We start from the raw sequence: 288,358 nt of genomic DNA, 5'->3' as shown, positions 1-288,358 counted from the left end.
CTTTTGACCTTACACTGTTAGGCTTATCAGCCTGATATGCTGCTGTTCATTCACACACATAGCGTGGTGCAGAGGTGCTAGCTGAATAGGAGTTACAGCTGCTTATGTTGTGTGTGTGTGTCTGTGATAATTACCATGGCTGTCAGTGGGGTGGAACAGGAGGGGGATGATTAATGTTTTCACACACTCAGCTGTGATGTACAAGATCGTGTGTGAAGGCTTACTTCTCGCATAGCTCCGACCTGCCTTAACTAAATTATTTTCTTTATGCATCAGCTAACTTAACCCATTGTGTAGTCGATGCATTTGTACTACTGAAAAATGTCCTGCACCAGGAGTGTGTGCACAGAACCACCTTTCCCTCCCAAAAAACTGAGTAGCCATACTATAAAACTTGGGCATAAGGGTCACAGCTGATGTGACTGAGGGGTTGGCACTGTTTGCTCAGCTTTGGCAGCAACTCCACCTCTTCCCCAGTTTCTAGACCAGCCTGTAGTTAGTTGGAGTCTGAAACCCGACAATGTCGACCGCCATCTGTGGGCTTCATTATGCCTCCTCAGAAACCAATGGGGGATGTCACTGAGACAGTTTAAAGGGCACAGGTACTTCCTGCTGCCCCTGTTTAGGACACAGTAAAAGAAATTGTTGCACCATAGACTGTATATAAAATGGACTTTTCCCGCTGTACAGTTTTAAAGCCAAAAAATCTGTTCGAATACGCAGCCATTTTGCAGCCAGAGTCTGCGCAGTACAGAATTTCTGTGTTGCCACAGTAATTTCTGTGTTGCCGCTGTAACGAGCTCCGCCCTACAGCGTACTGTCCCGAGATCCTATGGAGTTTCTCTGTACGACAGCTGTCAATCAAAGTGAATCAGGAAGTAAAACCCAGTTTTTTAACCTCTAACGAAAATAAACTTTTCAGAAAATGAGACCTTGGACACAAAACAGCCAAATAATAACTACATATCACCACCACAGCATATGGGTGTGAGAAACATTTGTACGATTTGTATCTATTTTTTAAAGTTTGACCGCAGCTCCATTCAAATGAATGGGGGAGACAGAGTTTTTCACCTATACTGCAACCAGCCACCAGGGGGAGCAGTTTTTGTGGAAGCCTCCCTTCCAGCCGATTGATCGAACATCCATTTTTCTTTTACAGTCTATGGTTAGCACATATTTAAGCTCCACTAGCTTAGCGCTGACCCTCTGCTTAAGGAGGGCGTGTGAAAAGAGAAACAGTTGACTAATAAAACTTAGATTTTCTAAAAATGTACCCCCCAAGAAAATTAAAGTGAGCAGAATTTTGGACCAGAGTTGTCATCATTTTACTGTACTACTTACATCTGATTTGTGCTTCAAAACAGGGTTAGGATCTAGATATCCACAGCACAAGCCTTTATGGCTTATTTGTGGTCGCAACAATGTGATCTAGTTTCATCACTTGTGTTTTCTAAGTAGCTGTCTCAAAAATGAAGAGTCAATTATCAATCTGCTGCAGCCTGAAATCCCCTCGGGATAGCAGCAGTGTTATTGAGTCATTAGGTCATCTCAGGGAGATGTATTGAAGCCATGACTTGTTTTCATCAGGGTAAAAAGAAAATCAGATTTTCAGTCATTTAATGGTGAAGGTGTGGCTTTATGCTGTGTAAACGCTTTTCTTGATAGGACCTTTTGGTACTGTCGGCCACTCTGAGTCAAGTCAGGTAGGAATATGTAGTTGAAGCTTTACTCTGAGTCTGTTTTGAAACCCCCTTTACCTCAGGCAGAGACCGACTGTGTCTGTGTCCCGCCCGCTCTCCCTCAGCGCGAGGCCGGAAACGTTTCCTCTCTCTCTCTCCCTCACTCGCAGCTTTTTTCAAACCTCCTCAGCCAGTCAGAGGAATGCTTCAAATTCCTCAGTCACCTAGTTCCAGTCTAGTGTCCTCAAACAAAAAATAAGAGCGAGGGGGAACAATTGAGGGGAAGGAGAAAACACAATCCCGGAAAGAAAATGAAATGGAGCTGAAGGGAAATAAGAGTTTTTTCCCCCCTTTGTATTTCTATTTTGCGTTTCAGCGCACTGTGTATGTAAACCCTCACCATGGTGTCTGTATGTTATTATTAAGGATGTGTTTTGTTTGTCTTCTGTGGTAGAGGTCTGTTTTGTCTTCTCAGCGCTGGCAACATATCCTGTCTCAGTCAGCAACTAAAAGGAGTGGCCAGAAGGCAAAACTGCAGGGGGAGAAGACAGTGAGAGAGAGAGTAGGAACAGCACAGAGACAGTCTGCTAAACTGAGATAGGTTACAGATATACAACACAGTCAGTGTGATAGAACACAAATAAATTATGAGCTGCTACTTGGAGCCACAAAATTTACTTGGCAGTGAATTATGACAGCACTGCTCTCTGCTTCCACAGAGGCTGTTGTCTTGTCTTGTATTGTCTGTTATTACTTCTCTTTTAAATCAATTAAAGCCTCATGTGGGTGTTTTGTGCACCCATGAAGACACACTCCAGATGTGCGTGTGCAGATGTGAGGCTAATGACTACACATATAAGGATGTCTGTGCGTTAAGTGTCACAGAGGGATGGGGCAGGGCAGCTGGGGGACCGAGCTGGGAGTTATGAGTGAAGGAATTGTGGGCAGGACTCGGCTCATGCGGGGCTCGTAACAGAAAGATAACTGGTAAATAGATATTTGTGGGAAAAGTCAGAGGTTGTTGAAGCTTGACACTTTTACCGCAGAGAGTCTTCTTAACATTTCACGGGCTCGGATGGGTGAAGTACCGACTCTTCCAGTGAGGCAGGAGTGCTGTGGAGTTATCTTTGCCATTGGCATTTTGTTTCCCTGACAGTCGAGCACCCAGTTTACAGGTGGTGAAGTGGCTCGGGTGCCCTTTTTCTATTGTTTAATGCAGATTAATCCAGATTGAGGAGCCTGATAGAAACAATCTGTGAGAAAAACATGTCTGTAGATGAATCAATAATAAAGATAATGGCTAATTACAGCTGAGGATGCACTGATGTGTCAGTTGAACATGGATATTCATATTTGCGAGTCATCAGCCCATCTGCAAATAGTGTGCCATGCTTCATTGGGTCCTATCCCACCTTATCCTTGTAGCATCAGTTAAATGATGCTAAGTTAGTATACTTGCCTGTTAACTTAGAGAAGAGGGGTTTTTTTTGCAGGAGAACGCACCTCTGGTTTCATGGTCAGACATGAAAGAAGAAGTGGGCAGTGTGGGAGTTCTACAACACTTCTATGAAAGATCAAGAACATGCAGGTTGTAAGACATGTTCCAGGGACATTTTAAGAGGAACAAAGCAGCAACCTCACTTGTTGAAAAATGAAACCAGTGCAGAAGTGCCAATAAGTGCAGTTCTTTGAGTGTCCACTTGAGGCTGCCTACAGAAGCCCCATCGACAGTAAGCAGCAACCTCCAGTCTCAAAATATGAAGCCCATGCAGAAGTGTTAGCTGCAATTCATTGAGAATCCGCTTGAGGCTGACTGCAGAAACACTGGAAACCACATAGACACCAATTCAAAAAAGACGACCTTTGGAGCATTAATAAACATGTTTACAGCCTGGTTCAAAAAATGGCTTGGCTCTACGTAGCTAATTTCTCTATCGGCACACACTGAACGGGGGGTCAATTTTTTTTCTAACGCAGAAGATATTAAGATTACGAGTTTTTGCCCAAATAAGGACATGGCTGACTTGACTCCCGGACGGGAACACAGCTGTTGGCTAGTAGGCTCAAACTCCGCCCCTTGAGGTGATACTTTGACTGGTTGAGTTCTGCATTTCCAATATGGCTGCCACTGTCGATTGGCTTCAAAACAGTGCTCAGGAACAGATAGGTGACGTCATGGATACTACGTCCATTATTTATGCAGTCTATGATTGACACCCACGTTCAAATGCCCATTTTAAAAGCGTATTATTTATTCTTTCACACTCTAATGATTTTAATTTACTGATAACTCATCCGTTTTAAAGATATTAAAAGGAAAAGTTGATCGAGATTTACCTAATTAGAAGGGTGCTGAGTTTACTGACAGGTGGATGGATGTAGCTGTTTGCCAGGAGGCTTATGGTCCACCTCAGCTCCACTTCTTTGCCTGTTTCTGGTTGGACTAAAAGTTCTGTTTAGTCAACATGTCCAAAATAGTGACAGCCATTGTTTGGCATAGAGCCCCTCTTCAGAAACATCAGTCAGACTTCTTCCCTGTTAGACACAGTCTATGAGAGGTACTTGAAAGAAAGGTTGTGGAGGGAAACTAGAAACACCTCAGATACACCAAATTTCAATTAAGCTCTTTTAAGAAACAGAAATGAACAATTATGAAGAAGTAATGCAAAAAAGCCTTAATCCGCAAAAACTGTACTGGGCCCTGATTTTCACAATCAGCTCTTCTCTATCCAATCCAATCCAATACATTTTATTTATATAGCACATTTTAAAAACAACAAGGTTACCAAAGTGCTGCACAACAAATACAAACAGTAGAAAGAAATAATAGTACAATTTAAAATACAGTAAATTAAAAGACAAACAGAGAGCAACATAAACTCTCATGCTGTATTAAAAGCCAAGGAGTAAAAATCAGCAGACCTCTCTACTTACAGCTCTAGTGGCAGTTGAAGGCTACATTGCGTAAGCTGACCAAAACAGTCCACAAGAAAGACGACTGAAGATTGTTGCCATTAAACATGTATTTCTGCAACTCACTTCTCCATCTTTTTTATTTCTCCAGACAAACTGTGATTTGTCAATAACAAACACTTATCTGTCAGTACTATTAGCATGCAGACACATTGGTCCTGCTCCTCCTGAATAGAAGCTCAATAAAAGATGACAGCCTGACACTACTGAGCCTAGTGAACACAGCGAAGATAAACAACAGAATAAAGTCACTAAATGTTTAAACACCAGCAAGTGCCGTACATCTCCAGGTGAGATTTGTTAATCCATTCACTCTTAATTAGTGTTTCCTTGAGCACCACTGAGAGATACCGTGCATATGTGTGGTATCTAAATGTTTGGTGGAGTGCAGTGAGGCCAGTGTGTGGAGCAGAGGGCACGCAGAGCTCCTTCTCTTTAATGAGCGCTCCTCTGCTCTTTTTTTTTTTATGTGTCTGTCTGTCAGCGGCCTGCGCTGCTCCCACAGTCTGTGTGAGCAGCCAACCATGCAGCCCTGCCTCACCACCCTGCCTGCCAGGGCACAGCCTCAGGGGGCTGACAGACTTACTCGAGATCCAGGCCTCAGGGGCCTTCAAAACATTCCCACTGAACACCATTAAAGCACCATGCTACTACTGCTGATGTAGGCAGGAAAGCAGAGTGTGTTGCAGGGAATGTGTTCGAGGGAAATAACATGAATTAAAAAAGGAATCAAGCAATGAATGAGAGTTTAACTATCAGAAAGGTGCAGAGAGAAATAGACACGCAGGACAGAGAAAGGAGTGCAAGAATGAAGGGAGCGGTGTGATGAAGGATTTGATGTTTATCTCGCTTTGCACAGAACAGGGCCTAAGACAGGAATGTGTGATAACTTATCAGTTTAAGGTTTGTAGCAATGTGCTGGATGGGTGTGTGTGCATGTGCTGAAGAAGATGCTAACATGGAAAAGCATAGTCATATTCAAATAAGGTCACAATCTTTTCCAAATAAATCAAGTCATTTATTTCAAGAACAATGCCTCGAGGCTGAGTGTCATTTTGGAAATGTTTGCTGTTGTCAGCAGTGTCAATGTCAATCAGGCTCAAATCATGTAGACTTTTTTTCTTAAGCTGCTTCATCTTCTCAACTTTTTCTTCTCAACTTCTTTCTTTTGTAGAAACCTCGAGCCAAACCCAGGCATTCCATCTCCAAACCCATCGAAAGCAACTACTTTGGCATGCCACTGACCTCCGTGGTGAGTCTTGAGAGGCCGATCCCAGTCTTCATCGAGAAGTGCATCAGGTTCATCGAAACAACAGGTGAGCACCCGTTTAACTTCACAACAAAAGAGCACAGGCGCCAAATGACATCCTCTTAGAGGCAGCACAGCCTTTTGTTTTCAGACGTTTCAGTAGTAACTGTTTTAAGAATGATATCAAAGGATCCTCTCTACCTCCAGGTATGCTATACCTGCCTCATTTGATCTCTCTTTTTTCCTACACTTTTTGCCTTATCTTAATCCTCCTCCCTGGTGGGATTGTTACTTTCAGTGGTCTGCACCGCTAAGAGTGTGATTCTGCCGTCCTCCCTTAGTCACGCGTTGCCTTTGTGTCTCTGCTTTTCTTTTGAGTCTTTCTTATTCTTTGTTCAGGTTTGATAAATGAGAGTGCATGGCTGAGCTGTAGGCTTTATTGGTGGGCACCACCAGGGACCTGAACTAACTTTTTACTCTTCCATAACTTGAAAAATGTTATTTCATAAGAGAAAGCAAATATATTCTGTTTTTACAACACTTAATCCTGACATGAGGTCGTGTGAACTGAATATTGTCCGTATTTTACAGAATTGTTTGAATGGAGAAAAATCTGAAGGCTGCCATTTTGACTGATTAGGGGGTGATGAAGCATACCATCCAGTGTACTCTGACACTTGTAATGAGAGAATACCCCACACATTTACATATATTAACACATTTAATAATGTTTATCTGCCACTGGAGGACAGACAACTACAAACTTTTGCAGAGTTGTGCACACCAGTCAGAGAAGCAGCACCAATCTTCCCCCAATTCCACCTCTGTTACTACGTAATCAGATGCGGAACAACTTTGCCCCACCATTACACGGGACTTCCACCAGATCCGTGTCCGGTCTGTCTCCGATCCGCTGTGGTCCGGCTCCATTCTCTCCCACCGGTTGCGTTTTCGGAACGCAGCACTGAGCAGGACCGCCGGACCGCTAGAGTCATGTGACCGAGGTTTTCCTACGGCAATCACTGAATCAAGGATTTTCCTCCTCCTCTCCTCATTCATGTTGTCTTTATCGGCCTCTGAAAACCTCTGACCTGTTGACTCTAGGCCTGGCTCCGCTCTAAATACCATTTTTTTTTTTTGTCATAGTTAATTTAAAAACGATCTAACGATATTCTGAAAATTAACCAGGTTTTAATTTGGTTTTAGTGCCTGACTTCCTGTCCCGCTCCATCTGCTCTGGGCTGAATTGATGCATCGTGCTCCGGCATCCGAAAGAAATAGAAGTCTTGCGTATCTGATCCATTGCGTTCCGTCCTGCCGGATCAGAGACGCAACCGGAACGCAACGGAGCGGATCCAGTTGGTGTTAACACATTGACTAGAATAAAAACCTATCTGATCCAGTGCCGTGACGGATCGGAGACGGAGCGGACACAGATCTGGTGGAATTTGGCCCTTATACCTCTGTGCTTTACACATTGCAGATGAAACTTAACAGTGACACGAGTATCACTCTGTGAAATAGAGCCAGTTGAAATTGGGAGTTAAACACAATATTTAAGCTCATCTCGACTCATCATTAACAACCCCTCGTACTTTTTCCTCTCCACTCCTCAACAGATGTGCTTAGATAGCCTCTTCTAACCTTGTTACCCTGTTGCCCAGATGCCAAGACCCCCTGCCAGGCTGTTCTGGTGCCCCACTGCCCTCAGTCTACCACCAGCTGTTTCACTAAACCAGAGGCGACTTAGCGCAGGGCCGATGGGTATTTAAAGATATCTGAACTCGTCTTTCTGTTCTTGGCCCGGCTGTGATCAGGATTTTAGATGCTTAGGTCATCGGTCAGTGTCCCACGCATTAAGTCCCAGACATCTGAATCATTTCCTTTGAAAGCCTCTGTGCTTAGAAAATGTTGATTGAATAGAGCACATGTATGTAATGGGAAAATCCTCCAAATGAACTCAAAGTAGTTATTATCCTGCTTGGAAACATGTCTCACAGAGTTGTCTATTTATACTGTGACTAGCTCGAGATTATATTTCTAATTTTGTTTTAATTTCAGATTTCAATTTCCTTCCTAGTTCAAGTTATTCTCTTACTGTATAGAAACATATTGTGGTTTTAGAAACTTTTGTTACCCACCTAAATTGACCAAAAGTGTGCTCTCATGCCAAAAATAGTCATTTCATTACCTTTCATAAAGTGAGTCGAATTACAGCAAGTGACATCATCAAAACCCTGCTGTGTTTACTGATGTGCCAAATCATTCCTCTGTAATCTCCGTCCCGATTAGAGATCCTGTACTCGTGGATTACCGCGGCCTCACAAAACACCCAGCATCATCCTCCTGTGTCCGGGGGTAAAAGCTTGAGATAACAAGGCGTCGCGTTAGATTTCACCTCACACTGCTCGGTTGTTAACTGGAGCATTCACATCACACACATCTGGATAAAGGAGCGAAGCAGTTTGCGTTTATATACATAGCGTGTTCAAACGTGAGGATGAAAACACAGCTCCTCGAGAGGTGTTTTCCACCACTTACACACACTCACTCTTTTAGTATTTTGCCTCATCCTCTGTCTCGCCTCTCCTACTGTGTCTCTACTTTCTTCTACTGATCCAGTCATCTTCCCCCCCGTCTCTCTGAGCACTTTCACTTGTCACATTTAATATCTTTCATCTTTTTTCCTAACCTGTATTTCTGTTTCTCCCCCTGTCCTATCATCACCTCTCACAATTCACTGCATTTGTCTCCTCCTCTATCCCTTAACCCCCTTTTCTCCTTCCTCTTATCAGTTCCCTCTCATGTATATGTGTGTGTGTGTGTGTGTGTGTGTGTCGTGGGGTGTTTTAGCTAGGGGTTTGCCAGGTAATGTTCTGCCACATCACTCCCTCTGTCCGATCAATATCACAATGTAGGAAATTGGAAGAATCTTTGGGCTCAGCTCTTTCTTCTGTGTGTTTAAGCCTGCATCAGTAACTGTATTTATATGTGTGTGTGTGTGTGTGTGTGTGTGTGTGTGTGTGTGTGTGTGTGTGTGTGTGTGTGTGTGCGTGTGCGTGTGCGTGTGTGGTGTGTGCAGAAATATTTAGTTTATTTACATCCTTACACATGCAGTACACAATGGCACACACACACGAAGAGAATAACTCTGACTGGAAGGGGAAATGAGCTACAATGTGCTCTCTCGTTCGGATTGTGGTCCCTATAAGAAGTCAACTTTACGTATCCTGTATCTGTGTCTACAATCTTAGGGTATAATGGCACTCACAGGAAATTACCCCACAGTGCTGACACTATGTTTGTCGCTATAGTATGAGCTGATAATGAGTGACGATGTGAGGCTGACCCTGGACCTGCCACTCTGACCTACATCCTTCCCTTCTACCGCATTCTTAACAAAAATAGTCACAGCTAACTTACACCGAACCCTGGCATTCCTGTGTCTATTCAGATTTGTTTTAATGTCACTTACAGTCTTGCGTTCATGTTAACTCTATTTTTTTTTTAAAGAAAGCAGCCCTTGGTCTATGTGATATCCCTCAAACAAAGCCAAATTGTTTATTTTGTTGTCAAAAAAACTTTTAAAGTGTGAAAACAGCAACATTTTTCAAGGCAAAACTCCAATTTTCCTTTTCTCCACATTTCTATTTTCTATTCCGCAGTGTCATTTCTTTGTTGCTTCTCTTAATTCCGCCTCAATACTCACTCTTTTGTCCCCGAGAATAATAGAAGTGCTTCTCTGTGTTATTTTCATGCATTCTTGTAGAAAAGCAGCTGTATAAAATCAATCTATAGTGGCTGCTGTTATCTTTCCTCGGCTCAGGCTTTCTCTCAGCGTGGTAGCCGCAGTTTGTCGTTGTGCCTGGTGGGTATCCAGGTGATGAATGTGTGTTACTGTGTTGCAGCATATCTGCCGGCTGTAGGAGCCTCCATAGCGACGTAAAGGGCAGCACCCAGCCACTGCATGTTTTATATAGAGGACTACGGACTTAGACTCCTGGTAGATGAATCCAGACATTACTGTATGCGGTGGTTTAGGCTGATTTGAGATCAGGGGGAGCATTTAACATGATCTTAGAGTTAGGGTGGTTGCAGGTTTACAGGCGTGTTTGTCTACTTCAATACTATTCAAAGCTCTGAGGCCACTAATATAGATGGTTGTGTATTTTTAGATCTTAAATCTTATTTATGTATGTATTGAATATGGATGTAGTCAGCAAAATACTTGGGTGCTGAGATCTGGAGGTAATCAGAGCCTTCTGCCCTCTCTGACTGTGCACTTAATCAGAGAGACACCCTTATATTGCTTAAATAAAGGCTTTAAACCACCAAAATATGTTTTTATCAACATTTTCGTCCAGACTTTATCAGAATTGGGGTTGTAGAAAATTGTGTTTGCTGTGTACGGTTACACATAGGGTTGCCAACTTTCTCCCTACTAAATAAGGGATAGGTGCACGGTGCCATGGTGGTGTGAGCATGATGTGAATTCAGTGTATATTCCCTTTAATCCATACTGTATCCTTATGTAACCTCATATGAATAAACATCAAAGAAACTACAATTTGGCTCTTTACATCAAAAAAACAGGCAAAAGAAAAGTTAAATGCAAAAGAGGAGAATGACTCACCAAATGCACTTTTTGCTGCTCTTGACTGACTCAAGCAGTCTTTTGTCATTTTGCACAGCCAGAGTCTTTGCTGGACTCGGCGCATTTGCGCTGTACACAACTGATGCACGTGAGGGGGCCTGTGATTGGATGACAGGCGGTGTGATTGGCACATGATCTGCCACTGCAGTTTCATCTGATCTAGGATCTGTAGAATGCAGTCTGCTGTATTTACAAGAGTTAATAATTAATATTCAGGACAATTGAGGTCCCATATGAAACAGACCAATTTAGCCCAATATACGGGATGTCCCGGTTAATACAGGGGACAGTTGGCAACCCTTGCACATGACAGGAGCAATGCGTTATCAGCACAGGCATGAGGGCATTAGGCTACAAGGAGGACCTAAGGCTGGTGGTGCTAGCATTGCTATCGTTCATTCAGCAATTTCACAAGGTTTACCCGCAGACTCTCTGTGCTTCTTTGTTGAGCCATGTCCAATAAGTTAAGTAGTAAGTAATAAGTGCTCAATTTGGAATGTTTTTATTGGTTCTTATGACCTGTAGACAAGTTGAGTAGTAGTCGGAATATACGTTTCGATTGAAACGACCAGGAAATGAACCGCTTTGGGGCAACCAGGGGGTTGTGTTAACGTTATGCAGTTCTGTAAGATACTAGGGGTGTACAATATCACAAATTGTACTAAGTGTGTTCTAGAGAACAAAACGTTGTTTGCACAGACAGCCCTACTCTTTGATGAAATGGATACAACATAGAAGAGAGAAACTGGTATCGATCCTATTGACGCTAGAATCGATCTTCAAAAACGAGGTGTAGTATCTGTAGTATCGATATTTGGGATCGATCCGCCCACCCTTATAAGATACCAGAAATGAAAGAGTGCACATTAGCTCTTACATACTGTTTCTACGTATTTCAAGCATACCTATATTGACAATATTTCCCTCCTAAATATACATATAGAAAAATCTTTTTAAGAATGTAATTGGCACCATTTAATCTGAGGGAAGCACATAGCTACCTTCTTTTGACTGCATCACAACGGCGTCCAAGAATTGCATTTTATCCAGGCCCTCCATCCATCAGGTGAACAGCATGCAGAGATAGAGAACATTACTTGTTCACTTAAAATTCTTACATATTGCAACATATCCAGACCATTCACAATGTGTTTTTGGGAATGCTCATATCACAAATTACATTGTGAATATTTGCGCATTATTGATCAAGACAACATTTACAAAAGAAGATGATGCCGATAAACTGATAGCTACATAAAGTAGCCATATGCATGTTTACCATAGGAAGTGCAGGTGCTTTCTTTGTCCCCTGAAGAAGAGGATCTTGTATGTTTTGAAACATTCACCTTCCCAAACTCTTATTACAACCATATTTTATTCACCGTCTTCACCCACTGACTATCCTCCCTCGCCCTCTGCCCTGTGACTCCCCCTCTTTTCCTTTAAGTCTCATGTAACCTTCATCTTTTATGTGTGTAGCTCTTTCCAACACATGCCCCATCCCTCCATATATCCCTCCTTATCTTAATCCCTTTATTTTTTTTTTCTCATTCTCTCTTCATCAGTCTGACCCCTCTCTCCTATGCGTTCTCACACTCCCCCACTATCTCCCCTCATACTTGGGTGCTTGTCCTATTTTGCCCCTATCTCTCACGCTCTCTCTCTCTCTCTCTCTCTCTCTCTCTCTAAACCGCTGCTACACTACTCTCCCTCTGCCTATCTCTCCTCCCATCCCTGTTTTCCTAGTGTCTGGCTCGAAAAGCCTTTGTGGATAATTGATTGGTAGAAGGAGGAGATCGATGCTGTATGCCTTGAGTGAGAGCTCTCTCATTTCCTCCCTGCCTCTCTCTATCTCGCCCTCTTTTTCTGCCACTCCCTATCTCCCTCGCTCCCTCCAGATTGCTCTTTGTCTCCCTGAATCTCCAGCAAAGTGTGAACCAAGAGAGGGTTTTGAGGGCGGGAGGTGGAAGCTTATCTTACTTAAACTAGAATATTTTTTAATGACAGAAAATGAAGTGAGCTTCCGTTCACACCAGATGTGCTTTTTATGTCGTCACTGTCATCATTTGACTCATTTGAGTCACAAATGGTGGCATTTACTGTCACTTAGAGGGTGTTGACAAGGGATATGCGTGTAGTCGACACAAAATGAAACATTGTCACCCTTTCTTTGCACTAACATTACTTGTCTGTTAACTACGGTGGCCCTGAAGGACAAAACAAATTTACAAAAGATGAGACACTTTTACCAAGTAGGAGACAAATTTACATTTTTGAAAACATTTTTACATTTTATAAAACAAAATTACATCAGCAAAACACTTTTACCAAGGCCAAAACAAATTTACATTTAAGGAAACAGATTTACAAAAGATCAAACACTCATTTTTATGGAAAGGGAATGTACCAAATACCGTAAGTAACCCAGAAGTGATGGAGTGAGGGGTCATTTAGTTTGTTTTGATGGAGAGAAACCAAACTGAACGACCTGGTTTACATATTGGGACATCCTCGGGTCTCAGAGAGAGGTGTCAGACCTCAGATGAAAAAGCATCATGTCTCCAGAAAAGCTCCGTCACATCTCCGCAAAACCTTCTTCATGTGTCAGAATTCAGATGACACGGCCTCAGACCACATAGCCTCAGGCTAAACGGAGTCAGACTTAACGTTTAAAGTGTTCTGCCTTTTGTAAATTTGTTTCCTTAAATGTAAATTTGTTTTGCCCTTGGTAAAAGTGTTTTGTTAATGTAATTTTGTTTTATAAAATGTAAAAATATTTTCCAAAATGAAAATTTGTCTCCAACTTTGTAAAAGTGTGTCCTATTTTGTAAATGTGTTTTGTCCTTCAGGGCCACTGTAGTTAACTTCATTACTAATACTTTATAATTGTAGCCCAAAATCCTGGTCACATGTTGTGTAGCACAGACGCTAGCCAGGCTGTAGTTCTTGTCAATGGCTAAGATAAGATAAGATATTACTTTATTGATCCCCCCGGGGGGGAAATTCAATTGTTACAACAACCCAGACATAAGTACAATCACTATTACTGCCCTAATACTATGATGCTCTACTACCTGGATGTAAACAAGCACAGATGATGGATGGCATCTTGTCGCACGGTGTGGCATGGTTTAGCAGGTGGTGTTAGCTCTGCTAACCTTAGCCAAACTCTGTAAAACCTTTGACATTGTTAACCCGCAGACTAATCCTGTGATAAATGAATTGTGCTAAATTTAAACAGTTGTTTCCTCAGTCTTTTCTCACCAGTAGAATTTGAATTTATACTTAAACGATTAGGAAAATAGTCACTTTTTTGAAATTCCCTTGTTTGTGTAAGTGATACAATATGCTAAATGAAATCTGGTGCAGTGCTTCTAAAGACATGTTTTGCGCATGTCTGGAAAGCATTAAATCTAAAAACAAAAAATGACTGCTGCATTTGTGCTTTACTCCAATCAGACAATAGTTTACAGCATGAGAAGAATCAGTCCATGCAGTAGACGTCAGCTTAAAAAATAAGCATCAGGAATTAAATGAAAGTGCCTCCCAAAGCTATAAAAAGTCAGTGTCAGAGATTTTAGGTAGTTGTTAAAACTCTGAAATTGTCTTTTAAATCAGGTAATTGGATTATGTTTGAAGAGATTATTTCTGCACATAGATAATAACACCCAACAGGCCTCTTTAATAACTATTAAATCAGCTCCCTCAATCATATCGCAGCACCTGCTGCGAGCCATCGAGAGTGTGGAGACACATTCAACGAGAAGGGAAAAGAAATGGAAAGTCATAATTGTATGAAAAATAGCAGGCTGCTGCATTCCTGCTTTTTGTGTGGTATTTACCTTATATGCCTTGTAGCTTTAATTAAGAGGAATTCGCATTTTCATTCCTTCCTTTTCAAGGCATAAACCTTTATTGCAGCCCTCTTAAGTAAATAACACATTTAAAACCTTCTCTTTGATGCATCGTCTGAACCGTCAGTGTCAGGAAAAGCACGTAACATCTGTATTTTCTCAAGTCATATTAAATGGTGTGGCTCTAAGTTGGTGGGCTCTCTGTAGACCTGTAGGAGTAATTTATGGCTTTAATAAATAGTCTTAATAGTCTGTTTAGATTGAAGGGAACAAAGAGAGCCCATTAGACGAGCCTGCCAAAGCTCACTTTGTGAATCTATACTTCTGTGTAATGATATATCAAATGATGGTTGATCAGTTCCCATAAAGCTTGATACCAGTTGCAAATTAAGCACATGAAACACTGAACTAACATTTCTCTTCCTTCTTCCGCTAGGATTGAGCACAGAGGGCATCTACAGGGTCAGCGGCAACAAGGCAGAGATGGAGGGCATGCAGCGGCAATTTGACCAAGGTATGTTACTCCCCACATAACGTATATGAGAGCATGTGCTCATTCTTGCTTCAGCTGTTCACGTACAAGACTCAGTGTGGAGAAAAGGCCATGGAGGTGCTGCTGTGTATGTCTGCGTCTATCTATAACAAGCGTAGGATCCCCTAATTAACCAGGCAGCATTCACTCTACCAAGAGAATTGGCCTTGGCTTCCTCATAGACAGCAGAGCTGCCTCCTTAATCTTCTACCTGCTACCTGTGTGCGTGTGCATGTTGACACGAGTGCCTGTACACGTTTTTTTCACACTGTGTGTCACCAAGCATGTGTCTATCTGGTGTGGGCAGTTAATTACCTCCAGATTGGTTTGGTTAATGAAGCGTGTTGCTGCAGAGATGGATTGCAGGGCAAGATGGCCTTTATGTGTGCATGTGTGTGTATGTGTGTGTGTGTGCTTGTCCATGCCTGGTTGAGGTTAAATCTAACTCAGGTAATCAGAGTTGAAGCCTGGCATTGAATCATTTTGAGCCTCGGGGACAATGGGACAAGACAATTACAGGTGAAACCACAGCGTAGGTGTCTCATGGCCACACAGAAGAAGGCACTTCATCAGCTCCCTGAAGATTCAGATAACTCATTACAGGAGGCAGCATCAGAAGCACAACACTTAAAAAACTCTCCAAAATGCAAGCTCCTTTAAGACTGTTCAAGAACTTCCAAACCTATCTACTTTTTCTTTTCATTCTCTGTCCTACTCAAGCAACCTTTTGTAGAGTAAAAAGTTATCAGAAAATGGCTTTTTTAATTAAGACTCCTGCTCACACAGTCTGTAGAGTTCCACTGTAGAGTCTGGCTCTCTGGGCTTTTTTAAATCTACTTTCAAATTGTCTATGGTTCTGCTTTTATTAAAAGTCCCTTTATGAACTAAAACAACCCTGTAGTCATCCCTAAAGGTTATAATTCTATTTTTCCCATTGATTTCATGATTCATATAGAAGTCCTAGACAGACATGATGGTGTTTGCAAAGGATTTATACTCAGTAAATTAGAAATGGGAGCGTATGGGTTAAACCATATACTTGATGAAACATGGAGGTAGTCTCTGTGATGTCATCCACTGGTTTCCAGATAGAATTTTTGAATATGGTGGACACCATGTTCACTTGATCAAACTTTCATTAAGGGAAACACAGGTGATGGAGCTTATGCTGGCTTTCAACCTCGTAGCAAACAGACCATCTACTTGTCAACTCAGCTGTGTGCCTAATATAGAAAATTTCTGCATAACCATTAGCCTGGATAACATCAGAACGGATGTTTTATTTTTAGTCACCCCGTGTACATTGTTAACAAAATAAATGAACTACCTACCAATGACTGTTTTGTGTTGAGGTTGTCAACATGTTTAATTTTTGCTGAATAGATGAGCTCTTTAACATGGGGCCTCATGGGGAATTCCTTAGCTTTTGAAGCAAGCCTCAAGTGGACACTCAAGGAACTGCAGTTTTTGCACCTCCACTTTGGCTTCATTTTCCAACACTAGCAGGCTGTTTGTTTAACTGCAGGTGTGACTTACAAAGAAGTATCTTTATGCATCTTAAATTGGCACATTTTCTGGAAAATCAAAAACCAAACAGTAATGTTTGAGTGTTGTCTGGAAAATGTAGTATTACTAATTAAAGTACTATGATCACATCAATGCAAAAGTCATTTAACAGTCCATTAAGTCCATAAAAACTGTTGTTTATCGATTTGTCAAGCCACAGTCATGCTGAAAATCTACACTCATAGTATTATAGTTATTATGAATAATTCAAGTGTGGAGATTAGTCAGCTTTTTGAGAACTTTACACACAAGTGCCTAAGATATAAAATAAGTCAATGGCTAGACAGTTAGTTGACTTTTGGGAACACTTTGGCTCCAGCTTTTGTTAGCTATTATTTGTGTGTGCGCATTTTCTCGTTAACTACCTGCATGTAAAATTGTGACGTGTACATGTAAATATCTTCTTTGACTTTCCCTTTTTCTCCCCCAGACCACAACCTGGACCTGGTGGAGAAGGACTTCACCATCAACACAGTAGCAGGAGCCATGAAGGCCTTCTTCTCTGAGCTGCCCGATCCTCTGGTGCCCTACAGCATGCAGGGCGAGCTGGTGGAGGCCTTCAGTAAGTCCTGGGGTGGTGTGATGTGAGGGGGAAGCGGGGACAGTTCTTCTAAAAAAAAAAAAACCTGAGGTGTATTGGATTCTGCTTTAAATCCTCTCCCCTTTCATTGTGACTTTTCTTTAACCTAACAAGCACGACTCTTGCAATCCAAATCCATCCATGGGGAGAATTGGATTTGCCTTGCCGGATGGAGGAAAAAGGGATGGAGGAGCGAATGTTCAAGGAAAGGAGGATGTGTGGATGATTGCATATGATGGAGGGATGCAGGAGCTCTATGGATGAAGTCATAAGGAAACAGTCATGTTAGATAAACGAGGCTCGGCGCGGCCTCTCTTTCTCTCTTTGTGTCCTGTAATCTGTTGGAATGGAGATTTAAGGCGTAGCTTCGTCTTGCATCGCGCCAGAGAGATTTACCCCCCCGGCCGTGAGGCTGCTGTCACTCACAAGCAATGTGTTTGCGTGTGTGCGTGTGTGTTTTTCGCGGCCCCGGCGAGACCCTTCAGCCGTGACAGAGACCTGATAAAGCTGCTGCAGTCACCGCCACAATAGAGCCAAAGAAGAAGAGTGAGGTGGAGTGGAGAGACAAGAAAATCTGGAAATTACGTTTGACTTTTAGAATATGAGTTATTTTACTGACAGCTTGAGCGAAAAGAGAGATATAAGAGGAGCAGCATGTGTTGATGGTAATGTGTGTTGTCATGGAGATGTTACTTTAAATAAGCAGCAGAAAGTTAAGTTTTGATTGCAGATGATGAATGTAGAGCAGGAGGAACTGGAGCTGTGTGAAGTCATTACGCCTAAAAATCTGTTTTTGATCCACGCTGACCTCATAGTGGGAATACAGAGTCAAATTCTCTGATTGTAAATCATGTTGGAGATGTGGAGGAGAACATCTGCTGGTCTCACTGCTGCTCTCTGCCTCGCTCACACACACGTACACACAGGATGGACTGTGTTAGCTGGTTACGTCAGCTGTTCTGACTCACTCCTCGCTGCCATCAGGCTTAACACACCCAGCGCATGTATGTGTGTGATTGTGTGTGAAATCTGTAGGACATTGTGATGGGTGTATGCATGGTATGTTTCTCCTCTGGGATGTGTGTGGTCTTTGTCTCTACATTTTTGATGTTTTGAACTGTATTTGTGAGTCCTTTCGAGTCACGTGCGTGTGTTTCATTCATCTCACAAGATTTCAGGATGAAATCACTTTGTCCTGCACAGATTCTTCCTCAAGCTGAATCCAATTGCTTTCAGTATGCTCTTCCTACTTTCCTCTCCACTGTACCCCTCCCTCATTTTTCTGTCCTTTCACACCCTTGACATCTTTTTCCCCTTATCTTTTCTTTCAGCCTCCCCCCCTTTCTAACCTCTCTCTCTCTCTCTCTCTCTCTTTTCTCCCTCTGCCACCATCCAGAGATCAACGATAGAGAGACGCGCTTCCAGACGATGAAGGACATTCTGCGTCGCTTCCCCAAGGAGAATTACGAGGTCTTCAAATATGTCATCAGCCACTTGAACAAGTGAGTGAGTGACGGGGTCAGAGACGGTCTCTGACAACCATGCTGACTACACTGCCGATCACACAGTCCAATGACCTCGCCGTGACATCACCGAAACTAGCACAGTGACAGAATAAAAGGTTTTACTCAGGTTGAGGCACGAGCTGTGTTAAAGCAGTGATGATTTAATCTCTATATATGTGGGGATGGCCACACAAAGGGGGTGAACAGAGCATGTGAGAATTGTGAGAATGTTAGCATTAGCATTGAGCTTACAGCAATACTGTGATGCTCAAGCTAAGCTCAAAATGTTTTGATCGACTGTTTCCTCTCTTACCTGTCTTTCTTGTGAAATAGATATGGAAGTATTTTTGTAGTTTTGTCCTTCAGGGCCACCGTCATTTTCTCTATAGTTTAGATTACAAACCCCAAAGGAATGTGCTAAATTTCCATGCAAGATAAACTACTAGCATCCTGCTACAGTCTAAATAGTTGGTGTAACATATGTCCCATATTTGACAAAGAAAATAGCCAATCATAATTAAGGATTTTGGAGTGACACCATGGATGGCCAACCACTTTTCTAAATGGTCTTGTGTCTTGACATGCCCCTGCTCAGAGGGCATCATCAGTTTTCCCGTCCTTAAAAGATTTCTGCTAAAAAGAATAATTCAAAATGGCTGATTAATTGTTTCTTCTTTGTGTTCTCCAGGGTGGGTCAGAACTACAAGCTGAACCTGATGACCAGTGAGAACCTCTCCATCTGTTTCTGGCCAACTCTGATGAGACCAGACTTCACCACCATGGACGCCCTGACCGCCACCCGCACCTACCAGACAATCATCGAAGGCTTCATCCACCAGTGCGCGTACTTCTTCTACAATCAACCCCTGGCTGACGGCCTCCCCGGCTCCCCGACCTCCACACTCTCTTCCACCTCCTCATCCTCGGCCTACTCCTGCATGGCCGGGGGGTACTCCTCCTCACCGACTCCGTCCCCCGCTCCCTACGTCCTCCCCGCCACCCCTCCTGTGATCCCACACTACGGCCCCCCCTATCCACCACCACCATCACCACCATCTCCACCACCACCACCTTCAACCTCAGTCCCCGCCCCACTCCCCACCTGCAACTCCCCAGTCCCCGCTACCAGCACTGCTGCCACCCTCTCTGCACCCCCATCACCCCCCTACGGAACAACACACGCTGTGAATCAGGGTTTAAGGGAATAAGGGATAAGAATAAAAAACGAAAAGGATGAGATTCAGAGAATTTAAAGGAACAAGAGATTTAGAATTTTGGGAGAGAATTGAAGTAGATACATTAAAGGAGTAAAGGAAGTAGAAAGAGAAGTAAGGAGGGAGATTGAGTGAGATGCAGTATGTACAGGGAGAAATCTACATGTCTGGGAGAAAAGAAGAAGAAGAAGACAGGGCATTTGAGCCTCTGTTACTTTTAGAAAAAACGGACACACACAAGGCAGAAAAAAGGGGAAAACACTGAACTTGCAGTACCTTCCTCCCTCTTCGCCACTTTATCCCTTCGTCTCACTACATCTAGACGTGCCCTCCTTGCCTTATAGAAAACCTTCACACAAACACACTATAGAAGAGTGAGACTATGCCAGGAACTATTAAAGGGACTCAGATGTAGTACAGGAGGACATGAACTTTGTTGGGAGTTCTTCACCACACACACACACCCAGACACCCAGTGGCCAGTGTGCCTCCAACAACCACCCTCCTCAATCCCTTTTGCCTCTGACTTTGCTGGGAATTAAGGCTGGGGGTGCATGTTTTCTTTGCAATCTAACCCACCTGCTGTACCTACCTGGAGAATGAGGCTGGGACGGATATTGAGCAGAGAGCGATTCCTGGAACACATGTTTGTTTATTTCGCCACTGCACATGAGGACTGAAGCAAGAGACACGTGTTGCCACTCACTCAACTGGATGTTCTGTCCTCCACATCTCACACATTCCTATCTATCAACCCCTCACACAGCCACACACACACAGACAAAATTTCAGTTTCAGTCATGGCAGAATGCCAAGCACAGAGGGAAAAAAAAACCTATCTGACTGGATCTGCTAGGAAGCAAATGGGAGCAAAGGATTATGGGGGCTCTTACATCTTGGGCATTCTGGGAAGTCTCCTGACCTCCTGTTTGCTCTGTCTCTCATGGTTTGAACTTTAACCTCCATCACAAAACAACTAAAAAGGGGATATTTAATTGGTATAGTTCTTAGTCCTTAATATGCTTTCATACTGTCCTGATAATTCCTGATTCTGCTCTTCATTTGACAAAATCTCTGGAACCTCGACCTTTCACTCAAGGAGCTGCCCTGTGTGTCAGTGTCTGTGCGACTGTCTTATCTGCCTGTGTGCGCATGTATCCATGCCTTTTGGTTGTACCGGAATTTCCTGCAGTAGGCAGATGCTGGGAATAATTCCAGTGTTGGACCTTCACCTGTCATGTTGCTTCTTTTTACGCTGTGCTGTTTTTTTTTTTAAGAGTGTGTCAGCGCTGCAGTTTTCACAGTAAGGACCTTGTTAAAAAAAAAAAGCACTTTCCTGAGCACTTTGAAGGCACATTTCAAATTGAAGCTGCCATGACATGACATGACAGCCACCGTTCACTTTATTGTCAGGCCACCCCGAATCTCTCTTTCTCTGGGAGCACACCACTGACATCTAGAGGAAGAATTGGGTACTGCAGCTCATAATGTCACCTCACTACTACTGCATGGGCGTAGCACCATTTTCCTACTGTGGTTTTTGTAGCGTCAGATTCTCTTACAGGGTGCAATTGTTTCGATTTTTCACCATTGTATGTCAGGTTACATTTACTCTAGAGCTCATGAAGTGTAACTGTGTATATAGAAGAATAGAAGTGAGGCGGAGCAATTTAAAATCTGATATACATCAATTGAGATTATATAGATTCAGGCTCTGTAGTCACTAAGCACGTGGCTACATTGCAATTACTTAGACATGCAGTGAATACAATTGCCTCCCTGTCTTTTGTAGGTAGTTTCCACTTAACCAATGCACTCGTCTCTTTGTTGAGGAGTGCATTCCACCTCCTGGGTGCTATGTGTTAGTGGCAGGAAATAAAGATTTAGGAGATTGGGAAACAGTGTAGCATTACAAGCAAAGAGTAAAAGCTGGAAGCGAGGCGCACACTTTAACAGGATGGAGGCTTTTTATTGTCGGACATAATTGGAAACCACTGCTCCAGGCCTCAGTACACTGTCCTCTTAGGACACAGCAAACACCTTTAAAAAGGGGACTCAAACCGGCCCTCGATGGACTCGAAATCTAATTTACAAGAGTGTAACCACTACTCTCCCCGGCTGTCACTTTTATGCCACAACATAACCCAGTTACTCCCTGTTCAACAGAGACAGTTCGGTTCTTGGAGAGACAGCAGACAGAACAGATAGTCCATTCATTCGTCTGCATGACTTGAATGGAGCATCACAGAATTCCTCAACCCCAGCTTGCTGTTACCGTAGAAACCAGCGAGATGGGGCTCGAGGAGAGTTGCTTAGCCCTGATCAGGAAGCTTGTGTGTGTGTGCACGCATTCATGTCTCTTCGTTTGTGTGAGCTCGAGAAAGGTGTGTGCATGTGAACCTGTGCGTGTTAATATTAAGCAGATGCTCACCAAGGTCACTTAATTCTGTTTGACACTGAATTGCATCTCTGCATGTCTCCCCAGACTATCATCTCTGCCCAAAGGAGAAGAAAAAACCTTTAACCAATCACTGAACTCTTAAGGGAGCTTTTATCAGTCTACACTACCTATTTACCTTGTATGTGTGTGTGTGTGTAATCAAGGATACCGGAATTAAGAGCGTGTGTGTTTGGGTGGGTGGGTTTGAGCTAACATGTTAGCAAGCTGTGCTTGGCAGACAGCCAGACACCAGCGTGATCCAAACAAACGTGAAGGAGAGGAATGCAGTTCTCCTTGCGGCCATTACCCCGCTGTGTAACCCTGTTAGCCCGTCCAGATTACACACACTGATCCTCACAGAAAGTGTGAGAGAGATTGGGTAGAAAAGGGGAGAGATTGGGGAGGGAGGACAGACAGCAAATGGGTGAATGGGATCATTATTTAGGAGACAGAGGGAGGAAGGAGGGGTGACCACTGGTACTTGTGTGTGAACGCCGGCCAGTGGCGTTCCCTGTGTATATCAATGTGTTAATACTGAACTGACTGTGAGGCAGCCAAAGACTGTGGAAAAAAGGGTTGAGGGAGAGATGGGAAGCAAAGTGACAGTTTAGAAGAACAATTGAATAAAAAAATGTGACTTTGGTTCAGTGATAATATGTGGCTGCATTGCTTTTCTTTATTTTCCTTTTTTTTTTGCAACAATGGTGACCGATGTCTGTTAAGTTAAAATGAAAAACAAGCAAAACTATATTCAAATGGTTGTTTATTGGTATGTTAGGGGGTCTAACACTTTGCCCTTTAGTCAGTGGTGATAAAAAAAAAGTTTCTTTTTATGTTTTATTTTAATAATTAAAAAATACAAAGCATTTTTTAACAATTTCTTTGTGAACGATTGAGAGACCAGCCCAGTATAATGCATGATTTCTTCCCGACCAAGGAAGAGGGCTCCACCACTCTCACTATTTAAAGAGATGATAAAAAAAAAAATATTAAGAAATTATGGGGGGAAAAGAAAATAATAAAGAAAAAAAATAAATGAAGTACTGTAAAGTGAAAAGATAACATCAAACATAAAAAAACTGTCATTATTTGCTGAGTATGGTAATTTGTCTCAATGGGAACGGTGTATACAGCAAGGCCTTATGTGATCTGTATCATAGTTAATAAATCAAATCTTGTAAAACTTCTGCCTCTTGTTTCTTTCTTACACACAAGTAATCATTCAGATAGAATAGATAAAGGTTGAAGGATGAAAATACATTACCATTAATACCTGTGACGCATATAAAAACTTACATTGACCAACACAAAGCTAAAGAAAAGTGAGTGGGTGGAAATGAATTGAGGTAAATGGGGTGGGGAAGTAAATGTGAACCATAGACTGTATAAATAAGATGCTCACCTATGTCCCTTCATTAGAAGCTTACAATAGCCTCCAAGTTAACAGGTAATGATACTAACGAAGTGTGAACGGAGGGTTCAGCGACATCTGGTGCCGAAGGTGCACAGTATCCTGCCACAAATTATTTGTAGGAGAACCTACTGTGGCCATGTAGCTCGCAAAAAACACACAAAAGGCCTGCTGTACCATGTGCTGTATGGTTATTGTCTGGTTTGTCCATTCGCGGCCACCGTGGACAACATGGCGGCTTTAAGAAGAGGATTACCTGGGAGGTCATTGGATGTTATGAACTAATTTAGGGTAATGAAAATGCAACTATTCTTATTTTCAAATGGTTGTCAACAAATGAAAACGTACAATTACTAAATGCTGTACATATGTGAAAAAGTTAAACAGTAAAGAATTTGATTAAGGAATATGCTGAAAACTACAAACAAACAATTAAATGAGGGCAGATATGTAGTACATGTTTATCCAGGGAATGCTTGCTAACTCTAGACCGTAAATAAAAATGGACAGCGTTGCTCCGCCTCTTCCCGTTGTATGGTTCTGAAGCCAAAAAATCCCGCTCCTGGGCGCAGCCATTGTGCAGCCAGAGCCTGCGAAGCCACTGTAACGAGCTCCGCCCACAGTGTAGGGCCACAAGACGCTGTGTGTCCTTTGAAGTTTCCCTCGATGGCGGCTGTGAATCGATGGAAACCCGGAAGTAAAACCCCGTTTTTTAAACTCTAATAACTAACGAAAAAGAAACTTTTCAGAAAAAAGAGGCCTTGGACACAAAACAGCCAAAAACTAACTACATATCACCACAGCATACGGATGTGAGAAACATTCGTACGATGTTTATTTATTTTTTAAAGTTTGACTGCTCCCCAATTCAAATGAATGGGGGAGACAGACTTTATGACCTATACTGCAGCCAGCCACTAGGGGGCAGACGCTCTGCTGAAAGCTTCACCTCCAGCCGAGCCAGATGCACCCTTGGTTTATGCATGTCTATTATTTTATACAATCTATGGTTTATCCAGGGAATGCTTGCTAACACATTAGAAGCTAACATGTTGCACCTTCAGGTAGAAATGAAGCATATTTAAAAAAAACTACAAAGTTACGACTACATTGATGCAATCTTCCTTTTGCACACAGTTGACAGGACTAAACTTTATAGAACTTGCTTTTAATGGCTTATATGCCCTAGCCATAGTGGTGCAGCTGCTGTAAAGGCACCTTTTAGGTGGTAACCCTGGTCTTTTTGGCTTCTGGTACATACTGTAAAAGTCATGTGTCAGAGAGTTGATCCATCTTCTATTGTCTGTAGTGTGACTCATATCCATCACTGGAATATGACTTTCACTGCAGTACAATTGGGGTAATACTTTTGGAAGTAACATATCTTTATTATATTTTCTAAATTAACAAGAATGCTCGTGTACAGCGATGTCTAAACTCTAAGAAGTGATATTCTCAGCTCTACCACAGTTTGTTCTTCTGTTTCACTCTGTACACTGTTGCAGGCATGCTGAAGCCACAAGGGGGCAAAGGAGGTCACAGGAGCCCACGGGACCCTCCTGGCCGTTGTGCGAGTGCCCCCAGAGGAGCCCAGCCTGTGCCATTTCAGGGTGATGCAAGGATTCTGGTCCCTGTGAGGGTGATGTGAAGGCCTCGCTGCCATTTCATGGTGCCCTCATCTGACCTTTTCATTGAGTCAAACCAAAGGAAATCCATGTCCATGACCTTTGTGGTGCATCTCTCCATTCTGGCACAGGAAGAGAAAAAAAAAAGAGAGAGCGTCTGATTGGGAATGAAAAGGGCAGGCCTGTGTGCACACAGGACACACGACCCCTGAACTCTAACCTTTAAGAAGTGTCATGAGGGAGAGAGTGGTGTGGGGTTTGGAAGTCAAATATGGGGATCGTCAACATTGCTTGACTGGCCAATTTGAGGACGAAACAGCTCAAGGTTGTTGAAGAATACAAGAATTAGTAAAGGGAATTTGCACAATTTGCAAAATGAAACACGTTAATATATCCGTCTGAGCTCCATTGTGCTCATTGAACCGTTCAACTAAATCCCAATTATCTCATTTCCCCCTTTTTCTTCCATTAAATGCCTCTCAAAAGGCCATTTTCCTGCTGTACTTGTGCGTACGCAAACGCACCACTAGGCGGCTGACTTGTCCCATGTTACCCATCGACCATTGCTCTGCTGTATCCGGGTAAGAGGAGGCAAACGCAGAGCAAGGACCTTAATTGATTGGGTCAAGGTTTGGATGTCAACAGTGAGACGACGTTTTAATCCCGCGCTCACAGAGAGATGAGCGCGTGAGACGAGCATCTGAAGGCTTTTCTCATTGATGTCGAGCTTCCTTTCCCTCTTCCTCTTCCTCCTCCCCCCCCCCCTCTCACAGTTTGAAGTTAGAGGAGGAAAAAGGTTTGACTAAACTCCAGAGAGTGTGCGGGGAGGGGAGGTGAGGAAGGGGGGAAGGAAGTAAGCCGCGGAATAAAGACAAAGAAGTTAATTTGAAGTCATTGTTGCTCTGTATTAGAGGCGTGAGGTGCTTCTTTAGCGCGAGGCATGACTAAAAAAAAAAGTTCAGAGGTAGACAGAGGAGGAGGAGGAGGAGGAAGGGGACATATATAGAGAAAAAGAGACTGCTCTTATGATGAGTCGAGGCACGTATCTCCGCTCAACCGTGTCTTTCTGGGCTCGGAGCTCGCAGCTGCGGCGGCGGGTATTGAATTCAGATGCAGCCTGTCTCTCCGCTCCGGCCGCTACAGGTGGAAATGCTCTTATCAATACGGACTGTCCGAGCCTGACTGCGGGCCGATCCGTCTCATTGATGATTTTTAGGTGCCCCTGCCCTACCTCTCCTCCCCGAGGAGGCCATTGATTAATGTCTGGGTCACACTGGTATTTCCATATTGATACCTCGATTGATGACGGCGCTCCAGGAACAAGCTTATTGACCAGCTGGAAAGTGATACGTTTCAAACTGTTTGGAGGATGTATTTTTGCATAATGGGTTTAAGGGTTGTTAGATACACATGGAGGAGGCTCTGGAGATGTAGGTGAAACATTTGGCAAAGCCCTGTGGAGAAAATGCATCTCAGTTCCTCAATATCAACAGCCTGTTACACCCCAAACCACTGCTAGAATATGTATCATTACTATTCTTAATGTGTGGTGTACGGAAGAGGATTAGGGCCACTGGGAAAAAAAATGAAGGTCATTTTTTTTTCTAATTATTATTCTGAAATTAAAGTCAGAATTCTGACTTTTATCTCAGAATTCTGACTTTTATCTCAGAATTCTAACTTTCAGATTTCAATTTTCAATTTCAGTCAGACTTTCAGTGGCACTTGTCCTCTTCCGTAGTGGTGTGACTTAATCACAGTGATAATATTTTACTTAATGACCTTTTTGTCATTATTATTGTAGAACATGTATTGATCATCAGGGAGGAAAGAAACTATTACAGTAGCACAAGGACAGAAAGGTGAGGTAAATGTAACCAGATAAAGATGAGCAGATATAAAAGATACAAATAAGAAATCATAGTTAGACAGGAAAACATTGTCATGACTGTAAAATATTCTATGTGCAATGTCTCTTCCTGTTCAACTTAAACATCTTATGCTAAAAATCTCCTTGATTTGAAGGACCATACCGTGGAGATGGGATCCCTCAGGGTGTAGCAGCATAAATATGAGAGGCCTGATGATGATGAGCAAGGTAGTTAAAAATACACAACATGCAAAATGACTTGTTTTTACTAATTATACTAATTATGCAGTTCAGAAATTACTCAACTTCAAGAGTCCAGAAAGTATTAAAAGAAACTGAGCTCAGAGGAAAGCTCTACTCCTTTTCATATTACTGACATTTGCAACTTGTGACAAGGGGTGCTTAGGGAGAGGTCAAAGGAATTTAAGGGGATTCAATTTTAGGATTACAACATGAAGTTTAAAATAAACTTTTTTTGAGAAGTTACTTTTGAAATTTCTCAGCAAAAACAACCTCACATGGTTCTGCAGAATCAGGTAGCAAGCACAAGATAACTTGGATTTAAAGCAACTAAATCATCACTGAACACTTTGCTGAGGTCATTACCAGTGACCAGTGCATGCCAGTTAGACGTGTTTGTAAACGGGGTAATATGTACTGCTACAAATGAGTTTTCAAATCAAAATGAGAGAGCTTATAGAGCTTCAACAGTGCTGAATGATCCGTGCAAAACTGCAAAGTGAAAAAAAAGAGCTCAGAATCTGAAAAGCGAGTGTAACATATGGTACAGTGGGAAGCCAATAGCAAGGATAGCAGGTTCTGCTAATTGGCATGCAACCTAAAGCGATCTTTGTTGGTGTGTTTGCAATGTAGATTTAGTTTCTTGGACATTTTTCGTGAGGTGTGCACGTTTTGTTCAGCTCCTTACTGCCGCGCCAATATATTTCTGTGATATTCCCGCGCCGTCTTTGTTAAAAGTGTCTATTTTTTCTACACGGGGTCAAGTGCACACACTGCATAATGCAGAACAACTCCACCGAGAGGCCCGACTTGTGAACCCAATTTTGCAGACACCCTAATTTAAAGGACAGGGAGACAACAACATGATTCTGTGGGACTTGTTCTGCTTGTTGTGGAGATTAGTTCAGAGGCAGAGGGCATTGTGTGGAGAGGATAGTCAGCAAGGAAAAAAATAAAGCATTGAGCAGAACTGATACCACTTTACGCTTTTGGGGTCAGTGGTCGAAATGGGTGCTCGGCCTTCAGGTCCCTGTGACACGGATCAGGAGCTCCGACGTATATCTGCTGATTACATCTCCTGGAGTGGAAAACATGCAAATAATAAATGTATGAGCAACGTGCTTGTTTTTTTGCTTGATTAATTATGCCGTTTAATTCCAGATCCACCACGCCGCTCCACCGTATAATTTCCCAGTGGTCTTGGCTGTTTCTTCTCTCACATGCGCTCTCTTCTTCTTTTTTTTTTCCTCATTGCAAAATGAATCATGGATCCAACCGTCTGTACCCGGGGGAGAGCGGCGAGCTGGCGAATGGGCTGACCAATCATGAGCATCAGAGGCAGACATACAGACGGAGGGGGCCTTTTGTTGTGCGCCGCACTCATCAAGTTAGAAGACAACTACCGATTTGGCCTGAAGGAAATTAAAAGATGGACTGTAAGGAGACAAAATAACTAACTTCATCTGTATTTATCTGTTTTGTCCTTGTTACAATAAATCTTCTCTTTGCTCTGCAGCTTTTCCAATCAGACCGGTCAGTGTGTGTTTATCTGAGTGGGTGGCAGACTTTCAGCGCCATTCATAATGTCAAGTGGGACCATGACTGCTCTTCTATTCCCAGCCTGGCCAGCCCTCGTTCAGCCTCCTGACAGTTCCAGGTTAGCTCTTTCTCCTCTCTTCCCCGGCCCCCCTTCTTCTCTCCCCTCCAGCCTTCCTCTGCAGCTCTCCCAGGGGCCCCACTGAGAATACTGCTCAGATCCAGGCCTCTGAGCCCCAAAGCCGGCCCTAATCCTCTGCATCGATCGCCCTGAGAATTTCCTCCCCAGCACAGCAGGCCCGGCTCCCCGGCGCTCACACTCCTCGACCCTGAACAGGCAGCAACTTCTCAGCGAGAGAAGCGGAGAAAATAGGGTCAGGCACATTACCTGTGTCTTCTCAACAGATGGATCTAGTAGGTGTGATGTGTGTTATTAGGTGGTTATAGCAGACTGCACGTCGCTCCTGGGAGCACTGGTGGTGTTGCCGTTCGAAATTCAGTTGGACTTGGATGATATCAGCTCACTGCCCATCCTCTGTACGTTTCAAACTGGACTGTCTACACAGTCGTCACACAAGTCACATTCAGAAAACTGGTCTGGATCATTTTTCCAATTTATTAAACTACTTGTCAGGGGTCATTGTACCCTTCTGGTTGCTAGAGATTGGAAAGGCGGCAGAGTAGACTGATTTTCAGTAGATTAGTGTTGTGATTCAGAGTTTGTGAAGACTTGATTGCAAGTTAGCATAGAACTACAAACAGTTTGCCTACAGTAATGGGTTTAATGGTTAAAAAAGCTCAGTGGTTGTAGACATGTAAAGGTAAAAGATTCTACGTAGCTCAAAGTAATGGCTTTGTTATCGGCCTAAGCCATGGATAATGTTTCAAATGGTTAAAACTGAAGGAGAAAGTGTTTTTTTTTTTAGCAAAAGTAAAGGCAAAAACTGCTAAAAGTTATGTTAGATTTTTTTTAGCAGCAAAATGTAAGTTTCATGAAAAAAAAATTGAAATAGTAAGCTACAAAGGAGAACACAAATGCTTAAACAATTAATTGAAATTAGCTGATAAATGGTTTTGCTTAAACCAACGTCAAACTTCTTGAAATAGTTACCCTAATGGTCAAATCAGTAATCTAAGCTAAGTGAGAAAAATTAAAAATTGTAAGCCATAAAACAAGGATAAAAAATAATTTTGTCAGGTAAAACTTGTAGCAAAAAGTAATGGTGAAATTCTCAACATGCTTAGCTTAAGCATGATAATGCTTAAAATACTTAGCTTAGGTTCACTAACTACATTTTTTTTTAGAATTGTAATCTAAAAGTAAAAGATACAGGTTTTAATGTTTAACTCTAATTAAAGTTAATCTATAAATTATATAAGTAATAAAAAGTTAGCTGAAGTAGTTAGCTTGCAGGTTTGGGTAAACTGTTAGAACAGTGAGCAAATGGTTCCTAACTTATTTAACTGTTAGGATAAATGGTTAAAATTGGTAGCTAAGAGTAAATTGTGAAGTGATTGTGAAGCCCCAAATTATTGACAAACACCAGAAATTGTTCGTAATGGAAGTAATGGAAATATGGTTGAAATGGCTAGCATAGTTAAAGAAGCATCCAGCCTTTATCTCAAGATGCTAATAGCACACGAACTTGACCACAGTGGCCTCATTGCATTGAAGGTAGTTATAATACAAGCACTAATGTTAAAGCTGCTGTGAGGAACTTCTGGTGTGTATCGATTCTGGCGCCCCCTTGTGGACAAAGTGATACCTCATATCTCCTCTCCAGCAAATGCAAAATTAGTGTCTTCAGACAATAACCTCATCCTGTTGTCTTTTAATATTTATATTCATCACACAATGTGATTATTTGCCATGAAAACAGCCAAAAAAGGGTGTCTCTAGAGCGAGATGTTAATCATCTGTTCTGACACCTACCCCCTCAGAACAGTTTCAGGCATTAGAAATGACAACAGAGGAGGTATCGGTGTTGTTGTGGATGGTCTTGTTTGCTTTTGAGGGTCATAATGATGCACCAGTATCAGTTTCTCAGCCAGTTAAAAACTCCTCATAGTGCCTTTAAAAGGCATACAGTTGGAAATCGGGTCTTACTGGTGTTTTCAGTGAAAGGGGAAAGCCAGGCTCATGTTGATACGACTGTAGAGTTACATCAGACACAAACACACGTGGACCGTTGCTGTGCTGTGAGGAACCCTGGATTGGTTTCTTAAGTTCACAGTTGAAAACAGCTACTTTCTAAGAAACCTAAAACGCAGATCTCCTGGCATAAGGATGGTCTGTATCTTCATCCTTCATGCTGATACAGATGGAGTAATAGAAGGTGGTGTAGCTGTACAACTCTGCTCCAACATGAGAAAGCATCATTACTGAAGTCCTCCTGGGAAAGCTCCCAACCAACAGTCTATCCCGTGTAACATACTCGTTCATAATTTATTTACGCAGCGAGCTTCCCCTGGACTCTGCTGTGTGTTTTACTGCAAGTGTGGAGGTATTTGAGAGATATCTTCCTATATCTCTTTCTTCGAGTGAACACCGCTAGCAAGGCTGTGTATCCAGTAAAATAATAGATGATTAAACCTCAGACTTTATAAAAACATTTGCTGTGTGGTTGGCATGCTAAGTTCATCCCAGTGATGAATGTGAGGGGAGAAATCTGGAACATTTGGCCCCGTCAAACTGCTGCTCTGTGGACCAGTTAGAGCATCTCTGTCTATACTGGCATTAAGCGCCAGTACAGATGGTAATGTATCAATACTCCGGTTTAAACAGGGCTCAGAGCCATGTTCCTAAATCAACCCCAGAGATATTTTTGGCAAAATCTGTTTCTAGCCCATCTTGGGTACATTAACAAATTTGAAAAACTTGTTGTTCGGTGCATCATCACAGTTTTCTGCAGATGCATCTTTTATATGCATATGGATTTTTATAGCAGGGAATGAACTATAATATTTATTTACCTTTCAATCTCTCTGCCCATCTCCTTCAGCCGCCGTATACTTTTCATTCATTAGCTTTTTTCTACCTGAGCTGACCGCACACCTTTAGCCTTTTCACACATACACCCCCCCCCTTTCTGCTTCTTTTCCCTCATCTCGCTCTCAGCCTTCCATACTTCACTGCGTCGGTCTTCCCTCTCATATCTCTCTTTCCTGCCCTTTCCTTGCGCCTGCCTCCTTCCTTCCCTCACTCACTCTCCCTCTTCCTTTTTTTTACCCTTGCTCTGCCTGCTCCCCTCTTGTCCACTCCCTCCCTCACTCCCTCCCTCCTTCTCTCCTCTCACCCTCTTTCTCTTTATTAATTTATTGGGTTGTTATTCTCCTTGCCTGGCTCTGCTAATGAAGGCAGGATGCAGATGAGGGCGAAGGTCGTCTCCGCAGCGATCGACCCCACCGCCCTGCAGCATGGCACCCTGACTGGCACAGGTCAGTGGCAGCTGTCAATCAAAACAGAAGCATGTGCACGTGCACACACACACTCAAATAAATTCATACATATAGATATGAGCTGGTTTATTTGACAATGAACACTTTAATAGCCACTGGAATTATACTTTGGAGCATTATTCCATAGTCTCCTCTAACTGAAGCCTATGACCATTTCACTTAATGAGCTCTTATAATAAAGAAGGCATAAGTAACATGCACCCTCACCATAGTTTAGGTGGTTTGAGATGTAAAGCATCCTTATCTGAGACATTTTTAGAAACTTGATGTTCAAATTTAACAATTTTTACTTTAAAACAACAACAATAAAAAAGATTTGTTAAAGAGTTAAAAAATACTATCTGAAGTTTGACTTGCAGGACCACACTCCAATACTGACGGTTTATTATGTCATCCTAAAGAAGTTAACCACTTTGATATAAGTAGGATGGACAGTGAGGGCTTGTATTGTAAAACAGGTTTGATGGACAATAAATCTGCATCACTTCAAACAATTCAACAACACCATAAACTACAACCTCCAAAATGATCATAAAGATGAATCATCTCATGGACATGAAAGCCTTCATAAAAGCAGGATTTAATGAAGAGGTGTTGAGACTTCATGGGTTTTAACAGATCAAAGTTTTAATAATCGCGTCTCTGTCAGCTGGTCTGGTGATCATTGATACATGCTGAGGTGGCTTAACAACCATTGAATGGACTAGTATGACATTTTGTAACAGCATTCCTAATGCCAAGACGATTAATACGAAGACTTTGGTGATTGCTTGGCTTTTTTCAAGCTCATAAGAAGGATAGTACAGTGAGCGGGTTGTTATGCAAAATAGAATCCTGAAAGAGCGAGAAAAGACAAATTTATCTTAAGCCTGATTTATACTTCTACGTCAAATCGACAGCATAGTCTACGCCGTAGGTCTGTGTAGCTCTCGTACCTTCGCAGATGCCTACACACGTAGCTGATGTGCACCTCCTCCAAAATGTAACTACCAGGGGTGCATCTCACTCGGCTGGAGGTGAAACTTTCAGCAGAGTGTCTGCCCCCTGGTGGCTGGCTGCAGTATAGGTCAAAAAATCAGTCTCCCACATTCATTTGAATGGGGGAGCAGTCAAACTTTAAAAAATAAATACACAGCATACGAATGTTTCTCACATCTGTATGCTGTGGTGATATGTAGTTATTATTTGACTGTTTTGTGTTCAAGGCCTCATTTTTCTGAAAAGTTTCTTTTTCGTTAGTTATTAGAGTTTAAAAAACGGGGTTTTACTTCCGGGTTTTCTTTGATTCACAGCCGCCATCGAGGGAAACTTCAAAGGACACACAGCATCTTGTGACGCTACGCTGTAGGGCGAAGCTCCTTACAGTGGCGTCGCAGGCTCTGGCTGCACAATGGCTGCGCCCAGGAGCGGGATTTTTTGGCTTCAGAACCGTACAACAGGAAGAGGCGGAGCAACGCTGTCCATTTTTATTTACAGTCTATGGTAACTACATGACGAATCAACGCAAATCGCTAGCCCGGTAATTGGTCCACCCGACGGCATTGTATTTCCCACACTCACGGCACTTCCAGGATCCATGCACATCGGCCGTGTATTTCATACCCTCTGACGCGTCCTTTCTATTTTTCCCTGTAATAATTGCTGTATGATAAACAGCAACATGTATCGGCTGTAAACACTGTGAAAAAGTAAACAGAAAATGTAGCAGGGCCAGAAACAGACGACCAGACTATCAGAGATACCACAATGGCCTCAAGTGTTTTGGCGGAGTGTTGCTGCGCGTCAGGGACACATCAACGCAGAAGTATGTGTTGCTCACGTCCACATCCACGTCAGCCCCTGCTGCATAAGAAGAACGCAGACGTATAAACCAGCCTTTACATATATATATAGCTTATATATATTATTTTTTTTAAGTAATATTTTTGGGCATTTTCGCCCTTAATGGATAGGACAGCTGAAGAGAGACAGGAAATGTGGGAAGTAGAGAGTAGGGGAAGACATGCAGTAAATGGTTGAGGCTAGAATCAAACTTGCGACCTCTGCGACGAGCACTAAACCCTCTTTATATGGGGTGCACGCTTAGACCGCTAGGCCAACAGCGCCCCTTTCCTTACATGTTTAACTAGTATTTATTTTACATTGTCAAGGAACTCTAGTGCCGACCACTGTCTGCAGGGACTTTCTGCTATATCTAGATCAGACAGTGCTACAAGAATAGGAGGCAAATGAGTTAGAGCAATTGTTGTGTTGTAACCACTTCCCAATATATTGTTTTCTGCATTATATGTTCAGCTTGAAAGGTTTCATTTTGCCATACATTATTAAACCATCTGAACAGATTGATTGGCCGATAATATATCGGTGAAGCGATTTTAGTGGTTGAGCTCTTGTTCTGAGTAAAGTGACTTCTACTAAAAGAATGCCATGAAATTAAACATTCCTCTGACTACCCGAATAAGTGAACACTGGCATACTTAAAGGCTAAATGTAAGAAAGTACACCTGGCATACATTATATTAGCTGAATTAAACCGCAAGCTAGCTCTAACATTTAGCTCACAGCGTCCCTCTGCCGTTGCGCATCCCTACCTTTTCTTACTTTTTCATCATATGAAACCTTAAAGAGACTCTTAACCCCAAAAATGGAAACCTCTGTCATATAGAACATCGAATGTATCCAAGAGGTGTCACTCTAACACATATACGTACTAAAATACTGGAAGACAGCCTTTCATTTAACCCATTAGCAAACACATTAGCATATCCACAGGTTATAGCAAAGTGTCTAACCCCTGACATGCTGTTCGTTGGCCTTGACTTGCTGAACACCTCTAAATTGCTTCTTCCTGCGTCCTGTTTCTCAGCACTTGTAATATTTACAACCTCTGCTCTTCATCACAGCATGTCAAGAAGAGATTGTGTGTGTGTGTGTGTGTGTGTGTGCGTGTGTGTGTGTGTTTGTGTGAGAGTGTGTGTGTGTTTTGTAGATGCACTCTGCGTCCGGACATTATGTATGCATGTTGATTTTGCTTATGGTTATTGTTGTGGGTTTATTTGTGTGCTCATCCATGTTCTTGAGTGTGCTCACCTGCATCTTGGCGTTTCTGAGTGTGCATGAGCAGACAGAAGCCTCACACACACACACACACACACACTCACGCGCATACACACACACACACACACACACACACACACACACACACACACACACACACACACATATCTCTATTAGCAGTATAGTAGTGTTAACAGTGTTATGCCATGCGTGAACCTCCCCACCTTTCCCTCATATCTATGCAAAGCTGGGGTCCTGTCAATCAGTCACCTTGGTGACACAGAGCCCCACCTCCCCAATTAGAGCTGACAGGGCAGGATTAGGAGGGGGGCGGGCCCCCGCCGACCTGCCTACGTGTCAATCACGCGCCGGGCATCCACACGCCTGTTTACTGTCAGATCCCATCTCCGTCTGTCAGACTGCACGGCAACCGTCGCCCAGGGAGGAGAGGAGGAGGGTTGGGGAAGGCGGAGAGGGGGGAGGAGGAGATCTGATCGGAATTAACTATGCTTCTCCCCATAGACCGGCCGTGCTTTTAATTCATGAAAGGGATGAGAGGAAAGTGGGAAGAGAGAGGGAGTGATAGAGGGAGGAGAGCATTTAAAACCCAGAGCAGGGCCTTCTTTAGAAGTTTTCAGAGTGATGTTTCTTCTCTCCCTGACAATCACTTTTCTTCTCTGGCTGACTCTCCCCCCTAGCTTTCTCTCTCACTTTCAGAGGTGTGCTTTATGCCGACTTACAGCTGCTGCGATCTATCAACGGCCCTCCTCTCTCAAGTTATTTGACCCTGGCTTTTTAAAGTCGCACAGATATCTATTAGTGTTTTTTAGTTAGAGAGTTAAGGTCAATTTATTTAGCTCTGCACATGCTCATGCAAATGTGTGTCTCTGTTTGGGTTCGTGTCTGGGGAGGGTCCTGCCTACACACCTACAGTATGTGAATACATAATGCTGTTATGCTCCTCAGTCTGCTGCTGTGGCTTTAAAGCAGTGTCATGGGTGCAGAGTTTACACAATGCTAATGTGGGTGTGTTTGCGCGTGTATTTGAGGCTCTGTGCTCCCTGGTGTGTGTACATTTCTTCTTTTTCAGGGTCTCTGGTGGTGGCCTCACTTTGACCCCGGTGCCCTCACTCTAATCCTTCAGCAAATGAGGGCCGTGTGGGGCCGAAGGGGGTGTTTGGGGGCTGCACCGAGGCACAGTTTTAGGATTAGAGGAGCAGAGTGAAGGTCCAGGGGTTATGAAGGATGAAGAAGAGGGAAACAATAGATTTCACTGGAGGAAAAGAGATGGATATTGCTGGAATTTGTTCGCCACAAATGGTCATGTGGGATATCTCATTGCCTACACCATGTTTTTGGTCTTATCAGATCATTTAGTTTGGTAGGTGGTCTGACAATCTTCAAAGAAAGAAAGATAACTCCATGGGCTCTATGTGGCTTTTTGTTGACCAACAAAGGTGACTCATCCAATCTTTGCAGAGTTTGGAACATACCAAAAAATGATGCTTGAAAGATAAGTAATTAATAAGTTTTTGCTTTCTAATTCATTGTGGCCAAATTGTGGCCTACTAACTTAATACTGTAAGCCTTGAGCACAATTGTACAATGGGGGAACACCATAATGATATAATGTGAACACGTTAATCCCTGGCGAAACTGAAAACTTGATGGCATTACACCTGGTATTAAATGAGGTAGGGATGCACTCTGATTGTGACAGTGTGTTTGTCTAGAAATAGACATAAAAAGACAACATTTGAGTCTGCTTGTTGGTGGTGCACATAAGCTGTCATTCCTTGCACTTCATTAATGTGAATTTCCATATCTGATGATACCAAAAATTAACTTTTTTAGCTATCGCCCAAATGTTGCCTACATTTTCTTCTTATTTAAATGTGTTAAATACTTCATTCTGATTGGTCAAACCCCCCTAATAACAGTTATTAATTCTCCCCTGCAAAAGCAATGCCAGGGACACCCTGATCACACATTTAATTTCAAATCAATGCTCGGAAAGAAGTCTGACACATTTTTACCACGGCCTGTTGACACTGTGGCAAAAACTTCTGATAGCATCCTACACTGATGAACATTTTATTAAAAAGATCTCAGGCTGGTCTCAGTTTCCATCTCAGGTCTTGAGAGTTGTTGAATAACAACAGTCACTCATCGACCTAACTTATTTATCAACCTGCTCACCCTGTCTGGATTCTAATTTGCATAAGCACCTGTTCACTATGCATGCTCACTTACTTAACAAATGGAAAACTTCCTAGCTGACAGTTGTACCTCCAGCTGTAGCAGAGCAACACCATCATCATTTTGGGATTGTGTTCCAGTCAATAATACTGACTCCCTTTCAGCTCTATTATTGTCTCCATCTCCTCAGGAAAATAGGTAGCTCTGTATTTGTTGAAAAAAAAAAAAAATGAAGTTGCAGATTTAATGATGAGTTGGAATTCAGCCACATGTTTTTCACACATCACGTGACGCAACCGTATTACAAAAACATTGATCACAGCAGCTTTAGAGAAAGACATGTATCAGAGTATCTCATTTATTTCAGACCCAAATGAACATTTAAAACCCTCTCCACATTTTCTGTTATTGACATCAATTATTTCGTTTTTTTTTGAAGCCTTGGTGAAAGTGTAAGCTCCCTGAGTTTCCAGTTATCTTTATTTCTTGTTTCGCTATCTCATAAATATTTCTTTTACATTCTGTCTGCGTGATTGTCGAGGAGAATTAATATTTGACAGTTTATTTTGAATAAACCGTTTGTCAGCTACCTTGCAACCTGCTGCTGACAGTTATACACGTGTATGTCATTTCTGCTGATAGCTGTATGTTCAGTATTTGATGTTACCAGGCATATGTGGGTGGAACATGTTGGTATTTGTGTGTGTGTGTGTGTGTGTGTGTGTGTGTGTGTGTGTGTGTGTGTGTGTGTGTGTGTGTGTGTGTATTTGCATTAGACATGCGTTCCATGCTTGTGTCTGAGACGCAGCTCAGGTGTCTGTTGGTGTCTGCTGAACGACCTCGCTGCAGGGAACAGGCTATCAGGCTGAGAGGGAGGCTATCATGTTAATTACTTTACACACACCCCGCCAGCCAAGCGTGCAACACAACTGCTGAGCTCACACACACACAAACACACTCACACACGCACATACATTTCAGCGCATGCACGTACACACAAAAATCATCCGTCTTTCTTTCATTTTGTCGTTTTTCTGTCTTCCCGCTCACGCCGTTTGAAGGCCTTGGACATCAATTCCCTTTTGCTTTCAAGAAAGATTGTTTTATATTCTAATCAATTCAACTCCGTCCTGTGAAATTAATTGACATTCATTCAATGATTTTCAAATTCCTCCGAGGCTCTTCTTTTGTTTCAGCCTGTCAGTGAGCTGCAAGTGAGATCGGGCTAAATGTTTTGTCATCTCACACTCCAGGGTAAGCCAGCTCCAAAGCGCAAGCCTGAGGTCAGCTTAACCTCTGCGCAATCTCGTCTCTCGTCATCCATACGGGCGTCAAAGAAGGGGAAACAGTACAGATTCACGATCACAAACTCTGAAGCTCATTCTTTCTGTGGCAGACTTCATATGTCTCCTCGGGAGGGTTTCTCTCTCCTCAACGTGGTCCGGCTCTCTCAGGCCGGGGAAACAGAGGAGTGGTATTGGCCGGGGCAGGCTGATGCCTTTAGTTAAATGATGCTGGCACGCAGAGGGATTGCTTTGGGAAGTTGTCATCCATCATGATTTTAGAATGACTCAAAAGCAGCACTCTGCTTTTGGGGTTACGGTCTGGGATGTGTGATTGATGTGGAGTGGATATGTGTGCTGGAGAGAGGAGAGAAGAGGACACAGTGTGTATTTGTGTGCTAAACATAAATTTAAAAAGGCAGGAAGTTGAAGAAGTTTGCTTAATTTTCCCTTGGTTAAGGAAGTTAATGGGAGCTCCTCTAATTAAAGATACTCTAAATCAGATAATAATGATCAAGGTAGCATTTTGTGAACCCTACCATGTGGCAAAATGTCTATACCTATTTATCTTTGATGTTAGCTTTGATTTCTTTCGTGCCTTTCCTTTATTTTGTATGTGCAAGCGCCTGGATGCACCCTCCTGTGTACGTTATTGTATTTCTTTAAGCTGAAGCATTTTGTCCGTCATTGCCTTTCTCCCCCCTTCTCCCTCTTCCTTTTTCCCAGATTCAAGTCTCACCTAAGTTAATTCTTCAATTAGCGTGATCCCGATATTCAGGAGAGATCATGGAGAAAGCCCCCGCCAATCGATGTCCAATTAGCAAGGCTCCAGAGCCTGGAGAAAAGAGCGGGACAACGGGCAGGTGCTGTGGTCATTTTAAGAGAGCAGGAGGTTGAGGTTGGGGGGGGGGGCTCCAGAGTCGAAGGTTGAGATTTAGAGGAGAGGAGATGAAAAGAAGAGAGGGCAAGAAAGAAGGGAGGAGAACCAGATGAAAAGTGGTTAAGAAGAAAGCATTCAAGGTCCGTAAGTGGGCGGAGGTGAGGAGGGAGCATGGGGGGGTCTGAGGAGGTGGGGGTGTGGATGTTAGATGCTCAATCAAGCCGTGTGAGGACAGTGTAATTAATCCATTGAAGATGTCTGATTGCAGATGACTTTGGGAATACCAGAGTAGTGGCTACATGGGCCTAGCGGGGGGAAGGGGAGGAGGACGAAGAGGAGGAGGGTAGGAGCAAGATGGATGCAGGGATGCGGGGAGAGGAAAAGCGGAAGGGCAAACAGAGGGAGCGAGTGAGATTAATTGAGACACAGGAGATACAGTACCTTTTAAATGAGAAGGATGAGTTTCAGCGACAATGTAGAAAAAGGCAAAGAAGGGGTAAAAAAAACAGAAAGAATTGATCATGTCAGGGTCAGGTCGGATCATCACTCACTGCCCAATAGAAATGAAGACCTCCTGCAGATGTCACATGTATGTAAAGAAAAGAATCCCACAGCTTCTAACTCATGCCTGTGTTTCCCACTGCTAAAACACTCTATTCTCAGACAAATGAGTGTCTATCCTGTTCTAATGCTAATATGCTTTTAAGGCACTATTAGCCGGCAGAGTTTTTGCTTTTATTTAATGGACTATTAATTTGTTTGAATGCATTTTGTCTCCGTGGAGGCAGCACAGAGTTGGCCTGGCTTTAGCTCAGCTCCTGAATGCTCCATGATTTACTTACCCACAGCTATTTGGAAGATAAGTCTTTCTAATCTAATTGAATTCGATAAAGAAGAGTAATCACCTGAGTATTTTGGAGAGTACTCATCATACTGATATGGTAATTTGCTCTATTGTGGATGAGGCGTTTTTTGCATTCATGTCTAAATATGTTTCAAGCTGCATTCACTTTGTATCTGGATTATAACAAAGCAAGTGCTTCTTGTTTCAGGGAGAGACAGTGGCAGTAAACTGTGCCAGTATTTGCAACAAGCATCCTTCATGTATGGAGGTAGAAAACGCTGACAAAAGTTGAATTCTCTAAATGTGCGACTTCTTTTGCGATGGAGGAAACAGACTGGATCCTGACAAGTTTAAAAAGCAGCTTTCTCTCTTGACAATTCAAGTCAAATGGATTCACACATCTGTTCAAACATTGACGTCTTTAAGCGGTAGGGTAGTGACTTGTTGTTGTTTTGGCTCGGTGCTGGTTTTATTATTTATTTTCATACTTTTTTTATTCATATCTTGTGTCTAGGTTCTATGTCAGTGGCTTTTATGTATTATTGAGAAGCCTCTTATTGTTTTTTGTTGAACACATGTGCTGTATTAAACTTAATACAGCAAATGGGATATTAATTGATCAATTACTCTAAGATAAGATAAGATAAGATAAGATACTCCTTTATCCGTCCCACAACGGGGAAATTCGTGGAGTTACAGCAGCAAACAAGAAGGTGTACAGTACAAGAATTTCAACAAGAATATATATAGAAAAAAAATGTTCATCAAAGATGACAGATTGGCCATAATTCTCCTGTCAGCCACCACCTCCACAGGGTCCAGGACTGAGCTGGCCTTCTTCTCCAGTTAGTTCAGTCTTGCTCTCCTGTATCCTGTCCGCCCACAGTAGGTGAAATCCTTCCAATGTGGCGTTCGTGTCCAGTGTTAGCTCTGTTAGCATGATGCTACTCTGGTGCTGGGTTAGCTCGTCCCCCTTATCGTAGATAGATCTTACACTCCCCATAACGTTGGGTGGAAGGACAGGTCGATGTCTTTTTGAGCTTGCACCTCAATACCAGCACGTCGTTGGTATATTATTTGGCTATCTGGTTAGACCTGCTTTTAACTTTAATATGATTGTTCACCTTCATCTCTAACTAATAAAAATACATGTACATGCAAAGTTCAGTAGATATTAATAAAATGGTTATCAAAATTTTGTGTCAAAGCTGTAACGGTATATGACTTTATACCGTCTACAACTCTTGAAATGCCAGCCAAATGTTGTGCCTGAGCTCTAACCAGCTCCTGTCATAACGCCATGATGCTCTACCACCAGTATGTAATCAAGCACAGATGACAGATGGCATCTCATACTGGGGTGCGGTTTGGACGTATTTTGAGCTAGAAAATGGAGATGTGTCTGGTTAAATTGGTGTATCACCAGCACAGACATGTGAACATTAACCTGCAAGGAGGACCGGAGGCTGTCGTGGTGGCTGTACTAATGTTAGCCACACATAGCATACCAATTTGACATCATTTCCCTGCAGACTCTGTGATCTTGTGTTTAGGGGCATTGAATAAATTTCCTTCATATGGACTGTTTTCTGACTTTTACACCACTTGGTTGGTCATAATCAGGATATATTTTTAAATAACTGGGAATTTAGTCGTTTTGGAACACCCCTATCTTAGACCCTTAGCAAACAGTTCATTTTGTCCCTGATTAAGCAGTACCATAACTGTACCGTTCCCAGCTTACTTTGTGTTGGGTCAGAGATTGCTTCTTCAGCAAGATTACAGTGAAAACAGGAAACTTTATCATCTCACTTAAAAGTTTTTCCAAATAGCATTAATGTTGGCATTGTTGTCACAAAGACAGATCATCTACTGGTTGTTCAGTTTCAACTCAAATCTCTGATCTCAGAGATATGAAACAGGCAGAGTAAAACACTTGGGGCCTGATCTACTAAGATCCAGAATAACGAGCTCTAATTTGCGTGTGCAAAAAATAATTTTGCACGTGCTATTTCTGGGCGTGTTCCGGGTGATCTACTATGACTGTGTGCGCAAATGATAACAAGTGCAAAAGTGGTGCAGACCGCCCTATTTTACGAAGATTTTGCGTGTGCTATCGGCTGTCACCATGGAGAGTTTGAGAGAACAGTGTGGCCTTAAGCAATAAATTAAGTTTGAAGCCATGGAGTTGGAGATCTTTGTGGAGGAGGGAAATAAACACATCGGTGAACTCCAGATGCAGAGACATCTCAGCGTTAGAAACGCGATTTGGGAGGCCATCTGTGAAAAGGTGAATGATGTGAGAAAAAAACAGAAGATCTGCGGATGAAATAAATGCATCTACTCCACTCCAAAACGCAATCAGTGTTTTGATGGAGTTTAGAGAGCGATTTGATGAGGCTAAGTCTGCCACTCTTGCTCTAGCTACTTAACTGGGAAGTCGATCGCAGTTTTGAAACAACCAGAGCCAGAAAAATTAGGCGTCACTTGGATGAAGACAGTCGCCTCACTGACGCAGAGCAACTTTCGGGTTAACGTTTTTAATGCCTGATATCATCATCCAGCAACTGTCCCAAAGATTCACCAGCTTAAATGGAACTGTGATCATGTTTGAGGACATGTCATGTTATCTATTGAGAATGACAGATCAAAGAAAATGGACATACAGCGCATCGTGGACAAGTCCTTGGAGCTTGAGGCTCGTCCAAACAGTGGTGAGTAGGCCGAGTACTTCATATTGATTTTTTGTTTGTATGTGAAGATGTGGGCCGCTGTGCCAATTTTACTAAACTTTATATCTGTTGATACAGTGACCTACTGTGCTCTCATTAGTTTAAAAAGTTAAAGTGGGTGTCAGAATGATGCAGTCGCTATCCGTGGTGCTGAACTGCTTTGAATTTGTGTTGTTTTATTATTATTATTATTTTGTTCTCTTGGTTTGATTGACTAAAAAATGTAGTAATACTTGTAAGCCTTGCTGTTGCGGGCATGTTGTAAAGCGATGTTATGATGAGCGTTACAATGACCGCAGCCATGTGTGCGTAACGCTGTGCCAGTTTGCACCTGCCTTTCAAACGTGCTAAATATAGACGCAAAAACAGCGCTCGCTATCTGCTTCAGGTTTGATCAATCACATTGCGTGTGCTAAATGATTACATTTGCATCTCCTCATCCCAGTATTTTGCGCGTCCTGATGATCTACATGTATTCTGCATATTCATGAAGGCAAACACGCTAAATGGATAGCTAGTGCTATTTTGCTCATTTGAAAGACTCGGTGTACCCGGTTAATACATCTGCTTAGCGCGCGCTATCAAGTTTGCACGTGTTTTTATACACGCAAACCTTTAGTAGATCGGGCCCTTGGTTTTTAGGCTTTGCTGTTCAATGATCTAGTATAAACAAAGCAAGGTTAATGTTTATTTAGAACCATTCCCAGTAACTTTACTTTCTACCACATCCCCCTCTTCACCACCTCCTTCATCAATGTGGTGAAGCCAGGTGGAGTTTCCACCAATAGTCTAGTTGATCACCACAATTTCCATAACCTAAAGCTGTGCCTTTTAAAAAAAACATGTTTTTGTTGCGCTATGGTGTGCATACTTCATTTAAATCCTCAATTTTCCCAGTAGAGTGTACTCTGTGGCAAGCAAAAGTTTATCATGAAAGCAAGCCTAATAATGACTATTCCTAAGGCTGATGCTATAACTATTGTATAACCATTTGATTAATTAATAAGTTAATTTGTTTATGCATTTATTTATTGAGCACTTCTGTAAGGAACTTTTGGTTTGTGTTGACTTTGGCGCCCCATGTGGATAAATTGGCATCTCATCTCTTTGCCAACCAGTATTTTCAAAAAACAAAAACATCTCACCCTGCTGTCTGTAACACCCAAGTGTCTCACTCACTGTTAGTCTTCACCATGTAATATGTAAACAGTGTCTGTTTCTACAGACACCTGATTGACACTTATCCTGCGGCTAAGGTTTTAGACATTAAAAATAGCGATAAAAACATAATGAGTCTTCTCACTAATTCTCTTGTTTGCTTTTGTAGGTCATGCATAGGCATCTGTTTGAAATGCATCATCATAAAAACTCCCCAGTGGAGCATTAATGTATTGATTTGTGCAATCAAAGTTTGCTTAAAAATGAAAAGTCCTAAAAGAGAACTTGTTATTTGACTTTTTGATGGCAGAACACAATGACATATGGACTCTGTTCTCTGTCAGCATTCTTTTTGTCATGTGTATCCAGTTTTATTGCCCTATATTTGAAATAGTACTGATGACCACACAGTCAGATTTACAGTTATAATATGGATGCTCACTTTCTGTAGAGCTTAAAGCCAAAGGTCAGCACTTGAACTTGATTTCATCTATATGTTGTCAAAAATAGAACTTATATATATAAACCTAGTCCTGTTACGTGTGGAAAACATAGTATATTTGTCGACTGTTGATCGATGGAAGGTAGCAAAATAATATTTCCTTCCCTAGACTGTTTGAAGAAGCTCCCCCAAACTAAAACTCAAAATGTAATCTTCTCTCACTGTGCGTCTGATATTAATTTCAAAAAAGGCATTTCATTAAATAATTAATGTAAAAATGCAGTCTTTAATACATTCAATGAATAATTGAAATTAACATGATTCAGTTTAATAGATTGCTTTTTATGTATCTGCATGCTGGGAATGGTCAAGGGTTCTGTTTATTAAAACTACCATGGCAACAGAGAGAGAGTATGCCTTTGCATAGCTGGCAACCTGTGACTCTGACCTGTGTGACTGAATCTACACCTGTACATCTAATCAACACTATCACTGAGTTCAGTTTAAATCAACCTTGAAACAAAAAACTTGTGACTTAGTAAAGCACATTACTAGTTGGTAAACGTGTGTGTGTGTGTGTGTGTGTGTGTGTGTGTGTGTGTGTGTGTGTGTGTGTGTGTGTGTGTGTGTGTGTGTTACCCTAAATCCCTGTAAGTCTCTGTATTTGATCTGTTTACTTAAGTAAAACGTTAAAGCTTCAAAAGCCCAAGAACTAGACAACGATCACTTGTTTGCAATTTCAAGCGGGGGCTGTGGGAGGGCTCACGAGGTCTCACATTTGAATAAAGGTGAAAAGAAAAGGGGGCAACACAGAAATTAGTGCAGAGAAAGATCAACAGAAAGATGACAGTCTGAGATAGAGTGATTCAGAGATACAAAAAGACTGCGAAGCAAAATTGCCCAGAGTGGAGAAAAACGGTGACAGGCTTTGGCGGAGTGGTGGGAGAAACGTACCAGACAGACTCGTGGAGAGAGAAAGGGGGAGAGACAGGCAGAGACAGACAGAGCGAGAGATAGACAGTGACAGAGGGAGAGATAGACGAGCTGTGTGAGGATGCAGAGAGTGTCCCCCTCTCTCGGCTGCTGCCAGAGGCAAACAGACAGCCTCTCTGCTGGTGGAATGCTAATGCAACAAGCTGCTCCTCTCTTGTCTTTCCCCCCGTCTTTACCTTTCTTCTTCTTTAACTCTCCTCTGTGCCAGAAGTTTAGTGACTATAGACACAAGACTTTGATAATGGAGACCCTGACGCTTTTATATTATTTGCACTTGACATATCAGGCGCAGTGAGTGTGTCTCTTTGTAAATGATGATTTTAATGGGAGATTAGTTGTGTGCGATGGTGCGTCTGTGTTGAGGTGAATCTGAGATGAGTTATTATTTGACCTCTCTCCTCCACCTCGCCCCCTCCCTCCCCTGTAAGTCTAACACTGACATCATGTTTGTCTGCAGCTCAGTAGCCATGGCTACTGCCAGGGCCGTGGGGGGTCGCTGTGTCAGGGGGCCAATCGCAGGTCAGTCAGTCGACCTTTCTCTGTCTGTGTCACAATCGGGTGACCTTTGACCCTCCTGGCCCAAAAGAGAGACACAAGGCAGTTGTTCCGGGACGATAAATGTGTGCCGGCATTATCGTGCGGGCAGGTTGTTAGCTTCCATCATTTAAGGCATTCGCGTCACATCACACAGAGAAATGCCCCGCGAGTAAAAGGCGATGCTTATTTTTCCTGCTGTGGCGACAGTCATCAGTTCTCAACTTGAGGCAGGACGTAACCTTGAGTGGAGCAAGCCGACTGAGCCCCCCAACTCCCCCTAAACGCACACACACTCTCTCACACACACACACACACACACACACACACACACACACACACACACACACACACACACACACACACACAAAGTCTGTCTGCGATCCTGTCTGTCTGCACGGAGATGGCAGCTTCTGAGAAATGGCGGCACACTCTGAAGTGTGATCCATTTAGATAGTGGCAAGGTTCTCTCCCTGCGCACACACACATGTGCACACTTGCGCTACACACACACACACACACACACACACACACACACACACACACACACACACACACACACACACACACACACACACACACACACAAACATAGACTCCACGCCACAAACAAACTCGCAAAGCTGCGTGTGCATGGACACAAAGAACCAGAAACAGATCACTCTTTCCTGCACACACACACACACACACACACACACACACACACACACACACACACACACACACACTAACACACGGAAGTCTCTTGACACACACTTGCTTGGTTGACAAGTCATCTCAGATAAGCATGAGTGACAGGTCGGGAGTGTTGACTTCTAGAGTGTGTAGAACACTCTAGTAGATATCAGCACCTTCTGATTATTGTGTAGTATTTACTTAATCAGATTTGTATTATTTACTTCTAAAATAAAATAACAGCAATCCATTTCTAAAAAGATGCAGCCAAGATTATTTTTTCTGTCTTGCTCCTTCCGGGAGTTCATCTTGTACCGGGTATTTCATTCCCGAAGACTCCCTCTGTTTCATTCCTGTTGTTAATTTCCCTGCCACCTCTTCTATCTCTCTTCAAACATATTGCACTTCCTCTGACATCTAGTGAGAATCTCGTCAGTTTTTTTTTTTGGCAGCAGATGTATGTTGAAGCTACATTTTTTAAGGATTCAGGCCTTGTATATGCGCTCGCTTACACTCCCTCCCTCCGCTCCCTCTATCCCCAGGCCTCCCCGCACTCCATTCCTCTATTTTCTTATCTCCTTTCTTCTCCTACTTGCTCCTCTATGTCATTGCCAAATCTCTCCTGTCTGCTCTCTTCTGTCTTCTCCTCCTTGCTCCCTCCCTCCCTCCTACCTCTCTCTGTTTCTTTTCACACACCCTCTTCTCTCTCTATCAGTCTCTCTATTCTGTGACTGCTCTGGCTGGTCCCCCTGTGGCACACCGTGTCGTGTCCCTAATTTATTTATAATTAGTGCTCTTTGTCGGGATGCGCGGGGAATGTTAAAGTACACGCCACCTCGCTCTGGGTACAAATGGGGGCCTGGTGTTCCTCCATCCCTCCCCACCCGCTTCGACTGCCCAGCTGACACGGCCGCTGGGATGGACAGAACCTGACATACCGAGCCCAGGCGCTGAAGACTCACTAAATTATAACGACTCCACAGAAAAATCTGCATCTTATTAAGTCATTTTGTTTTATAACGGAGTCCTGAAGAGGAATTTTGTCCTAACAAGTTAGAGAATCCTTTTGTAATTAATTTTGTAACAATTTTCTAGGAGTGTCTGTTCATAATAACAAAGAAGAAGCAACAGATTTCTGCACTGAAACGAAAGAAAAATGCTACTTAGAGTGGAAAAATCGTACCCAACTTTCAGATTTGTTCCCCTTTCTTTTTGTAAACAAGGTTTTTAGACCAACATGACTTAATAATAACTACACTTTGAACCCTAACTGACACCTGCTGAGATTCAGATACACATTGTCAGCTTCCTCACCTGTGCAACGCCTGAATGCAAAACAGAATAACAAGACGGGACAACATGTAATCTGAAAGTGTAATTTATTAAACATCCTGTTGAATTTTAATGGCCATCACTTGTAAAGTTGACTTGTTTTGGGGGTTTGGGCCGCAAAAACACAATATTTATTTATCACACTACATTAATGTCAGCGCTGTCTTCACACATGATGTACATGACCAGGGAGGACAGCGCTGACAGGCCACGCTGTGTGTGTGTGTTATGTATATGTGTGTGTGTGATCAGCCAGGAAGAGCTTTTGTCCTTGGGCTGGGAGGGCACCTGGCTCCTCTTCCCGTCCTTGTGATCTCTCTGTTCCCTTCTCTCTCGTGCCGCTCTATCCCCTCTCTATCTGTCTCTTCCTCTCTTCTCTCAGCGCCGATCCCTTCATCCCCCCATCCCGCGTGCTCTCCCTCTCCTCTGCCCAAGGCGATGCCGTCCTGCAGGCTTTGATCAGGGGGCCAGGGAGGAGAGAGGAAGTGGGTCAGAAAGTTGTGCTGGAGAGACTGCAGGAGAACAAGGCTGGAATATCGAGTAGGTGAGGCTGGGAGAGAGAGGGAGAGAGAGTGGGGGAGAGATGGGGTAATCTAGTGAGAAAGTGATAGAGTGAGAAAGGGGGAGATGCTAGGGGGAAAGAGGAGGGAGGGTGTCGGTAAAGAAGAAAAAGCTGGAAAAGGAGGAGGGGGGTGAAATGGGGCAACTGAGAGAGGTAGAGAGAAGGGAGGGGTGCTTGAACTAAACGAGTAGAAGGAGATAAAAAGAAAATGAAGAGAGCAACAGGAGGAGATAGAGGAGAAGGACGTGGGAAAGGAGAGGTGTCTTCATTTACCGAGAGGAAAAAAAAGACAACACATTTGTCTTGAACGTGACGCTCAGCATTTTAACAGCAGGTTGGAGGATAAGGCCCTGTTTTAACTAATCTACACAGTGCAGGACAGATAGTTCAGCTCACTGTGAGTGTGTATGTGTGTGTGTGTGTGTGTGTGTATGTGTGTGTGTGTGTGTGTGTGCATCAGTGTGTGTGTTTGCATAGGCCTTTCTGTGTACGTGTGTCTTTGTATCCTGGCTATACAGCGCTTGACTGTGGCTCTTTGTTTTTTTTTAAAGATCATTAAGATGCATGGTTTATTAATATTCAGATCAAACCATTAATATTCGCAGAGTGTTTCTGCTCTCCTTGTGTCGTCAGCTCACCTGGGACTGGGGAGGGCAGAGGGGGGAAGGATAGGGGGAGAGGTGGTGGAGGGGAAATGGGAGGAGATGGGGGTAAAAAAAATTAGGAGTGATTTAGAGGGACTTGTGGAGAGGAGGGGAGCAGAAGGTACAGTGGAGGTGGTGCAGGTCCTGTGAGGGGTCGGGTGTATTGTGATGGACAATCTGGCCGTGAAGGGCTCATGGGGCAGGGGGGGGGTGGAAGGTTGGGGGTTCACCGTTGGGACTATGAGGTGAGAGGGGTGAGGGATTTTAGGGGGAAAGAATGAAGCAGAGGGGTTTGGTTCTGGAGTAATTGGGCCAATGGGAGAGTAACCATAAACACACACACACACACACACACACACACACACACACACACACACACACACACACACACACACACACACACACACACACACACATTAGAGAATACAAAATCATGCATGTTTATATGAGCTTTATGTAAACAAAAGAGTGCATGTATATGCATGTGCAAAGTCACTCCAATGAAATAATATCTATGAAAATATATACGGAGTAGAAATTATATTTGATAAAGATATTATTAACATATATTACATACGTATTTGTGTGTTATACACATACCGACAAAATCACTAATTAAGACATAGTAATGAGATATAATGTTCATATATTTTGGAATGGAAGTTCTGAGCTAACAATTTTCCTATGATATTGAAAATGTTCAAGTTATGTTTTGAGGCATTTTTGCCTTTATTGATAGGCCAGCTGCAGATAGACAGGAAATGTGGGCGTAGAGAGTGGGAGAAGACATGCAGCTGAGCAAATGGTCGCGGCTGGGAGTGAAACCGGCGACCTCAGCGACAAGGACTATAGCCTCTGTATATGGGGCGCTTAGACCGCTAGGCCACCAGCGCCCCCTCTCTCAAGACTTTGACATATTTTTTTTGCTTCTTTTGGGATAAAAAAAAGTTTGTTTTCCTCAAGCGACAACCTCCAGTGAAGCCAAGAACTGCAGTTCCTTGAGTGTCCACTTGAGGCCTGCTCCAAAGGTTCAGAAAGCCCCATTAATACCCATGTTTAAATGTTCACCTTTACAGCAGAAACAAATGTTATGTTGTGATATGAATAGATTATATCTTTGTGTATACTATACAGGGAGTAAAACATTTCAACAACTCAACAGATTTGATTATATTAAGGTTAAGAGTAATTCTGCAATTTGCGTAGTTAGGGGCGTGGCTGATTTGACTGAAAAGAGGGTTGATTCAGCATTTCAAGCATGGTGACTGCCATTGCTGACCACCAATGGGTGATGTCCATAGACTGTATAAATAATTGAAGTAGTATCCGTGACGTCACTCAAAGGGAGCCATACTGGAAATGCTGAGCTTATCCAAAAGAGTGTGACGTAAAGAGGCGGGGTTTGAGCCTCCTAGCCAACAGCTATGTGTTCCCGTCTGTCAATCAAGTCAGCCATGTCCTTATTTGGGCAAAAACTCATAATCTTAATATTTTCTTAACCGTCTTGTTAGAAAATATTATATAATAGAGAAATTAGCTACGTAGACCGAAGCCATTTTTTGAAACAGGCTGTAAACATGTTTATTTCTGCTGCAAAGATCGTCTTTTTTTAATTGGTGTCTATGTGGTTTCCAGTGTTTCTGCAGCCAGCCTCAAGCGGATTCTCCATGAATTGCAGTTTATAACACTTCCGCATGGGCTTCATATTTTGAGACCAGAGGTTGCCCCTTGGCTATGTCACTAAGACTACATCCATTTTTACTACTGTCTATTGTTTTCCAGTGGTAATTAATTAATTGAACTAATTATCTTGAGTTATTACAGCTTATTTTCTTGTGATAATGGGATCATTTCATGGCAATTTAGAAAAGAAAGCAATACTGTGTTCCCTGTGATGAGCCAGACTCCAGCATGCCATGCAGCCATAACTGTCACAGCTCAAAGAATACCCAAATGCGAAGACCCAAGAGTAGATGTTTAGACAGATTTACTTCACAAAAACAAATCAAAGATATACTAATCAATGTTCGGATGTTGGATGTCCATCAAACACTGTCCAAATGAAACAGTCCAAAATCACAAGTGAAAAAAAAAGTGAAGCTAACACTCTAAAGCACTGGGAGGTTTGACATGACAAACTGAAGCAGAAGGGCAGGCACTTGGACACTACATACATGGAGGGTGGTCAAACATGTGTAACAAACAAGACACAGGTGAAACTGATGGATGGTAACACACAAGTACAGGAAGTAAAACATGACATGACACACAAGGAGCAAGAACTTACCAAATAAAGGCATAAATGACAATTGAACAACAAAACAAGGAAATACAAACATATCAAGAATGACTCATGACAATTGCCCATACTAATGGGGTAAAGACAAGCAAGTGGAATCTACACCAAATGGATGCATGTTGCTTAGGGCTTCTGAATCGTGTCAGTAAGTGATTACCAAACATGCACATACATGTTTTTTCTTAATAAATCTACCTGTTTGGTCTTTATTATATAAAAAGAATATTTTTAAATGCCAATCACATATTTTTTGACTACAAACTGGCATCCCTATATTGACTGCTTTGTCTAAACAACTGTCCAAAACCTCATAGATACTTAATTTATAGCAACAAGATGATAAAGGTAGGAAATCCTTTCATAGGAGAATGCTTAAATCAGTGGTGGTTCTTTTATTTTATTTCTAAATGACTTTAAAAATTGAATAGTTATCAAAAAGTGATAGCTGTCGGTTCATTTTCTGCCTATCTAGAAAATTAGCAACTCATTCTTGCAGTTGTATTCATAATTATATAAATACATGCACATCATTGCTTCCTGTGTGCATACATAAAATACCCACACACATAATTCAGTCCACACACACAGTAAGCACTCCAGTCAGCCAGAGATACACTCAGGCATGCACAAAAGCGGACAGCAAATTAAAGTGGTAATTACTTTTAAGCTCGGAAAGGTGAAGGATTGTATGGCAGGGAGCAATGGGTCACTGTTGAATAGAGAATAGCAGAGCAGGCAGACAGTGTGAAAGGCAGATATGCATCTCAATGAAATATGGAGGAGCACACTCAACAAAAGGCAAAATGGCTCCTTAATGGCCACATGCCCTCAAAGAATTATTGTCTGATAGATTTAGAATATTATCTACTTGATGGCAGTTATCTTTAAACACCCTTTTATACTTATCATCTGTTAGAGCCGCCGAGGGTGGGGTGGCAGAAATGTGTTCTATCAAGCTAAATTTTTATTCTCCTAAGTACTGAACAGACACTAACAAAGCCTGGAGGAGTGTTTGAAATTATTTCAATGCTACGGATATCAATGCTGTTGTGTTTTTAAGCATTTTAACAGATTCTGTCTTAGATTTCAAACTAAAACAATATGATCCCAAATACAGCGTCAGGCAATGAGCCCCTAAACCCCAAATTAGTTCCCTTGTACCCCAAACTTAATGGGGTGTTTGAAGTCTTAAAGGTGGGGTTGTTCGTGCAGTTTTTATGTTTCTGAACTAAGGTTGTAAGTATCACAAACTTTTGTTAGCCACAGTGCTTGTTTTCTGTCGTTATCCAAAATCCACTGATGAAATCCCATTGCACAGCAAGTTATTCCTGTTGCACTAATTCACGTAATCTTGCTTAAAAGTAAGCTTTGGGTTCGTCAGCTGCCCCTGAAGTTTAACTCATTGATTGTTATGTTTAAATTTAAACCAAAAACCTCAAAGAGAAATTTAAATTCTGAGTAACGATCAAGAACAACTTACTTAGTACTTACTCAGAAATCGGAATAAGATTGGAGGAAATTGGCCAGCTTGAACTTTAGATGATTCTTCAGGACTCATTCTGTGTGACAAATGTAATCCAAAGAATCATTATCCAAATCACTTGTTTATTTTTACACTGTTTGTCATTGTTGATCTGTTTCATTTGGTGTAACATGGTTTATTGGGAATATATCAGCTGCCCAACCTCATTTTCAGTCACTGAACAAGCAGTCTGTTTAACCTTAAATGTTTGTGAGATCTTCCTGTATCTACTTTAAACAAAAAGAAGTCAGGAGACACAAAATAAACCAGGGCTGTCAAACGATTAATTATCCATTAAAATTGACATTATTTTGCTTTTAAGAACAGTTTCTGAGTCCATGTTAGCACTGGAAAGCAATTTTTACCAGTGTTCTGTTTGGAAAATCAAACCAATGCAATGAAATGTACTTCATGATCTTGACTGTACATCACCTGTACATAAACATTGTCTTGTTTTTAATACCTTAAAGGTGACATATCATGCAAAATGGACTTTTTAATGGTTCTCTACCTGAAATATGTGTCCCTGGCATGTCTACAAACCCCCTGAGAATGAAAAAAATCCATTCTGCCCCTGTTCTGATTTCTACACCTTTCTGTAAATGTGTGTGAAACGAGCCGTTTCAGACTTCCGTGTTTTTGTTACGTAACAACAATATCCGGTCTGTCACGGAGTCAGAGCTCGGAGCTTGTTCAGCCCATAGACTGTTTCAAATAATACTGAATCTCTCCCTCGTTTTTCATTACCTGCACAAATGTGTGCTAACAAGGAGCTTAGGAGGGAGGCATGCTAGTTGTAGGCTGTCTTAATAAACACAAAGGTCGGTTTTACTCCCCACGTCTGCAGATTTGAAGACCTAGTGGATGATTTTTATTTATCATGGATAAGTGCTAGCGCTAGTTAGCATAGCTACATAGCTACATATCGTAGCTGCAGCTGTGTACCAAGACACACGTCTACATACTGACAAATAAAACAACAAGAAACACAGAATCTGGGACCAATCCTTCAGAAAAGGTCCTGCTGCCTTTCTGGCAGAGGTCGGCTTTACTCCCCACGTCTGCAGATTTGAAGATCTAGTGGATGATTTTTATTTGTCATGGATAAGTGCTAGCGCTAATTAGCATAGCCACATAGCTACATGTTCATAGCTGTGTATCAAGACACACGTCGACATACTGATAAATAAAACAACAAGAAACACTAAATCTGTGACCAATCCTTCAGAAAGGTCCTGCTACAGGCGCCTCTCCGTCAGGATCAGATTCTGGATCAGATTCAGAGGGTTCAAGTAACGCGATCTATGAGCAGCCGTGTATATTCAGCCAACATGTAAACATTAGATCAACGTGCTGGAGAGCCGAGGCACATCCACTTCCTGAGGGGGCGTGGTCAGAGGGAAAACAGAGTGTTCTGAAGAGGACTGAAGAAGAGGGTTTTTCAGGCATGCCAAAATCTGATTTCAAAGTGTTTTTTTGAGCATAAACTTTAAAGACATGTTTTGGGGACCTCTTAGACCAATATATATTGATGAAAAAAGCGTGATATGTCACCTTTAAAATGAGCCTTTTATATTAACATAGGAGCAGATCCCCTCCACGGAGGCTGCCATCTTGCACCGCCATGTTTCTACCATAGCATCAAACAGACAAACTAGTAACATAGGAGTTTTTCAATTGAGTGAGTGGGCACACAAAGTGCCCTAGTTTGGAAGACGTAGAACAAGAGAATTGTTGTTGTTGTTGTTGTGCCCCAAAGAATCAGTGTAGACGTTATTCATGGAGGACTATACTTATTATGCATCACAGGAGCTTCTTGTCCTCAAAAGCCACCATTGCTTTACCGACTGGAGAGGTGAGCATGGACTATTTTCAGAATCTGACCGCTAGATATTGCCAGATATTCCCTTTTCTGCACACTGTGCCTTTACAGGGAAATGTGTCATTTAAAAGTGCTGTGGTGTTGTTGTTTTTTTTATCAAGGTGGCAATAGGAAGCTGCGGCAGCTTAACTACAGTGTGCCAAAAGGGACAAAATAGCACAAGTTTATAAAAAAATACATCGATCTGGGATTTATTGTCAATGCTGACAGCCCTTTTTTTGTAAGTGTTGAAAGCTTGGCAGCTTTTTGATTGTTAGATATATAATCCAAACCCAAAATCCACCATCCATCATAATACAAGGTAATATTAGTTATGATGTGAACATCTTCATGAGAGGCCAGAGATGACCTGAAACCACTGTTTTAGTATCAAAAATGATCATTTCTCAAATTTCCATTTGTTCTATAAAGCACAAGATTCAACCCTGATTACATGCTCTCAGGGACGGAGAAATTGAGTTATTCTATTCAGAATTATTTGTGCATGACTTCATATATCAATTTTATGCTACTTTATACTTTTATTCTGTCTAACTTCAGGAGGAGCGATAAAAGTTTAAAGTCTCCTGCACTTAAAAGTTGGTAGTGTTCCAAAACTGGTGATAAAACTACTAACAGAACACCAAGCAGTTAAAGTTTGAGTCTTCTAATTATTACAGATTGATCCATTTAAAGCTATATTGGATACAATTTTGAATGAAAGACCTTCACTTAATTAAATATTTTTTAAGTGGAAGTCTACTTTGTTTACCTACAAGTCCAGAATGCTTCTTGGCCTGTTTGAACCGTGCTTCTGAAAAAAAGCTGTTTTCTGTCACTACATCGAACTGACCACAGCCGATAGCGTGTGTAGACAGGCGGAGAAACAAGGCCAGACACATGGGTGTGACTGTCTCGCTGACTGCAACAGCAGTCACACGCTATTCCGCATGCAAGTGCACAAACACACACACGCACACACTCAGCGCTTTTATTTTCAACCTGGATTCGATCAAGTTTCTCATTCATCAGTTTGCGTTAATCCTGCAGCCTCAGGTTGTAGTTTTTGTCACTTCCAGCAGCACCCTGATTTGTGAGGGGAACACCTGTAATGCTGCTCCGCGAGGCAAGCCTCAGGTCCTAAACTCAGCCTGTGAGGACTCAAACACTCACTGACACACACACACACACACACACACACACTGACACACAAAACTCAGAGTCAGATATTCCCTGCCAGTCTCCTTCAAGGACGCCTGGGGAAGACTTGGAGGACAAAATCACACACTCTCTCTCCCAGTGTCTCAGGCGCGCTGCACTTCTAATGCAGACAGAAAACCTCCTCCAAAGAGACTACAGGCGCACACAAAGTCTCTCCCGCACACACACACTTACACTTACACACACTTAAACTCACAAACACTCTGAAAGGCCCTTCCACCTTCCTGTCCGTGTGAGAAAAGCAGGACATTTTCACTTTCTGTTGTTTCTCTTATTGTCGTTCTCTCCTCTCAGCTGTTTCAAGCTGTTGAGTGTTCGTGTGTGTGTGTCAATGTGTGTGTATGAAGTGGAGGTGGGGGTGGGGGTGGGGGGGTTACTGGGACTCTTTGACGACCTTATTCACTCCCCTTTTTCTCCCCCCTCGGGCCCGCCATAGCTGACATGTCCAACAATGAGGCGGGAGGGTGGGAGTCGGACAAAAAAACATTGAATGCATCTTCATTTGCCTGAACTTTTCACACGTCTTTTTCTCTCTTTTGTTGTCCGCCGCCTGTTCGCTACAGTCCTGTGAGCCGCTCAGCCAGTTTCCGCTGGCAAGACAGCCACCTAAAGCTGCACTTTTCCTCCCCCCCTCTCCCGCCTCCTCCTCCTCCTCCTCTGTCACCTCTCTCCCCCTCTCCTCTCCTCCATGTTAAGCCCATTTTTAGCTTGACATAATCTGAAATGGTACTTAAGTGAATTTATGTCTACCTCAGTGCATTAACTTCTGCTATTTCCTCCTTTATGTTGCTGTTTTCTTTTTTGTGGCGAGTGCAGCGACGGAGGGAGTGAGCGAGCGAGCAGGATGGAGGGAGGGGAGAGATTTGAAACTCAGACCACGGAGTAGACAGCCTATCAGTATTCAGTAGAGAAAGTGAGTGATGGAGGGAGAGAGAGAGACAGAGAGAGAGAGAGAAAAAGGAGGAGGGGGTGATGTATCAATATTCTGAGTAGTGTTTGAGGGCAAGGGGAACGAACAGAGGGGGGTGGAGGGGGGGGATTGTGGGAGAGAGTACTTGAGTGAGTCTCTGAGTGTGATTATTTGTTCACGTATAGGCTGGCATGCGTGTGTAGAAGTGTTGTTTGCCTCAGTGTGTGTGTGTGTGTGTGTGTGTGTGTGATTGTCTGGAGATCACATGTTGACTATATGTTGTATATACAGTCAGCAGATGCATGTTACTAAGTACATATACACAAACACAGTTTTGTGTATAACTTTGAGGTGCTTTAATCGAGTGTTTCGTTTTTAGGTCACATTAAAGTCAGAAAGCAGCAGGTTCACTGTACTGGTAAATATGTTTATGAACAGTTACATACACTATGCCAGACCATTAATCCCACACCAGCCAATCAGGCTTTATTTAAGCCCCCATGCATTAATAACACTTAATTTTTATAAACTCTACCACTAAACTAAAATCTATGAAAAACCTGCACTAATGTAGAATAGTTAAATCTAGGTCTTGTTTATGAGAGCGTCCTAGAATAGCATCGTATTCCATTGACCTCTAATTGGGAGAGAAAATCAGCCTTAAAGGTGCACTGCCAAGGTTTTTCGTAAACCAACAAGAGTTATGTTTAAATTGCTGATACTAACAATGTTGCATGTCCTCCTCTTATAAAGCATTTACAAAGCAGATTTAAAAAGAGTCTTTAATCCAGCATTGTCTCCTTTCCCTTTGCCCCATACATAGTTAGTATTTTAACTTTAAAGGCACAGTAAGGAGTTTTTAACAGTTCTTTAAATAATCTAACTTTATACCGATATTTCTTCATGACCTACATAGTAAATTGAGATTATCAGTGACAAGATTGGTTATTTCTTTATACTCACTTTAAGTGCCTGTGTTTGGGTTAAAAAAAAGAAGCCAAGTTGATGTTTATCACTCACCTAGAGTGGCTATGTTAAGAACTCTGCTGGTGAAGTTTGACAGTGAGAAGTTAGAAGTTAGCAAATAGGAGAAGTGCTTTTTTTCTATAAATGATTTTCTTTTGGAAACTAAACTAAAAGGGCTTTGCTTGGTAAAAGTGCAAAATGGTTATGAATAGGATTTAATGTTAATGCTGGCATGTGATTGCTTCACTGCTCTTTGAGGACAAAAGAGTTTGAATGTGTTCATAATACGTTATTCAACCAATTATTGGAACACCGAAGCACACATCATGATACCAGGGCGATGACAGGCAACGTTAAACCAGTACATCTGATCAACTTTTTAAGCTAACAATAATAAATCAGTTTTTAAAGTTTTTTTCACTGCTATGTTACAGTTCACAGCTAATGTAGCTACAAATCATTACATTACCTCTTTACTCTGCATCCTGCAAAAAGTTGTCTCTATAAAAGAAAAGAAGTATCATACAGAAGATCTGTTTTCAATTAATTTGATTCCACAATAAATGCATGCTTTTCCAAGAGCAACATCTGTATTACTCTATTCTGATCAGCTTAAGGCTATTATACCACCATACCAACAATTCTTAAATGGTGGAGGCAACAATCAGTTCAAACAAATTGAAGATGGGATTCATCTTCAATTTCAAGAATCTTAAAAAGAAAGGCAGTATTTGTAATAAATAAGATGCAAGAAGAAAGTTTAATGTTTATCTAACAAAGACGTCTTTTGACTTGTCAAGGTTTGTCTTTGTTTCCTCAGAATCAAAGGCAGAAGTAGTGTGACATTTTTATAGATTATGGCAGGATTAGTCTACAGATCGTGTTAGTATCCAACACAGGGATGCTACTCACATTCTTTGTCTTGTTGCACTCAAACATTAGCCCCTTTCACATGACCACTTTTAGTGTAAATGTCACAAAAGTGTAATGGTGGGATGAAGTCACCCTGCCACTGAGCCAGAATCAGAAGCAACAGAAGCAAAACTGGGGCAAGACAAAATCACTGTAAAACGTAGGAGCTGGCAGGACGGAACAGCATAGTGTTGTCTGCTAAGCAGCAGATACACATGCTATTTAACCTTGCATTCACGTGCACAGATGGCTGTGTCATGAATTTAATTGTACACATACTTGACTGTGCAGTATGTTGTGTCTTACTAGAGGTTACCTTTAGAGTATGGGTGGGAATTGGGTGAGATAGGACACGATACAATACTATATGATACGATACATTACGATACGGTATGTGTTAGTCTTGAGCATTACTCTAGTTTGTAGCACATAAGAATGCAGTTCTCTCTTGTTAATAATTATCACGTAGGACTGATAGTGAACTTACTGTGAATTCCATCCATCGCAGGTGAATGAAACTCTCTCCGCAGACTGGATTGCACCCTCCATCTTTAATCCTGTCTCAGCATAAAGATCTGGAATAAGTTTTTCTGTTTTCTTTTTGGTTAGAGAAGTGTCTAGCGCATCTTTTAGCTTCTTTTCACCACTGTCTGACGTCCTGCTTTCTTTTTCTGATATTTTGTAGCCGCCAACTTCTTCTTCTTCTTCGGCCAAATAACTGCTGTTCACCTTCCTCTTATTCATGTTATTCAGGAAAACGTGTGGAGTCAGAGTAGTCGAGTCAAATTAGCAGGATAAGATATTTAGAGCGCCATATTTTTCAACAAAAATATTAATATTTAGCCCCTGATATAGTTGTATTACACATTGTCGTATCCATATTTTGCCCCACCTCTACTCTAGAGGGCACACAGGAGAGCTCAGGGCATATTCAACTACAAGATTTGCAAGATATAAACAAGAGACATGGCAGAACTCACGGAGGATTCAGTTTTGTCATATTTTGGTCTCAGGGGTCTGGTGAGCGTCAAATTCCTGAGCCAGCTCAGAGAACTGGAGATGGTTGAACAAACCACACCGTTGGCACTGCCCCCCTCAGATATTCCAATAGTTGCCTCAAGTGCTTGGACGTAATCCCTTTAGTTTTCCGGGTTTCAGCAGTGAAGATTGAACTTATGTGTTCCCAGCTGTTTCGACAGGTGTGTTTGTTGCTGTGGAGTGGCAAAGACATGCTGTACGGATGTGGATAGTTTCAGACGAGGTCTAATCAGCTGGTCTTTAAAACTTCCTGCCGTCATTGTCCCAAATGCTATGTTGACTGTCACATCCCCTCTGCCTCTACACTCCACAGTCAGAGTCGTGTTTAAGAGGCCAGTAATAGACTTTTTAATTTATTTAATGACTTTAAGTACAAAACATGTTGTCCACACAACATAAGAGTTTTTCAGATAAGATTAGTGGCTAGGATCACCTCATGTCCATTATCTCCTTAGAGAATATAAAAATAAGTGTGTGTGTGTGTGTGTGTGTGTGTGTGTGTGTGTGTGTGCGTGCGTGTCAGGACAGGAGTCACGGTTTACAATCCATGTGGATGTGATGGAATCTCCCACTTGTTTCAGTCATCCCTTGTCTCTCTCTCTCTCTCTCTCTCTCTCTCTCTCTCTCCCTCCCTCTCTCTCTCTCTCTCTCTCTCTCTCTCTCTCTCTCTCTCTCTCTCTCTCTCTCTCTCTCTCTTTTACTCCGGCTGCTAATCAGCATTTGAAAGGCAGCTTTGACACTGAGAAAGAAAGTAAGGGGGGGGTACCGCAAGGTGGGGGTAAACGAAAGCATGAGACACAGCGAGTTAGGGAGGGAGAGCCGGAGAGACTGAGGCGAGGGGCTGTACAAGCATGCCTTTTATATTTACTAGTGACTGAGAGAGAGAGAGAGGGAGAGGGAGAGAGAGAGAGAGAGCAGCTGAAGGCAGAGACAACTGGTGTGCACGGCTTTCCCAAGAGGAAATGAAAAGAAAGAAGCTCAGCGAGGAGAGTGAATGAGTGAGCGGGAGAGAGGAAGGGTGGGAGGGAGCATGCCGGCTGGAGAGAGTGAGAGAGAGAGAGAGAGAGAGAGAGAGAGAGAGAGAGAGAGCAAGACAGGAGAGAGAGAGAGGGCGAGAGAGATTCTCACACTGGCTGTGTCCTAATCCGAGTCCATCTCCAAGAAGCAGCGGAGCAGAGTGTTGCTGAAGTGAGTCTGAGAGCCAGGGAGAGCTACATCAGCTAGCTCCACTCACACACACAAACACTCTCTCTCTCTCTCTCCATCTCTTACTCTGCCTCTCTCTCTTTCAAACACATACTCTTTTTGCGAACAGGGAGTCCACGCGATGTGTCCGGCTGCACCGCCACAGCTTTTGTGAAAGTGAGGGGACTGACGCTGCCCCCCGTCCCAGCCAGCTCCCCCCCCTCCCTCTTTTGGCTCACACACACAGTGTTTGTTTGCTGTGTTTAAGCCTGAGGTGCTGCTGGTGGAGGTGGTGGTGTTGTGTTGGTGGTGGGGAGGGGGCACTGCCAGGGCAGAGCAGGGGCTCCGGAGAAGGAGAAGAAGAAGAAGACGGAGAAGAAGAGGAAGAGGAGGAGAAGAAGAGGAAGAGGAGGAGGAAGAAGAAGAGAGAGACAAAGTGGATCAGATCAACAGCAGCAGACTGAACGCTGGAAATGCCCGTCAGGTGAGTAGATAATGGATCTAACAACTTACACACGCACACACGCATGAGTGTACACACTGGGTCACACACACTTGATTTTCTCGCACACATGCTGGACAAAGACTTTTACAAAGTTATGAAGTCACATTTTGTCAGATTTTTGCAGTTAGCTTTGAATGAAAGCTTTTTTTGATGCACAAATTTACTCTTGATATCTTTTTCTAGAAAGTCTTGAAAGAGGAAGTTTGAGATTTACACCCTGAGGAGTTTTCCTTTTTTCTCTGATAGAAAATAAAAACAATTGTGCAGTGTTGGTAACTTCAGAGTCAGAACAAATTCATTGCACAACTTTAATATTTATATGACTCAACCAGCATCAAAGCAGATATCAGAAAGTAATAGACATATTATCCTCTTGAGGAATAAATAATGAAATGAAAGTAAGAGTTTTATTTTGAAGTTAACCTTCCCTTTACTTGCTCGAGTCTCTTTTTACTGTGTGAGGCATGTTTGATAACACAAAATGCGTGGTTAAGTGTGCATATTTTAGCATAAAAGGCGTAATGATAATGCATTTTTTATAAATTACATTAATGATGCATTTGATCGGATGATTAGTCCAAATTTTCCTCAAAAGCCCTCGAGCATCCCTCTGCACGCCATCAATGTAACACATCTGATAAGACATTTTCAATGCAAATATTTCCTCCCTTGCTTTTCGTATAATTACGTGTATGTACGTCTGGTAATAAATGCAATAATAGCCTAAGACTCTCACGGGTGAACGTGTGTGTTTGTGTGTTGGAGTTTGAGATTTAGACGCGGGTGTGAGAGTGAGCGGGGCTGCGTGTCCGTCTCAACCTGCAGAGGCAGAATTGGTCACAGTTTACTGGCTTTGCAACATTCGCTGCCTTCAGGGTGTTTGCAGCAGGTGGTCCAAATTGGCAGAATGAGTGTGACAAACGCACAGTGTTCACTGCTGCTGTGGAGTAAATAATAACATCGAACCATCACCTACTCATTCCAGTGTTTTTTTTTCCCTCTTTTCCTCTTTTTTTTTCATAAATTGCAGTTATTATAGTTGAAGGTTGGCTCTTGAAGTATAAGTCAGACTCCTAGAAGCATGGAGCACTGTGTTATAATTTCAACATGCATGAGATTGTGCAAAGTTGGTGTCTAATTTTCTTCAAGATTCCCTGCTTGCATTTGCACATATGTGTCCATCCATATGTCCATATTCGTGTTGAGTATATTTGCAGTACACTCCCTGAATGTTTATCCAGAATCTGTGATGTGTGTTTTGTATAAATACGGCTGTGTTTGGTACACCGCCCAGCAGCATCATTTGCACACACACCTGCAGAGAGAGCAGGTGCTCGGGATGAATTCAAACCAAATAACTACCTGCAGCACGAATCACTCTCTCAGGTGTCAGGATGAGGTGTCAAAACGGTACTATTAGTGAAAAGAGTTATGTCTGTACATGCTGTTATGTAATGGACAGTTTTAGCGATAACTAACTGCCACAAAGTCGACTTTTTCTCAAGAATGTAACATTTTTTTATCTAACTAATACGTCTACTGTAATCTCTGCTGTGAAGATTGAAAACAGCAGCCATAAACGTATGCAGAAGCGCTGACACGAAACAGGTTGAGACCGTGTCATCACACGTCCGTGGTACAGTTTATACCCTGGACCACTGAGCCTCTAAGCCCCTCCATCCGTTTCAGCTCTCGCATGTGCAGGGCGCTTTGGTCGTGACCTCGCTTCAGGCCTTTTTTATTAGACCCAGATGTGAGATTCTTCTTTTTGGCTTTTGGGTTTTAAGGAGCTGCGCTTCATGCCAGCGGGCGACTGTGTGACAGACTCTGAGTTGGATGACTTTGTGAAAAGTGAAATTGTTGGCAGTAAAGAATTCTGTTTGAAGACGGCAGACAAAAAGTAAAGTTGAAAAAAATTTAATATAAGGTAGCTGGAGTGTTTTTTCAAGGGCAGGCAGATGAGGGTGCTTTTATTTTGTCAGCCCTGGCGTACGTTTCTGATGATCTTGCGAGATAACATCTGGTTTTCTTTGCCAGTTAGAGTTCATTTTACATAAATAAGTCTCACAGGAGTTGATAAAGTTAATATCAGTCATTTTTAAATGTATCTCAGCCGACAGACAGTCACTTTTCGTTCCTCTGTGACAACCTCTCAGGTAGACAGACACCTCACAGCTCCCTCGCTTCCTCTTTCCTTCCCCCTCTGATATTTTTGTCTCTCTCTGTTGCTTTCTTACACACACACACACATACACACGAAGGTGGTCAGTGCTGTGTTGATAGACAGCCGCTCACACACGCCTTGCTCTGGCTCTGTTCGTGCATGTGAGTGTGTGTGTGTGTTTGTGTGTGTGTGTGTGTGAGGAGCATTGACAGACAGTGTGTGGGTCTGTGACAGAGGGTGTCAGCGCAGTGTCAGGGAGATGTGTTTAGTGTCACACTCTGCTGACCTGATCTCCGCTCGGACTGTCCGCTCCGGCCCCGCTGTGGCTCCTTACATAACCCCCGCTGTCATTCACACACCGGCCTGAAGGGATCCACACACACACACTCTCACACACGCACACACATGCTGTTATTTAGTGACGCGCACAAGATGTGAAGGCATCCAAAATCACAGTCGGATGCAAGATCAGGTGCTAAGATTTTGTCTATTTCCCTCCTCTTTTGTTTTCTAATTTTATGCCAGGACTAAAAGCACAAGTTTGATAAATTAACACCAACTCTCCAAATATCCAAACAAAGCAAGAAGCCCTCGGCAATGTGTGGGAATCTAGTACAAGGCCTGCAGGGATCAGGGTGTCCCCAGGGTGCTACAAGACACCTACACAACTTGCGCAACTCTTATCAAGAGATGGACTTTGCTCTGAACTCTGACTTCTGCACCCTGCTAATTGATGTGTCTGTATTAGCATGTGGACATCGCTGTGCAGAATGAAAGTTTGCTTTCAAGTCCGTGCTCACACACACACACTCACACACACACACACACACACACACACACACACACACACACACACACACACACCACACACACACACAACCACACACACACACTCTATCTGAGTGTGTGTTGCAGAGAGTGAGTGACCCTGTGTGCTGTGCTTTGGCCTGTGGTTATTTGGAGGTCAGTGCTGATGTGGTCTCTGCCTGCGGGAGTGGATTGTGGATTTACCATCTTCTGCCTTATAGAGAGAAACCTGCATCCACTTAGCCGCCTCTCGCACACTCACAGAGAGTACTTTCTGTCTTTTTTTTGTACCTTTTTCTGTTTGTTCAACACAACAAACTTTTGCAATTTGGCAAACATTTGAAAACTTGACATGAATATGTTGAGTGCCCTCCTTGAGAGGCTTTTATTATTGACCTTTCTGTTAGACCCACTTTCATCCTCAAGCCTCGTCTGACATGGAGGTGGGGGAAGTACCAAGACATTATTTCAGACTTATTTCACTTTGATTAACCCGGAGCTTCGCCTTTCACACAGATACCATTGAAGCAATTTATGTTCTTATGCTGTTTTGATGTAATCTATTTAATCTGTACCTTTAAATTAATCTATTGCAAGGTATGTTCTTAACTTTATTTTGTAGTTTCTTGCAATTTAGTGGCTCCTGTAAACCATTTTATTGTGGAAGGATAACATTTAATTGATAAAATACTATCAATGAGCTGTTTCACTTATCGGGTAATGCACTGCACTACATCTGATAGCAGGTTAAAGATAAAACATTCAGTACTGTCTGAATCATATGAATGTTAATCGTATATTTCAATATTTTATTTGAATAATTTTGTAGATTTAGTCATCCCAGAAGCCACTTCAGTTGTTGCGTTTCCTCTACAGTTCTCATGCCACTTTTAAGGATCAAGTCTTCATCTTCCTTGAATCACTTATAAACCTGTTATGTTCATTGAATGTTTTTTATAGACTTTCGTAATTGAATGTGGAATGACATTCATTTTATTCCAGAGAATTCACTTGCCAGCCTTTAATATTTTCCAGGCAAATATTGTAAATACGTCTATGATTTTTAGTGCAGGTACTTTGAACTTCATATTTCATACAGTGAAGGTGAAGTGCAGTGTGTCTTTTGTGTGTACTCGGGCTGAGGTGGATGGTAATTATGACAGGCATGGATTGGATTCTGCGTAGCTCCACGCCCGTGAGGAGTGGACATCAAAGCGTGCTCACCAAAGCCCTCTGTAATAAAAGAGGAGGAGGAGAAAGATATTGATTACCATGGGTGAACATTAGCAAATCTCTTTCTCTCTCCTTTTTTTCATGTGCGTCTTCATCCGTCTATCATTCCTCTCCCTCTCTCGCTCACTTCTGATTTTTCTACCTCTGCCTCAACTTACGCTCCCTCCATCCCCCATCCGCCCCCCATCCAACCCCCTTTCTTATCATTTATTTATCACTGATCTCTTTATTCTGTATTCTTCCAGTTTAGGGACACTCCATGCTGTGACTGTACGCTGCTGGTTGTTATCATCATTCCTTTACACCCTCCTCTTCCTCCTCATCAGTGCAGAGATACCTGGGGGCGGGCGGGGTCACTCTGGTCCAATCTAACGCCGTATTGATTCCATTAGATAATTAATGACCCAGGCAGGGGCCAGGGAGGAGCAAAGAGGGGGTTAGGAGTGGAGATGGAGGGGCGAGGATGATGGGAGAGGCAGAGGAAGGGGAATGGAGGAGGGGGGGGGGGCCACCGTCAAGGCCCTTGAGAGTTGGAGAGAAACCTTGGGTTGGGAATGATCCAGAGTCGTCAAGGTCAACCACAGCCGGCGCTCGGATACGAAAGCAGAATGCCGAGCGAGTCGAAATAAGGAATACTGATAGAGAAGGAGGGGGGTAAGATCTTCATGTCCAGCAGCTGTCGATTGATCAGCAGCTGAAAAATTGTACATTAAAAAGTCTTTTGACTTCCAAATCCTGAGGTCCAACCAGGGCCGTAATGCATGATAAGTAGTTTTCAGCCCTCCAACCAGAATACCAAACTTCATCTCCCTGGACTCTGCAGACACTCATTTACAACTACTCAACAACATGAAAGGCCAGATAGAAAACTAGCTACATCAAATATTCTGTGCGTGTTATTCCTAACCGTGTTTGCTACATCTTCCATGATATCGAGCGCTCCCTATGTGATCAAATATTATTCACAGGAATATCTACATCGTCGTTGTATGTGTACTCCACTTCGACCTTAGGTTGGAGATAATTAAAGAAGGGTAGGGGCTGGAAAAAAGAGCTGTAAGAGAGCCACTAAATACTGAAAAAAACTTCTTCACACTGTTTTGAACTTAGGTGAAAACTAAAGTCGGAGTGTGAGTATTTTCAGATAACTCATGGATGTCAGAAAAAAAGAGAGGGAGCAGAGAGGTGAGTTGGGTGACATGCTGAAGCCAAAGCAGCATCCTGTCTCACAAATATACTAGAACAAATGTGAGCGGTGACATCATTATGTTTTTGCAAGCTGCAGATAAAAAGTCCCTTAATGCTCTTGTGAGCTGCTGTTTGGCTTGCAGGGAGGTGCTGGTTTTGCTTGGTAGAGCAAGCGCCTCATTTTCAGAGATATTCCCAGACGCATCGGTCAGCGGTTTGACTCTGTCATCCGACTCTTTAGCGTGTGTTGTCCCTGCTTTTTCTTCACCACATGTTTCTGTCTTTCTTCAGCTTTCCTTTCAATAAATAAGGCTGAAGAAAATAATATTTACACATTGCATGGGTTGCAAGAGATTTTCTTCTGAAGAGGGTATGATGAAAAGTTTGAGTTAGCGCTAAACAGGCTCCGGGGATGCCGTTTAGCAAGGTGCTAGCAAGGCTAACAACCATTAAAATAAGGCCTCTAAGTTATTTTCTAGTTCTTCAACACTACTTAATCAACTTGGATGGAAAGTGTGAGGTGAATGATTTACCCGAACGCACTTTCTTGTAGTTTCCTTTGTAAATGAACCCCTCAGAGCTTGTCAAACATCACAAAATCCCTCAAAAGTCAAACTCTTATCCTCTCACATTGCCATAAGCTTGCTCCTACTCCTCACCTTTGCACGATGACAGCATGCATGTGGTCTCCAGTGGGCCATGAGCCCTTCTCTGCCTCTACATTCACAGTCTTGGCCAGCTTCTGTATTGGGCCCCAGGGGTTGAGGAGATGAGGCATAAAACAACCATGTCTCTACCTAGGGGAGCTGGTGGCATGGCACTGGGGCTATTGTCTGTCTGCGTGCTGTTTGACTTAAATGTGTTCATTTGCCTGATGCCCCTGACTCCCTGCGGGGAGGGGCGGCACGGGGAGAGGAGGGGCACGCTAACGAACCTCTGACAGCTGGAGGCCCTAATTAAACGTCCCCGCTGAAAATAAACAGAGCGGGAGCCAAGCGAGCAGCCAGAGAGGGAGCGCACGGCAAACAGCGGCTGTGAACGCTCGCCGCAGTGCCCTCCGCTCTGTTGCCGTTGAGGCTGTGCCAAAAGTGCACGGCTCTATAGGGCAGGGGTCTCAAACACACACTCACATACACTACACTAATGAATATGGAGCAGCGCAGCAACACATTGTGAGCACCTGCGGTCACACTTGATACAGGTTGATCCCTACAGCTGTGGGTGCTGTATATTTTCACACTCAGTGCTCTAAGAAGTCACACTTTCCCTTTCCATAGATTTCCCACTGAGCCTTTGCAGAATGAGTCGACTCAGCTCTATTCATCAGATTGTTTCACACTCTCGGTCCAGATGACACTTCTGACATTCAGCCTGTTGTCGCTGCCTGCTAGCTAGCCAGAGCATTAGCAGTCAAAGTGGCGGGGTCCATTTGGGTGAGTGCATTAATGGGCCGCCCAACCTGCGACAAGGTTATGAGGCTGATTGAATAATTACTGTGGAGGCCCCTGTCCATTACGCCCCTGTGTCTGCTCTGATAGAGAGAGAGATGGAGAGATAGCTTGAGACAGAAAGATGGAGGGAGAGATTAGATAAGCACAGATAGGGTCAATTAAGAGATAAACATACAGGTATGGGAAGGAAAAGGTTATGCATGTGTATGTGTGTGTGAAAATTTGAGGGTAAATTGTCCTCTTCCTGTGTCTCCTTTTTGATCCCTCTGTCCCACCGCACACAGCCTAATTTGGCATGTGGTACATTTAAGCAGGTGAGATAGAGAAGGTGACAAAGGTGAAGTTGTTAGACAGAGGTGTGTCGCCCTCTGCTCGACCCTGTCTTCTCTTCACTACACTCTTTATAAAAGCACTGTCAATGTTGCAGACTGGAAGCTTTAGAGGAAAAATATAGGTTTCCTATAGAGGAGAGGAGCCGGAGCCTTAAACATAAGCCATGGACAAAATATTCTGTCAATGGAGGTGCCCTGGGAAGAGGTTAAGACTGGGAAAGGAAAATTACCCTGATTGATCAGATAAGCATCATTACCAGTGTGTTGCTGACTTACATTTACTTCCACGGTGATCAATTGTGAACAATCTAAATCCTCTAAAATCAACCTTAAGAGCAACAATAACCAACAAGACATGACATCATCCAATCAGCCAACAGCTCAACACTCAACAAAAGTCCTGAGAGTTTTAATGATATTTATTTTACTCCATATTTCGCCCAATCTCTGAACCAATCGGTAATTATCATCTATCATTGTGTGACGATCAGAGGGACATTTGGCAAACTTTTCAGTAATTCCGTTGTGGCTAGCGATTAATGACTTCTAGCCAAGACCTTGTCTTTGCTGCGTTTACGTCTGCAACGTCCATTTCCTCCCCAAAGGAAGCCTACGTTCACCTTTTTCAAGTTCTGGTAGGACTCAGTTCAACAGTAGGTTGTGAGTTACACAGAGGCCTCACTCTGGCTTACTTGTGCGTGGTGTCAGCCCAACAAAGGGGGACTTTTTTCTTTCGCTTTACTTACAGTTTTAAGGTCTGAAGTTTGCTGAAATAGATTTGTTAGAGTAAAAATGATAGTTTTTACTAGCTGGTCTTTAAAGGGGGGAAGACAACAACTTTTGTAATGGTCGTCAAATGGAAGTTGGCTTTATAATTTCTGATGCATTTCAGGCAGTCAGGAAACCTAATCGCTGATGGGCTTTGATAACGGCAAGCAGGTTTGTTGCTCAAGTTGAAATTTTTGAGTGAGAAAGATTGGTCAGCTGTACAGTACTTGCATTAAGATATTAATTTAGAGAGGTAAATAAATTGTTGTCAGATTACTGCTGCTGAGAGTCATGATGTCATTGTAACAAAGTGCTTTTGCTCTCCACAGAGTAGATTCCTGCTTACACCAAAGCCTCCTGAAATGTGATTGGTCACTGCTTCTCAAACTACAAATGCATTTCGGTCTTAGCACTGCTTTGTGTAAAGCTACAATGTGAAAAAGCTAACATGTTCACTTTGCCAATTTTGTCCTGTACATGCTAAGCAGTGTTTATTGACCAAAAATCTCAAGAGAGTCAAAGCAATATATTAATGCATATGCAATAATAAATATTTGGCAGTATGGCTCTGATCTGTGACACCTTGCCCTTCCTATTGCGTACATGGAATGCCAACGCCAGAGGAGGGGAGAGCACATCTCCGCTCCTCTATCATTTGCATACATGAAAAGCCAAGGCAGGGAGAGCAGCAGCAAACACTCCCTGGCACAGAACAGAGCAGGAATCAGTGACAATACACATGGCACTGGTAAAATCAGACACTGCATAAAGAGAGAGAGCTGGACTGAAGGCAGGTTGCAAAGAGGTTTGCAGAGAAAGAGTATACACGCCAAATTAATTAATGCCCATATCAGCTGACGGCTGAGACTTCATCCACAAAAAACATAGAAAAAGATACATAATCTTACTCCTGAAAGGCTCGTATGCTTGTATAAGTCACAAAGAGACATCAGCTTTGATTTTACTCTGTATTAGAACCAGTATAGAACTCCTTACAGTCGGTTGAAGTACGGCCATACAGAGCTGCTAGCTAATCTTTTCAGTGAGTACTGGGTGTCCATTGTTGAGCTGTATTAATGCATACACCTTAATCAAAAGTTGAAGGAGGTATTAGGAGGTAGATAATCTAATTCTTCAGTTTTCACTGAGGCCAGTCTTCTATTGCTGGACTGTGTTAGCAGCAGAAAAAATACAACTTTGCTCTGTTATTATATCGGAAAACTACTAAAGGTAAGCGTATGACCCGACCTCCCCTTTTAACAGCTTCTCTCTGTGTTGAATCCCACATCGACTCCTCTGCCTTTGAAATTGGTCCAAGAAGTTTTCCTGCATACATTTATCGTTGGCCATTTTAGCCTAGATTTGTGAATGATATCTGCCAAACCTGCCTGGCTTCTGCTGACCCCTCTTAGCCATGGTCAACATAGCCATGCTCAAACTCGAGACATAATTCATTTTCCTCTGCCCCGGCAAAGCTCTGCTGAGTTGATTGTGCTTACCCAGGCGGGCCAAAGAGAGAGAGAGTTAGAGAGTGAGAGGAAGAAAGAGAGAGAAGAGGGCATCTCAGGCCCAAGGCATGACACGGGTGTGCTCGGGGCCACACCAGCCCTTAAATGTCAACACAGCACTGACGGGAGGGAGACGGGGTGAGGAGATGTGCTCTCTTTGAGGACAGGGAAGAATATTGGCAACTTGTACCACAGGAGGGAAGTGTTGGAGACGCACAGAAGGTGTCAGTAGATGTGGAGGAGTTGGCAGTGGACTGTTAGCTTTAAAGTCCTGTTGAAGACGAGGTTGAATATCCTCTCAGGGAGGAAGGGGACATTTGGTGATCTGTGATTTTCAGCTTAATTGTGTCTTCAAAGGTGGCTTAGTGTTTTCTCTTATGTCTAGCACCCTGGGAACTGTCCCTGACCTTTATGTGGGGAAGAGCGTACAGTACCTAATACCTCTCTGGCAACCTTATATCTTTCTTTCTTTCTTTCCGTCTTCCTTTTTCTCTTTCTTGCTTTCTCACTTTCTCGCTTTTATTCTTTTGGCTTTCTTTCTTCCTTCTTTCCATCCTTCTTTTTCTTGCTTTCTTTTTCATTTGCCTTTTTCCCTTTTCTTCATTTTCTTAAATCTTTCTGTCTCTAGTTCTGTCTTTCTCTAATTTTTCCTTTCTGTTTATTCTTTCCTTTTTCTCTTTATATCTATCTTTCTTTCTTTCTTTCTTGCTGTTTCACTTGCTTTCTTTTACTCCTTGGCTTTCTTTCTTCCTTCTTTCAATCCTCCTTTATTCTTGCTTTCTCCCCTCGTTTTCTATTTTATTTTATTTATTTCATTCTTTTCTCTTTTCCTTTCCTTTTTCCTCTTCCTTTGTTCTTCTTCATTTATCTCTCCCCTTCTTCCTTTTTCTTTACTACCTTGACCCTGTCTTCCTTCTTTCATTGTCTTACTTTCCTTTTTTCCTTTTTCTTCCTTTTCTTAAATATATCTGTCTGTAGTTCTGTCTTTCTCTGTTTTCTCATTTTACTTTCTGTTTATTTTTTTTTATTTTATTTTTTCTCTATTATTGTTTCCTTTTTTTCTCTCTCCATATTTCCTCTGTTTTTTCTTACTTCTTCCCCTTCTCTTTATTTCTTTCTTTACATGTGTTTGTCTCTTTCTTTCTTTCTTTCTTTCTTTCTTTCTTTCTTTCTTTCTTTCTTTCTTTCTATCTTTCTTTCTGTCTGTCTGTCTTTCTTTATACACTTGGGCTGCCGGTCTTGACAAGCACATTCTATACACACATTTTCAGTTATATGAGATTAATTCCTGAGATGAGTTTTCACCTGGGCATACAAATTCCATTCTTTCAATTTAAATGGGTTGAATGTAAGACTGTTAATGGAGAACAAATGTCACTATTTTTCTGAATTTAAAAAAGAGGCTTTTAAAGAATTAAAGGCCTTAGAGTTAATCTAACATCTCAAAAAACGGACAATGTGCTGTAACATGTAAATGTAGTTAACATGATCTCTAACATTTATGGATGAACCAACATTGCACTGTTTACTGACTTGTGTTCCTCTCTCCTCTGCTGTCTCTCATTGATCTCCAGGTCTGAGTCTGTCACCCCGTCAGCCAATCAGAGCCTTCGTTAACGTCGGCGTCGGCGTGTGATTGGGGGAAGGATGGCAACACATGCCGTTGTCAGTGAGGGGAAGTGTGTGAGTGTGGAGTGGGATTTCCTACAAGGACTACTGGCCAGCCTCACACCCTGCCCTGGTGAGACATGACACACACACAATAACACACATGCACACACACCCCTAAAGCTGATACTGTATAAGCCTGCGTGCATGCCCATGAATCATCTCCTGAAGGTGAAATCCATGCATTAGCACCCTTGCACACACTGACAGCCTGAAGAAGAATTTCCTATCAATGAACACAATCCCAAAGACGTACGTCTGATCTCCTTGGTGCCACATATAAACCTGTATTGTTGCCACCTGCCAATCCTGTCAGAGCCGTGAATCCCCCCTCCCCTTAGCAGGAGATTAAGTAAATTTGGCTGGAATTATTAATGGGCAGTCATTTACAGGCGGATATAAAAACTAAGCAGAATCAATGTGAGGCGTATTGATTGTTCTCGGTGGCTGGGGTCGAGGCGGATAATAATGAGATGTTACAGAAGATGGCGCATGAGTCCACAACACACCACACACACACACACACACACACACACACACACACACACACACCAACACACACACACACACACAAACACACACACACACACACACACGCACGCACACACACACACACACACACACACCACACACACACGGCAAAACGCACAGACACACAAACACAGAAAAACACAAAGCTTTCCCTTATTAGAGAAAAGCAGGGAGAAATACAACAGCTGTGTCAGCTGATTAAGACACAAACGAATGTACGCACACTAATACTGCCTTTTCTTTGTTCTGTTCTTTCTCTTTGCTCTCTTTGCTTTCACTTGTATCCACACACTCACTCACACACACACACACTCACACAAACACCACTGGTGGTGGTCTTTCATGGGATGAGAATCAACAACACAGACACGAGGGAGAAAGGCTGGTTCGTCTTGCTCCTCTGGCTCTCTTTCTCACACACACACACACACGAACACACACAGACACACACACTTATTCCAGCGCAGCACCGACACCAAATTGTGAAGTGGCTGTGACAACATAATTCCACCACTCAGGCCCATTGAGGAGAGTCAATACCCAATCAGAGGAGACAGGCTACCTGAGCCCCGGCCCCCCTCTGTCACTCCGCCCCTCCCTCTCCTATTGATCCCTCAATCACGGCTTCAGCTCACCAGCCCGGGACCAGATGAGAGAGAGAGGGAGGGAAGGGGAGAGAGAGGAGGGTTGGAGGGAAGGGGAAAGTGAGAGATAGGCAGTGAGAGATTGTAAGTGTGTGTTCACATATGGATTTTGGAGCAAATGGCATTATTAGGACTCTGCTCAAAAAGACAGAAGGAGAGAGTTTGACTGTGATTACAAAGCCAATCTGCGGCGGGGCAGGATGAAGATTGTTTCAGTGGAATTGCAGCAGCCAATACCATCATATGTATTTATGAAATCAGGTCTCCAGATCGGGGCTCATGTCATTATACAGAGCATGACTCAATCTACAGGTGGTCAGTAAAGGGCCATTATGCAATTCCTTTTACTGGTTCAGACTATTCCTCTCTTCTTCTCCCTGCCTTCAACTGTTTTCTCCAATGACCTTTTTCTGTTCTTTTCCCACATTCCCCCTTCTTCTCTTTCTACTCTTAAAACACCCTCTCCTCCTCCCCCTCCGCAGTCTTCAGAACCTGCGTAAAGAGAAGTCTCGTAATGGGCTCGTTCACGGCGGGGGAAGGAGAACTTTGAGTTCTTCGAGCTGGCGAAGATGCTGCCTTTGCCCGGCGCCATCACAGCCAGCTTGACAAGGCCTCCGTAATCCGGCTGACCATAAGCTACCTGCACATGCGCACCTTTGCAGCCAGGGAGACCCGCCCTGGAGCCCACTGATGGAGGGAGACCAGCAACTGTAAAGGTGAGTACAAGGGAAACACCTTTGAAGCACCAGATTTTAAATCTTAAATTCAGAGTTCATACAAGAAGTTTATCATTCCAAATAAAATCTGTCACCGTCATTTAAACGATTGTAGTGAGGGTGTGTCTGCCATGTATAAGCAGCAATAGAGCAGCTTTATGCTAGATATAGCAAGCTAGCCTCAAACAGCTTTCAGAACGCTCCAGAGACTTCACCTCTGGCTGTTTTCTCTTCATCGCTTTCCTTTCTCTTCTTTTGTTTGTACATTTATGAAGCAAGCACATAAAACCTTAGTTAACACAAACATTTTAACTTAACTTGAACCATTTTCAAACGTTGTCTTTTCTTCAATCCACACCAGACAAAGATAATTTGGGTCCAGTTGCATCTTTCGATCACATTTCTTTGCAGTCATGCCTCCAGTAAAGTACAATTTAATTAATTTCTCTGAGAATTTGGGATTTTGGTAACTTGGGGACGTTTTTTTTCTGCTTTTTATGGGCTGATTCCAGTGTTATTTGGACTTGGTATATTCTAAAAATTGATTATTTAATTAAATCATAATTCCTAGTGAAATTTCCCCACTGTATTTGCGATTTTGGCTGCAGAAGGCTGGGAACAGTACTTTAGCCTCAAATTTCCATATTCATACACATTGTTTGATGTAAAAATCCAATTATCATTTAAAAAAAGACGATATGGAACTCTTGTTATGTGGACAAAAATGTGCTAAGAACTGTTTGAATTAGGGGGAATATTGTTGCAAACTACTCATTATAAAAACCCTGCATGGGTTTGTCATGACTAGAGTTTGCTGTTATAATTGTTTAGAAATGTAAACTTTGAAGGTAAAGGAGAGCATGTAAAGACGTAAATCAAACATGGTAGGATGGATCATCTCTAGCTCAGGATCGAGCAGTTCAACCTATGAGAAAATCACACAGCCAGACAAACCCATTTTGGACTCACATCTCTCTTTTCATTCAAAGCAATTTGTAACAGTCTTCCCATTTACACCCGCCCACAGAGACACCCCATGCCAAAAAAATCTTCTATGTGAGCCAGAACAATTACCCAGTCCTCTATTAGGGAACGTAATTACTTGTGCTGCTGTATGTGACTGGAGCACATGTTCATTTGCAGGCCTGCAAACATACATGTGATATAATCATAGAAAGACCCTTTATAGGATGGTGGGAGTTGGAGTAAACTGTGGTGTCAAGTAGAACTGTGTGTAAGTGTGTGTATGTGTTTATGTGTGTGTAAGAGGCAGTTTGATGATACACATAGAGGGAGGGAAACTATTGGTGCGATTTGTAATTACAGAAATTAACTATATAACGAGGACAGTGTAATTATAAAGCCCGTCTAATTGCTACTATTACTGAGGGGAAACGATTGCAGCTACAATTAGAGGTGTGTGTTTGTGTGTCTGGTGTGTGTGTTCATGCCTGTTCTTGTCCAATTAGAGGTAATGTGAGTTAAAAAAAAAAAAAACAGATATGTTGAAGCCATGTTGGTTTGTGACTGTTTGTGGTTTGCTGACCCAAAAGTGAAAGCACACATCTCTGAACAGTAACGCATTTTTTGGTAATGTATCCAAAGTATGGCTGCACATCAATTTGACAAAAAACAGTACACGAGTTTTGGATATTAACAGCTATTGATATTTTTTCCATAAATCCTCTAAGGAAACTATTCTGATTTATATTGAAAGGTCAGTAATTTGTCATGTGGTGAATGACTCACCCTTTTAAAACAGTTCTAACATCTCTACTCGCCTACAACCCAAGTATTTATTACCGCTGACTTTATCTCATAGAGATATGTTGCATTTTAGACTTTATACCTTTGGACATGAAAAAGAGGAAAAGTCACATGACCTGCATCTTTAGGTCACATAATATACTTGAGGTAAATGTAATGAAATGGAGAAAGTCGGTTAAGTTTGGGTAAGAAAGCTTCTAGGCCTTAGGAAAAGTTACATTTTCAGTGATAGCCCTTGTTTGGAGTTTTTGACTGGTCATGAAACAAATTGAAATTAATAGTAATGTCTATTTATGACTACTATAGCAAACCAGAACATCAACAATATTGGCAATATCCAGGTTGTAATTTTATAATGCCTATTAATAGCCTCTTTTTTTTTTTCACATTTTCCACAGTGAATATTCACAGTGAGTGATCCTTTCAAATAAAACACCACTTACACTGTTAGTAGAAAATCAGCAAATATATACGGGGCACACAAATCAACACACACAGAAAGTTCCTCACAGGTCCATTGAGGTTTTCATCATTTAAAATGATGTTGAGATACAATCAAAACAGACCCTGCAGTAAGCAAAAATAGTATTGATGAGATAAATGACTAATTACCAGGCAGAGTGTCTCAAGGTGAAAGATGCTGCAGTTTCCAGTGCATTCAATTTAGTATTCAGTTCACTTGTGTAAACACAAACATTCTGTAAAATTCAGGCCTCATATAATAGACTAGTAGTGGTTATAATGTAGAAAATTGCTAATCAGCAAGGTACTAAACAATACCAAAGAAACAAAGAAGTAGTAACTTAGGCCTGCTTTTCAAGCTCTGTTTAACTGTTTTCCATTTTTCAAGGTCTAGAACAAATAAAAGTGCTTTAAGAATGGAAAAGGTGTCCTGACTTGGGTGGGTGGACAGCAGAAAGAGTAGTAGCAAGATAATATGACCAATATTCTTAAATGTATATGTTAGTTTGAGAGGCCTCTTCACAAACCAAATTCTGACTAGCAGGAAAAGACCAGGTGTTACCAATAACACTAACGAGTGCTCTGTTTCCTAGTAGGCCATCACCATCATGACACTGACCAGCCAATTAGAGCTCAGACATTTAATGATTATTTTCACCTGTCTTTTTGCTCTGTGATTGTAGAAGACTTTTGTGGCATGTAATGTATGGAGTGGATTGAGGCAGAAATTGATAAGGTAGGCATAGAGATCATTTTTTTTGTGCTTATACCAATAGCGCGACAGGACAACACATCAAGTATAATAGATACACACAGTAGAAACTTCTGGAACAAGTTTTAGGTACTTTGTAGTTTTTATGGTTCAGTTATCACTTAGACGCCATTAAAGCTCAATATACGAGTGTCCCACCATATTACAGCAATACCTTCCTGTAAAGCATAAGTATTCAACTCAGAGATCAAACATTGTATAATACAAACATGGTATGCTTTTTTCTATAGGCATTGATCAGAAAATATACATTATCATGGCTAAATCCACAGGGATCCATCGATATCTAATCAGGCATGCAGTGCTGCACAATCTGAATGTCTGAGTGTATCCATACACACACAAACACACACACACACACACACAGCCGTGGCCTTGACTGAGCTCCACATGCACTGAATTGTTTTGCTTCTTGGCCTTGAAAAAAAATACCTGCTGTTTAGAAAAGCATGTGTGCAGGTAGCCTTGCTGTCCAGTGCATGAACTGAAAGTGTAGCAGGAAGACAAATGTGAGGTGTGCTGCTTACACCACAATGAGACGCTCAGTACAAATGTGAACCATAGCTGTAAATACATAGAATCCTGCAGCAGCCATACGAAGGTCACGGAAAATTGTGAGGCACTTAAAAGCACAATGAATTTCAGCGTGTTCCACCTGGGAACGGTATTAGACTCTGCTTATCTCAGGCATTTCTTCCACTGATATCTGGAGTAATTTATTAAATGTTTGGAGATTTCTACAAGCAGGTCACACAGTCTCAGCGGGGCCAGGGCTGAAAATGCGATGCTAATTTGGACATCAGTTTGAACAAGTCTACCCACAATGCATTGGCAGGGTTTTTAAGTGTGATGCATGACTTTAATTCCGTTAGTGGAATGTGGTCAGAGATCCAGCTGAAAAGGAGAGGAGGATGAAGAGGAGGGGAAGGGACTGATGTAATAGGAATAAAGAGGAGAGGAGGAAGAGGAGTGCAAAAGAGGAGGAGGGTGGCGGTCGCATTCCTCCACTCTTTCCCTGTTGTCCGAGGGTTTTTGGACGGTGAGGGCCAGCAGAGAGGGGAGAGGAAGGTGGAGGATGGAGGAACGGAGAGAGAGGGATGTAAGGGAGGGAAGGGGAGGGGCTGGTGTGGCTTTTGTCTGCTTCCCACGTTTCAAAGCCAGTCTTGAAAAATGAATAGACAGAGGAAAATCAATTGCATGACCTTCACAGGAGAGAGAGAGGGAGAGGGAGAGAGGAGCAGGAGAAGGGGGAAGGAAGGAAGGAAGGAAGGAAGGAAGAGAGAGAGACAGATTATGGAAGGAGGGAACAAACGAAAAAGGAAAGGGCTAAAGGGAGGAAAAGTAAAATGACCCATGATGTTCATTCCCGTTAAGTGTGTGTGTGTGTGTGTGTGTGTGTGTGTGGTGTGTGTGTGTGTGTGTGGTGTGTGTGTGTGTGTTTGCGTGTATTTGTACATATTTGTGAAGCACATAGAAGGACTGAACCCTTCTATTTGAAATCATTCATATTTTAAAAACTCTATATTGAGTAAATATTGCTTGTGAGGGCAGTTTATCTTTTTTTTCTATTTCCCTCCCTGTGTAAGTACCCTGGATAACTCTGCTGTGTTTTCAACAGAACCTATTTACTGATAATGTTGGACACACCAAACTGATGGCTGAGGTCACTGAGCAGCAGTCACCAAGCTTTAAAAAGCATTAAGGAAGTAGTTACTCCTTCTTGGACTGGAAAACTGTTGGACACAGCTACAGTAATTTAAGTGTTATAAAAATTCTGTAACATGTGATGGATGTTTACATCAGAAGTTTTCCAATAATGAGTTTTGTTGAAATAGTAACCAATAAGCCATGAACCCATTGGTAATCATTGTCTATCATCGCCTGACAGCTTCAAACAATATATGCTTTTGGAAACAGATGACACATTTTTAGTAACCCTGGTGCTGCCTGTGGATAAGGTTACATGACTTCCAGCTAGGGCTTCTTTTTCTATGCTGCGTTCACATCTGCAATGTAAACACTGTCATGTCTTGGTCCATTACACCCCCCAGTAACACCCATTCATCTGTTTCAAGAATTTCTTAGTCCAACAGTAAACAGTGACTCAAACAGAGGCTTCACTCCAGCTTACTTCCACAGCTGATTTACTTATGATTTACTTACAATTAACAAGTCTTCAGTTTGCGGAAATAACAACATAATCCATCCATCCATTTATTATCTTTATCGCTTATCCTGTTTGAGTCGTGGGGGCCTGGAGCCTATCTCAGCTGTCGTTGGACGAGAGGCAGGGTGCACCCAGGACCCAGTCTATCACAGGGCCAACATGTAGAGACAAACAGCAATTGGGAGCAGACAGCAGGGAAGACATGCAGCAAAGGGCCGTGATTGGGGGCCTAACCAGTGACTGTCACAGCCAGGACCACAGCCCCCCTGTACATTTGGCGCACCCAAAACTGATTTTTAATGAATTAAGTTACATTTACTAAAATGTGTCAACCAAGACATTTAGCAATGGCATTTTACACGGCTAAAAATTGTCCAGTGGCTAAATTGTATCTGAAAACAAGTGCAGAACTAAATTTGGTTTTGTCTGTATTTCAGTATTACTGTGCTCCAAGAGCCTGCATTTTAGCTGCACATAAATCTAAGCCATAATGATAAATATGTTTGTGATTACAGTATTTTTTCAGCACATTGGCCAGTAAACAGTACAAGAATGTCAAAAATGAACATTCTCACAGTTTGGGATTTTTTTATTAGAGTAGTCCAAGTTATAACAGGATTCAGTCTCGCTGAGTTTCCGTCATGGTACATTTTTCAGTAGCTTTAGTACTCACGACACAGATATATCACCACTCAACCTATAACAGGTGCAACACAGCAGCTGGAGATCCCCTCAGTATTTTACAAGGTACAGTACAATGACAACTCAGTGGCAGCAACAGGGCCAGCTGAAGTGTTTTACTGTCTCTGTTAGTGAGGTCAAACACACCTCTATCCTCCCCAGCCATGGTGACATTGACTTTCATTCCCTCTCCCTCTCTCTCACCCTCTCCTCTCCTTTCTTTCATTGCCTCTGTCTCCCTCGCCCTCACCCTCCCCTCTGTCTCCACCACCTCTCCCTTCTCTCTTTCCCTTCTGCGTCTGCCTCCCCTCTAATTCACAGCGTTTAAAGCAGCCGGGGCTTTTAAGGGAAGTTAATTGCACTCAAATTATGTTCGACCGCGAAAGGAGCGAGGGAGGAGAAACAGAGAAAGAGGAGAGATAGAAGGAGAGAGGGATGGATGTCAGAGTGAGAAGATAATTGTAACAGAGAGGGACGCTACGATTAGGGTCACTCTTTCTCTCTCTCTTTTCTCTCTATCTCTCTCTGTCTGTGTGTCGAACAGCCGAAACGTCACATTTGGATGCTAGTAAACAACTTGGCAGGTGATCAGGCTCTTGTTTTGAAAGGATAAGAGTGCTTCAGCCAAGCCAGAGGAGATACAAAGATGGAGAAGAAGGCACAAAAGGGAGCAAGAGAGGGGTTCACGCTTACCTGGTTAAAATTGTAGACTCCATAGGGGTGGAAAACGTGATCGCATGTGGGTATATGGTCATGTGTATGAAGGAGGGAGGGTATCTGGGAGTGTGTGTGCGTGCGGCCATAACTCATGGACTTAACTGGGAGTAAATTATGTATTAGACAGAGCTATAATGAAAATCATTCAAATGAAATTTCTATCTTTTCTCCTGGTGGAGCGCTGGGGGAGACCCCAAGAATTGACCTGCAAGTCAGACTATAATTAACGTGTCCGATCGCGCCCCAGTCCCATTCTGTCTCCTATTCCACAATGAAATTACACCTCAGACAGAGTCCTGGGGAGCTAATGAAACGGGAGTGTGACAGAGACATGCAATCAAAGACCTCAAGTGCACACCCACGGGGCCTGCATCCACAACTAAACATGTACATTTTACAGCTCACACAACACAGCTAAGAATGACAGATGAGTGTTTATTCACAAAAAAACATGTTTACAGGATACAGCTCATATTATTTGACTTCTTTGCCTTTTTCACACCCTTTTCTTTAACAATATTGTGCTCACTAACAACATCCAACAATGACGCATCAAAGTCAGGCAGGGCAAAGAATGAGTCATCAGACAACAGTTGAGCCTGAATACTTAATGAGCTATTTGTAGGTAAAACTGAATGTCAATGCACCCAACATGTTTCCTTTTGCCAGTGCTGCCATTACACACATAAAAGTCCTGTCTGATCAAGTACCCTTGCCCTTATTTCTCAGAGAGGCCTTTTTTTATTCAACTGCCTCCTGATACATTTAATGGAGCGACACCTGCGATGCAGTTCAGACAGCAAGTAGAACTGCACTGATTCACATTCCACATGCATCATTCCCACAACCACCTTACAAACATACCAGTTTGTTTTAGCTGCAAAATTGCCAGTCACTTCCTCTGCTTTTGCCAATGCCACCGCTACCTGCACCCGTGCTGCGCTTAAACTTTCAGCCCCACTACTAATCCAGTATCTACCAGCCGGCTCTAGCCAGGGGGTATAAGATGATATCTCATCACTCCTCAAATCACTGTATGTAGAATACATCTAACAGGAGTAATGAAGTGGAGCCTAGACGCCAAATGCAAACAATGTCTGTGCAGTTTAGTTTCATGAAGGATGAGGGAATGTAGTTAACTTTTTATGGTGCATCCAAAATTATGTTGTTTATAGTCTTTTCAGGGCCTAACTGGTAGTCATGGAAGTTTTTTTAATTTGTTCACATTAACAATAACAAAATATAAACATTAAAGTAAATGATTTATAACTCTAATACATTTTTTACCCTAAATTTAAAGGTTAGAACATCACAGAGGGAGTAAAACTAGGTGAATGTTAAAACAGACAGTCTGTGTCAAAACATTTGATCTGTCCTCCTCTTAGAGAACTCCTGGAGGTGTTGATGTGGAACATTATTGCTTGAATGTTTTTGTTCTTGTCATTTCCAACTAATTACAGTGACAATGACACATTTTACCATGAAAGAATGAATTGTTTTGTGCAGTTATTTACAATTTTCACTCCAAAGTCAGGATCTAGGGACACCTGCTCCACATGAACACTTGTCTGATTGTCCTGCTTTTATTTCTCGTCCTGAAGGAAAGGGAGGAAAAAAAACTACAAAACTGAAACCAAGTTGACATTTATTTAGCTTTTAGTGATTCTGCACATTGAACACATTACTTTAACCCACGTCTAATAAAGTATAATGAAATAAGATCAAGAAATCAAAATATTCAAGAGTACAAAAGAATAATGCAAGGCGGCCCTGTTCTATCCTCTCTCACTATCACACACACACTCTCACACGTATAGAAATAGGGTTCACAGCAGCACTACAGAAGGATCTTTGTTCTCTGGGTGAGATACCAACACCACTCTGAGACTCCTCTCTCCTCACATGTGCACACGTTCGTGCATGCGTCCACACACACGCACAAACACCACACCAGGTCCAGTGTTTTGGTTTCCTGGCTGCCCTATTGTACCCTGGCAGTCTTTAATAAATGGTCCTCTGTGTATTTGTGAGAGTGTGTGTTTATGTGTGCTTTTTTTGTGTATGTGTGTGTGTGTGTGTGTGTGTGTGTGTGTGGTGTGTGTGTGTGTGTGTGTGTGTGTGTAGACTCATCAGTCAGCCCTCCTGGCCTCATGTCACATCCAGGGTTTCCTTTGCTGCGCTGACACTGCTCAGCAGTACTGATCGGCCCACTATCACCTGCGCCCCTCCAGGGATGAAAGCACACTCACTCACACTCACACACTCACTCACACACACAAACCACACACACTCAATATATTCTTTTTCAGTGGGAGGCATGCACAAGCATCAATGTGTGTGTTTTTTTGGGGTGTGTGTTCTGGTATAGTCATGATGGGGGGTTGCTTCATCCAGACTCCCCAGTGCTGCGCTCATCGCAGCCCCCGAGGAAGCCTGATAGGCGGGCAGAGAGCAAGAGGGGCTCCCCATCCCCCTCCAGCCAAAGCAGGCTGGGCTGAAGGGTCCCAGCACCAGACCCCCTTTCAGAGCCCTGAATGGACTCGCCTTATTTATATTCACACTCTGTCACACAGGGGGACCCCAATCTCACAATGCCACTGTGGCTTTGTCCGGCAACTCTGTATTTATGTGTGTGTGTGTGTATGTGTGTGTGTATGTGTGTGTGTATGTGTGTGTGTATGTGTATGTGTGTGCGCCAGGGTGTTTGTGTTGTTTAATCGGAGGGCATGTTGCCACTGGTAGTCTGTGCATGAGGAATTCATAGCTGTGTTTATTCCTAAGTGAGAGAGTGAGAGAGAGAGAGAGAGGAGAGAGAGAGAGAGAGAGAGGAGAGAGAGAGAGTGAGTATGTGTGTATGTGAGTGAGTATGTGTGTGTGTGAGTGTGTCTATAGCTCTAATGGAATGCCTCCCTTTTCTATTCACCAACATCACAAGCAGGCAGCTTGGCAATATATATATGTGTGTTAGTGTGTGTGTGTGTGTGTGTGTGTGTGTGTGTGTGTGTGTGTGTGTGTGTGTGTGTGTGTGTGTGTGTTTGTGTGCGTGTGTGTGTGTGTGTTCCAAGCCTCCCCCTGTGTTCAGTTGTAACCCAGAGCAGCGCTTTCATTTTCCTGTCATAACGTGTATTGATTTCCCTCAGCCTTGCAGCGACACACACACTCACACATACACACATACGCACACAAACACTCACACACACTCACACCCACAGATATCCAATGATCCTAAAAGTCACACACACACGCACACATTCATATGCTTTTAAAGACACACTTACACACACATAGTTTGTCTCTGTCGGATAAGGAACATTGTGTTCAAAAAGCAGCTCCTGTTGGTGTGAGATTAGTTCGCACGTATGCTCCACACTTTTACAATCACACGCGCAGGTGCACAAACACACACACATGCCATCACACACTCTTTTTGACATAAACAGTAGATACGGCTGATGCTAAATTAATCTTGCACGTCAGCGCCGCCCCTCATGGCCCAGCGTTTTGCTCGGGAGAAAGTGATCACGCTCGCCTTCCTCAGTGTTTTCTCATTTTCCCGTCGTACCCTCTCTGCTCCTCTCGTACCTATCTTCACCCCCCAAACACAAGCACCCCCCCCTTTACCTAACCACCTCCAACTCTATTTGTATTGTAATTGCCTGGTAAACAGCACCACTTGGCACTGAAGCAGCTCTGATAGCCCATGTTTGGGATGCACTGAGGGTGGCAATGCAGACACCATGAATGTGTGGTGTGTGTGTGTGTTTGTTTGTTTGTTTGCGTGTCTGGCATCAATTCAGTGCATACATTACACACACACTCGCACACACCTTTATACTCAGTTTCAGACACAAACATAACGGTTGATTCTGCTGTTTGTAAGACATGATTTGTTTCCCAGTCTTACTTTTTATTGCCGTGGAGATTCATTGAGGTCTCAGAGATACAGCTACATCACAAAACTCCACTGCTGAACAAAAGTCATATTCAGAGATTGTTTAAAACTTATGAAGTACTTCTATGACTCAATTCTGCCACTTAAGTAACTGCAAACTTTATATATCCTGCTAAATCAGACAAAGCTTCTACAAATGTCCACAAAGTTACACTCACAACTTTAGTTGTTGAGTTATTTCACCCGTTACATTTGATCCATCATCTACAAAAAGTGGGCTCAAAGCTCCTGTGAAGACCTTCAGTTATGTTCAGTCATGGCAACATATGTGTGCAAAGTAGGAAGTCTTATGTTTGTACTGATGTATTTTGTGCCTTTGTAAAAGTTTTTCTTTTTTTTTTTTACAGCAGTATCACCCTTCTTTTTTTTTTTACTCATACATTTTTCACTCATGGTGCGGCGGAGTATTAGGGCCAGGGATGATTCTGCAATTTAAGAATACAGTTGAAATATAGAGTAAACTCCAAATTTTGAGAGATGCAATTTTTCAAGAGTTGTGAAGCAGTGATGTCACACTTCCCCATAAAACTGTTCCCAAGCTGCTACTGCTCATTGCATTTCCAATATGCTACAATGCTGTGCTCATCGCTGATTTGAACAGATCAGAGAAGAAGAGATGGCCGAAGTTTACTTTTTTGGTTTAATTCATAAACGACTGAAAAGGAAACTTCTATAAGTTCCCCTAAAGTAAAAATGAATCTGTAAACATATGCTAGTTAACAATTTACATACTTTGACAGTAAAGTTTGAAGTTTGGCTATGTTTCATAAAGGCACAGTATAATACACAGTTGCAGTGTAAACAGAAGAGGGGCTGCTACCTCTTAGCCACCTGCTCAGTTTGGAAAAAATGTGCAAAATTTTCAGATCAGTGGAGAACAAAGTACAGACAACTTTTGTTTAATGTGTGTATGAATGATCAGTGTCAGCCAAGCTAGTGTCTTGAGCTCATTTAAACCTTAACAGTGTTAAGGTTTGAATGAGCAGTGACAGACTGCACAGATGAGTTCTCACAAGTTCCTGCATGCTTTTTCTACTGGCCCAGCAATCAAGTTTCTAGCATTTTGTTTTGATAATGTGTTGGCTTTTTATATACAAGTGAAATGAAACAAAGAGCAGGGAGAGCAAATGTTTAGGAGCCAGTGAAGAAGCGGTTTGACGCAGAAACCGTTTCTCTCTGTATCTTTTCTTTACCATTGAAGTACATCATGAAAAAAAACAATTGTCCTCCTTTCATTTTAGTAATCCATGACCCTATAATACTCTCCTGTTCTCACAAGAATCTTTATAGAAAAAAATGAAGTCAAACAAATTCTGTTAAAGCAGGTTGCTGTTCATCAACACATCTGACATTTACACCATGGCACATTTTAGGCTTCAAAATTACTTCATAGGAATAGTAACTCTTCAAACTGATGGTCTCAAAATCAGCTTAAAAACTCCTAACAGGAGCTTTAAGTCTTTGATCAAATCAGTTAAAGTACAATTGTAACAAGTATAAAAAATGTGCACAACTTTTATTCTGCTTTCATTTGTGAGTTGACGGTAGAGGAATGGCAAACAATCATAGGAGAAAGAAATAGACACAACAAGAAGAGGAGTGCAGCAAAACTTTCCTGTGAGCTGGGAAATTAAACTTAGGGCTTCTTAAACATTTTATTTTACATCAAGCGTGATTCTGTCATGTATAGTATTTATTTCATTGCACATTTCTAGACTCTGCAAATGTCAGTCGGTCAGATACTGACTATCTAATCCTTCAGACATTTATGAAACTGTAGTTGTCACTCAGTGTCTCATGTGTGTTTATCTTCTTTTTCTCCGCAGTTAGACGATCATCTCACTCTCTAGCGACAGACATGTTTGAGCAGCACCTTGGGGCACACCTCCTGCAGGTAACATTTAGAACACCCACACCTGTCTTTGTCTCCTCTGATAACTCGTATGATTTCATGTTTTGTACAGGAGGTGTTTCATGGTGTTGTGTTTGTCCAAGGAATCTATTGTCACGTCCTGAGGGGAAAAACAAAAGCTGCAAAATCTCTTCAGGAGCGAAAAAAAACCTGCCTGTTAGTCAGCTTTTTGGCAACACATTTTTCATGTAGTCTAATGGATTTTCAAATGGTTTATTCAGCTTGAGAAGTAGGAGCTTTTCTCAGCGCGTAATCCCCTCTGTTTATTAAAAAAAAGTTTCAAAACTACATCTGTTTTTCTTTAGCCAGCTCTGCTTTGATGCCTTTGTTCAGAGAAACTTTAATTTCAGTACAGATTACAAGTTTTATCAAGTTTTTCTCTGACAGGCTAACATAAGTGACTGTGTTGTATCACAGTGTGTCTGTGCTGGACAGATCACAGCTCAGCTCTTCCTCCCTCAGTCTATTAGACTCACATTTCCAAGAGCAAAACACACGCTCTCACATTCACCACCATGGAGACCCGCACGTCTCATGAACCTCAGACGCTCGGACGATACGTTGGCTGCCAAAGAATGCCTCCCTGTTGCACTGACAGATGAATGGAGCCTGAGGGGGTTTCTGGGGCAGGAGGGCTGGGGATGTGATGAATCCAGGATGTAGAGACAAAGACTCAGAGGAAGTACAAGGAAGGTACCAGTACAAGTTTTTATTTTGAGGAGAGGAGATGTACCAAAGAAAAGATGGTTAAAGAAAAGTTTCTTTGTCTTATGTGAAAAAAAACTTTGATTGTATGATTGATTAAAAGCATCACACCAATTATTTGTTTAGATATCAGGTAGGAGTGGGAGCAGGTGGAGCCAGGAACAAAAACGAAGAGGGAATAGAGGTTACAATTGAGCAGGTTGTAGTAAAACAAAGACACGTCACATACGTCTGCTCTCCGCCGGCATTTTAAAGAGGGAAGGGAGAGACTCAGGGAACGGCGCTGATAGAAATCAAATTAACGCTCCAGAAAAACCTGTATGATTCTTCCCTCCCAGCCGTCCTCCCGCCGTAATAGCCTGATAATTGCACTTTAGTTCTCCGACATTCAGGCGGCTGGTTTTCTCCTCGCCGCGACACACGACGCCCCGCACCCCGGCCACACATTTGCATACTGGATGTGTCAGTTGCATAAATTACCACTGCCACTTTAAACGCGGGGCCGCCAAAATAGCAATCATTCTTCTAGAGCAAAGTGGCCCTGGTCTGTGTGTGTTGTGTGTGCGTGTGTGTGTGTGAGGCTTGTTATGACGATTAGTATTATTCTCTGAAGCAGTCCTCTCTAATGGTCTGGCTGTATACCTTTCACTTCTCATTAGATCACTGCAGACTGTAATGACTTTGGTTCTGTCTGTGTCTGTGTCTGTGTCTTTACCCATGTCTGTGTGTATGTTTGTTTGTGTGTTAGTGTGTGTGTGTGTGTGTGTGAGGCTGGGGTTCCAGGACGAGGCTTTGGATCTGAGTTTTATTACGGTGGATTAAAAACAGCTCTGGTCTTTAAGATCAGATTTTACATCGTCTTTGCTCAAATTTCATTCGTGTCTGATCCAGTGTGTGTTTGTCTATGTGTCAGATTTTCAAGTCTCTTCTTATATATGTGTGTGTGTTTGTGTGTGCGTGGACGTGTGTCTTGTGTGTGAATTGAGACAAGGGGCCGAGGGGTGACGGGTTGTTTGTTCTCCAGCTCATTGTAATTTGTTCGATACACACTAATTGCTCTAATTGTCTGTCTTGTTTCTGTTTGCTTTTATGTAGCATGGTGGGTGTGTGTGTGTGTGGTGTGTGTGTGTGTGTGTGGTGTGTGTGTGTGTTTTATGTGCACCGTCTCGGATGGCTTTGTGTTCGTGGTCAGCCATGAGGGACGCTTCCTTTACATCTCAGAGACAGTTTCTATCTACCTGGACTCTCACAGGTAAGACCACCTCATGTGCAAACACACACCCACACTTCTTCTCCTCTCTCACACACACATAACCTGACTAATCTTTGTATACAAGTGCATCTGCACCATGTGCCTCTCTTCTGCTTACGCTTTCATATCCCCTCCCAGGAGTGTGTGTGTGTGTGTGTGTGTTTGTGTTTGTGAGTGTGAATATCTTGACTGCACTCTTCGCGCTCATCTCTGGAGTGCGACTCTCTCGGAGCTGTGCCGCTCTCGCTCTACCTAGCTCTCCCGCCCTCTCTCTCTCTCCAGGTGTCACCTCTGTTGATTGCCTGTGGCCTCTTGTACTGTGAATGTTAAGTCCTGCCATTTTGCCCAGATGCATAAATAATAACAGTAATTACTGGCCCAGCAATCAAAGTGTCGCCCCAGCGCGCTGGCCTGTCTAGGGGAACAAATCGATAGGCATCTTAAAAGCCACATTGATTGTAGGGAGGGGGAAAAAACACCAAGGGGGATGGAAGATAGATAGAGACAGCCAGGGAGAGAAAGAGAGGGGGAGGAAAGGAGGGAGAGGTGTGATAAGAGAGAGATGTTTCCAAGTAAGAGGAATCGGTACAGCATTACTTAGGGTTACAATAACAGAAGTAATGGAGTGTTTCTGTATGTGGAAATTTTGCAGTGATTAACGGTTCCGCCCTCTGTGACTTTTAAAGATAAGTTTGGATTTTTCTACTCCATCTCCAGCCGCCTCTCACATTGACTACAAAAAGGATATAAGGATAGGAGGCAACATCCACAGTCCTTGTTTTGTGCTCAAATATTTTGTAAACACAGCAGAAAGTGAAGCTGGAATCTGCCAGAGTTAATTTATTAATATAATATTGGCGGTGCTTCTTTGCTGGGTAATGGTGGAGGTACACATCCTGGAGGCACCTTTTAAGTCTGTTTCCAGGGCATGGCAAGACCCTTATGTTGAGCACTTTTTATCCCTCGCTTGATTTATCTTACTTCTGAAGACTCGTCTTATTTTAAAGTCGAGTCTAGAAAGAGAAAGGCGACATGCACCCATGGGCCAAGGTCCAGAGTACAACAAGAGGCTGATGTGTCCGCACACAAGGACTTACCTATGTGCACGGGGTAAGTCTTGCACTGTTGGAATCAGTGCTGATTTCGTTCATGAACTCCTTCAAATGTTCACAGGAGCTTGCTTCATCAATACCACTAACTATATCTGAATTGTTGGCAACATAAGCCATGCCGGATGCCTTCCGGATGCTTTAAATCCGACATTGGCTTTCGTAAACACCAGTGCTCAGTGGACTCTTGGCAACTCCTGATACCTTTCGGATCTTACCCGGGAGAGTGAGCGGTCGTCCACTGTCTCCAGAGGGAACTCTGCTCACGTTCCCATCCATTGGTGCAAATTGAGCAACGTTCACCTAAATTTGAGCGCGTTAATTGAAGGCGTTCATTTTTGGCACATCACACACACTACTAATGGTTCATAACTCTTAAGGTGTTTTCTGTCCAGCAGACTTGAACAAATAAATATGTTTGGATCGGAACAACAACTCAACAGTTTCTAGGTTTTTCTATATGCAGGGACAAATACTGTACAATCAATGCATAAATGCACACTCAAGCATAGACACTTCAATATATAAGGCCAAAAAGATTAGAGATAATCAGCCAAAACAGAAAGATGTAGTGCTGGAATCCAGAAAACAGAACAAAAAGGAGAGACAGAGAGAAACGTAACGACCCAGACAGACAATTACAAGAGAGAAAGAAAACGGGGGGAGAGGAATGAGGGGGAGAAAGAGAGACAGTGGTACAGAGGAGCGAGAGAGTCTGAGTGTGTAAATAGAGTTTAAATGTGCAGTAGGAATGAAATTCGCCTTGGGATTGCCTAGGTAAACAAGACAGCCGAGGCTTTGGTGGAGATGCTAATAAAACAGAGCTGTTCTTATCAGCTGAGCAGATGGCCTAACCCATCACATCTCCTCAAACAGGGCCGCAGCCATCAGCATTCTAATGAAATTATTTATGATCGAAGATTACGCCCAAAACCTTGAACATACAACACCACGTTTACCTCTCTGAAAAGATGAGAGAGGGAGGGGAGGGCGGGGGGGGGGGTTTATGAGGAGAAAGAGAGACAACCTGAAAGGGCAGACGGAGTTAGGAGTCGAGGAGATGAGTTAGACGGATATGATAGGAAGTGTGAGGTGTGTTTATGGACACATAGGAGCAGAGATCTGAACCAAGGGTACTTTATTGATCCAACAGGAACTTACAACGTTACAGTTAGCTACTGTTTGAGTGAGAGAGAGACAAGAAACAGGAAAAGTTAAAGTTTAATCAAGACATCAAATCTAATAAAGTCCAAACTAAGAATAAGAAAAAAAACGTGATAAGGTAAATAATATAATATAATAAGAAAAGATATGTACTATGTTGTGGTTCTAAAGAGATGAGTAGCAGTGAGGATGAATTGCTTGCATGATAGTTTAAGTATTACACATTGCACCCGTATAGAATGTAATGCAAATTTAATGTCAGCTCTACTGCCTTTAATCAGGCTTGTCCCGTTCAGACTAAGATCTCATTTGCAAGGGAGACCTGGACAAAAGTAGTAGCGACACACAATTTTAACATTGAGCAAGCAAACTCATACAGTCCATTAAACAAACCCGATATTATGTTGCTGAAACATTTACATACAGGCAGCCTGGAGTCTCAAGATATCTCTCAAGATTGAAAACATTCAGGTTAACTGAGTTTTACAGTTTAATATCAGTCTGTTGATTGTTTTCAGCAGTTGGTGCTGAAACCTGTCAGTTTTCTTTCCAAGTTAATTTCCCAGTTCTGACTAAGAGAATAGCAAATTGCGCAATTTAAATGAATAAAGGTCAGAAATTCCATACTTCAAGTTAAAAAGGAAGAAAAAGTAGATTAAAATGTGCAATGGTGAAAAAAACCCACACAGTTTGAAACAATCTCAAACAGATATACATTGTCCATTTCCCAGGACTGCTTGCAGAGGTTGTCACATACAACTCGTCTCCATTATGGACAAGTAAAAAGGTGCACCCCGCTAGATTCTTTCTCACCTCAAAGGAGAAGCAGCACTTGTTGCATACCTTTACACGATCTTCTTGAAAAAGTGGTCATTATTTAAAACCCACAGCATTTAACCCATGTCTCTCAGAAATAAAGAAAAGTTTGTCTAGAACTGTTAGTGCAAGAAAAAGTCCACATAAAAAGGGCCTTACGTTTTGTCACTATTGTCACATACTGTAGTTTTTTCCAGTTTCAAAACCAGATGTTTTCACCAGCTTTAGTCCTGTTCATTGATAGTAAATGTCACTTCACTTCAGAATTGTAACACCTTAAATGCCAGGTTGTGCACAGTGCTACTTATCATTTTTATGTCACAACCTTAAAAACTACTGTGAAATGCAAGTAGTGCATTCTTTTGATGAGCACAGTCTTGGATATTTCAATGATCAGGCTGTGAAACTTTATTTTAAATTTCAATTAATAACTGCATTTCAATAGTTATTAGCAATGCATCACATTTTTAACTGCATGTTAAGCATTCCATTATCTTGCATTTCAAACAGTTTTTAAGTCCATATCAACAATGTAAAGACTGGTCACAACATGCTAAATTAAGGACCTAAGTCTATTTTTAGACTCAGTGTGTTATTTTTTAACAGTCTAATTTTTTTAAAACCCCATGTAACAAAACAAAATCCAAACTGCCATAAAAAATCTATAATTAACAATTCATTTTTTTTACCAGCATCATTTCATAAGCACCAAATAACTATTTATTTTCCTTTAAAGATATCCATTCAGTTTCTTGGCATTCTATTGTAACACATTTTCTTATGGTTTTCATTTTTCTTTTCTTTTTAATATTAATTGGTTATGAGAGCATGAGTAACAGATAGGTTGTTGCAAAAATTATATTGCATGTCAAAGCAGTAGGAATGTTGCAGAAGTATCAGATCCAAATGTACACAAAAGGAGAGAGCGGAAGAGGTGGGAGGCAGAGGACAAAAACACTTGGACATAGTTTGTTGGCTGAGAGTGGAGGCGGTCACAGGGGAGAGAGGAAGGACAGACAAACAACGATGTTCGGAGTGAAAAAGTGTAACTGGTGGTTTGTTTTAGAGGGCATGTCACCCCTGTGGACCGTCTCCTGTCCCCCCCACCAGTCTGACCCCTCTGCCCCTGGCTTACACCCTGGGCTGCTCCCCTGACAGGGGGGTTGCTTAGCCGGCTTAGCCCGGGTCAGGCACCTTGACCAAGGGCACAGCCCGCCGCCCACTCCCCTGGCGCCTCCAGGTATTATTTTTCTTCTCACCAGGTCTCCAGGCTGGAAGCAAGGGGGATAAACCTGGGAATGCCACATAGAGGATGAAAGGATGGACGGAGTGGAAGATGTAGGAGAGGGAGGGGAGACAAAGGAGGAGATGAAGAATTGGAGGGAGGAGAGACGGAAAGGATGGAGAAATAAGAGCACAGGCCGGGAGGAGAGGGAGAAGGGATAAATGGGGTAAAGAGAAGGGAGGAAGGATGGTAGATTAAGGGAGGAGAGAATTGATCTGGGAATGGTTAGTATGCAGCCCCCACTCCCCCTCCCACCCCCCTCACCCTCTCCCCCCTCCCATCCTCTCTCCTCCCATCAGTCAGTGAGGGCTGAGGGCTGAGAGTGTGTTGTGGACCACTGCCCGGATGCCTCATACATATTAAAGCCCCCTGCTATTATTTATATCATGTCTCTCCTTCCCCTGCTTGCTGCCCTCCCCCACCCCACCCTCACCCATCCCCACAAAACTGCCATACATACATCCACATGGTTTCCACACACACACACACACACACACACATACACACACACACACACACACACACACACACAGGTTCATGCAGATGCACCGGCAGACAACTCCTCACACAAACAATGACACACAATGACGCGTGGAGACACAAAAACAGACAGTCTAGTCACATACGCAGAGAAACAGAGGAGCGCCGTGTGCTTGCATACACACACACTCACACACACACACTCTGAGAGATTTGAATGATCTCAATCCCTCCTCACGTCTCCCCTCGCGCCACATTCTATACCTGTTTTTATGTCTGAGCCTGACTCATCCCCTCAATCGCTCCGTCTCTTTCTCATCTGCTCATTTCTGTCTGATCTTTTTTCAATCCCTCCCCTCTGCCTGTGATGGAGTGATATTATTCGGATAGGTCTTAAGCCCGCTAAAGCCCATAAGGACCCGTTTGTCTCTCAACCTTGTTTTCCAAAACCACAGGGCCTGGGGATTGTGTCTGTTTCAGATGGGCCGGACCTCTGTTCTGAGCAGAGGTACGTTTAGACTGTGTTTAAGAAACGACAGGAAGTCCCCACGCAGAAGAAGAAGCACTATTCATGATAGATAGATAGATAGATAGATAGATAGATAGATAGATAGATAGATAGATAGATAGATAGATAGAACAACTAAACCCTGCCAATTTACGCATCAAACATCCATCCTCTTGATGCATACATGCAAACTCTTAATCTTTTAAACATTAATGAATGAGTCAGTTTGATATCTGAATCAAATAAGTTCTGCAGAATAAACCACCACCTTGTAAATACACTGATGACATCATGTCTGCACAGCAAAAAGAAGAGGGATCCAAAAAAAGGAGAAAAAACACTTATTCAGGGTGCTGTGAAGATATCCGTGTTATTGCAGAGGATATTTATCATATTTGCATATTGCATACGTATTCCATGTTTTCAAAGAACCCTCACCAAAGATCTAGTTGCTAAGACTAACAGCACTATTTTTCCTCTTTGACTTGTAACTGACCAAGTTGTGTTGCTGATGCTGCTATGTTTAATTACTACAGTATATTAACCATCAAGACAGCCCTTAAACTAAGTCATGTGGCTTAATCTGTACTTTTATTATATAATATATGAAATGACAATGTGACGCTACTAAAGTGGTCACATAAATTAATGAACTTACAGAGATCCATCATCCAAATCGTTACTCTCTCTCAGGTGTACATAGCTTAACTCTCAGTTTGAGCTCATTGTTTTGTCCTCCAGTGCTCAGCTTCTGTTTTGGTTCACTTATTTTCCTTATATAGCTGTCAACCACATCAACAAGCAGCTAATTTAGAAAAATTTAAACTTTTAAAGCAGCCTTAACCATCTGTTCTACACCAACATCAGAGCAACTGGATGTTTCCCTGAGGAGTTGGTAGGGACCAAAAACTGAGCAAAAAAAGGGAGTAAAATTTGCACTTGAATTCATAAGTTTGCCAAAGATATGAATTCAGTTGAATGATTGTGTTGCTTTCCATTTGCTGGATAATTAAGATGTCATTTGCAGTTGAATTGTTTCAAAGTTTGCCAAATTAGCAAAACATGCTTGTGAAAAACCGAACTAGGGAAGAGCCCTGCATCAGGAAAAGGACAAGGAAAAAATAAACGGTTAACCCTTACATTTTTATAAAAACGTATGTGTCCGACAACCGATTTCCCACCATCAACTTCTACAAAAATATTACACTACTAGCTGCTACCTGACTTTGCCTTGTCACTGTGGCTACAACATTTACAGCTTTCACAGCCTGTAGCCTAATGGTCACTTGTGTGTTTATACTGTAGTACTGGTGCTATTGCTGCTTCTATGTCATGTTGAAATAATCACAGCATAAATCCTCAACTGTTCCATTTGTGTTGCCTTGCTAGTAGAACTGCGTAAGTGTTTGCAGATTTGTTGTTTCAGGTAGTTGTAAAGTCTCTATTGTGATCACTCAGCTGCTCTGGTGTGGACTTCAAAAATTCATGTGCACTGGAGTCGGAGCATTCCACAGACCATATAAATGTTGAGTTTGCCATTTTCAACAGCAAACAAAGATAAAAGTTACATCCCATGTCAAGAGTAATCCTTCCTTATGCAAGCAGACATCCTACGATCCTTATTTAGCTGAAGCTAACAACTCAACAAATGGGGTTAGCTACAGTCACACTTTATTACCCTGGATTTGTACCGAACAGGAAAAAGTGAGACTTACTAATTTATTTAACCAGAGACTCTACTTGAGAGTAGAATGTCTATAATTTATATTTCATGGTGTTGTTAAACTTGGATATGCATTTTGAAAAGTTTCAAAGTTACATTATGCCCCCTTTGTTCAGATTTCAATTGATGAGATCTGTAAAACTTGAAGATCAGACAAAAAATATATTTGAGGCTTTAAGATTCTTTAACAGAAACCAATAGATGTATGAATGTATTTAAGTTCTGTTGTTAAAACCCTTTATATCTTAGTAAGAATGGAAAGTACTGGTTCCTCTTAAATGTAGTGTGTGATAAAGTTTGTATTACAGGTGGCACAATTATAATAAAACAGGACATCGCCATAGAGATAACGCTCTGCTTGTTTCAGAATAAAATCCTCTATCCCTTCTTTTATCCTCCCTCACTTTGTCGGGGTTCCCTCCATCGTTTCCCCTCTCACTTCACTCATCTTCCACGGCTCCCACCTTCCACTGTCTTTCCCACTACCTTCCTCCTCCCGGCTGTGATGTCCTTGAGGGCCTGCTGAAGCTCCCATAAAGCCCGCAGTAAATGGCTCTAATCCGGTAATAAATGGCCGTGTCCTACAGACAAGGGTGTGAGGCTGCTGCAGCCACGGCTTTATCAGATGGAATAGTATTGGCACACACACACACACACACACACACACACAAACACACACACACATTTACAGATGTAATAGAAGCTGCATACATGTGTGTCAGCCCTCTCTCTCTCTCTCTCTCTCTCTCTTTCTCCCTCACACACTCATTTATACAGCTTCAGATGGAATCACATCTGCTCCGATTGTGCTGCTTTTATGGATGCCGTGCATGAGCAGCGCGACGATTACCTTTAAATGATTAGAAATGCGACTATGATGCATTATGATGATAGGATCATATAGAGCTGTATGAGCTGTTGCATTGCTCTTTATGCCTGCTGGGATGGACTGTAACTGAATGAAGGAGCAGGGAGGGAAGAGGGGAAGAAGAAGAATAGTAATGTGACCTTTGGAGATACTTGGAGTTCACCTGTTTTTAATCAGCAAATACAATTGATTTTTATCTCCCCTGGTTTTATTTGTGTAATACTGTAGTCACTTGCTCCTCTGAGACTGGACTTTAATGTATGTGAATGTGTGCGTGTGTGAGTGTGCGTGTGTGTGTTGGAATGTCTTACAACCTCCACTCTCCTTGTTGAGTTGTAACCCAGAGCAGTGCTTTCATTTTCCTGTCATAACGTATATTGATTTTTTTTCCAAGTGTGTATGTGGGTGTGTGTGTGTTTGTGCCCCAAGCCTGTGTTTTTGATCAGTGGGTGTGTTTCTCTTCAGGTGGAGCTGACCGGCAGCAGTGTGTTTGACTACATCCATCCGGCAGACCACGTGGAAATGGCCGAGCGGCTGGGGATCAAGCCACACTTGAGGGCGGAGGCCGGCTGTCATATGGCCCCTGAGAGTGCTTCCAGCTCTGCATCCACCTCCTCTCTGGCTGGTACACCTGAACCTGGTACTGCTTATATCATCTCATCATTGTAGAGAGAGAACACTAACAGAAATAACAGGATAAAAGAAGACGGGTTTTCTTACATTCACTCAACTTAATTTGCATCATCACAACACAAAAACACAGTCGATTAAGTTTAAAATTGTGGATTTCTTTCTTCTTTTTTCATCCTCAACAGCTCCATCAAGTCCTCATTCTCCTTCCGATGAATCTCCCGACCGTGGGTTCTTCATCCGCATGAAGTCCACACTCACCAAAAGAGGCCTGCACGTCAAGTCTTCTGGATACAAGGTACAGGCGTCAGGAGGAATAAGTGATCCTAATTGAAAAACATGCCTTGTACTGCGCTCCTATTTACCTGCCTGTTGTGGGGACGGTGAAATAACAAGCAGAGCTCTGTCATTTTGTTTTGCACATCCAGGGTTTCATAGCTCTGTCAACTTGGTCGTTTTCGGTGTGTTTTATGACTCTGACCTTATTTCACACTGGACCGCTGCACATAACAGTTTACTGCGCTGACTGCTGTAATACCTGCTGCTGCATTCTTTAGCTTTGAATCGAACTCTGTGTTGTGTTCCTGTTAAATGTTTATAGTTCAATGTTACAATTCTAAGTTAGGTTTGTTGTTCCTGTTTTCTACTCCCATGGATTTTGCAACCTATAAATGAAATCAAAGTTAGCTTCGTTTTCTCTGTCGGAACCGTTTTGTGTAACAGAAACACTTAAATCGTTTTGTTTGTTTGTCAGGTGATCCATGTGACAGGACGTATCCGCTGCCGCCCCGCACTAGTGCCAGGCTCAACGCGCTCCGTGCGTCGACCACTGGGTTTGGTCGCCTTGGCACACACACTCCCACCCACCTCGCTTAACGAAGTCCGCATGGAGAGCCAGATGTTTGTCTTCAGAGTGAACATGGACCTACAGGTCACATACTGTGAGAACAGGTAAGGACTGTACAGGCGTTAAATACATACAAATGAACGTTTGTGCATCATTTCAAAAAATGTGTGTTTAAGTGCTACCAAATGTTTTTTCATGAGTTGTTGGCAGCAGTTTCACTGCCAGGTGGTGGTTTCAGAAGACACATCTGCTTCTGTTCATTACGAATGTGTTAATTTGTTGTTGTGTTTCTGTACAGGATCTCAGAGTATATGGATCTGACCCCGGCAGAGGTGGTGGGACATACCTGTTACCATTTTATTCATGTAGAGGATCTGGAAAACCTCCGGCAGAGCCATGAGGACTGTGAGTCAGAATCCATGTGCATGTGTGATGTAGTGACTTCATCTTACCAGTCCCTTAATTGTTCACAATGTGTTAACTTCAAGCTCTTGATGGATCAGGGAGAGCCTGTTGAGACCTATTGAAGACTTGTTGTGATTGGCGCCCTCTTCTGTCTTCTTCCTGTACTGCCCATCTAATACCAGCCTCCTTCTTCTCTGTCTTTCTCCTCATCTCCACCCATCTCCTCCCAGTGCTGCGAAAAGGCCAAGTGGTGACAGGCTACTACCGCTGGCTCCAGAGGAGAGGAGGCTACCTGTGGATCCAGTCCACTGCCACCGTCTCCATCAATCACAAAGCCCCCCACGAACGCAACGTCATCTGGGTCAACTACGTCCTGAGGTCAGTAAAAAAGCAGAGCGGAGCGGCACTTTTTTCTTTTTTTAAACTGCAGGACTGCTGATATGAAGCGAGTTTAGACACGCAGGCACCATGCTGTGTACAGAGATCCTTTGAAGGGATTGATGATGAAATACAGATGGATTATTGGAGGAGTTTCTCCCTCTGACATGTGAGAAAAGTGATGAGGATACTTCTAAAATAGTTATATCAAAGCAGAGCACATCATCACTAAATGTGAAAACTAAAAGTTCATCGTTATTTAAAATGTTGTGTGTAAATATTAAAGACTAAACTAGATTTTTATACATAATTAAAAGATGAACAAAATTGGAATTATCTGTAGTGATCTTCTGTTTTACAGATGTTGGGTTAATTAAAGATTTTCCATAAAAGGATGATTAGAAAGATAATTACAGTGACCGATACAACACAGAGTCTTTGCAGTTGACTCGTACAACACAACCTGAATTAAAAAGTCCTAGATTTAATGATAGACAACCAAATACGTTTTAATTTTTCGATGAATTCTTCTTCTCTTTTAATCACATTTTTCTATTTCTCTAAGATTAAACAACGTTCTTTAAACATCACTCCTCTTGCAGGGTGTGAAGTTATTTTTCAGCTTACCTCCTCACTTTTTAATAACATTTCTTTTAATACTGCAGTCATGATTCTTTTATAAGTGTGGTTTGAAAAATGTAAAGCAAAGGTAAAGATTCTGCACCATGGTTCCTGTTGAAGTCGAAGGTACTTTAAAAATGCACTTTGACTTTTTTTCCTAAGGCCTTTTTTATTCACCTAACAGACACAACAACTGCAGTAACCTTGACAAAATATGCTTTTCCTGAATTCCCCCTCTTGTATCCATCCAAACACTGATGCAAATGTACTCATCGTACAAACACACTCACACGCACACACACATACACACACCACACAAACAGCTCATAACAAAACTACGTGCGCAGCGACAGAGCATTGAGACAAAAACAAGAGGAGTAGGCTGAATTTCAATGCTAATTGGACCGAAGCTATATAATTACAACAAATGGATGTCAGAATTTTGGGGCTGAATGGTGTTTTAGTTAATTAGTGCTGTAATTACAAGAGCTCATTAACTTCTCCAGCAGCCTCCTCCTTGTCTGAGCTTAACTGTGTATAGGTGGGCTGCTGAGTGGAGCGCAGAGTGTGTGTTTCGTTTCAGTCTGTTTTCGAGGGCGGGGTCTGCCTGTCTGTCTACGCTCATGTCAGTGGTGCTGTATGAGTGAGGACTGTTTGTGGAGTGTGTGTGTGTGTGTGTGTGTCTGTGCGTGTGTGTTAGCTGAAGGTTAGAAGGGTGTGAGGCAGTTTGGCTATTGGAGGTTGTTATTAGGCTGATTATATGTTGTTTCCATTCGAAGTATTCACTCAATCAGCACAGCACAAGTGTTTTTTTCTAAGCTGTAAGTGGTTTGAAGTGGTAGATGATCATTTTTAACACCTTTTTTTCCCTCTTTCTCCTTTTTCCATTTTCACATCTATCAATCCAGTCGAACAGAGTTGCCCGACACTCCCCTGGATATCCTGCAGCTACCAGAGAATGTAAGAGCAGAGCGACTCAGAGTTAGCTCCTCCCCCGCTGCCAGCTCCCCACAGGCCCGAGGTGAGACGCTACACACACATGACAGAGCTCGCTGACACGTACACACACCTGTCTATATCTTTACTTATGATAAAAACTTCCGTCCTCTCAGGCTCGCAGTCGACAAAGAGCTCAGCGGGGAAGAGTGACCCTGACACTAAAGGTAGAGAGAAATTCTCAGCCTCCACCATCCAATCAGAGGACAGAAGGAAGCGCCTGCTGAGGTCCGAGCCCGAAGGCGCTCCTCCAGAAACCCGCCGCAGGATGGAGGAGCTCTGTCACGTGGAGGAGAGCGTCTCAGCATCTTCTGACCTGGCCAGCGAGAGTGAGGGGGAGGAAGAGGAAGAGACAGAGTGGGACCAAGGGGGAGACAGTGACAGATTGAAACAGGAAGACATCAGCAGGAGAGGAGGTAAACAGAGCAGAGGGGGAGGAGGAGACACCCCAACTCGAGGCGGGGAGAGGGGGGGCCGGGCGCACAACGGCCGGGCTGTGATCCAGCAGCTAAAGAGCGTAGTGACCCCGTCTACTCTGCCAGGAAGCCCCAGCATCAAGACTGAACACGAAGCCCTGACCACCGGGGGGCGCTGGGGGTCACACACACAAACCACCGCCTCACACACACACAGCACACAGCCCTCCCACGCACACACACCCTCCAGCAGCCTCAACGGGGACAGCCCAACCACCCCGATCCCTGACTCTTCCTCTAGCAGTGAGGCTCCTCCAAAAGGCCTCTTCACTCCCCCCTCCCCGGCTCTGTCACCAGCCATGTCTGTGTCCTCCCCTCTCCCCCGTGACGACAGGGTGGTGTCAGGTGCGATCAGTCGGAGCAGCGGTGGAGTAGGTAACCCTGACTTTGAGCTGCTGCAGAGACTGGCTGCAGGTGGCGCAGCGAGTCGGGTCCTCTTCCACCCCCTTGCCCTCGGCCCTCAGGGCCCCCAGAGCCTCTACGCTCCCAGCACCATCCGCTATGCTCCGCCTGAGCTGCCCCCCTCGCACCACCACAGCACGGGACACGGCGAGGGCCTGCAGCTACGCTCGGACCACCACAAGGGACCCCCGCCGGCCTTCTTCCCCCACCTGCAGCGGTTGGCTGGCCTGCCACCCTTCAGCGGTTTCTCCCCGTCTGACAACCCATTCTCCTCCGGCCTGCCCTTCTGTATGAACGGACTGAGGGGGGCTGCGGGCTCAGAGGAGGACTGAGACTTGAAAAATGAAGGACAGAGCAGAGCGGAGTGACAGACCAGAAAGAGAGACAGTGAAAAGGGCAGCAGAGAACAGAAGTGGCAGGACATTAAGCCTCTGAGGACGTTACTAATTGGACGATGAGTTGAATAACTGCGATCTAAAATCTGTGACAAGACGCTGCCACGGGGAATTATTGTGTCAGTGACTCTGCGACAAAACACAACATGGGAACTTTTGACGCGATGTCCCTGCAGACTTTTCGTCTTTACAACAATAATGAACTCTGCTCTGTGTCTTTCTCTCGATAACTGTGTTCCTGTGTCTCTTCCACTCAGAGAAGCCATATTGTACATAGAGACAAAACCATAAAGACCCTCAGCTCACATCCTCCTCACTGTCACCCAGATTAACAAAATTAACCCTAAAGCCAGTAGAGAAAGAGAGAGGGATGGACACTCGTCTGTAGGAATGACAGTAACTTTGGGATATGAATTTTTATTATTGCAGTATTATAAAAATCACCTCTGACACAGGTGATTATAGGGTTTACCTTAAAATAGATGGAGACAGCCCTCCGGTGTTTTTTATTGAGATTTAAAATGATAATTAAAAAAACACAAGTATTCATCAGTCAGCCATACTTAAAGCACACTATTGGGACAAAAATATGAATAAAGTAGTCCCAGACATTCCATTATGTATAAGGGAAGAAAATGCAATGCAGACAGGACGTTATTTCTGTTGTTTGATTTAGGGAGATCATTGGTTTAACTGAGTATTAATTATAGTATATTCTGTATGATGCTGCGGTTGAGTTTGTGTATGAAAGCCATATTCTTGTTTTATATTTTGAAGTGTTTATTGCTGTTATTACCAGATAATACAGAAGGAAGAATTGTGCGATAGACAGAGGGGATCACTTTGTTTACTGGATGTAAAATATCATCCAAATACCTTTTTTATTATTCTCCATAAAAGACATTTTTGAAGAATGTCCTTTTTTTGGAGGGAAAATGTTGGACAGATGTTTTTTTTTTATCATTATAACCTGTGTTTTTTCTGAGCACTTACTGAAATTAGTTCTGTTCTGAACTCAAAGCACTATATCACTTAACACTGACTGTGTGATCCTGTTAAAACAGAAAACAATGCAAGAGTGGTCACTAATACGATGGTGTGACCACTGTGAAAAAGGGAAGGGATACATAAACAGACCAGGGACTGGTCACTAAAAGACGACCATAAGAGGTCAATAAAAAACTGAATTATTCTGAGGGTTTCATTTCAGGTTGGTCTACTTCTAAATGAAAATAATGGAACTATTAAACACTTTTGCATTTCTGAGAATTAATTTTATGACTGTAGAAAATAAAAACAAAACAAATTTTACAGGAAAAAAACACTTTTTTTCTCTCTGGGTTGAATTCTTACAAAAAACACCTAAACTAAAAAATGCGGTATTCTGAAATGGGAACGCTTTTTTTTCTGTTTTAAAAAATGTTTGCATCACACAGTGAAATACATTTGAAGAAAATGATGAAAAATTAATTTTTTTCCATAATAATTAGCCATAATTACTCGTCAGAAAATTCTCTTGGACAGCACTTTGGAATAAAGTCATTCAAACTGATCTATTGTGGAATCAAAATAAATTTCTATAATATGTTGAAAAGTCTTTGAAATGATCCCCCACTGTAATTAAGTTGTTTTTACCTACATTTTTTTAATCCAAATTGAGATGATGGTCGACTGCCTGACTTTAAAGATCTGAAATCTCTCATGTTTTGATTTTTGATTTCAAACTAAGAGTTTAAAAAAAGCATTTATCATTTTTTCAGCTCCGATGTGCACTACACACCCATACAAATATGTGTGAGTGAGCGAGCGAGCGCACACATTCTCGGGTGTTTAATGGTATAACTCGTGTGTATGACTGTATGTGTGTGTGTGTGCAAGAATGATTTTCCTTTTTTTTTGATTGAATTAAATATCTAACCCCTTGCCCATCACTGTGAAGCTAACATTATCCTCCATCTTTGTGAATACTTCACCAACTCATGAAATAAAATGAACAAATGTAAAAAGAAACAGTGATACAGATGACGATAACAATAAAATATTCCAGTAGAGGAGCACAACTCAAGGCTTTGTTGTTTATTGCTTTGGTGCTGCACATACATTTGCCAATTAACATACATGAAACTGCATGATAAAGATAAATAAGGATTCACGTGTCATTTAAATGGATCAATTTAAGGTTGAAAGAAGTGTTCTGCACTTCATTTGCAAACATACGTCTCCTTTATAACACCTTTTTCCGGCATATAACACGCTTTTCATGTGAATTCAATCACAAACAACCAGGAACAACAATCACAAGGAAAAAAACAGGTGTGCTTTCCTGCATATTTCCACAGCATGCAGTAAAACACACCATAAAACACAGCAATGATCCTTTACAAAATAAAAAGTAGAAAATGGAGCAGGTGAGAGCGACCCTGGCAGGAAGCAGGACATCACTCCAGTTTTGTTAGATACAGAAAAGTCTTTACCATAAATCTGTGTGAGACAAACACAAAAGCACAAAGAGCGTCTCACTGATTACAGACTATATGCCAGCATGCATTATGATGTGTGCGCTTCTGTGTGTGTGTATGCATGGGTATGTACATTGGTGGTTTGCCTTGCTTGTCTGTGCGTGTATGTGTGTGCATCTCCATGAATTTGCGAGTGTGTGCGTGTGTGTGTTGTCTGAAGCAGCCCCAGGGAGGGGCTCTGACATTGAAGACGGGTTAAATCCTGTTTTACATTCAAGTGGCAGGCCCTAGTTCATTAGAGTGAGGATCATTCCTCCTCAAGACCAAAGGAAGTGCATACTAAACAAGAGCAGTTGTTGGGGAGAAAATGCCATTGTACGTGCAAAACATTATGTACTGTATGTGTGAGTGTGTGCTGATGTGCACAACAACCTCTGCTTTCTTCTTTGCGTCTTCTTTTCTGTGGAGTTCTTGTACAGATGGAATCATTGTGCATTGTTTGTGTCAATGTGCATGTGTTTGTGTGGTAATGTGCGTGTGCACAAGTCATGGCAGCTCTGCTGACTGTCTCCCACTCTGCCTGTCATTGAGTCACCCATACGCCCTCTCTGTCACTGACTTTGATGGCTTATCTTACCCCCTGAATTGGAGTCGCGCTCCCAGGGGAAATACCTGAACACATGTAAATGCATTTGAAAGAGTAAAAATATGGGTAGGAATAATAGAGTGAAGGATGGAGAGAGACACGCAGACAGCTTCTACCTGACAGGAGTGCACTGCACCTCCACAACTATCTCTATTTCCTCAATCCCTCCTCAACCTCTCCTATTTTTGTCACTTCTTCCCAACATGCTCCTCTTTCTCCTCTCAGCCAGGAGAAGGCCATCCATAGTTAATGCACTTCTCAGACGGGATTCTTTGATCCATACGCCTGGCATTTAACACCTGAGAGCAGATGAGCAACCAGCACTCAAAACAATCGGTTCTAAGAGTGTGCGCTGCAGCTTCGGAGATGCATGAGCCGAGGTTTGGACTTGGAGCTGTGGCTGATGGTGTTGTGGTTTCTGTAGCTGCTCGGGGTCTGGGCTAGATGGTGTTTGTCAGTGAGGGCGCGTCTCCTGCCTCTGGGCGCCCTGCCCTTTAGACGCGCCAGGCCTCAGGAGCCTCCTGCATGCCAAACAGACCTGTGCAGTCAGATGGAGGAGAGGAAAGAAGAGGAGGGGAAGGGAAGGGAGGGGAAGGAGAACGTGAGGAGGAGACCAGAAAGAAAGAAAGAAAAGAAAAGACTGGAGGGCGAAAGGGTAGAAGAGGATCTGAGGGAGGAGAGGGGCTTGAAGGGGAGGAGGTGCTGGTCACACTGCAGCAGCCGGCCAGACACACCCTGCATGTGAAACACAGCTGCACTGAAACGCCCTGGGAATCAGCGAAGGAGAGGAGGGAGGAGAGAGGGAGAGAGAGAGAGAGAGGGAGATGAGGAGAGGAAGGGAGGGTGACTCTGAGGTGAGTCTCAACAGCAACACGGTGTGTCGATGGCCGGGAGATATCACAGACCTTCGCCCTAACCTAGTCACTGATAGTTATCACAGACAGAACCTTCCCAATCACAAGCACCCCACACACACACACACACACACACACACACACACTCACACTCACAAACACACACACACAAGAACCACATGCTGCTCAGTTCAGATCATATATTAAAGAAAGCTGGCAGATGAGCAGCTCATTATAAGAATTATGCATGTACAGTGTGTGTGTGTGGACAGTTTGTACATCTTTTGACTCCCACTATAAGTTCTTACTGCTGACTCTGACAGCACACACACACATTACATTTGGCCTTTTTTGCATAATCCAAAAAATGTAACAACTTCTTTTGATGCCCTGGGTTACAGGTGGAGCTTTTTATTCGTCATATGCAATTAAGTTCTTTATGTTTCAGATCATAGAAAAGGTTTAGCATGGTGTGTTTCTGATGAGGATGTATGTTAGTAATGATTCATGCGGTGCGTTTAGTGGATGACATTTGTAATCTCCTTCACGCCTTAGTGTCCTCTCTGGTGTCTGGTTAAGACACTGAGGTCATGTCCTCGGAACTTTTTTAAATCAAACTTGTTGCAGTTGATTTTTCTTCATTTCTAAACACATGTTTGGTGGGAAGTATTTTACAAGATCCTCATAGGCCGCAATTATTAGACTCGTTATAGTCAATGTACATTTTAAACCACATAAATTCCAGAGCTTTGAGTATAAAATAATTGATAACTGTATGAACACAAAATTAAAAGTTTCTTAAGGTCTAAAAGGGTGTACTAGTGGGACTATTGCCTGGGGGACATGTATCTGCATTGCCCCAAGATCTTATTAGCAATGAAGGATGACAGAAGGTTGGTAGATTTAGGGCCAGATTTCTGGTTAACGTACCTTCAGGAACCTTTGAGAATCAAGTATTTAGTACCCTGGAAACAGTCAAACATGGCCTGAAGATTACGGAACCGTTTTGGCAGGGGGTAAAGCTGGCAGGAGAGTATCCAAAGGGGCAGCAAAAGCCCGCCTTATAATCTGATTGGCCACTCTAGGTGACAGCCCAAAATACTTTAACATGATTGGCTATTTTTTTGTCAAAGGGTGGGACTTGTGTTCAAATTAACTATTTGGGCTGTGCTGCAACAGACTCCTAGTAGCTTTTTATTGTATTTCAATGTGGCATATTTCCTTTTGTTTGTACTTGTTTGTTTGACGTCTTCTTTTTAACCACTTCTTTTTAGTTTTATTATAACATATTTTAGACACTTTTAATTGTAGTCGTCAATATAGATGTGATAAATGGAGATAGATATGACAGATAAATGCTCTTCATTAATGTGTGCACACATTCTTCCACTATGCCACTCCTGCATCAGTCAGTACTCCAGTTGGGCCACCACAGTCAAAAAGTCTAGAGCCGCCCCTGTGAGCTGGGTATCATCAGCAAACAAAGAAAGGAGATCACACAGTTGCCTCATTCTGATCCTGTAATATTCTCTGTCTATTCTATTCTTGCAGCATTTATATTACAGAAAAATTAAACTTGGTAGACACGTTCCCCTTAATCATGTGCGTGATATACGCAAAGATGGCAGCAGCAGCCTCGCCCAGTACCTAGAGTTAACATTATTTAATACAATATGCCATGGTGTCCATTTTCAGCCAATTCAAAGAGATCAGTATGCCAAACTGGTCTGTGGCAGTTGTTAAAGTTTCACTTGTAGGTGCTGCTCAAGGACTTGAAAAGTTGCAGCAGCAACTTGCAGGTGGTTGCAGCACCAGTAGCAGTAGCTGCAGTGGTGGCAGTTGCTCCAAGCACACAGAGGCAGCGCTCACACTGCTGTTTCCACAGGAATTACCCATTATAGTCATAGAGCTCTTGTGCCCTCAACTTTTTCGGTCATGATGAGCATTTATATTTTTGTTTGTTTTGGAAAATGTTTTCTTTGAATGCCTTTAATCAAAGAGCCTTTGATTGGGTTCAAAACCAGGCTGCACTAAGGTGCCATGACCTCTGTACATGGGGTGCATAGCTCAGCCACTGAGCCAAACTGGTGCTCCAAGTACATTGAATCTTGACTCCCCAGACCCCCTTTTTTACCCCTAGTGACAGTTTTTTAATTTTTATATAACAGCAAAAAAAGGGACATACGAGAGTTTTGATTGATTTTGTCTGACTTTATTGCAGTGAACATTACAGGTGTTGAACACATGATAGACGTAAACACAACTGAGCCTCATTTCCACACCATCTTCTTCATACTATCACCTTTTAATCACACCCCTAAAAACAGCTAACACAGCGTCCACCAGTGTCTGATATTCATCTGACAGTAAAATGATGTATGGTTACATGTAGGTACTGTACATTTATATCTACAATACAGAGCAAAATATATTACACAGAAAAAAGCTGTGAAAAATATTCTTTTTTTGTTTTCAAAAGTCAGCTTGCAGTGATGAAAAAACAAAAACTGAGAAAAGTGCCGTGCCCCTTACAAAACAAAACGTTAAAAAACGAGTTCACAGGGTAAGCTCTGTAAAAAATATAGTTTAAGCCCTGAACATGAACATATAGTGTCACTCTTTCTTGATCTCTCAGCACATCACAACCAGCTTGTTTTTTCTCTTTATGAAAACTTCAAGTATTCAATCACAGTTAAGTGATTACTTTAAATTATGTCGAACAAGATAAGACAAACAGCTCATGAATTCCCTCAAAACTGAATAGAACAATAAGTATTGTTCTCTTTGTGGTCTCTTTGTCTGAGACTAGAGAGTGTAAAATATTACACCATCAGAGAAATTAATTGTTAAAGTATGAAAGTGAAGCAGCTTTGAATATATCTGATTATTGGAAATCTTACAGGAAAATAAGCAGATTTATTCACAAACTACCAAAATGTCAGCACTTTCTGATCAGTTGTCCAAAAGGTCTTAAAGTCACTGTATCTATAATCTTTTCATTGATATAGTAAATAAGAAATGATATTAAGTCCTTTATTTTTGGACTCATACGGTCTACACATGGGCATGTAGACTGATTGCACTCACAACCACACATACATACAAAATGAGAGTAAACCCTGAAGAAAAAAAGCATCACACCACTCCTCCTCCACTCTCTCTACTTGTTGGGCCCCTTGCCATCACTGTCCTCACTGTCATGATGTCTGCTGTCGTGGGAGCCCCGGTATCCCCTATTTTCTCGTCTCTCTCTGCACTCCCGGCACTCGTCCTCATCCTCTCCCTCCTCCTCGTCGTGGATGATCTCCACCTCCAGGCGGCCAATGTAGAGGGATACCGCGCAGAGCCAGAAGAGGGCGACGCAGCCCACTGCTCCGCTCTGGAGCAGCAGAGCAGGCACGGAGAGCAGCATCATCCTCCGCAGGGCGAAGAGGCTGCCGATGTATGTGGCACCGCCGAATGAGACGCACACTCCTCCCAGGAGGAAGAAGGCTGAGGGAACACAGAAAGACATGCGTTTATTTCAGAGATTCAAATGACTCTGTTTCCAGTGTTACTTTGTTTGAATCTGAAACGATATAAGATAAGATAAGATACTCCTTTATTCGTTCCATAACGGGGAAATTCATGGAGTTACAGCAGCAAACAAAAAGAAGAATTTCAACAAGAATATATATATATAGAAAAAAAAATGCTCATCAAAGACAACAGCTTGGCCATAATTCTCCCGTTAGCCACCACCTCCACAGGGTCCAGGACTGAGCTGGCCTTCTTCCCCAGTTACTTCAGTCTTGCTCTCCTTATATATAGGGTGTAACTGAATTTTTCTACATCTGTTGTACTTCAGAATGAACAGAAAGTAAAATCAGCCCTTCTTTCAGCTGCTTCTGATTGATCTCCAAGGGTGTTACATGTAAGAGTAAGGTTAACCTGCTTTAATCCTGACATTATAAATGTGAATCTCATGATTTAATGAATCATCCTGGCTATTTACTTTAGTTTTGTACTATTGTGAGACATTATTTGAGCATCAAAGTAAAGGTTTGCTAAAAATTCAACACGCTCAGGCTGCATTTCAGACAACCATGCTACTGGTTATGACTCCTGGATCTTTGCTCTTTATTTCCTCATGATGATTTCAGTCTGTAGCAGAAGACCTTGTGAAATAATTCATATTATAAAATCTATCGCAAGGTTCTCTTAGAAATTGGTTGATTTGAGCACAAAAAAAAGAGCTGAGGTGTATTGACCCGTTTGGATGATGCATTTTAAAAAGACTCATCGTTATTTTGTTGGCATTAAAACCTTTTCTTGGTTTCTAACACTCACTAGTCTAAATGACTACGACAACCCTTTGTGAGTGTTTTTATATCACAAGCCCCAGTTTGTCTTTTCACTGCCACACAGTTGGGGGTCAGACTTTACCATATCCAGCTTCTCTCCCAACTTCACTCTGGACAAACGCAATTACTCCGATCCCAGTCGCCAGCAGACCGTTCCTGAACCACGAGAGGAATCCTGCAAAACAGATAGATAGATAGATAGATAGATAGATAGATAGATAGATAGATAGATAGATAGATAGATAGATAGATAGATAGATAGATATTGTCCTTATCAAGGAAATGTGTTCCCACAGTCTGTACAAGTATACATACATGGAGAAACATAATTGATAAATACCCACCCAACCTCAAAACAATTGGTGCACATCATCCCACACATCTCACATGAACCCACATACACACACAGGACACATATATACACACAGGACACATTGCTGGGGTGTTTTGTTTAGTAGTTCTATGGCAGACGGGACAAAGCTCCTGCCAAACTGCAGTACCTGCAGTATGGGGATCTATATCTACAACCAGATGTGAGCAGTGTGAAGAATGAGTAGGGGGGGGGGGTGTCGGGGGTTCAGTGTTATGGTGCGTGCTCTGCTTGTGATGGCTCTGTTTGTTGAGGTCAGACAGGTTGGGTGTGGGGAGGCTGATGATCTCTGTGGCAGTCTTTGTGGTGCAGGTGAGTTTGTTTTTGTTGGAGACAGTTGGCATGTTGTAGTAACAGGGGGAACAGTAGAGGAGAATGGGCTGGATGATGCAGTAATAAACATCCTAACTGAAGATCAGTGCATGGACACAGAATCAATCACTGTTTACATGCATGATAGACAAGTTACAAGTGACAGTGCAGGAGGTTTGTGTTCAAATCTTCTACTTTGTCCCCCCAAACTTTCAGCCTTAACTACTGAGAAAATGAACAGCTAGTAAATATTTCTCTATCTGTTCCTCATCCCTGTGCTGCCTGATCATCACTACACCCACTCTTCACCCCTCTGCCTGCTGAAGCCCTCAGTTTTAACTCCAGCCTGAGCCTGACAGAGTCAGCACCCATCACTGAGACTGACTGAATACTGTCAAGACAAGAAACGGCTCAATTATTCTCTGATACATTCTCATTTGTGTCTACCACCTCAGCTTCTTACTTTCTTCGTTGCTCCTTGCTGAAGATCTTTATCTTATGGTCAACTAAATGTTACGGCTTAGGTATAAGGCACCTAAACGCCCTCATCCACGCCTTCATCACCTCCCGACTGGACTATTGCAACAGCATTCTCTATGGCCTCCCCTCCACCGACCTCAAAAAACTTCAATATGTCCAAAATTCAGCTGCCCGATTACTCACCCACTCCCGCTCCAGAGCCCACATCACACCCATCCTTCAGCACCTCCACTGGCTCCCCATTCAGCAAAGAATCCACTTCAAGATCCTGCTCATCACCTACAAAGCCCTCAATAACCTCGCCCCCTCATACCTGACCGATCTCCTCAAACGCCACTCCCCATCTCGCCGCCTCAGATCATCAGATGCCAGCCTCCTGTCCCCCATCACCAAGTCCAAGCACTGCACCTTGGAGGACAGAGCCTTTGCCATCGCTGCCCCCAGTATCTAGAACTCTCTCCCTCCACACATCCATAACTCTGACTCTCTTCTCTCATTTAAAAACCACCTCAAGACCTACCTGTTCCAAAAAGCATACAACACATGACCTCTCCCCCAACTCCACCTCTGTCCCTGTTTTGTTTTATTTACATGTTTTATTTTCAGTTTTACTTTATCTAAAGCGACTTTGAGTACTTAGAAAAGCGTTATATAAATTCTATGAATTATTATTATTATTATTATTATTATTATTATTATTATTTGTTTTTTTATTTTTTTATTATTAAACTTTAAGTTTTTATCCCATTTTTCTGGCCTCACTTCCTTACACAGGATGAAACCAACCAGACATTTCTAACCTACTGGACTACATCTGATTTGACCTGCACCTACCTGACATCACTATAAAAGGTATGTTTGTCACTCTTGTGAAAATATCACGTCTGCTACAATGTAACAGCAGGATTATTAACCCCGTGTTTCATGCGTAATTTAGGCAAGGCAAGGCAGCTTTATTTGTATAGTGCATTTCATACACGAGGGCAACTCAATGTGCTTTACATTAAAACATTAAAAGCATTGGAAACATTCAGACAGGCATAAAATAACATAATTAAAATGACAAATATAATAAAACAGAAAAGAAAAGGAAAATTAGAAATATATTAAAAATTACATTAAAATTTCCATTTAAAGTGGGTTAAAATAATCTAAGATAGGAAGGCAGTGGCAAATAAAAAAGTCTTAATCTTTGATTTAAAAGAGGTGAGAGTTGGAGCGGACCTACAGCTTTCAGGGAGTGTGTTCCAGATATGTGGTGCATAATTACTGAATGCTGCTTCACCATGTTTCGTTCTGGATCTAGGAACTGAAAGCAGACCAGTACCTGATGACCTCAGAGGTCGAGGTGGTTCATAAAGTAGTAGAAGATCAGCAATGTATTTTGGGCCTAAACCATTCAGTGCTTTATAAACCATCAGCAGGATTTTAAAGTCTATTCTCTGACAGACATAAAGCCAGTGTAGGGATCTAAGAACTGGAGTGATGTGGTCTACTTTTTTGGTCCTTGTTAGGACTCGAGCAGCAGCATTCTGTATGAGCTGCAGGCGTCTGATGGACTTTTTAGGGAGTCCTGTAAAGACCCCGTTACAGTAGTCTAGTCTGCTAAAGATAAATGCATGGACCAGTTTTTCTGCATTTCTGCTGAGACATAAATCCTTTAATCCTTGATATATTCTTCAGGTGATAGTAGGCTGACTTTGTAATTGTCTTAGTTCAGTTTTAGTTTTAGTCTTTAGTTCAATGTGGCTGCTAAAATTAAGGTCTGAGTCTATGATTACACCAAGGTTTAACTAGAAGTTGAATTTATGGCATGAGTTTGGTCATGTTACCTGTCTCGTGGGATTTTCTCAGCATCTGAAATATAGGAAAGAAAATATGAAGGTCAATCAAACACATGTTTATTCAGTGTTCTTATAATAAGGCATGTACAGTTGTTTACAGAGAGTTATGATATAACTATTTACTGATGTATTCCACCAAGAAAGGAGAAGCGAAAGTAAAAGCAGCTCTGAGTGTTGGAACAAAGCTCTCCAATCCTCCGAACATATATATATCCTCGAACCTACCATAGCGTCCGCCTTGTCGATGTCTGTGAGCTGGTACTGCTGCTCCGGCACCCGGCTCTTTCCCCACGGTCCCTTCTCTCCGATCCGAAGCCGGGACGAGCCATGCAGCCTCCTCCTCAGCGGAGCTCCGGCGCAGGGAGGCCGGACAAGCTTCACTGTCCGGGCGAAGAGGCATACGGCCTGCGGTAATTGCCTCCTCATGAACAGACTCAGGAAAGCCATCACATCCCTGAGGTCCCAGCAGCTAGCTTTGACACCACAGGAGCTAAGAAGCACAACAACACGACCTGTGCGCGCCCTCTGAACCCTCACCTTGGCAACAACGACGACCAACCCGGAAGAGTCTCTCCGACGTGAAGGCGTGAAGGTAAGCAGGATGAAAACTGCGCCATCTTGCGACACACGAGAATAAATCACAGTATAATTAAATAGTAGCCTGGTTTCAATTGTAAATACAATTATTATATTACCACCAACTGATTATTATTGTTTTTAACCTAAGTAGTGAGTTTGTTTGCAGTGATATCACTCTAAATCAAACAAGAGGAAAAACTGCACTTCTGTACTTACGCCACTAGATGGCGCCAGTATCAAAGGCTGTGACAGTGACTTTATTTATTTATCTATTTATTTATTTATTTACCATTTCTGAAATTTTAAAATCCTATAACTCGGATTTTTTTTTTTTATTTATGACTTTCAATTTTTATTTTATAAAAACAAAACAGCAGTAATATATGGCACACATCTGTATGTTGCAAATAACCTCAACAGTGTCTTAGCATATAAAGGAACATAACAAATGATAAGATCCAATTGACATAAAAATAAAAAACAATACAAAACCACTTCTAATTCTCACACTTGATCTTCATTCTGGCCTGTTAATCCCATCAAAATACACGCCCCACTTCAGAAAATATTTTTCAGTTCTGTCCTGCATCCTACAAGACATCCTTTCGTATGCAGCTACTGTGCGCAGTTCAGTCAACCAGTTTGGAAAAAGGAGGTTCTCCCGGGGTCTTCCAGTTCCTGAAGTTAATGTGTTGTCCAGTCATAGTAGCAGTTTGTATCCATTCGATCAGTGGTTTTGAAAAAGCAGATAACACTGGAGAATCTCCTAAAATGTAGAGCTTAGGACACAGTACAAATTACCTTTTTACAACATTAACAATATAAAAATGAATCTTCCTCCAGTACTTATTAATAATGGGGAATGACCAAAGTACATGTACCAGGGTTCCTTCATCTACACCACACTTCCAGCAAGTAGGCATATCCTTTAAGCCAAGTCTAAAGAGCCTACTTGGGGTCCAATAAAACTGGTACATAATTTTAAATTGAATAAGCCTCACCCTCAGATCCCTTGACATTGACCGACAATCTTAAGCCACTCCTGCTCATCAATAACTCAGATATTGAACAAAAGGTATATTAATTCCGACTTGAAAATGTACTCAGATAAACACATTATGCAAATTTAGGATGTTCAAATGCTAGAAATAAAATGTCAAATCAATTATAAAATCAGATTACAATGGAAAATATGGAAATATATTAATCACTTTTAAAGGTTATGGAATGCTCCATTTATTTGCGTTTTCTTTTCTTTTCTTTTTTTTTTGTATAGGATAGGTGGTAGTGCAAATATCTCCTTTGTACAGAGCTCCTAAGGGGACATAGGTGGAAAAATATATAGGATTGGATTCTCTTGTGCACCAGAACCAAGCCATGCTTGCATAAAAGTTTTTTGTGATACACATGAGAGTTAATGTTGAGCTTAGTTTTTTATTTGTTCTTCATGCCTTGTCTCCACTGGGTTTATTCTGTTATAAGTTATCCTTTGTCTTTCTTGTGTTTAATGATCCATGTATTGTGTTGTAGTCCTTTATGTATTTTCTTGTGTTTCTTAGTATAGTCTTCTTTCCTGTTGTAGTATGTTGTTCAGAATCCCTGTGTTGCCAGTTTTGTTTTACTTCTTGCACTTGTGTTTCCCTCTATTTTTGATTAAGCTATAAGTTTCACCTGTGTCCTGTGTTCACACCTCACACCTGCGTTAATTAGCCTGTGTTTTAGTTCCTCTGTTTCCCTTGTCCTGGGTTGGATCTTTGTATGTATTTCCTGTGTTCTGTGTGTCAGTCTACTTTCTGTTCCCTGTGTTATTTTGGACTTTTTGGATTTAGCTCTTTAGACATTTCAGAACCTTTGTTTTTATCTTTTTTTATCATAACCTTTTTATTTTCAAATCTGCACTTGGGCACTTAAGTCTTTCCCAGAAAGATTCAAACCAGGACAAGGGAAACAGAGGAACTAATCACACAGAGTAATTAACACAGGTGTGAACACAGGACACAGGTGAAACTAATCAGCTTAATCAAAATAGGAGGGAAACACACAAGCGCACGAAGTAAAACAAAACTGGTAACACAGGGATTCAGAACAACATAATTAAACGGGAAACTAGGAAACACAATAAAATACATAAAGGGCTACAACACAAGACATGGATCACTAAGCACAGGGAAGACATAGGATAACTTATAACAGAATAAACACAGGGAGGAACCAAGGCATGAAACACAAGGAAAAAACTAAACTAATCATCAACTAATGACAGAGAAAGTGTTGCGTCTCTCTCATGCCTATGAGACATGATTGCGTGAGCACGAAAAACCTTTCCATGAGTGTGCAATATCTTGTGATCACAAAAAACTTTCACATGAGTTAGCCTCTGGTGCACATGATAAACGTATTTTTTCGTATTTTTTGCCCATGTCCCCCTTGGGGCTCCGTACATTTCAATTTTATGGACCAGAACTGTCAGAAATCTGGTTTCAATCTGTTAAGAAAAGCAAAATTGAAAGATGTGACTCATACCAGGTTGGACAGTAGCTATGGAAAAAAATACAATGAGAATAAATATAGGCCTACTGGCTTGATTTCTTTGAATTATTTTTAATTTTTAATATTAATCACTGAATTTCGTACAGTCAGCAAGCTCCTAATAGATTGATCTGTAGATGTTAAACCATATTTCTGCAACTGGATTGATTTAAAAACTTGAGAGATAAATCCTGTCTTGACTTCTTCGCAAAATCAGAAAAGGGCTGCTTCACACTAATCCAGCCTAAATATTACAATCATCAAGTAAATGCTGTTGTGAAGAAAAGAAGGTATTACTGTTAATGCATTAATTCATATCAGCTTACTGTTAGGCCATTTTACACTAAAAGAAAGGGTTTAGAAAAAGTATTATTGATGTTAACGTGTTCACTTTGAAAGCTTGAATATACACAGGGCGAGAAGAAAATTGGAACAAGAGGACTGATGAAGATGTAATAGTGTCAAAATCAAAAGTTTGGAAGAATTATTATCACTTTTTCTCTGCACACTAGGTCAAATACACACCACACTCTGATACTGTGAAGCCATGCATGAACCTCTGTGTGTGTGTGTGTTTGTGTGTGTGTATATTTGGGAGGGAGAGATGTGCGTCCTCAATGAGGATGAGTGGACGGCCTCTTCCTGAGCCTCTTTGTCTTTTTAAGCCCACTGGGACTGGGAGAGAAACCACGCCTGTCATACCTGATTGTTTGGTGTGAGGAGCATAAAGAGCTGCACAGGGGGCTCGTGTGTGTGTGTGTGTGTGTGTGTGTGTTTGTGTGTGTGTGTGTGTGTGTGGGTGTTGACAGTGGTGTCTTTACACACAGCCAAATCTTTGATGTGATGCTCAGCTGACCTTCTGGTCGCTCTCACGCTACTGTCTCCAAAACAATGGAAGGCTAATGTTTGTATACACACATACTTACACTCAAAAATGCTACACGTGTAAAGCCCTCTGAACAGGCTAATATATTGTCTTTGATTACATATTTTTTACAAATATAAACCTTGTTCATTCTGTCATTGCCATAGGAAGTCTTGAATGTTCCTCAGGAAAGTAAACAGAGTCCGGTTTGTGTTTCCTTTAATATGATCAGAGTATTTGTTGTTCTCATAGTGCAGCGAGAGGATAACTGTATTACAATCACACACACACACACAGGTTTACCGGGTGGGGTCTAGGCTTCCCAGGATGCTGTCCAGGACAAACTTTATTTCCTGAAGAAGTCAAGGCCTCAGGGTGTGTGTGTGTGTGTGTGTGTGTGTGTGTGTGTGTGTGTGTGTGTGTGTGTGTGTGTGTGTGTGTGTGTGTGTGTGTGTGTTTATTTTATAAAACAAGCCTGTTATCCTGCATTCTTAGTCACCCATGGAAGTGTATATACATTAATTCAGAAAGCCCAAAGATCAAAGTATGACTAACAGTGAAACTGGGACTTTATCAACCAATAGTGTTGGAAATGTCAGATGGAAACAGGAACTTGGGAGCATAAACTTTTGGTAAAAAAGTATAAGAGCACATGGGGAAGTGTTTAGGTTTAGACCAGACACATGTGCTCAATAGTTTAAGATATGAAACAGTAGTGAAAGATGTAGAGGTTGTCACTTCTGACTGATTCTGATTCTCAGATCGTGGAAAAGTTCATCCTCTCCAAATCTTAAAAAATGGATCGAGTGTATGTTAGAAATAGCATCATGATGATTAGAAACAATGATGAGGGGAATATCTCTAAGAGGTCATGGAGCCCCGGTTTTTCTCACATCATTGCTGAGACACTGGGAGGGTCTGGTTAAACTGCCACTGCTAATTGACTGCTTATTGTGTTTGTTTGTTTTTTCTGAATGTGCATATTTACTTCAGGCCTTTGGATATTTTGTGACTCAACGTTATGATACTGTCAGTTCGCATCTTGAAATAATTAGAAAAAGTGACTTTATCAAGAGTTAAGACTTCCTGTTGAATGTCTCCATTTGTTATATGTCTTGTTAGTTTGTTGCAGCATCTGCAGTGAGCAATTGGCAGATTTTCATTTGTATTTTATCATTACAGGGGTCATGCAAATGGACTCAGCGATCACCAAAATGCCCAAAATCAACAAACTCAGGCTAGTATCAAACACTGACACTTTCGTGTTACTTAAAGACATGAATATCCCCCAATGCCTCACACAAATCAAATTAATACTGAATTAAACCAAAAAACAGGGGCAGTTTTGTTTCATAAAGTGACCTAAATAAGAGCTTCCATGTCTGAGTTGATAATTTCGTTCATTCAGGAAATCACAGTGATTTTATTCTCAAGTGAATGCAATATACCTCCATAGAAACACAAAGAAAGCTGTTAGCAGTCTGCTGAAAAGAGTTGATTTTCATGCAAGTTCTGCCTCTGAAAAGCAAACAACCAATCATAGTTTAGTATTTTGGGGTAGCACAAGGAAAGGCCAATCAGATTTCATGGGGGTCTTATGCCATCCCTCTGTATATGCCCCTGAATAGATGGGCCTTAGCAGTGTCAGCCATTTCTGTCTGCTTTATCTGGATTCTGTATTCAAACCATGGCTACACATGCCAACTCGATGCTCAGAGTAGGTGTAGTATTGCTAAAATGAAAAACAAATGCTATACAACAAAATAGTTAATTGGGCAAAATGAAAGCAGATTTTGACTTTTAATCTTAAAGCTCCTCACTGGAGCTTTAAGATTAACTCTCAAAGGTGTGACCTGACCAAGCGGCAACCTCCGGTCTCAAACTATGAAGACCATGCAGAAGTGTTATAAACTGCAATTCATCGAGAATCCGCTTGAGGCTGGCTGCAGAAACACCAGAAATCACATAGACACCAATTCAAAAAAGACGATATTTGCAGCATTAATAAACATGTTTACAGCCTGGTTCAAAAAACGTCTTGGGTCTAAGTCGCTAATTTCTCAATCGACACACACTGTACGGGGGGTGCATTTTTTTCTAATGCGATGGTTCAGAAGATATTAAGATCGCGAGTTTTTGCCCAAATAAGGACATGACTCACTTGACTCCCGGATGGGAACACATAGCTTTTGGCTAGGGGGCTCAAACTCCGCCCCTTTACGTCACACTATGCCTGGTTGAGTTCCGTATTTCCAATATGGCTGCCGCCGTTGATTGGCTACAAAACAGCTCTCAGGAAAAGATGGGTGACATCACGGATACTAGGTCCATATTTTATACAGTCTATGGACCTGACGCCTACCCTCTTGCAGCAGTTTCAGGCTTTAAAAATGACACCAGAGAAATTGCCAAACTTGTTGCTGGCAGTCTCATTTACTATTGTAAGTTATAAAAAGTCATCATTGTTATTTTTAGTCTGTTTCATAACTAGACAAAAAAAAACCACCGGAGCTTTAATGAAGTTAATACATTTACTTAGAATCAGGAGCAGGACCACACTTCAACCACACCCTGATCACCTGACTGGCCCTCTCGTACCTAGTCATCCCAATTCACTCTCTAATCCTTCAGCCCACCCTTTCCTCTCCTCTAGTCACCCTCCTTCTTCATCCCGTCCTAACTGCCTATGCTTCCGAACAATACTGGGCACATTCTGGGCCGAGATCAGCTCAGGTAGAATAATGCATGAGACAGAATCCCAGCTCATGTGTCAGAATTTAGTACATTTGGAAAGTGAATGTACATTGCATGATAAACATCACTGTTTTGTGTACTGTTAAATGGTAAACTATTGCAACAGTCCTGCAGACAGAAAATTCCTCTATATCTCTGTGAGCTATTTTAAGGAGGGCTAGCTGCACAGTTGATCCTCATATTCCCCTGCCTCACTAACTCTTTTACTCTCTCGCCTCGCTCACTTTCCTCTCCCTTACATCACATTTCTGCAGTTTTACTCAGCAAACCCTCTTCCTCTTTCCTTATCATGCACATTTTTATGAGCTTTTATTCATTGTTTTCCCTAAGACAAGTAAGTGAAAAGAGCTTTTACAATTGAAACCCTCTTCTCACCTTTTCATATTTTACTCTTCTTGTGTGTCACAAATCTCCCTTTTTTGTTTGGATTTTGAGTCTGTCTCATTACTACTTAATACCCCCATTCTTTTTTCATTTTCACTTTCACACAGCTGCTTTCTCCATCCCAGTATCTCTGAATCTTTCAGGAACTGATTTCAAACCTCCTTTTACCCAGATCTGCCCCCTCTCTCACATCCTGTCTCTCTGTTTTTCATTGAAAGATAGAAAACAAATTGCTCAAGACACTTACTTATTAAAGTCTACTTTTAAAGGGGCCATCTGACTGGAATGCATTTGTTGTGTTTTGTGTTGTTGTGCATCGAGCAGCAGCAGATATTTACTTGCATGCATGCTAAATGTATCTCCACACATTTGTTCTTTATTTACATAAAGAGCTGAATTTGCAGGTTTGATGCTTATGCTATTAGACAGCAAAAACATACAAACAATATTAGCCAAAAAAGTCCTTCGCATATAAGGTTTTTGGAGCAAAACTCTTTAAGTCAAATATGCCTTTTCAAACCATAAGACACCACAGCTAAGGACTAAATAGGCAAGTCTAGCAGTAAGCCTCCGCTGTCTGTTAACTCTTTTTTATCCTCTCTGCTTGAATCCTGTGGTGTCAACAGAAAAGAGGAAAGAGAGAGATAGAGAGGAGGAGGAGGAGGAGATGTGTATACGTGCAGAGCTGCACTGGTCTGTGTTACACAGTCTGGGGGATTCCAGCCAGCTGCGTTGGGAGCACTGACCTTGGCAGAGAGAACACTGTTTTTCAGTCTCTGGGACAAACAAGTGTTGGATACGAGTGTCAAGTGATCAGCAGACAAATGATTTATTGACATTAATTAAAGATGAGCCGCTATAAGTCAGTAAACTGCAGGAGTACATGTTGAAAACAACTTTGAATATGTTTCATGAATGCACATAAATACTTTGTTTTTTTATCTACACCTTGTCCTCATGTCAAATTTCCTTATGTAAACTGTGCTTTGAAAGTTATTTTGAGGTTAAATACCATAATGTACAACCCTGCAGGATACAGGATGGGAAGCTGTTGGGGTTATTTAATGTTGCAGGTGTGTGAGTGTGTGTGTTTCCATGCTTGTTTTTTCCTTTAATAATGGTTCCCTCTGATCTCCTGGTACATGGGAGCCCGGGTTTATTTTCAGGCCATTTGTTTCTCTTTTTTTGTCTCATGTCAAACACATTGTTGGAGCCTATAGATCTCACACTAATGGCTGGAACATGTGTATGCTTGCATGCATTAGTTACATCACCTCCATCTATACGTCTGCTGGAATCACATCCATTCTAAGTTCTAGGTCAGACACTTAATAGTTGTGGGCTGTTAAAGCTCTACTATGGGCTATCCAGGAGCCTGGTGCAGATTCTCCTCTATAATCAAAGCCAAACGATGAATCATCAGTCTTACAGAAATATCTGACTGCTCTGTTTGCTTGGCAGAGGCAAAACTGGAAGGGTTTGTGTTATTTCCTGTCAGCCTTACTCACCATGTAGGCTCTATATCTTGAAAATAAACTCATTCCGACAAATCTTGTTCCTGTAAGCTCAATGCCTCTCCTTATTTCTTCAACATTATTAGGGTAAACCTTTGGAATCAAGCTAAACTTCCTTGTCACATCTAGTTTTTCATATTAGCCCCAATAAAAATGTGTCACATCCTTATTTCAGGGACAATAAAGCACAGCACAGAGAACATGATGCAATAAAATCAACTTTGACCTGCACAATAGTGGAATTGCAGTGTGATTGAAGCCTTCATCCATACCTGATGTTGTCGTGTGACAGTTTTTTTCTGAGATGATTAACAGAAACTTGATTTACTGCCAACAGATGAAATGTTTCCTGAACAAGCTCCCTATTCATTGAGCAACGTGTCAGGCTAAGAAAATTGTTCCTATTTATGTGCACACCTAGAAACCAAATTGAACAAACAAATACTTAAATACTGTTAGACTTATATCAGTTCACTCTGAAGGGATCAAATAATTTTAGTAAGAAAAAATGTAAATATTACTTTAGATGTTACATGTCTCAAAATGTAGTTTGTTGATATTACATGATCTTTCTTAGTTTGACACATTACTTTCTGTTTTGCAGTATCCTTATTGTGTCTATTATTGTCTTTTATTATCACCACAAACTTGACCTAATGTTTATTTACATACATTCAACCTGTAGTGATACAGTAGAAGTTTAATTGTATTTTGATCTCAGACTGCAAAACGTTCTTTACTCAGCTGAGTTCAATGACTGAACGAGCTTGCGGTCAGACACAATCGATACAAAGCCAAATGAGTCTGTTATAAACCTCAATGTCTTTAACCCCCGGGACATGTCCACACCATAGACTGTATAATAAATTGACGTATTCCCTGTGGTGCCACCCATGTGCTTCTGGAGCCCAGTTTTAAAGTCTATCGGCAGCGGGTGCCATATTGGAAATGCAGAACTCGACCTAAATTCTGTCAAGGTAGAGTGAGGTAAAGAGGCGGAGTTTAGGCAGGCTTTGAGCCTCCTTGCTAACATCTACAGAGTTCCTGCCTGTCAGTTATTTCAGTTGTGCCTGTAACTTTGCAAAACTCATAATCTTTCTATCTTCTAAACAGCTGAATTATTAAAGGTGACATATCATGCAAAATCGACTTTTTAATGGTTCTTTTCTACACCTTTCTGTAAATGTGTGCGATAGAGCCGTTTCAGACTTCTGTGTTTTTGTTACGTCACAACAATATCCGGTCTGTCACGGAGGTCAGAGCTCGGAGCTTGTTCAGCCCATAGACTGTATAGAATACAACTCAACTCCTCCTCCGTTTTTCATTACCTGCACAAATGTGTGCTAACAAGGAGTTTAGGAGGGAGGCATGCTAGTTGTAGGCTGTCTTAATAAACACAGAGGGTGGTTTTATTCCCCACGTCTGCAGATTTGAAGATCTAGTGGATGATTTTTATTTTTCATGGATAAGGGCTAGCGCTAATTAGCATAGCCACATAGCTGCATGTTTGTAGCTGTGTACCAAGACACACGTCTACATACTGATAAATAAAACAACAAGAAACACTAAATCTGTGACCAATCCTTCAGAAAGGTCCTGCTGCAGGTGCCTCTCTGTCAGGATCAGATTCTGGATCAGATTTAGAGGGTTGAAGTAACGCGGGTCTGTGAGCAGCCGTGTATATTCAGCCAACATGTAAACATTAGATCAACGTGCTGGAGAACCGAGGGGATATCCACTTCCTGAGGGGGCGTGGTCAGAGAGAATACCGACCGTTCTGAGCAGGGCTGAAGAAGAGGGTTTTTCAGGCATGCCAAAATCTGATTTCAAAGTGTTTTTTTGAGCAATAAACTTTAAAGACATGTTTTGGGGACCTCTTAGACCAATATATATTGATGAAAAAAGGGTGATATGTCACCTTTAAAAATGTACCCCCGTACAGTGTGTACTGTTTGAGAAATTAGATACTCAGACTTTTGTACCAGGCTGGAAAGATGTTTATTTTTTCTGTAAAGATCAGCTTTTTTAAATTGGTGTGGATGTGGTTTACAGTACTACCGGAGGCATCCTCAAGTCAACACTCGAGGAACTGCAGTTTTCAGCTCTTCCGCATTGACTTCAATTCTCACTGCCAGAGGTCGCAGCTTGATCCAGACTTGCTTGATGGCGGTGGCCCGACCGGGGCAATGAATTATGCAGGGGTGGCATGACGCACATTTGCACACGCGCATATAAATATGATTCATTTACTCTTTGTCTCCACTTATGTTATCTACTTTAACTACTGACATGAGAGCATCATAGAAACATTACATTTTTTTGCCGATTTTTTTTAACTTAAAAAGTAACAAAAGAGTGACAGTAGGCAAATGGCCAGTAAAAATTTGGGATTTTGGGATTGCACCTGGGGTGGCCAATCAAATTTCAAGTGGGGCCCATACCACCACTGCCACCCCCTGCTCTGGTTGTGCCCCTATTTAACCTCAATCTGCTACTTTTTAAAATAAAATCAACGTTCTTCCACAAGGAACAGTTACACACTACTGTTAGGCCTTTGCAATAGATAGAATGCTACAGTCAGCAGCTAGTTAGACTAGCCTCATAGCACAAAGGCTGCAAACAGCAAAAAAAAACATTTAGCGTGGCTCCGTCCACAGGTGACAATTTCTCTTGTAGAAGCATCTCTAAAGCCCACTGATTAGCACGTTTATTCTTGTGCTAGTATTTTGTACACAAACTGAGCTGCAGAGGTCATGCTAAGGTTGTGTGCCAGTGCTGGGTACATTGACTTCCTTGAGTCTCAACTGGTTACCTTGCAACCTCAGAATAACAAGACTTCAACAAACATGAGTTATATCAGTTATAACAGATTAAAGTACTTTTTTTAGAATCTCAAAGTGTTAGTCATTTTTTGCCTGTCATGGTTACCTAAATTGTAAAACACCTTCATGTTTACAGGATGCTATGTATTCAAAAATGTGCATAGCTTTACTTATTTATCCATGTGTGCCAATACATTCCATATTTACAGACTGTTGTTTTTGATCAATCAATCAATCAATCAATCTTTATTTGTATAGCGCCAAATCACAACAAACGTTATCTCAAGACACTTTTACAAACATAGGAGGTCTAGACCACTCTATGTCAATATATATATAATTTATCAGAATATATATCTAAAAAAGAAATGTTCATCAAAGACAACAGATTGGTCATAATCCAGCCATCACCTCCACAGGGTCCAGGACTGAGCTGGCCTTATTCACCAGTGTGTTCAGTCTTGCTCTCCTGTATCCTGTCCGCCCACAGCAGGTTTAATCCTTCCAATGTGGCGTTCGTGTCCGGTGTTAGCTCTGTTAGCGTGATGCTACTCTGCCAGTATTCCCTCTGGTGCTGGGTTAGCTCGTCCACCTTATCGTAGATAGATCTTACATTCCCCATAACGGTGGGTGGAAGGACGGGTCGATGTCGTCTTTTCTTAGCTTGCACCTCAATACCAGCACGTTGTCCTTGCCTCCTTCTCCTCAGCTCGCAGGGAACATCGGGCCTTTGAGAGTCCTTTTGGGGAGGTACTTTCTTATACTGATGATGTTCACCTCTCTGTGTGCAATCATTATTTTGTTTGTGATGGATGTGCATTTACATAGACAACATAGTGGTATTAATAGCATCTGATAACCATCCCCTTACACCTCACATGGCTTTTCTCTGGGTCCATGTAAAGGCCGAGATGGGGCTGCAGTGGAAGCAACAGATGGATGTGACATGTCAATACACTCCGTCCCTAATCCCTCGGGTGAGGCACTAATCCAGCACCCTAACCCCGGGCCTGGCCTTCTAACAGCACATTACCTCACTTCCTCTCGCTAAAATAATGCTTAGGTTCAGAATAATGTAAAATGTAGGCAAAGTTATGTAGATCTGGGATTTGATGAAATGATGTCATTAGTTTCTGCTGACATATCAAACTCAATCAGTCCCAATATTGATATAAGTATAACAACAGCTGACTGTTACTGTACTCAAACTTTCACATTTGCCTCTTTAACTGATTTAAAAGGACTTTGAACTCTAGAATACTTCATCTCAAATGTATCTTTGATCATTTCAGGATTTTAGGGAGAACTACGCTTGGAGTACGAAGACATAGGCAGACTCACTCCCTTGGAGAAACCAACTGATGGACCACAGTCTTGGTTACACATTTAAATTCAAGTTAAAACAACTAACCAAGTTCAGTTGTTACAGCGACCCAGACATACTGTAAGTACAATCAAGAAGAAGTTACAATAAGTAAAATGAAATGAAATAAAATTAAAAAATAATAATAATAATAATTAAAATAGATAAATAAAGATAAAAATACAATTTAGGTATATACAATGTTACAAATGGAATTTAGATTAAATAGCATTAATTACAGGCAGTATTAAAAATGTTTCAGTAGTGACAGGTTGACATGGCGTGATTATAGTTGGTAATGTTAGATTAAGCAATAAATAAAAATAATATGGGTATGTAGTATGATCGTGAGTTGTAGTTAACAATAATAATGTAATATAACATAATATATATATATATATATGCCTTATTATAATATGAAAATGGAGTAGATAAATGGTATTGTTGCAGCCATAGTTTACAAAGTTTTATCAGTAGGATACCCTACAGTTAAAATTGTACCTAACATTGACATTTTTCAATAAATGCTTGCTTCAAATAATGCCTTCAAATATACACATTTAGATATAGGTTTAAAAAAATGGGGGTTTGGCTTTCTTTTCTTTTTTTGAAACTTTAAGGACATCAGTGTTCATGTAGGCCAACAGTAACCACACTTAATGTGACAGGCATACTGTTGTTAAAATCACAAATTAATAGTCTAGGTAGCCTAGTACGTAAGAGGATTAGGGCCAATGAAAAAAAAAAAATTAAGGTCAAATTTTTTTTTTTTAATTATTATTCTGAGAAAAAAGTCAGAACTCTGAGATTAAAGTCAGAATTCTGAGAATAAAGTCAGAATTCTGAGATTAAAGTCAGAATTCTGAGAATAAAGTCAGAATTCTGACTTTAATCTCAGAATAAAGTCAGAATAAAGTCAGAATTCTAACTTTAATCTCAGAATAATAATTAAAAAAAAAAATTTGACCTTAATTTTTTATTTTTTTTGTAGTGGCCCTAATCCTCTTCCGTAGACCTAGGCCTAAATCAATAATTTAAAAAACAAAATAGAAGGAATGTATCAGTGTCACTGCAGAGGCAGCTGATGCAGCATACTTCAGCAGCATCCCCTTTAAATGATTATCTTATTATATGTTATATGTCAGCTGAAGGTCGGTCATATAGTAGCGAGTGGTCACATGGCTTGTAAGCATGTAAATGACAGGAGGGAGTGTATAGAGAGAGAGAAAGCGGGTTGTGGGAGGAGAAGGAGGAGCGGGGGGTGGGGGAGGTAGATTGGGAGCGGGGGCACTCGCCGACGCACACGGAGAGCACTTTTTTTTAGGTGATTGAGGAGACCTCGTGTGGCTGCGAGCGTACCCCTCCGTCCCCCCGGCTCAGTTTAATGTGTCACACCGTCGCTGGTCGCCGTCAGCTCGCTGCGAATTATTTATAACCGACAAGAAAATTGGATGGGACGCGCTCACACGAGCAAGACAATCCCGGAAATAACATGCGTACTCTCAGCCTGTCACGTACGCTCACTGTGGATTTGCATTGCTGTAGGCTGCCGTAGGTAAGCTCTGCCAATGGACTGTGTACTCTTCCTTGAGGGAAATTCTACTGACTTTATTTGACCTTTAAAAGCTGAATTTTACTTGTATTTCATGCTCAAGTTTGTGTTTGGATCGAATTTGTACATTTGGGGTCGTTTGAGGAGAGAAACAGACGCAGGACTGCTAAGTTGGTAATCAATAGCTAATAAAGATGAATAAGATGCATTATCATGGATGTTTCGTTGCAGTTTAATGCAGATCTCATTTAAGAAGCATTTTTATTACAAAATAAGGTTCTGGATTGCGACCAGTGTCTGATTTTACTTTAAAAATGTCAGTAAAAGTGAGTTTGATCGCTTTTACGCCTCCACATTTGCTCTGTTTTAAATGCTTCAGTAGATCTCTTTACTTAAACTATTATTGTGTTTGTTGCCCTATATGTAAATACTGATTAATGCACTTCAGCTCACTGTGTCAAGTGGTCTTCACTGCGCTATTAATAGACCTAAAGAGTCTCATTTTACTCTCCACAGATACCCGGCACAGCCTCAGCATGTTTTTAAGACATATACAAATTATTACGCAGTTTAGGAGGATTAAATGAGACTACAGGGTGAAATCTGAGACAGTAGAAGAGGACTTGGATATGAAACTTCTAGCTGTGGCAAAGACCCTCTCCATCAGAGAAAAGCAGTGGCTCAGCTAGAAAATGAAGCGAGGACGTGAGCTACGTGCGCATCCAGCACATGACGAGATGAAATGGAGAGCTTGGGACATACGGACCTTTTAAACCCAAGCTCTGTCCGCTCTGGGTTCCTTGCTGCATCACCCTCACAGGAGATAAAGACGAGCGGGAAGCAGCTCGTCTGTGGACCGGCCGAGATTCACCACACGTACCGAGCGGACATGGGGCTGAACGGCTTCTGCGCGGCGCCGGTTGGAAGTCCAACAGCCGCGGAGTTACTCGCAGGTCTGGCCTCTCAGACCGACTCCCCTGCTATCACAACCCCGACGAAGCAGTGCAAAACCGGAGTACCTCTTTACAACGGCGGGGTGGTGTCTCCATCTGCCACCGTGGAGGGGAGCCACACAGGCGTAATGGCTCACACACCAAACGGTCACCCGGCGCATATGAAGGGGATGGCGGGGGTAACGGGCGGCTCTGTGTACCCCCTCTCCAGCAGAGCCTGTCTGACTGAGAATGGGGACTGGACAGCTCATGAGAAGTGTCCCTCAGTGATGAGGAGGATCAATGGAAACCTGAAAGCTAGAGAGGTGCAACTACAAAAACGAAGAGGTGGGGAGAACAGGGATATGGGTTTGGGGGCTGTTAATGGACTCATTGCAGGGTCAGCGGGGTTAGGAAGTTCTGTAGATATGGCTTTTGCTTCAGGGGACTCGGATGTTAAACGGAGACGATTAACAGATGGAAGTGTTGCTCAGAAATCTATAGAGACCTCCAGAGAGGCGCGAACTGTTGCCCCTCTAACTACCACGGTCAACTGCAGCAACAGTCCCCAAAGCAACCAAATTACTTTCAATCATGTGCACTGTGGCACTCCTCAGTCCCCCTTCACCCCTGCTGCCCCTCATACTAACCAGCACAATGGACACATCGTGGCCTCCTCAGGTCCACCAGCAGCCCCCAGCCAGACCTCTCCCATTGAGGCCAATTGCATCCCAACTCCACCTCCCTCTGCTGAGTCTGGCTGGTCTGCAGAGCGCATAGCACAGCAGTACATTGTCCCCTGCATGAAATACTACGGCATCTGTGTGAAGGACAACTTTCTGGGCCCTCAGCTTGGCAACAGCGTCCTGGAGGAGGTGGAGGTCTTAAACCGCAGCGGGAAATTTCGGGGCGGGCAGCTGGTGAGCCAGAGGAACATCTCGCCTCGGAGCATCCGGGGGGACCAGATCGCTTGGGTGGAGGGACGGGATCCTGGGTGCAAGGAAATCGGGGTGCTGATGGCCCACATCGATGAGGCGGTCATGTACAGTGCTGCCAATGGACAGCTTGGGGACTGTGTCATCAACGGACGCACAAAGGTGAGAGGAGGGAGATGGTGAAGATGGGTGGGGTATGGGGTAATTTTTAACGACTACATGTAAGAAATAAAACAGGCTGATGACCTCATATCATTTAGAGTAAGTGGTTGGTTATGTCATGTCTCAGCTGCTCCTACTTACAAATATACAGGCAAGAAAACACACACACTCACAAACTCATGCTTACACCACAGAGGGAGTTTGAGATAGGAGTCAGGTAGGATGTCAGGATGAGCCCTGCTGTGTTTCCAGTACATGTGAGCTTGATAAGGGGGGCTGCGGGCTGAACTTTAAACTGGCCTTGTGCCGGGGTTTAGGCGTGCCTAAGTTTGTCCCTGCCTTCATACCACTGATACTCGCAGGGGTGGGGGGAACTCTCCTCTGTATCTCCTCTACCATCACCATATCTCTGCCTTTGAAGTCTACTTTTCTGTCATGACTTTCACTGCTTTTTTTGTTGTTGTTTGTTTCCTTCATTTCATGTCTCATTTAACCCACGCCACATATTTTTCTTTATTTTTGTGGAACCCTTTTGACTCCATGTACAGATACCAGAGCTCTTTAGATAGTACTCTTAAGATCTGAACAGCCTGTAACTGTTAAAACTCCTCTTCATCGTAGTACAGAGCTGCCCCAGCAGGCAGTCCTTCCTCTGTCCTGCACACAATGTCCACGGCTGTGTGCAGGAGAGATAACCCTCCCACTCCCAATCACACCCCTACTGCCTGCGGTGACACACACAGACCTGGGCTATCTGAACCCCCGTAATGTCATCGATCCCCTCTGAATGAAGTCTGGTTAATTCTTCACTCTGGATCTGTTTGTACACTCTGTGGTTTTCCCCTTGTATCATGGAAAATCTGGCGCAACTCAGCAAGGAAAAAAAGTGATTAGTAACTTGATATTCGGTCTTTCAACCTCTCTGTATAAGCATGCCCACATTGTGTAACTATCATTGTGTGTTTCCCTATCAGTTGTGAGTTAATCATTGCATGCCAGTCTAGACTGTTACCCAATTCAGTCACGCTGGGGAGTAGACACATGCTCAGAAAGTTCTACATCCCTTACTTGAAGAAGAGGTTATTTTGACAATTTCATGCGTGCGTTTTGTGTCAAATTGCTCCTATGTGGAAAGTAAACCCAGGATGGCTTTATCAGACGTCCGTCAATGATCTGATCTCAATTAGAAGCAGCATTACTACTCCCCACAGGGACATTAAGGGGACGGTGTTATGCGCTATCTGGCAACCCAAGGTTAATTGCTGCTGTCTTAGCTTGATCAATACTCTGTAAATGAGAGCTTTGAGTGATTCTTTAACGTACACATTCAGCATCTTATTCTTATTGCAAAGTGGCCTGTCAACTATGTCCATGCAACACCCCACACAGCAGCTTCATGCCCTTTGTGCTCGCTTTTTTTTTTTTTTAACACTTGCTTGAGGTTAAGTGTAAACAGCCACTGCCGAGGAATACCTCACATCAGCAGCCTTCGCTCTTTTAAATGTGGTCTGACTGAGCAGCTTTCAGTTGAAGTCATGCCCACTCTGTGCCTGAATGACACTGACAAACAGGAAAGTGAAATGACTGCAATGGAACTATTGAACTGACTTGTGTGCATGACAGGTTTCCTCTGGATCTGCAGTTCTGAATATAAAATATTCAGAACTTCTACCACATTCATCATCTGTAGGAACCGCCCTTTATCACTTTCAGCCTTAACTTCCTGTCTTGTTAGAGGTGGAGTTAATCGGTTGAATCGGCATGAACTAAAGCTCTCACCTGGGCTCAATCTAAAAAGAGATTATAAAATAACTGGATCATGTTTTTGTGGTTTTACTACTTAGATCAGTGCATCAGTGATGTTTGAAAACAGATTAAAGAAGAGGTTTATTCAGGGGTTGCCAGATTTGTAGCATTCGACACAACTTTTATTAAGATTCCATTTTTGTCACACCTCCAGAATTGTTGTTTTAACCTGTCGTCACAAAGTAATTATTTTATTTGGCATGAAATCACTAAGTGATTCCCAAGTAATCTGGACTGTTCCCAGGCCCTTTCAGTAGATAAAGAGAAAGTTCAGCTCTGCGCAGCACAAAACGTCTTGGCAGGGTGTTCCTGAGGAGGAGACAGCGTTAGATAGAAACGATGAAGTGTGCATAAGAGGGAAGGAAAGTGATAGGAAAAGTAAAGAGGAGGATCAGGGAGGAGTACGTCCAAGTGGAAGGTCACTGCGTCTTTTCCGTACTCCTCCTTTGTTTGGCGACATTTCTCCTTAAAGCCTCATTTTTTCCAACCCGTTTCCTCGTTCCTTTATTTTCTATCTTTTGTTTTTATTCTTGCCTGCTTTTCCTTTCCCCTGTCCTTTACGTCACCCTGTTTCTCCTTCATCTTATCAACTCTCTTGTTCAGTGCTCGGACAAAATAATTCCTTGGCGTTACCTTGGTAACAGGCCAATACAGAGCAGGGCTCTGCGTTTTGTATGAAAGAGATGGAGGGGCCGGCAGTGCTTGAAATAATATCTCTGTACCCTGACTCTGTTAGTCAGCAGGAGTCAGGTTCTGCTGCCTGTGAGACGTACAGTAGGAAAGGATTACAGTGTTAACAATGGAAAGATAACTCGGCTGATACTCGACGGGAAAGGTGGGAAAGTGTATTTCAGGGAGGAGACATGTGAGGGAAAAAAGGGGAGAGACTGCAAGTGAGAGGGTAGAGAGTGAGACGGGGCGATGCAGCAGAAGCATCGGTGTGATGTGAGTGTCTGCTGCAGCAGTGTGTCCTCAGATGCCCCTCCTCGAGCTCAGCAGTGCCATCATGCAGGCAGGAGCGAGACGTCATCTGCTCACACGCACAGGGCAGCTGCAGAGCTAACCGCTAGCTTGTTTGCAGAGATGGATGGAGGATAGAGAGAGAGACAGAAAGACAGATCTGGGAGTTATTTACTCTATCCTTTAAAATGATTTTAGTCATAATCAGTTATTTGTTAACATTTCTGTCATGATGGTTTTAATGACATCACGTCTGCTGCAGTATCACACCTGTTATTTTTAATGCAGCTTCATGCAGCAGCAAACACTCTGTTCTGGGATGATGTTGCGAGAAGTTGCATCAGTTTGTGTTATTTTGACCACGATATGAAGAGTGCATTCATTTTTGTGGTGTCACATCTTGAGATAATAAGGGGATTCATGTTTTAAAGTATATCTGTAGATGCATGAGAGTAAAAACTGTCTTAATCTACTTGTAAGAGGACTGTCTTCTGATTCATTCCAATATATGAACCCTCTAGGGGAATTGTTATTCACAATTTTCCTTTTTTCTATTTTATAGGCCACACAACTATTTGATACATTGAGAATACTATCGGAAAATAGATGAGGTAAACAGTGAGTTGCAGATCTGAGATGCGGTTCAAACTCCCACATGTGAAGAATTAGTCAAAGACATTGGCCTTGTTACCTCACATTGCTTTAGACATAATTTGTTTCTTTCTTGTTGGTATGTTTCAGAACAAACCTACAGTATGTGCATCATATGAAGCATTAATGACTCAGCATCAGATCCTGCATTCACACCCACAGAAAGACACACACTGCTTTTTCCATGCAAACATTCAGTGGTGACTCACATGTACACAATGAGCACAATTGAAGCCAAAGCAGGGCTGACTTGACTCATAACTCAGAGCACATTTTCCCACATTTTTGTGTTCATATAAAAAAATAACCAACATAAAATGAATAGAGGGTTGCACTTGCATATTTTGTCTTTTTTGTACTTCTCTGGATAGCAACCGCCAAAAACAGCAAACAGATCAGTATACAATGGACTTCCAACCTATGGATGTTGTACAATCTCCAGCCATAGAAGAAGATACCTAGGGGTAAATAATGGGCCTTGGTATGAGTCAGGAAGTAGAGCAGAGATATGAACTGGGAGCGACAAAGCAGCTCATCGTAACTCAGTTAAATTCCTCCCCTGACTTCAATCCCCTTCTATTTTCTCAAATCCAATCTTGAAGCGGCTATTAATAACAGCTGATCATGATTTATGTCACGCCCTGTGTCCTGGGCTACCAGTGAGTAATCAGCTGTGGAAATGGAGTCAAATGGCCGTGCTGCTGCTGCTGGGCGGTCAGTGACTCAACTGGTAACGGCTTCCAGAGACGGCAAACATCTGTGGTACTGAAGTGTCCTTCAGCAGGACCGCAGTCCACCCTCAGTGACTCACAGGCCTGAATGTGTGAATGTGATGATCAACAATGGAAAGAAGGAAGATCCTTTTTTTTGCCTATGAAGAGACTTTTCATGTGTTTGCATGAGCACATCTGTTTTTCCTCTGATTTCATCAAACAATACATGTTTCATTCGTTGCTTATCAGAACAAAAGCAACAAACTTTTACCTCCATAAGCTACAAACTTTACAGGCACAGAGGTAAAAGTTTAAAGAGCTGTCACATCCTCATAAAACCTTTACACCCACTTACTCTTACTCTTATATTTTTGCTGGTCATGCAGACAATGTTAATTAAAGTCTGTTTGGGTTCAGTGCTTAACTCAAGACCAGACCAGTGAATCTCAAGCAGCTGCACTGCTGCCATTCTGTAGCTTTAATTTTTATTTATTTATTTCCATCTTTTTTTCTTTCTTATTCTTTTTTGCTTCTTTTCTTTTCTTTCTTTTATCTTTTTTTTTCCTCTTTCTTTTTTATTCTTTTTCCTTCTTTTTTATCTTACTTTTTTTGTTTCTTTTTTCTTTTTCTTTTTGTATATTTTCCTGATCTTTTCTTATCTTTTTTTTTCTTAATTCATTTTTATGTATTTCATTTTCTATCTTTCTTTTTTCTTCTTTCCTTTTTCTCTTTTCTTCTTTCTTTTCTCTTTCTCATTCTTTTTTTTTATCTTAGTTTCTGTCTTTTTTCTTGCTTGCTTTCTTGTCTTCTGTCTTTATTTCTTTCTCTCTTTTTTCCTTTTTATTCTGACATTTTTCTGTCTGTCTTATTTCTTCTTCCTCTACTTTTCTTTCTATCTGTCTTTCTTGCTTTCTTTCTTTTTTCTTTCCTCTTTTTGTGTTTTTTCTTTCTCTCTTTCTTTTTCTTTTAATTTTTTTTCCCTTGCTGTTTAGTTTTCTATCTGTCTGTCTCATAGTCTTTTTTTCTTCCTGACTTGTTTCCGTGTATCCGACTGTCCTTCTTTATTGGTCACACTGGGTTGCTGCACACAGCAGTCTCTGGCCTCATGTTACCTTAAATAAGAACAATGCCAGTTTGGCTCAAACGAAAAAAAAAGGCAAGAATTCAGACTAAACAGTAAATTAGAAATAAACAGAAACCCTTTAATGTGAGGTTTTAGGTTTGTATTAAAACAAAGAATGTTGTATGCTTTCTCTAACTAGAGATATACTGCATGTCTCCTGTTTATAAAATGTCCAAGTCTTTTATAAATCAAGCCATAAATAGTACAAGCTAAGTTAGCTCACTAAAACAAGCTTCTTGACTGCTGTACCATCTGTAGGTACTTTGTAAATCTTAGCCCAGTCTTTATACAGCACACTAGAGGGCAACTTACCTCAGCAAAAGACCACTTTGTCTTTAAAATAGTGGCTTTTAAATACAGAATTAGGCATGGTATCTTAAGCAGCCTATAGCCTATGACCACTTCAGCATCCTACATCTGTAATGCTGTAAAAAATGAAACAACATACTCCTACAGTTGGGAGTAACAGTTTATAGTCATATTATGATGTTATTACCTACTTCTCTCTTAATAACACAGATGTTCTTCTCCTCACCCTTTCCGCTTGACAAGCAGTAATGGCGGTATTTGCTCCCTGCTTATCTAGCCCCTCCTCCCCCTCCTCAACCCTCTCCTCCACCATCATTCCTCTTATCAGAATATGCGTGCAGGATTGGAGTTTATTTTTGTTCCTGTCCAGAACAGCCTGTTCTTATTTCTTCCTGTTTGGCCACCACCTTTTGCAGCACAGGTGTCTACCCCGTGCTGCCATTAGGCCATTAATGAAGGTGCAGGAGGTGGGTCTCTATTAAAATTCACCCGGCTGTGGGCACAGATCGCAGTGATGGGCAGGCAGAGCAGGGCAGGAATGGCAGATAGTATCGAGACGTGACGTGTCACGCTGTGTGACTGACGTTTTCTGCTACTGACAAAAGAAGACGGTTGTGTGAGATGACATGTTTGATGTGCGATGAGGTGACATTTCTTTTCGTACCTGGGTTAGCTGGGACTCAAAATTCTAACAGATAATTATATGCTTGTCTTGTTTAAGCTTTGATATAGACATTTTGTTTGTGTGTTTAGGCTACAGGCCTGGGCTGAGCTGTCTGCTGTGACATATTACATGTTAATTGTGGTTAATTACAGTATTTAAAGCTGTTACCAGTTTAAAATAAAGCATGTGGTTGCTGGGAAAGAACACTTCCCTGAATACATGCACAACCCAAAACAATTACGTTCAGCCTTTTATGTGCAGAGAGGAAATCAACCCTTGAAGTAGTTTAATGAAAAAGATAAATGTAAGCTTTGGTATTTCCTTAGGTAGGGTTAAAACTTCTTGGTAACCTTATATGGACATTTTATTCTCATGACTGCAGTGGTTGTTACAGAAAGAATATGTTATTCAGAAACAGCATGAAAAATTAGCGTCAGCATCTACTTTTGAATAAAAAGAGAAAGTTCCTGTCTTCACAGAAGACATCTACAGTTACCATACAGAGGATCAGTTGTTATCAGTGTGGTACAAGATCAACAACAGCTCATAGGTCATATGTCGACCTGACACTGACAGCAGTGTGCTTAAAGCAGAGCACCATTTCGAGCACTTCTTCTCTTGTGGCTTGTTTTATGTCTGTCTTTCCTTTGTCATCTGGGTTCAGGTGATACATTTGTTTTTTGAAAAGAAACTACCTAAACTATATTATTTATGAATGCTAGTTGCTCCTCATGGAACATTCAGATCAAAGACTTTTACAGTAACAGCCTTTGTCAGCACTAAACCTGCTGTCATGAAGGACTTATGTGTTTGTGCATCATTGTATTTGGTTCCTTGTTATTGCCCTGCCCAAAACACCATGCATGCTTTGTCATACAGTCAGGTAGAAGCAGCTACGAGGGGATATCTGTTGGTGCCAACTATTGTGTTGTGAATTTCAGAACTGTCAATCATTTTGCCTGCAAGCTGACATGCATGCTTGTCTGTTCCTGTTGTGCATGGTCAAGACACAAAATGTAGACCAAACTTTAAAAACATCAAGTACATTTGTATTTTCTACCTACATACCTCCTACCAACTTACCTACCTACTTACTCATCGATCTACACTACCAGTCAAAAGTTTGGAAACACCTTCTCATTCAAGGGTTTGTATTTATTTTGATTATTTGAAACACGGTAGATTAATACCAAAGACACCAAGACTATGAAAGAACATATATGGAATTATTTAATTAACAAAATGTATTAAACAAACCAGAATATGTTTTAAGTATCCCCTTTTTCCTTCATGACAGCTTTGCACGCTCTTGGTATTCTCTCAGTCTGCTTCATGAAGTGGTCTCCTGGTTGGTTTCTAATTAACATGAGCCTTGTCAAGAGTTAATTTGTAGAATGACTTGCCTTCTTTTTTATTTTATTTTTAAACTTTGTTTATGAAGTTTTGGGTTTATACAACATATAAACATGAACATACGCATATCGACAAACTCAACTCGTACAGACAATACTCACATTAACCCCACCCACCCCCCGACCAAGAGCACATCCTAGATACAGAGCAACAAATGAGATTCAGGAAGAGGAATAAACAGAAATAAACAAGATGACAAGGCAACAGATGGTAATAAAAAAAAATAAAATAAAGATCCAGCACATAAGCATCGTTAACAGCAGCAAATAGGCCAACCAAGTGGGCATCAGTCAGCAGGCATCAGAGTCACCTCCTTTACAAACTCAATAAATGGGGACCATACTTTAGTAAATTTGTCTGGGAAACCTCTCAGTGTATGTCTCATTTTCTCAAGTTGGATCAGAGATAGTAACTCATGTACCCATCTTCTAAAGGGAGGGGGTTTATTAGACTTCCAATTCATCAGAATGAGTCTGCGTGCGATGAGGCTACTAAATGCTACTGCTTTCTGCTGTGCATTTGTGGCATGAGTATCTATAGGTATCACACCAAAAATGGCTGTGAGTGGGTTGGGCTTAAGAGGCGTACCACACAGAGCAGAAAGGCAGTCAAAAACCGAGGACCACAAATTGACCAAGGAGGGACAAGACCAGAACATATGGCCCAACGAGACTGGGTTATTGCACCTGGGACAGTTGGGGTTAACAGTCGGATATATTTTGGCTAACCTGTCGTTGGAGTTATGAATTCTATGTATGACTTGCCTTCTTAATGTGTTTGAGACCATCAATGTGTTGTTCAGAGGTAGGGTTAGTACACAATGGAGAGCCCTACTTGACTACTGTTTTAATCCATATTATGGCAAAACCATATTATTTCATAGTTTTGATGTCTTCAGTATTAAACTACAATGTTGAAAATAATTTAAATAAATAAAAAACATTTAATGATAAGGTGTGTCCAAACTTTTGACTGGTAGTGTACCTATTAAGGTGTCAAAGTGATGGAAAACCCCACTGAGTAGTCTTGAACACTTCATTCTGTTGCTAAAGAGAGGCCTGGCTAAACCTGACATGATTTTTCACTTAGGGAAAAAAAGGATCTGTGTTAATTGTATTTCTATAAAGCCAATCAGAATCGTCATGGGTGGCGTTAAGCTCTAAATGCAGTTATGATATCGTGATGATCAGTGAGTGTCTGGAGGGAACTTGGTTAGATGGAGCATTTGTGCTTATGAATGCAAGACCTGGATTCATGATGGCCACAAAACAATCTAGGGTTTAACTTTCTTAGAAACATATTAAGTTTAGATACAAGACAAGAAGCCTGTGTTACTGCACAAGTTGGAATCTTCTTCTATTTTCACGGAGATGTAGAAACTTGAACATGCAGGTAGCAGAAGAAGAAGAGAAAGGAACCACACTGTTTCTCTCTGACAATCTGAGTGACCTCATCATTTTCAAACAGATCAGTCAAAACAAATTACCCCCAAATCACATTTGGATTACATTAATGTTCCTAATGATCCCTATACTCATACACACATATTTTTTTTATCTGTTACATTCACCCGGACACAGCAGGTCTGTTTGTCACTTGGAGCCCGGAGCAAAAGGTCTGGAGGTTAATGAGCTCTGACTGCGAGCGTTGGTCAGTAATGAGAGCTGACAATGACAGCTTAACAGAGTCACACACACGCAGTCAACCAGCGCAGTGGGCTGTGAGCGAGCAGGGAAACACGACGAGAGGTGGAGGAGGAGGGGAGCTTGTGTTTGAACAGGAAACCCAGCCAACAAAATCTAACCTAGAATTGAGTTTCAGAAACGATACAAAGACGAGTGTGTTTGTCTTTTAAATTTATAAAAGTGTTGTTTGATTTCCTCGGGGTTAAGACTCTCACAGCAGAGTGTGACGGGTTTAAAAGATAGTGTCATGAAAGTTTAATCGATACTGCAGAGATGCAGAACTTGTTACTCATGAACGATAGTGTCCCAGAACCGAGCTGAAGTGTTGCAGCAACGATTTCTTTCTGTTTTAGAGCATTATAAGTCAAGACAGAGACAGTATCTTCCTTTGTAGTCGGGCTGGAGAGATAACGGAGCAGTTATTACTCACCATGCTGCCAGCTCACATCACACCTAGTATGCCTGTCTTCAAGGATAAAGACTGCTGTCAGTCTGTGTTTGAATCAGCTGTAAGGATGAGTTCTGCAGATTGGGGAGACAGTTTGAAAAACCATCCACACCACTCAACCAGAGCATGTCCTCGTGCCTTAGACCGATATGTCAAAGCTTATTCTCACCCTGTTGCATTACATGGCACAGGTCTGGAATGTGGGTTAAGTGAAGAGCTCTTGCGCAGTTCTCAGTTCCCCTCTGAGTCCCCAGAGAAAGCAGGGCTCTCCTGCTTCACAGCCTCACAAGCAAGGACGTCAAGCAGGGGAAATACCAGCGCAAGTATCCATTGTTTGAACCTGGAATACTCTATCTGCAGGTCGTTATGCAGAAGAACAACAGATGAACTCTGGCACATTTATTTGCTCCATCTTGTGACCCTTTGTCTCACAAGTAAGCAAAAAAGAGAAGTGTTGATTGATCATTTGTAGCTCCACTCTCTGATGACTGAATGATCATCCCTCACACAGCAGCCAGCTCACATAAAAAGAGGAAACCCCCTCCTTTTCTAACATCTGAAAATGATTGTCAAAAGTGCAACACTTTTTGTTACAGTCCTGAATGAAGTGTGAAGAAAGATGGACATAAATGCAAACTAAATCTCCTGTTTCTTCTGTTTTCAGGCCATGGTTGCCTGTTACCCAGGGAATGGGGCAGGGTATGTCCGCCATGTTGACAACCCTAACGGTGATGGACGCTGCATTACCTGTATCTATTATCTCAACAAGAATTGGGACGTCAAGGTACATGTTTAAAATGAATATGTTTGATGAAAGTTACTTTAAAGACAAAGTTAAAGCACTCGTCATGTGGACACAGGTTTAAATATGCATGTAGTATTGAACGCTTGAACTCTTGCCTTTCAGTTTGACTTAAAAAAACAATGTTCTTTTGATTTATTTTTAGTTAAATGTGCCTTTGTTTGTGCTTTCTGTGTTTTTAGAAAGAAGGAGGGCTGCTACAGATCTACCCTGAAGGCAAGAATGTGGTAGCCAACATCGAGCCTCTGTTTGACCGGCTGCTCATCTTCTGGTCTGACCGCAGGAACCCACACGAAGTCAAGCCAGCCTACGCCACTCGGTTAGTGATTCTTAAACATGCCGAGGTCTTGTACGTGCAGTGCTGCCTGGGTTTTGATAGAGACACCAGGCACACTGCCAGTATTACCAATATTGTATATGCTGCACATGTACATGTTCTAGAATTGAACACCACATTGATCATACTGCATTAATAAAAAAGAGTTTTTGAATAATTTAGCACGCTTTGCAAAAGAAACAAAGTGAAGAGTTATACATTTTTAATTCAAAGCCCAGCAGGTTACATATCTAAAGGATGCACATATTAAGAGTTATCTCTTTGTGTTTCATCTCCTTCATTTCACCTCCACTGCACTCCTCAAGTTAAGAACTTGAGGAGTGCAGAGTGTTTGTTTTCTAAAGAATTTAAGTCAGATAAAATGAAATGACACAGAGTAGAAAACAGTAGAAAGAAGCTCTCATCTGCTAAACTTTCTTTGATTCTCATTTGAGATAGACCCTCTTATTACATAACTTGTAAATCCTTGCACATATACACTTATTTACATCATAGCACCAAATAGCTGTCCATTGAGGACACACGACACACTCTCCTCCCGTCTTGTCTCCATTGGACTGCTGGGGGGCGAGGTGGAGCTGGAGGCAGGAAGTATGTGTTTCCTGAGGGGGTCGGTGGGAGGGAGAAGGGAGGAAGGTTCGATTGCAGGGCTCGTGCTGGAGAGGCAGAGACATGAGAGACAGGAATAAACAACACAGCCCCACAGGAGAGGCTCAAAACTGAGGAAATTAACCCTCTACTATCCCGGACGGTCTGCTGTTCACATAATGAGACGTGTCATACTAGAATCTCTGCATTCATATGTTTCTCAGGCAAAAGGGAGAGATTTTTCCCCCAATTTTTGTCTGATTTTGAGAGTGAAACCAGAGTCCAACTTTAGATTATTGCATCTTGGTGACTTTATTCCCCATGTCACAGCCTTTTCTTAAGGGCTTGTTTTGCTTAAACTTCCCCCACAAAATTTTCTCTGAAGGTATACAGATAAAATAAAATAGTCTTGGTGTTATTAACATCTCTTTGTCCTTGTCTTGTAGCTATGCCATCACAGTCTGGTACTTTGATGCCAAAGAGAGAGCTGAAGCTAAAGAGAAGTACAGACTGGGTAAGCGTCTTCAGTTTTATTTCCTTTCACTTATTTTTTGAACTGCATCACCTTTGGTTTTATTCGGCGGTGCTCATCATTGTGCGTGACTAACAGGCTCTTTCTCGTTTGCTTGTGTCCATAGCAACAGGACAGAAAGGTGTTCAAGTGCCTGTCACTCAAAACAGCAGGACATAAAACACATCTAATCAGTGGAGAGTCTCTGAAAGTATTACGTGCCTTCCTGAAACACTAATGGACATCATGATCATTAAGGGGGACACATTAAACTGCCTGTTCTTGCCACAGCGACATGCCACTTCTGCATATTCAGCTGTCAAGAGTCGTGTCACGGGCTCTGATGTCATGATTTCCTGCCATGTGATTGGGCTGCTGATGACAGACATTGGCAGACAGAGAGAGCACAACGGACTGGATTGTTAAGCAGAGGAAGATCAGAATTGCACAACACAGTGACAGAAGAAGAAAATAAATCTGACGTCTCACTGAATCATGTATGAAGACAACAAACTGAAAAAACAGACTTTTTATTTTGGTTGCAGTTTTGACTGTTTGGTTTTTCAGTGGTGTTGTGATGTATTGAAAAAGTAGTGTTTCACACTGCTCAAGTGTCATTTTCAATTCAAACACAAGGAGCATATTTGATGAATCAATGGACTAATGGTGGGAAAAGGGGCACAATGAGTTGAAATCAAGGGTGTTGCCCTAAAATCCATAAGTCCCCTTGTCTGTGTTGATGTCCCCTTGTCTCATGATCTGGGCTATGTGTGTCAGTGTAAAGACAGAGCCACAGAAAAGAAACCGCATCAATTGATTGTTGGCCAAAGTTGTTCCATGGCACTTATTCAGACAGTCATGCAAACAGGCATGATGAAAAATCGACTGTAGACTTACAACATAAAGCACACTAACTACAGGCCTGAGAGTATTTAAGACTGTGTTTAAATATCTCGCTAAGACTAACAGATCTAAAAAAAAAAAAGAAACTCAGTGCAACAAAAACACATTAAAAAAATTCCAGCATGGACGTTTCTTGCTTTTTCCCCCTCCTGTAGTTGCAAAGCGTGAAATGATTGTGGAAGTGCACCCAGAGTAAACAAATCTTTCTACATATCGGATGTGAAGTGCTCTCTGTGTGATCGAAATGCACACAACACAGACATGAGACAAGAGACAAGTTGTTCAGTGACAGAGTTCAAAAACAGGGTTTGATGAAATAGAGTGTGTGCTTTTTGTGTTCGAGTATGTGTTTTGTGTGTGTGCGTGTGTGTGTGTGTATGTGTATGAACTCCTCGGCTCCTCACTGATGTAGATGCAAACAGTGAGTAACATGGATGTGGAAATCGTCGGATAACCTTCTCAGACACACACAACACAAACACAAACATCCTAATACACACATGCCGGTAAACTGATAACAATTTACAATATAAAGCACAGAGTTGAGCATACACTGTATGTGAACTGCAGGATCAAACTACCGCCTGCTCATGTGTGGGATTGAGTGTGTTAACGTGTACTTGCACATGTATGTGACAGCTTACACTGTCTGGAAGAGGGTAGTAGGTATTGTCTCTGTGTATTTCAGATTGATAAAAGAGAAGGTTATTTTACAAAGCACTTTATTGTTTGAAATGCCATGTGTGAATGATAGAAATACTATTACTCAAAATGTAGATTAATGCCTTTATTCTGTGGATAATATGGTCATTCAAATGCAATAGAAACTAAAACAATGAGAACAAATGGAAATGATTTGCCTATTTTCTTTTTTTTTATTCTGGAGTATTTAATTAAAATGTTTCTGTTTCCTACACAGATATCGTAGTTGATTTCATGGGGATAAATTGGAGCTAAATTCCAGTGAAAAAAATCTGTCCAGTCAGTTGCTGCAAGACGAATCAAAATAAAACTCCTTTACAAAGTATGTCAGAAGAGTTAACTGCTATGTTAACTTTTATTTTTGGCATATTAAACAAGTGAATAGAAAAATTAAAATTCTGATTAAAAAACATTTTTTTTCTGGCTTTAATGACAAGAAATGTTAACAAATACTTTTGTACAGGAGTCTGTCCCTAACAAGTAATCTGGTTGGATTAGAGACATTCCTTGAGTGCTGATATAAACAATATCATAAAGGGACTTTTTACTCTTTGTATCACTACACCTTAGCATTTGAGCTGCGTATTATTGACTGATATTACAGCAGAGTCAGTCTGTTTGTCTAGGTTGATTAATCTGGTTTATTAGAGTCAATCAATGCATCTTTGAGCATAGCCTACTTATAGATAAATCTAGATTAAAGAAAGTAGACCTGTGACCTTGTATCTATGACAGCTTCAAAGCAGTGCTGGTTTAATACAAAATCACAACTTGAAGTGTGATATTGCTTAAATACTGCATGCATATATCTTATCATACAGTACATATCCAGCAATCACAAACATGTTAGTTATAAAGACGTAGAGACTTGCCTTTCAGGATAAAGAAGAACATTCACTAGGAGCCTGAATTGTCTTAAAATTAACTTCAAATGTTGCCATGCTCTGCAATACAGTCAAATCATCAAACTGAGAGCCAAGTTCACAAAGGGTTTATCAAATATCTCAACACATTTGCTGCTCTAGTTTTGTTTAGTGCTAATTAACAAGGAAGTCGAAACTGCTAACAGATGTCTGACCGCTAGAGGGCAGAATGGCGCATAAGTTAGCTCAGAGACATGTGGCTTGTTTATAATAATTTGCTACGCAGTTGTCAATGGGTTCTCAATGGAGTCGTCTTTTTTGTCGTCCTATGAACGTAAGTACAATATACTCTCACTTTGTGTCTCTGCCAAGCGACAACCTCCGGTCTAAAAATATGAGTCCAATGCGGAAGGGCTAAAAACTGCAGTTTATCGACGATCCGCTTGAGGCTGGCTCCGGAAGTACCGGAAACCACATACACACCAATTCATAAGAAGACGATCTTTACAGCAGAAATGAACATGTTTACAGCCTGGTACAAAAGATCAGTGTAGTCTGGATAGCTCATTTCTTGATCGGCACACACTGTAGGGGGAGTGAATTTTTTTTCTAACACTGCAATTTCGAAGATATTGAGATTACAAGTCTTCCAATGAGAGGCACAGCTGACTTGATTGACAGGTGGGAACACTAGCTATTGGCTAGGAGGCTCAAAGCCCGCCTCTTTACGTCACAATCGCTTGACAGCAGCACTATGGCTGCCGCAGACGGTTGGCCTCAAAACAACGCTTCAGAAACAGATTTTATACAGTCTATGGTCTCTGCTTTGTTCTCCTCCAATGAAATGATGTAGAAAGCAACTAGGCGACTAAGCTAGCTGTATTTAGACTTGCTGGTTGCTAGCTTAGTTTTTGTCCTCCAGTCTGTGCTCAACAGGTTAGCATTAACTATATATTGGGTAATTCAGAGCTTGGAGGTTTTGGGAAAACAGTGGACTTGGTTGAACAGATAATCTGCAGTGAGTAAAGCCTCAAACCAATGAAGAATGATTTTAATATAGTAAGTGCTGCAAATATTAGTTACTCTGTGGGCTTGTGCCACAGAAAGCCTAGGAAATAATTAGCAGCAAACACCAATAGGTCACTGTAACTGTCAGTAACTCAAGAAGAAATTAATTATTGACAGGTGCAACACTTTTTTGAAATGTTGAGTCATTTCTCAAATAAAAAAATGGCACATTTTTTGTCAATCTAACTTAAATTTAAAGAGTATGACAAAAACAATCAATTTGGAGTTGACAGGTTTGGCTGTGGGATCTCAATATACAGTTTAACTATATAAAAACATTTCCTTATGACTCAGTCAAATTGTGTGATGATAAAAAGATAAAGCCTTTTGGACCTCAAATAATAAGCTAAGACATTTCAATGTGTTGGATAAAAATACACATGGGGAAAACATCAGAAGCATACACAATGGAAAAATTTGACACGCATGTCACTTTGACCTTCCACTAATTACCCTCATGTCAGAACAACAATATCAACACAACAGACTCTGTTAAAATAAATGGTCCTCTCAAATTTGCAGACACTGCACGGACACAGAGACTGTTTATCAGAATGTGTACACAAATACAGGACATACACAAACTATTAAAATGTTGTAAATTCCCTCAATGGAAAATATTTTTGTCTCACAGTCATGCTTTCTCTCTAAACACACTCGCATGTTTGTCCAGTGATAAACCAAACAAGCAGAAACAATTTGTGAATATAAACAGCAAAGACACAGAGAAACAATGCTCTTTGTGACGGGGCTGATATTTGAGCACTTTTCCAATTTCCTACTCTCCTTTGCACACTCTGTGGAGCGTGGCCGACACTTTGTCACTGTGCAAGAGGAATTTCAACATAAGCTGAGAGAATGAAATTAACATTTTGCATGGGTTTAAAGGCACTGTGGTCCCTTAGAGGAAGTAGATTGCACATATTTAGTTTTGTTGAGACCTTGATGTGTAGTTCTCTTTGTTACTAGGGCTGATACCTGAATTTTTATTACTTCTATCAGTACTTAGAAATCCTTTTTTGTCACCTTTGATGATAACTAGCATCATTTTCTACAGTAATGTAAGACACGCAAACATTTCGAATTCGAATTATCACCAAAACAAAACAAACACAGAAGAGCTTGATAAAATTAGAATGTTGTAAAACTGACACAAACTTCTATACAATTCATCCATCCATCCATTATCTTGACCGCTTGTCCCATTCGGGGTCCCGCGGGGCTGGAGCCTATCCCAGCTGACAACGGGTAGAAGTCAGAGTACACCTGGACAGGTCACCAACTTATCACAGGACAAACGTGGAGAGACAGACACCCATTCACTGTGGGACGGTGAATGGTTGTCTGTGGGAGGAAGCTGGAGTACCCGGAGAGAAGCCACAAAGGCACAGGGAGAACATGCAAACTCCACACAGAAAGGCACCTACCCATCCAGGGATTCGAACCAGGAAACTGAGGCAACAGTGGTACCCGATGTACCACCATGCAGCCCTCGATACAATTCAATTATCTTGTTAATTCATTCAACTGAATTTATTATTATTATAATGTATTTGGTAGATTATCATGAGCAGTGACCAATAACATCTTTTAATTATCTTGTAAAGGATTTGTATATGACTGGTGCAGGTTTTGAATTTCTTAAATTAATGTATTATCAGATTCATCTTCTTCCATGTGGCAGTAGAGCTTCAGATAACTACATGATCAGTATGCTGTCATCTCACTCCACCTTGTGGTATTTTCCTTCATAGCACTTTATGGTTAATGCTTCCTGTAGTGTCACATGTAACCACCAGGGGCCAGGATGTAACGTGACATATCTCATTGTTAAAACTACTGAAGGTGAGTGATGTTCTCTGAGGTTCTCATATTTGAAAACTTAGATACATTTTCAAACTCTTTCTTTTTATCTTGACTGTGCAGATTTGTTATTGACTATGTAGTACATATACACAAACACTAACACACAATTAGAGAGCAGCACATGAAATGTCAGGTGCTGCCAAATCATGTTCACTTGCCTAATAGAAACACATTCTGCACCTGCTGCTCGTTATGAACATGCTATTCTGTGCCTGTGTGTTAAAATAGTGACTGTTATTTCAGTGCATGTACCTGCCACTCTACAAGTCTCTGATCTTTGATGAGTGTTTTGCAAGACCTCTTTACGTGTCTCACACAGATATACAAATGTGTAAATACATTTACTCTGTCTTTCTTAAGTTTCAATATATCTTGTCTGAAATTGTCCCTTTAGTGTTCTGGAGTAAATGGTTCAAATAACCACTTAGTATAAGTATTGTCACCTATTTCCCCTTAAACCCTCTTGTAAGTTTCAATATGACTTGTTTTAGGTGCCTTTGTTGAAACTTCTCTCTTTTTATAACGTGTTCCTTCTCAAATGTAAAATATACATCATTTCTCGGTCCACTCTTTTCTCACCTGACTCCAGATTTTAGAGCAGAATTGCTGGAGTCATTGTGGGTGTCTGTATCCATTCATTTTGTTTTCAAAGGAATACTTGTTTTCCCAAACGTTCTTGTTACAATTTCTATGGCCTCTCGACAATGTGGCAGTTTTTAGCGCGATTTACTGTACACAATAATAAGTTGACAGTGCATGGTTATGTGTCGGATGTGCTGTGGAGGTGTTGATGGTGCAGCCCAAACAGAAATAGATGAAGGGTGGATGTCAGTCTTTGGAGGACAGAAGCAGGAACAAGCCCATAGGCATGCTGTACATATCCTAAAGGCCAAGGTGATAACCCCCCACTCCCCCTGCACTGTAGTGTTATTGTGTACTGTGGCAAACATCAATAACAAAGAAGTCAAGGACATTACAGCAATCTGAAAATCTCTCTTTAACTTAATTACTTTCATAAATATCTGCATTACCACCAAACCACACTTGCCAGCTTTGATTCTCCCTACCAGCTACATTGCAATACGTTAAGAAACCTAAGTGAGAAGAAACATTTTTAATTAGCACTATAGAGTGATAACATTTCCTATGAAATACTGATTTTTTCATTGTTCCTTGCCAGACCACAGGAAGGGATGGAGCGCAGAAGTATGATGAGTATGGTGAGTCCCAGCCAAGGATGAACCTCCTAAACTTACTTCACACAAAACACACTTAGAGAGAACTTTCTCATTGCAGATGTTAAAGTACACTAGAGAAAAATCATTATTTTGACTTAAAGCTGCTGTTGGTAGGAATAGTGTCAAAAATGTTACTTTTTTTCTGCTGGGTTTGGAGAAAAGGTCATAACAACCATCGGTGCTCATCAGTAAGTGAAGTAATTTGAGACTATTGCGAAATCTCTGTGTTTTCCAAAGCCTATAAAGCAATGTTATTATTCCCCTCGTTCCCGTTATGACGGACCAATCATAGCTAATCTCCAATCATCCGTCCTGATTGGTCAAGTGGTGGCCCCACTACGTCGCCCTGATTAGCTTGGAAGCCACTACTTCCTCGGAGAACACGCACAACAATCTTTTGTCGGCGGGGTTACGGGAGCAGAGAGGGGAGGGGTCGTGATGACATTCAAAATCTTTCTCCGAACTGATGTTTATGTCACGACTACCAACAGCAGCTTTAAAGGAGCAGTGTGTAGAATTTAGCAGCGTAAAGAAGAACAGACTTGGTTGAAATGAAGTATAATGTTCATGTTTAAATTAGTATATAATCACCTGAACGTAAAAATAATTTCGTTTTTGTTAACTTAGATTGAGCCTTATATATTTACACAAGGAGCAGGTTTCTTTCCACGGAGGTTGCCATCTTGCGCTGCCATGTTTCTATAGGAGCACAGAACAGACAAACTTTACGGCAGCCATGTTGTTATCATTTAGCTAAAATACACCAGTTTTAGAAGGAAGAAGAAGAGAGCAGTTGATATTGTGCGGGAAAGACTTGCATTGATGCACTTGACAAATGGAGGGTCACGCTTACCATGAATCACAGGAGCTTCTATTCCCATACGGCCACCGTCACTTCAGTGACAGGAGGGCTGATCAATATAATTCAATATTCCTATTTCTATTTCTACACTATGTACCTTTAATTTATTCCTGTGGCTTGGCCAACACAACCTCTTCCAACGGTTGACTGGGACTGCACTGTTTCCAAGTAACACATGATAATTTTCCTGCACTTTGACTACTTAGTGTATGTTCACACATTTACATATGTTTCTATTATATAACCAGTATAACATGGGTTAAAGTTTCCTAGTGGCCTGTGTTATTCTTTTGCATTAGCTTGATTTATCCCGATCATCGTTTGCTGTAACTTTTATCAATAGTAGTATAGAGCAAGGGTTCTCAAACTTTTTGGAGCCAGGGACCCCTTACAGGTGCAAACATTTTCCAAGGACCCCCTCATAATTATAACGTAGATTAAGCACATGCTTACTACTATTTGCACTCTTAGATACCCTCAGAACTATTTGTATTGTAAAGCTTATCAATCTACATGCTTCAGACCTGTACTGTAGTGATAAACAAATTACACCTCAATTTGAAAATACCACTTGTATACTTTAAAACAGAGGGTCATGTCATTCCTTGTGGACTCAACATGACAGCATTTATACTTTTCAAGTAATTGATCTTAAACGCTTTCAGAAAATTAACAGTAGCAAGACTCACATATCCCTTCGAGCCACTAAATGGCATTCTAACAATGGTGTATATGCTGTTTTTAATGACACAGCACAATTTTATAATGAATTAGAAATGTATTCTAATTATTTCAAGGACCCCCACACCATGGATCGCAGACCCCCAGGGGCCCCAGGACCCCACTTTGAGAACCTCTGGTATAGAGCACCTGAGGCGGAGCGATATGTGTAGTGAAAAGTCCTAGAGACGTTTTAGTCTAAATAACTCTGTGACTCCCTCTTGACCAATCAGATCACTTGGTCAGAACTATCACTTGTAATAATTAAGCATCTCAGCTCATTAAAACACCAGATCAGGGACACTTAATGTAAACATAAAATTGAATCACAATCTGAACCTGTTTTAAGTCCTGCAACCTCACAGGATCTAGTATATTTGACACACTGCCCTCTGTATCAACAAGAATTACACCATGCGGATGTAAATGTTATTTTTTCCACACGTGTTCTACATTTTTTATCTGTCACAATGATGCAAAGTGTTACAGTGCTTGTCTAATAGTTATATGACTGTGCTGTCCTTTGTCTCAGTGTGTAAATAGTGACTACTGGTTCAGTGACTGCTGCTGGCCAACCCTTTCTTTTACAAGTTTTGCATGAGTCACACATCCTTCAGCACAAAATTTGCCTCGTCTTTCTTTTCTTTTGTCATTCTCCTGTTGATTTCTCAATGCTTGCCAATATTTGTGTGTCATATTTCATACGTTAATTTAGTTCAGAGAGTCTACTTTTGTGTTCTTCTGCTGACTATTTGGGCTGTGTGTGTGAGTGTGTGTTTTTGTGTGCTTCTGAATGGATAGTGGAAATTCTTGTCTTTATTGAGGAAGTACCATCAAAATCAAAACTTCAAAGCAAAGACAGCAGGAATGCGATTCCTAAAACACCCTCTGTGCACATGTGTATGTCAAGCACACAATGACTGATGTTTTACATAACTGTGTTTTTCTGCAGTCCACTGAGTTTACCCTCTCTCCTTTGTTGTTTGAATTTAAGTTCAGGCAGTTCAAATTCATCAATCAGTTTTTGTTAATACAGTGCCAAATCACATGAAAATTATAAAATGAATCCACTATGAGCTAAGGCTTTGCAGCAGTAAGGGGAAACTTACAGGTAGAAATCTTGAGCAGAGCCAGACTCATTGGATACGCCTCTTTTCAGATGACTGCAGCACAGAGGTGGAAAGGTGGTAATTGTTTGATCATAATCTACCATAGGAGGTAGTAACAGAGTTGAGATGGTGGCAGCGTATGCTGTTGAAGCACACTGGGTGGAAAAGGCACGCGTACATGTCTGACAATGTAGCACACAAACTCTTAAGGAAGTTATTAGTAACATACACTTATGTTAAGTGATGCATACAGATGGAGAAAGACACTGGGGGAGAGAGAAGCTTTATCAAGTATCCTGGAAGTTTGAGCCTATAGGCAACATAACTAGGATGGCCCAAGGCAAGCCTGAGCAAGCCCCCCAATATAAGCTAAAGGAGAGCTGTATGCCCACTCTTAAAGGTTGTCTTCCTCTTAGACCTTAACAGGTAGATTAATTAGCAATTAATTAATTCAAGGAAGAGGGTCCTGATATATGCTAGCGCAGTGTTCTAGGGCACTAACAGTGCTCTTTGAAGGGTTAGGGTTAGATATGTGATGGGAGTGATCATTATGAGCTCTGTATTTGAGAGGATATAGGTGTTTGACATGGAAAAAAGGAAAAACTCAAATATTTAAAGGACAAACTGGAGAACTGAACCACAGAGGAATCTAGTGTGGGGTTAAACTAAATTGTTTGACTTGTTAAAGATGACTTGGAATGAAGTTGCACCACATGCTTTGCATTGTATTTTACAATGCAGGGAGTTGCTATTGTTGTATTGTTGCTCATTATTTAGTGCTAATAATTTCCTGTTAATAATAACATATACACACCCTGAAGCAGGAAGGCGTCAGTTTTTCTGTTTAACGTGTTTGTGTCACAATTCAGAATACTGGTTCTGGGTTCTCACAAGATGTCAGTGCTTACAGTTTGTATTGTGTTGATTGATTGCTCTGTCTCCCACAAACACAAAACCACACAGTTTTGGAAATGAGAGTGAACTCTGGTTCAGGAAATTTGATGTCTGGCTTCAACTCCACCTCAATGACCTTGCTGTGTGAAAGGGTTTAATTCTCTGACACAAGCTCAGTCTCAGAACATCTGAAATTACCAGACAATATCATCACATCTGTAGTTAATTCAACATTGCTAAATTTCTGTCTACTCATGATCTATTCTCTATTATACAGCGTGTCTCTTTTTCCTAATGGTGTTGAGTTCTTCCTTTGCCTTTCTTTAGTTATTCTTTTTAGCCACCTGATTTGACAGACTTTCCACTACTCATTATTTCTACCCCTCTTCACTGAAATCCAGTGATTTTTTCGGTTTCACATTGACACCAGTTACTTTTGATGTTAAACATATGTCTTTACTTTAATGCTGCAAACTGACCTTTGTGCGAGGAACACAGTGTTCTTTTGGTAACCCAAAGAAAATAACACACTTTTTTTCTTTTCTCAAAAAAATGTGTCTCTCTCTTAATTGAAAGAGGCCGGTTGTTGTAAAGTAGTTCAGATGAGAACAACAGATGAGTTGATTTAAAGTGAGATTTCAAAACAGATTCTGATCACATATGACCTTAGCAATAGATGTGCAAGAATTAGACGGTGGCCAAAAAGGAACTGCAGCTTTTCCATTATCCCCAAATGTTAAGCTATTTTTCAAGTAACTGGGCTTGCATGTCTTGTTCCAGCTTCTCAAATATTGGGTTGGTGCTTTTCCTTTTCTTACGTAAACTGATTATTTGTTGGTTTTAGTCAATTGACTGACACATCTGAACAACTGAAAAGCACCTTAGGTAGACAAAGGTTTTGATGTTTTTTTTGTTGTTTGTTTTTTTTTACATTTGTATGACAACTCCAATTCCAAAATAGTTGGGACACTGTGTAAAATGTTGGTAAAACAGACTTCATTCAAAACCTAAATTAAATTGAATATAGTGCAAAGACAACATTTTAAATGCTTAAAAAAATTTTTTTTAAATAAAAAAATGATCATTTTGAATGTGATGCTAGCAACACAGCTGTGACAAAAACAAGGGACTGAAAACGTTGTGTAATGCTAAAAACAACCTTTAGGAACATCTGCCAACTAAATAGGTTAATTGCAGCAGGTTGGTTACATGACTGAGGAAAAAAGGCGTTTCAATCAGTGCTGGTTGGTGGGGATCTTCTCAAGCAGCACTGAAAAACAGACATGACTCTGTAGTGGAAATTACTGCATGAGCTTATGATCACTTCCTAAAACCCTTCCCTGTTAACACAGTTTATTGCTGCATCCACAACTGCGGGTTAAAACTGCAAATGGGGAAACCATTTGTAAATATGATCCAGAAACCCCAGAGACTTCTCTGGGCCTGGTCCCATTTGAGATGGACTGAGATGAATTGAACAACTGTAATGTGGTCTGACCAATCAAAATTTGATATGCTTTTTGGAAATCATGGACAGTGTGTAAAGAGAAGAGGAACCACCTGACTAGTTATTAGCACACAGTTCAAAAGCCAGCATCCGTGATGGTCTGGGGATGCATGAGTGGCCATGGCATGGGTAGCTTACACCTCAGGGAAGGCACCATTAAAGCTAGACAATACAGGTTGTGTGATAACATATGCAGCCATCCAGACAATGCCTAGTTCAAGGATGATCGCTCATCTGGCCTGTCTGTTCTCAGTTTGTCACCCCTTGAAAAAACTTTGTACATAATGCAACAAAAAATTCAATAAAGTAGTCCCTGAACTGTTAAGCAGCTGAAATCCTATGTAAGGCAAGAATGGGACAATATTCCACTTTCATTATCACCAGTAACTGGTCTCCTTGGTTCCCAAATGTTAACAGTGGTGTTAAAAGAAGAGGTGATGCAATACAATATGCAATACATATATTATTGAATGTAGGGTTTAAAAGAGTTGAAAACCATCAAATTCTGGTTCTAATAGCATTTTACACAGATTTTAGTCTTATTTTTTTTCTGTTTGTATTTGTTTAGACATCATTCAATCAGTATCAATCAGTACATCTTTATTGACATCGCACCAAATCTCAACAAACGTTATCTCACAGCGCTTTTATAAACATAGCAGGTCCTGACCATACTCTGTTATATCATCGAGAATCGTCAACTGAAATTGTGTTTTTCATGGCTCTGATTTTTAAACCACAAGGACAATGTGTCTTTATGGCCTAAGAGCAAAAACATGTAATTAAGTCTGACTTTTTAACACTGCAAACAAACCATATTGTGGTCATACATTTCTGCAGAAGACAACAAATCAGCAGTGAATCCAAGCACAATTATGTAAAAACTCTGCATCATTTAAAATGCTTTATTCATTCAGTGATAAAGCTGAAACAGCAGGATTAAACCTCCAATGTTCAGCAGATACAGCACTACCTTTATAGCATGTCCTCTACTCTAAGGTCACATCTGTGGTTGCCATGGTGATGGATCTTGTAGCCAGCATACTCAGAATAATTAAGTGATTTCTGATGGGTGTTACCATTTTTCCTGGGCTGTGTACATTGTAGTTAAATCAATAGACCGTCTCTACTCATAGCCACATATGAGTATGATTGTATTGAATGTATATGTGTGATTATACTTAAGCTTTACATGTGTGTGAATGTAAACTGACGTATATAAAAACTAAGCTAAGGCATTATTTTGGTTTGCTTTTGCATCAATCCACCAAATGTGTATAATATCCATTTTTGTGTGGTCATGTGTGTGTAGAGGCTGACAGACATAGTTAAGGATGGTTGGCTAGGCAGACCTTCTGCGTGGATATACGTGTCTCTGTATCCCAGGGGAGCCATGCAGTGTGACTATTCTCACGGGATGGGATGTGACTGTGCACCTATCCTAGGGGCATCCCCAACACAGCCCAGGCTTAGATAGTCTGACCCCACCGTCTGACCCCTGCCTGGTCCTCCACTGGGCCCCACAAGCTCTGCCAATGCTGGCGTCTGTCTGTGCAAGCCCCCTCGGCAAGATTCTTTCAGGTCTGGTTTATAAAGTGGGAGATACTTCTGTCACTAGTACACTAACTTCTGAAAGAGAGCAATATCAGACAAACAATACAGAGAGCCGCCAGGATAGTCCAAAGTAAATCAATGTGAGTGAAGCCTCAGACAGGTATTGAACTGGGCTTTGCATGCCAAAAACTGTAAACTCATATGGACTTCAAGTGTGTCCAATTGAGCAATTTCCTCAAAACAACACAAAATAACGAGTAAGTACTCCAACTGAGGGTCACATCTGGAGTTTAAATGAGATTGTGTGCACACCCCTCATGAAACAACTGAAAGAGCTTTGGTGCGCTCTTGTTTGTTTATTTTGGGCATCATCAGGTCAAGATTTCAATTATTTAACACATTGATTTGTTAATGGAACTATTCCTAATTTTAGCTGCACTCACTGATGATGGCTAATCAGCAATGTTAGCATGCTAAAAAGCAGTTGGGGAACTCAAATGCTTTTGTAACGTTTTAGATCTTAGTTCCAGATTAGCAACATATAAACACAGGGAATCTAATTAAACAAAGAGAAATATGCCAAAATATAAAAATTGGTTTGAAAACTCTCTAGCTACTATTAGACATCCATGCTAGCTAGTGGTTGGAATTGGATATGCTCTCAGGTGGGAAGTGGTGAGATAATTTGTACCGTTGGAAATCTGGAATACAGCAAGTAAGATTTGCACCTCGAGCATGACATCACAAAGAAATTGCTGCCATCTAAATTGGGTAAATCGAATCATTTTTGCCAGATGTAAAGTCAGGTTTAGGATTTTCATAAAGACTAGCAACAGTTTACTGTATGAAACCATAGGTCAACCTTGGGTTATGTTTGCTTCATCTAAGTTATACCACACAAAACGAACAAAGTTTTGCAATATAACTTAAGTTTGTCACAAGTGCACAGTAATGTGACAATGAGTGGAAAACCACTACACTTGTCAGGGTCTTGTTTTTCTGTCAAGTGTATGTGAAAAAACTAGAAACAGGACCTCCATCAGATCAGAAACACCTGCAGAAAGAAAGCTCTGTTAGACAATGTCACAAAGATGACTAAAATCCTACATCTTGAAAGATTTAATGCTGACATGCATCTCAAATAACACTTCAGCCAAATCCATCTTATAGAGGCATGGATGTAGACACTATTGTATTATTTTTGGCTGCAAACTACCAACTTATAAAATTCAGCGGCCTCTGTTGTCAGGCAAAAAGTTGGTGCTCTAAATTTTAGATCTCTGATAGTGATGAGATTTAAGTTGTAGATTGCTCTCTTATTCATCCTGTAAAGGTCTATTTTTAAATGTACTGGATTAATGGATAGTGCACTGTAGAATAAATGACCTAAGGTTATGACATTGTGCACTTGTATCAGCTTATGGTTCGTCTTGGGACAAGCTAGTGTTAAATAATACCGCAGTATGCTATGTGAGGCATGCAAAAGAAGAGGATTAAAGCCGTAAGAAAGTGGGGCAGATGAGGCAGACAATTCAGACACCATTGCAGACACTATCAAATCTGATGGCTGGTTAAGTTATGAGTGGCATTTTCATGTCAGCTTTTCAGATCAGCCACAAACACATCTGTCGGGTGACAGGGGGAAACTGTGTCAGGGAGAACAGGCGCAGTTTAACTGACCGACATGGCAACGATGTGCTTTATCCAATCCACTACTGCAGCCAACGGCCAGAGCCAGCAGGCATTATCAGCTACGGTAAGGGGATTAAGCTGCCATGTGGGTTCACACACTGTTAGAGAGAGGAGGGGCAGGTAAGGGACAGGAAGTGGAATATAAGGGGAGGAACGGTGGTGAATTGTGAGATTGAGGGAGAAGAGATTAAGAGATTTTTTTCTTTTTCATTTTTACATACTCAGTACTCTGCGAAGCAGGGAAATCCCAGTGAAAACAAGCACAAGGCGCATCCAGCTTACAGTTTATTACTGGGAAAATGATAGCTGGTGTTTATGTTGCATGTCAGTATGAAGACCTCCAGCTGTGTTTTCATTTAGAGTAAAATCCTTTAATAGCGCTGACTGCTGAAATTAAATTAAACAGACCCAGCATCATTGCATGAGTTTACAGACCTCCATCCTTAATATTGAAGGACTTCGATGCTTGTGGTTTTTATGAGAAAAGTATCTGTGGATGAACTGAGGGATTATGCTGGGGAAAAGCAAGCATGGGAAAATATTTCAGCCATTAGAGCAAGAAGAGAGGAGAATTGTATACAAATCCTGGCTAACTAACAACAGAATGATACTAGCTACATACAGAGTTCTATGACAGTCTTCTCCAGGTGCAAATAACAATCTCAACATTAATGATGTCAATGTCCTTTCCCAAAAACACCAGACTCGAGGGGTTAATGAATTGTTTCATATTTCATTCCTTTACATTGTCTTTTAATAATTGTCATAGTATTTTTGTAAACAAATGCCCTCATACTTACATAATCCATAGATGTTATGGTAACCTAGAAGCTCCTCCCTGCAGCCAGAAGCTCTCCCAAGAGGTGTTGATGACATCATCATTGCCATGGAAGCAGTGTAATCTTTCCTCAAGGTTATTCAGGTCTACAAAACTCCATTCGATCTTCAGAGTCCCTCTCTACTTTCAAAAGACAGCTAAAGACCCAGCTCTTTAGGAAACACTATGCACTTAGCTAGACTGTTCTCCACTGTTGTCCCCAGTGGCAGATCATGTCTTCCAGCTACAGTTGACTCACACTGTCCTGCTCTACTCTGGGAATCTGTGTTCAGCTCTTGAGTGACCCAGCACTTGGTACTTTGGTCATTATTGTGGTGATGTTAATTGTTGTTCATGATAACGGAAAGTCTTAAATGGTTTGGTTGCTTCATTGTAGATGTTCCTTATTTTACAAAAAAATAATAATAATAATAAAAAAAAATCCTTCTTTACTTTGTGCATTGCCTTTACACTGCTTGGCAGTACCTGCACCCAAATGGACTTGAAGCACTTTGTTACCCGTACTGATCTTGTTTCCTCTTGTCTAGATCTTTGCTTGTGTTGTTCTTGTTCTCGTATGTACGTCGCTTTGGTTAAAAGCGTCTGCTAAATGCAAGCGGCAAACTCCGGTCTCAAACGATGAAGCCAATGCGGAAGTGATATAAACTGCAATACATCGAAAATCCGCTTGAGGCTGGCTGCAGAAACACCGGAAACCACATAGATATGAATGGGAAAAAGACAATCTTTGCAGCATTAATAAACATGTTTACAGCCTGGTTCAAAAAACGGCTTGGCCCTACAACGCTAATCTCTCTAATGGCACACACTGTACGGGGGGGTGAATTTTTTCTAACGTGACGGTTAAGAAGATATTAAGATTATGAGTTTTGCCCAAATAAGGACATGACTGACGTGACTCCCGGTCAGGAACACACAGCCATTGGCTAAGAGACTCACACTACGTCACACTCTGCCTAGTTGAGTTCCGCATTACCAATATGGCTGCTGCCGTCGATTTGCTTCAAAACAGCTCTCAGGAACAGATGGGTGACGTCACGGATACTATGTCCATATTTTTTACAGTCTATGGCTAAATGACATTGTAACATTGTAACATTGTAACATTGTAACAAAATAAGAGCGTCAAAATCTTTCCACTAACTTTCAAGTCATTGACATTATGAGTTTTATTAATGTCCAATGTAACATTTAACTAATTTGACAGATTTTTGGCTTCTATTGTTACAGCTTTGGCTGTTATATAACTGACTGTAGATGATATGAAGGTATTTACTTTTCTGTGTTTCCATGTAAGGTGTGTTGGGACCTCTCTTTTGTCAAGAACACGTGAAGAATAACAGCCCAAACTGGGCAGCAGACACCCCTTATGAGAGGAAGAGTAAACACACAGCCACACCTTTAACTCTTTTTATAAACCTTGTGTAAACTTTCTTATAAATCAGAGTGACCTCTGTACCAGACAGGAACAGTAACAGCAAGATACTTCTCATATAAACACAACTTTGAATACACTTACAGGTATATGCCTTTATATGAGTTTTATAAGGCATACGCTGTGCATACTGTATTTACTTACACAGTTACAAGTGCAGCCACATCTATAATTAACACTCTTATTTTATTATACTAATGTAATGTAACTTTGACTAAACTGAGTCTTCAGTAGCTGTCACTAGCAACTTTTATCAGGATTGTTTGCATCTGTTCATATAGCTGTTCAAGAGATAGTTAAGGGTTCAGGCATTCCCTCATCCTTTGAACTACCTGTCCTCAGTGAGACTGGAATGTTTTTCATCCAACATTGCAGCTGATTTCATCTCAGCTCTTCGGCTGTGTTTTTTCAAGACGCCATATCACATATCATATCAGGAAATGACAGCTGGCAAACCACTGCAGCACTGAACAACTAAATCCAGTGCATAGCTCTTTCAGGTATCCATATTTATTGTGTAGATCGGGTTTTCAAAACAGGACATTTATGCTTCGTTTTTAATATTTGTCTTTGTTTTTTTAGTTTGGACCAAAATGATTATTGTAAAAGTAGTGATAATAGTAACATCCTATGAAGCCTGCTTCAGTTAGTGGATTTGGCAGCCCCTCAAGGAATGATGTTGTGATTTTAAAATTGAACCCAGAGTCAACCACCCCTTTGTAGTCTTTGGACCTTGCAAGTTTTTCCATTACATTTATAAAAAAGTGGACCAATGCACCCCTCTTCTTTTCTAAATATTTGAAGTCAGCACAGCAGCCTAAATAAAAGTAGAATCTAAATAACCAAAGGATTTTCCTTTGGTCATTGTTGCTATCATTATTGTTATATTGTTAATGTTATCATTGACTTAAATGTCAATGTTCTGCACTCTTAATTACTTCTTCTTCTTGCCATTTTGACTGAAATGGGTTTCTAGTTTCCTTGCTTTAAAAGCATGGTCTTAACCCAACATGTGCCCAATGATTTAGATCATAGTGGCTCCAGAATATACGGGCAACGGGTAAGAGAGCAGGATCTGCAGAGAAAAAAACATCTGTGTCCGTTGCTCAAGCTGTATACACACAAAACACCATTCATGACAAGCTGACGCATGTACACTCAGCACCGAAGAGCATAGAGAATTGACTGTTGCTTCTGTACTTTTTCTGATACTTTTGATGCTTTTTTGCAATTCCAACAATGATTTAGCTATAAAAGCTGTCACTGTTCCCCCGCAAACATAAGGATTTGTCGCTGAAATGTTTCTGTGAAGATAAGAGTCAGGTCCTTTTCAAAGAAGGTGAATTTTATGAGAGTCTTGACATTTCAGACTTTAAAGAAACCGTAAAGGTTGCATGAGATTCTGAACAATTCCGTCTTTTCCTTCCCTTTCTTTTGTTCTTCTGGCTTCGTCCTTATCAGTACAAAGACCATGTAGTGAACGAGAACAGAGTAGGAGGCTGAAACAAGAGACAGAGAGAGAGAGAGTGAGGGTGGGCTGGTGAAAAGAGAAATTTCTGAGGCCCTCCATGCCACTGAGGATCGTATGACTTCCGAAGCAGCACTGCAGGGAAAGGAGCTGGGAAAAGTGGAGGGAGGGAGAAACTATGAGAAGGGCGTGTTGATGTCAGCAAATCAGAGGCCTCACATACTCAATCTGGTTTGGACTGCCCAGGCCTCAATGTTCTCTGCACATGTCCTGTGGGAAGATGGTGTTCTGAGGGTGTTTTTAGGTCTTTTTAAGGCTATGCTCTCTGACATTACCTCAGACTCCCAGTGAACTCCTGGCTAATGGTTTGAGAGATCATCTAGTGCTAATTATGTTGTTGCTAAGGTAATCTAGCTAACTACAAAACCAAGATAGAAAAATAAAAACAATTTCCATATCAATTTATTACTAACATAACATGTAAGCCTGTTTTTTGAGTTTGCCTACAGTCTGCAGGACACTGATTACACATCAGGCTGGTATTGCTGCCATATGATAAGCATTACTGATGTAACATTTGCTGAGCTAATCTAAGACATCTGAACCATAGACAGTATGATATTAACCAATAGCATGATTCATAGGTCCTGAATGTGCTGTGATTGGCTAATGTACTGTAATGCCCTCCCTGCACCAGTTATTTTCTGAGTGAAGCCTCCTTGAACTCTGCTGGCAGTTCAAAGAGAAACTCACGTTAGCCAAATTTAAGCTAACCACAACTTTAAATGTCTTTAGCTTGAAGGAGATATATCTAATAATCGCGAAAATGTGCTTACTAGCGCCCCCTACAGTTTTCAAAAACGCCTCCCCATAGAGGTTATTTTGAGCTACATGCTTAAAAATTAATACGCATATTCATGGCATCAGGATGCACAAAAAAGCCTCTCACGCCCATATCCGAAACTCAACAGGGAGAGCCCCACCTAGCTTCGAAAATTAAAAATGGCGCCCAAATAAGGGTGCATACTTTTGCGAACTCCTCCTAGGGGTTTTCTCCGATTCGGTTCAAACTAGGTACATTCTATAGTAGACATATTGACGATTGTCTATGTCACTACTAACTTTAAACTTTAAGAACAGGAGTTACTTGAAGCCATTCATTGACAAATACTTGTCATTGAAAATGAATGACTATCATAAAATATATCAGGTTAGACTGTTTTGGACCTGTCACAATACTGGACTGTGATTGACAAGTCTTGCTTCAGTAAATTAAGAGATAACATAGCAAGAAGGTCATTATGCAAAATAGAACCCTGACAGTGTGAGCAAGACCCTGATGCAAATAAACATAAAACGTAACATTTTCATTCACTGTCAAAAGTCGAAACATTAGCATGTTTCTGTTGGCATTCTAAACAGATTCAGAAAATGACTGCAGCACCTGTAAAATGACCTGTTTTAGCTTTTATGTTAGCATATTCATCTCACTCAACCAATCCTGTGACACTGCCAAAGCCCATTGTGGTTGCTTCATGTCTGTTGTCCTCAATTTGGTTGACATCTCTTTGACTCAGCTCTTAGTGTTTTAGCATCCCTTGCTAGTGCAAAGTTTTCCTCCTCTCATCTCCTTTTCTCTGTTGTTCACTGGGCAGCTGTTGAACATGAATCTGATGTTTTGTGCTCTTCAAATAAACTAAGAGTAATTTCAAGAATGTCCTCTGTGTTGTTCACCAAGGTTATCTGGATCTCAGTTTTTTTGCCACATTGCCAACAGGAAGAGGTGAAATCATAAATTTTATAAACGTGTGAAACTCCTTTCCGCAGATTGATTTGATATGACGAGTATGATCTTGTTGTCCCTGGCATCACTCTTGCTATTCAGAATTAAATACTGTTGTTATGGGGTTTTGACCAATCAGAATCAAGTATTTAAAGCAGTGGGGCGATCAGTAAGGAAGCTTGGTATTAATGACTTTTCAAGTGTTCCAGGGTGTGTCAGTTCTAATGAAATAATCCGCCCTTAATGGGTGTATAAATATATCTTGTGGATTGTTTTGAGACTGTAACATTGTTCATATTGTAACATATTTTCCTTCTTTGATTGGTCTTCCTCTTCTTCTAAAGAATGTTTTTCCTTTGTGGCCTGCCATGTGACAATGAAAATAACAGAGCTGGAATCCATTGTGTCCTTGAGTGCAACACATGCCAGGAATTTTAAATGTCCCTTTAGTCTCTGTCAGATCTTTGGTGTGGGCATATGTAAGTAAAACAAAGGTTTGGCTCCCAGGGAATAGAAAAGGAAAAGTTAATGATTTGATTCTATTTCATTTAATCCAAGTTGCCCCAACTTAGATTACAACAATTAAAACAATAGAGGACCTAACTGTGCATGGAGGAAATCAAGCCCCAGCAGATTGCTCTCTCCTCTCTGTAAGTTATTGATTTACCTCTGTCTGATGCAGGTCATCCATTCAGATACACAAATACACACAGTGGCATAAACATATGCACGATTACACGGTGTAACTAGATGCGTGCACACGAACTGCATTGTATAATGTGGTGTCCTCTCTTGACAGCAGAGCAGCACAGAGGTAACACTGACACACATCTATGACCTCTACTACTGTGGCTATATCCCTCTTTCTAAGAGATTGTACAGGGACATTGTAAATATGTAATGCTATGCCAATGATATATGTCAGATGAAGAATTAATCCAAGACTGAAAATCTCCTCTATACCTGAAAGCATGTGCTGTACATCTAGATTTGACATATTGCTGAGATTAACTAGAACCCACCAGACACACTCAAAATACATCACTTATGTGTACAAAACTCTGTGTCAGCGCTTTGAAAAGAGCCTGAGAGCAAAAACAAGCCAGGAGGGAAATGGTTTTGTGATAATCAAAAAAAGGAGGAGGGGAGGAAGTAGAGCTAGGTTATACATTTAAAGACTAAATATGTGGGGCAAAATAACAGCTCTGCAGTGCATGGTGCAGTATAAAGGTCTGTCTTTAAAAGGTCCCTTGAGCAGCTGAACATAACTTGTGGATAATTAACACAAATGCAGGTCTGTGTTTGTGAGTGGGGGAGGGTCAGGCGTGAAGGAATATGTACAGGGGTATGGATATGGAGAAAAAAAAAAGATGCACGGCCATATGTAGCTTTGCACTTGTTCAGGAAGGTCAGCAGCAACGTGATTTACTTGTACTAATAATAAAGTGGAAATGTTTACACATTCTACTTATCATAAGAAATGCACCATTAGAAGCCAATTGATTTTAACATTTATGCCATGCATGATAAACCTGAGTGTAAAATTAGTAAAGATTTCTTGACTCTGTATTTACACATTTTAAATATCTAACAGAGGAGAGGACAGGAAGTTGTCCTCAGTTAGGACACTTTCCACCCCAAATAATGTCATTAAAAGATTCCAGACAAGCAGCGCAATAATGAATGAGCATGCTTTCTGTCTTTACCCACAGAAATGTGATTCAGTTATTTTTCAATACTTCAATGGATGAAAGAGTTTTTATGTTCTCTTCAGACACTGTGTGTGTGTGTGTGTGTGTGTGTGTGTGTGTGTGTGTGTGTGTGTGTGTGTGTGTGTGTGTGTGTGCTTTGCCTTCCTCCCACAGTCCGAAGAAGGCATGATTCGTAGGATGACTGGTGACTCTAAGTTGCCATTACATGTGGGCATAGATGGTTGAGTGTCTTATCGCATCATCATAGTTAACCCTCTTTTCTTGGTTACATCAAAATGTTGTAAAAACCTTAAATTGTTACTAATGCAAACTCTGAAAAGTTGCACATCTAATGTGCTGCCATGTAGTCCAAAACAGATAAACCTCTGGGATGCATTTTTTGAGCACTTTGCAGATTTTCTTTGCTTATGTTTTCACTATTTTAAATAGAAATTTGAGTGAATAAAAAAATTTGTCGAAGCCATTTTTCCTTTTGGAATGAAGCTGTCCCTTGGCTGCATGAGACAGATCCTATCCAATATTCACAATTTGACCTATAAAATACTACTATGTTGTAAGAAATATTAGAATATTAGAATAATAAATTATTTTAATTTGTTGTTATTACCTTGGTAGCGCACAAAATAATAATAATAATAATAAAATATTGTAAGTTAAATTCTGAAAGGAATAAGACAGAAAATCAATAATTTAATAAAGTTATTTAAACTGAATTCAGTGTGGATTTAAAGGCAGGCTAAAACACACATGGTAGGAGGAGGCAGGGCATGTGAGTGTGATTACACAGTGTAAATCCGTAAATAATTTCGGGAGGCCCCTCCTGGTCACAAAAAGCTCTAAGAGATCAGACAGGCTTTAGGGGCCTTCCTGACACTTCTGGTCTACAGGGAGGGATAACAATAACTCTGAATGTAGGCAGGCAGTTAGAAGGAGAAGAAATGAAAGCCACAATTAAGGAATATATAGATGTTGATTGGGCTATTAACATAGAGTGCATTGTTTAACAGCAGGAGATAACAGCTTTGTGATGCTAGCACAGTGGGGCTTTAGCAAAAGTTAACATGCTTGTTAGGACAGTGCGAACAAAAACAATGTTTAGAATGCTATCCAGTACTAAGCCCTTAGCACTTGGTTAGAGATTAAAGCCTGAGATGTTTTAAATTAACCTCATTATGGAAAAAACGATCAGATTAAAAATGTTGATACACCACATACACAAAGAAACATGAATGTCAGGACCAATTTACCTGGAAATCTATCACAAAATGTTTGAGGTAATGTAGACATGCTGAGTCATTTAAAGAAACATCAAGGTATCACAAAAGTCTCGAGATTAATCTTCTAGGGAGAACTCCCAGTCAAAAGCTTAATTTTCATTAAGTTCTTGCAAAATAAAGTTACATCTGTGTATGTGGGGGGAGTAGAAATCTGCTGAGTCATTGTTTGAACATGGCGCAGTCATGTCTTCCTTTACCGTGTGTGTTTTATATTAAAACAAGACTCTTTTCATCATGACTCAGCGCTTCTCAGCTGTCATGCAGTTTATGCACACACATTCCTTTGGCTTTTCCTTCCTTGAAAGCTTTTTCCGTTGAAGACCTACAAAATATATCCCCCCTGGCAGACGAAAAGAAGACTTGCATTCAGAGAAAGCGCTTTTTGTACTCCACCTGGATCCTGCTGTATTAAAAAATGCCACCAGAAAATAAAAGATAAGAAGTTAGTAGACTGGCACATTATTATGTGGTATCAAGTTTCCTTTCTGTCTCCAGCTTTCTACTCTCTTTGTCAGCGTCTATCTCTCGCCTGCTACTTTTGAGATACCTGAGACGGCTGTGTTTTGTTGTCTTACATGATCTTTTCTCCATGTCCCAGATTCAGAGGTCACATGGTGCTCGTGCTGTGTGAAGTTACTCAGATAGCCATACATCATCAAGCAGTAACCAGACCTGCTAGATTTAAAATAGTTGGCTGTGGACAGTAAATGAGGAACTTTGAGTTTTGTGATTAACCATAGAGTAAGCTTTTAAGGGGAAGCTAGGGGCAAGCAGGGGAAAATGGGAACTGCACATATAAAAAGTTGAATTGTTTTGAGTCTTATTATTATTATTATTATTATTATTATTATTATTATTATTATTATTATTATGGTATCAATTCTAACATAATAAATACAATAGTTTTCTGAGGCACTTGCTTTTAAATATTCTCAACTCCCTAACTGTCATGTCTCTTTCAAGGCTTTGGAACAAACTTTGCTAAACTCAAAGTTTGAGATATGTACAAAATAATATCTAAAAAACTACAAAGAATTCCACAGAATAAAAAAACACTGTCTGTAGACTCCTCACTGTATCTGTATATAAGAGCAGTCAAATTGTACATGTTAAGTACCAGCAAAACTCATCTCCACAGCATGTGTGCCTACTTTGTGTGTGCATAGCATGTTTTTATAAATGGGGCCTGCACTAGAAAAACTCTCTTTGCTCTCGGGTGTCTGCGGGTAAAGCTATTGAAGTTGTCCTTTCTCACAGAGTAATGCACTGTTTCGCAGAATCACAACGATCCCTGCAATCATTCACACAGTCAGAGGGAACAAAGAACATGCTTGAGATAACAAACTGAGTACTGAGAGGACAGCTTCCTACCAGCCTGAGTTCTGGTCCTGTGGGTTCTCTTCGGTGTTAAAGGTGCTTTTCCCACAAATTTCTACCAGTGGGAGTCTGCATAAAAAGGGCTTGGATTGTTGCTCGAGTGTAAGCTAACCCTAGGCTTTCTTGGACCCCTACACACAGATTTTAAGCTATCAGACTCTAGGCTTCAGTATTTCAGACAATGAGAGTCTGTCTCTCATTACAGTTTGAAACACACCTTGCCAAAACCTGAAGGGTTCTAGCCAGGAACCAAACATTTCTGTAAAATTTGAAACTTCTCTTTGAAATTAAACTTTTGTCAATTCCTCCCTAAAAAAACAAAGAATGTTGTGAGTATGTGTTTATTTTCATGTTTGCTTTTCTGATAAAGTTGGAAAAGTAGGCACTTACATTTTGCAAAAAGAAAGCTTGCTGCTCAGTGACCAGTCATTATCATTGAAACAGATGTTAGATTAGTGTTATTGCTGTGCTTGTGGTTCCACATGCATTGACCTTTGATGTTCTAACTACAACAATAATGGTATTCTTTGTTGAATGGGTACTTGAGAAGAGAGCAAATAAACACACAGAGGAGGGGGGTCTCATCAAAGCCCAGTGGCAGTCTGTTGCACAGACAGACATAAAGACACAGTCTCTACCTCTGCATCTCAGCTAATGCAAACCACTTTCACTGTCTCTCTAATCAAGGGCAAGTAATTGAAGAGATTAATGTTGACAGAAAGTTAACCTTTCAGTTCAACCAGATTTTCATCAACTTTAATCTGCTCAAAAAGTTTCCCACATACTCACTCAGCGACACTATTTGCATATTTATGCTCAGTGGAGATGTGGACCTTTTGACTGGTGCAATACTTTTCAGTTGTTTCACATCTTTGAACATCAAGCCAAAACTTTACTGCTCTGTAAATACACATAGGAGGACTTGGCATCAGAAGTTGTTGGTATAGTAAATGTGCTTGTTCTTCTCTACTTTATGTAAACCTGGAGACGTAGAAAAGAGCATGCACTTGCTTGAGGTGATACTATTAATCTATTCTGTTCTCCTCTATTGAACTTTTGGCCAAGGACATCTGCTTTTCCTAGATCTACTTACTGTACAATCAACATAATGATTTGCTAAGGAGAGGGGTGAGACTGTTATTACTTTTCTGGTATTAAGGAAGGAGAAGTTTATTGGGACAAACTACAGCCCACAATAACTAAGAATGTATCATACTCTTGTTGATTTGGAAACAACATGCAGTCTGTCATTGTCAGTATTTGATTTAAAAAAGTATGATTTAGAATTGTGAATGTACATGTCTCATTAGGCTTGATATGAAACGAAAACATAATTTATTTGCAGTTGTGAAACAAGTTTTGCCAGAAAAAAACATCTTATATGAAGTCACATTACATTGCAAGCAAAACAATGCAGTTAAGTACATTTGTCATCTTTTGGGTGAATTATTTTACACAGAATAGTCTTAAGTATAACAAAAATTGTATTAGTCAATGTTTTACAGGATGCACCAAACATCCAGTCAATTTTACGTCACTGGTTTGAATGAACATTATTTTGAGAAATTAATGATATATAATCTTGGGATTAGTTTTTAAGAAACATGAAGGGACTTTTTTGTTTACTTTTTTGAATACATCAATGGAATATTTGATGAGTGACCAGCTGCAACCATCTTCCATCATTTTCTACTTAGGCACGCCCAGCTCCTGCGTCACAGGGTGGGGGACGGTAGCCTTTCCTGGATACATAAGCAGCATACGCTGTGGAGCTCAGCAGCAGTGTGCAATAGTGTCGAAGACGCCTTCAGTCTGTATAGTTAATTTAAAAAGTTACCCCTGCCACAGTAAGATTGTATTTAAAGAAGGTATTTGTTCTGTGAGTGTAGTTTTTGGGTAACCTTCAGCGCGCACGATGGCTGAGAAGATTGACATGGAGGACGCGAAGGGATCCAACGGCGGAGCGCACCTCGATGAGCCGGTGTCCAACGGACCGACTTGCCTGACGAAGAGCCCAGAGCCGATGTCAACGAGGGTGAAGAGGATAGTGATGGCTAACCTACTTGTTATCCTCACCGTGGCCGGGGTCATCGTCGGGGTTTTTATTGGACTTGGTGTGCGCAACGTTACGCTTACCAGGACCCAGATCATCTACATAGGGTTTCCCGGTGAGTTGCTCATCCGGCTCCTGAAGATGATTATCATCCCCCTGGTGGTGTGCAGTCTAGTGTCCGGGGCTGCCAGCATCGACCCTAAAGCCCTGGGCAAACTTGGCGGCTGGGCTATGCTTTTCTTCCTGGTCACTACCCTAATAGCGTCGTCTATTGGGGTTGTGATGGCTTTCATTCTCACCCCTGGCGCCGTGACAATAACCACGCCAAAGGTGGCAAGCATGGATGACAGCGTGCCTGAACCTAAAGAAGTTATAGACTCCTTCTTGGATTTGATAAGGTGAGTCATTAATCTGAAACATTTAAACTCAAAAAGAAGTGCAATGATTAAATGAATATACCTAATTGATCATCAACCCCCCAAGATAAGTGTCAGACTCGTTGCTAAGTTACACACACTAGCTCTCAGTAAAAGACACACGGCCCTCTTCACTTACAGTTTAATCACTTTACTTTGTTTATGACCTTTAGAGGTAAAATACATCCCAGTACCAATAAAGTGATAGACCCCCTAATTAAACACGTCGCTTAATTCACCTCCTACTGTTTGTGTGCTGTAATGACAACACGCAGTTGCGTCAGCTCAGCTGGGTGCGCACACTGAGAGTTAACCCACCCGGGCAGAGTGCCAGTGTCCCCCTGTCACGGACGAGTCAATGAAACCACTATGGTCATTTACAACAATGTGCTTTACACATTAAAAAATTTACTTACTAGTGAGTTGGTATTGTGTGACACCTTTTTCAAGTGAGCAAACGTTGTGGGGATGAAACTTGTCTTGTCTGGACAGCCCCGTCTGCAAAGATAAAACCAGCACAGTTTGTTCCTCTTGAGTTACACTGTAGGTCCATTTAAGGATGTTTTCGGAGAATATCAAATTTTGAATTCACCACTATATTCTCGCGAGGCACGCTTGGTTTTAAATAATAAATAATAAAGGAGCTAATGTTGCTAAGGCACAGACACGTGGTAGAGAGAAATGCAGTCTAACATGTATTGAAATAGGCTCTAGGCCTTTTTACACTAGACTTGTTCGACTAGTTGGGAATCAGTTGCCCACAGCATGTGTTTTTTTGGGTTTTTTTTTTACCAGTGTGTCACATTCATGGGACACTCATAAGACATGTGCCACATCAGCTAATACAGAGTAAATGACCCAGCATGACTAAGCAACCATTTGACTCAGACTCTGGAATAGTCTCAAGGAAGTTTTATAAGTTGTACATATTACACAACAGGCTCCATGATGTTCACACATTTGTTTGTTTACAAAGCGTGTGTTTAACATAAACCCAACGGATGCAGCATATTTAAACCAACATCTCATTTAGTCGATTAGAGCTCTTAAAAGTTGTACTCAGGCCCAACCTTTTGAAAAAACATTGCACCACACTGTTATGCAATGTCATAAGTAAGGTAAGGGGGGGGGCCTGAGATGTCTTCCTGTACCGAAATAAGAACTTGGACTGTATGTAGTACAAACAAACTGCAGTATCTGCTGAGTTTACTGGGCTTGTGCCGTGCACTCTCTTCAGAGACGAAAAACATGCTTTACATGTGTTTGTGCAGCACTATAATAAGTATAAGTCCACAATATATATAAACAAACCACATTCAGTTTTATTTAATGCAATCATGATAAACAGTGGATGATATTGCATAAGTTTGTCCGGCTAGTTTGAACAGTCTTTGGAGAAATCGGTGCCGCTTTCCATGAATTATGGACTTGTAAACTATGAAAGCCACGATTTTCCACCCTCCCTCCTCTTTCTACCCCTCCCCCAGCAGTGTGAGCAAGAGCCTGGAAACACCTCCTAAAACATTTCATGCTGCCCAGATTAGACATGCAAGAGTAACAGGGCAAAACTTGACCATTCACAGATTAACATTGTTACCCAGATTTGTCTCTTGCATAACTATGTATATATTTTGCAACACAATGGCTTTAATTAAAAAAAAAAAAACCTCTCTTCCTAAGGTACCATTTTGACTGTTTTCAGAGAACAGACTTACCTGTAGAATCAGTGCAACTCTGATCTTCCTGAATGCATCATCCCTATACAATTGTCCAGATTGATCTTCCCTAGCCAACTCCTGTAAAGAGAGATTAAAAAAAAGAAACAATCAGGAAAGTAATGTTTATCTAATCTAGGACACACACCACTTTGCACACATGTCCACACCCACACACGTTTACACATTATCCTAACAGGACGGCAAGCAGAACCCGTGGCTCTCATTAGAGAGAGCCCTCTCAGTTGGTGCCCTGGTTAGTTTTGACAACAAAGACAGCGTGAGACTTTGACTGAAGACCAGCTTAACTTTAGTGTAATAATAGCCCAGCCATTGCTCACAGACACACTCGTTTAAATTCCTTTCTAACATGTCAGTCCAGGGATACACGTGTGAAGGTGTAGACCGGAGGCACTCCTACACATCATTGTTGACTTTTCTTACCTCTTACCTTTTTCTTTGCCTCACTCAACAGTCACTGGTAACAACTGCGCAAGTGTCACTGAATACGTAAAGGCAAGTCATTTCCACTTAACAGAAACTGGTAGGGAATTTAACATTGATCCTTGTACCTCAGCCAGCACAAGGTGTTTCCCTGCTTTCAATATGATTGTAAGACGTCAGAAGAGTGTGACTGAAAGGTTCAGCCAGCCTCTTTAAAAGATTTAACACACCCAACTGAGTTTAACAGCACCATGTTGGCATTTTTGTCATAGCTCTCTGTTCCTCTTCTTTGTTAGGACATCGTCAAGATGATGTCATAGCCAGAAATGACGTTTCACGAAACTCGACAGAAACCCCAATAAAAGAAAACCCTAAATACCAACAGCATAGATATAGGATTCTTCATACAAAGATGTGAAACGTGTGTGACACACACCTAAACTAACTCGAGGTGTGTTTTGGATAATGTTCTGCAGTCACTGAAAATAAAAAAGGAAGTAGCATTACTGGAGGGAGTGAAACTTTTTTCCACTGTGGCTGCTGCTGTTAGTAAATGCCTGCAGCAATGAATAGAGGATGTAATTTTCTTTCATTAGAGTTGGGTTTTGTACCTGTGCCAGGAATGTAGAACTCCCAGGGAGAAAAAACAGGGACGTGGAAGAGGATCCCTTCAGGAGTCAGCTCTGTATTAGTGATAAAAGCATGGAAATGACAGCAACCAGGTTATAGTTTGACAAAAATAGTTTTTAAAAAGTTTTTTAAAATCCTGTAGACCTAAGCACTGAGACCCAGAATGATCTAAATAGACATAGTAGATAATTTTCTCCCCTAAAGTCATACTGTACAAGTCACTTGGAAAGATTTGCTTAGTACAAACACATTTGAATACTCAAATAAAGTCCAACGTCAGCATCAAGCCCAGACATCCATTTGTCTCAGCTCTTTGCTGTACAAGCAGCCTGTAATTCAGGGGGCATGCTGCTCTCTAACACAATCACATGATGTGTAATCCTGATGTTCTACGTTCTAATGAAAAGGAATGAATGGCTGCTTGTGAAGTTAATGCCTTTATTACTCTAAATCCATTACAGACAGCTGAGTGAGGGGGCATCAGGGGCAACTCTGGGTTCATGAGTTCTTAGAGAGGTTTAACATGCAGCCCGACCTATGTACCAAAATGTGTGTGTGTGTGTGTACCTGTTAGCGAGGAGAGAAACAAAGCAACAGTGGAGTGAAAAAGGAGATTAAAGTCTCTTGGTTATTCCCACCTGATTACTCTTGTGATGTTTCAACTTAATGTGATTCCCAGCAGGCGTACACGTCGTCTGTATATTACAACTCGTGATGGACTTCTGTAAAATACAATAGCTCCTTTATTTTATAGGTCAGGCTTTTAAGTTGGGCTGTGACCAGCAGCTGCTGTGTGTATGGTGTAAACTCTTATCACTTCAGCCTTCGTTCAAGACCTGTAGTAGCTTAACTTTTTACAGTGTGTTTACCATGCTCTTGCTACGTGTCCAAGGGTTACTGGGTTTGCTGTTAAAGAAACAAACAAAGCTCAATCTCATGTATTGAGAAATTGCATGTTGAAAACCTGTGATTTCTCATCTTTCAGTTACAGCCCCAACTATATAAATGGCCTCTCTGTTCGCTCTGATCACAGGCATTAAAAGTATTGTTGTGTTTTTTTTTTCTTCCTACAGAAACATCTTCCCCTCCAATCTGGTGTCTGCCGCCTTTCAATCAGTGAGTACTGCAGCTCGATATTGTAATTTCACAAAGTTCTGATTTTAAATTGTACAGAGGAAATTTCCAGACATGATGTCAGCCTGTATTCAACTGGACTCTTTCCCTATCTAGTATGCAACCAGCTACAAGCTGGTCACCAAAAATAGCACAGACGGAAACCTGACCATCACAGCGGAGAAGGTGAGTACAACAAAAGAAATCCACATGAAGCGCCCCAGAGCTGGTGTTGTCCTTTTGCCTGACTCTATTTCCCCTGTATGTGTGTGTGCGCATCACTAGGTGCCCTTTGGAACAGACCAGGATGGTATGAATATCCTAGGTCTGGTAGTGTTTGCCATTGTGTTTGGAATAGCTTTAAGGAAACTGGGAGAAGAGGGAGAGATCCTCATCAAGTTCTTCAACTCCTTCAACGAGGCCACCATGGTGCTGGTCTCTTGGATCATGTGGTAAGAAAGACCTGCGTGTTTCTGGGACGGAAAGGGAATAGAATCAGTCTTTTTTTCAAAATCAAAATAATGAGCAACTTTTCACTGTCTCTTGTCTCCTTCCTGTTCCCCTGCAGGTATGCCCCTCTTGGTATCATGTTCCTTGTTGCTGGCAAGATCGTGGAGATGGAAGACGTCGGCACTCTGTTTGCCAGTCTAGGAAAATATATTGCTTGTTGCATCATTGGACACGCTGTCCATGGCTTACTAGTGCTGCCAGCTATCTATTTTATAATTACGAGGAAGAACCCATACACCTTCCTCTGGGGGATATTCACAGCTCTGGCAACAGCCTTCGGAACAAGCTCCAGGTAGTCAACTTTCTGAGTCCCCCGGATACACACCTGTTTGTTTTCCTTGCTTGTCAAATATCAAATATTGAGGTTTTCCTGTTCCTAAACACACACACACATGCACACACACACGTGCATACTCTTTCCTCTCTACAAACACTTAACCTTTTACCATAAAACACTCACACTTTCCTTTCCCCCGTGTCTCAGCTCTGCCACTCTGCCCCTGATGATGAAGTGCGTGGAGGAAAATAACGGCGTCTCCAAGCACATCAGCCGTTTCATCCTGCCCATCGGGGCGACGGTCAACATGGACGGCGCCGCTCTCTTCCAGTGCGTGGCTGCCGTTTTCATCGCTCAGCTGAACAATGTCTCCCTCAACTTCATCCAGGTCTTCACCATCCTGTAAGTTGCAGAGTCACTGAAACAGCAGTTGCACGAATTGATTCAGTACTTTGTCAGAAATATGTTTAATGAATCTTCCCTCTTGATGTGCTAGTGTGACAGCAACAGCATCCAGTGTTGGAGCTGCAGGTATACCTGCTGGAGGTGTGTTGACCCTCGCTATCATCCTGGAGGCTGTCGGACTGCCCACCAATGACATCTCTCTTATCCTGGCGGTCGATTGGCTTGTGTGAGTACAAACCTTTGTACGGTAACAGATGTGATCCAAATCATCCAATCCAGATATCAGACACCTTCCACATTTTCTGTAGACAAATAATGCCTGATTCACTCGGTCAGTCTAGGATTTCATAGGCTTTTTTTGTGACCTAAAAATACATGATTTAATGCCAGCTTGAGCTTTTTGAGTAATCTTTTTAAAGAAATGTATATTTGGTAATCTTATTGGTATAAAAGTGCACCTCTGAGGTACCAAAACCTCTGAGGCTACAAGTGAAGTTTAAAGTGAGGAAAACATCAATACATTTCAGTAACAAAGACAAACCTTGTGCTTCAAGTAGAGTCTAAAAAAAATTCATTACATTTGCATTCTCTAACCTGTTCTGCTCTTGACATGAACATCGACTTTTCAGCTGTTGAGCTAGTATAAAATGAGTAATATGAGAGTGAGTGTTAGTATCCAATTGTACAGTGACACTCAAAGACCAGTGCTAACTAGTTAAATATGACCGTATTAAAATTCCTCTCCACTCTGTCCTTCTGTAGTGACCGTACCTGCACAATACTGAATGTAGAGGGTGATGCCTTCGGAGCTGGGCTCCTGCAGTTCTTCGTAGATCGTACCGCCAAACAAGAAGAGGGAACAGAGCTAAGCGACGTCAGGTTGGAGGGTGAACCATCAACCTCAGCCCCCGAGCACTCACCGCTCATCGAGAAGCGAGGCGGAAATGGCAGCGCAGATGCTCCGAAGACAGTTCTCTCTGAGTCTGTCATGTAATCCAGCTGCTGACTCCCATCAACAATCTGACACTCCTACCAGCCAAAACCTGAGGTACAAGCTCCATTTTAAACCCAGAAACCCAGAAAAGGGTGCATTAAGAGGGGATGAACATGGACACTCCACAAACAGTGCAAAGAAACACCCTCTGTCGTCAAAACTTTTCTGGGTTGGAAGAAAAACAAATGAAGGAGATATTCAAATCCATATTATTTGCAGTAACTGGTGATAGGTTTGGTTGATCCTTGCCGATTTTAAAGTCAGAATTCAATCATGTCAAAAGTCAGTTTATTATGTTATGTGTATATACGTCCACTAGGTTGTCAAATAGCTTGACTAGATCAGTATAAATCAGCATTAATGATAGGTGATGTGTTACAAACACATGTAAACACTATGTTACATCCAAATACAGAGAAGAAGCTTAAGTTACATGGATATTTTCACCTATGGGCACTCTGTTACCACACATAGACTCTCATTACTATCAAAACTCAACAACTAAGGCACCAGTGAAACAAATAAGCCTGATTTTTTGTTTTACATTCTTCCTCTGAAATCCGTTCACTTTTTAATGTCTGTTACTTCATTTTTGTTCTTGTTTTTTTTGCTTTTGCTCAGCGGCGTCAGATTTGATGTCATCACACATTATCATTGGAATTTTCATGCAGGTTTGATCTATGGATCTTGCCTATGATTGGACGTTAGTTTAAGCATATATGCATGAAAATGGCTGTGATAGTGTGAGTATGTGAAGATACTTTTCCACCACAAAAACTTCTCCCAGGGACAGGGAACTTTTAAAAGAACTCAGTGCTTTTCCACCATTGGGACCAGGGATTTAATTAAGTCCCAGGGTCTTATTATAAAGGTCTCTGCCTTAGAGGGTAGTACTTTACGGGCTACCACAAGTATAGGGACTTCAGGGTTGGCCTTCCTCTGCCCATCATTTCTGATGAGTGGTGTACAAATTTGGCTTTTTTACACTACAGCTAATATTCCAAACCTCTGCGGGTCTCTGGATCTTGGCAGAAACATTAACATCATTAAGATAGAAGAACCCTTTTAGTCCCTTGAAAAGAAGCTACTGGGGCATACATCAAGGACTGGTGGAAATGTGACTCCTGTCAAAACACACAGAAACCTGCTCCGTTTTTGAAACTCTTGTTTTTGTTTTGGGGGGGGGGCGCAAAGCTTTTATCAGTCCGTTATTGTGTCTGCTGTGACTCCATGCCAATGTTTCCCTTATCTGTAATGTCTCATGGTAAGAAAAAGCAATACTCTCCAGATTGTATTTGTACTTCAAAGCACACTTTATATTTTCAACAACGTCCCAAGGCTGAATGAAGGAACTTTCTCTCAAGGATTCAAAGTATGCATGGACATTGACACAGACCGACCTCGGAGCATTTGTGCCTCTTCACATGGACTTCAGCATGATGGCAGGCATCATAACCTCAGGTTTAACTCTGGCTTGAAGACTTATCCTTCAGCTGCTCCTTAATATTCAAAGACCAAAAAAACACATCAATCTCAGCACACAGGAAGGATGCTGTTGAACTTCATATACAATTTGAATGACATTTCCAGGGAGGTAAACTGTTTGTAGCCCGTGTTTTAATTGTGTTGTCACTATGTGTAGGTCCTAGCATCATAGAAAGGCACAAAGTGGATTAAAAGCACAGTCTATGGCAACAAGGAGACTTGATACATGTTGTGTGAAGTGTGGTGTGACTACATGTGATGTGTGAGTAACAGAAGTCCTGCCATTATAGTGGCAGAGGTTTGCTGTCATGAGGACTTAAAGGTGCAGTGTGTTGTAATTGGCAGCATTTAGCAAAAGAGACATGGTAGAAATGTACTTTTAAGGTATGTTTTAATTAATGTGTAATCATCTTTAAAGAAAGTTTTTAACTTAGAATGAGCCTTTATATCAACATAGGAGCAGGTGAGCGAGGACAATTCCGTCTAGAATCTGACTGCTATTTACTGCTAATTATTCTGCGCACTGTATCTTTAAATAAGGGTCAGGATGTCTCAATTTAAACCTGGCTGTGAAGGCCAGAAACATGAAAACGCTAGTTATATGGGCTTTAGGCCTTGTGTCATATCAGAGAATTATTTGTAGTCAATCATATTTATTTCCCTTATCACAATCCAAAGATTTTTTTAATGTTCTGACATTCAGCAACTCCATTCTTTGTCAGTGTCTTCTTGTAAAAACAGGTTGGTGATAGCTTTTTTTTTTTTATTACTCTAAGATCATTTTTGGTCTTGGACTTGTTTTCATCTTTTAAGTGTCTAGGCTTTATGTGTGTGAGGTGCTTCCATTTGGTGATTTGTCTTTGGCCGTTTAGGGGACTAAAAACTTTGGAGAATGAGTTCTGTAGCTGTGATGAGTGTCATGATCGTACCTTTGAAAAATCCCATTTTCAACTTCAACATATGCCGTGTATGTACCATTGACTTTACAGTTGCACTATATAATGTTTGTATCTTCCATCCGTATCATTTTTAATGCTTTAAAGCTTTACCACTGGGGTAAAAACATCTCCACGTTAATGAATATTTATCATACAGCAGGTATAAGTCTATATTCTTTGTCGGCTTGATTTGCAGCATTTCCCATGATGGTCACCTATGAAATCATTGCAGGCCTGAAGTCTAATCACTTGTACATTTTTGTTGTCATAAGATCGTGCAAAGATTAATAGCCTCTAAACAGCTATATGTTTTGGATTCTTCATCGTGCCTATTTGATTGAAGATGTGAACATTCCTGAGATCTTTCACCATATGGATGTCTTTCTGGTTTGATCAGTGTTGTGTATGCACATTGTAGGTTTAATGATGTTGTTAAAGTGGGGCTATGTTTAAAACAGAACTCGGTTACTCTCTGAATATACTGTCAATAGGTTTTAAACAATAAAGGTCTTTTTTTATTATACATATGTCTCTTCTGCTTTTTGTTTAACTGCCCCCTGTGTCTCTAAACTTTTACTGCAGCACTCATAAGTTAGAAACACTCATGGCTGCATGCCGGCCACATTGTGTTGCAGTCAGTCATCTTCAGATTTAGTAGCATGTAAGAGGGGACACATATTTATTATGTGCTGAGACCCTTCTTGTTCTTAAATCCTAAAATAGCCACTTGAGTGCTTCTTTAATCCTGATACTTATCTAATTACCAGGCCATACAGAAACAATGCTGGATATCTACCACTAAGTAAAAGGAACGCAAACACACCACAAAGATTGCAATACGAGCAGCATCAACAGGTGAAAGGTAGCTTTTAGAAACCCTGGAACTTCTACTTAGACTGGATGAGAAAGCTATTTTACATCCCTGGAGAGGTCTGCCCAACAAGTGAGCTGCATTCCTGCGATGTTACATTCCTGCGTGTCCTGTCATAAAATCCTACCCCCCCTTTGGGCTCCTGCCATATGGCTAGAGAACTCCCATAATGCATTTGACTGTGTGCACACTAGTAAATGCAGGCTGAGGAGCTATGCAGACGGCAAAAGGATAACCAAGCATGCGGCGCCACCTAGTGTTCCAGAAGAATTACAACTAGTATTGAGCATTTAATGTATTTACAACAGATTCTCAAACTGATATATCAATCTGAAACAACCCTTTTCAGATTTATTCAACCTTTTTATGAAATGGAGTGACACCTTCATACATCACACACAACATTACAGGTAACATGTCGTACCCAGAGAGGCTGGTGCTGAATTGAAATTCTGTTCATCGCTCAGTAGTAACACACGTAATTGCACAGAGGGTAATACATGTTGATTCAAAGTTTATGTTCTCAACTGAATACTAAGGCCCGATAGAACATTCTTACAGTATGCCAACAATAACAGGATGGATGATTGTGTTACGACATTACTGCTGTCAGGGACCAAATCTGGACAGATACAATAATTGTATTCATAAACAGTGCAAAACTGAAGACTGGAAGAATGAGTGCAAATCAATACAACAGTTAAAAAATATCCAGAAAGCTTCTGTTTGGATGAAAACACTTCATTTTTAAATATTCACAAAACCTGAAAACCTGCTCAAGGTTGTGTACACAGTACCTTGTAACAAGAAATGCATATTACAAATAATGTTAAATGTACAGCTGCTTTATTTATACTCTACTGTACAACACATACAGACTGAGCACTACATGTGCTGAAACCAGTCTTTGTCACTTAAATACGCCTGATGCAGCAGACAAGTGTGTGGACTGAAATTTAGGTAAACATCTCCATCATTTTGAAACTGCATCATCTTTATGGCTGTTTTTTTTTTTAAAGAGTCTCTGAGTCTCTTTCATGCCTCATAATTTACTTTTGTCCAGCCTTTTCTTTAAAGGGTTGGGATACTGCGGGTTCTCAATCACCCCCTCTCCAAACTTGAGCTCCAAGAAGGCTCTGTGGTTGTTGGGAGCGAAGGCAGTGATCCCGGCAAACGTCATTGGCACCAGTGGCTGCAGAAAGTGCTCTGGGAACTCCACGTCTTGCTTGTGCTCGATCCATGTGTCTTTGGTCATGACGCCGTTCCGCGCATAGAACGGCCACAGGTCAATGTGCAGGTGGTTGGCCTCGCTGTACTGGACTCTGTAGAAATCTCCTTCCACTGCACGCTCCCATACGTAACCGTTAGCATCTACAAGGGAGCCTGAGTCCAGGTTTTTCAGGTGATCGCAGTTGGGTATATCCTCCAAGTAAATGCCCAGGTCCACGTCATAATCCCAGGGGATGATGTCCTGATGGCGTACGGCACCCAGCAAAGTCCCACCTTCCATCCAGTAACGCACACCAGAGGTCTCCAGGATATTGATGACATATTTGGCGGTTTCCCTGAGACCTCGCAGGCAGCACGGTGGTGTCCAGCGATCTAGGTAAAGGTAATCTGGAGTGTCTTCTTGCACTGTGCCGAAGCAGCGTGTCGTCTCTTTACCGCAACCAAACCACTGTTCCTTCCCATCAGGCAGCAGGAGGCGCTTCAAACCAAAGCTCCTCATGAGCTTCCCTGTGGCCTCCTTCAGTCGAGTGTCAGCTTTCCACTGGTTATGAGCAGAGCTGAAGAGGGGACGGTGATTTGCAGAGAAACAGGGACTCTCCAGCAGCTTCACCTTCCAGCCTCTGAGGGCAGTTTGGACAAAGAGAGAGGAGAAGAGGGGCCGCCCCAGAGGCACAGAAAGGTTAAAAAGATCCTCAGTGCGAATGAGGACTACAGCATCGCCTTGTAAAGCCGTGCACACACTCCCGCTGCTCCCAGACGCAGCTGGCGAGTAGGTGGCTGTCCACTCTCTGAGGTTCACTCGCAGGTGGAGACACTGCACTGCAGATCGAGCCAGCACGGGTGCAGCAACCACCCTCACCGGACCCCCACCTTCACCCTCCAGTTCCCTGATCAGCCTCTCTATAGAGCGAGGTTGCTCAAATTCCAGCCCATCAGGCACCAGCAGCACAAACTCAGTCTGGACATGGAACTCTGGCCTGTGAGCTTGCGGTGGCTGATCCGGGCTGGGGGAGAGCACCAGAAGCCGAGACCCCTCCGGAAGCACTAAGGGAGGGTATGGAGATGTGTCAGCGACAGCGAGAAATGGAAGCTCAGGTCTCTGGCGGAGGAAGGAAGTAGCCACGTCTCCAACGTAATTCTCAAAGTTTTCAAACTCCCGGAGAAGAACTGTCACTCGTGGGCTGCGACTGTGTCCCTCCACCCCAGCCACTCCTGGCTCAACTCCAGCTCCTACAAGAACCCCAAGGCCTCCCCCTAGACCAGAGGCTGGTAGGGCAGCTCTCCTCGAGCCCCTGCCAAGTTCCTTTCTTTTTTCCATCATTTGCTGTTGGGCCCGAGATACATAGTAGAGGATGAGGAGGTTGAGGACGATGGCACCCGTTAACAGGCCCTGGCAGAGACTGATACGCATGGCAATGAATGTTAACCTTCCAGTTTTGGGGGGAGAATTTTTTAATTTTGGGGGTCTTGCGTCCCAAATGTTGCTACTGTGGAGAAATGAGAGATGGGGAACACCTGCAAAAGACAGAAAAAAAATTAGCCCAAGGTCTCATATGTATAATATTTATCATTTGTACAGAGCTTCTCCATAAAAACCCATATACAATTTCCTACTCATAATGCAAAATTTGGATTTGAAATAACACTCTGAATTATTTAAGTATTAATATTGACTTAATGTCTTTTATTCATTCACTTAGATACAAAACAAGGACATCCATATCTATGTGCAAGGTTTAATAAAATAAATAAATAAAGCTAGCAGCATTATCAATCATACAAATCAAGTGCCATTTAAAACGAAGTAGCACAGCTCACCTCAGATTTGCGCTTTGTTCCTCATGGCACAATTGTTAGCACGGCACATTCAGTAATATAATGCATTAGCCACATCGCAATAAGCCCCAGCAACGTTACACCCTTTAACCTTGCTGTACTGTTTTTGGTTTTCATAGTGGTCACTATTAGCCAGCTGTACTAGCATGGAAGCAAATCTGAAAACAGAGGTCCAGTGTTAGCTAAAATGTGACTGAATCCGAGTCTCCGACATTTTAAAAATAGATGCACAACTAAATCTAAAGACATCCCGTTTAAAAATGTCATTATCCTTCAGCTTTTCAGAAGCTTGACCAGCGGTAGGGAACCTAACCTGCATGAATTCACCATCATGCTGCTACACGCTTGCTCTCCGTGTTGCCCGCAGCAACATTAGAAAGACTTCCGGTTCTAACCCTTCAAAATAAGAGGCCATTTTGAAAAAAAAAACAACCAATTTATTACTTACCTTTTACTGTTATATTGATTCAAGTGCTGCTTTATTATTTTAGCAATTTTAACTGTTATCTTATTCTATTTTTATTTATCTATTCATTCATTTATTTTATTTATTTATCTACTCAGTTTTTATTGACATTTTTAGCCTTAGTTTTATTTTCAACTATTATCCTTACCCTTTAAAAAACTATTTTAACTATTTGTATTCTTAATTAATTTTGATGTTTTAACTTATTTTAATAACACATATTTTATTGTTGGTGTGCATTGGTCTCTATTTTATTTATTTTATTTTATTTTTATTTTTTATTGAAAATATATTTATTGCTTTTATAAACGTAGAAAATACAGACTTGACAACACACACAAAAAAAAGCAAAAATAAAAATAAAAGCTAACCCCCTAAACCTAAAAAAACGTGAAAAAACAAAGACATATTTGCAGCAGGATGGTGCAGATATGACAGAATATTAATCTTTGCCACGAAGAAAGTTTAGCAAAGGGTCCCAAATGTTATTGAACACACTTCCTCTGTCTTCTTTGTGGAATCTCTCTCTCTCAAGATTCAGAGTGTTCACCATTTCTCCCAGCCACAGATCAAAGGTGGGCACAGAGTCCATCTTCCATACTCTTAGTAATAGCTATTTTGCAACCACCATTCCAAACAAAACAGCTTTCTTCTCATAGTTATCAGCAAAAGATAAGGAGCTTGTAGCTCCGTTTTTATTTTCATTAGTACTATTTTTATTATTAGCATTATTATTATTTTCCCTTAATATGTCATGCCATTGTTTTACTTCTGCTTCTTTCTTTTTTTTTTCAATCGCTGTAAAGCACTTTGAGTTGCACTTGATTTGTATGAAATGTGCTATATAAATAAAGCTTGATTGATGAAACGCTCTGTAAATAAACATGTAGATATACAATGTAACAATTCTCCAAGCAGAATTAACATATTTTTATTTTTTATACTTTTTTAATGTAAAACTACCTCACGTTCACGCCAGCATCTTTGCACTACTCACCATACTGCACTATTATCATATATTATTTTTAGCCTGTACATATCTGTCATGCCTATTTGTTATTCTTTTGTGTTTATAGCTGATGTTGTTATTATTATATTGAGACTTCCGTTTTGTAATCCTTCAAAACAAAAGGCCATTTTGAAAAAACAAAGTCCACATAATGTTCAAAGATGTATCTGCCATACTACGAAACACAATCGAGAGATTGAAATTCATCCATAAATAATTGTTCCATCTTCTTAGTTTTCATGACAAAGCGCCATGCCTTAAACGAAAAAAAATTGGTGTTAATTTTTTTGTGTGCCAAACTCTCTGTAAATAAACATGTTGATATACAATGTGACAATTCTCCAAGCAGAATTAACATATTTTATTATTTAACTATCACCTACATATACTTTTTTAATGTAAAACTACCTCTGCACTACTCACCACTGCACTATTATCATATATTATTTTTAGCCTGTACATATCAGTCATGCCTATTTGTTATTCTTTTGTGTTTATAGTTGATGTTATTATTATTATATTTTTATTTGTATGCCTTATTCTTATGCCTTTGTGTAAAGAGAGCATAGTTTACCAAGACAAATTCCTTGTGTGTTCAAGTATACCTGGCCAATAAAGCTGATTCTGATTCTAATTCTGATATGTCTTAAATGAATATGCCGTGCTCCAGAGCATGGCCGTGGGAAGTAGGGGTGCTGAGGGTGCTGCAGCACCCACTGTTGGAAAAGGCATCACACATTTTTTTCTGGATGCATAAATAAGTTGAAATAAATACATTATTAACACAATAAATCAGTTTTTTTTTTTTCATTTTATTATTTTCCGAAAATGTAATGCCTGAGGAAGATTTGAGAAATAATTATAGCAATTTTAAATAATTATTCATTTTAAAATAACCCGATGCATGGGCCCTGTGTGTGGGCCTGCTTAAAAACTAAACGTATTTGGATAAGTTCTGTTCAATGTGCTTTACTGCCTTTTGGGCCTGTTTTACCAGGTTTGGCTTGAATGCTCTTTGCTCTACAACGGGGTAAGGAAATTGCATTTTGTGAATTTATAATGAAAAGTTCTCTTGAAAGCTTGTATTCAAACCAGATAAATAAAATAAAATGTATGTGCGCTATAGCCTATCAGTTGCATAAGTAACCTAAATGCAAAAAGAAAAAAAAATTGCACCTCTTACTACAGCACCCCCGACTTAAGCCAGCTCCAGAGTCACTAACCCTTCATGTTAGGGAAAACAATTTAATGAAAGTTCAAAACGGAAACACAGGTGTAGATTAATTCGGCTGACTTTACCGTCGTCAAACCTCCCTGCTCACAAAATGGCAGGAAATGAACTTCCCTAGCGACATGTTCATTGTATTACAGCAAACATGGCCCTTTATTTGTCACCCACATTGGGCTTTTCCAATTGCAACCACGAGAAGGAGGAAAAAGATCCGGGATACACAAAATAAAAGCCCTGCAATAATATTTCAGTCTTGATTTAATGTATTGACTTTCCATAGTCGTGTTTCGGTGTGAGTGGAGCAAACGTCTCACAGTAGAAAACTACGTAGAAAATAAAGCATTGTTTAATAAAAAAGTCTATGAGACTCCCACCCCGCAGGTCCTTCATCCCATCTGTAATCAGACTGTTTAACACCAGCACTGCTGTGTCTCGTTAATCAGCTGTTCTTATCTTTCATTCCACTACATGGAAGTTACTATGTGACTTGGCACATTCACAAATAACAACTGTATCCATCTGAATCGCACTGTTCTTCATACTGTGTATGTTTGTTTTTAAATAACCTGGTGCATTTTTTATCGTGCAATAACTTACCTTATGTATTTATCAGATAGAAGTGTACATAGTGTGTATATATCTGATTCAAGATTCATAGGTTTTTATTGTTAATTTTCACTATATATACGAGACATACAGGAAAAGCGAGATGCTTTTTCTCTCGTCCAGCTTTTAAATATCTAAAATTTAAATATAAAATACAACAAAATATAATAAAATAGTTTTATAGTATATAGTTATATAGTTGCCATATTTTATTTCATTTTACTTTATTCTATTTTATTCTATTTTATTTTATTCTATTTTATTTATTCTATTATATTTTACCCTTGTCATCACTCTTATCATTGTTATTATATTGTTTAACTATGTTAGTACATTGTTGTATTCTCCTGTCCCGTGTTGTAAGCTGCTGTAAAAAAAAAAAGAATTTCCCCCAATTGGGAACCAATAAAGTATATCTTATCTTATCTTATCTTATCTTATGGTGTTTGAAATGTTTTTCCTGACTCAGTTTTATTTTGAAAGTGTGAAAGCGGAAGTGTAGTATTTACCACCTGAATAGTAATTTTGCTCTGTGCGTGAGAAAAGGAAGAAAAGAGGGCTGCCTATAGTGAAGCGGTGCTCGTCTGGAAGGAGGGTTCGAGGTACTTTTTCATTATTATTGTTCACACAGTCTGTCCGTTTACACCTCCTTATACTGGCGAGAGGTTGAACGGCTAAAATGGAGGCGGACAGATCCGGCGGAGGACCAAACCCGAACTCCGGAGGCGGCGGCGGCAGCAGCAGTGGAGCGGGGCGCAACCCAAACGGGCCCAAAGCAGCACCGAGCCAGGCGACATCAGCTGCGGCGACCGGGGCGATGGCAGCAGCAACGGCGATGGCAGCAGCAGCAGCAATGCCCGGGTCGTCGCAGAATCGGGAGCTGCAGGACGGTGACCCTGGAATGACGCTTCCTGGGATCCTGCACTTCATCCAGTACGAGTGGGGACGCTTCCAGGCCGAGAAATACCGCTGGGAGGCTGAGAGAGACGAACTCAGGGTAAATGTGCTGATCATTTAGCATGCATGTGCGACTTTGTGCCATCAAAAAGAGCCGGGACGCATATTGCAGGAGCCCGTTAAGTGCTGGCTTGAGACAGTACACATACCCTACAATCAATCTGTTTCAGTATGACAACATGCTAACAGGCTAACAGTACACTGTAATAGTGTATTGACCAGGATGTAACGCTACCAGACAGACAGACAGGGAAAGGAAGGGACTCCGTGACCGCAAGCTGACCACAATAAGATCAGATAAGATATACTTTATTTGTGCCCCATTGGGGGAAATTATTTTGTTACAGCAGCTTACAACACAGGGGACTACAACAATGCACTAACATAATTTAAAAATCTAATAACAATAATAATAGCAATGACAAGGGTGAAATATAATATAATATAATATGATAAATTGAAATGAAATAGAATAAACATAAATGAATGAATAAAAATAAAGTAAAAATAAAATATGGCAACTATTACAGATATATACACACTGTGTACACTTCTATCTGATAAATAGATAAGGTAAGTTATTGCTAGGGATGCACCGATCCTACTGATACCGATACTAGCCGATCCGATCCCGGTACCAATTTAATAATCTCTATTCCTTAATGTGAGGATAGAATCATGTTTTGGCAACTTCAGGCTTTTCTGACTTTGTAAACCAAAATAAAATAAACATTTTTAAACTGACAGTATCATTATTCAAGAGATTATAAATACGTACCAGCAGTTTCGTGAGTTAATCTTCATAACCAACAGATATTACAATTCAACTTTAAACCTCAGCAGTGGATAAGAGGAATTCCATATTCTGTATAAAAAAAAAACTGCTTCAAATGAGAAAATAAAAATATGTCAACATAGTGTTTCCCACTGAGATGAATAGATCTGCCATATGGATCGGCATTATATATCGGCCCCTTGTCACCGATATCCGATCTAGCTTTTTGAGTCTGATCTAGCCGATGTCCGATACCAGGATCGGATCGGTGCATCCCTAATTCAGATGGATACAGTAGTTATTTGTGAATGTGCCAAGTCACATAAGAACTGCCATGTAGTGGAATGAAAGCTAAGAACAGATGATTATCAGGACACAGCAGTGCTGGTGTTAAACAGTCTGATTGCAGATGGGATGAAGGACCAATGCACACACAGAAACCGAAATGAAAGGAATTGTATCATCATGATGGGGAAAAATCAGAGCCCTCACCCCTTAATGTCCTTATAATCATACAACTCACTCAGGAAGACAGGCTGCATAACAGAGGTATATCATGACACACCACTAACGCATCAGATTATCCTGCAAATTCAAAACGTAGTTCAACTGAGTATAGGCGTGGCTACCTGCTCTGTCTCATAGATAACAATGCATCAGAAACATGGAAGAATACAAACACTGTGTAATATCATTTTGAGTGAAGGTTTGTGTGTAGGATTTGAAATCACTGCATCTGGGAAATGTGCTTATTTGTTATGGTGTTTGTGTCAAATTCAAAGGAAAGTGAGGAAGTAGATGGATGTTTGATTTTTATTTGTTTACCATTAAACTTGCAGGGATGAGAAAGTGATCAGACTGACCTTTTAACACAGGTTTCTGTTCTCATCATGCTCCTCAGATGTTTAGATGATTTGATGTCAGAGCTATGTTTCAAACAGCGATATAGGCTTTCCATGGGATGGCATGTTGATGCTGATTTTATTCAATTATATTGAAAAAACAAACATTTGTTTTTAGTTCCCCACGAAAATAAACAACAACAGACGTTACTTAATTCTATCTCTTATCTGCAGGTTCTTTGGCTTTCAGCTTAGAGAATTTACACTACAACCTATTTAACTTCTTAATCTCCCCAGATGAAAATCTTTGAGGCATAATCTTAACAAACATTGGTCAGTAGTAAGATCTGCATCTGTGTTTTTGGCAGCTTTATAGGAAATGCTTATTTAGACTAAGGGCTTAAAAGATTGATGAGACTGAGTTAATGCAGCTGTATTTTTCAGATTCAGACATTTTGACTGACTTAGATTGATGCCAGTGGAGAAGCACCATCCTATCAACATCTACACTTTAGATTGAAGTCAGAATGAATGTGATTACAGCATGTGCTATAATGTAAGAGGGCCCACCATCCATACACATGCCTACATGTAGCTTTTATTCCTAAAGGTCATTGGTTTGAATCTGTGAAACATCTAGAAAAATCTATATGAATGTGTGAGTCAATGCTATAGATATGCCCTTGAGCAAGGCATGAGGTAGCCAATAGTTGCAGTTATTCAGTGGCTGACAGCAGAAGACAGAGGCTGTACTATGCAGCCTCCCTACATGCATGTGTGTGACTGTGTGAGGTAGAGCACTGCTGGGCCAGAGTGTGCTTACTCATCAAATTGTTCCAGGATTAAGAAAGGTTAGGGAAACATACAGACATTCGACGGTCTTTTGGCTCTGCATTTGGGCGAAAGGGAAAATCAGTTCATCTTTTTGCTTCTAAGCTCATATGTGGCTCGTCTCGTAGCCACATTTTGCTGTAATTAACTATCTTCTGGAAATCCTACGCTCGACAAACCCACAGGAACACATATCACTGCCTCTCCCTGTCACTCTCTTTCTCATTTTGCCCCTGACTCAATCCTACGTAGTTATAAATAGGATCCTGATAAAATATGGATGAACAATAACAAACAGGCCTCGCTCGCTATCGCTGCTTTTACAGTCGTGTGTGGAGAAGAGCGTGAGTGGAAGTCAGAAGTGGGCTATCGCTGTGTCCGACATGCCATTAGTACTTGTTGTGGAACTTTTGCGTGCATGTGTGTGTGTTTGCTGCACATGGTCTGGTTTCACGGGTACAATTAGCACTATGTCCTGTGCTGAGAGAAAGCGCAGATCGCTTGAGTGCCAGGCTGAAACATTGACCTAGCTTACATTTTAACACCCACGGGCCACAGGCCTCTGGCTTTTGTTGCTAGCATGCTCGGCTCGCAGGGCTCTCAACATGCCAGATAGCATGCCCTGCCTGGCTTGTGGTGTCCTGTACAGTTAGTAGTAAACTGTTTATGGGCTCACATGTCGCTTGTATGTCTTTATTAAGGCAAACAAGGGAACTATAATAATAATCCTTTGACAAAACCATCAGCACCATTTGAGAGATTAACACTATCATGTTGCAGCAGTGTGGATGTGTGCAATTGTAGCCCGGGACCGCATAACATGTGTCGTCTCTGTGAGTGTGTTCTCGGCAGAGAAAGCCACCTGTGCTGTCATGTCTCCTGTGACAGGCTGGGTATGAAGCCCCCCCCTTCACGCACACACACTCAGGGCCAGGTGGGACGTCCCAGCGACAGCATGAGACAGCAGCTCAGGAGACAGGAGGTGGCCGTGGCCTTTTCCCCCCCTCTGCTTTTTAGACTCATGAAAAGCTTTTTGCAGTGTAATCCATCAAACCACACTACTACATTGCTGTGTAGCAACAAGCCTGAAGTAATGAGCTTGTCCTCATAATAATTTAATTCACAAACAGACGGCGAGTCAAGTTGCTACACTTATTCTGCAGGGGGAAAGGGCAGACTCTCACCTGTTCCTTGTGATATTTTTCTCATTTTCAGGTGTTCATTCTTCATTAACCATGTCAGTAGATGTGAGGAATAGATTATTTGTGACCTACATGACACCACTTCCTGTTGAGTGTGGCCCCGGGGCCCTGGGCACGCATCTCTAATTAATAACTCTATGCTCTTAGCCATGACACACATATATGACATACATATGTGCTGCATTATGAGTACTGTGTGTGTTTCTCCCACGCAGTACTCCCATTGTTGATTCCATCCCTCCCTTTCGTCTGTGATTCACTTGTTATTGTTTGATCTCTCATTTCCAAACTCAGCTTTTACCCTGAAGCCTAAATAATCCTCATGAATAGATAACTTCTTCTCAACCACAATAATGGCACGCAGTATATTTTCACTACTCATGCTTATCAAGCATCTTCCAATGAACCCACGCACCGAGACAAACGTTGTAGGATGACCCTCTCAAGCTAAACGCTACACTGTGGCTACAGTCCTACGCACTTCGTCAAAGCTCACTGTCCCAGAAAAGTTCACTGCTCTACTTGTTGGCTCATGGATTCCCTCATGGGGATGAAGGGATGAGACGATGGGGGGTGGCCAGTGGAGGAGGGAAAGCTGCCCTTGACCCCGTTCTGCAGCTTGCAGAGAGGGACAGGCAGAAAAAAAGGCTAAATGTGTCAGCCCTCTGTGCTACTACAAACTGGGGAAAGGTCAGCTGCCGGTAGGCCACATGGAGGGAAACACACCCACAGGAAGCAGAGATCAGGTGGCACAACAGGTTTTTTTTTTTGTAACAAGGTTCTTTTGTACTGTAATGTACCAACATAATCCAAAGAAAACCACACAGAGGCAATATGGTGGAAGGAGTTTGTGTGTAATGGCGTGTGAAATGAACCCTATAGATTTGTTTTTCTCCAACATGGGTCAGCTTTAAACACTTATTTCACCTCTTCCATTTAATTTAACCTGCACATAACTCAAGAGTTGGGACACCGTTTGTCCTGCTTTAAGTTCAAAATGTCAATAAGAACACCTTTCCTATCTGATGAAAGGACTGCCTTGTCTTACCTCTGTCAGTCCCACAGGTGAGCAAAACACAAGCCGGAACCAGCAAGGGGCCAGACAAACTGAAAGCTTAGGGCAGTACAAATACAAGTGTGTTTTAAAGGAGTTTTGTTTGTGTGTGAATTTCCTCACTCACAAGCTCTTCGTTGTTGGACCTTATTTTACATGAAAGCTAGTGTGAAAGCTGCATTTGTTCCTGTCTTTACTAAATCCAGTATGTGCTTTGGTTATTAATCCACTCTTAATTCATATTTAACTCAATGAACCTTGGTACCTTTCCACTTTAAAAGAGAAGTAATGTACTATAGAAGTACAAGTTAAATGAGGTCAGGGCAAAAGATTGAGAAGTTAAGCAACATAGACTGACATACAGCAATAAACCCTTTGACATAATCCCTCTGTATTGGCTTCATTTATAGATCAGAAAAATACAATTCTTGCAGTGTGCGGCCATGACAATGTTTGTGCGTATGTGTGTGTTTGTACTTCATACACAATGCAGCCTTGTCACTTATCTTGGCAAACAAAGCAGGGTCAGGGATTTGAGGATTTGGGCAGTAGTGGGAACCCGTGGCTCTTGGAACTCAGTGTGACACTAGATGGATGTGATGCTTATCTGTGTGTGTGTATGTGAGCAGGTTGTAGCTCGTCTGTGGGTGAGTAAGCGCAGAAACGTGGCCCTGCCCCTTGAGGATGTAGGAGAAGACACATTCCATTGAGAGGTGGAAATAAGGAACACTTAGTTTCCACAATAGTTTACTGTAAGATTTGTTATTCTGTTTTGATGGGTTTTTTTGTCTTTTTTTTCATTTAGCTAAGCAAAAGCAGCATTTTTAAATTACATTTTTTTGTGTGATTTTGACCTAAATGACCTTCCACAAAGCAGACGTCCATTGGTCTAGAGCTAGTTTTCATTCCCCTTTCCCCATGGCTTCTTGATAGGTTTCTTAAGTTTGAACCATAAGAAACGTCTATATCCGGTCAAAGCTCAAATGCTAACCTTATTTTTGCATTTAACTTGAAAGATGCCCCTTTAACGAGAATGGGGAGTTTTCCATTTGTAAGACCATCTAAGTTTCATCTGTTTTCAACTAGGGCTGGGCGATAAATCAATAACGATTATTATTGTGGTATAATTTTTCTCAATATAGATATAAGAAATGTTCGATAAGAATGTATATATTTACACCTGTAGTTACAACCCCCCAACCACTGGAGAGGGAGGGGAGCTCAGGTGTCTTAAACGCTAGTTGCCACCCAACATTAGACAGAATAAGACGATGGCAGTGAACAGCCAATCATGTCGCAGAGTAAGAGGTAGGTGGGCTCAGTAGCTCAGTCCATAGGGACTTGACAGTCCATAGGGGTGACTATGGGTTGCCGGTTTGAGTCCCAGTATGGACAAAGTTTGGCATTGGTGGCTGGAGAGGTGTTGGTTCACTTGCCTGGGCACTGCAGAGGTGCCCTTGAGCAAGGCACCGAACCGCCAACTGCTTGGGGTGCGCTGGTTGATGGCAGCATCCTCACTCTGACATCTCTCCCTAAGTGCATGTCCACTGAATGTGTATGCATTGTATGTATATACCAAAAACTGTGCGTGTAGCATGACCGAAAAATAACACAAATGTGAAAACAAGATTTCCCCCTGGGGATTAATAAAGCTTCTTCTTCTTCTTCTTCTTCTTCTTCTTCTTCTTCTTCTTCTTCTTCTTCTTCTTCTTCTTCTTCTTCTTCTTCTTCTTCTTCTTCTTCTTCTTCTTCTTCTTCTTCTTCTTCTTCTTCTTCTTCTTCTTCTTCTTCTTCTTCTTCTTCTTCTTCTTCTTCTTCTTCTTCTTCTTCTTCTTCTTCTTCTTCTTCTTCTTCTTCTTCTTCTTCTTCTTCTTCTTCTTCTTCTTCTTCTTCTTCGATTGTTGTAAATGTAAATCAAATTCTGCAGATTATCTCATCATGAGAAAACTAAGAATCTACAAACTAAAACTTCACAAAAATCTCATCTTACACAAAAGACCTGCTTCCTGTTAGCACTGTCAGAAATGATGGATTCAAGAAGTCTATCAGTGAACTAAATCTAGATACAAACTAACAAACCGTCTTCAACTTTCATTCAGGGGCAAAAATCTGCCTTCAAATTTAAATGAAATAATGATTTGATATTTATCGTGATAATTATCGGCATTGACTGATATGAAAAATGTTATCGTGATTACATATTTTTCAATATCGCCCAGCTCTATTTTCAACCAGATATTGTTTAGCACCCAGAAAGTACTATACATGCTGTTTTAGTTTAGCTAAACCTTACCCAGCCCTGTTAGTACTTTAGCATGTTGTTAACAATTTATGCCTGAAAATTGAAACATTTTTTGCTTGCTCTGCCTATATCCTGATAATCCAGTCTTATATTTACTATGACAGGACAAAAAACATACTTGAGTGCAGCTAAGCTAACATTTCTAAGCTAACAGTGTGCCAGCTGGAATTACCAAAAACATACTGTAGTCAGAGCAAATCTATGTCATTATGTTGGTGTTTTATGCTAGACTAAGCTGATTCTTCCAACATTTGAACAGACTTGCAAGCTATTTTATATATTACAGTTTGTGTACAGCACTTAGGCTATGTGCCAAGCTAACAAACTGAAGCCAACCATGCTAGCTGCTTTTATTATCACACAATTGTGGCAAATGGCACGTTTTATTTATCTGTTTTTTACTAGACTGAATAGATTTTTACTGTATCACTTTTCTTTCTGGTGCATTAAAAGACATGCTGCTTTTAACTTCTCTTTTCAGTGCACATAAACAAGGTTAATTTAGTTGTTATTTGTTCCCATTCGTAGGGTCTTAGATCATGTGAAAGAACGAGACCTCTCCTCAGAGCCTTGGCCAAGTCTCAACCACATATAGTTATCTGTATTTCAAAACCGCTGGACCGTGCCTGCAGCGCTGACAAGCTAGCTTTGTGAATTATCTCCCAAATTCTCAGATAAGCATATGAAATCACATTGCATTAATCAGGATTACTCAGCAGCAGCAGCCGCAGTAGTAAGGTTTACTTGGCAGATTATCCTGTATTCCACTGGCCCTCCGAGCTGGTTACATGACTGTGTGTGTGTGTGTGTGTGTGTGTGAATATGAGTGCGCACTTTCCTGGTGATTGACTACCCTCTCAAGTAGACCGAGTACTTGCCCCGTGAGATATTGTTTTTAGACTGTTCTAGTTTTGCTGAGCTGCGTATGCGTGTGGGAGCAGACTCGTGGACACACACTGAGGCGTGCAGCGGAGCAATGGACTGTAAAATAATCAGTATTAGGCTCCAGTGCCACTTAGCGCAGAGAGAGGACAACAGGGAGAGGGGGGAAGACAAAAAACTACACTACTCACCTGAATACAAACCCTGAGAGCTGAAAGGGGGCTAGCCCTTTTTATCCTGATTCTAACTGCGATCGTCATGTTTTTTTTCAACTGCAGCATTTTTCTTAAACTAAAAATAGTGCAAACCTGTGTTCACACACACATCAAGCCCTTTCTTCTGACTGATTCTCTGAGGAAAGAACATGGGCAGAGAAAATCCTCCCTTTTAAAGCTGACGGTGTCATCATTCTTCCTCTTATCACTGTTTTTCTTTTCTCAACTAAACCTTCAATTGTTTTACAAATTGCAAAAGTGGGTGTTGAACAACTCTTTCCTCAAGGTACATGTTTTTTCAGTGAGGAAGGAAACCGTCAGAAAACAGGAGGGGAAGCCCTCATAGGAAGGATGTGTTTTAAAAATAAAAAAAGGGGTATTTGAATTTGGGCAGTGTGTTTGTGTTTTTCCTCAATGGCAGATGTTCACAGAAACCTTGGTTAGAAGAAGTTAAAAATAAAAGCCTGGCTTCACAACCCTGTACTTACTCCGACTTCTCAGAAGTCATGCTCTCCATGTCAATCTTATTTCCTTCACATTTACAGCAAGTTACAGTGTTCTCAAGGTGTCTATATTAATACATTTTCTTATCGTTCATACCAGTGTGTGAGTGTCTTAATTCTCTATGTATATGTGTTTTCAGGCTCAGGTAGCATTCCTACAGGGGGAGAGGAAAGGGCAGGAGAATATGAAACAAGACCTGGTGAGGCGGATCAAAATGCTGGAGTACGCCCTCAAACAAGAGAGGTAAGACAAATGCCAGGGAACTTTCCCATGTCCTCTCTCTGTAATCCGCTCACCCCTCTGTCCAAGTGTTTGGCATAGTGATTTGTGGAGATATTTTCTTCTGTTTGCTTACAACTCTGCCCTCTTGTGGCCTCTTCTGTGGTTGCAGGGCCAAGCACCAGAAGCTGAAGACAGGAAATGACCAGAGTCCTGGAGACAAGAAACCAGAAACAGAGGCAGACCAACGTAAGTGAAACAAGCTCATATATATCATCTTTTATTGAAGATATTATATAACCTACTGCATTCACTGCTGTACTCCTGGAGCTTTTCTCCTTCTCTGCTCATGTCTTGCCGTTACATCACTATTGACCGAGCTATTTTCTGTAGTTCCCAATGGGCCAGCTGAGTCTGACTCTGAGCCAGCCAATCAGATGTCCTGGAAGGAGGGACGTCAGCTACTACGCAAGTAAGACCTCTTGGTCATCAGCTCCTTTTTATCTCGCAACGATGCTCGTGACCTCCATCAGTACTTTTTAATTAGCTTTTTGCTCGAGTCATTTGTGCTGGTATATATTTATGTGTGCTGCTCCCTGTGAATGCAGATATCTAGAGGAGGTGGGTTATTCAGACACCATCCTGGACATGCGGTCGAAGCGTGTGCGCTCATTGCTCGGGCGTAGCAGTCCCGAGGCTAACGGGCCTCCACCCAGTGACGCCTGTCCCGAGCCAGAGCCCCGAGCAGGGGGAGAGTCGTTGCTGGTCAGACAGATAGAGGAACAAATAAAGAGGTGAGATGGTGGGAGAGGATGATCCACTGATTTCCACTGATTAGAGTGTGACGACACAGCTGATGTCCACAGATAGCAACACAAGGAAAATCCAGTAGTCATACATTTTCTGAAATAAAAATGACTTTATAGGCTCTTGTTTGCTTAATATATTTATTTTACACCGTCTACTCTGTTACTGACACTTGAGTTTCCCCGTTGTGGGACGAGTAAAGGACTCTTTTATCTCTGATCTTATTTTAATAACAAACTTAACTGTACAACAACCAACTGTATAAAAATCTTGCAGATGTTGTGATAAGTCTTTGAGGCTAATAGTAACACAGTAATCGTGTACAGCCACTTAATAACAGCAGTCTTATTTACAATTATAATCATTTTGTGCACAAAATTGGCTTTAAAACATCAAAAATTAGCATGTTAGTAGGAGACAGTGATCCTATTTTGCATAGACCCTATAAACAAGGCAGAGTCGTGTTCCACCTGTTCTTTGCTGTGATTTTTGATGTTCATCTGAGACATTTCATAGGAAATCTGAACACCTTTTGTAATAATCTATAGGCGGCTTGTTTACAGCTTTGAACAGCACTGTGCCAGATGTTAGAAATTAAAAACCTTCACCAGACAGAAAACTCAGGCAATCTAAGTCTGGCTAAGAATAAAGCAGTTGTGTTTATTATGAAAATGTTAACATGAGAGAGTTCATCATTATATTATGAGGGAGTTTTGTACATTTGTGCCATGAAATAAGTTAGAAAATAGCAAAGTCCCCCCTCAAAAGCAGGAGAACAGGAAAGATGTTTAAAAGGCAGTGCACCCTCTCTCACAAGTACACGGTGAGGCTACAACAAACAGCAGGAGTTGTTTACATTCTGTGTGTGTTTACAGGAACGCAGGTAAAGAAAGCTCCAAGGAACGTCTGGGCGGCTCGGTGCTTGATAAGATCCCCTTCCTTCACGGTTGCGAGGACGACGACGAAGATGACAGTGACGAAGAAGACGACTTCCAGGGCATGACCACAGACTGCATTGACGGACCACGAAAGAACAAAAAGTCTCGTGTAAAGGTGAGATTAAGAAACACGAGATGTGATGATTGGAAGATGAGATGTTGATGATCAACGTATTTAACCCTCTGCTCTGCTGTCATGTTCAGATGGGTTCAGAGCCCATGACCACAGACCTGGACCCCGAGGACGAGGAGGACGAAGACGACTCGGAAGACGCCCTCAGTGAATTTGACTTCCTGGGCTCTGGGGAGGATGGGGAGGGGGCGGGAGAGGCACGGATTTCGGGGGACGGACGGGAGCTAGGTACGCTGTTGCCATAGCAACACCATCAGCACCAGCACTGCCAGAATCACTGCCACCAGTGTATCTGTCTCTTTTACCCCCACCCCACCCCTCCCTGCCTCCCTCTCCTTGCTCACCTTTTTATCCTTTACTTCTCATTGTGTCTTGGCATCTCCTCTTGTCAATAAAACCAACCTCTTTTCCCAACCACCTGTCTCTCTGTCCTGTTTCACGAGCTGTCACTTCAGTCTGTGACTCTTTACAGATGTGTAGCCGTCATCTCTGTCTTTAGATGTACCTTCTGTCCTCTGGGGTCATTTCATAGGTTATCACGCATGCTGCCTTCTCTCTACACATTTCACTCTGAGTCATATTTACACTGTTGGCCTGTGCTTTTATTGATTTCAAACTCTCGCTGAAAAAAAATTGAGTAAAAATTGTGCGCCTGTTGTGCATTTAAAGAATGAAGTACTTTTGCCTCTCTGCCTTCGTCTGTGTCTAATCTGTCCGTCCACCCGTCGCCCTCCTCTCTGCATGACTGGATGTTTTGTGACTCTCTCCTCTGCCGGGTTCAGAGAACCGCAGGAACAAGTTACAAGGCATGATGTCGGACTTCCCCCCTAAACCCAGCCCGCCCCCCTCTGTATCGGGACAGGCTCGCTCCGGGGAAGGTAAGACTCTCACAGCAAACATGCCCCCCAAAATACACAGAATATGCTCCCGAGGTAGTCCCCCCTTTATCCTGTCTGCAGGATTGTGGCTGAGAAGTGAGTTAAATGCTGTAATGTCTCAGTTTGGTTGAGTTTTAGAGACTGTGTAGGAGTAAACCTACAGTTAAAAGTAGCTCCTACACTGATAAATTTGTCTACTTGTTCACAATGTGGGTGCAAGGTAACAGAAAGCTACTTTCTTGCCAAAGAGATGTCGGACTTATAGCTTTACATGGCAGTTACTCCAGCCTGTGTACATGGAGAGCCATGATGTTATGTCAAGATTCAGTAGTAGCTCCTTCTATCTCTAACCTGCAGGAGGCGCCCTTGGTTTCTCCTCAGACGTCTTCATCATGGATGCAGTCGGAGGAGGAGACATGAACCTGGGTGAACTGGCTGACCTCACTGTTGCCAATGATAACGACCTGTCCATGGATGTAAGGACACATTCTGCTCTCGTCAAAACACAGGACATTCAATCCAACCTTCACGCTCACGCTCACAGTGTTTTTTTGTTTTCAAATGTGTCTCATCAGATGCAAGATAACAGAGAAGAGTTTAAGAAGACGTGGAACCCCCGCTTCACACTACGCAGCCACTTCGATGCCATCCGCGCTCTGACCTTTCACCCCAGCCAGGCGGTGCTACTCACAGCGTCCGAGGATGGAACGCTAAAACTGTGGAACCTCAACAAGGCCATGCACTCGAAAAAGTAAGAAAACTTCAAACTCAGCTGAAAAACATGAAATGAAGAAGCAAACTTAAACTCTGTCCCTCCACAGGAACGCAGCGTTGGACGTGGAACCGATCTACACATTCAGAGCACACAGGTCAGTAAAGTACGAACACAAGTCCAGAATCCTACATACGATGAAATGCAGTGCAGTTATTAATGCCATTCCTCCGTGGTGTAGTGGAGCTGTTCTGTCCCTGACCATGGGCGAAGACGGAGAGTCATGCTACAGTGGAGGACTAGACGGATCTGTCAGATGTTGGAAGATGCCAGACCTCAACGTGGATCCTTATGACAACTACGGTCAGCCATCCTCAACTGCAGATTTAAAACTATTCTCCTCAACCTGTTATAGTATTATTCATACCTTCAAGCTTACTCCTTGTGTGTGTGTCCCCTCAGATCCAGGCATTGAAAGCAGCGTACTCGCCGGTCATGAGGACAGTGTGTGGGGTCTAACCTACTCCGCCGTTCACCATCGTCTTGCTTCATGCTCAGCTGATGGCACCATTCGCATCTGGGACCCTCAGAACTCATCGCCCTGCCTGTCCGTCTTCAACAAAGAGAGAGGTATGATGATATGTAGAATATAAAGATCCACTTTTCAGCTTCCTGTTGCATGTGCAACCTGCAATCATGTCTTCTGTCATTTTTCTACCAGAGCACGGAACACCCACCTCAGTGGCATTCGTGGCTACTGACCCAAACCAGGTGGTGGTGTCATACGACGTAGGTGAGACGCTGCTCTACGACCTCAACACAGAGCAGAGCACCATGGCACTAGAGACACAGACCAAGGATGGTACGGAATCAAACCAAATACTCAATATGTAACAAATTAAAAAAGTTAAAGATATAAAATTACAAAGATTATTGAGAGATAAAGCAGTTTTGAATTAAGACAGGTTTTTTTGTCCTTGCTTTGCAGGCAGTGAGCTCATCAACCGTGTGGTCAGTCACCCGTCTGAGTCCGTCTCCATCACTGCACACGAAAATCGCACCATCCGTTTCCTCGACAACAAGACAGGTATCTGCATGGACTGTCTCATTTGTGTAGAACTAATGAATAAATGTAAAAATTAACACATGTTAATACATTTGCATTTGTTTTCATTTTCAGGTAAAGTGGTTCACTCGATGGTAGCTCATCTGGATGCTGTCACCTGTCTCACTACAGACCCTAAAGGCACTTACCTCATCTCTGGCAGTGAGTACACTCGTCTTAACGTTTCTCTAACATGCCTGAATATCTTATTACTGAGCATCCTTCAGCATAAATCCAATAATTTATGAAAAAGTTAGAGACATTAAAGCAGAAGTAATGAAATACTCATTTTAGTGGATGAGGGGAAAAAAGGCAAGTTGTAAACGGTTCAGAATACAATGTATATTGTTCCCTATATAACACACATCGGACTCAGGAAAGGGAGGGGCGTGTTTAGATAGAATGACACTCTTCGTACATTCTGCCGACTTGGCTCAAGTTTTACAATGTTGCTCACTTCAGAGGAAGCTGTGCATTCAGTTTAGTTTGGACAAAGATGTGAAAGATTCCTTTACATTGTGCTCTGCTGTGATCTTTGCCCTTCATAAACCCTTGTCTTCGTTCCCTCTCTCTCTCTCTCTCTCTCTCTCTCTCTCTCTCTCTCTCTCTCTCTCTCTCTCTCTCTCTCTCTCTCTCTCTCTCTCTCCTCTCTCTCTCTCTCTCTCTCTCTCTCTCTCTCTCCCCCCCCCTGCAGGCCACGACTGCTCGGTGCGCCTGTGGATGCTGGACAACAGGACGTGCGTGCAGGAGATCACGGCTCACAGGAAGAAGCACGACGAGGCCATCCATGACGTCGCCTTCCACCCCTCACAGCCCTTCATTGCCAGCGCTGGCGCAGATGCACTTGCCAAGATCTTTGTCTGACAGCAGAGTCGTCGTGTTGGTGGGTTTTGTTGGGAACTTTTATGAAGGTCTTACAAAAGTCCATCAAAATGAAACAAGTATGCGTATGTGCATATCTCTATGCTTTTCACATACTGATTCAAAGTAGTATGTTTCTTGATTACCGCTAATGCAGTAATTAATCCTAATGCAGAGCTCTGTGACATGCACCCAAAAACAGGAGATTAATAACGTTTTACATAAAATAACACAACTTAATTTAGTTTATTTAATTACTTTGTGACAACCTATGAAGTGATTCTGGTCTCATATTTACGAGATTGTGGAAAAGGCCACTGCACACCCTCAGGAAAAGTAAGTTATCAGAGGGATCTGGATCTTATTATCACGAGATCCTAAACTTGTAATAAAGGGACTATTTTCCCTCTCTGAATGCAGTGTGCCTCTATACTTTAAATGAATTTAATTTTTAATATCAATTTACAGATTTTTTTCAGACTTTTTTTTGTTTCATACAGTGTTTTTTAAATTTGTTTTACAGCTCTAAATCTGTAAAATTCTTCATCACAAGGGAGCAGATAACTTAACTTATTCTACTGGTTTCATCAGCCTTCCTAATCTTCTTTTGTGCTTTTCTTTTTAGATTTCTACTAAAACAACAGGGCCAGAAGACCCTGAAGACTACAGTGGACGTATTCCACCTGCTTACACACACTCTCACACTCTCACACACTCGTCCTGCACCCCACTGGCTGGGTCATCGCCACAGGACGCGCCCTCTCCTCGTAATCCCTCCCTGTCCTCTGATGCCTCAGTGACTTCTTGTAATACTAACCACACTGCTTTTTTATAACTTTAAACTCCCGGCTGCTCTGTTTTCCAACACTTTTCTACACTACAATATCTTTTTCTGCTCCCTTTTTTTTTTGGGTCAGTATACCAACTGTCGCGAAGCACCTTGTGTGTTTTGTTTTTGTGCGCTTGAACTGCTAACACACTACCCATATAACACGGACTACTACGGAGGAAACACGCACTGCACATCACGTATCAACACATGTCATGTGAAATCTTTTTTTAGGTAGTTAACAAAGTGCTTGTGGCTAACACACATACGAAAGCATGACTAAAAACAGAAACATTTCCCAGTGTGGGCAGAGAAACACCTGACTAACCTCTTCATTGGGAATCAATGTATTACATTCCAAAGATACTGGCGGATAGAGTGTGTGTTTTGAGAACTAAGCTGTGTGTGTGCGTGTGTGATGTGAGGAGTCGCTAGCCAGTTGCTAACTAGTGTTTGAACCAATAGCTTTAATTTCAACTTAACGGCCAACACACCAAGTCACACTGTTTGTTTGAGTACCTTAGCGTCCCTATGACTCTGCCTCTGATTAAGTGTGTGTTGGACTGAATGTCACTCTGCTGTACAATGTAATCAGCACATTTCCAGTATCATGATCTATTTCTACAGTATGTACAGTATTGAGCTCCACTCTGCAGACTGATGCTAACACTCTCTTTGCTTTTTACTTTACATAAGAGTGGGCATGTGTGAGTGTGTATGCACTAGTTAAATCACGGTGCTATGAAAGACCTTGTTAGTCTTGAGTCAGAATCAGGGACCTGTTATATGTGTGTTTGTGTGAAACTCACTGGCCTCTAGATCCACATTACCTTTTGAAACCACATGTCATGGTTGAATCATTTCATTATCCGTCGTCACATTTTAGAATCACAGTCACAGTTCAGGTCTCTCATCGGAGGGATTCCTTTCAGGCTTGAGGAGAGTGTATAGAGTTATCTTTACTGTAGAGCGAGGACCACCTGACTGGAAAAGTCAGTCCTTCATTGTCGTTTCATCTAGGAGTGGGTGCCAGTTTGCAGGCAGGGCTTGATGTTATTTATTCAGGCTTTTAAAGACAGAAAAAGCCTGACAAAGAACCTTGCTCTTCTTGTTTGACGTGCATCAGTTGCGCATATTGTAGCACATTATCCAGAGAGCTGAGGGTGGGAAGCTGGTTTACTCTTTCTGAAAAGAGAAGCATGCTGGGAGAAATAGCTCCTGTGTAATAAAAAAAAGAGAGAGAGAGTCCAATAAAATTCAGCTACTTTGTCATTTCAGAAGAAAAAGAAAGCTGTGTGTGGATGTCCGTCCCTCACGTCCAGCTCTATCTGGGCCCCTTAATGGCTGATCTGAGTTCCAGTTATTTCACAGATGATTTGAATGAACTTACTTCAGGAGATTGATCAAATCTGGAGTAAAATCAGTTCTTTAAGGGTCACCCTCTACCTCTTGAAGATTACAGGGTCACACAAGAGGTCAGAGGTCTCTTCCAAGGGTTCAGATGAGCCAAGAGGTGAATAATTTGTGACACTAGTGCTCGAAGTTCAGATTTTTCTTATTGCTGAAACAGGGTGGTGGAGAAAAAACAAGAGAACAACCAGGTGCGACTGTATTATTGTACCTTTGCTGCTCATTTGGCTCCACTTTGCACTACATCGTATAGTGGATGCTCTTGCTGTGGAGCGGTAAGAAACAGGGTGCAGAAATCATGATCTGCAAGTATTTTTACTACAATCTGGAGTGTATACTACACGGTTTGAGCCTGTTAGAGCTCAGTTATAACACAGAGAGTCACTGATGCTTTCTGATCTATTGTTTTCCCTAAAGACAAATCAGTACGACACATCAAAAAAGAAAAAGAAATCGAAACAGAGGTTGTAAATGATGACTGGAGATGCCATTACGTGCTGTAAATGTCCATCATTTCCTTGTTTTTCTTTCTTGCATTTCTTTCGTTTGATTATGACTATGATTATTAAGATGTAAGAATACTGTAGTATCATAAGTGAATCATTCTTCCTTGCTAGGCATAGATCTTGCTTGTGATTGATAATGGCAATGTATAACTTGTAAAAAAGCAAAATGATTAAAAAACGTGAAAAATTCAGAAAAAAAGTGGGAAAAAAAAATCTGTTACCAGTCAGAGGCCAAGGTAAAGGACTCTCATTTCTTTGTGTTTTTATTTTTTTATTAGCAATTTATCACTGTGTGATATTTTGTACATCATATTAAGCTGTATTCAAACTATTTCCTCCAACTACAAGGGATGAGAGACCTGCTTTTTATTGATTTTGTTTTATTATATATTTTTGAACTGCATTCTAGCTTGTATCAAATGACTTTCTCTTTTTGTTTACGGGTCCCCTGTTGTATGTCATTAAGGAAGAAAAAACAAAAAATGAAGATTTTGTACAGTGAATTGAGAGTTGTCTTTGTCTTTTATATCTTCTCGGGGATACAAAGCTTGCATGAACAAGCTGACAGCTGATGGTAGCACCACTTTTGGCTGATTAAAACAACCCGAAGAAGTACTCTGATGTTACACTGCTCATACAGGGATACTCCAGAAATATAGCTGACCATTAGATAAAGGCTTGGGGACTTAAGGGTGGTAACAACATGGTGTTTAAACTATTGAGTGCAAAATACAGGCATTAACAATTTATCATCAGTTCCAATTTAGCAGGCATGACTGTGTCTTTCTGTGGAGGTCAGATTCAAAAGATATACAGTCTTTGACTATAACCATGAAATCTTACATTAAAGCTGCTGTTGGTAGGAATGGTGTAAAAGACATTACTTTTTTTTCTGCGAATAAAAGGTAACAAAACCCATCGGTACTTATCGGTAAGTGGAGTAATTTGAGACTATTCGGAAATCTCTGCGTTTTCCAATGCCTTTGTATCAAGCAATGTTATTATTCCCCTCATTCCCGTTATGACGGACCAATCCTAGGTAATCTCCAATCCTCTGTCCTGATTGGTTAAGGGGCGCTTACTACGTCCTCCGATTGGTTATGAGTCCGGCACTATCATGACTGCACACACCGATCTGTGTTGGGGGGCTAAGAGGAAATCTGTTTGGGAGGGATAGTGTTGACATTTGAAGTCCCTCTCTCTGAACAGATGTTTACTCTGTGACTACCAACAGCAGCTTTAAGGGTGGTAACAACATGGTGTTTAAACTATTGAGTCCAACTTATTAAAATACAGGCATTAAAAATGTAATTGAAGATTGCTAAAGTTAGAAGAAAAAAAAGAGGGACAGAGAATTTGAAATTAATCTATTCTTTTTTTTTGTCTCTTTCTTTTACGATCAGTAACGGGGTCCCCCATCTTTTCTAGAGATCCCTCTCCAGAACATTTTCAGTTTTAATTTAGCAGGTATGACTGTGTCTTTCTGTGGAGGTCAGATTCAAAAGATATACAGTCTTGGACTATAACCATGAAATCTTACATTAACATAAATAAGGACGTATTGGTTATAAAATAATGCCAATACAGCTGCATATGTATAGCACTTAATTGTATTAATATAACTACGGTATAAAAACGGTTTGGGCATTTATGATCCAATTAACTTTACAGCTGCAGACGTCTAATTAGTGACGTCACGTTTCTGATTCCACCTGAGACCACCGACGTACATGGTAATATGAAACTGAGATAACTCGAAAGACAATGAAATATCAACGCCTCTCGACCCGTTTAACTGTGTAAAAGTTGCCTAAAAAACTAAAATTTCTTCATATTTTTTCAAAGAGGATACACGCACTACTTAAAAGCTGCCTTCTTTTCACCGAAACTCTGCGGATTGATAAGGCAGCACTACATCGGTTTCCACCTGATAACACATTTTTGTATCGATCCGCGGATCACATGCCACAAGTGTTGAGGGTGATCCCAGATAACCTGTAACACCACTAATTGATACAGCACACTGACTCAGGTACTAGAGCAGTGCACCATTGCGTTTGAAGGGAAAATTCCTGCAAAGAAGAAACAGGTCGCCAGTATTTAATGGGTGTTTGACTTGCTCTCAGTTTGGCTGCCATTCACTCAAAAGAGCAGCTATCTATAATCTTTTAGGGCCCTTTATTCCTTATTAAATCTTCCTACTCTAAATGTTGTAAAAAATAAGAAACATGTTAAGTAACGTTTAAATTAAGCCCTCGACACAATAAGATATTGGCACTCATTTGGCACATGTGTAACCAGAGCCGTGGGAAGTGGCTTTAAGTTGGGGGTGCTGTAGTAAGAGGTGCAATTTTTTTTTTCTTTTTGCATTTAGGTTACTTATGCAACTGATAGGCTATAGCGCACATACATTTCATTTTTATTTATCTGGTTTGAATACAAGCTTTAAAGAGAACTTTTAATTATAAATTCACAAATTGCAACTTCCATACCTCGTTGTACAGCAAAGAGCATACCAGCCAAACCTGGTAAATCAGGCCCAACAGGCATTAAAGCGCATTGAACAGAACTTATCCAAATAAGTTGAAAATTGTTTCAACCTATTTATGCATCCAGAAAAAATTGTTTGATGCCTATTCCAACAATGGGTGCTGCAGCACCCTCAGCACCCCTACTTCCCACGGCCATGTGTGTAACCACATTTTAATACATTTCTGCTGAAATGTTGACATTCATATGTTATCTGATTACTGCATTAATTTTTTCCTATATTTTCTAATCTAATTTAAGACCAAAAGAAAAAAAGAAACCTAACCTATGGCTTCTTCTTTACTTTGTGATTAATTATTCAATGTAAAACTACACCAAACAGCGCCCTCTTGTGGTGGGAAATAGAATCCTAGGACATATGTTCTGCTGCTGCTTTATTACTTATCCCTCTTGTTTCATCATTGTACCAGCAGAGTGCATTACTCTGTTGTCATTTTCTTTTAACCAACTGCCAGTTGAAAGAAGTTTTCACACATATGATTCTGAGGGAAAGGCGAGCTGAATATTATAAATTGAATGTGGTCAGTAAAACCCATTAAGGGATTTATTCACGGCCAACCAAAGTTGTTTGGGAGGAGGGGGGGTTACAGTTTCTATCTGAATGCTTTCTATGTAACAAGAGATTAGTGTTGCAGAGTCACACTCATGCTAATGATTGTTGTAACCTGGCCTTGTTTACATGCACAGTAAGCAACCTGGTGTATGCAAAGTGCCATGAAAGTTCCTTTTTTTTTTAAACTCTGCATGGAAACAGCTAAAAGATGTGATCTTAATCTCTGCTTTTTCCAGAGTGTAGCTAGTACAATGTAAAGAGTGAAAGATGTCACATAAGAAAAATAAGGTTTTAAAGGAGGGAAAGAAAGAGGCTGATGAAGCATGAGGGAGGAGATGGGAGGGTGCTTTGAGCCCCCTCAGGCAGTGTAAAAGGATCTCAGGGAGGGAGCAAACAAGACCCACAAACCAAGGAAGGGAGAGAGAGGGAGGATGAGGAGGAGGGAGAAAAGTGGGAGTAGAGGGTGTCCAAGAGGCGGGACTTTCTGAGAGTCTATTGGCTCTCGTCTGTGTCAGTCATTTCACTTCCTCCTTGGCTGTGGCAAAGAGCACACAGATGAGAGGGCAGGAGGGAGGGAGGGAGGGTGGAGAGGGAGGTACCGCACAGCTCTCTCTCTGCTTCTCAGTGTGCTTTTTCACAAAAAAGACAGAACCAGGGCTGAAACTGAAACAGGGCAAGACTCGTAAAAGCAGAGCAGTGTGTGGCTCTCCTTCATTTTCACTGTTTCCTGTTTAAGGAGGCCATTTTGTACCTCAGCCTGGAAGAGGAGCAACGACCAAAAGTTTGCCTTTTGTTTTTCTTCCTTCTTCTCTCCCACGCCTGGGAGAGTTTCACAATCAAGTTTGGACTTTCTCCTCTGCAGAGCAACTTCTTCTGACGAGAGAGGTGAAGGAGGAGGAGGAGGAAAAGCAGCACAGGCAGAGTAGAGGGGGGAAGTTTTCTCCTGCAAGTGTGTGTTTCTTTTATGAGGCTCTACACACTTTGCTCATGCCTGTCATACCTGGGCAATAGGAGAAGTCTGACGGCGACAGACTGAGAAAGAAGTGGCTGAAAGGAGGAGAAAGATACCGCTTCCTGGATAAGGAGTTCTTCCTTGATCCACAGGGAGGGGGTGGACACAGGACGCAAGGAAGTGGGACTCTGCTCAGTGTGTGTCCATGTGTATGTATGTGAGTTTGAATGAGTGTGGGGTTTTCTGACAACTCTACACTGCACCTGGGCGTGTGTTTGTGAGCGTCTATGTTGATTTCTTCCAGCAGCCACACCACCACACAGGACTCTGAATGGCTAACGCTAGCCCGTGTATGTCTTCAGCAGGGCCCATGGCCCAGGTCTTCTTCCCTCCTGGGGGTTCCTCACCTCCAGGCTCAGCTTTGGTGCAGCAGGGCACCCCCATATCAATGCCCTCTACGCCCTCTCAGGCTGGTTTCCCTGTGATGGACCTGGCACCAGGGCAAGTTCCTATGATACCTTCACTGCCTCCCACTCCAGCAGGGATTTCCTTCATCATCCAGATCGGCTTGACCAGAGAATCCGTCCTCATGCCACTGACTGCTGACCTGGCCTATGTGAAGCAGATGGCCTGCTCCATTGTCGACACCAAGGTAGGAAGTGTGTGCATGTAGGTGCATGTGACAGGGGAGGGTGGTATATCAGGTAGAACTGGGCGTATGCTTTCTCCAGAATACTGTTTATGTATAATGCTTTCATGGCAAACTTTCATCTGCCTTTTAAGTTGTTTGTCAGGTGACTTGTTTTCACTCATTATTGTGTCAAAATCTCCCACAAAAAGCCTTTGTTTACACTCTCTTGTTCTCATAACCTAATGAAAGGGTTCAAATATGCAGGAAGACAATGTATTTTATGTGTGTCTGAGCAAATGTTCCAAATGTCACAACTTTTTTCACTCTAATTACAGCAATTATCATTTTCTCCCTCACACAGTGGGAAGAGAGCAGTATTCAGTCACGCTTTGTTATGACACTTTTCAGCACAGCACAGCAGAAAAGGGAGAATTGATGGGCTGAGGGTTTGTGAAAAAGACACAGTTAGTCTAATCTGGCTGTTCATGAATAGAAAAACACGTTTGCTGTGGTTCAAACTTAAGAAATACTCAGACAGCCAATTGCTGCACTACTTTATTTGAATTTCTCTGAACTTGAATTTTGGGATGCATTCACTTTTTTTGCATGATAAAGTAAACAAGTGTACATTCTTTGACTGAATAATCACGAGCAAGACAGACCTATTGGAATCTGTATTTAATATAATATATTATGGATAGATTAGGGCTATAAATTAACTTGTTATTGTAGAACATTAGTCACATCGTGAATCATGCGTTTGTCAAGATGCAAGGTCCAAAATGAATTTGATTTTTTAAAAACTGCATTCTATTTTTGTCCCTTTTGGCATACCGTAGTTAAGCTGCTGCAGCATCATCCTGCTTCTTGCTGCCGCCATGATAGAAAATAACGACACCAACACACTTCTGAGTGGACCATTTCCCTTAAAAAAAACCTTTCATACATCTCAGTTGAGAAGTTAAAGCAGTATGCACTTTGTGTCAAATGGAAATGAAATATCACAAACATAAAGTACAACAAGTTTGAGCTACTACCTAGAGGATAAGCATACACATGCAGCTAATTAGACCGATGTCAACGTGCAAATGCATCACAAAAGCCACTATTTTGCAGTTTTCAATGCACAACACTGTTTGCACGGAATAAGCACTTTGAGCTGTCTCCCACCTCTAAGTCATGGTTTCAGACCACACTGGTGGAGCAGTGTAGCCTTTATTTGAATAATATATCCAAAGGTAAAGATCATAAAGTACCTTTGATTGGATTTATTTGATTTCCCAATTGTAAATAATTGCTTTACATTGGTAATATGGACTAAAAACTGTTAAGAAATGCAAAATAATGGAATTTAAGACATGCAATAAAAATGCGGTTAATCGTGATTAAGCATTGAAATTCGGCGATTAATTGCGATCAAAAAAATCTGTTCGCTGCCCAAGTACAAATGTATAGATAGTCTCAGTATGTTTCTGCCCTTTTGTAGACTCAATGACCTCATTTTGTGATGGTCTGAAGTCTCTTTCACTTCTCCTCAATGCAACACGCAAGGCTTTGTGTTTCACACCAAAAGCACCAATCACATCAGGCCTCTTTCAAGCTTTTGCTGAGCACTTTTGATGAACTTTCTTTCTACTAATATAAAAACAATTTAAAGTGTTGTTTGATCTCCAGTCTTTCATAAGATGAAACGTTTACACCCTTTTGTGTGTCTGTGTGTCTGCATTGTTGTTTTTTTTGTAACACATCAGTAATCTTTCCACATTCACTTCCTCAACCCTTTTTTTTGTCTGCAAACATCTTAAATTTTTACCTAAATCATAGCCTTAAATGTTATGCTCAGGAGAGTAGCTTCTTTTTAAAATCAATCACATTTAATTTTTAATTTCACGCAAAAGACTTGTAGCCTCTTTAATGTGTTTGATGACTTTTCTGGTACAATGCGCTGTGACTGAAAGGTAGTTTTGCATGAGACATCAGTAAGGTTGGATGAGTACAAGACCTGTGGGAACATTTGTTTCAAATAAAGGCTTCTCTTTTTTTTAACTGAAAACTTCAAAAACACACATGTGCTGCAGGGTTGGGGAGGGGGGAGAAGTATTGACATCCTCTTTGCAACAGGAAGCAACGGGTGTTATGGGAAATATGGTCTTGTTTTTTGAACAGCCAGCGCTACTTAACTTTACTATAAAAGGCAGCAAATAGTCGCAAAGACGACTTCGACCACACTTGTGGAACTAAAAATGCATCAAAGAGATAGCCTCAACCTACATTTGTGATATAGTTTGTAGAGGGCATGTATTTGAAACTGCCGGTTAGCTTGGTAGGTGATTAGATTAGCAGATTTCCGCAGCCTGCTAAGAGCGGCTTTGTAAAAACTCCCAACAATTGCAAATATTCCAGGAAATACTGGTACCTCTCCGCAGCCAGCTTACCCACTCAGCTAATCTGTTTTTTCTGCAAACAGTCTTTGTTTTCCCTCTTCAACAAGTGTTCCTCTGTCACTTTTTGTTTTAGTTATCAAGAAAGGCTATGATTAAGATAAACCAATGCTTGGTCTCCACTTATCTGAGTAGCCTCACTGCTCTTAAAGTCAGGTTAGTAGCTCTGTTGTGCGGGCTTGCTTTCCATTTCCAGAGCTGTTGTAAAATTTAAAGCTCTTTCCTGGCATAGTTATCTGATTTAGAAATATAAAAGCTCTGCAAAATATTCATAACAGATCATTAGTCAACATAGTTATGTGTAGATTATGTATGGTTTAAAAGACAGGCTCAGAGGACACATCACTTGCCTGTCCCTTTTTGCTGTATAAGAAACATGTTTACTGTAGATTCACATTTCGCTGTACATTGGAATCACATGGAAGACAGCATAATTGAAAAGCTAATTAAAGACATGTGACAAGAGGAAACTGCTCCTGCAAAGCTATCTGTATTTCACCATGAGTTTTATTTTTCTATTTGGACTTCTTGAAGTTTTTTTCTGTTAGGGATTAGTTTAAAAACATGCAGGATCCAACTAAACTGGACCAAGGGCACACAGTTGAGGCTTTACCATTTCTGATTTGAATGACATTTTTAAGGTCATAACATATTGATGAATAAAGGGACTATGTGGTACAATTGAAAAAAGTGCAGCATCAGATATTTCAGAAGGTTTAAACAGTGCTTGATGGTCAGCATCATCTAAAGTGAACAGTGGTTTGGAGTGTTTTGGTAGAGCTCTGACTCAACAGTTTTTATTTCTTCAAGTCCTTCAAAATCTGTATGTGTGACTTTGTCTTTGTGACACTGTTTCCTAAGAAAAAGAGTCAGATGCACGTGGAGAAGGAGGCCGGTCTGATGCTATGTTCAAATATGCACGAAAACTCCTCAACATCTCCTGAATTTTTTGGGGATGAGTTGCATGTGTGATCACAAACAGCTACATTTTCCACCTTAACTTTACCAGGACATTTCCAGTCAGCCTCCTTGTAAAATTTCCACACAAAGTTGGTGTGAGCTGATATAAGTGAGGATGATTCATAGTGAGGTGGGGTGATAACGTTTGTATCATAAGACCAGTGTCATCATCATGCATGTATTGAAGCTGATTCATACTCTTTTCTGATTGACAGCATGATCTTTTCCACTCATTTGTTTGTATAGGTACAGAGTCAAAAAGCATCATGTCATCATAGTGTTAGACTCTGCTTCATCCTCTACTTTGGATATCTTCTAAACCTATCATTTTGCCCTGGAATTTTAGAAGTGCATAGGTGAAAAGGGCAGTATCATTGCCACACAATCCCAAAAAGTTTCCAACATAGAAAAAATCCATGTGCTTAACTTTTCTGGTATTTCTTGTCATTTTAGAGGAAGGAATGTTGATTTATTCTAAATATACGTTTGGTACCATGTTTGTGGTTCCTGCCCAGCAGCATCTATTTTAGAAAAGACTCCCTTCAAAAGAAAATTTCTTTCATGGTTTTCTCCTTCCCCATTTATTTCCCGTAAATTTTCAGTCTCACTGTACCAGCACAGAGCTGTCTATGCTTGAATCAATATAGTGACCAAACTCACAAGGGTTACTTTTAGTAAACAGAAGGTTTAAAACGTTCAGAGGTCCCAAATATGTGGGGTTGAAATCTTGGGAAATGGGTTTAAAATTGGGCACTGAACACAGAACATGTTTAAACTTGACCAACAGTTTCAGCGTTAATAAACGTATGAGTTGAATATTGGGTGAACATAAGAATATCTTACTCGGTGTGTAACTTGTAAAATCAAGTTCAGAGTAAATATGATAGAGAACATGCAATACTGTCAATCCATGAAGTACAAGATTATTTTCTGAACTTTAAAATGTTTAGGTTAAAACATCAATTTGATGCAATTTCTGCATTCAAATATCAAATAATAACTGAACCTATGTGGTTTATTTTGATGTGAATTGTACTTATAAGATCCAAAGTATTTTCATCCAAATCTTAGAGTGACGAATGTGTTTCACTTGGTGTCTTGCCCCTGTCCCTTGCATTTGCTTATGTTACTTTCGTTAGCGAACATGACTTGTGTTAGCTAACTTAACTTACAATTCCATTAAGTTTAAACTGTATAACATGAACAAATGTGGCTAAGTTAAAGCTGGGGTTGGTAGTCAAAAACTAGCATGAATTTGAATGTAGCATTTCCTCAGGACTCTGTCTAACCCCTCCCCTCGGAGCTCCTCCAAAACCACAACCCCGCTCACATGCACGAGTGCTGCTGATTTGCGACCATATGATGGTGACTGATTCAAAACCGGTCCTCAGCACATGGTTTGTGTTTTGCACTACGTCAACTAATGTCTCACTCAGCGGTAAGAAAACACCAAAACGTTATCATAGTGAAAGTAAAAAACACAAACAAACATGAAATGTACGCGCAGGAGGCGGGCAGAACAGCAGGATGGTATTTGATTGGTTTCATAATTTGGCTCCTGATGGCAGGGATTGGTTGGTGTTTTCCCAGGTTTACTTCGGCTGTAGATGGTGGCTTTTTTTCGCTCTTCTCTAAGAACACATTATATATTGATTGCCATCGGGACATACAGATCATTTCAACCAGTATAACAAAAAGTGTATCTAAATCTGACTACCAACCCCAGCTTTGATGTAAACAAAACTCAAATACTTGTTTCATGAACAGAAAGTCCGTCTAAGATGGACTGTTGTTTGTAGCAGTAGATGTTAAGTGTCTATCTTTCATGATGTGCTACCCCACAACATTAACCAACAAATAATGTTGTTTTTGTTTTGCTGGAGGAAGCCTTTTTGGCAGAATTTATACACTGAGCTGAGCATTGAGAAAGATTTAGGGTTATGTATTGTCTTATTTGCATCTTTCTAGCGTTTCTATAAGTGATGGATTGATTGGACAAGAACTGCACCTCAGATTATATAATGTCTTCCTCTTCTGAGTTTGCATGTTCTCTCTGTTTTTTCCTTTGGGTGCTGCAGTTTCACCTCATCTTAAAACATATAAAAAACATCCTCTAATCTACCTGTGCCACAGATTTTTACAGAGCTCTGATCTCAGTCAGTCTAAGCAGACCACTGTTTTTGTGTCCCACGCAATTTTTTTATTCCTTGTAAATCCCTGGATTTTTTTTTCAAGTTCTAGAGAAACAAGCAAGAGAAATATCAGAAGAAGCACTTTAATTCCAATTAACAAAGTGCCTGATCTTTCCCAAACCCACACTCACACACACTTAGTAGTCCCCTAAATCCTCTAAATACACTCCTGCCCTGCTCAGAACTGCAGCTTTTGGTGGGACATTTGGACAATAGACAGCTTGTCCTGGTCTGGCCGACTGAGTACGACACATGAGTTAGACCGTGTGTGCACGCATGAATGCCCATATTGGTGTGTTTAGAGTGTTTAGCGGGGTAGTGAAGGCAGTTTGGTACCCCACACCCCCGCCCATCGTCATCTCTCCCATCCCAGAAAGGGTGAGTCACCAGCTCTGTTTATTCACAGGCTCCCTCCTTGTGTTCCATTGACACGTTTTTCCATTCACTTCTCTGCGGAGGAGCACACTTTCCTCTGGATCCAACTTCCAACACCAAACCAGAGCCATTTAATATCTCTTATGTAGTCTCCTGATGTTAGCCAGTCTCTCGGGCAAGAAATCAGAATCCACCTTTGGTCACAAATGGTACTAGAACTCTATACTTCCCCCACTTCTCTTAAAGATAGTAAAGCTCTATACCTAGCAGGAGTGCTTGCCAAAATCCCATTTAGCCACCCACCTCCTCCTCACCAACCTTCTTCTCCTCCTGATGGAAAAAGAACTTATATTGTGGCCCTGAAACCAAAGGTCTGTCTTTATTCAACCATGATGGAGGGCTCACTGACTCCTTTCAGTCCCCTGTTGTTATTCTACCTTCTTTTTTACCGGATCTACAGTGTCCTGATATTACAGCCAGAAAACAAGGCTCCTCTCCTCTTCTTTCCTTCCCTTTTCTAACCTTTCCTCTCCTTTCCTCAGTTTCCTGGGTTAAATAGCCACTGACGTCTGTTTCCTCTTACTGTCTTTGACAGAACTACCTCCTATTCTTCCTCCCCTCATGCCTTTCCCTACACCTCCTCTTTCAATCCTGTACTTCCTCTCTTTATCCACTCATCTCCGGTCCTCTTCTGCCTGCCTTATCATCAACTTCCTCTTACGCTCTGAGTCCTCTTCCTCTTGTGCATCCACTTTCCCCCTATTTTGCACTCATCCATCCACCGGCACTCTCCTCCACACCTTATCTTTGTTGTTTGCTTTCTCGAGCACACTTCAAGTGAGTGGAAAAATATGGGAAATTTAGTGTCTTGCCTGCAGAGGACAATGCAGGTTCTGTGGATGTAGCCTGCACGCACAGTCTAACTATTCTCTTTAGGAAGTGATGAGTCAAAAATCTGTGAAGTGGCGAGGATGATTCATGCTTTCCTGTGAATACTAGACATTAATGACAAGTTGAGCCAGGTCCTGAGGAGCTATAGATCAACAGTTAGCATCCTGTAAGAGCCGGTCTGGCTTTCAATTCCTACCTTCACCTAGTTAGCTAAAAGGTGCGTCAGCTTAACGGTTTCTTTCAACACCAACAACCTTTTATTTCGTCATCAGCTGGATGCACTTGATTTGTGTTGACGTCAGTGGGTGTGTTCAATGCGTGTATGTGCCAGTTTTTGTGCCAGCTTGTGAGTGAGCACAAGAGCAAACCTGTTGAGTCCTGTCAGCGTCGACTGTGGTCACATTTCTGGATCGTTCAACACGTCTCCAGACTAATCTGTGATGACTAATAACACATTTAACAGCCAGTGAGCCGAGCTGAGTCCTGCAACTGATCCACAGGAGAATAAATGTTGGTAGAGTAGATAGGTTAGGGCATTTAAAGATGGAATTAATAGTTGACATAATTTTATGTCATATATTTTAGCATCTTTTTACAAGAAAATCTGTGACTAAATAGTTCTGTGTCAACAAATAAATCATTTTTGTTTTGACCAGATTGAGGGATATTTTTGTAGAAATTGCACACCGAACTGAGCGTTAAGCTAGAAGTTTAAAAAAAAAACAGAGGACAGAGGTTTCTTTTATTCTTTCATTTAATGGTTTAAACACAAAGAAAAATCAGTAGCCATGCACACATACACACACTCTCTCTCTCACACACACACAGCTGCAGCTGAGAGCCCCTGCCCTTACCATTGTTTCCACCTCCGTTTTGGAAGGAGCTGTTTCTTTATCTCCCTCCCTGGAGAAGCAGTTTAGCCCTGGGAATGGGATCATACACACCACCTCCTGTTTACCTCACTGTCCAGCACATGTGCTCTACACACATGCACTGGGCATACACACTGCAAAGCAATGTAATGGTTGGCCCTGATTTTCCAGATAAAGACCCAGTTTGACGGAAGAGGTCGCATTGTTTGTACAAAAACGACACAGGTCAATGGTCAGCGCTGCTGTAGGTGAGGACTCAGGCTAAATTTGGTCTGAATTGTAACTTACAGCTTTACAAACATCCATGAAATGATCATATTTGATGGAGGGGAGGGTCCTGCTCTAAAAAGCATCAGAGACATGTCAGAGCCACTGGGCAAATACACTCTACTTATCAGTCCAAACCTTTCAGGGTCAGTGAATAAATGCCAGTCAATACACCATAAGGCACAGCCTAACTCTCAGGTTGAGAGGCTAACATGCTGTGTCCCAGACTGCGAGTTGTGGGAATGTAGAAAGTCATACAACTTGTTAAATGTTTGCTTCTCTTTCATGAGCAAAAGACGATGGGTTGTGAAGGACACCAGAAGACATTTCAAAGTTAAACATCAACATATTCAACAACCCAACACATTATCTAGCTTAATGCATTAGCCTCTGTCAGCATTTTACCAGTTTGGCTAACATGTGGTCAGCAAGGTAAGTACTGTCAGCTAGGAAGTTAGCCAAACTGGTCAGTAGCAAGTTAGGTAGTCTCACTTCCTCACAAACAAGTTGTTAGAAAACAGGTCATTGCTAACATACCAGGTTATCTAGGATTTGAATGCCTTTTCTATCTAGTGTGTCACTTTCACACAGAATCATTAGCTTGGAAGTTGTAGAAAGCAAACATTAGCTGTAGGACTATTACAGTCCATTGTATTTTAGTGCAGTGCAATCTGGGAGTAGTGAAAAATCACAACGTATCAATTTCCAGTGGTTTTACAATTTGCAAACTTTAAAAGAACATTTGAGTTTCCCACCCTCAACATGACTTCAGAAGCAAGTGGCTGCGATGGTGACAGGTTGACTTACAAACCGGGCCTTCCGGCAGCGTGACATTTGGTGGTTGAGTAGAGACACAATAGCCACTGACCAAAGCATCAGCATCAGCCACAGGCTTTAATTGCTTTATTCACAAAAACATTATTGCTGTCAGGAAATGGTGTTTATTTTCAGAGACACGCAACAACATATATCACTTCTGCTTACCCAAACCTCTCTCCCTCTCTCTCTGTAGTTTCTCTCTCTCTCTCTCTCTCTCTCTCTCTCTCTCTCTCTCTCTCTCTCTCTCTCTCTCTCTCTCTCTCTCTCTCTCTCTCTCTCGCTACATTTGCATGGTAGCGGAACAGCTTTGCATGACTGACCGTGCCTGGTGTCCCCTGGCTGTTGGCGGCTGTGCTGCAGGGGAAGCTTAACGTCCGCATGAGGACATTTGATTATTCAAAACAAACACACACACACACACACACACACACACACACACACACACACACACACACACACACACACACACACACACACACACACACACACACACACACACACACACAGCTGCACTAGAGCCCATTGGCAGCGATGTGTATCAGAGGGAGAGTAAGAGAGGTAGGGTGATGGATGAAGATTTCAGTGGTTTGTCTCTTGAGCCTCAGTTTAGGTTGTGACAAATGACAATCTTATCTTCATTTGTGGCCGATGTGTTAAAGTTAAATTTAAGTGTTTTTGTATTTAAATGTTGCATTTCATTCAAAGTTTTGGCTAATATTTCTACCAAATTAATGATAACCACAAAAACACATTTATAAAGAGGGGACAAGGGACCATCAACACAGGTTTTAAGCCCCATATTGGCTCAAACTGACAGTCAACACCATTTCAATAACTGGCTTCATATTTCCTGCTCACATTTACAACATTTCTGTCTTTATTAAGAGTCTAAGGGCCCTATTATTGCTCAGCGATTCAATTGGGATCCCTTTCTGTTTTGGTTGTGTGTGCAGCAAACGGACTGGATGAAGTGGAATATGTATCAGAGGGTGCGGTTATAAACAAATACATTTCCTCCTGTCACAAACCTGGGCTCATTGCTTTAAAACAGCTGTGCAAATGATGATGACATATTAGGATAATAGCTCGACAAATAGACCCCTTTTTCAGGCATGATGTTGTTGTCTGGATGGGACAAATTAGCACCATATGAACACACTTTAGCACAAGCCTGCAGACGGAAGGAGATTATGTTGAACTTTTATTTGTTAGGTTATAAAATATGTATTCATTAAGCTGTGCATAAACTTCAGTAGTGTTCACATCATATCCTAAACTGTGAAGCAAAGTGTTTTCATTATGATGCAATTCAAAAACAAAAGATGATACACCACTTCTGCTAAAAGAAAGTTGGGAGGAAGGCAACAGCACTTAAAACTGATGAGTTGGTGAAATTTAAAGCTTCCAACATAAACAACAAAGTTAGACCCAACCTGTCTGGTGTGTGTAGGACTGTGCTGTGTTATTCTTTGGTGCCCTGGTTTCATTTACACATGATTGAATCACAGTAAATAGCAGATAGACATACTTAATAGCACTGAAGTCTTGCAAGGCAAAACTCCAGCAAGAGTCTCTAGATTTAACAGAAGACCTGACACTTACGCGTGTACAGAGTTTTCATAAGCAGTATGAATGAAGGCCAAGACCAGTAAAATGAGACCCAACTTGCAATAAAACCGAATTATCCTTCAAGGCTAACCAGTATTTTGTCATTCATGTGTTCCTTGGGCCCCTGCATTCCTCTCTTGATCTGAGTGAAGGAGACCTTATGATACTAATCCAGCGATTAGCACCGGGCAAAACGGTTTCATGCAGTAATCCAATTGGGAGCAACAGAGCAGTGCTGAGCAGCATTTGGTGGCTATGAACATGTGGAGAGTTTGTACCAGTCAGTCAGAGAGAAACAGCCCAACACAGAGCTCTTTGAGAGGAGGGGGAGCTCTGGAGATTGAGGATCCACACACACACACACACACACACACACACACACACACACACACACACACACACACACACACACACACACACACACACACACACACACACACACACACACCGGGTCATGACACAGAGAGTTAATGTGCCCTTAATTCTCTGGAAGTAGCTGGAATTTGAGTGAAATATAGAGCATTAGTCTCTGTAGGAGTCATACTTAAATCTAAACACATTTTGATTTGAAATGTGTGTGTTCTTAAGAAGACAGTGCACAATGGGCTGAGTGTGAGCGCTGACATGGTGTGGTGGGTCAGTCTGAGGCATGCAGGGGACGCTTGGTTGTGAGGGAAATGGGCAAAAACCCGTCTTGCCTCAAAAGACAAACACATGACATCAATATTAAAGTCTAGTCAGTGCAAGAAGCAAGTGGAAAGTAATGTGTGTCCATCACGTTGGCCTTTCATTCTCCACGTGGGCTCTGGGGAAGCATGATTGCATTTTATTTTCTTTAAAAAATCATAAAAATTGCCATTTATGGACTGTGTGATGTTAATACGGTGCTCAGAGACTTCTTACAGGAAGCAGTTTTCAACGTTCCCCAGGAAGAAGAAAAAAGAAGACCGCTCATGTGCTGGTACTTTGGCTGTGTAGCTCTAACCATGAAGTTAGAAGTTTATTGATACCTAACAGACATTGATGTCTGCAGAAGCTTGATGGCTTCCTACTGCCCTACTATAATATGGTCATCATTACACTGCGATAAACTACTACCACAATTTAGTCATACTAAAAACAAGAGGAAAAACTGTGGTCAATATCATTGTGTAAACTTGTGATGAATCCTGTGACTGGAGCAGATTTCCTGGTGAAAATCTGATCTAAACTTCAACACTGTCACTTTCTTTCAAAAGTTGGTGAGAAAACTTTCACTTTTGAACCACTTTCGACATCTTCTCAACAGTTGCCAAAGCTGACTTTGAATTTTTTTTTAAATGCTCAGATTTAAGACTTTTTAACTTTTTGAACTCCTTTTCAAACTTCTAGAATATAAACAGGCACACAGCTACATATTTAGTGCACCTTCCTTTGTTTGTAATATTGTGCACCCAGTTAAAAACATGAATTGAAAGCACTAACATGCAAGTAAACATTTGCAGTTATAACGTCCACTTTTACGCAGCATCAGTATAACCAGAGGTAATTGTATTCAATTATCAAAGATGCAGTTGACGCAATGTTGCATATACTGCTTCTCTTTATGTGTCTCCATGTCGACACTAATTGAGCAGAGCAACACATAAGCAACAGAAGGCTTTGATGGACTTTCAATTAGCATTTCCAATAGATCAGAGGTTTTTCCAGCAGCTCGCTTCTGAATAACCACACATTTATCATATAACTGGATTTGAATGCATAGCCTCAAGTGCTTTCTTTCCCTGCGTTCCTGTCAATTCAGGATCTATACCTAAAGCAGAGAGGCGGGGAGCGATGAGAGGGAAAGAAAGAGCAGCATGTGGGGAGGAGAGGGGGCAGACAAAATGGAAGAGGTGATGACTCAGAGTGCTGTAATGTGCCTATTGTTGCGCTCAGTTTGCAGCTCTGTGTGTGTGTGTGTGTGTGTGTGTGTGTGTGTGTGTGTGTGTGTGTGTGTGTGTGTGTGTGTGTGTGTGTGTGTGTGTGTGTGTGTGTGTGTAGAATATGCAAACACGCCTGATTGTGGTTCTTTTTTGTGGTCCAAAATTTCAGGTAGATTTTTCACTTCACGAGACGAATGTTGGATGATAGCTGCAACAAGCATCTGAATTTGTAGATGCAGGAAGCTGTCTGCACAGGCCTCAGAAGCACCTGTGTTTACATGAGTCATTCATCAGTTTCCATCCTTATTATTCATTTGTTTATTATTGTTGGAGGCCCTATTTACGATACAGGGGCTTTTCAGTGCAGAGGCAGATACTTCCAAAGTGGCTAAAACATCGTTGAGTAAAGCATGCAGAATGGCTTACTTTTCAACAACAATTCAACGAGATTGTCCCTGTATTTAGACACATCTAAGAAATTACCTCATTGCATTGCAACTGCAAATGCTTGATAGATAACGACTACATAGCACCGAAATAATGACTACAACAATTATTTTTTGGATATGCATAATAATGAGAGCTCTGCCCTGTGTTGGAGCCTTGTTGCTGCATTATATTGCTGTCTTGCTCTACCAGCACAGCCACCATACAGTGGATGCTCAAATCCAAACCTACGTATATTATGAAATCAGATTCTTTTGAGTGCTCTGACAGACCTTGAAAATATGCAGCAGTAGTGTACAACCAAGGTGTATTGCTTTGCTTTGAGTGCAGTTTCATTTAGTTGAGCACTTTGCATGTGATTGCAGTGTTCACTGTTCAGCAGCACCCTAGGGGCTTTTGTTGCATGACACTCCCAATCTCTCTCTCCTGCTCTAATTTCCTGTTAACTCCCTAAAAACAGCATTTAACACCCTTTTTAAATGTATCTATCTTTTTTTTTATCTTTAATGTCTTTATTATGTTAGTATTTGTGCTTTTCTTGAGAAGACAGGACAGTGGATTGGGTAGGAAATTGGGAAGAGAGAGTTGGGAAAGACAATATTGCCATGATTTTATCACTGATTCATCCATTGTGTTTAGATTTGCTTTTACAATTTGACACACATAGTTTACTGTCAGTGTGGCATCTACGTTCTTACTTCAGTGCCGATGTATTTTCCATCTACCTTTTATTTTCTTCTTCACACGCTTGCAGACTTTCCTTCTCCTCTCTTGTGAAGGCCTGTTTTCCATCTCTCCCTCTTGTCATGAATCAGTGAGTTGTTCATTGCACAGAGTGGATCGCGTCCAAGGTTCCTATCAGTTTACCTGCTCAGAACCAAGCCAGAGAGGGACAGAGGAGGTGGAGGTGGAGGTGGAGGAGGAGGAGGAGGAGGAGGAGGTGGAGGAGGAGGAGGAGGAGGAGGAGGAGGAGAGGGATGGGGATGGGGATGGGTGGGGGCTTCATACAAAGGCTGCTTCAGAGTAGCTGTGCGTGTCTCCTTTATCCCCAGACCCCTCTCTCATGCCCAGTCACGGCTCTCAGGTTACCTCCCAGTCCTCCTTCATGCTCGGAGCAGAATGAGACGCATTGTCCCTGCGCTCCTGCTCGAGACTAAGCCTCCTCAACACTAACACACACACAAACACACACACACACACGCGCACACACACACACACACACACACACACACACACACACACACACACACACACACACACACACACACACACACACACACACACAGACTTCTCCCACCACTGTACAGGTGTCTTTACTTCTGTCTTTTTTATGAACACTGTCTGTTTAAATCTGTGCCTGATTTCTGTCTTTTCACTGATATGCACATGTTCTTGTTTGTGTGAGTTTGACCTACATGCTCCCTACTTCCCTTTCTCTTAACCTTTGACCTGATCTCTTTATGCATGTTGGACTCAAGAGTTCTGCAGGTGTTTTGCAGGAAACAGCTCAAATTTACTGTTCATATAAATACAGTACATGCATACGTGCGTTTGTGCATATACACCCATTCTGTGAGTATAACTTGTTAGATCATGCGCTTCATGTTCTGTCTCTGCTCTGTAATTATGATAATTGTTTGCGCTTTGTGTAGCGATCCATTTGTCTGTGCAAATTTACATTGTCTGTGTGTGCACTTAGTGTTTGCATGTATTCAGCCCTGGGTGCTTGTATGTTCCCGGGTCACGTTGTTGATGTTTTTTTTCTTTCCTGCATGTTGTGTGTATGTTATGCTTGAGCAGGATTCACACTACCCCCTCCAGTCTCTCAGGTTTACTCAGTCATCTCTGGTATGCAGAAAACTAGCAAGTCAGGAATGTAAACCTGATTATGGCTTTGCTTTCCATGATGACAAACAGTCATAGACACACATACATAAACCATGAGTAAGGGTAAAGCACAGAGACTGAGTATTGAGTACAGTAGTCAAGTCTAAATATAGAAAACATCAGTATTAACTTTACACACACCAACTAATGCAAAAACAGCATTTGGTGCTTTTGCAGTCAGTCACCTGACTCAGGTGTTTGATTCATTGTCTCACTTATTTTCACTCTGCTTATGTATCAGAAACTCTTGTTTTTCCCCTTGTATTGAAAGACATCCCAAAATGCAACAGTAAATACACAGTCAAGTTGAATTCAGGGTCATTTGATTATCAGAGTGTGGGAAGTAGGGCTCTACAGAAATATTTAAGAATTACAATGTTTGTTTTCTTGATAGTATATTGATTTTCCTGCTCCTAATATCAATAAGTTAAATGGATTCCAATTTCCCTTTTCTTTCTATTTAATACCTGTAATGGTAATGACCTCCATGCCTATACGTTGTTGTTGTTGTCACTGTACACTATTGGGCATGCTCTATGAGTTTAATGCTGTGGTGAGCAAGAGAGAGAGTGGCTGTGATATCCCCCTTTCCAACCCCAACTTGGTCGAGGCAGATGGCTGTCTAACATGAGTCTGGTTCTACTCAAGGTTTCTGTCTGTTAAAAGGAAGTTTTTCCTTGCTGCTGTAACTTGACAAATACTGCAAAGTGCTCTACTGACTATGGATTAAGATGAGCTAAGAGTGAGTCTTACCCTGCCTTGATGTTGACGCAACGTTCCAATTCATAGGTCGTCTGTTGGAGACCGACAGAGACCCCAGAAGAGGAGGCAGCGATGTCACCTGATCACTCCATTTTCTGATAGTGCTGTTCTGTGAACTGTCAGAGCTCTGCACCTCTGCATAGACTGACACAGAAATTATTTATGAAAATCTGAAAATACAGACGCTGTGTGTAGAGAAACAGACTACACCATACACTTATACTGGATTATGCGTGATAATTGAGATAGAACATTTTGAAAGAGATCTGTACTTTATTTGGGGGAACACTCTCTTCATCATTTTGTAACAGTTACCAGTTTTTCACATGACTTATCAAGAAAGCCTGCCAGTTTTGGGTCCCTACGACTCGCATTTTGTACCCCTGGTATGTTGTTATGAGTATTACACTGAAGTTTAAAATTCTGGTATTGTGACAACTCTGTGTTCTAATAAATTAGAAAAGACAATTTGACTGAAATAGTTTTGACTCAGTTACACAGCAAGCTGTATTCTTAGGTATACACTAGGGATGTACATTTTAAGTATTTTCCGTGATCGATTTTTGGAAATGTTAACGATCAATTATCGATTAATTGATTAAAAAAAACATTATTATTCTTACGTCAAAAACAATGCCAAATACGTTGTTTTCCCCCTAAATTGTATTTTCTACAGCAACAAAATGCAAATAACTGACGGGATTGAATACGGGTACATGTTTGACACACAGAATATCAACGATCAGGCTCATTAAAATATTCTACGCGGACATAATCTTATAAAGTGAAGGCTGAGACTACTAACAGAACAGTACTTCAGACTTACAGTGTCCAGTTTTCTGTCTACTCGTTCTTATTGAGAAAAATAAACATGTGTATTCAGTCAGGTGTCAGCCGGGAGCGCAACCGGGTCATAATCAGTCAGGCGGCAGAAAAGCTCAGACCGCTCTGATGTTGCTGCTCTGCAAACATAGCGTACCTGAATTTCCCCCCAGTCTGTTGCCTTCGTATCCAAAGGTGGGAAATGTCCTGTTTAAAGTTGTGAACCTTCGTGTCTGTGTTGTTGTTGGCAGCAGTTTTGTATTGATCCTTTTTTAAAAAGCGCACGTGGAGACCTGACGCACAGCCGCAGCCGCCAGCTGAGCGTCTCCGCTGTGCGCAACACCTTTAACAGCTGATTCACATCCAAACATGCTTTAAACATAAAACACCTCCCTGATAGATGAGTGTAATATGAGACCACATGATTTTTGTTCCACGTGACGGAAAATTGATAACAAAAATGCGTGTTTCGAGTAATTTCTTAACAATCAATTAATCGCTAATCGATTAATTGTGGTCATCCCTAGTATACACTCTAAATTATGTCAAGTATTGCAAAGTATCGCAAGACATTTTGAATCCTAGCTCATATATCGAGATTCGTATTGTATTGTGAGTTCTTACCAATACCCGGCCCTATAGCGGGAAACCCTTAAAGTAAACTTACAGCAACTAAGTGCTTATTTAGCACTGCAAACCCAATGAACAGAGAAACCTGTGCACCCATGGGAGTCAGTTATTCTGTTACTCTTTCTAAATTAATCTGGTCATTTTTGGCTTTCTTTCTCCTCTTTGCCACAGTCAGAGGAAAACCAACACTGCTTGTCTAAAGTCTGCAGACATATTTCCTCTCCTCTGCCATGCTTGTGTATGAGGGAAGTCATCCAGACTGACAAACCAAAACAGAGTGACTATGAGAGCAGCATAGACAAGACTTTATTCCCATTAAAACACACCAATTTCTAGCCATGTCCAAGAAAAAAAAAGAAAATAAATAACTTAATCTACAAAACATTAGTTTACACCTTTTAAAACATCCTGCCCACATCTCATGTCCTTCACTGGTATCACGGTTCAACAGGAAACTCATAACAAGCAGGAAGACAGGAGATTTTGCATTTGGCCTTTGGTGTCTCCTTACAGATAACAATCAAACTGAATAGGTTATTTCCATTGATAAACTACTTCCTGCTGCCAGAGCGCACATCTCACTTTGAGCCTCTTCTATATCAGTGTGAAAAGAGTTGGTGGTGATACACTGGGGTTGAGAGCATCATTAAATCACTGCACGTGAATAGGCTTTGTTGGAGAGAGTGAGTACAGCAGTACGTCACTCAGCTTTTCAGCTGTCGCTCCTTGTGTACACACTTTCTGCGTGTGTTCATCTTTATTTTGTTTTCCTTCTTTGTGCCTGCCCGGCCCAGCATTTAGCTGACGTCATGGGGATTGCTTAATTCCTTGTCCTCCTGGCACGGAGCTGTCACTCACCGCTGTTTTTTAAAGTGTGACGTGGGAGCTTAATAAAAAAAACAGGTCATGTTCACTTCTTCTTTCCTTTGAGCCAACAAACTGCAGCGCAAACTCTCCAGGTGGCTGGGTGCACGGGGAGGGCAGGGAGGGCAGGGATGGCTGTCATTTTTCATCGTCTGCTCCTTCTCTCTGAAGGCGTGTGACCTCACTCTGGTTAAAAATAGAACACCAGGGCAGGCGACAAGTTTGTTCGATTCCCAACGCTGTCAGCACAAAAGGAAAAAATTCCTGCGTTGCGCCAAGTTGTTGTCAGGAGCTAATGAGGGCAGATCATTGACGTCTTTACATGCTCGTAGCCATAGCAACCCCTCATTAGAGCCTCATCACTCTCAGAAAGGTGGGGTGCTATATTGTGGGCCCCATGCCTGACATGCTAATGAGGATGGAGAGTCCAACAATTGGGGTTCATGTCTTGAGGAGAAGGATGGGTCATGCTAAAAGACATGCTTACACACACACACACATACATACACACACACACACACACACACACACACACACACACACACACACACACACACACACACACACACACACACACACACACACACATACACACTGTTCAACTGTGGGTGGTTGTGTCCACGTTCACACACAAGCATTCAGCTGTATGTTTCGTACCATGATGTAACGTGCATGTCAAACAATGTCTGCTGTCTGAAGGGATGCAGTGTGTTTCCTCCTGACTATAAAATTTCTGGATCAGGTTCCTGTTGTGATAAGCAGCTTCTGTCGCACACACATACGAGCACAGAGGACCATGTAAGGCTATAGAGGTCACGCTGTTTATACAGAACTTGCAGCGTGTAGTGGCACGCACAGCATGTTTCATATTTTATCCAAAGTTTGGGGTGATGGATTCTGCAGGACTGCAAAGTGTCTCTATACACTTCACTGTGTTAACACAAATCCAGCTCCTGTCGCCCTGTAACATCTCAGCTTACAAGACTTCTTTACACTAAGTATGAAAAACAAAGTAACACTCGACAGAATAGTTTAAAGTGGTCTCTCTGGCTTGTATACTACTTGCCTCAGGGACAGATACCCGATAACTCAATCAGGTTTTCCCAGAATTCAGCCGTTCAGCTTTACTCTCGCATTTTTCGGCCTTTTTTGTCATGTTGCGGCTTCAATTCTTCACATTTAAACGCTGACTTGGAAAAGCAGCACTTTGAGTTTTCTTTCTTTGAGATTATTTCTCAACGCTGTGTTTTTTTCACTCTATGAATGTGTGTGCGTGTGGGTATTTTGTGGAACTGTGGTAGGTGTATTATTTAACATGCTCCTTCTCGTCCTCCTCTGACCCACATATGTGTATGTTTTTTCTACATGTTACTTCACACCCTTGAAGAGCTTCGAACCACATGCCAAACAGTTGCAGTTTCCTGTGTTGTCTAGGTTACAGATAGCATTAATAGCTAGGAAATTGCTAAGCTAATCATAGCTCTTGCAGAAATAACTGCTACAAAATGTGACTGGTGCTACTGTATAAAAAAAGGAGAGTTATGTTGTTTGGTTTATGTTATTCATTTCAAACCTTCATTTATTCTCACGGGGATGGTGAGGTTTCCCACATGTTGAGATAACAGGCACATTAAAACATCCTAAAAGAAAACAAGTGGAACTCTAAACAACATAAAATAAGAGTTAGGACCTCTGAGCCTGATGCGGTTCAGAAAAAGTAGAAAAGTTCTTTTATTGCATGTTGGTAGGGCTTGTGGAGTTTCCCTTTATGTGAGGAAAACATGTATTGATGTCAAAGAAAGCACCAGCAACACCCGAATCGCTGACAGAGCAGATGTTAGTGCCATTTACATCTCAAGTATCGTGTTCTTCAATTTAAAACTTGTCTGTTTTGCATCCTTAAAATAAGCCAAGACTTGTGTGAGCAAAAAAAAAAAAGTACCGCCAATAAACAAAACAAAGACCTAATCTTGTCTGCTTGTTGATGAGTAACCACCTAACCATGAAGCCTCTCTATAAACTACAGAGCTTTGGTTAGATGGCACTGAAACTGCAGCATTATTGTGACTGTGTGTGTGCATGCATGTGTGCGTTCATGTGTGGTGGAAGGTGGCTCTCGCTGCTCTGCTGGAGGGGAAGTGATGGGGAAGATGAAAAGCAGAAGCAAGCAGCTTTCTCAGCAGTACATAAAAGTCTTTTTGTTCTTCACATGTTGTGCAGCTTCTTTATATAAAGGGAGGCTATATTTAGAAGCAGCCGTTTGACAGGCCCTCAAAGTTAAAATGAAAGCATCAAGTGGACACTAGTGCTGTGCTTGGGTGTTAGTATGAGTGCTCTAATGATGGGATACCTACCTGTTGCTGGAGTGTTAAGACAACATTTCTGCAGTTCCTTTTTGTTGCACATCTGTTCATTTAAAATGCATGACTTTCTTTGCATAAAGTAAACCCTCAATTGTTAGTTTATCTCTTGGAATACTTATCCATCATAAGGCTTTATTCTAAGCCATCTGTAATGTGCATGTAGCAACACAAATATAAAGCTAACTGAAAGAAAAGGGGACAATAGTACCCACATAGGTTTAGCACTTTGAGACAAAAAATCTCATTCACTCCTCTGTGGTTGTGATCAGGGGTTTAGGTGGTCGAAAAAAAAACAACAAAATGTAAGCACAGAGGAGAGGAAGTGGCTGCCAGCGCTGATGCATTAGGTGTCTGTACTCATCCCTGTGTTTTGAATACAATGTTTTGTGCTCAAATTTCACTCACAAAAGCCCCGTTCCATGACATCATTCTGTTATGATGAGGAAGATGTTTTTGTGTGTGCTGTACACACACAGTAAAATCCCTTGTTTAGTGTTTCGATGTGTTTGTGCAGTGTGTTTTAGCAATGACTGTAAAATCTGGAAAAATCAGTTTGCATATATTCATGCTACGAACAAGCGTCAGGTGTCCGTCAGCCTCTGTGTACTGCCTTCACTGGATGTAGATTGCATATGAACTGTTAGATGTATCTCCCCGTCAGTGTACATGTTGTAAGCTCTGGTTCTAGTGTTTTAAAAGAAGCAATCTGGTCTGCTACTGATAAAGAATAATCAGTCAGTTATTTTCACAATATATCTTTAATTATTTAACCGGTAAAATGTCATAAAAGTTAATCAGTGTTTCACAAAGCCCAAGATAAGGTTCTTAAATGTTTTATTTTGTTCACAACCTGAAGACATTTAAATTGATGTCACATGGGAGTAATCAAACCTGAAATATTCACATATAAAAGCTGCAGTCCTTTAGACTTTGGTTTTTACTTCTCTAAAAAGTACTCTGTCTGTAACCTAATGACAGCTCATTTCATTATCTTAAAGCTTCTGTGAGGATAGAAACAGATTGAAATGAATACTAAAGCATCTTTATGAGTCACACAAGCAAACAAACACCAGCATAAAGGCTGACTTTTGTATATTGTATTTTGTAAGGTCTGAAACCGCTGCTATGAGGTAGGTGTACAGCAAATCTGCACAGAACAGAGGTTCTTCACATGATTTACAAGAAGCCCACATATACTATTTTGAAAAGTAAGGTGTGCAATGTTTCAATAAAATGTGCAAAAATTTGACTTTAGCTTGAAGTATATCAGTCCAGGTTCTGAAAGCCTAAGATGTTACGATCAGAAATTGCAAAAATAAGTTTGAACTGTGTAAAATTTGTCATTTTTGCTGAAACATAAGCTTACAATTATTAAGCAAAATATCCAAACCACATACATTCACAACAAACCTTGTAAGTTATTCCAAAAAGACATGCCATAATGTCTGAAAAACGCTATAGTAGCACCCTTTGGATGCCCTTCAAGTCAATAAAACACAGAAAGTGCCCTCTGGATGCCCATCCAGTGGATAAAATGTGGCCCCTGGGATACAAGTACAGCAGGTGCACTTTTAATATGTTTTTCCTTTTCTTTTTTTTTTGCCTCTTCCCCTCAAACAGCCTGAGTACGCCACTGCTTCTGGACTTCTTCTTTATCTCATTGTTTTGTGTAGATATCCAGATTCCTGTGCTCCATTTTACATTCAATTTGTTTCCATGACAAATAATTTCACCATCCCTCGGAAGGAACACAGCATCAAACTTTTGCAGAAAGTGTGTTTGTCAAGTCACTGACAGGGAGAAACACCGCTGGCTGACCTTAACATTACATCAGTGTTTAAGAGGGGGAGTGGACCGCATTGAGGACAATGTTAGAGCTCAGAAAAGATGACAGAATGCTTCTCTTAGTGCCTCCTTGTTTCCTTTTAGCTATTTGACCGCTCTTTTGAATGTTTTTCCTGATTAAACATATATTAGACAAGATATGAGACTGAAATCTAATAGAAAAAAGATTGAGTGATGAGTAAAGCTGGACAGCACAGAGGAAAAGCAAAGAGAGCTGTTGTTGTAGGGAAGGGTTTTTAGAAAAGAAAAGCTTAGTTCATAATTCATTTTGCTCATAATGGCTTCATTGGCCCGAAGAGGTGCAGGAATAGTGCGGGCGACGCAGGGCAACCTGATCCCTGGTAACCCAAAGAAACCAGCTGCAGACACAGCCCTGTCTCCAGGCAAACCACACTACACTACACTACAGTATGTATGATAACACAGCCTGCTCTTTGTCTGCAGACGCTACACAAACACGCACGCACTAACACAGCCTCTTGCAAAAATACTCCCCCTACCTCGCTATACACAAACATATAGAGCTGGTTGTGTAACAATGAGACCAGAATTCAATTTTTCACCATGATTACACACAGACAGAAGTAATGTGCGGCTTTTGTGCTTTCCCACCCTGTATTTTCACTGTAAACTGGAACAGCCAGAGAAGAAAAATGGTAATTTACTCTGAGGTTAAAGTGGTTTGGGGATATTTGTGTTTTTCAGTGGGGCTGTAAAGACTTGTGGTCTGCCCAGACGTACACTGTGTATGTGTAGGACTGCAAACTAAGGATAATATGACATGCTGAGTGTCTCAAGTTGCTCAGAAGAAGTGAGCTGTAATAGTTCAGGGTTAATAGCAGAGCATCAAACAGCGCCGCGGGGGCTTAGGCTGAGGGTTGTCTGTGGTTTCGGGCAGGGCTGAGTGTCTCCTCTGATCTGGGATCTGTGGGTGTTTGTAATTACAAGGGACGGTAGTTAGTGTGACATGTGGTAATACCAGGTACTGATGCATGCAGTTGTTTCATGATTCACTAATGATAGACAACGCACAGAGCTTAAATTTGGATTTGGGGAAAGTTTAGAACCCCTTCTTATTTGTACATGTGTTGCTTCATCAACCTAAAGACAAAAAAAAGAAAGTATGTATCTGCTGTGAGGGTCTGCTCACCTGAATTACATAGAAAAAAAAAGTTGGTGCTTTCTTTTAGTAGACATGCAGAACGTTTTATTTCTATGTAGTATGCAGTATTTAGTATGTCATTTCATCCCTTTGGTTATGATTAAAATCTCCCTACGCATTGAAAACATAAGATGTGTCCCTGCCACTAACCCACAGGCCTGGATCTGCCAGAGAAGTCAGCTGATAACATGTTTATGGATGATTCAGAATAATTGGTTACTGATTTTGGCAGTACATTCTGCAACAGGATTTTTTTTAATTCTGCAATCACCTCAAGTGAAGTGATCATATTCTCTCTGTCAACATATCCAACCTTTTAGTTGTGGTGGTGTTGTGCTTGAGGCCATTGGCACTCTGAAAAGTCATTTATTTTATGCCAACTTGCTGAACTTACGTTTCTTGGCTTTGTTTTGAAATTATATGTCATTATAAAAGGACCTTTTGCTATTTTTGTGAGACAACACGTCATGAAAAAGGTCAAAGTGTGCAAAATGAACAGTAAGACCGTGAGACAATAACAACATTTAAAGCAATGGATGAATAATTTTAATGAAATGTTAGATTTGATTGAAAATATAAAGGACAGCATCAAATGATAGAACTTAAAACGTTTACTGTTTTATGAAAAATATATGCTAAAATTTGATGTCAGCAACACGTTTCACAAAAGATTCAGTGTACCACCTTTCTTGTAGTTGGGGTTGTATTTATTTTATCAAATTATTTTGTAGTGATTTTGATGCCCTATAAAAACACAAAAGCACATCTGATGTCATAAAGATCTTAACCTGACTAAAGAGAGCACTTTGTTTTGGTAGGAAGTGAAAGAAAGATATAACTTATTCTTTATTAACTTGTACTTTTGAACTTTTTTAAAGGCAGCTTTTTTGAGGGACTCATAGCAATCGCGTAATGTTTCCATTTATGTCTCTCAAAGATTAAATCCTGCGTTATGAAGACTGTGCAACTTTGTAAATTTTATCTTTAGATTGTCCATACATCATTTTTAGCCCAAATATAACCGATGCTTGATAGTCTTTTTGATAGAGCTTAAGTTTGAAACATATAAGTCTTTTGAATCAGCAGCAAGTCCTCTTATGTGGACTTTTATCCTGAATTAAAGTGAAAAAACAATGAATTGGGCAACAATGTACTTATAAGTGCTTCTGTATGCCTGGGTTTACCAATTTTCTTGTTAAAAACAAGATATTAATATTAAAATGTTTAAAATTTAACCTGCAGACCTACTTTTTTAGTTGCGCTTTTAACTGAATTTTATTTTTATTTTTATTTTTAACAGTTTTATTTATTTATTTACTTACTTATTTATTTATTTATTTATTTATTATCTAGTTCACATTTTAGTCACTTTTATTCTACTTTATTTATTTATGTACTTATTTATTTATTTGAAGTATAACATCTTGTGTTCTTTTAATGGTTTAATATTTTAGTGTTTTATTATCCTAGAAATTTATTTTATTGTGGCGATTTTAATTTTCTGTGTTGAGCTCTAACTTCTTATTTTACCTCCAATGTTTCCTCATTAAGATATCATGTGAGCGTTTCCTCAGTTCGTTCAGCAACTTCTTTTTTATTTTTTTTATTTTATTTTTATTGATTGTATTATTATTGTTGCATATATTGTGCTCTTAAACTTAGGATTGTTGGGTGGGTTTGGGGTCGGGGCTGGGGGTGGGATCTTTTTCTTAATTTATTCTATTTTAGGTTGTTTTTATGTACAGCACTTTGTGTTACAATTACTTTGTATGAAATCGCTTTATAAATAGAGTCTTGATTGATTGATTGATTGATTGATTGATTGATTGATTGATTGATTGATTGATTGATTGAAACAGAGAATAAGATAATTTCTTCACTTAAAAAAATGAAAAACAGATGTTTCATGAGGTCGATCATTAAATCTTAGTAGCTGCAACATTAACTGTGACAGCTCTCTGCTTATATACCTGCTTCTGTTTTCTATTTCATATTTGTGAATCAGCTTTGCTTTTTTCAGTACATTTCACAAATACAGATTTAAACAACAGGTACTAACACACACATGTTTGCAAACATCTTTAGCACTGCCAGGTTGTCTGTTCCTCCTCTATGTTATCATCTTTTTGGCGTAAACTGATGATTTTTTTTATGGATGTGATGTTTGTGTTTGTTTCAACATTGTGTGTTGGGGATGTTTGGTTTAAAAAGGCTGTTTTGTGCTCCTTGTGTCATGTTGACTGTGTGGTCAGCAGAAGCCCACTGCTGGGGCGTGGTGGACTCACTGTGTAGCTTGGCAGCGGTACAAACCAGGCCTGCATTTCAGATGTGGTGATGTGGAGCGCCTGTTGGGAAAACTGAGGAGATCATGTGTGTGTGTGTGTGTGTGTGTGTTTGTGTATTTATGTGTGTTTGAGGAGAAAAGCGGGGAAATGGGGGGAAGAGAGAGAGTTGTATGTTTCTGTTTGTAAGCAGGGTGCGTCTGCCGGTAAGTGAGGAGGAGGTGTGTGTGTGTGTGTTTGTATCATTGTGTCGTTCTGAGGTGGAGACCTGGGTTCCTCTTCCTGTAAGTTGTTAGAGCCAGGCCAGATGGTGGATCTCGACTCCAGCAGGGGAAAAACAACAGCAACAGAGGGAGGGAGGGTTTTGTGTTATGTTCAAAACGTCAAACTTAGACTGTTTTCATTCTCCCTGATCTAAACACCCCCACCTGTAGCTGTTGTGTCCTGTGTCCTGTTGTGTGGTGTGTCCACTGGAGTGAAGTGAACCAGACAGTATTAAAGATTCAAGAGAGCAGGGTTGCCCTATGACAGCCTCCTCTGCTCTGCTGACTTCTGACTGACACACTCATCTCTCATATCTCTGGAAGAGCTTCATGGAAACACCTGTGTGTGTATATGTGTGTGTGCAGGTGTATCACAGATAGGAAGATAGGATAAAGTTTCTCTTTTGTCTTTCTTTCCGCATTGACCACGTTGATTAAAATGTGAATCAATCCAGCATACCCTCTGTATTAGCAGTTACACCTGTGCGTGTGTGTGTAGTTGTATATGTGTGTTTGTGTCGGCTGCTTTATATTCCAGGGACTTAGCAGGGCGTGATGGAATTAGTTAAGGATATACTGTAATGTCATATGCTTGAGCACACAAAGACATTGCTGTGTACCTTTATGTACCATGTAGGCCCTTTAGAGTACTGAATGTTCCCAAATGTTGAAGCAGATGTTGCTATAGCCAATGAAAATGAAAGTGCAGTGACTGTGTAGGATGGTGTAGTGTAATGTAAAGTGAGAATTGTGCATTTCTTTATACATTAAGCCTGAAGTGTCCCAAATTTAATATAACAAATTTCATTTTACAGATTTAGTGTAAAAGTAAAAAATCTGTATGGAGGTGACAAAATGTCATAAGCCATAATAGTTCTAGGGGGTTCAATATGAAGTCAGTAATTGGCATGTTAGTGAGTTTTGACAGTACGCAGGAGTAATGTTTGTGTAGGGAGCAAAAAGTGGCGGGATGCATTTGCTGCAATGCACTACATGTGTCCATCAGCTGTCATTTTTATGTTTTAGCTTTCATTTGTCAGTTATGACGGATACCTTAATGCAAGGGAGGCTAATAAGCTGGTAGACGTCCTCTCACAAATTAATTCCCGCTTTTTCAGTCGCAAATTGGAAGTGATGACGCACAGGAAGGATTACTTAGCCGAAAGTCTTTTTTGCTAGGTGTGGACTACACCGGTGTTTCAGTTCTGAGCGTAGTCTATGGTTTTGAGATTGAGGTAAAGGAGAACTGTTGAGTTTCACATAAGCTAATGTCTCAGCAGGTGAGCTTAGAGTTTGATTTTGGAATTTGTATCCCTAGTTTCAAAAAATAAATCAAGACATTGTTCCAAATCACTCCGAAGTTTAAAATGTAAGAGGTCATTTTTGCCTAAAAGATCAAATCACAACTTGTCATAAGTTTGCAATAAGTCTGTTTTGTCATAACATCTCCATGTGTTTCACATAAAATATACTGTACGTAAAAAGAAAAACATTCTATGGTAGCTTTGAGAAACATTGTTAAAGTCCATAAATTAAATCAAATTTTGTGATTCAGTCTTTACATTTTTGAGCATATCAATCATGTAAACAGAAACAAAAAAAAGAAAGGAATGAAAAAAATAGCATTTTATTTTCCTTCTTGAAATGAGTTTAATGGCCTGTTTTTCCCCATCACGGGTTGTTTCTGATTATGCTACACTCTTGGTTTTACTTGACCTGCAGAATATTTTCTGTAATTTAATCACTGGCTACCTTGCAGTAAACATTTATGCACTCAAATATCATTATTATCAATTGTGATTTTTTTTTTACAGAATTCTCACTACTTCTTTTGGCATGATTGTTCCTTCTACATAGCTGAGTTGTCTAACCTACATTTACATTATTTTCTTTGTGTGTTCTAGTTTCCAGAGTGTGGCTTCTATGGCATTTACGACAAGATATTGCTGTTCAAGCATGACACATCAACAAACAACATCCTGCAGCTGGTGAAAGGAGCCAGTGACATTCAGGAGGGAGATCTGGTGGAGGTGGTGCTCTCTGGTAAGAAATTAACTCTCCGCATTTCTCTTTTGTCTATAAGCCACATTCAAATCTGAAGTACCCTCCTTCTCTTTAAATTTCTGTCTCCCTTTGTTGACTGTTGTTACCCCAAATAAAAACGTTTAGTGATTATCTTATTTTCCCTCAAGTCACACTACATTTATCTGCCCTTTTCCTTGCTTTAAGCCAGAAAAAAACCCCATCATTTGTCACTCTGTATCTTTGAAATCATTCATCTGCCATTCAGCTGCAGCAGTGTGATTGTATCTTGACACCCACTGTGACGACACTCTTCTTTATAAAATCTTTTAGCTGCAGCCACTTTTGAAGATTTCCAGATTCGTCCCCATGCACTCAATGTGCACTCGTACCGAGCCCCAGCCTTCTGTGATCACTGTGGAGAGATGCTGTTTGGACTGGTCCGACAGGGACTCAAGTGTGATGGTGAGGAAGCTGAGACAAGCAAAAGGCACTTTGATGTGGTCCACATATTGTCACTTGGAATTGAACTGTAACTCACCAAATGTTCTTCATCCTCTCTCCTGCTCCACTTTGCTTTTTGAATCCATGCTGCCCCCTGCAGGATGTGGACTAAACTACCACAAGCGCTGTGCATTCAGCATCCCAAACAACTGCAGTGGAGCTCGGAAACGGCGTCTGTCCACCACCTCGCTGAGCAGCAGCCAGTCCCTGCGTCTCTCCACCACTGAGTCGGTGTACAGTGTCTCGACGGCCTCCACCTGCTCAGAGGAAACCAGCCTTGTCCGCTCACACACACAAATGGTACTGCTGGACTCAACATCCTGGTCTGTTAGAGCTATTAAACTAAAAGAGGTTATATTATGTATAACACCAAATCAAACAGCTGTGTTAAAATGTAACAGCAAAAACATAGGTGAAAATACTTACAGTTAGTTATATCACTGTAACTAACTGTACAGTGAGTACAGTGAGTGTTACCATGACGTAACATTTTTCAGTTTAGTTTATCTACCTTATTATGAATAAGAAGATGATGGAGGCAGGCCATTAATTTGTAGAGGACACAAATTATTTATGCAGCTATGAACTATGTTTATTTGTATCAACTGCAGAACTGGTTGCTCCTGTATGTGAGTGATGCCTTCAAAGAGTAATTGGCTGGTAGTTCTGCAACTTTTCTGATTTTATCCAGTCCAATTGTTTTGCTGGGGAACTGCAGAAGGACAGTAGATAAGGAGTGGGTTGTGAACATAGTGGAGCCTTTGGTGGCTAAACAGGCAGATATTGTCAGCCAGGAGTTGGTAGAGACCAAAAACAGAGCTACAAGAGAGTGCAGCACTAGACTTACAGTACATTGAGGGCTTGGTTATAAAGGCTTGTTATATAGTACTTTCATACACAATAGCATGCAGTCCAAAGTGCTTCACAACAAAAGTGTTTGTTTTTTTTAAATAGTGAAAAAATAAAAAATAAAAAGTAATTAAAAATGTTTAATACTAAAATGATTAAAATAGATAATTAAAAACAATGGAGTAAAATAGTTAAATAAATAGAAGTCAGAAAAATCATTTAAAACCAATACAATTTGAATAAAACAAAATAAATACTAAAAAAATTTAACTTTTGTGAAGTCAACAGAAACATTGACTGAACCCTTAAATCCCTCTGAGTTAAAGGCCAGATTACAAAGGTAGGTCTCAAGTTTCCTTTCAAAAACACACAGAGAGCTTGCTGCTTAACATCCAAAGACAGAGAGTTCCAGAGTTTTAGATTAAGCAATAACATTGCTCTGTTTTGCTGTTTATGTTAATAAGCACCTTGCAATTTAAGTCCAAGGATTAAAAAAAAAGAAGTTTGGGGCGATGACATTTTAAATCAATTCTTTAAACTCATTAATTTGGGAAAGTTATCTTCCTTCTTGCCAAAGTTAAATTGAAATGTTCTTGCCAGACAATCTGTTTCATTGCTAATTTCTTCCTTACCCTGCCAGCCGCGAACCCCTAGTGACGCCAGACGCTTCTACACAGGCCGACCTGTACATCTGGACAAAATCCTGATGAGCAAGGTGAAGGTGCCCCACACGTTCGCTGTCCATTCATACACACGACCGACCGTGTGCCAGTACTGCAAGAGGCTGCTTCGAGGACTCTTCAGACAGGGCCTTCAGTGCAAAGGTGACAACAAAGAGGACTTTTAAGATGTCATATATGATAAGCAATGTTATGTAACATGACTAGAAGTAATTGTGTTTGGTTTCTTTCAGACTGCAAGTTCAACTGTCATAAACGCTGTGCGTACAAAGTTCCTAATGACTGCCTAGGGGAGACCATCGGAGGTGAGGGAAGATACTAATCAAACACATTTCTTCATGTTTTATTATTTTCTCCTCTAACCCTGCATGTTTGCACTGTAACAATCAGATTACATTTAAAATCATATACAATATAACACAGTATCTAACAAGACTGAAACTCACTGCAACTAATGTTTTTATCTTCTCAGAAAACAGAAGTAACTGCGGTGAGTATCATCAGAACTCAGTGTTGATGAATGTACTCTTCCTATAGAGTTAGTTGTAGTAATAGTAGCAAGTAGTTTTTTCTCAATATTTTAAACATATTCTCAAAAAGTTTTGCAGAACTAAACTTTTCTTTGTGCTCTTTTGCACTGCAGACATGTTGAGCCCCAGTGCGGACCCTGAGGTGCCTATGGACTACAGCACGGAGTACGATGCTGGAGACAAGTCTTCAATGGATGACTCAGATGAGGCCTGCAGCATCCCTGGATCCTTCTCTCCTGACAACAACCAGGCTGGAATCAGTGGAGACCAGAAGTACGAGGAAATTAAATTAAGAAATATTAATTCCAGATATAGCTGTTGACCTGCTGACCTCCTGTGTTCTATCCTTCTTTTTCCAGTGTTAACATCCCTCTGATGAGGGTGGTTCAGTCGGTGAGACAGACAACCCGCCGCTCCAGTACAGCTATTAAGGAAGGATGGATGGTTCACTACAGCAATAAGGACACACTGGTAAAATACATTACCCATAGTCTTGATGTTTTTGTCATACATGCATGCATATTTTAATCCATTTAAACCCATTTATATCTCAGATTTATTGCAACAATAATGTTCTGTTTTGTTGTCTTTGCACTCACTCTGAGACCTAATGGACCTTCTTCTGATTGGTCTATCTTTTCTATTAGGACCTTGTTCATTTAGTTTGTGCTTTCATGTATAATATTGCTTCCTTTTTATATTTCTGAGTGCATGCATGTGTGTGCGTGCATGAAAGAAATAAAAACTGAAGGCTGATGATGGGTCCAGCTCACCTTGAGAACAAAACAGCACTCAGTGGATGTTCAAATTCAAACTAAAAGCACATTTCCTGCCTTTTCTTCTCTTTAATGGATCTCAAAGTAACTTTTCTGCCTATCAAGCCTTGCTTGATTTTCTCTTCTGGCTTTGCTAACACACTCTTTTTCTGTCCTTTCCCTTGTGTCTCCCTCTTCTCTTGTTATTTCCACCTTTTTTCTTGCAGCTTATTTTCATGTTCATCCTTCTTCTCAAGTGGTCAAGTCTTCTCTTTTGCTGGACATCAACTTCATATTTGAATGCATCCGAATGGATCGCTGAACTTTGTCCAAATCCTTATCCCATATCTGGCACTGTGTCCTCTCTCATTCTTACCCCCAAAACTCCTGCCTCACTTTTTGTTTGCCCCACCTCGTAACACCCTACTGCGCTCCCAACAGAGAAAGAGGCACTACTGGCGTCTGGACTGCAAGTGCGTAATCCTTTTCCAGAACAACACCTCCAACAAATACTACAAGGTAAATATACGGTCCCCCAGCGAAACCAGCAGTCTTAAGTCATTGATTCGAAGTTTGGAACATTTTTTTCACTGCTCCATTTCTCTGCAGGAGATCCCTCTGTCTGAAATCCTGGAAGTTCGACCTGCGGGCAACTTCACACTCGTCCCCCCCGGCACAAACCCTCACTGCTTTGAGCTCATCACAGGCACCATGTGCTACTTTGTAGGGGAGGACCCCAACACTCTCCCCCCTCCGTCCCCCAGCAACCCACAGACTTTCCCCCCTCAGACCCCTCCTTCTCCCAGCCAAGTTGCTCCCAACAGCGGAATTGGGCGTGAGGTGGCAAAGGCGTGGGAAAGCGCCATTCGGCAGGCACTCATGCCATCCATCTTTCAGGATGCACCAGCTGAGGGGAACACACCACACAGTAAGTTTAGAACAGGTGGTGCATTTGAGGGGCTCCTGATCAAACAAGGTGTTCAAGTAACTCTGGACCAAATGTGAAAAAATCTGCATGACAAGATTAACTTGAAAAACTGTATTTTTAGAAATCCTCTAACCCCAAATTAAGTTGCCAAAACATTTATGCAAACAAAAATCTGGATCCTAAGGTTGCGTGTGTTATCACAGGTTCATTTTTTTAATTCAAGGTTGAGCTAAGTTCTAAAATTTGAGTAAAACACTTCTTGAAATTCAGAGCACTTTATCTTGTTTATCACTTTATCTGTTTTCCTTCCTGCTTTTTTTCAGGACAAGCCTCGATTAGCATATCAGTGTCCAACAGTCAAATTCAAGAGAATGTGGTATGAATTTTTTTGTCAATTTATAATCTTTCTTCCATCTTTTAAAATTTACCCAATAGCATCATTATGATTTTATAACATTTTTCTCTCCAATAGGATATTGGTATGGTGTATCAGATTTTTGCTGATGAAGTGCTGGGATCTGGGCAGTTTGGAATCGTGTATGGAGGTACATACATTGATGTCAAGTGATAGTGACTTAGCAATAGATTGCTACATTTTCCCCTATGTCCGAAATGAGTAAAATGGAAAGGCTGTATGGGCTTATACAGGATTTTATTTCAAGTTTTAAAAAAAAATGGAAACACAAGGCAGTAAATCACAAATCCCATAAAACATGGAACAAACTAATACAGAGATGTTTGTATGCCAAAGAGTACATATGCCTTTAAAGGATAACCCCACTGATTTAAGTGTGTAACTTTTTGCATCACCCACACCCTTTGTCCAAACATTCTGCAGGGGGGTTGCATTGTGGGTAATGTAGGCTACAGTTGTTTGATCCCTGTGTTACAAATTGCCTTCATTTTACTGTAAAAAATTCAGCAGCTGCTCTTGAAATGTACATACTTTATATGCAGCATTTGTAAAATTCAGACACAGTACTTTGTAAGTACTTTGTGTCATGAATTTTGAACCCCTTGCTTGTACTTTCATCGAAGTTGACAAAAAAATTGAAAGCTGTTGAAAACATCAAAACATTCGTAACTAATTGCTAATAATGTATGTGAGGGGTAGTATGATCAGTATGAAAGGTTGCAGGGCAGATTAACCAGAGAGCTGTGTCTGTTGGCATAATACAAGATGCATGAACAGGGAGATCTTGAGATGTTTGGCACATTCATTGGGGCACACTAAAATCTTTTCTGGCATACTCAGAAGTCTGAAAGTGTGGGAATTCAAGCAGGAACAATATCTCTTGTTCTTCAGTTTCACATCCATCTTGAGACACACTACAAATGATTGCCACTTTATGTCAGAGGAGTATTATTTTAGGGCTCTTGATTTCTGGGCCCAGTGTATATCAACATGTGCTAGCTCATTTGAAAACCAACTCTGTTTCTGACACTTCTTTTCTTCATCAGGAAAGCACAGGAAGTCTGGGAGGGACGTAGCTGTCAAAGTCATTGACAAACTTCGCTTTCCTACAAAGCAAGAGAGCCAACTGAGGAATGAGGTGGCCATACTGCAGGTAAACCCAAAACCACAAACCAGCTGGTATACCAAGTTGAGAGATTATCCTCAAATAGAGAGAGACCAAAGCCCAGTCCCAATGTCCACACTCACTAACTTTGAAGCATGTTCCATCTAAGTCCGTGAGGCCTTAGGACTGTCCCACAGTCAAATCTTGCGTGAGGGACCTCTTGCAGACTTTTTGAGCCCTTTGTGCACCCCTTCCGTTAGTGGGCATAACTGCAGACTTAGCATAAGGGAATTACCCATAGTTCATAGCATTGTGCCATGAAATAGGGGAATCCCAGGGGAAGCACCGCATGCATGGAGGGGTAAACAAAATGCCATAAGACAGATATAAAAAAGACGGGAAACAAGAAGCATGGAAGGTGCAACCAATGTTGATGTTTAAAAAATATATATTAGCCTGTAAGTATAATTATATAAACAGGCCTCAATCAACCTAAATGTATATATCTTAATGCATACGTGTATAAACTACTTTATATATTTGTTTAAATTGTGTGGTTACATTGATAGATTGGCAAATACTTCTCAAGTATGCACAACAAGAGCCTGGCTCACATGGAAATCAGGTAGTTGGTACCTTCAGCACAATGCATTTGAGGAAATGTGATGCAGGCTATGTGAGAAGTCACAAAGTGCTGTCCCATTCCTAGTTTTATCATTTTGCTGCCTTGTGTACTCAATCACTTTCTAGATGGTGGGAAAGGGGTTTAGGTAGGAGATTGAGATTCAGCCCAAAAGTTAGTTTCAAGTTATTTGAAAATCATACGTCCACTACACACTACTTATCGAACCCTACACTGGTGAGGACTGGCAGTAGTAGAGCCAGAGTATTTATACTGCAGGAGCTTGATGAGCAAAGGGTCTTAAGTGTGCAGGTTGATTTGCAGTAGGAGTGGGATTCAGTGCCACACCAGACAGATAGAACAGTAAATAAATCAACAACACACACACTGAATATTAAATAAAGAGTCAGATGTTGTAAGACTGTTAAGTATTTTTGGAAAGACATCTTGACACCCAAGTGCAGGAAACAAATCAGCAATTATAGGAGCAGAAACATTGATCTAATTTGTAAGGTAATGACACTGTCATTTTAAGTGTGACTTGCACAACAAGCATGTTTGGTGTCGATATAAGATGGGGCATCTGACTGAAGCTTCAGAATGCCTCTTGAACATAAAAAATATTTAATGAAGTTGTTTCCCAATACTTACTTTTTTGAGATTCTTTCATATTTTAATGGTTTTGTATTTTCCCTTTTATTTGTGATCATTTCATACAAAATAAACCATTGTATGATGAACCAGAGTCAGCTGGTTTTCATGTGCAGTCTCCTCGTTTTTGTAATACTCAAGAAAAAAATATGCATTTCATTTTCTCCTTCTTGCAAGAAGTGCAGAACATTTCTCACCAGCAGATGGCGACAGACATACAGTCTTTCTTTCTTTCTCCTCATTCTCACCGTCCCTAAAAGACCTGACTTCCTCTTCAGCTTGACTGTTTCTCACTTGTTCTGGTAGATTCAGAGGTTTGAAGTGAAAGTAGGTTTTAAAAATGGATACTCTCGTGTCAAACTGACACATGGAGAAAAATTGTCCTCAGGCAGGGGAACATTTTATGGTATTTTTCAGTGAAACTACTTCATAATCAATTTTCTGTTCTCCCTGCTGTTTCACATTCCTCTCCTGTGGTCTTGTCTCTGCTGACACTGTCCGTCTCAGTCCCTTTCTCCTTTTCACTTCAACTCACTCTTTGTTACGCTTTCTCACTTTTAATCTGCTTCCCTATTTGACTCTTTTTTTCTCTTTCACCATCTTCCCATGTTCTTCTCTTTTCAGTAAAACCACAAATGACTTGTCTCCCTTCTCTCCTCTCCTTTTCTCAGAGTTTACGTCACCTAGGCATTGTGAACTTGGAGTGCATGTTTGAGACTCCGGAGAAAGTGTTTGTGGTGATGGAGAAGCTGCACGGTGACATGTTAGAGATGATCCTTTCCAGTGAGAAGGGCAGACTGCCCGAGAGGCTCACCAAGTTCCTCATCACACAGGTGTGTATGTGCCAGAGCTTAAAAAAGGATTGTTTAAGTGAGAATATATATATGCTATGACACAAAGAGTGTCAGTGTTGTCATAGAATAGTTTCAGTGACGTGCTAATGTCGCAGTATCAACAGATCTGTGGTTTTGCTCTTTCTATCTGTATATTAAGTGCGTCATGTTGGGAGGTCTGTTTTTTTTTATATTGATCAGAGTAACTTCAAATGTTTTCATATCCTGTTTTTGTGGTTGTGGTTATGCATCTTTGTGCGTCTAGATCCTTGCAGCTCTGAGACATCTCCACTTTAAGAACATTGTTCATTGTGACCTGAAACCAGAGAACGTGCTGCTCGCCTCTGCTGATCCCTTCCCCCAGGTACACACATGCATGCAAATGGGGGGACACATACACGCTCACACCACAAACACTCATTCTCATGTGTAGCAGTTGTGGTTTTCAGATGACCTACTGCGTCAGTTAAAACTGAAGCGCATGTGTTTTCTCTCATCGATATGCTATTCTTAATATATCTGTGAACAAGGGGACTTCCTTTTCTCATGTTATTAATGTCACAACCTGACTCTGTTTCTGTTTCTCAGGTGAAGCTATGTGACTTTGGATTTGCCCGCATCATCGGCGAGAAGTCCTTCCGCCGCTCTGTAGTTGGGACCCCGGCTTATCTGGCGCCTGAGGTTCTGCTGAACCAGGGCTACAACCGCTCGCTAGACATGTGGTCGGTCGGCGTCATCATGTATGTCAGCCTGAGTGGGACGTTCCCTTTTAACGAGGATGAGGACATCAATGATCAGATCCACAACGCAGCCTTCATGTACCCTCCCAACCCCTGGAAACAGATCTCTAGTGATGGTAAACATAGAGTACACATTTAACCCGATTCTACAAGTGCCGAAAAAGAATGCAGTCCAATTCAAGAGCTCTGTGATGATTAGTGTTTGTTAAAGCTGAATCAGAGAGGTGCTGATTCAGCGTTATGGTCACTTTGGAGGGTTTGTTACTGTTGAACTTAACTGAGTTATACACAGAGGTTTTTTCTATTAGTTTGTCCACCCTGCTGTATAACTTGAATTCAGTTGCACAACAGCACAAACTACATCCCCATAATAATCGTAAAGTGATTTAAACCTGTAGGAATTTATACAGGACTGCTGTTGTTGCATTTCTAGCTTTATTAAATGAACTATGTGCATAGGAGGAAGGTTAACATGAAGTTTGAAAATAGGTCATGTATCCTCCTTTAATATCAAATCTTTGTATTTCGCAATAAATTTTGTAAAAATAACCTGTCCCTTTAAGGAACTACTAGTGTTTCCCTCCGGATCACGATGATGATAGTAATCTCAAACTTACTTCCTCTTTATGTCATGCTTGATTTACCTCAACAGGCAGCAGCAACAGAATATCAGCACAGATAAAGCATGTTTTTAATGACTTCATGTTTCTTTTTTACCGTCACCAGTCAGTTTCCTTTTGTAAAACGATCTTTGTGCTTTTATGTCTCCAGCAATCGACCTGATCAACAACCTGTTGCAAGTCAAGATGAGGAAACGCTACAGTGTGGACAAGAGTCTCAGTCACGTGTACTTACAGGTAACATTTATAAAATACCCTTTGTGACATCTTAAAAAGTGAGCTGCATCGTATACACCAGTACGACCAACACACAAGTAAAAAATGAACAAAGGGCGCTTTATTGTCTTAGGATATATACCCAGAAGATGGCGCTTGGAGAAACAAGTGGCTGCTTCATAACATAGTGAAGAGGATGAGTCTAGTGCTACATTTAGTCAGCTTTTCCCCCTCATTAGGTTATAAATCTTATAGCAGACTGGTTTGTTTGAAAAGATCCTTTTATTTAAGAAAAGTGATCTAAGAAAATAAAAATGTCAAATGGCCTGACACTTTCATGGTCTAACACAATACCAGTCCAATCATTTTTCCCTTATTCACTCTAGTAGTGGAGTGGAAATTCACAAAAACATCACGTTTCTTTGACTTCTGAAAACCCCGCACTTAAAAACTGAAGCCATTGCAGAGCATTACAAACAGAAACACAAGGAGTGTGCAATCATAACCAAGCAGCCAGATGCCAGCTCAAGGCTGATATTTTGGAACATTACTGAGGATAGACTGGCTCTGAAAATTATGTTTTTCATTCACTCATCACGGCTCTTAATGTCTCCTTCAAATGAACGTTGAGCGGTGGAAAAACAGGGCAGCGAAAGCAAATCCGCTGTGGTTGTTGTTGTTTTGGGTGGAAGAAAATCTATTATTTAGCTTCAGTGTCACGGCCAAACTGAATTTGGTTAAGGTGTCATTTTTAAAATATCCTTGGAGGCCTTCAGTCTAGCTGAGGGATCATTCCGGTTTTATTTCAGCACATCTATACGTGCACATATATAGGATCCTAATGTGACTACTGGATGATGTGCTGCAACATATTAAACCCCATTAACTATAATCTAATTCCAAGGCTCTTCAAAACTGAAACTTCCTCCCTGTGTTTACTCCCATTTCTCATTTCTCAGGACTATCAGGCATGGCTGGACCTGCGAGAGCTGGAAACCAAACTCGGCGGACGATACATCACTCATGAGAGTGACGACAGCCGCTGGCAAGCGTTTGCTAACGAACACACTCTGCCTTACCCTGCTCACCTCGTGCCTCCTCCTCCCGCTCCTGCCTCTGATGAAGAGGGTGGGGAGGATGCAGACATGCAAGGTCTTACTGAGAGGGTCAGCATCCTCTGACACCCAGCAACAGGAAAAAGAGGACTCAAGCTCTTGCGGGAAGATGGCAAGAAGTAGGAAGAGGAAATGAAGATGTGGTCCTCTGCCCTGACCTTGAAAAAGACATAAAGTTAGAAAAAGAATGACGTGGTTTGTGTCCAGCTGTAAAGACTTTCACATTTGCAAACTCTCAACTTGTTCATATAGGTCCTTCTTTGTTTTTTTTTTAATTATAGAGGGGCAACTGTTGAGCTTAAAATCTGACTTCTGAAGACAGATTTGCAGGTTCAGTTGTCAAACTTTAAACCAGAATGAGGCACAGAAATAAGAGCTTGATGTTTTTCTGCTTTTCATAAAAAAAACATTGAAGTGAAGCAGGTAATGCCATTTAATTACAAGTAAAAAATGAGTTTTTTTATTGAGGTATCTTTCAAAATGAATTACAGTTTAGTTCGAAAAAGAAACTGCACCCTATTAAAAGAGACATCATATTAGTTTTAGTATCATATAACTAGACTGAGTGGAATAGCAGTCCCACTTGTGACTTTAGTCAACACCGGTTCAATCTTGTTGCAGAGATGGAGGGCTTTAAAGTGTCAAAAGACTTCCTCTCTACTGGTAATTACTCATATGCAGGCAAGAATGCGAACCTATCTGTATTCACAAATGCATTCCCATAAAATTAAAGCCCTGACGAGAAAACTGAAAGTATTGATCCGGTGACTGAAATCCTCCCATAATTACCACTAGTTTTGTGCCACAGTAGACTCTTTGGAAACATATGTGATTACAGATGTCATTGTGGTTTTAAATGAACTCCAGTTTAGGGCCGCTATTATGCTTTTTTTACTGCTATGTGAGTCACATTAGCCACAATGACTGTAACTGAATGGCGAAAATTGCTTCTATTATGTTGCCCACTCTATAATCCATCTTTGAAAGTATATTTATACAGTGAATAACACTTCCTCACAGATAATGTATAATAGATTCAAATACTGATACCCTGGCACATAAATGGATTCCTCTTTGAAACAGCTTCATGTTTATTGTTCAGAAGAGCAGACATCTCCCTACAATGTATGAGCATAGATGGACAGCCTGGGTTACAAAACTAGATTTGGAGAATGTTTGTAGTTTGGTCATTGTCAATATGTTGCATGTTTCTGTGAAGTAGGATTATTTAGATATACATTTTAAACATACTGTAGTTATGATGGTTCATTATACATATGTATAACCTGAAGCTTATGTAGTTGTTTAATATTCCTAGACTGTGTATGACATGTTTAAAGGATAATCCTAGCCTTTGTAACAGATAATACAAACACTGAAAATATATTTTTTTTGTCTGGGAGTTTTATTTTGTCATTCATCTGCAAATAAATGTCATCATGACACAGTAATGTTGGGCCCTCTAGAGAGAAAACTCTCATTAAACTGAGCAGGCATTAATGTACGATGATGATTCACTTCTCAAACACTTGTCAGTTAATACAGACAGTTTGCTTTCTCTCAAATTGTTAGGACCATTACTGTCACACAAGCCTCTTACAGTGGAAGACAGACTGCATTGTGTGTGCACATGTCTTCCACTGTAAGAATTGTTGCAGATTGTTCTCCAAGATATTTCTACTGTAATTTCTGCTTTCTTGTACTCCCCTTACGGTGCAAATGCCTTGAGAATGTTCTTGTTTGAACACATAAAACGAGGATTTTAAGATGTGAAGGACTTGTGCATGTGTTTAAGTGCACATAAAAAAAATGTACAGCTGTCAGAGAACCATGACAACATGTCAAGCAAATTACACCTCACAGCATGTGAGTGGCTCTTAAGAGGACTCTGTGGCTCTACTGTAGAGGCAGCGTGAGAGAATTGTTTTCCAATCTGTGTTGAGGGCACTACAGACAGCTACTCCAGGGAGAAAGGGCACCCTCGCTCATCCTACACTGAATCCATTATCATTGCCAAATTGTTTTGAATAATACGATATTTCCATTTTCCCCTCTTGTGATGTTTCTTTCAGAATTTGGCAGTTTTTTTTCCCTATGGACACTGTCTTTACAGTGTTGAGTTGAATGCAAAAGAACCCGAGAGAGACTTGTGCCTGGCACCAGCACTAAAGTGTCTATTTAGCTTCTTCCCCTCTGTGAAAAAGATACACCCATCTTACTAATTGTAATATAAAAGGGATCTTAAATTTCATGGAGAGCTCTCTATTTTCCTGTCAGTATTACTGCTTATTATTTTAAGCAGTGCTTTGGTGGATGATCCTGCTGCAGAAAATAGTGTATGGGATCATCTCAGGATGAGCTAACACAGAAAAATTCATGATTATGTCACTTTGTGCTTGTTGATATCTTTTAATAGTTTTCAGACATTTCTTTTTCTGCTAAGCATACAACTTAGTAAGATTAGTTCATTGTTTTTTGATTAACAATAACAATAAGTGGTGTGCTAATTTTTTCCTCTTCATCACAACAGAAAGATGCAGAAGAAACATGAGTAAAATGCTTGATTATCATAAGCCAATATCTTTGAATGAAGCGATTCAAGTTTATTTGAACTAAACAAGGAATTCACTTATTATTTGGTGTAACATATTTCCAAATCAAGATTAATCTACCTTGTTGGAAATGTAAATATAATTCTGACTAAATTTTAGAATATTGACTAAAGTAGATGTAGTGTAGTATTTCAGGGTCGTAAGTATCCCTGCCTCCTGAGAGAACCATCAACTGAAACACTGCAAGCGAACACACAAAATAAAAACCTCTGTTTTCTCTAAAAATGTTTAGTCTATAATCCTGTAACATGATCACAAAATTTGATTGCACTTTCCTCAGCTGTTATGATTGCAGAACCAATGACCTGCAGTTTGGCCCATAATAAGTACATCAAAATGCTTTGCCAGCTGCTGAGTTTGCCCTTGCACTTAGCCGTAATGCACTTTAAAAGGGAAGAACTCAGCAGTGCAAAACAGTTAGCAAAATTACAGAAAATTGCTTAGCACTTCAGGTTATCAGACATAGTCAAAACTTAATGGTGCACCAGAGCTCATTTAACATTGCACCTGGAGGTCTATGCAAATAGTCTAACTTTGTGGGAGATCTTTGAGAATGAAGTATTTTTTTCGTTTATGAATTGCATTGTGCTCAAAGAATAGTTTATGGTAGGATGCAACCTTTTTTGATCAATCTGATTCCAACAGATCATATCCAGAAAAGCACTTAAAACCAAACCATAGGATTTCTAGGATTACAAACTATAGGAAAATATTGTCTATGACAATTTTTTGAAAAGATAAGCAATTAAAATGATGCAGAAATCTATCTGCGTAAAATGAAGTATGAAATGAATACTCTTGCAATGTTAACTCACATACAGTTGTGCTCATAAGTTTACATACCCTGGCAGAATTTATGGTTTCTTGGGTAGTTTCTGTTGTCTTTATGATATAAAAAGAGTAAACACAGTTGTTTGATAAAAAAAATTGCTTCACTCAACCACTAACCATGTGTGAAAAAAAAGTTTTTCTCTTATCATTCATCTTCTCTGAAAAATGGCCAAAAAAATCACAAATTCTGCCAGGGTATGTAAACTTCTGAGCACAACTGTATGTACCAATTTGGCATAAAATTGTTAATTGTGATAAAAAAAATACTTATTTTTTTTGCTTATATATATATATAAACAAAAACTTAAATTAACCATCACCTTATTTACCTCATAAATTTTACTGCATATGGCGACAGCTGATAACTTTAGTGCAGTATGATTGGTGAGTTCACTTTGCTCTACTCAACTCAACTCAACTTTATTTATAAAGCACCTTTCATACATAAAAAAACATGTAGCCCAAAGTGCTTCACAGAGTAACAGACAGTCAGAAAACAACAGCAATGGTAAAATTATGAAAGGCATGATTAAAAAAAAGAAATACTTAAAAAATAGGTAAGAAAATAAGAAAATCAACACTGTAAAATTAATAAAATAAGTAAGAGTGGAAAGAAAAGTTAAAAATATAAAAATAAGTAAGAGTTAATGAGATCAGATGAACACAAAATAAATAAGATAAATAAATACATGTTAAAACAATGGTTTAGATAATAATGATTAAAATAATAATAATAATAATGATTAAAATAATAATAATAATAATAATAATAATAATAATAATAATAATAACAATAATAATAACAATAATAATAATAATAATAATAATAATAATAATAATAATAATAACAATAATGCAGTCCAGGGCTAAAATAAACTACTCCAAATTAAAAGCTAGATTAAAAAGGTAAATCTTAAATTTCCCTACATGTTAGACAACCAAGACAACGCTCTGACAGTTTCTAATCCAGGAGTTACCACAAGTGTACAACTGATTAGGTGAAAAACAATAGTCTTGTGCTGGTAAGTTCATCATAGATCGCATTACTTGTGTTTTCGCTCAGAAACTCGGTAACGTGTGTATGATGTCTGTGGTGTGGCGTTCACTGACTGCTATTTCACCCGCATTCAGGATGCTAACTACTAGCAGGTGAGGACGTCCAGAAGCCACAAATGGAGGGTCATTTTGACGTCGAGAAGGACCAGAAAAGGACTGATCAACAAGCTGCCTAAAAACTGTAAGTTTGCATCAGACGAGCTGAAGCTGCTTCTTTTGCAGGTGCCACAGGGAAGTAGTTTGTACTCTGTGTGAAGAAGTTTGTAAATCGACAGATGCATTTTGTGGTGACTAGGCAAGCTGCTTTAACATTTAAAACTTACTGTGGATGTTTATTACAGGTGTTTGTAAATATATTCTTCCTACTTAATTGGGACATTTCAGACATCCAAAATAACACTCTTACTCTCCAAAATAATTGTCTTTTTGGATACCTGTGGTGCCATTCTTTTTTTTTTTTTTAAACCATGTTTTTATTAAGATTTTCAGAAAGTTTTACAGAGCCTAAAGAATAAAGTCAGACAGAAAAACAAACAAACAAACAACAAACACTCAAAAAAACACAAAACAAAACAAAACAAAACAGGGCTTACATTATCCTACATGGCTTTTAAGCAAGCTTCATTACAATTAACATAATGAAAGTCATCTAATAAATCACTTTTACAAGCATCACATAGCATATGTCTAATAAGGATTCTCTAGAGCAGGGGTTCCCAAAGTGTGGGTCGGGACCCCCTGGGGGGTCACGAGACACAGATGCGGGGTCATGAGATGTCTTCCAGAATGTTTTTTTTTTCTTAATTATCTAAAAATAGTACATTTTATCCATTATGGTAAAAAAATAGTAGCTAACCTAGAAATAAAACCTTGAAAATAGAAAATGTAATGAGTTTTCTGCCTTTCTTTTTGCAAGATGACTCCTAAGTTTAGGGTTAGTGAACACTTAATTATCAAAAGCATCAGTAGCAGTTAGAGATGTGAAAAAATATCGATAAAGCAATTTATTGCGATACTTTGAGCTCCAATATGATATCGATATTTCAACTCTTAATATCGATATTTTTGTAATAACAAAAATTCACATTTTAGCCGAGTTGGAACTAAGCTGGAAAAGTTGTTTTCAATCAAATAGTCTTGACTTAATTTGTCCTTTCAATTTTGAGTAATAATGTGTAATTTACATATACACCATCCCTATTTTTTCTTAGTTTACTGTGTAGAGTATCGCAATATATCACAATATTGTTATATATCGTGATACTATCGTATCGTGACCCAAGTATCATGATGCATATCGTATCGTGAGGTTCTTGGCAATACTCACCCCTAGTAGCAGTAGGTTAATTCATAAACGCACAGGAAACAGCAACATGCTCATATAGGTAGGTTAATTTCTGCAGACCAGCTAAATGAAGCTACATTAAATCCCTTTGAGGGACAGTGGGGGTCGCGAGTCTTTGGCACTAAAATTTTGGGGGTCGTGGGCTGAAAAGTTTGGGAACCCCTGCTTTAGAGTATGCCACCAACATACTGTAATATTTGACAACCCACTCTTAATAGAAATTCTAAAGGATGTAGTGATTCACAGTACGGATTAACAGCGCAATTATTAAAAAGCAGACATTCACAAGTATGAATGGAAGGTAAAAGAATGGTTTGTGACTTTAATTAGAGCAGATTTGGTACCATGTGGGGCACAGAAACTCTCCAGTAGACAGCCTTCTGTTTTTGTTTTTTTTTAATTTGTACAATGTTAAAATTTGCTTTAGCACATTGTCCAAAGCAACATACATCTGAGAGTGAGTACAGCACAAGCAAAGATCTAGGCTGGAGGGAAACAACATGAGTGTGCCACAAACAGCTTCACAGGGTGTATAGACGCAAGTTTATTGTTTATCATCAGCATCACTAGCAATAATTGCTTGGAAGAGCTCTTAATAACATCCAGTGCATGTGAGGAAATGATAAGGCATAGTGAAGTTCTCACTGGTACATTTATTTAACCATTCTCAGAGGAAGCAGGATTTGCGGTTATCAAGGACACACCAGGGTTAACTCTGGATTTTCAGTACTATGACGGGGGTTCACGTCTTACCCAGGAAGATCACCATGGTCACACTCATACTAAAGTCCTAACCTGCTCCGGGGCAGGTTACGTTCAGGATCAGGGATCAGTTTGTAGAAAACTCTGCCCACTGACCAATCAGCTCGCTCGATCACAGAGCTCTGTGAGCTGATAGTGAGGAGAAAGACGAGCAGGACACTTGGTCTACCTGTATGATTTTACATATCAAATACTGATGACAGTTTTTGATTGTCTTTACTGACATCATACAAACAGATTCTAACACAGGTTAGTCAGGTGAAGTCGTTGTAATGCATTAAATATAAAGCTATGCCTGCTTATCACTTTTCATCATGTTTTCCTTTTATTAGTTCTATAACCACAGCGCTCAGTTTGACACTGTCAGGATTGTAGCTTCACTATTACTTCTAAAACTGTCACACACGACACAAGGTTAAATCAGAGAGAGAGATCACTGTCAGGGAATAAACAGATTTATTATTGTCAGATGTAACTCACACTAAATGATGAGAAATAAGACGTAATTTGGGCATTCACTTTCAGTGTTTTTGTCTTATCTCTCAGTTCTTCTTTCATGTTGATGTGATGAAGGCGGACTGTCCGTGTCTGTGATTGGTCATATCTCCGCCCTGTTCATGTGAACGCGCTCGTGGTTACTCCAGATTGACTCATCATATTGATAACCAGCTTTGTGTGACAGTTTAGCATGATCTCCTTTGTTAAGTTCAGTGAAGCTGGATCAGGAACAGACATCTGGAATATGTTGAACTCGCTTCCTGGTATACCCCTCTTGTCAACTCACTGGACAGCTTGTTGATCATCTGACATTACAAGGAGTGGGCACCCTGCTGGCACAAACTGGAATAAGACACACTCAGTACGGTGGCTTTTAGAGGACAAACAAAACGATCATTAAGAAAATGATCTACAATCACCGATATTAAAAAACAGATCATCATTATCATGAAACCTTCATATCATTGCTATTAATTACTTTCTCAGTAACATAGTCTTTTGCACAAAACTACCAAACAAATAATTGTACCACTGGGGACCATAGAGAAGAAGACTCTCGCTGAAGTGTGTAGGTGTTCCCTTTAATATGTTTCTGATCTTAAAAAGCATCTTTAAAACTTCTCCAAGAAATCTAGCAAGAATCAAGTTGTAAAATAATACAGCATTGTGTAGACTGTAGAGGAACTTTCATCTGTGGCTTGACTGATATAGAGTATCATATCTTGACTTTTTTGAGCAGAGTTAATTACAGACTCTCTTGTTTTGAAAAGTACTCAGGAGTTATGAAGGTTTGCTTGAATGCTGTTTGAGAAGTAGGAAGGCTGTCTTTACTGATCAGTGCGCTCTGTCATACCTTGCAGGAAACCATAAGGTTGTGGGTTTTACGTTGTTGCTCTGCTTGTCTGCATTTGCTCTGTATTTCTCTGCTCTGTTGTTTCACCAAGACTTAACTCTCCATCAAACAAGCCCACTATGTTTTCTCCCTCATGCTTTGTGTCAGTTTTTCCTCTGTAATCTTAATAAGTTAAATATTAGAAATATAGTTTGTTTTACATTGTTGGAAGGCGTAACCAGTGCTGCTGTTTTTTTGTGGTAAGAATTATCTTAATGAAGCAGTGGAGGATCAGCACACATTTGGCTCAAATGAAGCTTGTAACATTGTATTGTAAGGGCAGTCAGGGACAAAGAAGCTCAGATTTCAAATGGTGAAGTGTCAACTCTGCTGCCAGAAGTGCACACCAGCTTGTTCTCTTTTGAAAATAAACATTAAATGTAAGAAATAAAGAAGCAGAAATGGGCTTTGTATATATCACATTCTCCGTCTTTCTCAAAATGTCAGTAAGTCCGACCTCTCTTGAACAAATATTTAATTTTTTAAATGTGCTTTTCAAATGCCAACTCTTCATGTGACAGCTTTTAATGTAAGAGGAAAAAATCTGCATATTGAGGGAATTATCCTGCCATGCATGGTGTGAGACTGAAGACCAAAAATGACGGCTCTCTTTGTATTAATGTGACAAAATTCAAGTTGGTTTACTTTGTTAAGAAAACCAAACATAAAGGCATGTGTGGTGTCAGCACAAAAAATGACATGGGTTATGAATTGCCAAGGTCATAATTTTTATGGCGATATGGCGGTTGTTGTAGCTGGAAATCACAACACAAAGGGTTGGAATTGTTGTATAACACTGCATCAACATATCAAACATCACATATTGTTTACTGTAGGCAGCAGGAGCACTTAGGAATAACAGGCATGCACTGCACAGTTCCATCCATCCATCCATCACGCTAAAGATCTTCTGCTTCCTGAAGTTTGCTTGCATTGCCATTTGTTTAAAAGAGAGTGATGCAATCGTGAATATAGGCTGAACAGTGAGTCTCACAGTATTTGTAAAAGAGAAGCTAAACCAAAAACAGAAAGCTTAATATATATACTCAAGACACCTACTTATTTACTCTTCCTGATACTTCCCACCAAGGGAATCCTTCAAAATGCAATTTCAGCACTGTAAGAGATGGAAGACAATAACCACGGTCCTTAATCTTAGTCTAAAGCTGAAAAGTTCAAATGACTCAGTGGTTTGAGTTGGCAACAAACTTTTTCATAAAACTATGCTCTTCATTGAGATTCTCTACCACAGCTTTAGGAAACACTGTCAGGGAAAGAAAAGGAATTGGAGAGGTTAAACAATGACTTTAACTCTGCAAATTACCCACTTGACAATCACAGACTGCAGATACACCCAGTGCACTGTTACACAACAGTTAAATGCTCACCTCAAAATCCTGTGTGATTCATACTGTTTCAAGACAGTAGAGTAGATATGAAAAATCTGATACGGCAGCATAATGATTCAATCTTTAGCCATGAGTTATGTTATGTAAGGGATAATGTATCGTGAGTGATTGATTATGCAAAATGGAATCCTGATGTGGTGAACAAGTCAGGGTTTTGTCCACCCTGAAGGGATTCTAACTAGCAAAATCATTTACTCACTATACATTTTCTGTCTTATTACTCAGCTGCCAACTAAAGATACAAACCTTTGATGCAAAGTCATGATTCAACAATGATTGTATTGATTTAAAAAGGATTCATTTTAACAGCTAAAAAAAAATCCCTTGAGATTAACAGTTGGCAACAACCTGGTTTGTTATAACCTGGCTCAAGGGCCATGACAAATATGGGAAGGACACTAGAGTTGGATGCACATTGTAATTATTTCCAACTGCACATAAGGGGTGTGTTAGTCAGCAAAGTTAGTGATATGTGGATGCGTGACCTGATGAAGTGGGGAGTGTTGCTTGGGTTGGGATTTTATGCCCTCAAAGCGCCAAGCCAAGGTGATCTGAATCAGGTCTCTCAAACCAAAGGGAGAAACAAGGATAGGTTAGTCAAGTCTGTGTTGAGAGAGTTAGGCATGGCAATTGTTTTTTGTATCAGCCTACCTGCAGGTTGCATTACAAAGAAGAAGAACATACTTTATTAATCCCCAGGGGGAAATTCAATTATTTCACTCGTGTTATTTTTCAGTCATGCTACATGCACAGTTTTTTGGTATATACATACAATGCACACACATGCAGTGGACATGCACTTAGGCAGAGATGTCAGAGTGAGGATGCTACCATCAACCATCACACCCCAAGCAGTTCGGTGTTCGGTGCCTTGCTCAAGGGCAACTCAGCAGTGCCCAGGCAAGTGAACCAGCACCTCTCCAGCCACCAGTCCACTTGCCAAACTTCGTCCATACTGGGACTCGAACCAGTGACCCTTCGGTTCCCAAGCCAAGTCCCAATGGACCATTACCAAGCCAAGTCCCTATGGACCATTACCAACTTAACATTTTTCGCTCACTGTAAATTAAAAACATTTGCATTTTTCCTTTTTTGATCTTAAATGCAGGAAATCACAGTAGCACCTGTATTTGCTTCCTCTCTGTAACTCATCTGTAGGCTCCTTCTTCTTACTCGACCAGTCCTGTCATTCTCTAAAAGCAGATACCTTGTTGGTTTGTGGTTGCTTAGAATCTGTTTTCTTCAATTTGGTGGTTTGTTTCTTTCACTCAGCTCCTTATTTTTGCTACATTGTCAGCAGGAAGAGATGAAATAATGAACGTTGTATGTGTTAAAATCCATTCTTGCATAATGATTCCGTTTTTAGACATGTTATCTTATGTAATAAGGGATAATGTATAGTGAGTGATTGATTATTATCCACCCTGAAGGGATTCTAACAAGCATAATCATTTGCTGGATTTGATCTGAATTGTGTGATCTGGTTGTCCCCATTGTTGCTCTTGCTATTCAGAATCTAAAACGTTGTTATGGCGTTTTGACCAATCAGATTTGTGTATTAAACACAGGTGGGTGATAGGTGAGAAAGCTGAGAAATAAAAGAAAACAGCTGCTGTTTCTAGTTCCTGTAGCATATTTTCAACTTGGAATATGAATCACCTTCACAGAGCCAGGCTCTGAAACTATCATTTATTCTCCACTTGGGAGGGTAAGTAGCCGTTTGGGTATCATTGACAAAAATGACTTAACATTTCCTTTGTCAGATTGGTCTCTTTCCCTCTCTCTCTGCTATTTATGTAGCCCACATCAGGTATGTATACTTGCTTGTAGGAAAATACACAACACTCACAGCTGGCCTAAATATTTACTCAGCACATTAACAGATGAGCTGCAGGCTTCCGTCATGAATTCTTCTCCCCAACATAAAGGGCCTGGGTAGTTGCACTCAAGCACTCTATCTGATAACCTACAGTTCATACTAATGCCTGGTACAGACTCACAGTGTCTAAATCTGTCTCAGATCAATTGCTAAACTCCATATTATCTTTGTTAAGCAGTGAAACAGGTGTATTATTCCAGTTTTGTTACATTAAGTCATAATGAAAGGGATCAGCCAAAATCCACGTCAAGGGAATTTCCATTAAGGGTTATAGATGGTGAAGTGAAAGCTGAGTTAGAGAAGTAAAACTAGCTTCAATATGGTTCACAGAGAGACTTGTTACACTGTGAGAAAAACACAGTTGAGTGTGAAAGTAAAAATAGTAATTCAGTTTGAATAAGGTCAGTTTGTCTGGAAATCGGACCACAGTTTTCTCCTAAATCACAATGCAGACAGTTAACTGTCATACATGACTCAAATAGTTTTCTACTGAGAGTAGCATCTGTATCCTATGTGTCGTCACTACTATCTGGTTCTTCTCCCCACCCCTGTAGGAAACTTTGCACGTGTGCAAAACCAAACCTCCCACCTCTTTCATGGCTTCTCTTTTTTGCACTTTGTCTCCTATTTTGCTGACATTTTAACTGGGGCTGTCAGACAGAGAGCACAGAGTGCAAAGCGGTTTCCTCTGTTGTTATTGCGTTATCAGATCTAGTGCAGTAAATATTTCAGAGTGCCATGTGGGACTGTTGTGGCTTGGCTGCATGTCAGCAGCTCTGAAGAGTCTCTTCGTGAAGCTCGTCCTCAGACCATCCCGGACTGACCTCAGCAAGATCTGAAGCAGCTTTGGGATGTTTATGAAAGTCTTCACCCACTGGACATCTTCCTTTCACGACCAAGACTCCCTTTTTCATCAAAAAGAACAGGTGAGGTTATTATGCAATTCATTTCTTGATATAAGATATGTCATTCATTAAAATAAATCCCAGTTGCTGTGAAAAGGATGAAGAAGGGACATGTTATTTTATTTGAATGTTTTGTCTACAGGCTTTTAAAGCTATCAATTTACTTTGAAAGCTTTCTTATTTTCTTTGCTGGTTTTCTTTTTGTCTCCGGTGAACTTCCGTCAAGGGAAAGTCTCCATGCTTCAAGCAATATGAGTCATCTTTGCAAGAAATAATCAGGCTCAAAATGTTGATTATTTGTAGGGCTGACTGATTTTTGCAACTCTCCTAGCATAGGTAACAACAAGTTGATGGAGAAATAGTGGAAATTCCCTTGGCTGTACCACTGAGGCGGGCTGAGATATCTATGAAACACTGCTTAGGTATTGGGGAGTTGAACTAAGGAACATTTTTTTCCATTTTGCTTTGGAAATTTGATTTATTGCACACATGTTTCCCCTCTCAGGAGACGGGAGGTTTGCTCTTTTAAAAGCCTCACTGTGGACAAGGCTGTGTTATAGCAACCAGGCTTAGCTCAGTTTGTAATATTAACAAACACAAATTTTGGCTCAGATGGATGAAAAGATAAATTGAAACTTGGACTAGCTGTGCATTTTATGTTTTAGAATTATGTTGTAAAAATGACAAGATAGTGAAAACCTGTACAACACAAGAAAATTAACTGAACACATTTTGAGTGTTGACAGCAGAGGTAAAAGCTAGAGGTTTAAATAAACTGAGCTTCTAAGGGTTCATTTTTAGTAAGAGGGTAAGCCGTGTGTTTAGTCATATCAGCCAGACTGGTGACTAAACACAGCCTATGAATAATTCTAGAAAAGCTTTTAGATTTATGTGAAAATACTTTCCAATACCTCACTAGTAGTATTTTCCAACCCACAATAATTTAAAGTTTTATAAAGAACCCATTTAATCAAACCCTTTTCTGCATGCACTTTTACACACACACACATTCAAAGACACACAATTGAGTACAGGCACACATTATAATCCGCTAAAGACGCTCTGCCTCCAAATGGCTTCTCCATTATTGAGTTTGGATGGGACAGCCTATCTCTGTCCAGCAGTTAATGGCATTAGATGCTTCCTGAGCTTATAAACACACATCAGGGCCCTGCCTGAGCAGTGGAACAAAATGTAGAGGAGGAAGAGCAGTGAGAGACAAAGAAACAAGTATTAAGATATAGAGCACATGTTCAAATTCATGGTGTTGAAATCATACAGAGAGACAGGAAACAGTAAGCTGCATTGAGTTCTTGTTTTTTTACACAAAAAGATCAACCACATGTGGAGGTGACGATTAGGGAGGGAACTAAATAAGAGAACTGCTGCCACTATCACACTGACATTATTTCCTGTTTTTTTAATGACATTTAGTCATGGTTGGCTTTGATGTGCTTATTTACCACCAGCACATTTTAAACAGGAAGCAATAGGATGTGTCTGCTTAACAGGCTTGAATCACTCTCCAGTTATATGATGAACTTGGAGACCCATGCATACTCTGTGCAAATCAGGAGAGAATAGTAATAGATATATTCACGGCACATTGAGTTCACAGAACTAATAAACATTTAAATCCTTGTTGCGAGGGGAAGATGCTCTAGCCTCCCAGTTCTGTTACAGGCTGTTAAATCAGACATTAAACTGGACTATCACAGCACAGTGGGGATAGATTCAAATCAGCAATAGCTGGCTGGGTCTTGCTCTGAGTTAGTTTGTCCTGACTGAATTGAAAAACTCTAAAAGGATCAATTACCTGGACCTATTTAACACTGATTAAAGCTGCATGTAATAGACTACGACCATGCAGGGCAATCACTTCAACTATTCAGAGACAGTTCTACAAAAACAGCACTAACATAAAAGATGTGATCCATGTGGCTTCAGGGAGCAGAGGTTTCTACATATAACTAGTTTTGTTTAAGGCATTACATTGTCAGTGTGGTGAACTCAACCTGTGGGGATTTTTTCACTAGACACAGCAGCTGAGGCCATGTGGGGGGAATTTTGGCAGTCTTAGTTTGTATTCGTGTTGCGGATGCCAACTGTTACTATCAGAGAGCATGACTTAGCCGCTATATTTTCTAGAGTGGGGAACAAAATACTCTGCTCAAACATCATATACTTTTTAGCTGTCCGCCCCACTTGAGCTTATTGAACTGTGAATAGGCTTGGGAAAATACAAAAAGTCCAAGCTGTGTATGAACTTGGAAGTGTTAAATTGGTAAGCTTGTGTTGCCTTTGTGACTTTTGCTCCTTCAAACCTGACACACTCCTTTTTTTTGCTCTTGCAGGTCAATTTTCTAACCAGTAAACTGACGGAAAACTGAAAGAACAATGAACTCAACAGTCACACCTCAAGGGACAACCACAAACTCAACCAAAGCGTGTGTTAAAATTGGTGACCACGTTGTCAGTGACATTCTCATGACTGTTTACATCCTGGTGTTCATCTTCGGTTTGATCATCAATGCCATCACTCTGGGCCCCATTTGGCAGCAAATGCGTCGGGGAAACATCCTGGGAATCTACCTGCTCTGTCTGTCCTTCTCAGACATCCTTTTCATTGTCACCATGCCCCTTTGGATCAATTATTACTACAAGAACCACCGTTGGGAGCTGGGTGTTCTTTCCTGTAGCGTTGCTGGCTTTTTTTATTACTCCAACATGTACATTAGCACCTACCTGCTCTGCTGTATCTCTATAGACCGCTGTTTGGTAGTCACCCTTCCTCTAAAAAGCAAAATTTACCGTACACCCCGCTGTGCCTGGATAGCGTGTGGTTGTGTTTATACATTGGTTGTTGTGCTTCACATCTTTGTGCTGTACAAGGACAAACTCGCTGACGCTCATGATCACAACCATGATCGCTGTTATGAGACGTACCCCATGGAGAAACCCATCGCCTTGTTTAACCTGATCAGAGTGGGCATTGGCTTCCTGTTGCCCTTGCTGATGTTGGCGGTGAGCTACTGGAAGGTGCTAGCCACCGTCGGTCAAAGTCCCGGTCTTAGTGCCCAAGCAAAGAGAAAAGTTCGAATGCTTTCCTTCGCTGTGATTGGGATCTTCTCAATCTGCTTTGCCCCCTATCACTTCCTCCTGCTTGTACGTTCGCTAGTCTTTTACAACAGTAATAACGTAAAAGAACCTGAAGGAAGCTATTGCCAGTTTGAGCAACAAGCGCACTTTTTTCTCTCGTTTACGCTGGCACTGTCCAGTTTGAACTGTCTGGTAGACCCTGTGCTGTACGTGCTGGTCAGTAACGGAGTCCGGGAGGATGTGAAAATGTTTTGGAAGAGACATACTAGTGCCCAGACTGACGATACGGCTTTAAGTGCTAACAGCAGAAGAAAGGCTGATGCTAATTTAATCTGAAAAAGTTAACTATATGCTAGGAAAAACTATATACTGTGTGTGAGTGTGCATGCATATACATGATTATGCATAGTACTTAAGCAGTTTGAACTCATATCTTATTTTTTGATGTTAGCAAGTAAGTAGTAGGATTATTTACATCCCGTAATCAACCTTTTGTGAATAAGCAATCAGACATCCTTTTCTCATATCCGGCCCAATATGGAAGAGGGGGTTGAATAACATGCATCTCAGTGATCAGTAATTGGATTGTACTCCGAGGTTCTGCTCTCCCAAGGGTGCTTCAGTGGCAGCCACTTCTGGTTTGTGGTTGGACACTGCAGAGGTTGAAGAGCCCTTGTGTTTTCCCTCCAATCTATACAAGAATATTGTCATTGTGATTGCGTGACCCTGGTGAAGCTAAAGGTGCATTAACTCCAATGCATGCCATGAAAAGTATTTACAAGCATGACCGTGTGTCTTCTGTGCCATTGAAACATGTTGTATGTAAAACCAAATAAACCAGTGTTCATATTTAAATATTTGGTCAGTTCATTCATTATGTGATGATCAATTTCTGCACTTGGTATTTTCAACTACAGGGCAAAGGGGGGATCTAGGGAGTTGATGTGGCTATGTGTGTAAGTACTTTATCTGTACATTCATTCATCAGCATAGCAGTGCACTGGAAATGTGTTGAGTGGGCAGAGGCTGCAATCAAGGGAGAATTACGTATGAGTAGGTATGAGTGTTTGTTCGTGTGAAAAGAAGAGAGGGAAATAAAAGGGGTAAAATGGAGCAGATTTTATTCATGAAGTTTATCCTAAAGTGTTTAAAATGTGTCAGGCAATATAGTCTTAAAGAGCCCTTGAAATGAAAACACTTTTTTTTTTTTGCCTACACATGTAGTATATAGTTTAGTCATCTTCCAGCCTAGCAACACTGAGAATGTGGAAGCAAACCAGCATGCGTTGTTTCTGTTGCTCACCTACTGGGAAAAGATAGCCTCTACAGAGCTATTTCAATCAGCTCCTGTGATTACGTAGTGACAGGAGGGATTTGCAAAGGCATGCATATAAAACCAATCCCACTCCCGCTTCTCAGATGACTCCTCTTCCTTCTACGTTGTTCTGGATTTGCTTAGGTGTTGCAGAGGGAAGATATAGGGTCAGTGGCCAACATGCTGTTGAGCCAAAACCAACACAAACAATTTGCCAGCTATGGTTGGTGCCAATTTGTTTGTTTGTGCAAACCCGTTCACCACAGATTGTTTCAACAACAAGAGCTGACCACAAAAAGTTACACACAAAATGTAATAAAGTAGAATCAACCCTCAAACTTCAGTGTACCACTCAGAGACTGCAACACTTCATCTGTTGAGGGTCAGATTGTCGTCCATACCATGTGTAGTGTATTGACTGACGCTGGTTCTTCTGGAGCGCTCGCCATGTTTGTTTTGATGTTTTTCTGCCTATGAATCCATCTGCACCAATCTGAACTGACCTCCTCAGACAACATTCAGGTAGCCAATCATCACTGCTCCTCATAATTATGGGATACCACCCACTCAGATCTCACTGCATTGACAATGAGATTAGAAGAGGCTTCAGATCCTCCACAGAGGCTGAATTTGTGGTGTTTTATTCAACTCAATTCACAACTGGGACATATTGTCCCTAAAAATACCATTGTGTGGTACTTTTAAATTCACAAAAAGCAGGAAAAGAAGTGAGCAAAATGTGAAAATTGTTGGTGTCAATTTGTTCATTATAGAAAGTTTGAGGCAGACAGGTAAAGAGGGAAAAAAGAGAAGGGCAGGAAGTTAACTGACAACATTAAGGGTCTTATTGCTCTGTTTATGCAGTCTTCCATAACTCGTACATATGCTCTTTATAGAACACATTAATACATCCCCAGCTAAGCACTTTGCATATAAGCAGTGTGAAACCTGAGCTTGTCAAGGGTTTTACCAGCAGGTCTGTTTCTTTAAAAGCCTCTACTGCTGAGCCCTTGGTTTTTCAGCAGCGAACCTGTCTCCTGAGAACTGATTTAGATCCCGCTAAAATGATATTCCTGATATGCTTAAGTGGCAATTTAATTGCAGCCTAAAGTATGTTCACTGGCCATTTTTCCTTCAGCCCCTAATGAGCGGATGTTGAAAGAAAAGTATTGAATATGTTATGAGGAAAAATGTTGCTCATATGTTCAGTATAAGCATTTTGCAACTCTACAGACACATTGGGATGCCCCAACATTACTTTGGTCAAAAAGCATCTTATTTGCTTCCATGATCTAAAGGATAAGGCTGACCATTTCCTTTTCATTTGTTATCATAAATAAAATCCAATCAAAAGACAAAAAAGTGGTGTTTGAACAAGTTGTTTAGACTGTTATGAAGAACCTGTGTGTGTTCTTTGTGTATTTTAAGCCAGGTAAAGCTTATTTTCCTTAGTGACTCCCCAGCAAGTCGCCTTACAGCCAGAAATGTGTTGTAAAACTAATTGCTTGGTGACATCAATCTGGCTTGTAATTATTGATATGAAAAACTTAATCTGATTATTTTCATATATGTAATTTGTTAGCTGACTTTTGCTGCTTCCTGTGCAACTTGTTTGGTATGTTCCTATTATTTGAAGTCTAATTGAATGAGTGGGACAACATAAACAAACATTACTTCAGCTGTCTCTGTTCTAGGCTTTTCTTAAAGTGACGATTTGATGATAGATGAAGTTGGATAGCAGAAGTTACAGACTGCTAGTCTTAGCAATGACAACGGGGGAATAAAGGTGGAAAGTGAGGACATTGAAGAAGTCAGGACTGTTAGACTAAGCTGAATTTGTGCTGTAAATCATGGCTGATACCAGAGCAGGATTAGCCAAAGGACAAGGCATTATTTGCGCAGAGATCCTCTACTAACAGCGAGGGTTTTGTTATATAAAAGACCAAAACTGCTATAAAAAGGATTGTTTATGCCAGTGTATGAATGTTTCACTGCTACAGAGGACAGAAGAGGTAGACTGTGCACGTATTTACATTATTCCAACATTTATTGAGACACCAGAGCACAGGTTATGGCAACCGTAATGAATCACATCCTATAAAGTTTTTAATAATTTTGCGTAGCTACAAATAAATACATCACTCTGCAAAAAGCTGTCTTAATAAAAATCACAAGATTTTCTTTGCTTGAGTTATAGACTTCTGCTTTGAAAAGAGCTGTTTTAATATAAATATATGAAAGATTTCAAAAGATGTCCTTCCACAAAAAAGCCATACCTGAAAAAATGTAATGATCCCATGTAATAATACATAGTCAAGAAATGAGGCGTTCATGCAGTCCATCATCTTGTGGCATTAGGACCTAAGATATTAAAGATCCATTTTCTCCAGACTCAGCTTTTAATGAGCTTACTCAGGGAGTAGCCAGACTCCTGAGGAAATCAATAAGGCTTCATTGATTAGCTGTTCTGACTTATCGCCTCATAATACAGGGCTGGTCTGAGTGAATTATAAAGACAAGCTATTCTTAGATGGAAGTTATTTTAGCGTTAATTGTTCTGACATATACAAAGCAGCACTAAAAAAACAAACATTTTTCGTTCCCCTCTGTTCTAATGAGCAATCATTACTAATCAGGGAAAATGTATCTGTTAGTCTGCTGATCTCCAACTGCTCTCTGTTATTAAGTGCATCTTTAATGAGCTAGCAAAACTTCTTGATCAGATTCAATTAAACCTAATGCAGTTCTGAACCACACGCCCAAAATGGTTATCATTAAATGTGGTCTTACATAACAATATTATATTTCATTGTCACAGTGTACTGTGACTACAGTCAGGCTGCCTCCAGTAAACTAATGTACCTCAATTAATCATGTCATAAATGTTTAAAAGACATGTGTTTGTGTGGTGTACATTTATATTTCCTGTACAGTGTTTTTTTATTAATGGACTGTGGTCGCACCAAGACCAGGGAGATCTCTTTTTCATGGAAAGAAAAACATGCACACACATAAAAAACTGAAAGCTATTTTTACACATAGGAAAGGAGAAATGCTAAATGAGGATGAGACAGTTAACACATGACTAAGAACATGAATAAAAAGATACAAAATTAGACTGTAAATTATGTTTGCGTAGCAAAAAGGAACATTTATAAGATTTTGTGACTCAGACCTTTTCTAATGAAAGGTTTGACACTAAACCTACAGACAGTTCAGTACACAAGCCCAGCAACTACTTTTCTGCTGAAGGAATAGCAGTATCACTGGGGATACCTGAGTTTTGAGTTTGTATTAGTGTTCAGCTAGATTGCTGTACATTGGGTGTTCTACCTTGTTTTTTTTCCAGTACAAATGTACCATTATCTACCACTTCAGTTCTAAAAGTAGTTTTAATCAAAAACCTCTCTGCAGGTTGTCAATGAAAATAGAGAGCTTCTTCTGTTCACTTTTCAGGTTTTTTTGCCTTTGCAAGGTAGACCAGATGCAGAGAGAGACACGAAATGTAGTGAGTAGAGAGTGGGTGATGGCATTCAACTATAAGGGTTGTGGCCAGCCAGCATTTGCTACAACAAGGGCCCCTGTAGAGTATGTGGCAGTACGCTTCAACTGTTAAGCTAAACCAGCCCTTTTGTAGCTTTGGAAAGATTACATAGCTGCTTTACAGTTTGTATAATTGTACGAAAATGTTTGCCCTGGATTGTATAATTCATTCGGGTCTTGCATCAATTTTTTTTCTCCGACAAAGTACAAGAATACTTTATTTTATTTGATAAAAAAAATGAACAAAGTTGTGGATTAACTTTTTCCAAACTGACTTTCAAATTTCAAAGTCTTCCATACTACATGAAACACTGCACCAACACCTAAATCTAAATCCATGTGTAATAATTTAGAACAATTGAGTCTGGTTCTGTTCCAGGTTTCTGCCTGTTAGAATGAAGTTTTTCCTCGTGCTGTAACTTGCTAAATGCTGCACAGTGCTCTGCTCATGGTGGATTAAGATGAGATAAGACTGAGTCCTGCCTGTCAGATGGGACCGGATCTTATTATGTCTTGATGTTGGGTCTTCCTTTATTATACTGTACAACATAGTACAGAGTACAGTCTAGACCTGCTCAATTTGTAGTCTTGAGATAACATTCGTTGTGATTTGGCGCTTTATAAATAAAGATTGATTGATTGATGTAGGGGAAATAAATATTAGTAACAAAGCATTTCACTGCATCTGTAATTTGCAAACAAGAACTAGCAAAAACTCAAATGTCAGAGCTGCCTACAGACAACAGCAGGTTTCTCTGTGTGGTTTGGTGGCTTCAGAGTCTCATTGACTTATTGCACGTGTGCACATGCACATGCACATCGGGGTTTCCTAAGTAGACACAGCCACAGTGTCCTATTTTGTTGCTGAAGTACAGTAATGGTGTTACATTTCTAGTGCAGTATTGAAAATACAGTCTTGAAGTGTTTCTGATATAACCCTCCTCTTTTCAATATGCTACACCACTTAATTTACTGTGGTCAAAGTGAACTCTGTCTGGTAACCAAGCCTGAATCCTCCTCCTGTAGAGAGCTTAGAGATGGTTGTTAAAACAGGTCATACTCAGGATCAAGTTCAAACACTAGAGTTTATATAACTATGTGATGAAAAAGAATAATCAACTTTTTCCATTAAGCCTTATCCTTATAGTAAATATGCAGTTTGTATTTGGCATTATTTGAAAAAAGTGTTAAAGATGGCCACTTTTGCATTCTTTAGCTTACTAATTGATTATGTAATCAGCTTCATGCAATGAACTGAGTTTGACTGTAAACTGACAAAATGCTGCTGGCCAACTGACAGTAAGGCTTTTGTCACATAGCCACTATGCTTCTGAATGTTTTCTGACAGTGCGGTGTATGTGTGGAAACAAACAGCTGATTTTTTTAACCCCTACTTTGTGATGACTTTTCAACACTTTTCAACAGTCTGAGGGAATTTGAGCTGAGCTTACAACAGGAAATAGTCTATAAAATGTGCTGCACCTCTCCCTCCCTTCCGTGTTCTACACAGCTGTTCCCCCATCCCACACACCCGGCCACCTAAACCAAACAGACTATTAAGGGTTGTGAGAGCATTTGGCACAGACAACGGTAGGTTGTAAGATACATGTGAAAAGTAGTTATTCGAATAATCATTGCATAGATGCCAATGATTATCGAATAGTATTTTGGCTTGAAATGCCCATCCCTATCCCCGTATAGTGTGTGCTGATGGAAATATTAGCTATTGGAACCAGGCTGTAAAAATGTTTATTATTGCTGCAAATATCGTCTTTTTTTAATTGTTGTGTAGAACTGCAGTTTCTAACACTTCCACATGGGCTTCATATTTTGAGATCGGAGGTTGCTGTTTGGACTGCAGTGGCCCAACAAGGGCGCTGACTTATACAGGGGTGACATAAAGCACACACACACAACTGCACAAATACACAGGATTGAATACTATTAAATCTGTCTCAACTATTCATATCCGCTTAAACTGCAAATATTATCGTATCAATTAGATGACTGACACCTTTTGAATTTAAAAAGCAACGCAACTGAGTGGCAACTTATAATTAGCAATCTAAAGCACAAAATGTGCTACATTTAAAGAGAAAAGAACCTTTTGTAGCATTTTATCACCTTCCTCTTGTAAGGTAAATCTACAATCATACTTGAGGGTTTTGGAGTGGTGCCTGGGTTGGCCAGTTAGATTTCAAGCAGCTCCTGGCCACACATCTGAAAATTGCCCATGGATGGCAGGCGGAGTTGACCTTTCACACAATCTATCTCCATTCTTAAAAACAGAGCGCACTCAGCAGACCCTTTTTGGAAAAGCTTCAGGCAAAAATCAAATTAAGTAGAACCGCTGTAGTCCCAAGGTTTACTCCGAGGGAAAAACAAAGCGACCTATTGCTTTAGAGCAACAGCCAGCAAAGTAATCTGATTGTTTGGAGGTGACACTCTGCATCAGGAGCAGCCTTGACAGGAGCTGTGACTTAGTTACTGGCATTAAAGCCATGTTGTTGTTTTTCTGTTCCTTGTGTTTCCTACAAATTATGTTTGCTCTTTTTGAATTGGCTGATCGGCTTTGTTGATTGAAGTTTGACTGCACTGTGATACTTTGAGTTGTATGTAATGCATTGTTTATAGATTGTATATAGCTTTTTGCATGAAAAGCATTTACGATAAAAGCTGAAGAACACAAAGTGATTGCAACTAATGCTGTTAATGACATTTGAATTGCATTAGGCAGCTCTATGGAAGGTCTTGGAATAGCATGCGTGTTCAGATGTTGACATGATACCCCGGCTTTAACGAAACAAAGAGCTTTAATAACTCTTTATGGAAACAAAACCACAGCACAGTGTTGCTTACGTGTGACTTTATTGTTCATGCTCTGCATATTAAGTTGATCATTGTGTCAATCTTGTTTTTCCAGACAGAGGCAGAACACCAAGACTTTGTTTATCAGATAACACCTTCATGAATTTGTTATTAGTTACATTTTACAAACTGAGGTTTACAGTGAATTGAATGATGCATGTTTAATCCATCAGAGCTGTGTTGATCTGTTTCACCCAGGTCAACACAAATGTTTGTTCTATGTGCAGACCTGGTACAAAAATTCAAAAAGAATACACACAGTAAATCACACTAAAGTAAGGAGATAATACGCTTATATTCAATATATAAAGCAAATACAATGTAAGTGATCTGCAAAAAAAGAGTGACAGATAAAAGCATACAAATTTAGACACAAAATGACAGTTTCACAGCCTTGTTTTTCTGTAACCCATGTCGAGAGAGAAGAGTTCATCCTACGGTCACTCCAAGAGGCGTTCACTGATTATGTATAACCAGGCCTTGAAAGCAGAATAGCTCGCCCTCATCTCAGTCTCGAGGACACGCCTGCTACAGACCTCCGCTTCTGAGAGTCTGTTTGTGCCCCTGATGGCCTTTTTAAAGCTGCAGGATCTGCTTAATGTCTCTTTGCCAGCAGCCTGTCCATCCAAGAAAAACATCCCAATGCATTGCTTAATCTTTTTCATCATCACACTGGGACTACAGTCTGGTCTGGATCTGTTTCCTTTAACTATGTGTCATAGATGACCTTATGTAGCACTGCCTCTGGTGACACTTTACAAGAGAGGGATGAATGTCTTGAAGAGAAAAATGCTGGAATAGCATGCAGAAGTCTATAGTTTAAATGAATGCCAAGCAGTTCTTATGGAGACCTCAGACATTAAAATGGATGTAGAGGGTGCAGGCGTTGTAGATTGAGGGTTAGAACATGACTCTGCATGATACAGGCAGCTGTATCATAGCAGTCACGGTCAAAAATCAGTTCCTGGAAGTCGATCTCTCCACAATCATCCTGCTCCGACAAGGGCACAGGTAGCCTTTTAAGTGCATGCGCACCTTGCTGTGAAGGGAGGCGTAGATGAAGGGGTTGTAACAGGCAGAGCTCATAGCCACCATATGACAGCAGACTTGTAAGACGTTAATGTAGCGCTTCCCTATGATGTGAAAGTCTGGGTCCAGATCCAGCAACAGGTTCAGTACCTTAACAGAGATGCAGAAAAAGTTTGTATTTAGTTGTAACAGATCTGCAATTTGCATAAAACATTTAGTTGTGAAATGTCAGGCTGCAGCCGTGTGTGACTTGTAGCTGTGTCCAAAAATGCTTTCCCAAATGCCTTCCTACGGCAAAGTAAATCTTCTGCTGTCTTCTTCTATTAATATGGTGCTGAAATCCTAATTTGTTTGTGCACGGCTCATTGTGGACAGAATGTTTTTGTAGATAAAATTACCTGATGAAGACCGGCTGTAGTAAATGAAGCATAAAATTTAATTATTTCAAGGGCTGTTGAAGCTTTAAGCTATTTTTATGACTCTTCTGTTGTGAAGTTTATAATTTGCAATCAGAAAACTACAGATATGAGCTCCATGTCCTTAACTTTTAAATTGGGATCTTTTGAAAATTTACAGAACAGGTTAAATAAAGTGTAAGGTAGAAGAGTCAAGCAGCAGTCTGACCTTAGTTTGGGATCTAAGACTCACCTGCAGTGGCAGCCAACACAGGGCAAAGGCCAGCACCGTAGCCACCAGCAGAGAGAAGGTCTTCTTCCTTCTCTGGCTCCAGCGCTGCTGGCTATTTGAAGGCTCCCCAGGCACTGAATAGCGCTTTAGGCTAATGGTAATAGCACAGTATGATAAGCTGACTGATAGCAGTGGGATCATATAGGAGGCTATAAGAATGAAACAGGAGTAGAGAAGCCGCAGGTTGCCACTATCTGGCCAGAACTCCTCGCACACAACAAGGTCTATGCCACTCGGTCGCAGGTCCAAATACCGTGTGTAGAGAGATGGAGGCGCAGCTAGGGCCAGAGATAGAAGCCAAACCCCCACAGTCACTGCACTACAACCCCACACAGAGATCCTCCGCCTGATAGGGTGAGCTGAGACAGAAAGATAGAAATATTTTATCTTTATAGTTCATAGGTAGAAGTACCAAAACAGTTTATTTGTTCATACACTAAAGCCTCCATGTTTAGAATAGTTTTAGTATTATAGCATATTTTAAACTATTGCAGAGGCCCAAGTTTTAAAGAATTAACAGTCTTATGTCAATCTGTGTTGATTTCAGTCCAATCATCTCAGTATCCACAACATTTTCGTAGCTTGCAAGAGCAAACCTACATTGCTCAATACATTTAAACAGTGGCAAATGATGTGCAAATTCAACACAAATACTATTATAAAACCCAAAAAGAAATGTTGGCGCAAATGAAAGTATGTGCTAAAAAAAGCTGAAATAGATGCATCGAAATCAACACCACAAATACGCAAATATTGCACAGTCAAAAATGCACACATATATAAATGCTACAAACATATTTCACACTCAAATTTTACACAATCATAAGTATTAAGTTGTAAGAAAAGTAACACATTTCCTTACCGACTACAATGTAGCGGTCAACAGCAATGGCAGTGAGTGAAAGCACTGATGCAAACACTGTGGCACATTGCAGCAAAGGGACCAGGTGGCAAAGAGGTCTTCCGAAGGCCCAGCCGTGGCTGTCAAAGGCATATGACACGGTCAGTGGTACGCAGCTCAAACACATTAGCAGGTCTCCAGCTGCTAAGTTTCCAATGAAAAAGTTGGTGGCATTGTGGAGTTTCTTGTCAGCCAAGATGCAAGCCAAAAGGAAGGAGTTTCCAACACCAGCCACGACCACTATGATGCTATAGAGAGGCAGGAAGAGAGGTTTGAACCGCAGGAGAAGCTCCATGCCCACAAACATGTCCAGAGGGTCACTGTGGTTGAATCCTTGGCTGTCACTGCCTTTTAATCCATCACGTCCTCTTTCGTTACTGATGTTGATTACAGTGAAGTCCTCCTTCATGAAGAAATCCATGTTTCTGGAGGGCAACCTTTGTATAAGGGAGATATTGATGGTGAAAAAAATAGTGCAGCATCATAAGCAAGTAAACAACGTCACATGTTGGGTTTGTTTGGAGCCGTAAGGACCGATATATGAAGCCTGCTCTAGATTTATACAGAGTTAACTAAATCAAGGGGTTACTACATTGACTTTTATTTTTTATTGCCTTACAAACTTTCACAGTCACAGTTATATCATTGTATACGTATATTCCAGTTCAGTATATAGTGACACCGCCTACATTCTATCCAAGTCGATTTATGTCCACTGTAAAGGTCCAGAAGTTTCAGTGTCCAATATTGAAAAACTCTATTTAGAAACTGAACTGCCACAAGAGGAAAGTAAATTACAATTTCACCTATTTTATTGGAACCTTGACCACTAAGTCGAAGGGCAATAGGTAAGAACTACTGTAAGAACGGTCTAGTAGAATCAATCTATCTATCAATCTTTATTTATATAGCACCAAATCACAACAAACATTATCTCAAGACTCTTTTACAAACAAAGCAGGTCTAGACCATCTTCTATGTTAAATTATTAACAAAGACTTAACATCAAGACAAGACAAGATCCATTCCCATCTTACAGACAGGACTCGGTCTTATTGCATCTTAATTTACCATGAGAAGAGCACTTGTCAGCATTCAACAAATTACAGCAGCAAGGAAAAACTTCCTTTTAACAGGCAGAGACATTGAGCAGAGCCAGACTCATGTTAGACTGAGAACAAAAATATCCCATACTGATTAGGGACATTTAAAACAGAAGAGAGCTAGAATTAAAGGGGCGGTTTGGGAGAGGCCAAAGCTAACTGTTAAGGTGCCATCTGCCTAACTCGACAAAACACTGGCAAGGAAGGTGCCCACTTGATAACCCTGGGGTTGTACTGGTTCTCTATCTCCATCTATCCTCATGCTTGGGTGATGGGGGACAATAGGGGCCATGTGGTAGGTTATGAAACTTATCTGTGGGGCATTAATGTTTGAATGGGGGCATAATGAGGTGGGTTCCTGCACAGAGTGCTTATCTTATTCATTAGAGCCTAATTACCTTGGGGATTATTTGAAATGAATAGTGTTGTAATGGGGTCAGCAGCAGCAGTGGATAACAACCTGAGTTTTGTCTGCTTTTTAGTAAATTGATGCCTCCAAATACATGTATGTAAAATTGACTATTGGCACTTCCTTTTTGTAGTATAGCATACAGTTAGCTATAACTGGATAATTTTGGAACAAAGTAACACTTAAAACCTGATTTTTCTACAGGGTCTATTTTTGATTTTTTTTAAGTTATATTTTGGGGGCTTTTTGTCTTTATGATAGTACAGCTGAAGTGAGAGACAGGAAATGTGGGGAGTAGAGAGGGGGGAAGACATGCAGTACATGGTGGCGGTCGGGAGTCGAGCCGGCAACCTCTGTGACAAGGACCATGGCCTCTGTATGTGGGGCGCTTAGACCGCTAGGCCACCAGCGCCGCTATTTTTTATTTCTAAACTTGACCACGCTGTATGTTTGCAATGAGCTGTGGAGGGAATGACTTCAAGAAACGGGCTGTTTTAGAAACCCTTTGGCCAAAATACAGCCTGTAGGAGTGAAAAACACCTTCCAGGTCTTAAAGTGTAGCCAGAGGGTGACTATAAAAAGGACCTCTGGTCAAGGCAACCTTTTCCTTGCACTGACTTTGTTTGCAGTCCAACCAACTTAAGAAGTGAGACTCAAGTTAGAGTTGAGAGATGTTGTCATCGATTGGATTGTTAGCTGGCAGATATTTATTGATGTTGTTAGCTGAAAAGCTCATAGTTGTCAGCTGACTGCACATAGGTTCCAAGATTGCTCATGGAAAATTGTGATCATCCCTTCTTCCTCTGCTCTCTATGCAGACCGTTTTCCTGTGTTCAGTCATAGCAGCTGAAATGCAAGTGAACAATTAAACTCAAACTACAAATAGAAACCAGTATGCTTCCCAAGATTATGTCCTTTCTGCAATTTTTTTGACTTAAGAGATTGAAGAAAAAGGGCAACAGTGCTTGAATTTTAGTATCAGGCCTGTGTCTGCTATTTTAATCCAAAACTCCAAAAAACTTTGATTGTTTTTTGATCCTGCAGAAACGGTGGTACTTTGAACTGAAGGATGGAGTACCTGAGAGTTATTCAGACAACATCTGTGCAGGGAGAAAGTTTGCTTTAATAGTTTTAAAAATATCAAACTTAATCATTTTATCCTACTGAAGGGATCTGGATTTAATTGTCTTGCTTCAAAATAATCCCATTTGAGGTAAATATCTGAAATTATCCTGGGAAGAGGTGATTTATACATCCAGGCAGGTTTTCACATGTGGATGAAATTGAGCTGTGTTTAAGAATAAGCGACTCAGATTCAGAATCAGGTTTATTGATACCTGAGAAAAAGTGAGCGCAGACTTGTCCAGAGAGTAAAGTGTTCAGTTTTTGAGTGCCCATGCCTTGTGATATATCTCACAGTGGAACATTACGATCCCTCCTGTAGTTCTCTCCTCAAACAGCTGTGAAATCCCATTTCAGGCCTCTGCAGCCACATCAGCCTGCAGGTTAAAGGCAGGTGTTCAGAGGTATAAAAGATGGTAACTCACTTTCTAAAAACCTAAGGTTATTTGGTCTTTAAAGTTAAATTGTCAAGAATATTAAATATTCGTTCAGTCCTTTCCCAGAACCCATAGCTACACAATTTTGTGCTTTGTACTTTTTGTGTCTAGATACATAAGTGTTTTTTTCAAATCCTGAAGGTAAACTCGGGCCAGCTGTGGCTCAGAGCTGGAGTCAGTTGCCTTTCAATTGTGAAGTCTTCTGTTCCTGTAGTCCACATGTCAAAGTGTCCTTGGGCCACACACTGAACCTCCAAATTGCTCCAGGTGGTATGCCAGCAGTGTGGGAATACAAGAAAATCGGATTAGGTAACCCTGATGGGAACTTTGTATAGCAGCCTCTGCCATCAGTGTATTTATGTGGTGTAAAAGGGTGAAAGTGACACGTTGTGCAAAGACGCCTTGAGGGGTTGGAAAGACAAGAAAAGAGCCATATAAGTAAAAATCCATTCACCATTTATAATTTAAAAAAAATGCACAAACACTGCTTCACAAGTTGCACAAAATGATTTCTATGATATCTGAAGGAATATTTGATGATATCATTCATTCATAGCATTGTTATGGTCCAGGGCATGATTCAGAACAGTCAAAATAACTGTCTAAATTATAATTTTTGTCAAATAAGTAAGATACATAGTGTGAATGGTATAAACTTAACACATCCGCATTATAAAAATGCAGTCATTGGTTTGATTAATGTTGACAACTGTGACTTCCAGAACTAATGGTTTTAATTAGAAATGTTTTTAAGTGAATCATTTCCAAGTAAATTATCTGGAAATGTAAACTTCAGCTCGTCAACCAGTCATGATTACTAAATCTGACATCATAATGAAGAGAGACTCTGCTGTCCCTTTTGGCTCAAAGATGCCAGTTCACAGTGTTACTTGTAAGACTGGAACACCGGTGAAGATTTTGAAAGCGCTGTATCTTCCCTCTCCAGCTTCCCTGTGTCAGCATCGTTGGCCTTCATTGATAAAAATGAGGATGGGATAAATGGGATGACGTGTAATTGTTTAGTTGACTAAACCTGCACATCCCTATGGCTAAGACTTGTGACCTCTTTGTTGAAAGCTTGACAAAGAAAAGTAATCTACGCTTTGTAAGAAAAAAACCTCCACCCTCATTATTTAAGTAGCCAACCTTTGACTTAAGGATTGTTAAAAAACTCATTTTATGTTTGAGCTTTAGAGATGACGGGGATCCTTGTTAACTATGTTCAAAAGCTGGATTGTGTGGCAAAACTCCATCACTGTGTGGCCTTTTGGCTGTGGCAGTTAATAATAAAAACACTGAAATACCTCAATCCTTTGAGTAAAGGCTAGGTGCATAGTTTGACATAGTCAAGCTTTTTGAACGGGTCCTGTGTGCACATGTGCCTTTACGGGTCAAACATGAAGAAAAATGTTGGCAGGTCGGGATTATTAGACAGTTTCTGAGAAGGGTCAACGACATGCTGACAAGTTTCTTTTGAAGAGGGACTACTAGTCACTAATCCATCAAATCTCTTTGATCATCTCAATAATAGACACATCTGGTATAAGCTAGCTTGCTCAGCACTTCAGACAAGGATAACCAGAAAAAAATTCCAGGTACTAGATTTCATTAGAAAATTCTGCCAATTGAGAACCTTAACAAACTGTTCCTGATGATTAAAGTAGCTCTCATCAAAAAGAAAATGTACTTGTCCTTGCTCATATATGATACATTTACTCTTTATAGTCTTCATCTTTTACCCTAAAAAGAAAACATTTTGGAAGTAGTCTACCTGATCTGTGCTCACATGCTACAAAAAAACGTATAAGTGCATAATAATCAAGAGTAACGTGATCAGGACTTTTGTTTTTCTGTTCACTGATTAGAGAGGCCTGACCAACCTCTGATGAGGCTTCAGTCATCATTCATTGACCTATTATTACACCACACACCACACTGAAAGCCATGTACACAGCTCCAGCATGGCCTCACAGTTTGTAGAGGACACTGAGTGCAAGGACTTTAGGGGGTGGCATGGCTTTTTATCAGCAGAAAGAGTCAGCCTCCCTCTGAGTTTTGGATGAGGACACAGCCAGAGGGTCACTTTATGGGCAGGTTGTTGTTTTTTTCTTTCAGGAAATTCAGAAACATCAGCTGGAAAGCTTATGAGTCATTTCTATAACTGGTCATGAGGGAAAACAACCGGATCAAACTTAGCTGTTTGTTTCCTTTCAAACGATTTTTTGTTTTGAACAATAAACATAAGAGTTTTAGAGAGGGATTGTAGATAGCTGGAGGTGTGAAATAGAACTTTCTCTTTTTTATTAGTTATGTTTTGGGGCTTTTTTTTGCCTTTATTGACAGGACAGCTGAAGAGAGACAGAAAATATGGGAGTAGAGAGTGGGGGAAGACATGCAGCAAATGGTCGACCGGCCGGGAGTCGAACCGGCGACACCTGCAACAAGGACAATATCCTTTATACATGGGGCACTAAAACCGCTAGGCCAACAGCGCCCTGAAATAGAACTCTGACAGGGTGAGACAGGATCCTCTGCTACATTAGCATCTGTTAGAATTTTATTTTGCATCACCACAGGCTAATTATACATCATTCCAGTTATTACCTGGCCACCAACTAAAGATACAAACAAGTTGACTCTTGAAAGATGATTTCATTGGTTTAAAAATTATTTATTTATACAACTTTAAGAAAATAGTCCTTCAGTTTTTGCGTTTGCATTCTTAACTGATGCAGGAACTAACAGCAGCACCTGTAAAATGTCTCCTTTCCAATAACCGCCATTAACCCCTAATATAAAGTTTTGTGCTCTCCAAATAAATTGAGAGTATTAATCAAAATGTCCTCCATGTTGTCTACTGATGATATCAGATTCTAACGTTTTTGCCACATTGTCCACAAGAAGAGGAGAAATCATACAGCAGAGTACACTAGATGTGCCGTAACTCCTTTCTGTGGATTGACTTGATATGTTTGAGGTGTTCCATCATCAGTTTGTCCTTCCAATCGCCTTTTGCTGTTCAAAGTTATTAACAAATGTTAAGGGGTTTGACCAATCAGAATCAAGTTTTCACCACAGCTGGGTGATTAGTAAGAAAGCTGAGTTCAATCAATTGTGCAATTATTTTTACAGTCACATCTAAACATAGAATACAGACACAATAAAAAACTCAGAGAGAGTTGTTGCACATGTTTTCTATTGCTTCATATGTCTGCCCTTGGGACCTCTTTACAAGGTTACTCTGGTTTTGTTTTATATTTTCCATTGTTGTGTTTTTCAGTTGCTTTGTATGTCACCCTCTATGCTCTTGTATTCCTTGTGTGAGTGTATTTTCACTCCTGTTTCAAAACTGTTTCCTGTTAATTTAACATAGAGTGGTCTAGACCTCCTATGTTTGTAAAAGCGTCTTGAGATAATGTTTGTTGTGATTTGGCGATATACAAATAAAGATTGATTTATTGAGTGATTGATTGACATTTAAGGGAGTTTTCCTTGTGGAATTGTGTTGGATTATCAGCTGGACTTTTGACATTGAGTAAAGTAAGTTATGTTTTTTTTTTTAAACAGAGTTTTATTGTTTTTTGTTTTTCCTCAAACAGAAAATAATTCAATCAAATCATACAACTTGTCTTCAAACAACATTACACATGTAAAGTAAAGCATTAAGAGTGGATAACATGAAGACATTTACATTAGAAGGAGAAGAGAAGGAAGAAGAGAAAAAATAAGTAAATAAAATAAAATACATAAAACAAAACAACATACTGCCACCGTATCATTCGAACATTCGAAGTAAGTAAGTTATGTTTACCCCTTGGTCTTTTGCTTGAATAATCTTTTATAATTTCATCTGCAAGAGAGTCCTCTTCCTTTGCTTTCCAAAATTACGACACCTGTTGCATGTTTGACTGATTGGACCTGTAAGCACAGCTGGATTTTCCCATTAGTTTTCATGGACTGAATTGGCCAATAATTTGTGTTCAATCTGATGCCAATTAAATGTGATTAAACATATTTAATTAGGGTAATTATTTAATTCATTATTTTGTTTTGTTTTATTCCTAATAAGTTAATTCAGCATTGTACCACAATGTTGTGCCTGTTACAAGAAAGACATGCAGTTAAACAGGTGTATATATTAATGCTTACTATGAACGATTTATTAAAATATTCTCTTATGATTATTACTGAGGTTAAATGCTGGAAAACCCATGCAGTGATCAGTGAATACTAGTAAATGAAACAAGGCTGCCCTTTGAGCTGACAAAAAACAGCTTTGTAAAAATGTCATGGCAGTTCATCCAATTGTTGGAACATTGCACAGCGAAAATGAATTTATGAAGAGAAGAAAGATGGTGAACAATCATACAGCATGTCCTGACCTTCCCAATCAATGCATCTTTACTAAGTGTCTGGTGTGTAAGATTAGGATCAAGTTATTAGCAGTAGTGGCACATACTGATGAATTTCTTTTCATTAAGGGACTGAGTGTCAACCACCTAGTTCAACACCAGTATTCATAGAAAATACATTTCCCAACCATAATTTGAGAAGAAGACGTGGGTCTGGTCTTACCCAGGTGAAGTAAAATTAATTCTGCCTGTCTGTTTTGAAAATCTGATGTTTATCACACAATGTATTCATAGACAGGAGCAACAAATGTAGAAGAAAAAAAAAGAATGTGCTGTTCTTTTTGGTCTTTGGACTTGTATGTTACATTTCAAAGATCTAAGGATATATCCATATTAATTTAACTAATCACATCTTAATGTATTCCATAATTAATATATAGAGATAGAGCTTTATGTTTATACTTCCAAAAAGGTAAGTTCAAATTTGTCATTCCTCAACTCATCCAGCAAACGGTGCTGTTTGATTCATGATATTTATCCCTACCTATCTGTTGTCTGACGCCACTCAAATCTGACCCTGCCCCATTCTGCGTACCACAGCCAGGACATACTGCATAATTTACCATTAGACGCCACCGCATGAAAAACTCCCTGTTCATTTAATGGAAACCATGTTCTTGCTATGCCATTATTGTCGCAAAGTTATGGTAGATGATCCAGTCAGCTTAATTTTTTCCTGAAAGTAGGACTATAATCTTAATAACACTGTTATTAAAGCCACTGAGAAACAGTTGCAAAGCCATCACTGAGGTTATTTCATGCATGAGTTTAAATCCCGTTCTCCTCTCAAAGGTGGTGACAGTGTAACAGGATTTCTCCATCCCTTCACAGTCGAAATAAATGATTCAGATAGTTCTTAAAACCTTTAGCGCTAGATGGATCCTCTCCTGTGATTTGATTTGTGCTGCACATCAGTACAAGATATGAGGATCTGTTAAAATATTCTCCATGTCCCATCCCAAACCTGTTACTGTTACTCACAAACCAGCGCTCTGCACTTTGGAGATTGTGGCAAGCTGCATTGTGTCTTAGACTATAATTATGCACGTGTCCATAATCAACATCCGGAATATGTTCCCTGATCCCATCTGGTCCCCACACCGTTCCACATCATCTGAAAGCCTAGAAGAAACCCACCCTTCCCTGGTAACGCTGTTGCCATGGCCTCTGTGGAAACTATCCAGTCCCTTTGGCAAATTTACGGGGCGTGATTAGAATTGAGAACCCTTAAAAATGCAAAATAGGAACGAGGACTCCTGATGACTCCTGATGATTTCTCTCTCTCTCTCTCTCTCTCTCTCTCTCTCTCTCTCTCTCTTTCTCTCTCTCTCTCTCTCTCTTTATCTCGTCCTACTTTGCCTGCACTCTAAAGCCTTTCTTTACATCCACCTTTTTTTTTTTGCTCTCTATGATTTCACTGACTTTTCTTAACAAAAGCATTTATAAAAATCATGCATTTTCCATCATTGTGAGTCTGTGGAGGTATCCGGAGACAGCTAGAGGAAGGGGCTGAACAAATGTGTTACAAAAATGAGGGCAAAGTTCACTATATGCATTTCTGGTATGACAATATAATGATGTACCTCATTATATGAATTGAGAGTGTAATCGGCTTGCCCCTTGACACAGCCTCATGGTGATTTTATATAGTACACTGGTTTGCAGATGGACCAAGCTGAAGTTTGTGTCCTGTTAACTTTTCATGACACAATAGTTGCTGGACTGCTTCCACCGCCGCTGCTCTTTTGTTTTGAATTAACTGGGGTCAGACTGAAATAGTGTCTGGATGTAAACCCAGCATGCTTAAATTTCTCCACTGGCGTCAGTGTATTTCTAATCTGCAGGGCTAATGATCAACCACAGGCTAAATGTTATCTCTGCATGACCCTTTCATTAAGAGAGGTCAAACTCGCTCTAATAGTGTCGCTTCTGACAAAGAACACTCACAATGTACAGCGTTCGCATCGGGACAAGTGCGATGAATAGAAAATCATCACTTAATGTCTGTCAGATAGTTTGGATATCTTTGATTCAATACTTATTAGCTCTCCTTGTTTCCTTCCAAGAGCTGATTTCAGACATTGTCTGCCACATCATTAAGTGTTTTTCCTTGCATTTTTCTACAGATAGCGTTTTTTTTTTTTGTCTTCAGGGTTTGATTTTCTAACAGCCGAGCTTACTAATACCACGCTGTTCAGCTTTCATCTCTAATTCTGACAGAGCACCCCTCCCCTCTGCTGTTCATTCATGCTGACACGGTGCACACAAATGCTCAGTATCACAGATGCCACGGGGTACTAGAACAATGCCCCTTTTTTCATATTGAGATTACATCACTTGTATTAGTTAGGCTTTACTTCTGTTGTAGCTGATATAGTTTGATGTACTTAAGGCAGATTATGCTTTTCTAAAGATTTTCAAAACAATGTAAATCTTTTAAGACATGCTTCTAAAAGGCATTCAATACCTCTATATGAACATGTCAAACTCATTATCTTGTATTTATTTCCTACTTTAGTAGTATTTGTCTGTATTTGGCTTAGAATCCTTTTATAACTTTCCCCTCTTGATGCATAATAAGTTTCATAGGAGAAAATCCTTATACTGTAAAATTTACTAATCAATTTATAGTTTTTCTGAAAAGGTTTTCTTCAATTTCTGATATTTAACTGCATGTATACCTTTATATGCATATGTCATAAAGTCATGAATATGTTAATTACCTGGCTATGTTTAATATTTGATTCTGATAGAAAAAAAACCATGACAACAATCAGGTAATGCGACATCAGCGACAACATGATCAAGCACATCGTACCAAATCAATGCGCACAAAGTCTAGAACATTTCACCCCTGCCTGTTGACAGTGTGGCAAAAACATTAGTTTTTGTTAGTATTCCAAAGTGGACAGCAATGTGGCAAAATGTAAGTTTTCGTCCAGGCCTGTCTTAAGACTTGGGAAATAATGACAGCTAGCGGGCACAGGTATGCGAGCAGCCTAAGGTGCCACTGGGCCCCAACCTTCTCTGATAGGGTGGAGCAAGATCCTGTCCTGCAATTCAGGTAACAGCAGCACAGCTGGTGAGTGCAGCTTTAAGAAGCCTGGTGCAAAGAAATGTAGTGGTGATAATAGCAACAGTTTTGAAAGTTATGACATTTGCCTCATTTATGTTTACAGGTGTGTCAACTGCAAAGCCTCAAGAAGGAGAGCCGAATGAGGACAGACATGTCTGTCCACCTTGTCTGATTTTACCTTCACTGGAAATATTTAACATTAGTTATAACAAATATGTATGCTAATGTTGCTTGACCATGAAATAGGTTCAGTTTAATGTTTAGTCATCCCACAAGGAGGCTAACAAGAATTTGTTGTCATGAAATCCTTTCCAACTGTGGAGTTGGAAGTACTGTTTATTTTATTAGGTGTATGAATAAATCCTCTTTTAAACAATACATCTATCTTTGAAATTATATTTTTGTCAACTTATTCATGTCTCTAATGGTGGCCATTTAATAAGCAGAATAGCGTGTAGTAAACAGGTGGTTATTCACATTTGTGTCAGGATCCTGCTCACCTCAACCATCTGCTCACTATACCATTTCCCTTACATAAAACATACAAAGAGCTGAAGTAACTTAGCCTTAAAGGTAAAGATGCTGCACTATGACGGTGCTGCTTCAAAGCTGTTAGATTTTGCTAATCATTATCTATAGTTAAGTCTGTTTTTAATTTTCATCAAGTTAATTCATGATTTCAGTCAGACTACATCTGTGTATTAGTTATGTATCCACACTGAGCATGTTGATAAAAAAAAAATACTACTTCAAGATGAGACCCTCAAAATAGCAACCTGTATCTCACTGAGGATAAAACTTCTAATCAGACAATTATGCAAAGTACACCAACCATTAAATTGCATCTCAAAAAAACAAAAACAAAAACAAATTCAATGAGACTAAATGTATGGGGAAATGTTAATGCAATGTTTGTCTTTGCATATTTGGAAATATCAGAGTGAATCAGGGGAATTAAGATCAAGTATCTTACCTGTGCAGATGTTGAAATTGGAGCTCTGAGAGAGAATATCCGTGTGTGTGTGGTGTCTCCTCAATTCAGTAAATGAGCCTATTTTCTTCTCTTTTGTTGCCCTTTATTTGTCACTCTTATTTTCTCTCTGGTTCCAGGTCTTCAATTTCTTCAAAGAAATGTTTTCCCTGCAGCTTATATAGAAGCCTGCAGTGCTGAGAGGAGTCAGGCTGGGAGAAGGTGTTGCCTCACTCCGCTCTGAGACAGAGTGACAGAGGGAGAGAGAGAGAGAAAAAGGGACCCACGTAACCTCGCATCCTCCAGTTCTCATAAACTTAGCTGCATCCCACCTTTTTCCCATTCATTTTGTCTGAGTTCAGATTCACATTCTGAGACTTTTTTTTTTTTGGGGCTAAAATTCTGCCTACGCCTGTGCAGCATCCTTTTTAATGGCCTTGAGGAAACAGCAAGCTATTCTTTCCTGCATTATTTGCTCTATGCCAGCTTTGATTGCCTGCAACTGAAGTGTAATGAGGAAGGAAACGAGCAGCCGTGTGAAAAATGGAGTCGCATTTCTGCTTTAGTCTTCAGGGTGAGATGAAAAATGACTTTTTCCGGTTATCAAAACAAAAAAGGCACCAAAAGGAGTTTCATACATAAATAAGTGAGAAGCTGAAAAGTATGCAGCATAGACGTGCTTGCTGCCGTTGCATTTCCAATGACAAAAAGTCAAAGTTGTTTTTTTTCACTTCTGTGTCAGAGAGTCCTAAAATAAAAAAAAATATATGTGCATGTACGTGGTGCAGTGAGCCTGTCTATGATACAGAGCTTGTAATGCTGTACCTTTTCCACAAATTGATCTTGGTTCTGCCCTTTGTAAGGCAAATGCCCCCCCCAGAGGGGACCCCTGCTGACACACCAACAGCGGCTACAACGAGGGCAGCATCAGATCAAGTCAGATTGCTTTTTTCTCCTCTCGGCTGTTCCTCTCATTTCTCTCCAGTAAAAGCAGCTCCTTATCACAATTGCCACGGTTTGTGACGAAGATGTGGCACTTAAGCCCAGAAGTCTGTACAGATTTCTGCAGGTTTTTTTTCAACCTTTTCACACTGCATCAATGGGGGGGACCGATTCAATACAAGAAAGACTACTCAATAGAACACAATATCCTGGCAAACCCATGAGACTTACTGAGCAATCAGAAAAAGAAGAAAAAAGCAGAGTAAAAAGGCACAGATAGGTGAAAGCAGTTGATATGGATCGCTACATTTCTGCCTGGCTGGACTGTTTTGCAGGAGCATGAAAGAAAACTGAGTGCTTAATAGGTCCAATTCGCCCCCGTGAAAGCCATTCAAGTTGTGAAAAAGGAATGTTGGAGATATTCAGCTGCAGATCTTGAAGATGAATGGGTAAAGATAAACAGACTATCATTCGCACAAAAGTACAGGTTTGGTGTGCTAATGTCAAACAATTCATCCTTCAGACAGTTATTTTGTGTCTTTGCCAGCCCCTTGATGCTTCTTTGATGCATCAGTGTATGCATTATGTTCTCAACTTATCGTTGGCCTTTGCACTGAATAATAATTATAGATCTGTCTGTTCTGTGCTGATGCAAGAGTAACCTTTTAGCATTCAGATACTGGGCTCTACGTCTGCATTCAGCCGATAACGTAATCCATGTGTCACAGAGTAATGAACTGACTACATATTTATTGATGTGTATGTTTGTGTTAATTAGATCGCATTTAATTTCCTTGTGTGTCAACAGGTTGCTTATTAATGTTATGTTTCCTGCACTTTTATATTTATGTTAAAATGATCCATGTTCAGTTTCCTTATGTATTAGTCGGCTGATTACATGCTGTCATATTTAGTTTATTTCTGAAATATTTTAATAGGGTTGTAGCTCATCTCCACTTTAAGAGACTTTGTAGTTCACTCTAGCCCTCTTTTTGTTCAGACAGACAGTTACAGACTAGCTGGTGGACATATTGAGATATTTGGTGGTGAAATTTCCCTCAGGGGTCGACATCAAACAGAGCTAGAAATGAAAAAGAAAAAAGAGTGAATATTTGATTTAGGACAGGAACTCAAACTCCATCTGATTCAAACTCCACTCCTAATCCTTTCTCAAATATGGGCCCTGTTGTTTTAGACATAGGTGACATTACCAATACACGAATGCAGAAATAAGTCAGGAGCAGAGTCCTGCATTACAGCCCTACTTCACACCCATGTACTGTAAAATGTCAGAACAGTTGGGTAACAATAGCTTGTTTAAACAACAGAACTTCTGTAGAAGTCATATATCATATATTTCCTCACTAACAAACTCAAGGAGAACTTCCTCCAATGTCAGAGTCACAAAATACTTGCAAGAGTTAAAGTTACGTGGTAAAACTGAGACATGTAAATGTTTTTCATACATTTTAATCCTTTTAAATTTGATGCTGGCAACACTGTTTTAAAGAAAAGCTAGGGACAATGGCATCAAAAAATGTAAAAGTTGTTAAATGAAAAACATCTGGGGGAATATTTCACTGTTAGTGGCAACAGGTTAGTAACATGATTGAGTTTAAAAAGCACCCCAGAGAGGCTGAGTCTCTCAGAAGTAAGATGAGGAGGGACCAACATCACTCACATCCCACAGATGGCATACCATTTAAAACAGACAGTGCTTCTGGATTGGACATCACAGCACAGGCTCAGGAACACTTCTGAAACCCATCGTCTGTGAACACAGTTCAGCACTACATCCACAAACGCAAATTGAAACTCTACCAGTCAAAGAGAAAACCATGTATAAATCAGATCCAGAAACACCACCTGGTCCTCTGGCCCAGACTCTTTTATGATGGACTGAGGCAAAGTGAAAAACTGTTGTTTAGTTTGATGAATCAAAGATTCAAATTTATATCAGAGTTAGGGATGTACATTTTAAGTATTTTCCGTGATCGATCTTTGGAAATGTTAACGATCAATTATCGATTAATTGATAAAAAAAAAAAACATTATTATTCTTACGTAAAAAAAAAGGCCAAATACATTGTTTTCCCCCTTAATTATATTTTCTACAGCAACAAAATGCATCTAACTGACGGGATTGAATACGGGTACATGTTTGACACGCAGAATATCAACGATCAGGCTCATTAAAATATTCTCCGCGGACATAGTCTTATAAAGTGAAGGCTGAGACTAATAACAGAAAATTACTTCAGACTCCCAGTGTCCAGTTTTCTGTCTACTCGTTCTCATTAAGAAAAATAAACATGTGTATTCGGTCAGGTGTCAGCCGGAGGCGCAACCGGGTCATAATCAGTCCAGCTGCAGAAAAGCTCAGACGGATCTGATGTTGCTGGTCTGCAAACATAGCGTACCTGAATTTCCCACCTGTCTGTTGCCTTTGTATCCAAAGGTGGGAAATGTCCTATTTAAAGTTCTCAACCTTTGTGTCTGTGTTGTTGTTGGCAGCAGTTTTGTATTGATCCTCTTTTAAAAAAGCGCACGGGAAGACCTGACGTGCAGCCGCAGCCGCCAGCAGAGCATCTCCGCTGTGCGCAACACCTTTAACAACTGATTCACATCGAAACATGCTTTAAACTTAAAACACCTCCCTGATAGCTGAGTGTAATATGAGACCACATGATGTTTGTTCAACGTGACGGAAAATTGATAACAAAAATGCGTGTTTCGAGTAATTTCTTAACAATCAATTAATCGATAATCGATTAATTGTGGTCATCCCTAATCAGAGTTCTTGCATATAAAAGTTTGAGGCAGCCACCCTGCTTAATCTAAGTACCTCCCAGCCCCTTTCAGCACTGACCTGTGTTTTTATGAAGAACACCATTTTCCAAAGACAGCACTTGGTCAGTTTGTTATTTTTTACCGCAATTATTGCATTACGTTTATGTTGTGTCAGCGCTGTTCTGTCATCAGGCCAGTGCAACAGAGGAGATCCTGCTAAAACTGCCTCATGGCAAGAAAAGTGAAAACTTTTCCGTGGAGTGGATCTGTGTTTTTTAAAAGCAGCAACCTTCCGTTCTGAAATATGAAGCCAAAGTAAAAGTGCTAAAAACGCAGTTCTGCAGTTCATATTTCAATAACTTATTAGTTCAGAAGATATTAAGTTTACAAGTTTTGCATAATTAGGAGCACAGCTTGCTTGACTGACAGGCAGCCACACTGCAGCCATCAGTGAGGAGCCTAAAAACCCACCTTAACTCTCTCTCTCTGTTAAGTCCACCTCTGTGCCTCTTGAGCCTGGTTGACCGAAAGTTAGGTCGAGTCAGCATTTTGAATATTGCAGCTATCAATAGGCTTTAACACCCCGCTTCACAGACCAATGGTTGATGTCATCGAGACTACTTCCATGTCTTACACAGTCTGTTTTTTTCACTACAGAGGGGGCGCAAAAATCTGAATGCAATAAGTATGTCTGCACTTATGTTCATATATGTCCCTCTCTGGCACCATGGTTCATGCAATTAATAATTTGATATCTTGGTTAAAGTGGGTAAGGTGTTTTTTAAAAGACCGGCATGAAAGTGTTGTAGAAGAATATGTATTGATGATAAAAGGATCAAAACAAAGTGAAACTTCTTATTGCCATAAATATTCACAAGGAAGGAGGTAGAGAGATGTACAGAAGAGTTCATTACACTGGTAGGCTAATAGGCTACAGTCAGGTCATGGTAAATGGTAAATGGACTACTTGTATAGTGCTTTTCTAGTCTGTCTAACTACTCAAAGCGCTTTTACACACTACTTGTCGCATTCACCCATTCGTACTCATTCACTCACTGATGGAAGAGGCTGCTAATGTAAGGAACCATCAGTATTAACTAATCTCATTCATACACATTCACACACCGC

General features: G+C 40.9%; 10 protein-coding genes and 2 long non-coding RNA genes across 14 annotated transcripts in view; 8 read left to right on the top strand and 4 right to left on the bottom strand.

Annotated features, from left to right (window-relative positions):
* arhgap35a (Rho GTPase activating protein 35a) overlaps nt 1–23,432 on the top strand; it is a 93,981-nt gene extending 70,549 nt beyond the window's left edge. Inside the window, 6 exon segments of the mRNA XM_034700735.1 lie at nt 5,830–5,971; nt 14,849–14,926; nt 16,941–17,072; nt 18,487–18,592; nt 19,284–19,620; nt 19,622–23,432. Of these exon segments, the coding sequence (XP_034556626.1) occupies nt 5,830–5,971; nt 14,849–14,926; nt 16,941–17,072; nt 18,487–18,592; nt 19,284–19,620; nt 19,622–19,783 (957 nt within the window). The 3' untranslated portion in view covers nt 19,784–23,432.
* A 38,390-nt stretch (nt 23,433–61,822) lies between these two features.
* npas1 (neuronal PAS domain protein 1) lies at nt 61,823–104,708 on the top strand. Its single transcript, XM_034700407.1, is given in 17 exon segments — nt 61,823–62,122; nt 73,169–73,314; nt 73,317–73,335; nt 74,920–74,951; nt 74,954–75,031; nt 75,034–75,093; nt 75,096–75,138; nt 75,257–75,273; nt 87,498–87,569; nt 89,456–89,530; nt 97,945–98,133; nt 98,309–98,421; nt 98,878–99,074; nt 99,269–99,375; nt 99,606–99,753; nt 101,283–101,395; nt 101,487–104,708. Coding segments are annotated over 16 exon segments (2,430 nt in total). The 5' UTR covers nt 61,823–62,122; nt 73,169–73,241; the 3' UTR covers nt 102,581–104,708.
* A 4,090-nt stretch (nt 104,709–108,798) lies between these two features.
* Nucleotides 108,799–114,526, bottom strand: tmem160 (transmembrane protein 160). The gene is made up of 4 exons (XM_034701932.1): nt 114,177–114,526; nt 113,940–113,964; nt 111,028–111,120; nt 108,799–110,094 (listed from the first exon to the last, which is right to left on the bottom strand). The coding sequence occupies exons 1-4, from the start codon at nt 114,396–114,398 to the stop codon at nt 109,763–109,765; spliced, it is 672 nt and encodes a 223-aa protein (XP_034557823.1). The 5' UTR covers nt 114,399–114,526; the 3' UTR covers nt 108,799–109,762.
* Nucleotides 114,527–127,963: 13,437 nt separating this feature from the next.
* On the top strand, nt 127,964–144,282 carry egln2 (egl-9 family hypoxia-inducible factor 2). 2 transcript variants are annotated; one of them, XM_034700983.1, is made up of 6 exons: nt 127,964–128,316; nt 128,830–130,342; nt 140,779–140,898; nt 141,099–141,235; nt 142,288–142,355; nt 142,480–144,282. In XM_034700983.1, exons 2-6 carry the CDS (start codon nt 129,056–129,058, stop codon nt 142,530–142,532), a joined length of 1,665 nt encoding a protein of 554 aa, XP_034556874.1. In that variant the 5' UTR covers nt 127,964–128,316; nt 128,830–129,055; the 3' UTR covers nt 142,533–144,282. The 2 variants fall into 2 exon arrangements, 1 of the variants encoding a protein (XP_034556874.1); XR_004633820.1 differs by having other exon boundaries at nt 128,033–128,316; nt 141,099–142,355.
* Nucleotides 144,283–168,952: 24,670 nt separating this feature from the next.
* slc1a5 (solute carrier family 1 member 5) lies at nt 168,953–178,723 on the top strand. The gene is made up of 8 exons (XM_034700984.1): nt 168,953–169,671; nt 173,552–173,594; nt 173,709–173,777; nt 173,877–174,043; nt 174,160–174,393; nt 174,586–174,780; nt 174,875–175,009; nt 175,546–178,723. Exons 1-8 carry the CDS (start codon nt 169,136–169,138, stop codon nt 175,775–175,777), a joined length of 1,611 nt encoding a protein of 536 aa, XP_034556875.1. The 5' UTR covers nt 168,953–169,135; the 3' UTR covers nt 175,778–178,723.
* A 673-nt stretch (nt 178,724–179,396) lies between these two features.
* Nucleotides 179,397–182,516, bottom strand: fkrp (fukutin related protein). Its single transcript, XM_034700985.1, has 2 exons — nt 182,120–182,516; nt 179,397–181,816 (listed from the first exon to the last, which is right to left on the bottom strand). Exon 2 carries the CDS (start codon nt 181,710–181,712, stop codon nt 180,114–180,116), a length of 1,599 nt encoding a protein of 532 aa, XP_034556876.1. The 5' UTR covers nt 181,713–181,816; nt 182,120–182,516; the 3' UTR covers nt 179,397–180,113.
* A 3,406-nt stretch (nt 182,517–185,922) lies between these two features.
* strn4 (striatin, calmodulin binding protein 4) lies at nt 185,923–203,914 on the top strand. 2 transcript variants are annotated; one of them, XM_034700864.1, is made up of 18 exons: nt 185,923–186,446; nt 195,153–195,256; nt 195,405–195,481; nt 195,626–195,704; nt 195,841–196,026; nt 196,915–197,092; nt 197,182–197,338; nt 197,893–197,988; nt 198,346–198,464; nt 198,564–198,739; nt 198,810–198,857; nt 198,942–199,063; nt 199,163–199,330; nt 199,422–199,562; nt 199,689–199,787; nt 199,881–199,967; nt 200,500–200,688; nt 201,292–203,914. In XM_034700864.1, the coding sequence occupies exons 1-17, from the start codon at nt 186,129–186,131 to the stop codon at nt 200,667–200,669; spliced, it is 2,325 nt and encodes a 774-aa protein (XP_034556755.1). In that variant the 5' UTR covers nt 185,923–186,128; the 3' UTR covers nt 200,670–200,688; nt 201,292–203,914. The 2 variants fall into 2 exon arrangements, with proteins under 2 accessions (XP_034556755.1, XP_034556756.1); XM_034700865.1 differs by having other exon boundaries at nt 185,971–186,446; nt 198,370–198,464; nt 201,292–203,638.
* Nucleotides 203,915–207,047: 3,133 nt separating this feature from the next.
* On the top strand, nt 207,048–247,724 carry prkd2 (protein kinase D2). Its single transcript, XM_034701183.1, has 19 exons — nt 207,048–208,118; nt 235,658–235,796; nt 236,109–236,240; nt 236,380–236,579; nt 237,769–237,952; nt 238,042–238,113; nt 238,281–238,298; nt 238,452–238,611; nt 238,698–238,809; nt 239,535–239,612; nt 239,703–240,021; nt 240,345–240,397; nt 240,494–240,566; nt 241,483–241,589; nt 243,486–243,647; nt 243,913–244,011; nt 244,236–244,503; nt 245,159–245,244; nt 246,183–247,724. The coding sequence occupies exons 1-19, from the start codon at nt 207,798–207,800 to the stop codon at nt 246,402–246,404; spliced, it is 2,805 nt and encodes a 934-aa protein (XP_034557074.1). The 5' UTR covers nt 207,048–207,797; the 3' UTR covers nt 246,405–247,724.
* On the bottom strand, nt 221,525–224,549 carry LOC117825372. The gene is made up of 3 exons (XR_004633838.1): nt 224,502–224,549; nt 223,514–223,666; nt 221,525–221,740 (listed from the first exon to the last, which is right to left on the bottom strand). It is a non-coding gene; the product is annotated as an uncharacterized LOC117825372 (long non-coding RNA).
* A 3,131-nt stretch (nt 247,725–250,855) lies between the features above and the next one.
* LOC117825913 lies at nt 250,856–282,906 on the top strand. Its single transcript, XR_004633935.1, has 2 exons — nt 250,856–251,018; nt 282,632–282,906. It is a non-coding gene; the product is annotated as an uncharacterized LOC117825913 (long non-coding RNA).
* gpr184 (G protein-coupled receptor 184) lies at nt 256,781–262,481 on the top strand. Its single transcript, XM_034701896.1, has 2 exons — nt 256,781–258,548; nt 260,882–262,481. Exon 2 carries the CDS (start codon nt 260,925–260,927, stop codon nt 261,960–261,962), a length of 1,038 nt encoding a protein of 345 aa, XP_034557787.1. The 5' UTR covers nt 256,781–258,548; nt 260,882–260,924; the 3' UTR covers nt 261,963–262,481.
* Nucleotides 270,310–272,390, bottom strand: si:dkey-202l22.3 (7 transmembrane receptor domain-containing protein). Its single transcript, XM_034701895.1, has 3 exons — nt 271,931–272,390; nt 271,030–271,427; nt 270,310–270,531 (listed from the first exon to the last, which is right to left on the bottom strand). The coding sequence occupies exons 1-3, from the start codon at nt 272,388–272,390 to the stop codon at nt 270,310–270,312; spliced, it is 1,080 nt and encodes a 359-aa protein (XP_034557786.1).
* Nucleotides 282,907–288,358: the final 5,452 nt, after the last annotated feature.

The sequence above is a fragment of the Notolabrus celidotus genome, chromosome 14 (assembly GCF_009762535.1).
Source record: "Notolabrus celidotus isolate fNotCel1 chromosome 14, fNotCel1.pri, whole genome shotgun sequence".
NCBI classification, from domain to species: Eukaryota; Metazoa; Chordata; class Actinopteri; order Labriformes; family Labridae; genus Notolabrus; species Notolabrus celidotus.
The sequence above is the reverse complement of the archived record's forward strand: the minus strand, read 5'-3'. Positions and strand labels throughout refer to the sequence as shown.

Excerpts from the sequence above, each read along its gene's own strand:
- tmem160 (XM_034701932.1), bottom strand. The coding sequence starts at position 114,398 with ATGGCTTTCCTGAGTCTGTTCATGAGGAGGCAATTACCGCAGGCCGTA. Across the intron at positions 113,965-114,176 it reads TCGACAAGGCGGACGCTATG|ATGCTGAGAAAATCCCACGA; the intron begins GTAGGTTCGAGG and ends CCTATATTTCAG. Across the intron at positions 111,121-113,939 it reads GAGAAAATCCCACGAGACAG|GATTCCTCTCGTGGTTCAGG; the intron begins GTAACATGACCA and ends TCTGTTTTGCAG.
- egln2 (XM_034700983.1), top strand. The coding sequence starts at position 129,056 with ATGGAGAGCTTGGGACATACGGACCTTTTAAACCCAAGCTCTGTCCGC. Across the intron at positions 140,899-141,098 it reads ACAAGAATTGGGACGTCAAG|AAAGAAGGAGGGCTGCTACA; the intron begins GTACATGTTTAA and ends CTGTGTTTTTAG. Across the intron at positions 141,236-142,287 it reads AAGCCAGCCTACGCCACTCG|CTATGCCATCACAGTCTGGT; the intron begins GTTAGTGATTCT and ends CTTGTCTTGTAG.
- slc1a5 (XM_034700984.1), top strand. The coding sequence starts at position 169,136 with ATGGCTGAGAAGATTGACATGGAGGACGCGAAGGGATCCAACGGCGGA. Across the intron at positions 174,394-174,585 it reads GCCTTCGGAACAAGCTCCAG|CTCTGCCACTCTGCCCCTGA; the intron begins GTAGTCAACTTT and ends CCCGTGTCTCAG. Across the intron at positions 175,010-175,545 it reads CTGGCGGTCGATTGGCTTGT|TGACCGTACCTGCACAATAC; the intron begins GTGAGTACAAAC and ends GTCCTTCTGTAG.
- fkrp (XM_034700985.1), bottom strand. The coding sequence starts at position 181,712 with ATGCGTATCAGTCTCTGCCAGGGCCTGTTAACGGGTGCCATCGTCCTC.
- strn4 (XM_034700864.1), top strand. The coding sequence starts at position 186,129 with ATGGAGGCGGACAGATCCGGCGGAGGACCAAACCCGAACTCCGGAGGC. Across the intron at positions 197,989-198,345 it reads ACAGGCTCGCTCCGGGGAAG|GAGGCGCCCTTGGTTTCTCC; the intron begins GTAAGACTCTCA and ends TCTAACCTGCAG. Across the intron at positions 199,064-199,162 it reads GGATCCTTATGACAACTACG|ATCCAGGCATTGAAAGCAGC; the intron begins GTCAGCCATCCT and ends GTGTCCCCTCAG.
- prkd2 (XM_034701183.1), top strand. The coding sequence starts at position 207,798 with ATGGCTAACGCTAGCCCGTGTATGTCTTCAGCAGGGCCCATGGCCCAG. Across the intron at positions 235,797-236,108 it reads GGTGGAGGTGGTGCTCTCTG|CTGCAGCCACTTTTGAAGAT; the intron begins GTAAGAAATTAA and ends AAAATCTTTTAG. Across the intron at positions 243,648-243,912 it reads CCAAGTTCCTCATCACACAG|ATCCTTGCAGCTCTGAGACA; the intron begins GTGTGTATGTGC and ends TTGTGCGTCTAG.
- gpr184 (XM_034701896.1), top strand. The coding sequence starts at position 260,925 with ATGAACTCAACAGTCACACCTCAAGGGACAACCACAAACTCAACCAAA.
- si:dkey-202l22.3 (XM_034701895.1), bottom strand. The coding sequence starts at position 272,390 with ATGGATTTCTTCATGAAGGAGGACTTCACTGTAATCAACATCAGTAAC. Across the intron at positions 271,428-271,930 it reads TGACCGCTACATTGTAGTCG|CTCACCCTATCAGGCGGAGG; the intron begins GTAAGGAAATGT and ends TTTCTGTCTCAG. Across the intron at positions 270,532-271,029 it reads TGTGTTGGCTGCCACTGCAG|GTACTGAACCTGTTGCTGGA; the intron begins GTGAGTCTTAGA and ends ATCTCTGTTAAG.